The 288,358-nt window shown below is 39.9% G+C and overlaps 4 protein-coding genes across 5 annotated transcripts; 2 read left to right on the plus strand and 2 right to left on the minus strand.

Annotated features, from left to right (window-relative positions):
- The first annotated feature begins 25,410 nt into the window (after positions 1 to 25,410).
- Positions 25,411 to 185,845, plus strand: LOC139454312 (cyclic nucleotide-gated channel beta-1-like). The gene is made up of 18 exons (XM_071235940.1): positions 25,411 to 28,930; positions 85,151 to 85,373; positions 141,717 to 141,874; positions 166,262 to 166,468; positions 168,677 to 168,885; positions 169,124 to 169,174; positions 169,371 to 169,463; positions 170,704 to 170,771; positions 174,154 to 174,276; positions 174,980 to 175,121; positions 175,609 to 175,768; positions 176,965 to 177,146; positions 178,566 to 178,684; positions 179,198 to 179,344; positions 180,593 to 180,704; positions 181,673 to 181,882; positions 182,459 to 182,669; positions 183,187 to 185,845. Exons 1-18 carry the CDS (start codon positions 28,678 to 28,680, stop codon positions 183,864 to 183,866), a joined length of 3,348 nt encoding a protein of 1,115 aa, XP_071092041.1. The 5' UTR covers positions 25,411 to 28,677; the 3' UTR covers positions 183,867 to 185,845.
- A 1,743-nt stretch (positions 185,846 to 187,588) lies between these two features.
- LOC139454313 (Golgi apparatus protein 1-like) lies at positions 187,589 to 240,416 on the minus strand. The gene is made up of 25 exons (XM_071235941.1): positions 239,913 to 240,416; positions 232,796 to 232,828; positions 227,721 to 227,807; positions 225,907 to 226,128; positions 225,231 to 225,473; positions 224,221 to 224,401; positions 223,655 to 223,875; positions 221,991 to 222,112; positions 221,246 to 221,347; positions 213,613 to 213,766; positions 208,382 to 208,528; positions 208,053 to 208,202; positions 205,873 to 205,986; positions 204,892 to 204,980; positions 204,016 to 204,130; positions 203,476 to 203,568; positions 203,100 to 203,171; positions 202,635 to 202,694; positions 202,313 to 202,439; positions 201,718 to 201,860; positions 200,273 to 200,374; positions 199,476 to 199,628; positions 197,284 to 197,404; positions 196,468 to 196,574; positions 187,589 to 193,654 (listed from the first exon to the last, which is right to left on the minus strand). Exons 1-25 carry the CDS (start codon positions 240,411 to 240,413, stop codon positions 193,487 to 193,489), a joined length of 3,627 nt encoding a protein of 1,208 aa, XP_071092042.1. The 5' UTR covers positions 240,414 to 240,416; the 3' UTR covers positions 187,589 to 193,486.
- Positions 240,417 to 259,228: 18,812 nt separating this feature from the next.
- LOC139454314 (GEL complex subunit OPTI-like) lies at positions 259,229 to 264,220 on the minus strand. The gene is made up of 4 exons (XM_071235942.1): positions 264,025 to 264,220; positions 262,670 to 262,773; positions 262,351 to 262,480; positions 259,229 to 260,578 (listed from the first exon to the last, which is right to left on the minus strand). The coding sequence occupies exons 1-4, from the start codon at positions 264,133 to 264,135 to the stop codon at positions 260,534 to 260,536; spliced, it is 390 nt and encodes a 129-aa protein (XP_071092043.1). The 5' UTR covers positions 264,136 to 264,220; the 3' UTR covers positions 259,229 to 260,533.
- A 6,424-nt stretch (positions 264,221 to 270,644) lies between these two features.
- On the plus strand, positions 270,645 to 281,872 carry LOC139449167 (acid phosphatase type 7-like). Of its 2 annotated transcripts, none has more exons than XM_071230626.1 (4): positions 270,645 to 270,798; positions 274,002 to 275,059; positions 279,522 to 279,709; positions 281,542 to 281,872. In XM_071230626.1, the coding sequence occupies exons 2-4, from the start codon at positions 274,017 to 274,019 to the stop codon at positions 281,724 to 281,726; spliced, it is 1,416 nt and encodes a 471-aa protein (XP_071086727.1). In that variant the 5' UTR covers positions 270,645 to 270,798; positions 274,002 to 274,016; the 3' UTR covers positions 281,727 to 281,872. The 2 variants fall into 2 exon arrangements, with proteins under 2 accessions (XP_071086727.1, XP_071086726.1); XM_071230625.1 differs by lacking the exon at positions 270,645 to 270,798 and adding an exon at positions 270,807 to 270,947.
- The last annotated feature ends 6,486 nt before the right edge of the window (positions 281,873 to 288,358 follow it).

A 288,358-nucleotide genomic window follows, 5' to 3' on the forward strand; every position in this document is an offset into this window, starting at 1 on the left:
GACCAAAGAGCTAAACCCTGTCAGTAAGCTGACAAGGTAAGGATGTCATCTGTCGGATGACTCCACGCCCTGCTACATACTCCCTCGTCTACTGAAGGCATGTCCCGGGCTGCATATCAGGGAACTGAGGCTTATTTTGCTCAAAGTTAATATGAACGTGCTCAACCCCATGTTGGGCGCCAATGTAGCGGCCATAAAATTTCCGAGTCCCGTGATGGGATTCGAACCACTGACCATCTGATCAGAGGCCAGACGCCTTATCCACATGACCAAAGAGGTTAACCCCCCTCAGCAAGCTGTCAAGGTAAGGATGTCATCTGTGGGATGACTCCACGCCCTGCTACACACAGTAAAACCATGATCATTCCACTGAAAGTTGTGAGTGAAAACAATGATGACAGTTGCATTGGAATAATTGATAGTGATGCTGGACACAATTCTGAGCCAATGATAACACGGAGAAACTATCCACCCTGGTGACAGTTGAAGTGACAAAAATGGAACAGCTAACAAAGTATGTGTGGCTAAAATATGATTCCAAGACTAATGCTATTACTTTCATGTATTGTTCTGAACAACCTGCATATGCCGGCAAGACAAACCTCGTAGTCAGTAGTGCCAATTTTAAAATTCTGTAAGTGTGAAATGAAACACTTGCATTGCAGAGATATTTTCTAAGACAAATCAGAAGAAAGCCATTTTGGAAAGGTTTTTAAAATGCTGAAAAATGTTCTTGAAGGCTTATTTCAAATGTTTTTGGCTACAAGTTTATAATACCGGCTTGTTTCTTACCAGTGGCCAAAATTATGTGTAGCCATATGGCAACTTTTCCAAAGTAAAGATAAAAAGGTGAGAATTTTTAAATTTTACATGTACAAAATTAACAAAATTATTAAATACAAATATGAATTTTAAAAAAAGAAAACTTTTAAATACCATTTTTTTTATGAATTTTATTACGTTAAACAAGTTGTTCTGTCACTTGAAGCTTTAGACACTTACAAATGAAGACATTTACCAGCTATTTCTAAAAGAGAATTTTTGTCTTTTAAAATGAATTTTAGATAACACTGGTCTTGTGGATAGAGCATCTGTCCAGAAAGCATAAGGTTGGTGGTTCCATCACCGGGCTCATCGTACTAAAAGACATTAAAAGATGGTACTTGTTGTTACCCTGCCTGGTGCTTGGCATTGAGAAGTAGAACAAGGACAGGTCGGCTAGAAGTCAGTTTGCTGTGTGTGAGTGAGATGTCTGATTTGTATAAACACTATAAAACCAGCTTTAGTCCGGACTAGTACAACCAGCAACACACGCACATGTTGCTATAGAAGTTCAATAATCTTGAACAGGATGTTAAACCCAAGCTCACTTCAATTGACATGTGTATGTCACACTATGTTTAATCAATATTTTCCTTGTGATTTTATGTTTGTTTTTCACTTCAATTTGTGTCCATGTATATTATCTCCCTTTGACAATTTACAGAACAACTCTATCCACAATTGACAGGTGTATGTCACACTATGTTTAATCAATATTTTCCTTGTGATTTTATGTTTGTTTTTCACTTCAATTTGTGTCCATGTATATTATCTCCCTTTGACCAATTTACATCAGAACTTTCTGCAATCAATACACCAGCAGTCATCCACCAGCTCATTGCAGCTGTCTGTAGACACTGATGGCCACTGCAGCCAATTAACTCAGCCCTAGTTATGTCCCCTTGGCCTCAGCTCTCTCATGTTTATTGATTGAAAGGTTTCAGTGTTCAATTGTCAAGCATTATGGTGAGAAGAAATTCTGAAAGTGGATACATGCTGAATGTTTTTTTCTTTGATATGATTAGGAATTGTAAATATTGATAGCCAATAATTGGATTGACAAAGAACAATAAAGCTTTCAGGAAAATCAATTGTTTTAAGGTGAAGAGATGCATGTATTTTTCTAGATACAATAGATTCATCATTCTGTAAATTTGTTCACCACTTTAATAACAAAAGATCAACAAAGAAATTATATTAAGAATAGAGTCAGTAATTTTGCATTTATTGGGATATAAATGTAAAAACCAGTGTGCATGCATACTGTCTAAATCTGTGTATCCGTGTTAAACTCCAAAGCAAAAACCTTTTGAATTCAATTCTTATAAACAAGTATGTCAACAACTTCACAGACTGCTTATTTAATCATTAACATGCCAGAAACTGTAAACTAAAATGCAAAATAAGTGACATTGTTTAGCGAAATGATACAACACAAGCTGCACCCGTTCTGTTATCAGCCAATCACACATTGGTAGTTTGTTCGTGGGCTTGGCCAAATAGATTTGTTTGGGTTTATGAAAAGTTAATCAAATGCCATGAAATCACTTGCAATTAATTTAATAGAACTTCAAAATTATTTTGATGGTTCATGATTGAAATTTCTCTGTCAAGACATTTTTATTTGTAAGAATTTTTTTGTTGCACATAAATAAATTTATCAACAGTGACATTTTCTACAATTCTTTATTCTGATTACGAAATTTTATGAGTGATTGCTTGATTAAATATGTCAAATCTGCTATTGACCGTGGTCAGGACATCATCAGATTGACATCATCAGAGACAAGTCATTGCTAACAGTCAGCCATCATGCTGTCTGGTCCGCTACTGGTGGATTGTCAACTTAGTAACTTTAACTCTCAACCATTGAGAATGCAACATTTCAGAACTGGCTGTCTGTCAGCAAAATAGACCCATCATGAACTGTCTGGCAGGTTGGTATTTAAAACACTGGTTTTACGAAAATAATTATTTTGTTTGCTGGGTGATGTGAAAAACTTAAATTGTTTGGCTCTTCCTTCAGAGAAAGAAATTGTATGTCTAGAAGTCTTGTGTCTCCCGCACAGCTGGTCTAGTTGTGTTTGGTTTTATGGTGTTGATTATGGGAAGATTTGGATAATCTAGGATAACTGTATGTCTTGCAGTACTGACTGTAGAAGGCTTACAAAAACAATTCTCTCGCAGAAATCCCAAGCCCGCTCACCCAGAATAGTAAATGGTTCCCTTACCAGACCTGGCTCCTCCCACCATCACGCCAGTACATGAGGGGGTGGGGGATATTCCCTGCCAGAAGTCTCCTACCCAATTCTCTGTTCAGACAGTTCACACTGACCCTAGCCTTGACCTTCACTCCTGCAACGTGTTCTCCAGAGCAGGCCCAGATTGCACCTTGGAGCCTCCATCTCAGACTGGTCTGGATGTGTGATTGACCCATGTGCAGGGATCAATTTTGCTATATCCAACCTGCACCAGAGCAGGTTAAACATTGCAAGTGCAGGTAACTTTTATTGCCAGGTTCCACCCATTGCGGATAACATTTCCCACCATAAGTGCATGGCAGCTGTTATATTTGATAAAAGTGGAAAACTTAATTTCTTTTTGAACTGACTGCAAATCTTTTTTAGAATCCAGGAAACAGAAGTTCATGAAAATAGTGAAATACACAGGAGGTCTGAATGCAGTGAACTTACAGAAGTAATTCTTCACAATTATACCACTAGAACAGTCACTCATGAAGTTACAATCACAACAGACACTTTGAAATGTCTTTTAAAGGTTGTTTACTGGATATCAAGGTGTGAAAAGCCATATACAGATTTCTACAAAATAAAACAATGCAGCACAGTGTTTTTTTCTCTTTGAATTTATTTAATGCTCAAAATAACTGAAAATACAGTGTTTCAATTTATGATCAAATGGTGCAGCCAATATTTTGGTGGTGCAACCTGATTAATTCACTTGGTTGCACATGTAGCAGGGGTAAAACAGAATGAAATCATACCCTGATGTGTCGCACTGGCCGAGCCTCCATCCCAGACTGGTCAGGGGCTGTGATTAACCCATGGGGCCCGTCTGTACTTCCTGTTGGGCATCATGTATAACCATGAAGATCCAGGGTATAATAGGTCTTCAGCAAACCATGCTTGCAGCAAAAGTGGACTATGCTTTTCGTATTGGGCGACTGATAGGATCGGTTGATGCTCATGATGTCAATCACTGGAATGTCTTGTCCATACTCTAATAATTATTTACATGCCGCCGTCATATAGCTGGAATATTGCTGAGTTCGCTGTTAAGCAACAAACAAAAAAACTTTCACAGGCTCCTCACCTACAGCCAGCACTGGGGCTGCAACGATACAGGAAAGTCACGATACGATACGTATCTCGATACGCAACTTTATGGGAAAAAAACATGAACAGAAAACATTACTCAAGCTTTTCTTTGGTTCAAACAATGGACTTCAAACACCAGATGTTCAATCACAGCCTGAATAGTTCAGCTTGAGGTTTCAAAATGTCAACATTGTCAGGGGACAGTGATGCCCTCTGGCCACTGACAATGTCTCCTGCAGTGGAGAACACTCTCTCACTGGGAACAGAGGTGACTGGGACTCCAAGATAATGTCTGACCAAAAGAGCAAAGTTAGGGAAGCGACATTCATTGCCCTTCCACCATTCCAGGGGATTTGCAGTTAATGGAATACAGTCTTCGGTTTTATATCGTTGTATCTCATTTTCCACACAAGCTGATAATGGTCTTGCCGCCTGAACATGTGTGATAAACACCTTTCAAAAAATTTCCTCTATGGCAGTTTTGATTTTCTTTTTACATGGTTCGTCAGGTTCGTGAGACTCTGGCCCACTCTCAGATTTCCCCTCCCTGTCAGTGTCAGACACAGATGGTAATGCTGGTAGTGGTGGGCTTTCAGGCTCAGCATGTAGAGGTTCATCAGGTTCCACTTTCACTCTGACTTCAGTCTGAAACAAGTTTTCAGAATTTAGATATATAAAATCATTTATACTAAATGTCAGTTTTTAATTTTTTATTTCTGAAGAAAATTGTCAAAGACAATATCAATGTTGTTTTTCTTCTAAAGAAGTGTTTTGAAGGAAATTGTAATCCAAACATGTATGCTTGTTTCATTTCCTAGGCTAAATATAAGCTCTCAAACATTTAGTTTACTGCACTAATATTTAGAATTTCAGACAGAACATTTAATAAACAAATAAATACCTTCAACTTTGATGCACATGCCACTGCTTTCACTGTCAGTCCAGTAAAAACCTGAAGTCATCCAGTTTCATCATGGTAAGGCAGGGACCTGAACCTGGGATCTAGGGCTGTAGCCTCCTGCAGGAACTGGTTGACATCAGGATCAGTTATCTGTCTTTTAGGTTCTTTGTAATAGCAGCTTTCACACTTTTGATGAGTACTGAGATTCCACAACAGCCATAGCTTTTACGAGGGAAGCAGGGGAACTCTACTTAAGATTTGCATTCCGTATTGTGGCGTATCGATATACACCCCCTCGTGTATCGTGTTTCGTATCGTGGCTCAAGTATCACGATGCATCGGAATATCGGTGTATCATTTCACCCTTAGCCAGCACTGAGGTGGGAAAGGATCCAGGGCCGTGCCTTATTGGCAGCGCCTTTCTTTTTCCAAGGGGCGGTTGTGTAGCCTACTGGCTAAAGCATTTGCTTGTCATGCCAAAGACCCGGGTTCGAATCCCAACATGGCTACAATGTGTGAAGCCCATTTCTGGTGTCCTCAGCCGTGATATTGCTGGAATATTGATGAAAGCGGGGTAAAACCACACTCAGTCAATCACACCTTTTTCAAAAGGTCTGGAGGATGGACACCTTGCCTTGCCCAGTACATGCTCATCACGTTTTTAAAGATCAATAGCATCTTTGTTGTTTGTCAAGGACTAATCTAAAAGGGTGAAAGGTGTCTCTCATAATCACCCTGTCAGCATAACACTATTTACCAGGCTTTCAGGAAATTCTTACAGCTCATTCTTCAAAGCACAGTGTTACATCTTTGAGCTGTACTGTTCGGATTAGTAAGTGCCCAATACATCCTCATTTGAAAAATGAATTTTAAGTTGGTGTCAGTCTAGAGTAATGCTTTGAATTATAATCTGACGATTCTTGGACATGTTGGACAATGTACTTTGAAAAGCAGCCTAGATGTTTGTCAGAGATATACATGTTCCACTAGCATATCCTTGTAGTGATTCTACAGAGCTACAGAGCTACAGAGCTCATCAGTTCTTTTGGAGTTGATCTGCTGAAAGCCAATGAGGGCCTAACAAGTCTTCAGTTTTCCATGTGACCTGTCCAGGTGAGGATACAGTCAAATTCCAGTTAACTCCATCCTGTTGGCTCGGTTTGTTTCCCAGATTTGACCCTCGATGAATCAGGCACTGCAGCTTTTGATGTCTCAGAGGACAGGCACTTGCGCGTTGCTGAATCTGTTATGTGGAGGGATGTTTTACCCAAATAAAGTCATGTCCAAGACAAAATAATTAAAATGCCTGATGACAGCAGGGATTCTTAATATGTGGATAAAATTGTCAAGAAATTATTTGTCATGAACAATTATCACTGAAATGGACAGTCTTTAATTATTTAGTGCAGCCTGACACTACAAGCCCAAAATTATGTTTCTGGCATGTGACAGATGTTGGCAAAACAATCCACCCTATTCTGACTTATTTTCTGAAATACTCTCCCTTTGATATTTCCCCAAAGTTGGCAGACTTATTTTCTGTGTAGTTGTCTTTAATAACACCAGATTACTTTCAGCAAGACCCCTGCAGGCATTTCATGAGGCAGCGACACCACCAAATTAGTCCTTCTACCGGGCCTTTAATGTTCCTGGAGACCCAGTTTATGTTGTATGTTATTACCAGGGAGGTGTTTTATGTCCGTATTCACATGTCTCATTATGTTCTCTGTATGGCTTGTATCTTGTGTTGGTGTTGTTGAAGCTGTGGTATCAATGAAGATGTTTTAGAAGCTGTTGTGTCAATGAAGATGTTTTAGAAGCTGTAGTGTCAATGAAGACGTTTTAGAAGCTGTAGTGTCAATGAAGATGTTTTAGAAGCTGTAGTGTCAATGAAGACGTTTTAGAAGCTGTAGTGACAATGAAGATGTTTTAGAAGCTGTAGTGTCAATGAAGACGTTTTAGTAGCTGTAGTGACAATGAAGATGTTTTAGAAGCTGTAGTGTCAATGAAGACGTTTTAGAAGCTGTAGTGACAATGAAGATGTTTTAGAAGCTGTAGTGACAATGAAGATGTTTTAGAAGCTGTAGTGTCAATTAAGACGTTTTAGAAGCTGTAGTGTCAATGAAGATGTTTTAGAAGCTGTAGTGTCAATGAAGATGTTTTAGAAGCTGTAGTGTCAATGAAGACGTTTTAGAAGCTGTAGTGACAATGAAGACGTTTTAGAAGCTGTAGTATCAATGAAGACGTTTTAGTAGCTGTAGTGACAATGAAGATGTTTTAGAAGCTGTAGTGTCAATTAAGCCGTTTTAGAAGCTGTAGTGTCAATGAAGATGTTTTAGAAGCTGTAGTGACAATGAAGATGTTTTAGAACCTGTAGTGTCAATGAAGACGTTTTAGAAGCTGTAGTGACAATGAAGATGTTTTAGAAGCTGTAGTGTCAATGAAGACGTTTTAGTAGCTGTAGTGACAATGAAGATGTTTTAGAAGCTGTAGTGTCAATGAAGACGTTTTAGAAGCTGTGGTGTCAATGAAGACTTTTTTGTAGCTGTAGTGTTAATGAAGACGTTTTAGAAGCTGTAGTGTCCATGAAGACGTTATAGAAGCTGTAGTTGTAGTGTCAATGAAGACGTTTTAGAAGCTGTAGTTTCAATGAAGACAATTTAGAAGCTGTGGTATCAATGAAGACGTTTTAGAAGCTGTAGTGTCAATGAATACGTTTTAGAAGCTGTAGTGTCAATGAAGACATTTCAGAAGCTGTTGTGTCAATGAAGATGTTTAAGAAGCTGTGGTATCAATGAATACGTTTTACAAGCTGTAGTGTCAATGAAGACGTTTTAGAAGCCGTAGTGTCAATGAAGACGTTTGAGAAGCTGTTGTGTCTATGAAGCCTTCTTAGAAGCTGTAGTGTCAATGAAGATGTTTTAGAAACTGTGGTATCAATGAATACGTTTTAGAAGCTGTAGTGTCAATGAAGACGTTTTAGAAGCCGTAGTGTCAATGAAGACGTTTTAGAAGCTGTTGTGTCTAAGAAGACATTTTAGAAGCTGTAGTTTCAATGAAGATGGAGTTGACTAATGGATGTCCATTTCTTTATTCTTTCAAATATGTTGGAATCCATGTCAACTCTGTTTTCATTATGTGGCTAGCTTCTTTGCAACTTGAATGCCAGGCACAGATATGTATTAGTGGCAACAAAGAGAAAAAGAAACATGTATTTGCTTGTTACTTAGCAACCATACAGTAATTACTACTTTCTATATTCCAGAAAAAAATGAACATTTTTGTTAGGAGAATGTTTTTCTCATGTTTCATGGTAATTGCTCTGGTATGTCATTTGCATTTTCTAGTTTTGTGGTAAAGAGATTGTTGTTGAATATGTAAGTTTGGTCTTCGTTCATGCTGTGTAGAATATATACTGTTACAATGATAGAGGGTGGAAGTGTATGTGGTGTTGGTTATGTAAGTTTGGTCTTCGTTCATGCTGTGTAGAATATATACTGTTACAATGATAGAGGGTGGAAGTGTATGTGGTGTTGTTGGTTATGTAAGTTTGGTCTTCGTTCATGCTGTGTAGAATATACTGTTACAATGATAGAGGGTGGAAGTGTATGTGGTGTTGTTGGTTATGTAAGTTTGGTCTTCGTTCATGCTGTGTAGAATATATACTGTTACAATGATAGAGGGTGGAAGTGTATGTGGTGTTGGTTATGTAAGTTTGGTCTTCGTTCATGCTGTGTAGAATATATACTGTTACAATGATAGAGGGTGGAAGTGTATGTGGTGTTGTTGGTTATGTAAGTTTGGTCTTCGTTCACGCTGTGTAGAATATACTGTTACAATGATAGAGGGTGGAAGTGTATGTGGTGTTGTTGGTAATGTAAGTTTGGTCTTCGTTCATGCTGTGTAGAATATACTGTTACAATGATAGTGGGTGGAAGTGTATGTGGTGTTGTTGGTTATGTAAGTTTGGTCTTCGTTCATGCTGTGTAGAATATACTGTTACAATGATAGAGGGTGGAAGTGTATGTGGTGTTGTTGGTTATGTAAGTTTGGTCTTCGTTCATGCTGTGTAGAATATATACTGTTACAATGATAGAGGGTGGAAGTGTATGTGGTGTTGTTGGTTATGTAAGTTTGGTCTTCGTTCATGCTGTGTAGAATATATACTGTTACAATGATAGTGGGTGGAAGTGTATGTGGTGTTGTTGATTATGTAAGTTTGGTCTTCGTTCATGCTGTGTAGAATATACTGTTACAATGATAGAGGGTGGAAGTGTATGTGGTATTGTTGGTTATGTAAGTTTGGTCTTCGTTCATGCTGTGTAGAATATACTGTTTCAATGATAGAGGGTGGAAGTGTATGTGGTGTTGTTGGTTATGTAAGTTTGGTCTTCGTTCATGCTGTGTAGAATATATACTGTTACAATGATAGAGGGTGGAAGTGTATGTGGTGTTGTTGGTTATGTAAGTTTGGTCTTCGTTCATGCTGTGTAGAATATACTGTTACAATGATAGAGGGTGGAAGTGTATGTGGTGTTGGTTATGTAAGTTTGGTCTTCGTTCATGCTGTGTAGAATATATACTGTTACAATGATAGAGGGTGGAAGTGTATGTGGTGTTGTTGGTTATGTAAGTTTGGTCTTCGTTCATGCTGTGTAGAATATACTGTTACAATGATAGAGGGTGGAAGTGTATGTGGTGTTGCTGGTTATGTAAGTTTGGTCTTCGTTCATGCTGTGTAGAATATACTGTTACAATGATAGAGGGTGGAAGTGTATGTGGTGTTGTTGGTAATGTAAGTTTGGTCTTCGTTCATGCTGTGTAGAATATACTGTTACAATGATAGAGGGTGGAAGTGTATGTGGTGTTGCTGGTTATGTAAGTTTGGTCTTCGTTCATGCTGTGTAGAATATATACTGTTACAATGATAGAGGGTGGAAGTGTATGTGGTGTTGTTGGTTGTGTAAGTTTGGTCTTCGTTCATGCTGTGTAGAATATATACTGTTACAATGATAGAGGGTGGAAGTGTATGTGGTGTTGCTGGTTATGTAAGTTTGGTCTTCGTTCATGCTGTGTAGAATATATACTGTTACAATGATAGAGGGTGGAAGTGTATGTGGTATTGTTGGTTATGTAAGTTTGGTCTTCGTTCATGCTGTGTAGAATATACTGTTACAATGATAGTGGGTGGAAGTGTATGTGGTGTTGTTGGTTATGTAAGTTTGGTCTTCGTTCATGCTGTGTAGAATATACTGTTACAATGATAGAGGGTGGAAGTGTATGTGGTGTTGTTGGTAATGTAAGTTTGGTCTTCGTTCATGCTGTGTAGAATATATACTGTTACAATGATAGAGGGTGGAAGTGTATGTGGTATTGTTGGTTATGTAAGTTTGGTCTTCGTTCATGCTGTGTAGAATATACTGTTACAATGATAGAGGGTGGAAGTGTATGTGGTATTGTTGGTTATGTAAGTTTGGTCTTCGTTCATGCTGTGTAGAATATATACTGTTACAATGATAGAGGGTGGAAGTGTATGTGGTGTTGCTGGTTATGTAAGTTTGGTCTTCGTTCATGCTGTGTAGAATATATACTGTTACAATGATAGAGGGTGGAAGTGTATGTGGTGTTGTTGGTTATGTAAGTTTGGTCTTCGTTCATGCTGTGTAGAATATATACTGTTACAATGATAGAGGGTGGAAGTGTATGTGGTGTTGCTGGTTATGTAAGTTTGGTCTTCGTTCATGCTGTGTAGAATATATACTGTTACAATGATAGAGGGTGGAAGTGTATGTGGTGTTGCTGGTTATGTAAGTTTGGTCTTCGTTCATGCTGTGTAGAATATATACTGTTACAATGATAGAGGGTGGAAGTGTATGTGGTATTGTTGGTTATGTAAGTTTGGTCTTCGTTCATGCTGTGTAGCATATACTGTTACAATGATAGAGGGTGGAAGTGTATGTGGTGTTGTTGAATATGTAAGTTTGGTCTTCGTTCATGCTGTGTAGAATATATACTGTTACAATGATAGAGGGTGGAAGTGTATGTGGTGTTGCTGGTTATGTAAGTTTGGTCTTCGTTCATGCTGTGTAGAATATATACTGTTACAATGATAGAGGGTGGAAGTGTATGTGGTGTTGTTGGTAATGTAAGTTTGGTCTTCGTTCATGCTGTGTAGAATATACTGTTACAATGATAGTGGGTGGAAGTGTATGTGGTGTTGTTGGTTATGTAAGTTTGGTCTTCGTTCATGCTGTGTAGAATATACTGTTACAATGATAGAGGGTGGAAGTGTATGTGGTATTGTTGGTGATGTAAGTTTGGTCTTCGTTCATGCTGTGTAGAATATACTGTTACAATGATAGAGGGTGGAAGTGTATGTGGTGTTGTTGGTTATGTAAGTTTGGTCTTCGTTCATGCTGTGTAGAATATACTGTTACAATGATAGAGGGTGGAAGTGTATGTGGTGTTGTTGGTAATGTAAGTTTGGTCTTCGTTCATGCTGTGTAGAATATACTGTTTCAATGATAGAGGGTGGAAGTGTAAGTGTATGTTCCTGCTAAAGAAATGAAACTCTGCACCAGTGACCCCTTAGTTCTAGTGGCAGGTTGTGTGAGTGAGTGAGTCAAAATTTAACATCACTTCTGCAGTATGTCAGCCCTACAGGACCAGGTTGTGAAATAATTGAAATTCTCTTAAAAGCAGAGTTAAACCCAACTCACTCACTCCATCAGAATGTTCCACAAGTTTTGTGTATGCTCATTGTTAGTGAAACAGGTTTAAAAAATATCAGTTAAATCCACCGCCTATCTAAAAATCGACTCACTGAATTCACATCATGTATATGTGTAATTGTCACTTAGCTGGTCAGTGATTTGGTGGAGGAAGATGTCCTCTTATGATGACCTACTTGGATGACTGAAGGGAGGCAGCAGGGAGCGTGTCTCGCAGGCCTCCTGGCACTCCGGTATAACGAGTTGTTAGGGAAACATCACTTAAGTCACTTTTGTTTATCAGGTATTGAATCAGATATGTTACAAAATGAGGGGTTGGTTAGCAGAGCTGGCGTGAGCCTGAACAAGGGTTCTGACATGGAAGTGTCTGCCTAAGGCTTGTGGGTGTTGTGTTGAGGGTAGAAGATCAGAAGATTTGTAGCGCCAGTTTATTGATTTTCCCAGGGAACAATCGTCTTTAATTTGGAGATCTCTCCTCCATCGTGTCTTGCCACTGCACTATGAGAGGGGCATTGAGGCTCTCCACCACTGAGTAGTTCTTAGGGAGATAGTTTGTTTTGTAATAATTCACATTTCTGACTTTTATGGGCTTTGAGGCAATCCATTGAGTGATAACATGATCAAAGGTCACCGCCTTGCAGGTCCAAGGGAGGTGGTTAGTTTGTAAAATAAAAACAGTAACTTATTAGTATAAGGCGGTTATGATTGATATTATTGTACCTGGTTTTAGCTGGTTCAGGGTGGTCTAGTCATCTAAAGCACCACTATTCGATGTGGACAGTTGTGTGCTTTAGGCATGAAGGAGACCTATGGTCATGGGTTCTTCCTGGCTTCCTGGCTATGTTTCTGGGTTTGTCAGCACTGGACATGTTTGTTGGTTTCACACACACAAATAATTATCAAGAAAAAATCTGATATGCACGGAAAAATTAAGAAGATTTTCTGGATCCATTCCTATTCAATCGCATTTCTCAAAAAATCAGAGTACGGCACACGCTCCCTTTTGTTTTACAGATAAGAAATGAAGCTATCATGTTTCAGTTCATCAAGTCTCAATTGATATGAAAACTGTATGAATCTGCATGATTGACTGAATAATGACCCACTCAGCCACTGAGGCTTCCACAAAAATGAAAGTCCGACAATTGGTAGTCTAGATTACGTACTTTGTGTACCCCTCTGACAAAAGAAAATTGGCGTGGCTCCAATTTTTGTGGATGCCTCGGTGGCTGAGTGGGCTAGATCGCTGACTTTGTGTGCCAACGATTAGGTGCCTCACTCTGGCAGAGTGGGGGTCGAATCCCAGACGGTACTCAACTCCCAAAAAGTATGAGAATCTGTACTTAACTCAGAAAGTGTTATCCCAAATATAACATGTGTTACATTTGACCACTTTCTAAAAGGCATTGTGTGTTCATGACATCAAGTTGTTGGGATTTTGCTGAGTGTGGCTTTGCAGCACAAATAAACCAATATTGATTACCCATTTTATTGAAGAAAATCTGGACAGTATGAAATGTTAGTCCAATAGACACTTCAGTGAAGTCAGTCACTGATGGCATGATATCCATCAGTTGTTGTACTGCACTCAGCAGTGATGTCAGGAGCCAGGCATGGTGTCCTGTTGTACTGTACCCAGCAGTGATGTCAGGAGCCAGGCATGGTGTCCTGTTGTACTGTACCCACCAGTGATGTCAGGAGCCAGGCATGGTGTCCTGTTGTACTGTACCCAGCAGTGATGTCAGGAGCCAGGCATGGTGTCCTGTTGTACTGTAATCAGCAGTGATGTCAGGAGCCAGGCATGGTGTCCTGTTGTACTGTACCCAGCAGTGATGTCAGGGTCCAGGCATGGTGGCCTGTTGTACTGTACCCAGCAGTGATGTCAGGAGCCAGGCATGGTGTCCTGTTGTACTGTACCCAGCAGTGATGTCAGGAGCCAGGCATGGTGTCCTGTTGTACTGTACCCAGCAGTGATGTCAGGAGCCAGGCATGGTGTCCTGTTGTACTGTACCCAGCAGTGATGTCAGGAGCCAGGCATGGTTCAAGTATGATATGGCTTGAAAGAACCATTTTGCTCTGAGAATTGATAAGATGCAAATGTATTGATATTACACATGATCTGTCAAACTTGATGGGTTATTAAAATGTGTTAATGTCTGCCGACACTCCAGGAACAAGTGACCCAGGTTGTTATGATGAACCATCCACAGCACGACACTGATGCATGACTGAATCATGGGCTGTTTGTCCTGTAGTTGTGGCATGGCAGCTGTCTTCTCCAGTAGCTGTCAGATGGCTGCTAGATGCAACAGCTGATGTCAAGGATGATGGATACAACTCATAGCTTCATTTGTAGCTTTGTGGTTAAGGCTTTCACTGAAGGCCCAGATTCGATTCCTCATATGGGTAAACTATGTGAAGGCCATTTCTAGTGTCACTGTTGACATATTGCTGGAATATTGCTAAAAGTGACATAAAAACTTGCTAGACTCACTCACTCACTCACTCACACATGGTGCTGAGCTCTTGCAACAAGCACAGGGTATTAGAGGCCTACCTTTTCTGCCCAAAATGCCTCCTGGAGACAAGAATGAGATATTGTTGATCTATTCTGCCCCCAATTCCAATGGAAAAGAATACTAAGTCTGTGATTTTGAGATAAAATAGCCCATGCAATAATAATCAATGATCCTGTACTGTTTCACTGTCAGGAATCCACCGGGTTTCCTGAGTCCATGTCTTCATCATGTCTAGCATAGTCTCTCAAAAAAACATGTAAAAGTGAAACTATGTTGTTCATAGTTTTGGGTGTTGAACCCCTGTTGCATCATACCAAAAGACGTTAAAAGATGGTACTTTTTGTTACCCTGCCTGGGGCTCTGCATTAAGGGGCTCAAACAAGGACTGGTCGGCTCGGAGTCAGTAAAATGTGTCTGAGTAGGGAATTACGTGGGCGTGGTATCTCAGTGGGCTAGCACTCTAAAATTGGCATTAGTGTGGACAAGTATTAGCAGACAAGGGTGACAGAAGCTGTACATCGAATTAATCTCACATTGAAACAATATTTAAAGGACAGTACAAGAGCCCCAGTTTAATATAAAGTTTATGTTTCGAGTGTAATAATTTTCATTTTGCCTGAGGTTTACTGAATTATTTCTGGGAGACATCAACTTGTTATTATTTGCAGAGAGTGTATTATTCTGTTTATTACCCCAAATGTACTTTGAAGAGAAATTAACAAAAATAATTTCGGTACCATCTATATAGCAACAGAAACGTCAAGGCTACTACATTTGTTGATCAAGCAACAGTGGAATTGAAAGGCTGTATAACTGTTTTAACTGTGCAATAACACCTTTTATTACCCATATGGGAATGGAGATGCTGGTAGTCGCCATCCCAGTACGGCAGTGTCAAAAACAATAATGTCAAACAGCACTTTGTTGCCCTTCGATGCTCTTCAGAACATTTTGGGGTAGAATTGTGTTTCTGACTTTTATTATTTGTAATTTGTAATATGTCAGTTGCGGAGAAACAGTCCTACTGTGTAGTCTCATCCCAAATTCATCCTGATCTAATATTGTTTTCCTGTTGAAGAACCTCGGACATTTATTAATAACTTTACAAATAAAAATTACTTCTTTTCCTTGTTAAGTTGTATTGCCAGCATAAACAAAAGCTGTGTCTGTGTGATTGAAAAATAAACAACTGAATGTAGCGAAAGTAGCCCCATAAAAGTCAGGGTTCACAATCAGCCAATCAAATGTATGGAATGACTGAAATGTGATGTGTGCAAAGATACTGTTTTGGAATTTCCATATTTTTAATCCTAAATCATCCCTTCCTGTTGGTGTGTTGCTGCAGGAAAGTCAACACTGTTTCGATCAGTTCAAATTCATTTGAAAAACACATGATAAAAGCGCATATCATAGAAGGTTAGGTGTAATGGGGTGTAATGTCGTGTTTGGGAATACTGAATATGTGCCTATAGATGTGGATGCATGTGTGTGTTAGGTGTATGTGCTTGTAGCACTCTGGACTAATGTCAGTTTTATAATGCTAGCCCACTGAGATGCCAGCTGCAGTTTAACATGAATACCCACTCAGACGATGTTCACTGATTCAGAGCCAACAGGTTTTGTCACCTTAATGCCAGCTGCAGTTTAACATGGATACCCACACAGATGATGTTCACTGATTCAGAGCCAACAGGTTTTGTCACCTTAATGCCAGCTGCAGTTTAACATGAATACCCACACAGACGATGTTCACTGATTCAGAGCCAGCAGGTTTCGTCACCTTAATGCCAGCTGCAGTTTAACATGGATACCCACACAGATGATGTTCACTGATTCAGAGCCAACAGGTTTTGTCACCTTAATGCCAGCTGCAGTTTAACATGAATACCCACACAGACGATGTTCACTGATTCAGAGCCAACAGGTTTCGTCACCTTAATGCCAGCTGCAGTTTAACATGAATACCCACTCAGACGATGTTCACTGATTCAGAGCCAACAGGTTTCGTCACCTTAATGCCAGCTGCAGTTAAACATGGATACCCACACAGATGATGTTCACTGATTCAGAGCCAACAGGTTTCGTCACCTTAATGCCAGCTGCAGTTTAACATGAATACCCACACAGATGATGTTCACTGATTCAGAGCCAACAGGTTTCGTCACCTTAATGCCAGCTGCAGTTTAACATGGATACCCACACAGATGATGTTCACTGATTCAGAGCCAACAGGTTTCGTCACCTTAATGCCAAGCACCAGGCAGGGTAACAACAAGTACCATCTTTTAACGCCTTTTGGTATGACGCGGCCGGGGATCGAACTAGTATCCTGCCACTCTCCTATGTGATAGGAACACAATGCAGGGATGTAATGACTAAATTTGTCTCATTGTGAGATGTATCTCAGTACTCGTGACTTAATACATTATTTAATTTGTGAAACTTTGACACCTGTCATTTTTAAGTAAATTATTTTAACAATTGTTTGAGAGGCGAACCATCGCACATGTCCAATTTCTGATGTTTATAGATACTTTTATCATTTTGAATTTAATTCACAAACTCACAGTACCATGCAGAAATGAAATGATGCTCCACACTGTCTGCGATTCCTACACCCCTAATCAATACACATATGTCTCTAATCAATACATGTATGTCTCTAATCAATACATGTATGTCTCTAATCAATACATGTATGTCCCTAATCAATACATATATGTCTCTAATCAATACACGTATGTCCCTAATCAATACATGTATGTCCCTAATCAATACATGTATGTCCCTAATCAATACATGTTAGTCTCTAATCAATACATGTATGTCTCTAATCAATACACATGTCCCTAACCAATACATGTATGATATCCCTAACCAATACATGTCTGATATCCCTAATCAATACATGTATGTTTCTAACCAATACATGTAAGATATCCCTAATCAATACATGTATGATATCCCTAATCAATGCATGTATGATATCCCTAATCAATGCATGTAAGATATCCCTAATCAATACATGTATGATATCCCTAACCAATACATGTATGATATCCCTAATCAATACATGTATGTTTCTAACCAATACATGTAAGATATCCCTAATCAATACATGTATGATATCCCTAATCAATACATAAATGTCTCTAACCAGTTCATGTATGATATCCCTAATCAATACATGTATGATATCCCTAACCAATACATGTATGATATCCCTAATCAATACATGTATGTTTCTAACCAATACATGTAAGATATCCCTAATTAATACATGTATGATATCCCTAATCAATACACATATGTCTCTAATCAATACACATGTCCCTAACCAATACATGTATGATATCCCTAACCAATACATGTATGATATCCCTAATCAATACATGTATGTTTCAAACCAAAACATGTAAGATATCCCTAATCAATACATGTATGATATCCCTAATCAATACATACATGTCTCTAACCAATTCATGTATGATATCCCTAATCAATGAATGTATGATATCCCTAATCAATACACATGTCTCCAACCAATACATGTATGATATCCCTAATCAATACATGTATGATATCCCTAATCAATACACATGTCTCTAACCAATACATGTATGATATCCTTAATCAATACATGTATGATACCCCTAATCAATACACATGTCTCTAACCAATACATGTATGATATCTCTAATCAATGCATGTATGATACCCCTAATCAATACACATGTCTCTAACCAATACATGTATGATATCTCTAATAAATGCATGTATGATACCTCTAATCAATACACATGTCTCTAACCAATACATGTATGATACCCCTTATCAATACACATGTCTCTAACCAATACATGTATGATGTCCCTAATCAATGCATGTATGATGTCCCTAATCAATACATGTATGATATCCCTAATCAATACACATCTCTCTAACCAATACATGTATGATATCCCTAATCAGTACATGTATGATATCCTTAACCAATACATGTATGATATCTGTAACCAATACATGTATGATATCCCTAATCAATACATGCATGTCTCTAAACAATACATGTATGATATCTCTAATCAATACATGTATGATATCCCTAATCAATGCATGTATGATATCCCTAATCAAAACATATGATATCTCTAACCAATACATGTATGATATCCCTAATCAATACATGTATGATATCTCTAACCAATACATGTATGATATCCCTAACCAATACATGTATGATATCCCTAATCAATTCATGTATGCTATCCCTAATCAATACATACATGTCTCTAACCAATACATGTATGATTTCCCTAATCAATACATGTATGATATCCCAAATCAGTGCATGTATGATATCCCTAATCAATACATGTATGTTATCCCTAATCAATACATGTATGATATCCCTAATCAGTGCATGTATGATATCTCTAACCAATACATGTATGATATCCCTGATCAATACATGTATGATATCCCTAACCAATACATGTATGATATCCCTAACCAATACATGTATGATATTCCTGATCAATACATGTATGATATCCCTAACCAATACATGTATGATATCCCTAACCAATACATGTATGATATCCCTAATCAATACATGTATGATGTCCCTAATCAATACACATGTCTCTAACCAAATACATGTATGATAGCCCTAATCAATACATGTATGATAGCCCTAATCAATTCATGTATGTTATCCCTAATCAATGCATACATGTCTGTAACCAATACATGTATGATATCCCTAATCAATACATGTATGTTATCCCTAATCAATACATACATGTTTCTAACCAATACATGTATGTAATCCCTAATCAATGCATGTATGATTTCCCTAATCAAAACATGTATGATATCTCTAACCAATACATGTATGATAGCCCCTAATCAATACATGTATGTTATCCCTAATCAATACATACATGTCTGTAACCAATACATATATGATATCCCTAATCAATACACAAGTATGTCTCTAACCAATACATGTATGATTTCCCTAATCAATGCATGTATGAGTTCCCTAATCAAAACATGTATGATATCCCTAATCAGTGCATGTATGATATCTCTAACCAATACATGTATGATATCCCTAATCAGTGCATGTATGATATCTCTAACCAATACATGTATGATATCCCTAATCAGTGCATGTATGATATCTCTAACCAATACATGTATGATATCCCTAATCAATACATGTATGCTATCCCTAATCAATACATACATGTCTCTAACCAATACATGTATGATATCCCTAATCAATACATGTATGATATCCCTAATCAATACATGTATGATTTCCCTGATCAAAACATGTATGATATCCCTAATCAATACATGTATGATATCCCTAATCAATACATGTATGATGTCCCTAATCAATACATACATGTCTTTAACCAATACCATCCACAGATCAATGTTGCTAGTTAAGGAATCATACTTTATAGAAGGACATCATCGACAGAAATCATAGCATACATGATATCCCTCATCAATATGTACATACATGACTCTGATTAGTACACACATGATATCCTTAGTCAATATATATATATTCAAGAAAATTCTATGGGTATCACAATGTAGACACAGACAGAGGACTTTAGAATAACTGCTATTGGACGTGGAGTTGATGGCTAGCTAATTTGTGATCTGATACGTGTATTTAGATAGTTGTTCAATGACGGTTCAAATCAATGTCAGAAGCTGGAGGGTGTAATGACTGACTCTTCATCATCGGCCTTATGTAATTGGACCCCAGCAATTACATGATGTGGTAATCAATGCACATGGCCCCACTTATTAATTGTTTGAATTACTGTTTGGTTATGTGAGGAAGATCTTGATGGAGTGGCAAGGATACACATGTAGATCCCGTATCCTGACACTGTTTCAGCTCATGTCACTCAAAGACATTCCTATGCTGTGTCTATCTGCAATAGGGTTGTGGCTTATAACTTTGATGAGATGCTGAACTTGGTATGAAGGTCTCAGTGTGACCCAATACATGAACAGTATATTGCCACAGTCTAATTACGTTCCAGGGGAGAAGGGTGGCTGGTGACTGGCATAGTAGGCAGTTCTTTAACCCATCTGACTGGAAGTCAAGTGAGCATGTCTCACGCGCATTATCTGTCCGTACATTCGTCTGTTGCTAACCTTTATATTTTCATCATCTGCTCTGAAACTACATGGCTTTGAGTGAGTGAGTATGGTTTTACGCCACTTTTAGCAATATTCCAGCAATATCAAGGCAGGGACACCAGAAATGGGCTTCTCACATTGTACTCATGTCAGGAGTCGAACCTGGGTCTTTGGTGTGACGAGCGAAGGCTTTAACCACTAGGCTACCCGACCGCCCCACACGGCTATGAAGCTGAAGACTTTGCATGAATGATCCCAGCTGTGGTGTCTCTTAACAGTGCTCACACTTTTTCCTGTCCAATTTTAACATGGCCACCACAGGAGCCATGTTGTTAATGTCAGTTTGCACATGTATTTCTGTATATATGAGTATGAAATCTGTGATTCAGCAAGTATGGGTTATCAAGACATCACATTCAAATAGCATCACTAATCTCTCTGCCACTGAAGCTGTTTAGCTGTCCTTTTTAAGCTCAAAACTCTGCTTATCACTGTTTACAACTACATACAGATAACAGGGTTTGTCTTGCGCTTAACTAAGTCACAGTGTGTTTGACAGCAAACAAGTCACTCTGTGATGAATGTACACTAGGATAACCCAGTGACTGCATGTTGGGTGTACACTAGGATAACCCAGTCCCTCTGCATTGGGGGTACACTGGGATAACCCAGTCACTCTGCATTGGGTGTACACTGGGATAACCCAGTCACTCTGCATTGGGTGTACACTGGGATAACCCAGTCACTCTGCATTGGGTGTACACTGGGATAACCCAGTCACTCTGCATTGGGTGTACACTGGGATAACCCAGTCACTCTGCATTGGGTGTACACTGGGATAACCCAGTCACTAGATGTTGGGTGTACACTGGGATAACTCAGTCACTCTATGTTGGGTGTACACTAGGATAACCCAGTCACTCTGTGATGAATGTACACTAGGATAACCCAGTGACTGCATGTTGGGTGTACACTAGGATAACCCAGTCACTCTGCATTGGGTGTACACTGGGATAACCCAGTCACTAGATGTTGGGTGTACACTAGGATAACCCAGTCACTCTGCATTGGGTGTACACTGGGATAACTCAGTCACTCTTTGTTGGGTGTACACTGGGATAACTCAGTCACGCAATGTTGGGTGTACACTAGGATAACCCAGTCACTCTGTGATGAATGTACACTAGGATAACCCAGTCACTCTATGTCGGGTGTACACTAGGATAACCCAGTCACGCAATGTTTGGTGTACACTAGGATAACCCAGTCACGCAATGTTTGGTGTACACTAGGATAACCCAAGCACGCTGCATTGGATGTACACTAGGATAACCCAGTCACTCCATGTTGGGTGTACACTGGGATAACCCAGTCACTAGATGTTGGGTGTACACTAGGATAACCCAGTCACTCCATGTTGGGTGTACACTAGGATAACCCAGTCTCTCTATGTTGGGTGTACTCAAGGATAACCCAGTCACGCAATGTTTGGTGTACACTAGGATAACCCAGTCACTCCATGTTGGGTGTACACTGGGATAACCCAGTCACTCCATGTTGGGTGTACACTAGGATAACCCAGTCACTCCATGTTGGGTGTACACTAGGATAACCCAGTCACTCCATGTTGGGTGTACACTAGGATAACCCAGTCACGCAATGTTTGGTGTACACTAGGATAACCCAGTCACTCTATGTTGGGTGTACACTAGGATAACCCAGTCACGCAATGTTTGGTGTACACTAGGATAACCCAGTCACGCAATGTTTGGTGTACACTAGGATAACCCAGGCACGTTGCATTGGATGTACACTAGGATAACCCAGTCACTCCATGTTGGGTGTACACTGGGATAACCCAGTCACTCTATGTTTGGTGTACACTAGGATAACCCAGTCACTCCATGTTGGGTGTACACTAGGATAACCCAGTCACTCCATGTTGGGTGTACACTAGGATAACCCAGTCACGCAATGTTTGGTGTACACTAGGATAACCCAGTCACTCTATGTTGGGTGTACACTAGGATAACCCAGGCACGTTGCATTGGATGTACACTAGGATAACCCAGTCACTCCATGTTGGGTGTACACTGGGATAACCCAGTCACTCCATGTTGGGTGTACACTAGGATAACCCAGTCACTCTATGTTGGGTGTACACTAGGATAACCCAGTCACTCTATGTTGGGTGTACATGAGGATAACCCAGGCACGTTGCATTGGGTGTACACTGGGATAACCCAGTCACTCTTCATTGGGTGTACACTAGGATAACCCAGTCACTCTATGTTGGGTGTACATGAGGATAACCCAGGCACGTTGCATTGGGTGTACACTGGGATAACCCAGTCACTCTTCATTGAATGTACACTAGGATAACCCAGTGACTGCATGTTGGGTGTACACTTGGATAACCCAGTCTCTCTATGTCGGGTGTACACTAGGATAACCCAGTCTCTCTATGTTGGGTGTACACTAGGATAACCCAGTCTCTCTATGTTGGGTGTACACTAGGGTAACCCAGTCTCTCTATGTTGGGTGTACTCAAGGATAACCCAGTGACTGCATGTTGGGTGTACACTAGGATAACCCAGTCACTCTATGTTGGGTGTACACTAGGATAACCCAGTCACTCAATGTTGGGTGTACACTAGGATAACCCAGACACTCAATGTTGTGTGTACACTAGGATTACCCAGTCACTCAATGTTTGGTGTACACAAGGATAACCCAGTCACTCTGCATTGGGTGTACACTAGGATAACCCAGTCACTCCATGTTGGGTGTACACTAGGATAATCCAGTCACTCTGCATTGGGTGTACACTAGGGTAACCCAGTCACTCCATGTTGGATGTACACTTGGATAATCCAGTCACTCTGCATTGGGTGTACACTAGGATAACCCAGGCATGTTGCATTGTAAAGGTTAAGTTCTTGCATATAACAACATAATATTTGGTCTTCACCTGAACATATGTCTTATAACAAATTCATAGACAAAACCCATATCTGGTAACAGGAGACAGAGAGACATGCCCCCAAAGAGGGGTGGTGTAACAACTCAATCAACAATGTCAATATCGGGTGTGACCCCATTTAGGTTGATACAGGCGAAGCAGCAATGGAGCATTGAAGACACGAGATGATTGAAACAACCTGGGGATGTTCCTAATGTCAACCAAAGATTGAACCAACTGAGCTATCGTTACCGGTTGGTTCTGGCCCTGTCATAAGAATCTTACCATCTCATCTATCTACAGCCATGACAGTATAGCAGTGTAATGCTGCCTTAAAAAATGTGTTCAACACGTGCAATGTGTTCAATGTATATGCTGCTGCAACATGATGTTGCATCCCTGCATTTGCACAAAGAACAGAACATAATATCAAACAATGTTGTCTTGGTAGCGTAAGCCATTCAAATTGCCGTTTACAATTGTGTTGTATTGTCCCATGAGTTGTGAGTGAGTGAGTGAGTTGGGTTTAACGCCGCTTTTAACAGTATTCCAGTTATATCACGGCGTGTCAGCTTAATGTGGGAGGAAAGCCAGAAGTGATGTAGGTCTTAGATGTTTACCACTTCGGTGAAACCCACGAGCACGGGTATGGTGACAAACCTAGAAACATAATCAGGGCGAACGGGGATTCGAACCCACAATCATAGGTTTCTTGCGTGCCAAAGGGACGCAACTCTGCACAGCGAATCGCGCCGCCTTAGACGACTGGGCCACCCGTGCCCCCCCCCCCCCATGAGTTGTGATGCCACCCCATTTCATTACACTTCTACACTTTCTACTGTGAGCTGAAACATTCTCCTGGACACCTGTACACCCTTGTATGACCAACACAGCTGATAATGTCAAAGCTGGGAGATGATACTGTGTTTCCATGAACATTGTAATGTCTGGCAACTTCATTTTGCACCATTCCTGTTTGCGGTATACCCACAGAGCATAGAAGTTTGATTTTCAGCAAGTTGATTTTCAGCAAGCCATTGATTTGCATAAGCGTTATTTACGGTTAAGCAAAGGTGTTTTTATGAGCAACTGATAGCAAGACAATCGTTGTGTGCTGTTGACACAAAAAATATCATGCTCCCAACAAACACAAAACGTCTAGTTGAGACATCTTCATGAACATGCACATGAATCACGACCTTAAAGTTGAGGAAACATCTTCATGAACATGCATTGAAAGATGCATTTCTTAATTTCAGAATAAATTCATTTTTAATGAACTTTAAGTGAAGCACAGTTATGGTATTTTTTTCTATTAGTATATTAAGCTATTCAAGTCATACTCTTTGTCATGCCATGCAAGAATCCTATTTATAAGAATAGGCTGCAAGAAGAAAGGTCAACACACTACTTTGTATGTGCTACATTACATCGCACTTGAGAACATGAATCATTAACTGATCAGTGATTGAGTAAACTAGCTCAGAATTCCAAGGAAATGAGATAGGGACAGTTAAATGATTACTTGATGATAAGATAATGATTAAATAAAATAAAATAAATGTCATCACGCAGCCATTTGAGACTAATGCTTTTTCATGGCCTATCATCAAGTTTATTCCAAAATCAAAATTTCCAGTTTCAATTCAAGAAAGTTTACAGCTTAATTGAAAGAGAAAAATGTATATATTTTTATAAAATGTTGCCATTGGTGACAGACTGCCCCACCTCTCCAGCATCTGGAGTCCTGGCGGCAACTGTGGAGAGCCTCACTGGGTAAACAGCCACATGTCTTGTCCATCCTGTGTCAGTCCAGCTGCCATTGATCGGAGGGGAACACTGACTGGTCCTCCAGTAATGAATATTCAGTTTGATTGGTCAACTCTACCAGAGGTCAAATCGTCTTTAGTTGTTACACTACAGTGATCTGCCTAATGTGGACTGCTGTTGGGACATAGATGGTTTAATGACTCCCTACTGGGTGCATCGAATATTACAGACTGACTCGGAAGCGGAGCACTGTGCAGTTATAATGTGTTCGTGTCCATCTTGAATGAGGATGGACATTGTGCCGCATGTAGAAGCTGAACATAACGTACAGGGCTGATGAGCCTGCTTGAAAAGGATACACGAGTATATACTGTTTAAACATTTGCCATCCACAGATCAATGTCTGCTTGTTAAGGAATCGTTCTTTATGGAAGGACAGCACTGACAGAATTCCAAAACAATGGCTTAGTATCCTGCTCTGAAACAAAGCAAGATTTTAGTGTGTGTGTGAGTTTAAACATTTACTTGCACTAGGTAAGTGACTGGCATTGCTTAAACTTGCTCAATAGTTGAAGGGAGAATCGATTAAAACGCCTCTGCTGAATATTATATCGCATCTTACTGCCAAACCTTCTCAGCAGGAAGGAGAAAGGTAGGATATTTATGTGATGGAATTCTGAAGATGTTTACAGTTGTTCACAGTGAATCAAGAAACATAAGAATTGTCAGATAAGATACAAGGTTTCTCGAATCAGCAATTATGTGTTCCTGTGAGACATTGGCGCCATCCAAGACATGCTAATGTTGTAAAGGGGAATATTGGCTATGAATGCTGAGGTCCTATCAGGGTTTGATGGGGACTGATAACGAGCTGCCAGGAAAGCATTGTAGGTTGCTGGGACTGATCGCTGTAGAGGCATCCACTTTCTGATGTAAACAAAGTCTGAGGCACTGTGACATTTGAAGACCGATCAGAATCCTGGATCTACTTGCATAGTTGGTTGTTGAAACTCTGGATTAGAAGTCATCGTTGGATTGATCAGTCAACAATCTTGAAGGATTTCATTCAGTTTTATTTGACCTGAGCTGCATTATTTGGGATTTGTCTTGGGATTAATCTTCAAGACCTCTGTGCCACGGATAGATTTGTTCTTGCGGGAAATCCCTGCTCAAGGGTAAAGTTGGGATCCTTGGAAGTCAGATCTTTATCAATTTGCTACCAAGCATAATCAGACATTGCCTTTTGTCTTTTATTGATCGAACACAAGACTGTCAATATCGGAAATCAGCAACAGCCATTTTGTTATCTGTCATTAGTATTCAGAGTCTTTTTGTCCTTTAGGAAAGTTGGAGTTTAATAGCTTACAAGCTGAGCAAGTAATGCAAACATTTAGCTGTAAAAGGAAATATTGATAAAACCATAATTGTTTCAGCTGTTTGCCCAGACCATTAACTTTTTTCATCGTGTGCAATGTTCCATACTAAATTTCTGGAATGTTAGGGTATATGGCCCTAAACACCAGCTAATGGCTTTATCAATATCTAATACGAGGGAACATTGTTAGTTTTCCGCTGCTGAGCTATCATCGAAATCTGAGGTTTTACAAGTGCAAGCTCCCGTTGTAATTACCTTCAGTGATAATAGTTTTAACCATTTCACTGCTGCAGTCTCCAGAGACCGTCTTACCCTCAGCAGCTTTATTTCAAAGTTCGGACTTGTACCTCGAAATCCTGGAGGATCATTTGCAGGCTGTTTCTGTCAATGAAAATTTGTTTCTGACTGATAGTATTGGCTGGGAGGTATTTTAAGATTTGGGTGTGTGGTGTTGTACCCTGATCATGTTGATGAATTTGAAAAAGTAAGGTGATGACTTACCTGTAGTTTGAAATCCTTTGTAATAAACAACTTCAAATGGTCAGTTATATTTTCCCTTTGGTGACAAGAAGGAGAATAAGTGCCATTTCTGCTTTGAGATCAAGGATGGTAAATCTCATACAGTCACACAGACACTGATTCCCCCTGGCTCATCACCTCAAATCAAGAAAGTGTTCTCCACAGGATGCAAATGTGTGATAGACATTAAGTGTTACCAGACTGCACTTAATCAGAAATCATATACAGATCTATCATCTCTGACTCAACTAGCTGCAGCATAGATTTTTGATGAAAGGATTTCTGTTGATAATTTGTGACAAATAATTTGTTGGAAGGTCGTTTGCTAATGTAATGTTTTGCTACATGGAGAAGGAAGAGGAGTGACAATGGCCCTCAGTTCGTGTGTATGTATGTAAATAGTGTTTCTGGTAATGGAAATTGATTCTGCATAAGTATACGCACATCAATTCCATGAGAACAATTACTGCTGAGCATTGAACAGGTGGTCCATATTGACTGAAAGATGAGCTGTTTGCAGCTATGAACAGTCACAGACGTATCTGCCACCTCCATAATGCTCCAGCTAAAAACTTAACCCACTGTGACTGTGGACGATTGTGGATTGATTGAAAACTGCCAACTGGGAGTTTTCACACCAGAATTGATTCGCAATTCCACTTTGTAATGGCGGGAATGCAGTAACCGACTTGCAGAGTTGGATCCCATGACAGGGCTGGTGGTGTGAATTGGTAACAAGTGTCGGAGCAGACGGACACTACTCCACTGCTCTGTAGAGAGTAGATGTGACATTGGGGCCGTTTCTACCACGTCCATGTTAAGTAGAGCGAGGCTTGGAGCCAGTCTCGTTCAGGATGTGATGGTGCTGGGGTTTAAGCATTGTTGAGGCATCAGATCCAGTGGCAGAAACACTTAGATTAGATTCAGTTGATCCTGAAAGCTTGTGCATCCTATGAAGACTGAATATCACCATTTTAAATTCGATATCAGGATAAAATATCCATGTTTGTGTGCAAGGTGGATATTGTGTGCTACTGTCGATATTTGATTCATGGATATGTCCCACTATACAAAATAGCAGTGGTGTTACACACTGTGAAGTCAGTTATCAGAATATATACCTGTTGGATTGGAAGCCAGTTTAACACTGGATATTGTGTGAAACATTTCACCAGGTTGTGATCTAAGAGAGATTGCACTGCTTTAACTGAATAGCTGTCCGACTCCAAAAGGTCAAATTGTAATTTTGTGAATTCGAAAACACTACTTCAACCTAGCAGCTGGATATATGCTAACTGTGTTGATTCCTTGAATCCTGTTTACAACTGATACCATCAAAGTCTCCCTTGCTTTAAAGTGGAAGTGGATCTACCCCAGTTTGTCTGCTTGAGTTGTGTGTTCTCAAGATGTGTTGAAGAGCAGGATCTGTTGCACACAGATACCCTGAAATTCAAGCCCTTCGTTGTGGGGATAGATCTACCTTGTGTGTGTCTCTCCAACTTGTGTTGTACCTGTGTTGATACCCACCGCCATTAATGTAGAGAAGGGAAGTGCAGCGCCTCAATGGTCTGGAAGGTGGCGGAGAAGTTATGGCAGCTCGCCTCTCAGGACCAGAAACCACCAGCAACTATAGGCATGTGTTCAGACATCGATGAGGCAGACGTCCTTTCACTCCATGAGGAGTGTGAGGAGTGCGAGAGTGAGCGTCCACTCCTAGGTGATGTTGACGTTGACGTTGATGACTGTGACAGCAAGCGTCCTCTCCTCCTCAAGCCCAGTAACTCTTGTCGACATCAGCGTCGCGCCAGTCACAGGGGTAAGGTCACAGTTTTAAGAAATTATTATCAAGCTGGAATTTATCTTGACCTGCGAAGAGGCCGATATTCAGCCTAATGTCTGTGGCAAATGTCAGTAAAAGTTCCCCTAAAAGAATATTACCCTGCCCAATTCATGTTGATATAGCTTCAACTAACAGAATGCTTTGTAGCTGTAGCTTCTATTTCAGATAACTGGACCAAAAAAGAAGCTTAAATACTTAGTTTTACATTACTACATTGATTGTATTCTATGTACCTATGAACATAAGAAATGAAAATATCTCAATATTTATCCAAATAATTTTTTCCCAATATGCTTGACAAGGGCCCTTAAATAGGCATCCTAAGTAATTCACTGTCAAGCCATCAAATATTTATGGCAATGTTACAGGAAAAAAGGTAATGTTATCTGTGTTAGGAATGAAAGACAAATTCATTAGCCACATGTCAATAAAGCCATTTATCTATTTTCTTTTTTACAGCCAATTATGCAAAACTATAAAGTAATGAATAAACATGCAATTTTTGTGAATGGGAAATTTTGAACATCTCTTTGTTTCTTTTTTTTGTTTTAAACTAAAATTAAACCAAACTCAACCGTAACAATATATGTTATTTTTGTTATTTTTCATCCTGTTTTTTAGCATAGTTTTTCAGTAAAAATGTAGCACAAGAAATACAACTGACCTGACCTATCGGTCTACATTTACAAAAGTTCAAGAAACCTGAGTAAATTCAACCTGAGCCACATTGAAAGTCAGACACCGAAAATAAGAAATTGAACAACTGAGGATAGTCCAAGGGGAAAAAAGCTTTATAGATTCCTCCCTTGTGTACTGAGAGAAGCGTGCAAGCCTCCCACACTTTCTGGCAGCCAGTAAGGATATAAGGAATCAATGGAATAGCCAAACTCGATGGTGCCACGGATCTTCTTGAAGGTCACATCCTCGTCTCAGACCTATGTCAGTGTTGAAACACCAGTCCACTTAAATAAGTTCACATCTTACATGGCTAGTAGAATGAAGAAGCTCGGCCACTAGCCTTGCTGGTATGATATATGGTATGGCTATAATTACATCCAGAGTGAATAATTATTTCTGGGCTTATTAATAGGGTAATCATGCAGTTATGTTTTGTCACAAGTATCTAAACATATGCCAAAGTGACCCTGTGAAGATCGGGGTTTGAATTGGTCTTCAGCAGCCAGGGATACATACATGAAAATAATAACCTGTATTTCTAATGTATCATTTAATTGTGATATTGTTACAAAAATACTAATCCGCATAATTTGATAGCGTATAGTATTAGGGTTAGGATGAGTCCAAACTTAGTACCCTGGAATCACCCCACCCCACCCCACCCCACCCAACCCCACCCCTATTACCTGACCCTACTCGGGTACCCACTGTAGGTCTCAAGAGATAGGTACAAACTGTCCGATGGGAATTATTATAGTTTGACTGCAGCCCTGGCAAAATGTATTTAGATATTAGATACACGTATATGTCTGGTCATGCATACACTCAAGTTGACTGAAGTTTTATCTTTATTCAAACCTATAGAGGTCAGAAGAAATGAATGCCTAGTCAGAAAGAATTGCAAGCATTAGTTACTTGCAGTATAACCATTGAGTTTTAGATAATTTTTGCCATTAAATAACATATCATGTGACTAACCACGGGTCCAGGTAGTCCTGTGGGTACCCGGGTCCTGCTCAGAACCCACCCGACCCGAGTACCTGAGTTACCCGTCACAGCCCTACATAGTATATGAAAAGTTCATTCTACAATAGGACTGCCTCACTAGATAGAGTGTCTGCCCAAAGAGCAGAAGGACAGTGGTTCGTGAAAGATGTTAAATGATGGTACTTATTGTTACCCTTCCAAGCGTTTAGCATTAGGGGATAAAACAAGGACGTGTCAGCACAGACTCAATATTCTGTGTCTGAGTGGGGTATCCATGTTAAATGCATGGTATCTGAGTGGGCTGGTTTTGTATTCTATTGGGATTTTCATTTTATCATGCATATTTGTACACACGCAACTCATAATTAATTGAGCTATGGATATATATTGTGTGTAGTTTATCCAAATGTGCAGCTTTTGTAGAGCTCTGGGTTATGTTTCCCACTGTGTCAGCACCGGCACCATACCCATGCTCACGGGTTTCACCAAAGAGCTCGAGGGAAACATCTAAGACCTGCAAAACTTCGGGCTTTCCTCCTGCCATGACATACCGTATTCGACGTACTAAGCGCCCCGCTCTAATAAGTGCCCACGGCAATATTTGCTAATATTATGGCTAGTGAACAATCCCAATCATCACCCCTTCCGATTGATCAATGTGCACAAGACTTATTTATTCGTGTATAATATGCACTCGTGTGTTATATCACCCTTAATTATGGGCAATTAAATTCTTGAAAAATATAACTGTTGTATGTAAACACTTCAGGCTGTTAGCACAAACCACAAAATTTACGATCTTTCAACTCAAAATAATATTCAAATAAGCGCCCCTATTTCTAATTTTGAGAGCACCCTGGGCGCTTATTATGTTGAATATGGTAACTGAAATTCTGTGAAAGTGGCAATAATCCAAACTGGGCAGCAACTCACTAATGTCCAGTTGGGCTACAATAAGCCTGCTGCCATGTACCTATTATTTGATCTTGCATCAGTCAAACTAGCAGCTCTGATAATAGCCTTGTGATAACGGTATCAGCAGTGCTCCTGAACGCAATGTCCTGTGTGACAGCAGGTGTTGGGACTTTAATCAATATTTCTGTGGGTATAAATAATTTGTTGGATTCTATTGATTGGTATTCTTGTGTTGACTAAAGTACCCATGCAGGGGAATTAGCTTCATTTATTGCATTTTAAAAAAACGATCTTGTGTGTTGCCTCGTAGTCTTTAGGCAGAGTTGTCTCCCTTAGCCATGCCAGGATCTGTTTCTTATGGGTTCATATCTCAAATTTGCTATGTCAAAAGAAGTTAAAGAACACCTGATTTTTCCGTGTAACTGTAGTGAATCTGCCATTATATTATCTTTAGTCATATGAAAAAATCAGGTGTTCTTTAACTTCTTTTGAGCAGTATATTGTCCTTGGACTAGCAGTACTGTACTAGTGTTGTGGGTTGTACTGAAGTATTAAATGTCTATGACTTGCATTCTTTCCACATGCTGAAACATTGTGATTGTGCTAAAATACAGTTCAAAGGGGCATTAAAAACCTGACTGATTCAGTTCATGTGTATCATGGTGTCACCATGAGCTACACACCAGAAACTAATATGTTAACCTGTTGAAAGCACTCCACATGTTTGATATCTGTTAATGAGCAGGATGGCTACAGCACAAGATGGTATCACACTAGTCAATTTGGAGAATACAGTAGTCATTGGTTTAAAGCTTCCAGTTTAGTGCAGTGGATAGCTTAGTTGTTAGCTTGTCATGCCAAATACCTGGGTTTGATTCCCAGCATGGATACAATCTGTGGACCAAGTTCCGGTCTCCCCCAGTGATATTGCTACAATGGTGTTAATACTGACATAAAACCATGTTCACTCCAGTCTTCAAGTTGACCCCAACAGGTGAGGGTGGGGAGAAATGGGGTAAAACGTTGCATCCGAGTTTATTGCACTTATAACACAGTTAAGTGTGTTTGTGTCTACTTGTACTAGACTGGACTAATGCTGATTTTATAGTGCTAGCCCACTGAGATACCATGATGTAGTTTAACATGAATACCCCACTCAGACACAGTATACTGATTCGGAGCTGACCAGTCCGTGTTATAACCCCTTAATGTCGACCTCCAGGCAGGGTAACAATAAGTACCATCTTTTAACATCTTGTGGTATGATGCGTCCAGGATCTGGTCTCTGGGTGGATACTCTTCCACAAGACCACAGGTCGATCTGACCCCAACAGGCAGCCATTGAGCTTCTTCAATGTTCTTGTAGGCCGAACAGAGAGTATCTGTGTTTCAGGTAATATGGACCCACCAAGTATGGGTTGGTCAGTTTATTATTTACAATGTTTAATACAGATGGCTTGTTTTGGACTGATGTTAGTTGCAATATGTCTCCAATTTGTAGGTCAGTATTGCTACAACAGTGATAATATGCAGATACATCCAATGTTTCCGAATTGTTTAATATGCATTTCTTGACAGCTGTGATTAAGAAATTTGGTGGCCAGTGAAATAATTGGTTTGGTTATCTGAAACAAGTATTTTTTATTAGTCTTGTAAGTTTCTTCAAGTTTACCCTAGAAAGAGCTCACAGAACTTCAGCTCAATGCACAGACTACTACAATCATCCTTTATACGAGGGCTGGTCAAATAGTTCTGAGGCTGACTAATTTTCAACTATGGACCATAACAAAGTGAACTTGTCAGTGTAGTACATTATTAGAGTAGTTCATTGCAAGTGTATTTGGTACTTTGAGGCTGTTTGTATAATAGTGACAGCCTGGTGAACGTGAGTGGGGCCCAAATGGACACAGAAATGGAAAAGAACGAGTACCGAGCAGTCATCAAGTTTTTGACTTTAGAGAAAAGTACTATCCAAGTAATTCATGACTTCATGTCACAAGTGTATGGGGATAAGTGCCCTAGCTATTCCACTGTTAAACGTTGGGCAGCTATGTATGAGGGTAGGAGAACACGCCTTGATGATGACCCTAGGTCTGGACGTCCCTCAACTTCCATCAATGAAGATTCAATCTAGGAGATAGAAAAACTTATACTGTCAGATGGACGTATTACCATTGCTGAACTTGAGGGGGATACAGGTCTAAGCAATAGATCCATTGAAACTATTATTCATGAACATTTACAGATGAATAAGATATCTGCTCATTGGATGCCGAAGTTTCCAAGTTCTTGTCTTAATGAAAAAAGAACTGACATTGCCAGAAAAAAATTCAAGCTAATTGAGGAGAATCTCATCAAATTCAAAAAAAGATTAGTAACAGGTGCTGAAACATTGGTCTACCACTATGATCCCGAGTAAAAACGTTAATCCATGAAATGGTACCATTCCCTTCTCCTTTTCCGTTTTCAAGATCAGTGAAAAAAGTTATAGCCACTTTATTCTGGAATGCAAACGGTGTGATCCTTGTTGATTACTTAGAAAGTCAATTCAATGATTACTGGCACCTACTATGCTGATTTGCTTCATCGCCCAAGAGATTCAATCAAAGAAAAGCAGCAAGGAATGCTGACTGCTGGAGTTATACTACTTCATGACAATGCCTCTTCTCACACTTCCCAACTTGCAATCCACAATTTCCTTTATAAGTTTCTTCAAGTTTAACAGGAGCAGATAATGTCACTATAATTCCCATGCAGGCAGAAGAAACTGAGATGTGCTCTCAGAGGGCTTGTATTATGTTCATCCCATAGCCTTTCTATGAAAGGGTATATGTCACAAGAAAGATTGAGTGATGTGATTTGTTGTCAATCTTGACATTTACTGTGTCCACCAATCACAATGAGAAGCTAATGCCACAGAGAGAAATAACAATGGTCTGCTATGAGTACAGGGATCCATTACCAAGCCTTTTGTATCACACACAAGTCAGTGGGTGTTTTTCGTACGTTTTTAACCTTTGAGTTTGTTTTGCAGTAAGCAGCAGAAATAAGTGGCTCTGATGCCATGTTGATACTGTATGTATTGTTGAAGTCCATGTAATCACATCAGGAAATTCTTTGATATGCTGATATAATGAAATAGAAGGAATCAGTGCTGCTGATAATGTCATTTTATTACCAGTATTATTTGTCATGTGTGGTGTTGGTATCTGCTGGAGTAGTTGTTTACCTGATAGTGTTCCTTATATGTTAATTCAGTGTTCACTTACTATTGTGCCCTTCAATATACCGCTAACTTGGTTGCTGAGCGCAGTAATGCATGGCTTCAAAACTTTACTTACATTTTTTTAAAAACTCAAGTTTTACACTGACACGATGATTTTTCCCCATCTCAAAAAATATTATCAGCTTCTCACCGCGAGCATGTAACACCAGAAATACCAGTCAACAAATCTGAACTGAAGTATGCAATTTAATCCCATTAAATATAAACCCCTTAAATGTATGTAGTAAAAGCTGCACCTAAAATAACACAATATTGGGATATATATTTCATGATAAAATAATAATTTCAGAAACAATTTCTTCCGACCATTGCATCAAAATTCTTTGAGGTTGTATCATTGGGTACTTTCATAATGAATTGGGAGAAAACGTGTGTACAGCTGATTGCTACTTCCTGCTTGGTTAATATAGAATTATATAGAAAATACACTGGTTAAATTTAACCTCAGCGTACAAAACAATGCCTTGAAGAGCAGGAAGTACAACTTCAATGCTAAATCTTTATGTCTAGTGATGTGTTATATCAAATTTAATATTTTTATTGACCAAGTTTGTTATACCTGAATTAACTGAAGGGATACGATGTGTTTATTTTAAAGCGCATAAAACATGATAAATCTTTTGTTTACACTATGAATCATAAACATCTACTATTCTAATCTTTTCTCAAACTCTGAAACGTGCAGTATAGATCATATTAGGTGGGCAGAGCGTGTACTACCCCCTACAACTCCACCTCGATTAAACTGCTGATCGTCTATAACACTCATCAATTATTTGGACCCCGAAGGTAGTGTTGTAGAGAGGGAACACTATATAAAGATTTCCTGGTATGTCAGCCTAATACCTTAATCCTATCTACTTCATCTGAACAGAAAATTCTTTGGTACATCCATCTTGCAAGTTAAGTTGTTGTTGAGAATGAATTTGGTCACAGGATTTAGATAGCGAAGGTATGGTTCTACTCTCAACATTGAATTTGGGTTGTCATTTAACTTGAAAAGAGTTCTTCTGGTGGATAATTTCTTAAATATTGATCTATTCCCTCTAGATGCAGACCTTTTGCTAGGTGGTGAGTTAGCCTAGTGGGTCATGTATTCCCTTGTCTCACCTAAACCCTGCAATTCCTTTCCGGATATGTATGCGAGTGTGTTGGGTTTAATGCTGCTTCGAGCAGCATTCCACTTATATCACTGACGTGTCAGCTTAATGTGGGAGGAAACCCAAAGTGATTCAAGTCGCTGACTTCACTTTGGTAAAGCCCATGAGCATGGGATTGGTGCTGAAAAACCTAGAAACATTAACAGGGAGGACCCAGATTCAAACCCACAATCATAGGTAGCTGGCATGCCCAAGGGATGCACAGGGAAATGTGGTGCCTCAGACACCTGATATGCAAAAAGCTTTTCCTTGATGTCTCCATTTTTAATGATATACAGTTCAAAGTATCGCATGTATGACATTTGTATCCATTCTCTTTCAACTAAGACTACAATCTTTTAATTTTACATTTCAGATATATTCTGGCTTTTTCACACAAGGTCGAAATTATGATATTAAAAAATAGCTATGTCATTTATTTATTTATTTATTTATTTATTTATTTATTTATTTATTTATTTATTTATTTATTTATTTATTTATTTATTTATTTATTTATTTATTCTGTCGTGGAGTTAAAACTGCATGTAGCCTCTGATAGTGATGTAGAAATGGAATTTATATATAATATAAGTTGTAGCAGGATCATGAGGGATCCATGGGGTTTTATGCGTCTGGTGTTAGGTGTTATACCGCGAGCCAGATGCATAAAACCCCATGTACCCCTGGTGATCCTGCCACAACAAATTTATCTTACCGACATGTTTCAATTTGACATTGTAAAATAATTCAAACAAATTCAAAGTTGATAGAATACAACTTTTCGATTGAGCTGAGGTTAGCTTGCACTATGTCACGTGACTTCCATTGACTTCCATTGAGAAGGGTATAAAGGGTTTATTCTGCCTCTTAGAAATCTACATGCAGCCTGACTTGATCATGGCGGGGTATAAGAGATTTATATCTCCTGTGAGAAATTTATTCCCTTCCAAGGCATGATACACAGTATTTTATCAAGATCACGTGGAACAATCAGAGCTCATCATTCTGACATGGAGGTATGATAACATGTTTATTGTATAAGCGGGAGACATAATAAAAATAAAGGGTGACAGGCCCGTGAAATGAACAATACAAAATGTGTGGCCTAAAGTTCATTTCAAGGCATTTATAGTGATAATCTGACTGATGCTTCACACGGTTTTGCCAAACTTGATGGAAACAGTATTGAATGAAATTTTCTAGATATACAATAAACACTTTTTATAACTAGATAGTGTAACAACAGGATTAAATTGCATATTTCAGTATGGATTTGTTGACATGGTATTTCCGAGGTTACATGCTCACGTCGACTGGGAATAAAGTCAGTTTATTTATTTTCATTTTTACTCCAATTTTATTGGGTGGAAATAGTTAATAATTTTTAAGGGGCCATGGGCTTCCCCGAGCTGTATCGGAGATAATCTTATAATAATTTGTTAATTTGTTGTGGTGCTCATGCTGTCACTCACTTGTTTGCCTGATCTATGTACATTCTTTGTTTTCTCAAGTGAAAAATATCACCTTTTGGTCCTACTGGCATATGTGAGTTGCCATATACCAAATGTGGCTCTCTTGAGAAAGTGTGACACATCTTGACATGTTGTTATTCCACCATCACATGTACAGCTGCTGTGTTGAACATTCTCCTGCTCATCGGGCTATCTTGATCTCTCTGAACGGCTACTGATAAAACACGGGGAATTTAACAGGCACCATTTTCGGAAACATGTCTGAAATACAGTTAAAAGCACTTTGATAAAAGCAATCACTTGTGTGAAAAGAGCCTCTGTTTGGATTACATGCATGTCCGTTGTGCCTTGGCTGATTAGCACCCAAAAAACATGAACAGGCTTAAGTTACCTCCCTTGATGGCAGTGACAGATTTAAAATGCCAATTACAAAAAGATGGAGCATGCAGAGGTTTAACTCTTTATCTACCACCAGATGAGGCTGGGAGTCTGACGATACAAAACATGTGACATGTGTGGAATCTGTATTAGATTGCAAGCCTTTTATTGTTCAGCTGAATCAAAGCATGGATTTCCATCGTAAAAACAATTTATTGACGTGGAGTAGTCCAATAACATCAACTACGACTTATTATGAGGCAAAGTGTGGCATTTATGAATTGTAATCATAGTTGGACCACTGTGGCCGGTTCCAGGCATAAGTGACAGTAATCTGATCATGGCTGCTGTAAGGTATAATGAGTTGGTGCTTTCTGCCAGTTCACGCAATTTCGCTGAAATTCATATAAACAATATTGTATGACACTAAATCAACTTGATTAATTAGATAAAGATAAAATGAACACTTTTTATGATCAGTTGATGTAATAACAAGACTGATTAGCATACTTCAGTATGGATGTATGGTCATGTTTTTCTGTGCTAGTGGTAATGTCCTGCGTTGCTTTGCTATGTGTATCATGTGCACCCCTCTCTACCAACTGATGCATTGTGGGGTAAAAACACTCCACCTCACATTTTCTCTTTCCTTTCAGTGAGTGAGTGAGTTGGGTTTAACGCCGCTTTTAATGGTATTCCAGTTATATCATGGCGTGTCAGCTTAATGTGGGAGGAAAGCCCGAAGTGATGCAGGTCTCAGATGTTTACCGCTTCAGTGAAACCCACGAGCAGGGGTATGGTGCTGACAAACCTAGAAACATAATCGGGGTGAACCGGGATTCGAACACACAATCATAGGTTTCTGACGTGCCCAAGGGCCGCAACTCTGCACAGCGAATCGCGGCGCCTTAGACAACTGGGCCACCCGTGCCCCCTTTTCCTTTCAGTCTGCTGTACAGTTCTAACAGGGAATGAAAGTAACCAGATCATTTCTGATTATTTGTGTAAAAAACACACAATTGCCAGGCAGAATTTTCATTTGAAATTTTGACATTTTAATTTGAAAATTTTAATACCTTTTAGGAATCTATGAATGTATCTTCCGCCCAATTTACTAACAGTATACTTCAAACCTTTAAAGCAAAATATTTTTGAATTATGTTAAAAAATATGTATTTGTGTACAATAAATGAGAATATGAGTAGCTACTATTGCCACAGAGTATATTTTTTATGTAATGGAATCTGTTTTACAAAAGTAAAATAAGAGATTTAAATGATCTTTCATTTGTACAATATGGCGCCAACAACATGACACGGAAAAATAATGTAATATCTTGTAACAATATCCTCCGTTTGTAACCGAATTATGGCATGTTAGATGTATAGTATAAGAACAATGAACTCTTCACTAAGCTTCATCACCCAGGTAACAGGAGAGATTTATACACTTTATCTTGGATTTATTTTGGTTCCAGAGCACAGGATAAAAGAATAGATGCAATAAAATCACAATGATTATTCAAATGAAACCAAATACTCAATTATTCTACATCAACAAACGTTATCAGCAAATCACATAGGCTTTTTGCTTGAGTGCGGTGACAGGTTACAGTTGGCAGTAATCATGTTCACAGGCACTGAAACCTTGTGAAGCAGCGCTGAGACAGCAGGTGGCGTAGCGATCTTTGTTTAATCTAGTGATAATTTGAAAAGCTTTTATGGTTCCAGCAGAGATTGGATCTGTGTGGTAGAAAAGGAAGTTGTTTGATGTTCAGAGAAGGTATTAGGAAAGCCGTAGGGAGAGCTGAGATGCTGAGAGAGAGGAGGTTTTAGCATACAGAGACATTTTTTAATATTTTGATCATTTTACTATGAAGGTTTATGGAAGGTGTTTATAGGGTAATTATTCCGTAACCTTTTGAAATTACATATTTCTGATAATGGGGCTTAGTTGCTGTTTCAAGTTTTTTTCAAGGATTGAAGAAAGTGTCCATTTGAACAAATCAGTGTACAAGGCTTAAAGAAAGTGTCTAAATGTACTAAGCAGTGTTCAAGCTTTTCAGAAAGGGTCTATAGTTACTAGGGAGTATTCAAGGTTTAAAGAAAGTGTCTAAAGGTACTAAGCTGTGTTCAAGCTTTTCAGAAAGGGTCTATAGTTACTAGGGAGTATTCAAGGTTTAAAGAAAGTGTCTAAAGGTACTAAGCTGTGTTCAAGCTTTTCAGAAAGGGTCTATAGTTACTAGGGAGTATTCAAGGTTTAAAGAAACTGTGTAAATGCACTAAGGAGTGTTCAAGGTTTAAAGAAACATGCATCCATTATGTTTTTCCACACCTATGATAACTTTAAACATCCTTGAAAGATGACACTTATGGCAATAATTAGATTCAATTGTGAAATATTTATGACAATATTGAGTTGCTATCAGTTTTAACATCTGTTGACCAATCTGGCATTTATTGCAAATATGTCATATTTCGCTGTAGCCAATTAGTTTAAATTACTGGTAAGTTGCTATTAATGTGAAGTTATTCTCATCATCAGCATCTCCTCTGAAACTTTTGAACCAGCAATACTGAAACTCACACGGCATGCTTGTCTTTACCATTATACAACACCAAAATATGTTCAAATGATTTTGATCCAAACAAATGGGGAAATAAAAAAATACAAACACAATTTGAAGCAGAAGGTGAACATTTGCTCTGAATCTTCTCAGTATCTTTGTAATAGTTTTCATAAGTAGCTTCAAGTTTGTTCAGTTGCAAAGCAGTCATCGATCCCAATTGCGTGGATCGATGCTCATGATATTAATCACTGGATTGCCTGGTCCAGACTCAATTATTTACCGTCATATAGCTGGAATATTGCTGAGTGCGGCGTTAAACAGCAAACCAACAACCAACAATTGCAAAGTATCATAAATGGAATTCAGCATCAGCCATATACACATTACAAAAATCACTCTCTTTTTCTCAGAGTCTGTTAACCTGAATGTCTCAGAATGGATCATAGATGTCTGTCACCACCATAAGTAGCTTGAATGCTGTATTAAAGCATGAATGTTATGCATTTGCGGTTTAGTGTTTTTTGTTTGTTTTTGTTTTTCAGTCAAAAATATTTATCATAAATTAGATGTCACAATGCTCGAGTCCCTGAAAGTATTCAATATATATTTACCAAAAAGTAAGAACAAAATATTTTAAAAAATCAACAGCAAAATATCAGAAAAGATATTTTAAGATTTATTTATTTTTTAAATTAAATACAAAATAATTTGTCCGAAAAAAAATTAAGAATGTTAAAAGTTAACAATAAATATGTACCGTATTTTCTTGAGTATAGTGCGCACCCATGTATAATGCGCACCCCCCTCTAGCGGGTTCAATATTTTGGAAAAAAAGAAATTTGAATATTATGCGCAGAAAAAATTTACACCGTACCCTTTCAGCGAAGTCCGGCAAACGAACGGGTGCTGAGAAACTTCGTCAGTACAAATTCGAAATTTGAGATAAAAAATCACCAGACATGTTTATTTACCGTTTAAATAGTATTGATTGTTCTGCTAGGCATTGTTTTATATCTAGGGATTAAGATTACCTTGTGTATTTTCTCGTAAACTAAGCCGGAAACAGCAATCAGCTGTACACACGTTTTCTTGGAATCGACCGGTGATTCGGTCAAGACACACCCAATGATATAACTTTATTTAATTTTTAATGCAAGGATCGGCAACAATTGTATCTGAAACTATTTTATTTATCAGGAATAATATATTCCATTATTTTCTTAATTAAATGCAGCCTTTACTAAACATATTTAAAATAATAATAACCCTAAGCGAAGCAGCTGGTCGCTATTCCCGGGTATTATTTTTTACATGGAACATGTCTGACCAGTCACCGTCAAGGCTCACGCGCACGGGATCACGTGAGCGCGAGAATTTCATGTTGACATAGAATCATCAAACAAAAACAAATATGACTTTTAACGAGTCAAAGTATGTCATTTATGATATATGTATCCATTCTCTGTCAACTAAAGTTCGTTTCAAGGCGTCAATAGCGGTATTCTGACCGTGGTTGCTGTTAATAACGGTGAGTTGTGCGATCTTCCGATCGCTTCACACACGATTTCGCCGAAATTAATAAAAACAATATTATAAGGAATTTTGAATAAAATTAATAAAGTAACTTACAAACATAAGTCCAGAAATACAAAGAACACTTTTTATAGACAGACAGTGTAATTAAATAATTATTTTGCGTACTTCAGTATGGATTTGTTGACATGGTATTTCCGCTGTTTCGTGCTCACGGTAATGTCTTTCCATGGGGGAAAAAAACCATCCAAACTCATAATTCGTGTATAATGCGCACCCCCTTCTACACAGCTGTGTTTTTTCGAAAAAAAGTGCGCACTATACTCAAGAAAATACGGTACACTCATCGTATGCCATAAGTATGTATTTATCATTTGGCTACTAGTGGAGAACGTATTTCTAAGCATGGCATTATGGTACTTATGATCTCCTAATATATTCTGGCCACAGAGTGGGAAAAATGTGCGGACTACGTAACTTCTGTTAACATATCAGTCACCATGAATATGCAGATGATCTAGTTCACTTGATAGAGAAAGTTTACTTGGGAAACTGTTGGTTATATCGTTGTCCATTGATAGATGGGGGTAAGGCAACATTAAAGAGATGCCAGAAGTAACTATCAATGAGTTATTATATCCTTACTTCCAACAGACAGAACATTCCGAGGAAATTGAAATTGTTTATGAAGCGAGCACTTGCTTGTTACTGATTTGCATTAATAGACAGCCGCTGAGAGGCGTGTCCCACATCAACTACTGGAAATCACAAATGTCATGATATGATGAATGCCACAGTACCACAGGGTATATATATATTCTAATACTCTAACTGAGTATTCACATGATGAAAGGGCAAGAAGTAGCCCTGAGCTGCTAGAAGGAATACAGAAGTTGTTATCCATACAAAAAGTGTCAGGTATTTTATTTAAAATCTGTGTTTTGAGTTGCATCCTTTGGTTTATGTTATGTTCCTGACGAGTTGACAATTTTCCTCCCATGTTGGTAACTATAAAGAATCCCGCCCACTTTGTGTTGCATTGTCAGTTGGTAGGGGAACATTTTGACATCAGGAAACGTACTTGTGACTGCCACATCCCTGGCTGCTCGAAAATTGACTTGTCCAGGTGATGATGATGATTTTTGGTTGGTTGGTTTGTTGTTTAACGCCGCACTCGGCAATATTCCAGCTATGTGACGGCAGTCTGTAAATAATCGAGTCTCGACCAGACAATCCAGTGAATGATATCATGAGCATCGATCCATGCAATTGGGATCGATGACAAGCATCAACAAAGTCAGCGAGACTGACCACCCGATCCCGTTAGTCACCTCTTACGACAAGCATAGTTGCCTTTTACGGCAAGCATGAGTTGCTGCTGCTGCTGCTGCTGCTGCTGCTGCTGATGATGATGATGATGATGATTATTTTTTCGCATGTAACAGTTTCTTTGTATGAGTTGACGCTTCAACCGATGACATACAAGAACTATATTTAGTTGAAATCTGTGTAATGGGTCAGCCGTATATGGACTGCATGCATATAAAACTGGATGTACAATACAATATAGGTATGGATTGATATATAGCAAGCTAATGTGGGTATTAGCCTCTGGTTGTAATTGCAAGTAAGTGAATGACGATTAACTTCGGTTCTGTATATATACAATGCATGGCAGCAGGGTATCTCAACCTATTGAAAAGGAAGATGTATTGGACTATGGTTGTCAGGAACTGATTTCCATGGCAGACATAGTATTGTGTGGAGGAGGTCGTGTACATTAAAACAGATTACTTCTATTCTATATGGGTCATCATCAAGATTGGTCCTTTTTTTTGTCAGCTGAGTAATTCTCAGAAAATTAAAATGTTGGGGGGAAATAAAAAATATTTGATTACTAAAAACATTCCTTTATATAAGTAAACAAGCTTTAATCACCATTTACGTAATTTAATCATATTAACTATTGTTCAAATAATTCCAAATACAGTAAATTGTCTTGACAGTGGACTGTGACATCACTTTGAGCTTGCATTTTCTTCCTGTTAAATGAAATGTTTTGACCAATTTTATAATTCTTATGGCTCATTTTTTATCCTTTCAATATGCCTCATGAATAGCCTAGTGTTACAGGCTGTTTAAGGCATACATATACAAAATTATATCCTCTAAAAAAACACACTGTCGGTGGTGTAACAAATCATAAATAGCTGACATGAAAGTAATCCCCCTTTGAAGATTGAGAAGATACTGAATTGTCCCTTCTGGCACCTCCTGTGTATGAAGCAAAGTAGCAGACGACATGAAAAGCAGGCAGCAGATCAGCTGAAAAGAATGTGAAAGCTTGACCATATTTTATCTCTTGACATTAGTGTACTATTGTTATCTATCACATGTTTACTGATTCAACAGATTGTGTTTGTTAGATGCATAGATATTGTTCATTTGTTTTCCTAAGCACATGCATCTCTAAAGAGGGAGTAGTTGTTTAAAATGCGTCAATATTCAAAATACGTCAGTGGTGTATCGGTCAGTGGTATAATGTTACACTTCTGACAAATGTTGTTCCACCATTGACCATAACACAATGAATAGTTCAAAATATTATGTTACGGATTAAATAGTTCAATTTTAGTTTAATACACATTTGATTCATTTCAAATGTGATCATGTCCTGAAAGGAAACAGAAAAAAATTAAACATTCAGCAATTTTGTAACTTTCGTTGAATGGTTTTGTTACACCACTGACACTATAGTGATATTTCTTAATGTGGTCCTTCCAGTTAATCAAATCTATGTATTTATTGTCATGGTACAGCTTTTACAAACAGAAATTTTGTGGTTTATGCTGAGAGCCTGAATTGATATAAAAGAAGAATCTGTGGGTATTATACACGATAGATATATTTTCCAGAATTTAATTGCCCATAATTAAGAGTTCATATAACACATGAGTGTGTATTATACACGAATAAATTAGTCTTGTGTAAATTGATCAATCGGAAAGGGTGCTAATTGGGATTGTTCACTAGCCAATATATAAGCGAATATTGCTGTGGGAGCTTATTACGTCGTATACGGTACTTTATTTGTAGAACTACCTGCAGCTATGTCTATGTCAAATGTGGAGGGATGTGGGGTAACGATTGGTGTAACAAACATAAAAAGAACCTTTTAAAAATGTTTTGAGTCTTTGCATGAAAATAGCACTAAATTACAATATGTGATTTGTAATCAAGGGGATTGTGTGTAATAAGAAGTAAAAATGTCAGTGACATATATTTCTTGTTATTTGAGTAACGGTTCTGGTCAATGGGGCAACACTGATATCGACCGCTTTAACCACTAGGCTACCCGACCGCCCCAGTCATCATGGAAACAGTTTCATTGTGGACATTTTATTAAATAACAGTATCAAAATTGTTACACCACTGACGCCTTTTGGTACATTTAAATTTGAAAAAACTAGATTTTTCAAATTTTTCATTGATTCACTGTTTGATTAATCTGTGCACTGGATTTACAAGGGTTTTAAGTCATGTGTGTAGTTGGTTTACTTTTAAATTTGGCTATTTTATTTTGTCAAATGACGTCATAAAAAATAGGACCAATTTTGATAATGACTCCCTGATGGCATCCAAGAAGTGATGTTTTTGAACCCTGGAATGCATTAACCAACCAGAGGCTGAACCACAAAGTGTTCGTTACACAACCATATTAATAAGCCTGTGATAGCTACATAGCTACGACAGATCATAATGCTACAAATGCTTTGTAGATTGGAACCCTGGTTAACAAAATGTGGAAAAAACAATCAAAGTTGTTCTGATAAATATTGATCAGACTTATTATTTGATTAAAGTGGTATCCATTTTGCCAGCCTGAATTGCCGATTTGCAAATTTTGGATTGAGAAAGAAAATAGATATCAGGAAAAGTATTCATGAGCAGTAAATAGTCCAGGCGATTTACAGATTTCAAATTCCATTGACAATGTTTTTCAACAAATCTGATTACAGCACACAGTGGTTAAAGCATTCAATATTTATTTTACAATAAAGATCCAAGTGAGCTACAGAGCCTCCATGTTGTAACTGTTGTTTTGAAGTTTCCTTGAAACCAGTAAATAAATATGCAATGCCTTATTCCTAGAACTTAACCAAAAGGTATACCATTTCTTTTCTGAAAACTAAATACTGATTAGTCAAGTGGGAAAATGTCTTTCAATCTGACAATCCCATTCAAAATCAGACAAAGGTAAAAAAATCTGCAAATATTGAATAGTGAGTTTTACTGCTGCTTTGAACAGTAGTTCAGTTATATCACATTGTATCAGCTTGATAATGCTGTTAATAGCACGTCAACAATGTTGTTTCTTAAAGTCAATAATGTTGTTGATAATACATCAACAATGCTGTTTCTTCAAGTCAATAATACTGTCGATAGTACATCAACAACATTGTTGCTTTAAGTCAATAATGCTGTTGATAGTATGTCAACAATGCTGTTTCTTAAAGTCAATAATACTGTCGATAGTACGTCAACAATATTGTTGCTTTAAGTCAATAATGCTGTTGATAGTATGTCAACAATGCTGTTTCTTAAAGTCAATAATACTGTCGATAGAACGTCACAAATATTGTTGCTTTAAGTCAATAATGCTGTTGATAGTTTGTCAACAATATTGATGCTTTAGGTCAATAATGCTGTCTGCATTACCTCAATAATGCTGTTGATACTATGTTAACCATGCTGTCTGTATTATGTTAACAATGCTATTGTATTATGTCAACAATTCTGTTGCATTAAGTCAACAATCCTCTGGAGATAGTTAAATCATTAAACACGTTTGATACTACAGTAAGTGCACATTTAAAAAAACCCAAAACAACACAGCTGTGTAGAAGGGGGTGCGCATTATACACCCAATAATGAGTTTTGATGTTTTTCTGCCCTAACGGGACATTACTGTGAGCACATTAAACCAGAAATACCATGTCAACAAATCCATACTGAAGTACACAAAATAATCATGTAATTACCCTGTCTGGTTATAAAAAGTGTTTTTCGTATATCTGGACTTATGTTTGTAACTTATTTCATTAATTTTATTCAAAATTCCTTTTAATATTGTTTTAATTAATTTCGGCGAAATCGTGTGTGAACTCACTGTTATTAACAGAAACCACAGTCAGATTACCGTATTTTCTTGAGTATAGTGCGCACTTTTTTTCGAAAAAACACAGCTGTGTAGAAGGGGGTGCGCATTATACACGAATTATGAGTTTGGATGGTTTTTTTCCCCCATGGAAAGACATTACCGTGAGCACGAAACAGCGGAAATACCATGTCAACAAATCCATACTGAAGTACGCAAAATAATTATTTAATTACACTGTCTGTCTATAAAAAGTGTTCTTTGTATTTCTGGACTTATGTTTGTAAGTTACTTTATTAATTTTATTCAAAATTCCTTATAATATTGTTTTTATTAATTTCGGCGAAATCGTGTGTGAAGCGATCGGAAGATCGCACAACTCACCGTTATTAACAGCAACCACGGTCAGAATACCGCTATTGACGCCTTGAAACGAACTTTAGTTGACAGAGAATGGATACATATATCATAAATGACATACTTTGACTCGTTAAAAGTCATATTTGTTTTTGTTTGACGATTCTATGTCAACATGAAATTCTCGCGCTCACGTGATCCCGTGCGCGTGAGCCTTGACGGTGACTGGTCAGACATGTTCCATGTAAAAAATAATACCCGGGAATAGCGACCAGCTGCTTCGCTTAGGGTTATTATTATTTTAAATATGTTTAGTAAAGGCTGCATTTAATTAAGAAAATAATGGAATATATTATTCCTGATAAATAAAATAGTTTCAGATACAATTGTTGCCGATCCTTGCATTAAAAATTAAATAAAGTTATATCATTGGGTGTGTCTTGACCGAATCACCGGTCGATTCCAAGAAAACGTGTGTACAGCTGATTGCTGTTTCCGGCTTAGTTTACGAGAAAATACACAAGGTAATCTTAATCCCTAGATATAAAACAATGCCTAGCAGAACAATCAATACTATTTAAACGGTAAATAAACATGTCTGGTGATTTTTTATCTCAAATTTCGAATTTGTACTGACGAAGTTTCTCAGCACCCGTTCGTTTGCCGGACTTCGCTGAAAGGGTACGGTGTAAATTTTTTCTGCGCATAATATTCAAATTTCTTTTTTTCCAAAATATTGAACCCGCTAGAGGGGGGTGCGCATTATACATGGGTGCGCACTATACTCAAGAAAATACGGTACTGCTATTGATGCCTTGAAACGAATGTTAGTTGACAGAGAATGGATACATATATCATAAATGCCATAATTTGACTCGTTAAAAGTCATATTTGTTATAGTTTGACGATTCCATGTCAACACATAGTTCTCACGATCATGTGCCCATGAGCCTTGATGGTGACTGGTCAAACTGGTTCCCGTGAAATATAATACCCGGCTGCTATGCTTAGGGTTATTATTATTAAGTATATTTAGTAAAAGCTGCAACTAAATTAACAAGATATTGGAATATATTATTTCTCATAAAAAAATAGTTTCAGATACAATTTTTTGCCAATCCTTGCATTAAAATCCTGTAAAGTTATATCATTGGGTGTGTCTTGACCGAATCACCGGTAGATTCCAAGAAAACGTGTGTCGGAGCTGATTGCTATCTTAGTTTACGAGAAAATACACAAGGTAATCTTAATCCCTGGATGTAAAACAATGCCTAGCAGAACAAAAACTACAATTTAAATGGTAAATCAACATGTCTCATGATTTTTTATCTCAAATTTCAAATTTGTACTGATCAAGTTTCTCATCACCCGTTCCTTTATCGGAATTTGCTGAAAGGGTACAGTGTAATTATTTTCTGCGCATAATATTCAAATTTTTTCTCCAGAATACTGAAACCGCTAGAGGGATGTGTGCACTATACTCAAGAAAATACAGTAAACATTTGTCTCTGTATGTAGACATCTTCTTCTGTAATAAATAGAACAATATATTCATGTTCATGTCATACTGTTTACGACACTCGTGCCTAAATTCCGGAATTTCCCTTGCTATCACTCTGGAAATACTGGAATTTAGACACTTGTGTTGTAATCATAGTATGACATGAACACTCATATAATATCCTCTATATATCACTCTCTGAAAATGACAGGAAATGTCAGGTTAAGGTCGCATGTGTAAAAGCAAACATGAGTAGAATTATAGAAGGGAAGGATTTAAGACATCCTCCTCAAAACAGCCAATGAACCATCAACATCTAAGATTCCTTGAACTAAACACAGCCTAATGCCTGACAACCGAAATTCCTGACCCAGAGGCAATATCAGCGATATCAACCTCCACCGTCCTGATCAATAATTGGATGACCTTGACCTACTGTAGCCAGCAACTCCTGCAGTCCAAATTCTAGCATGTCAATCAAATTCTGCAATCACAATATTCCTAGGAGGTGGAAGACAAACATGTAATTACTTCTGATGCCATTGAGCTTTTCAAATGTTGTGACATGTATTGTGAGACATTAGAACTGTACATGTGGCATTTACAGGGATTTCAGGGTTCGATTTCCATGTATTAAAGTGCCTACAGCATGATTAAATTTCTAATGTCCTAAATATGTTCCCAGTGCCTAAAGGGCACACTTAGAAGTCACATTTTGATAAATAAAAATATGTTGCAATGACTTGTATAATATGAAGCCAGTGATAAATCTATGTGCCCAGGTTTACTGGAACACATGTACAGAATTAATGAACAGAATTTCAGATAACCTACCGTGGGCGCTCTCAAAATTAGAAATAGGAGGCTCTTATTAGTATATAATTTTGGTGAGAAACAAAAAAGAGTTGAAAGATTGTAAATTTCGTGGTTTATACTGACAGCCTGAAATGATACAAAAGAAAAGTTGGTGCGTATTATACACAACAAATATATTTTCCAGAATTATTTGCCCATAATTAAGGGTGCATATAACACGCGAGTTCATATCATACACGTATAAATAAGTCTTCTGTACATTGATCAATTGGAAGGGGTGATGATTGGGATTGTTCACAATCCAATATATTAGCAAATATGGAGCAGGAGGTTATTACCGGTAATATTATTATTAGAGCAGGATGCTTATTACATCGAATACGGTAATTTGTTTTTAAATTATGGTTCTGCATAAATCTCATAGGACACACCTAGACATCCACAGAAGTACTTTGTGGCATGCCTGATAAAAAAATAAACTTCTATCCCTGGATTTATCTAGACCTGCTCCGAGGCTGAAATTCAGCCCTAAGTTGGCAGCGAATGTGAGTAGAATTCCCCAAGGGAATTACAAATTTCTCAGTTCATGATAAAATAGTTATGACAAATGTGATGGCTTAGTCAAAGTGACTTGTATTTTACTGATAACGGGACCAATAAAGAGAAAAAGCTTTGAAAGCATCATTTTACATTATTGCATTCAATGTGATGTTACAATACCATGTTAAGTGCCTCCGAAAATAAGAACTTTAAAAGAATCCCAATCTTGAACACAATAATGGGTTTACCAAATTGTCTGGCAAGGCCACTTAGTTTGCAGTCCTACATAAATCCCTGATTTAAGAGTGGTGGAAGTTGTTATTCATAATTCCCCTGATATAGATCAGACAGTGAGTCTGGCGCATGAACAGACGGGGAGGTCGTCACAGAGTGTACAGTGTGATTAGACATGGTGAGGAGGTTGCAGTGCGTACCGATATCCTTATTGATTATGCTCAAAGCTTGCAACCAATCAACTTTATGGTCACTGATTATGTGTACATTTTTGAGTGACTGGGAGTTTCTCATAATGGGACTAGTATCTTATTCTTATTTTGTGAATTGTTAATTCTTCTTTTACTTAGCATTTTAAATTTGCAAAAAAATATGTGCTTTGCTATATTGCTAAAAATATCAAAACAAGTGTCTTAATCTTCCTTTTTGGTGAACTGCAGTTTTCAGAATGATAATTTGATTTATTATGTTGTAAATACCTGTTGGGAATCCTATGCAGAATAGGTCACCTGTACCCCATGCCAGTCTCTCATGGTGATTCAGGGCGGACTAGGTCACCCATACCCCGTGCCAGTCTCTCATGGTGATTCAGGGCAGACTAGGTCACCCGTACCCCAATGCCAGTCTCTCATGGTGATTCAGGGCGGACTAGATCACCAGTACCCCATGCCAGTCTCTCATGGTGATTCAGGGCAGACTAGTTCACCCATACCCCATGCCTGTCTCTCATGGTGATTCAGGGCGGACTAGGTCACCCATACCCCATGCCAGTCTCTCATGGTGATTCAGGGCGGACTAGGTCACCCATACCCCATGCCTGTCTCTCATGGTGATTCAGGGCGGACTAGATCACCAGTACCCCATGCCTATCTCCCATGGTGATTCAGGGCGGACTAGATCAGCAGTACCCCATGCCAGTCTCTCATGGTGATTCAGGGCAGACTAGATCACCAGTACCCCATGCCAGTCTCTCATGGTGATTCAGGGCGGACTAGGTCACCCATACCCCATGCCAGTCTCTCATGGTGATTCAGGGCGGACTAGTTCACCCATACCCCATGCCAGTCTCTCATGGTGATTCAGGGCGGACTAGTTCACCCATACCCCATGCCAGTCTCTCATGGTGATTCAGGGCGGACTAGGTCACCCATACCCCATGCCAGTCTCACATGGTGATTCAGGGCGGACTAGATCACCAGTTCCCCATGCCTATCTCCCATGGTGAAACAGATATAACAAGGATATCCTTACCACATTTTGGATGTCACACACTGGAAGCGTGGATCAGTTTGATCATTGTGATCAAACCCAGATATCCTCAAATACTAATGCAACAAGCAAACACAACTATATCAAACCTACTCATCAAGGACACATTGGTAACTATAATAGACGACTGAAAGAAGGACTAACAGAAGTAACACATATTAAACTGCATGTTATCTATTTCAAAGTGTATGGACTTGCTTTTTCTGCTACGTAGTATCTACATCAGTGGTTAGTATGTGTTATGTGTACTGTAGCTGGAGAACCATGCTAATTAGGTATTGTAGTTACAGTTATATGTGATGTTTATTATTGTACAGCCATAAAATAAGATAAATAGTATAATCAATAGTCAAGAATTTATTCCAGTGTGTGTTTTGTTACAATAGACCCATGAAGATCCGGGTTAGAATAGGTCTTCAGCAACCCATGCTTGCCGTAACAGGCAACTATGCTTGTCGTAAAAGGCGACTTACGGGATCTGGTGGTCAGGCTCATGGACTTGGTTGAAGCATGTCATCGATCCCAAATGCGTGGATCGATGCTCATGATATCAATCAGTGGAGTGTCTAGTCCAGACTTGATTATTTACTGTTGTCATATAGCTGGAATATTGCTGAGTGCGGCATAAAACAACAAACAAACCAACTTTGTTACATTAATGCAAATGGGAAAACCACTTGTATAACAAAACACACAACAAAATTGGTGGCAGTAATTCATGACATAGATACTAGGACTGGGATGAGTCCAAATTTACTGCCTGGATACCTGACCCCATATTACCTGACCTACCCGGGTACCCACTGTAGGCCTCAGGAGTTGGGTACAATTTTATATTCTTTTAGCGGAGCCCTGGCAAAAACTATTTAGCTACACATATAAAGCTGATAGGGCATACACTGAAGTTGACTGAAGCTGTATCTTTACTCAGACAGATACAAGTCAGAAGGAATGCTTGTATAATCTGAAGAAATACGAACATTTGCAGCTTGTAGGATAATCATGGAGTTTAATTGGTATGTCATAAATATTTATCACATGACTAACAACGGGTCCCAGATACATCATTATTCTTAATTCAAGTTAAAAAAAACATGCTGAATACATATTTACATGGACACTTAATACAATTTAGGGTCCATGATATTTAAGAATAATTCAATTATCAAACCGTGCCAGATGAAAACAAGTTGACAAAAAAAGAGAGAAAACAGTACAGTGTATAAGAAGGTGAAATAGTGTGTGCTTGGAGTTAGACAGAAAACGTGTGAAGCATCCATAAAATATCTTTGTACTTGCCAGTGACACTTGAGACTTGGCCTCAATATTGTCTATTGTCAATGACTTGGTATTGCAATGTGAGTGTGTGCTGCAGTCTGATTGGATGAAAAAGATTGTTACCGTATTCGACGAAATAAGCGCCCAGGGCGCTCTCAAAATTAGAAATAGGAGGCTCTTATTAGAATATTATTTTAGATGAAAAAAACAAAGTTAAAAGGTAAATTTCGTGGTTAATGCTGACAGCCTGAAATGTTTATGTACGACAGTTATATTTTCCCAGCATTTAATTGCCCATAATTAAGAATGCATATAACAGATGAGTGTGTATTTTAAGCGAATATATAAGTCTTGTGTACATTGATCAATTGGAAGGGGTGCTAATTAAGATTGTTCACTGGCCAATTTATTAGCGAATATCGCCGGTAAGTGGGATTGGTTTTGGGAATGATATCATATGATAAAGAGAATATTATATTATATAGGTCATTAAATGCATGTCGAAGGACCTGTCAGTCACACTGAGTTCGTTGTGGTATATAGTTAATTTATAGTTTTATTGGTTACAGAAATTATGCAGTAATCACAATGTGTTTGGTGACTCACACTTTGTTGGTCTGTCACATATGGTTGAGCTCATATCATTACTGGAAAAGATTTTTCAGAATATCACATTTTTTGTGCCCGGATAAAAGTATTGTATTTTGAGTTCCTATCATGATGCTAAATAACATATGTTCATATGCCGGGACACGTACGTCACACGTTACATGAACGTGACTAGTCCACCTGCTCTAGTGATGCATGGGCACTTGGTGCATAGTCAGGCTGCATCTCTGAATACATAAAGCTAGGTTGGATCGGGTCATTGAATTAACAACGCGTGCAGTCCGGCGTTGATTAATGAACACTTTGCATACTCGTATATGCTTGCGATGGCTTGCAGTATATACAGTTTTACTTTATACATGTAGATAGATACATACAAATGACACCATGTGCCAAGTCAGCACATAGTGGTAGTGCTTGTTGTCTTGGTGCCCCGGAGCACCCAGACTAACCCTAGCTAGGCTAAGGGTAAGACCTTTCTTTTCTCCTCTTTCTCCTTCTCTCTGGACCAAGGCTTATATAGCCAAGGTCACCTGACATTTAGTAAGTAATAAATATAAATGTAAACAGTAAATCATCAGTGACATACTTGCACATCCTGTTCAGGATGGCAGACGGTCGATGTACACAAAAATGGGGATTAACAAATAGGATTAGCATCTAATGAATAACAGCAATTAAGTGTTTCAAGGCATATAGATGTCATGGCTCCAGGGTAATGAGCCTTTGCAATCAAATGTTCTTCAGACAATGGATGTCGTAAATCAGTCGCTATGACAGAATCATGGAAAAGTCATGGCATTCTAGTTTGGGTTTCCGAACATTAGTATAGTTTTGGAAAATAGAAAAGTGTTGTGGAAAAGTAATGTTTTATGACTGTAATTCTTTTCTCATGATATCAGTGATAGGCATATAGAAGCTTAGACCAAAGTGAACGAAAGTTTGAATTGAGTTAAGATTGTGATTTTGTTTGGATTTTTATTGATGTAATATCATGGCAAACTGGTAAAGACATGGAAAAGTGATGAAAATATGTCAGACTCATAGTGATAAAAGAGCCTCTGTTGCCTTTCAGTAGCACCCTACACAACAACGACCCCTTCAGTCCTAATGGATAATTGTTTTGACGTGAAGTTGATAGTTCTGGAACACAGTCCTGTAAGAGTTTTCTCCCTTTGTTGCCACTGTTGCAATATTGATTAGCAGACAAGGGATTTTACGTTGTGTCAAACAATTTGTAGCCCTTCTACAAGATAGTTATAGTTCTGTAAGAGTTCTCTGCTGGAGAAGCCATGGAATTATATACCTCTAAGTCAATATGTAGGCCATTTGTGACAATCACATATGTGCAGGAATATGAAATGATTTAAAAGGGCACTGATCTAAAGCAATTCCCCGGGACTGGTTGTTGCCTTTGTTATTGTTTTCATCGTGAGTACCCGGATGATACGCAACGCAACTGAGCGTGACAAGAGACTGGGATACCGTCTGCAAGGACAGCAACATAAACTTGGGACAATATTTGTTTTTACCCACTTTTGAAAACTGATTGGTTAACCGTGATCTATAAAGATTTCGACAAAGGGCGCATGTTAATTAATTTCTTCAGCCTAAACAAACAGACAAAAAGAACGGCGGAGCTCATCGGTTGTTGTCATTTGGAAATACCCCTGATTGTTATAAAAGTATTCATCCAGTGAAAGCATTTTCTGATTTTGGATTGCGTCGATAATATGATTACTACTCCCTTGTTGTCATCCACGTTTTCTGGTATAACCCTACACTTGTGTATTTGTCGTCATTCACTTGATGCTCAGTTAATGAATTTATTACAGGTACAATTAGTGGTAGCACCACTCCGAATAACTGACGAAGGTTCCCATTTGGCATTTATTGTGTCTGTGGTAATTATTCAATCTAAATCCAGGTTTGAAGTGAGGTGAAATGTGTGTTATGTAATATGCACGTGGCGGCTAGCCCAGCAAGAGATGAATGATCAGTTGATTTACATTTTTTGTAAATCAGCGATCGTTCGTAGTCATCAAAGGATTAACAGAAAATACATTGATTGATTAATCACTGTTATTTTGCACAGTGGATATCTCAAAAGTGAGTGTTTACATGTCTAGGCTTACTAAAACAAAGGGAATACACTCATACCCTTGTGTGAAGTGCCGATGTATAAACCAGATACTTTGTTCAAAGGGTTAACCGATAATACGTTGATTAATTGCTCATTGTTATCTAACTCAAAGGGTTTTTTTAGGAATTGTGGACGTTATGAAAATAGTTGTCATGTGAGCTTTCTCAGCCGACCTTTGAGACTTGACACCTATGTGAAACACCTGAAACAATCTAAGTAATCAGTTGAGAAACGAACACGGGTTATAATATCCCGAAACGATATATATATATTTAAAATATTTGATTGTTACAGAGGCACGTGACATCGAATATGTTTCTCTGTACAGCTGCAGACCTTTGGGATATTGTTCCCTTGAGTGGATATTCACGGATACATTCCTCGAACAAGGAAGCTGCCTAAAATTATAACATAAATTGGGTAGGTTGTAATTATGATATTCACATTTTGTTTTCCTTCATTTGCAGTAGCATTGGACAGATTCATTCTTGTTCCTCTACGTCTTGGTTGGGAAATTCTTCGATGCACGATAGACATTGTTTTCACAAGTCTTTTCCTTTGTAAGCGTGTATATATTACAGTCAATTTGTAAAATGTGATCCTCTCAGGCAATTTATAAAATGTGTAAATATTTCAGTCATTTTGACTGAAATATCTGTCCATTTCTTTAACAGATTGACCAAAATTGTTTAAGACGATCAATAGGGCCTAAAAACATCACAATAGATTATTATGTAAGAATAGAAGCCAAACAATATAGAAATGTACTTTTCATCGTAACATTTTCAGTCTCGTGGTGATGATATTAAACATAAAAATGTTTGGAATTCGTTGTCATAATAATACAGATGGACATATTTTTCAGTCAATTTGTAAAATAACTGAATATTCAGGCGTTTAATAAATTTCCTAAGTGAAAATTGTGCACATTTTGACTGTAATTATATAAACACGATAAAATAAGCAATGCTCAGGAGAAATATTTACTTTGTGTTGCAAGTCAAAATAGTGTAAACGAAAATCTCACAATTACCAAGCAAGTGACTTATCAAAACTTCGTCACCATTACCGATGCTACCCACAAAGATACATACATTTCCTTATTATTTCCCAAACTGTATTTCATTTTGTTGATCAATGTGACCATACGCCCTCATACTGTCAATAAAAGTGACAAATGCGCTTACGAATTGCGCAGCACAGGTTACAAACTAGTCTAGGTTTCTGCTATATCATCCGGGTAATCACGGGAAAAACAATAGCAAAGGCAACAACCAGTCCCGGGGAATTGCTTTAGATCAGTACCCCTTTAACTGTGAGATCCTCCTCAGTGGGCCTGTCTGTATGTGTTCATTCTGTTAGGACAAATACCCGGGAATCGCTATCACAGCTACTCTTTAAGCCAAATGTATGAGGTTGATTGATAAGTTGTAGACAACATTACATGATGTCATAGGGGTATATTCACCCAAAAACTTCAGTGAGTTAAGCAGACCTGTTTTGCAGCGACAAGTCAATAGAATCAGACGGACTCTGTGATGGATTGTACAAACTTGAGGAACGTGCATGACAACATTTCAGTGTCTGTGTTTTGACATCTGTTTTCAGAGAGACATCTCCAAAGTCTTATCAGTTTGCTTATATTAATGATAAATTTATATTTGAAAATTTGAAAACGAATAAAAATACTTCCAAAATGTGTCCATCTGTCAAAGCAGCAGTCATGGAGCCAACTTTCAGACAGTTTTAACATACTGGGGTCAGTGAGGTAGCCTTGTGGTTGAAGCATTCACTTGTTACACCAAAGGCCGGGATTCATTTGGAGGGCAATTTCTGGAGTCCCCTGCAATGGTATTGCTGGAATATTGCTAAATGCAGCGTTAAACCATTAGTTGATGAGTATTGGCCGCAATATATAAATGAATGACAAAATAAATGACGAGTTGGAGTTGTTTATCGTACAACAAAGCACAGGATTGAGAATAAACCATGGGGGCTCAGCTCCGAGTGGTTTACTACGCCCTTCTTGGTTTATTCTCCTTGCAGTGTTTTATTGTACGATAAACAACGACCACGAGTCATTTATTTCTTATGTGAGATTTCAGCATTATGTGCAGCCTCTGAAAGGATGTTACTAAACCGTAACAAAATGCTTTAAAAATATTTTCCTGTACTTAAATAATTGTGACTCCCTGAATACAATCCAACCTCAGCAATGTTGGACAAGCTTATTATATGAACAGGGGGGGGGGGGGGGCAAGTTTGGTATTGTCCAGGAAATTCTTTCAAATTTCACGTTGATTATCTGTACCTTTTGTCCCCAAATCTCTTCCACCTCTAGAGGCTTTCATTCGACCATTGCATTTATCTACGTTTCCCAGCTTGGTCTATGGGGAACAACTCACTAGACAATTCCCTCTATAAAACAATGTCATCCAATCTATGACAACATGTTGTGAGCACATTTTCGAATCTCCAGAACTGATGTCATGATAGAACAATTTTTTATTGTGAAATAAACCACACTTTGTTCTTTATTACTCTTTGCAATTTATAGCGTAGCTATCTTATATATTGCAATACGTATTGCAAAATATTGCAACTTCTGCTTTGTAACGAGTGCATGTCAGATTCCACAGACTGCAGTGTTTCTATCAACTATCCTATCTTTCACAAAAAATATTTTCAAATAGCTGCCTTACCTCTTTCATTTGGCACGGCCTCGACATCAGTGTTGGCCGTGTGAAAATTTTATATTATTCTCAACTGTTCTATATGCAATATACGGCTTTTAACGGAAACTCCCGAAGTGATCCGACTGTAGTGTGAAAACCAGTTCATGATACACATTAACAGGAACTTTGTATAGCAAGTTACTTGGGGTAAAGTTTTTCTACTACGCACCTCTAATACACATACTCACTCACTCACTCACTCCAATATGTTGGCAGATGTGTAACTACTGACACAGCTTGAAATGTATGACAGATTTTCCCATCTGGTTGCAGTGCCACAGCAATAGCAGATAATACAAGAACACTAAACACATTACATTAACTTAAGTTAATGGGACTGTTTGGATCTTTCCTCATCGCTGGCTGATGGAGTTTAACTTGAAAGCATTGCAGGCCAATGGTTAGGCCTTTTTAAGGTGCCATTATTAACTTGCATCAGGAAAAGGATCAAATAAATATATTTTTTCTTGAATTTAATATATTTTTAAATTTTTATTTCATTAGGTATATGGGTTTAAGGTTTGGAAAGGGCTAATTTTTTCTGTACTTTAATTGCCCTCAAATTGATACATCGTGAACTCAAAAATCCAACTCGGAACCGCTTCACTTGACATGCTTCCTGAGAAAATACACCAGTGTGATGTGCTATTTCAGGCCTAATTAACGGTGTGTAACAAGCTTCTTCCATGTTAGATATATGACAGATTTGTTGAGATGTCATTTGGTTCCATGATGCACATGCAGAAACCATACTGACACACTTGGTCTGATTCCTGTGGAAACTTCACAGAAACTATGAGATTGTATTAAAGAGATCAAAACAAAGAGTGAGACAGACATGGTTTTATATATAATACCACTCCATGGTGTAATGGATGGACACCAAGGTGGATAGAACTGCTCTGTATAACCCAGTCCCCACTTGAGCAACGTCCCAGGAGAGGAGAACACCTCCATGGTGTAGTGGATAGAGCTACTCAGTAAAGCACAGTGCCCCCTTGAGTATCTTCCAAATGAAGGAGACCACTCCATGGTGTAGTGGATAGAGCTACTCAGTAAAACACAGTGCCCCCTTGAGTATCTTCCAAATGAAGGAACCCACTCCATGGTGTAGTGGATAGAGCTACTCAGTAAAACACAGTGCCCCCTTGAGTATCTTCCAAATGAAGGAGACCACTCCATGGTGTAGTGGATAGAGCTACTCAGTAAAGCACAGTGCCCCCTTGAGTATCTTCCAAATGAAGGAGACCACTCCATGGTGTAGTGGATAGAGCTACTCAGTAAAACACAGTGCCCCCTTGAGTATCTTCCAAATGAAGGAGACCACCTCCATGGTATAGTGGATAGAGCTACTCAGTAAAGCACAGTGCCCCCTTGAGTATCTTCCAAATGAAGGAGACCACTCCATGGTGTAGTGGATAGAGCTACTCAGTAAAACACAGTGCCCCCTTGAGTATCTTCCAAATGAAGGAGACCACTCCATGGTGTAGTGGATAGAGCTAATCAGTAAAGCACAGTGCCCCCTTGAGTATCTTCCAAATGAAGGAGACCACTCCATGGTGTAGTGGATAGAGCTACTCAGTAAAACACAGTGCCCCCTTGAGTATCTTCCAAATGAAGGAGACCACTCCATGGTGTAGTGGATAGAGCTACTCAGTAAAGCACAGTGCCCCCTTGAGTATCTTCCAAATGAAGGAGACCACTCCATGGTGTAGTGGATAGAGCTACTCAGTAAAACACAGTGCCCCCTTGAGTATCTTCCAAATGAAGGAACCCACTCCATGGTGTAGTGGATAGAGCTACTCAGTAAAACACAGTGCCCCCTTGAGTATCTTCCAAATGAAGGAACCCACTCCATGGTGTAGTGGATAGAGCTACTCAGTAAAGCACAGTGCCCCCTTGAGTATCTTCCAAATGAAGGAGACCACTCCATGGTGTAGTGGATAGAGCTACTCAGTAAAACACAGTGCCCCCTTGAGTATCTTCCAAATGAAGGAGACCACTCCATGGTGTAGTGGATAGAGCTACTCAGTAAAGCACAGTGCCCCCTTGAGTATCTACCAAATGAAGGAGACCACCTCCATGGTGTAGTGGATAGAGCTACTCAGTAAAGCACAGTGCCCCCTTGAGTATCTTCCAAATGAAGGAGACCACTCCATGGTGTATTGGATAGAGCTACTCAGTAAAACACAGTGCCCCCTTGAGTATCTTCCAAATGAAGGAGACCACTCCATGGTGTAGTGGATAGAGCTAATCAGTAAAGCACAGTGCCCCCTTGAGTATCTTCCAAATGAAGGAGACCAGTCCATGGTGTAGTGGATAGAGCTACTCAGTAAAGCACAGTGCCCCCTTGAGTATCTTCCAAATGAAGGAGACCACTCCATGGTGTAGTGGATAGAGCTACTCAGTAAAGCACAGTGCCCCCTTGAGTATCTTCCAAATGAAGGAGACCACTCCATGGTGTAGTGGATAGAGCTACTCAGTAAAACACAGTGCCCCCTTGAGTATCTTCCAAATGAAGGAACCCACTCCATGGTGTAGTGGATAGAGCTACTCAGTAAAACACAGTGCCCCCTTGAGTATCTTCCAAATGAAGGAGACCACCTCCATGGTATAGTGGATAGAGCTACTCAGTAAAACACAGTGCCCCCTTGAGTATCTTCCAAATGAAGGAGACCACTCCATGGTGTAGTGGATAGAGCTACTCAGTAAAACACAGTGCCCCCTAGAGTATCTTCCAAATGAAGGAGACCACTCCATGGTGTTGTGGATGGAGACGGCAGAGGGTAGAACTGTCCAGTAAAACCCAGTCCCCCTTGAGGAACTTCCTCCCCAATAGAGGAGACCACTCCATGGTGTAGTGGATGGAGAAGGATAGAACTGTCCAGTAAAACCCAGTCCCCCTTGAGGAACCTGCCACCCTGCCACCCCGCCTCTTTAATAGAGGAGACCACTCCATGGTGTAGTGGATTGAGACAGAGGGGGATAGAACTGTCCAGTTAACCCTAGTCCCACTTGAGGAACCTCCTAGAAGAGACCTGTTTTGAAACTCCTTGTATTAGAGAGCCAATATTGTTAGTATGGTAAAACATTATGTTCTGATTTAACAATACGAGAAATTCCAAATGAAAGGCTGGAAATATTTGATGGTGACCCATATATATATATATATACAGTGAGACAGAGAGAAAGTGTCTGTTTTATGTGAAGGCTTTAGGTCATTTATCTTTTCCTGGAGGTCAGGAAATTAAATTACTGTAAAATTACACTCCAGGTACCTTATGGGGGGCAGTGATGGGCATACTTAAAATCTAATTTAAAATTATAAAATGCATAGTATAATATTTATAACATATACCTGAAGATTGAGAAATTAAAAAGCATGTTGTCAAAAAAATGGAGACAAACTTTTCATCTATCTCTTAGTGAAATGGCATTCACAGAGTTCGCAGATGGATGAAAAGTATTCTTCTTGTTGGCACACTTAACTTCAAAGAGCACACCTACACATTGCATGTCCATGGAATTAATCAATATGCATGTGAAATTACTTGGAAATGCACAACGTGACTGTTGAGTTAGGTAGGTTGATTAATTACATGTGTGCCTGCAATATTACTGACAAAAATTGACAGCAGCAACAGCAGCAGCTATAGTGGATAAGTATGGATAAGATGTCTCTCTTTTTTAGGAGCAACGTTTTGGTGTAGGTTCTAACACCATTATCAAGCAAGTGCTAGAACCTACACTGAAATGTCTGTCCTAGTAAAGAAGTTGTTCATCCATACATCTTATGCTTACATTGTACTTCTTTATGCCCCTCAAAGAAGCTAAAGTGGAGCTGCTCTTCACCAGCAGATGCTGCAATCCCTGGATGATGATCAAAAGAGCTGGGAGCTCAAGCACTGCTTGTTTTAGAGGCTTCTGGAAATGAATTATGTTCAAGTTTCTGGAAATCTGAAAAATCGTGATATGCTTGCAGTCTATGACATGTTATGATCCACCTGTGGGTATTTAGTGATGGAATTGGTCCCAAGTTGTCTATATGCTTGTCATAAGAATACAGTAAACTCCGGTTATGACGAACATGCCTATAACGAACTAACGGATATAACGAACTAACTGTTTAGTCCCGACAATATGTTGTAGTTATGCTGCATATATGCTTATAATGAATTACGGTTATAACAAACTAAAATTAGTAGTCCCTTTGAGTTTGTTATAACCGTAGTTTACTGTAATTGTAAATAAGAATTTATGTAATGCATCAGATCATCAATGCATCAAGAAAATGGTTTGCTTTTCTTGAATTAATGTAACATTTTATATATTCTCAAAACATATATGATCCACCTAGTTGTATTGTCAAGTCTTTTTTAATTCAGAATAGCAGAGACTCTAATCTGTAAAAAGCATTTGAATATGGAGACATCACAGCTCTTTGTATTCCTTTATAAACACTTTGTTTCAACTGCCCAATCAAATCCTGTCACAAGGTTGGAATTAGTGAGGGAGATAAGTTCGGGTTCATGCCAATTTAAATTATCGTGGTGTGTTCACTTAATGTGTAGGGAGAGGTGAAATCGTCACAGGTCTTACACGCTTTCCTCTGGTGTATTCTTGGGCACAGATATTTCGCAGGAGTGGAATCAGAAAGTGGGAGGCATTCCTCTAATACTTGTTTAGATAAAGGTTGGTGTGTTTTGAAAAAACATACATTCTGTTCACATCAGTGAAGATAGGCAGAGTACAGTGGTTTTACAATTGTTGACAGAATGCAAGTAAGCCATGAAAAACACCTAGACACACAATGTTGTAATAAAGCTAATGCTTTCTTAAGAAAATGTTTCATAAGGTTTGGTCTGATATACATTCAGTGCTACTGGCTAACCAAATAGAATGATGGATTTTTTTAATATCATGGCAGGCCTACAGGGAGGAGTCACCGCTGGAAGCAACAGTTGTTTCTGAGCTTCTGATTGGCAGACATGAAACGGTGTCGCTGATAGTGGTGACTGACACCCAAATGTCAGTGGTGGCCACATAATCACTTTCACATATTCATCTGCCAATTATGTAAGTGGGGATAGTGATTTTATAATATCTTTTGCTTTTATAGTTTCTGATGACATTTTAACAATTCTTATTTTACCTGTACAGGGATTTTGTCAAACACAAATGGCGGAAGAATATATTGGGCTGAACCGGATTAGGCCTATAAAAGGAACCAGGCCACAATAAATTAATTTTTACAATTTCATCCTAATGTTTAAAAAATGCAAAGCAATGAGTGTTTTTTGTGTTATTGTTTATTGTTGTGAGGGGGGATGAAGGTCACCTTACAATGTCTTTGAATTGTAATCATCATTAGAGTGTGTGAGTATGGTTTTACGCCGCTTTTAGCAATATTCCAGCAATATCACTGTGGGGGACACCAGAAATGGGCTTCACACATTGTACCTGTGTTGGGTGGGAATCAAACCCTGGTCTTCAACGTGACAAGCGAACGCTTTAACCAAAAGGCTACCCGACCGCCCCATAATCCTCATTAGAGATTCTCACTGTCCCAATCTGCTATCTAGCAGAACCACAGACATGGTTAGATAGCGCAGACTTTGGACAATAATGAAAAAGGACAGAAAGTCGACATATAAATGAATTACAAGCAAGTTCAACATAACAGTTTTATTCATCAGCTTTTCAGTTAAATTTTGTACTCCTACAGCAGGACTGAAAAGTGTCTGTCATCCAAGAAATAAAAACTTGGCCTAAGATAGATTATGGCAGAAGGGTCGGGCCTTTAATCTGGAGCTTAGCAATGCATTAAAAAGTGTGTTCAGGCTCCTCATTTGGCTGAGATTACCTTCGAGAAGATTTGGGTGTAGGCAGGATGGCCTTTAACCACGGGTTGTTCCATGGAACCTTTTAACTATTTGAAGATTCTCATCATGGAGAGATTTTATCGGGTATCTTTTTTCCTACTGTACATCATTTCCTGAGTGCGTTTGTTGAACGAGCTCCTCATCTCGGACCGATTGTAGCAAGATGTTGTGTTCTTCTGTAAAGGTTAGAATTCTGGGAGGGATGATATGGAGGTTGAAGTAGTTCTGTTAAAACATTGGAACTCATGCAATATTTATCCGTGTAGAAAATATTTGATGAGCTTGAATTTTACTTGCCATTGTCTCATTACAGTTTACTGCTGACTTTGCAGATGTTATATGAGATATTAGATGTACACGGGACATTTAGGAGATAAGCCGTATGTGTTTTCAGATTTTTGGGCGTTATTGAATATTCGATGATCAAAAATCTCATATGAAACAGTAGCCAGAGGTTCCAAATGTTAACATTTCGGGGCGTTGAATAAATTGTTTGATAGGCATTACTTAGAAGTTGACGAATGGCAAGGTAGACACAATTTTATGGATAACAACTTCTTTAATACTGTAAAATGCTATGTGGCGGTATAGATCCTTTAACAGTATAAGGATCTATACCGAAACGTCGCTTTTGACAGTATTAAAGAAGTTGTTATCAATAAACTTGTGTCTACTGGGGCATTGCATACATTGCAAATTTAAAAGCACATAATGTTTATCGTTGTAAATTAAAAAAGTTAATAGTAATTTTGTGAAGCACTCTCTCTATGTGAACTGTAACAGTTGTGAGACAGACATGATGTTTCTCAGGAATGCTGTGACATCATATTACAATGAATTACATCACATGCTTCTATGATAACAAAATTCGTCTTTTAGAAGATTGTTGGGGCAAGAACAACAAGATCAAAGTTTTCTGGTAAATATTGATTGGTCTTAATACTTATTTAATTTGGTATCCTATGACCAAACTGAAATGGCACATTTTCCAAATTTGGGATTGAGAAGGAAAAAAGATACTTATCAGGAAAATAATTATGGTAGATACACTAAATATTTTCATGAATCTTGACATCAATATTAAAAATATGTGCAACAGAGGTATGAACTTTTTTAAGGCAAATTTCTTACAATCACCTTTTCATACGAACAAATACACATATAGAAAGAGTTTTGTTTGCAAGTACTAAAAAATTCATTTTTAGCAAACAAAACATCTCATAAATGTTCAATGTTCCACTGTATAAAGAGTACAGTTGTTACTTCTTGAATCATTAAATATTACACAGTATGAAAGTACACCTGAATGTCAAAATCAACATTCATGATAGAAGCTGATGATACAAGCTTTAAGGAGCCTGGTAATCTTTTGTGGTAAAGGCTTAATTGAATTCAATGCCATGGCTGGAGACAGGTACGTGACTTCATTACCTCAAACTGATTAGGTCATAGTTTCTGACAGGTAATATCAAACATGCTAAAACATGTGAGAAGCTCACGCAAGTTTGTCGTTTGGAAAAAGTTGTGTTGACTTTATTCAATTAATATGAAACTTGCATCATTGTCACGTTTTGGTAGATCGTTTTGATTGTTGGTGCAATATGAATGGACCAATGTTATTACTTTGACCAGACTGGTCTATGTCTTTCCTCTTGCGATGTCCAATGAAAAGAGATTGAGCAATATACGGAAGTGACCCCAGTGGGCTGCAGATGGAAGAATAAAGTATCAATTCAGCCACACTTGAAGACCGATTCAGACGCCATCAGTCTGATGGTGCTAACCTGAAGGACATCTACTCAACACTTCCGTGGTGTTGCAAAATTACAATGGCCTACTATCTTGTGGCTGGTAAATTCTTCTGAGGGCTAGAGGAATGTAATTTTACTGGCCACCATAGATAAGATGGCGAGTTCAGTAAGATGGAGGATAGTATGTTACATCATTTAGTGAGAGTTCAGTCTGATAGAGGACATTATGGTACTTTTTTAGTGAGATTTCTTACTGAATGAGAGAGTTCAGTCTCACAGAGGACAGTATATTACCTTACTCAATGAGAGTTCTGTCTCACAGAGGACAGCATATTACCTTACTCAATGAGAGTTCCGTCTCACAGAGGACACAAATTAACTCAGTGAACCATAGTTCAGTCTCATAGAGAACTTCCTTTTGATTCTTCAGTTTCTTGGCTGATTTTGTGATCAACACCATGAAGTCCATTGAGATTCACCACACACTGCTATGAGAGAGTACTTGTCACAAGAACAGTAAGAAACTTCATTGAAAAAGCTTCCAGTAACCACAGTAATTAAGTGAAGGGATGTTTCACATTCACTGAGGCAACTGGATGTTTCCACAGAACTGAAGAACTTTTGGGGTTTAATTTCTAACATTTTTGCTGGTAATGTATCACAATGTGTATATTTATCCTAATCTGGTTCCCTTTTGGCTCACAAGAAGGTTTATTTCTTCAGAACGAGGAATGAATATAGAGCTTAATAATACAGATATATAAGAGATGAGGCCACAATAAGTAAGCCTCTAGATCTTTACATGTCAACACCCAGCCCTGTTGCTGTAATCAACACTGGCTTCCCCCTGATCACTCCAAGATCTGTCTGGCTTCCCCATGGGTACAAGGTGTGTCCCCTACCACCTCCACCCATGATATTGCCCGACTTCCATGGGTATTCCGGGTTAAAATAGGTCCACAGCAACCTGAACTGGCCAGGATATAACCTGAGCTGATGGATATAAGGAACTTATTTTTTGTCTCGGTCATTTGCTGTATATATGCTCATAATGAACTAGGGTTAGAAGGAATTAGTGTTCCCTTTGAGTTCGTGATAACAGTCATTTACTGTATATTCAAACAGAATGACTATATTCAAACAGAATGACATTTTCTGATTATCCCTGTCAAAAGATGAGTAGTATACATAGCAGTATATAATGGTACTGTGTTGACCATAGTGTTACGAGTGGAAGTTGAACGAAGGGATACACTCCAAATCCATTCTCACAATTAAAGGATCGCACAACAATTAAGACAGATATTTATTAACAGTGCATGATAGATTACCAATACAGCTAAGTTTACTATGGGAGAATTAGGCTTGGGCTACCATGTACAAATAATATCACCATCAAAGGGCTACAGCAAATTGTATACTTATATAGTCACCCTGATTTCCCTGTTTGATTGTTCACTCCACTCCTTGGTCCACGAAAACACATATATCCATAGTTGCACATAAGCTCACACTGCAAGTTTTCCAAGGCACACATTTGCAAATATCAGCATGATTTCTAGTTCAGTTTCACAAGCCCCGACATGGGATACAATCTCTCACACACTGTTCTGAACTTTAACGTTAAAAATGAGGAGGTTAAAATACAGGTCTGGCCAACACCCAAGAAGCAGAAAAAACTAACTATTTTTGAATCACCACCACCTTATACCACCTTGTACTATAATGCTGATTAGCTACAAGCTTCACTTGTGACATGATTACCTAACCCGCTCAGTCAGCCAGCTCCCCAGGTGTAGTATTCAAGCAAAATTACGCAACCCAAGCCTTCTTGTTTCAATTCAAGTCTAAATGCATCTGATATACTAACAAACATATAAAAGCATACACCCATACACATAACAATAGAAACAAACCTTAGGCAAGTATTATTTGCACTATATTGAAATCTAAATATACAATCAATTGGTAGGCAAAAGCAAAGTTTGTACCAATTCACTAGAATGTACATTTGCATCTGTAATATCTATTCTAGATATTTATCAAAGTTTCCCAATTTCTCTTGAAATTTGCATTGAAATTGTTCCTTTTTCATATAAAACATTTAATATATATTACTCAACAGAATTTAAAGAACACCTAATACACGCCATGAAAGAATAACTATAGTAATATGAAAGAGTCGGGTGTTCTGTAATCTCTTTTCCGTAGTATATGTCTTTCAGAATGTTAATAAAGGTCAGCAAAGATGGCGTTTTGTTTGGACAAGGTAAGTAAATCCATACAGTATGGATTTGTGTGTGATGAGGTCGTAAAGTGCGGTCTTAAATTCAATACAACAGGCAGACCAATCAGAAGGAAGTATTCCATTTTGATATAGAAGACTTACAGGTGGGTCTGACCTGTAGCTGAAATACCACTGATAATCACAGTGTGAATAAACCACTTCCATTGTGGCCTGGCCATGGGAACTAGGTGCAGATATATATATACACAAGCATCACCTGCATTTTCGTTCTCAGGTCATGTTGATTCTACTGGATAGGAATTAAAACTTGAAGTAAAGATGCATGAAGCCAATGCATTGTGTGACGCAGTTGGAGCTTGAACAAATGGAGCCGGTAATGTCTGTGTTGAGCTCATGTTGACTGCCTCACACAATGCAGGCTTAAATTCGATAAAGTTTTAATGTTGTTTAATATCACTAGGGAGGTGGATCAATGAAAAAATGTTCACTCATCAATATTGTCTATTCTGGAATTGAAGGCATTTATTTCTCCAGAATGTTTTAGGTACAGTATGTTTTGGCTTGGTGCCATCTGATACCTGTAATTCAGATACAGGTTTGACCAGAAGTACTGCAGTAAACTACGTTTATAACAAACACGCTTACAATGAACTGACAAATATAACAAATTTATTTTTTGGTCCCAGCCAGTTGCTGTATATATGTTTATAACGAAGTAAGGTTATAACAAACTAAAATTAAGGGTCGCTTTGAGTTCGTTTTAACCATAGTTTACAGTAGTTACTTTCGAATCTCATATCGTAAATTCTTTAGATAAATTGCACACCTTGAATATCAAAATTAGATATTTTAATACATTTTTCTATCCACCTGAATAGCAATCCAGATTTAACTACACTGATATAAATGAGAGATGCTATGTCCCTATCTGGTCGGCCAGTCTGCCATGGTACTTTTGTCAAAACTGTTTGTTTTCTTTTCGTCTAAAATGTTCTTAAATTAAGACAAAACTATAATTAGTTGAAATGAGAAAATGTATTTGTTTTTTACTTTGAACTGGATGATAGCATTGTCAATTTAGCAGTGGCAAATATTTGGGTCTGACTAATGATGGCTCTTCTTGTTTCTTGGACACTGCCCACAGCAATAAAAAAGCATGGAAATTTCACTTACTCCCTCAGAATGCACAGGTTTCATTGGCTTGAGACCAAATTTTATTTCTCATTTTTAAAATTACAAATATGAGTTATATGCAACGGTCCACAGTATAGTCCAGCTCTATCACAGCCTCCTTTCAAAACATGCAACATCAAGCTGTTCTTGTCCATTGTGTTCTTGTAGCATCATGGGTGTAACTGTAACCTGGTAATTAGTTCCCAAATGCAACCGACTGGCCCACAAGCAAACCACCCTGCTGTTGTTCTTCAGTTTGTTTACCAGTCAACTCAGCGGGTAGATGTTCTCCATTATGGCACCTAGTTCCCCAGATGCTTTGAACTTGTCCCCAATTACACCTTTCCTGTGCTGACAAAGTTTCTCATCACCCGTTCGTTTGCTGGACTTCGCTGAAAGGGTACGGTGTAATTTTTTTCTGCGCATAATATTCAAATTTCTTTTTTTCCAAAATATTGAACCCGCTAGAGGGGGGTGCGCATTATACATGGGTGCACACTATACACAAGAAAATAGGGTATATATTTACTCCTTCATCAGGTGAATCTTTGTGAAACGTTGTGTTCCTCATAATAAAGAAGTTGACATCCATAAACTCTCTTCCTTACAGTAGTTCAAGCATTGTCAGAGCCATCGTTTTGTCACCTTTACTGATTTTGGTATTCAGTTGGAAGATATATGGTAGTCTTCCTTCAGGAAGAAGGGATCTGATGCTGACGACCTTTGAGAATTATTAGCCCTGGTAATGTATATGTTTGTTGAGGTTCCACGTTTCTACTTTGTTCAGATAATTGCATTCATGTTTTCATACAATTTGTGCTCAGAAAGCAGGGTGATGAATGTCAGGGATATAAAAACATATAGAAATGTTGCATGTAATTAAATCTCTGTGTTGGAGTCAACGAGCCAGCACTGTACAATCTTCAGTTTTTGTCTTCAGATACCATCAACAACTCATCTTGTGCTTGCTCATCCTCTTTCTGGGATTCATCAGAGAATTGCAAGGTTTCCAAATATTCTTATTAAATTATCTATGTAGAAGTGTTACAAAAAAGTGTTTTTCAAGAAAAGTTTTAAAAATATTGTTTGTTTGAGTGTTTTTTATCAAGTAACTTTCATACCAATAAAGCTGATTTTCAAACCCAGTTACTTATGTAATGCTTGGGTGTAACTTGTGGCAATCCACACCAAGGTGTGTAGTATACTGGCTGAAAAAAGACTGTCTCACCTCAACAAAGGTTTGCCTTCACATGCCAAAACTGTAAGTAAAGGATAAGACATTCTCCTCGGTTTGGGTTGAAAATGTAAAACTGTGAGCAAAAGGTTTAACATTTTCAACCAAAACTGAGGAGGCGTGTCTTATCCAACTTATGAACTGTCTAAATGCAAGAAATACCAGAAAAAATAAGAAAACATCAGCGTATCTTATAGTAAACAATAGTGTGTCGCGGTATATAAGGAATTCGATCAAAGGGTGTGAGAGAAAATCCACGTGCATCATGGACCAGCTGGAGTTATGACATGTAAAATGGAACAACTCATCACCTGTCCCGGTAGTTACAGTGGGTTACAAAACTTAACACAATATGTGAGGTTGCAGGGTCGATTCACTTCATGGAATTTTCATGTGAAAATATTGTTACTTTTAACTAATCATCAAACAATTGTGTTCATACCAAGAGGCAAGTTTATAAAACGTTAATTGTAAAACCTCAAAGTAGGATTAGAAGTGACCAATTACAAAACCTAGGTTTGGAAGATGAGCTGGTTACTAGGTTTACTTGAGGTTGTCAGGAACCTAATGCGATGTAGGGTGATACGGTGATGGGTTTATGATTGGAATTGAAAATAGCAAGAATGTTTATCTGTAAGGGTGAACAAAATACCAGAACAACATTTGGATTTGGAAATGTGAATTTTTAAAATCTTTAAGAAGCTTATGAGGCCATCTTAAGACCGAACTAAGTCAGTGGCAGCACCATTGCTGTGCTCATGGGTTGCAGTGGTTTCTAGCTGGTACCTCCTCCTCTGTCGGCTGATGTGCTGTGATCAATGAAGCACTGTTTAAAGCAGCAGTAAGTCCACTAAGTCAAATCTCTCTTGCACACCTGTTGGCACTCCCTAAACTGGTTGGACTTCTCACTTTATATAACACAAGTAGCACTATATATAACACCATAAACACTGTATATAACACCATTAATGCTCTATATAACACAATTACCACTCTATATAACACAATTACCACTCTATATAACACAATTACCACTGCATGTAACACAATTACCACTCAATATAACACAATTACCACTCTTTATAACACAATTACCACTCTATATAACACAATTACAACTTCATATAACACACTTACCACTCTATATAACACAATTACCACTCCATATAACACAATTACCACTCTGTAGAATACAATTACAACTCTGAAAACACCTTCAGCACTCTATATAACACCATTAATGAACCATGTGATAAAAATAGCATGCTATATGACACAATTAGCACTCTAGAGAACAAAATTTGCACTCCATGGAACAATATTAGCATTCAGTATAACATCATTAATGCTCTATATGATAGTATGAGCACTCTATATATCTATATAACACAATTAGCACTATATAACACCATTAACACTCCATATATAACACAATTAGCACTATATACCACCATTAACACTCTTTTTAACACAATTAACTCTACATACCACCATTAAGACTCTTTGTAACACAATTAACACTATATACCACCATTAACACTCTTTGAAACACAATTAACACTGTATATATTAAACTGTATCTGCCTTTCATTTTTTTCAGTTCCACTATTTATATTCAGTGTCAGTTCATTGAAGTTCATTGAAGTTCACTGAAGTTCATTGAAGTCTTCAAATAATTGAAAAGAAATTAATCCCCACACTGATGGAAATATTATCTTGGTTTTGACTCCATGAAATAACAATTCATCCAAGGTTTCGTTTCCTGGATTATTTTTCCATAACATTAAGGCTCAAATTAAAGCATGGCATTTGACTGACGGGAACCCTGGGTGTGATGGCACGTTGTGATGGAGTATTGTTTTATCCCGGATGAGATTGGATTTGGTTGTTTACGATCCCCTGCCTTTGTTTGTGCTGACGGGAAGAGAAGCAGGACTGTGTTGAATCAGGAAGCAGAGACAGCCATGTAGCACCAGAAAAGGGTTCCAAGAAGATGTTGCTATGGATATCGGTATCGGAATGTCTGTTTGTTTAGTTCTTATGGACATGACTACATGCATTAGTAAACAACTCTGCAATATTTCATTTGTTGCAATGTTTGATTTACTGGGGCATGACTAAGCACTTGTTGTGGACATTTGAAAAATCATTTCAGTTGCATGAAAGGAATCAATAAATTTGCATGATTACCTAATTGTGCACTGCTGGCATATTGTGTATGTAGGATATGTGGTGGAGGGTGCAACAGCACACCAAGACCAACAACTCCACGACAGGAGCATTCATATTTAATATAGTCAATGCATGTGACATTTAAAAATAGGTTAGGGAGAATCACGACAATGGCACAATAGAGATTACAATGGTACAGTAGATATGACAAAAGCACAATAGCAATGACTGGATCAAATACAGATGACAGTGGCTCAAATTACAGATGGCAATGGTTCAAATAGAGATAGCAATGGTTTAAATAGAGACGGCAATGGTTCAAATAGAAATGGCAATGGTTTAAATAGAGATGGCAATGGTTCAAATAGAGATGTCAATGGTTTAAATAGAGATGGCAATGGTTCAAATAGAAATGGCAATGGTTTAAATAGAGATGGCAATGGTTCAAATAGAGATGGCAATGGTTTAAATAGAGATGGCAATGGTTTAAATAGAGATGACAATGGTTTAAATACTGATGGCAATGGTTCAACTACAGATGGCAATGGTTCAAATAGAGATGACAATGGTTCAAATACTGATGGCAATGGTTCAAATAGAGATGACAATGGTTTAAATACTGATGGCAATGGTTCAACTACAGATGGCAATGGTTCAAATAGAGATGACAATGGTTCAAATACTGATGGGAATGGTTTGAATAGAGATGGCAATGGTTTAAATAGAGATGGCAATGGTTTAAATAGAGATGGCAATGGTTTAAATAGAGATGGCAATGGTTCAAATACAGATGACAATGGTTTAAATACTGATGGCAATGGTTCAACTACAGATGGCAATGGTTCAAATAGAGATGACAATGGTTCAAATACTGATGGCAATGGTTCAAATAGAGATGGCAATGGTTTAAATAGAGATGACAATGGTTTAAATACTGATGGCAATGGTTCAACTACAGATGGCAATGGTTCAAATAGAGATGACAATGGTTCAAATACTGATGGCAATGGTTCAAATAGAGATGACAATGGTTTAAATAGAGATGGCAATGGTTTAAATAGAGATGGCAATGGTTCAAATAGAGATGGCAATGGTTTAAATACTGATGGCAATGGTTCAAATAGAGATGACAATGGTTCAAATACTGATGGCAATGGTTCAAATAGAGATGGCAATGGTTCAAATACTGATGGTAATGGTTTAAATACTGATGGCAATGGTTCAAATAGAGATGACAATGGTTCAAATAGAGATGGCAATGGTTTAAATAGAGATAGCAATGGTTCAAATAGAGATGGCAATGGTTTAAATAGAGATGACAATGGTTCAAATAGAGATGTGAATGGTTCAACTACAGATGACTATGGTTTAAATACTGATGGCAATGGTTCAAATAGAGATAGCAATGGTTTAAATAGAGATGGCAATGGTTCAAATAGAGATGGTAATGGTTTAAATACTGATGGCAATGGTTCAACTACAGATGGCAATGGTTCAACTACAGATGACAATGGTTTAAATACTGATGGCAATGGTTCAAATAGAGATGGCAATGGTTTAAATAGAGATGGCAATGGTTCAAATAGAGATGGCAATGGTTTGAATAGAGATGGCAATGGTTCAAATAGAGATGGCAATGGTTTGAATAGAGATGGCAATGGTTCAAATACTGATGGCAATGGTTCAAATACAGATGGCAATGGTTTAAATACAGATGGCAATGGTTTGAATAGAGATGACAGTGGTTTAAATAGAGATAGCATTAGTTCAAATAGAGATGGCAATGGTTTGAATAGAGATGGCAATGGTTCAAATACTGATGGCAATGGTTCAAATACAGATGGCAATGGTTTAAATACAGATGGCAATGGTTTGAATAGAGATGACAGTGGTTTAAATAGAGATAGCAATGGTTCAAATAGAGATGGCAATGGTTTGAATAGAGATGGCAATGGTTCAAATACTGATGGCAATGGTTCAAATACAGATGGCAATGGTTTAAATACAGATGGCAATGGTTCAAATAGAGATGTGAATGGTTCAACTACAGATGACTATGGTTTAAATACTGATGGCAATGGTTCAAATAGAGATAGCAATGGTTTAAATAGAGATGGCAATGGTTTAAATAGAGATGGTAATGGTTTAAATACTGATGGCAATGGTTCAAATAGAGATGGCAATGGTTCAACTACAGATGACAATGGTTTAAATACTGATGGCAATGGTTCAAATAGAGATGGCAATGGTTTAAATAGAGATGGCAATGGTTCAAATAGAGATGGCAATGGTTTGAATAGAGATGGCAATGGTTCAAATAGAGATGGCAATGGTTTGAATAGAGATGGCAATGGTTCAAATAGAGATGGCAATGGTTTAAATAGAGATTGCAATGGTTCAAATAGAGATGGCAATGGTTTGAATAGAGATGGCAATTGTTTAAATACAGATGGCAATGGTTTGAATAGAGATGACAGTGGTTTAAATAGAGATAGCAATAGTTCAAATAGAGATGGCAATGGTTTGCATAGATATGACAAAGCAGTCATTGCCAAAGTGCAGAAAGATATCCCACTTGCCCAAGCTAGTTTGCCAATGTTAGTAGTATCCTAAGAGCAAGCACATGTTTTAATCTTTTTGAGGGTGGATGTCACCAAGATCTGTCATTCAATTCCCATCCTTGCATTGGGTACATGAACTAATGGCTTGTAGTGATGTTGGCAGTCAATATGTTGAATGAATACATGAGAACGGCAAGCTACCAAATCTCCAGAGTCTCCACTTTCAGAGAGCAGTGTAGGATCAATGACTGTGGTGTTACTTTCATGTCCTGACTTATGGTTGTGGCCTTGCTAACACAACACAAATTGGTCCATAGTGTCCTCACTTATGTGCTACATCTAGGGATGTATTCTGTGTTAAGGCATCTGAACTGTTTTTCTTCAGTTGTTGAAGAAAGAAACTCAAATACTCAATAACAAAGGTAACTGATCATTGAAAGGGTCTGACCTACAAGATCTATATTATTTAAGGAATGATCAGATCTTATAGAAATTGCTATGAAAGTTATCAAGTACGTGTTCATATGAATGAGACCCAGACTTTGTTCATTTCAACATGACACTTATCTAAACTTCGGCAAAGAGATGACAACATTCATGATTTTCAAAAATGCAATACAACAGTATTTTCCAAATGTATTGTGATATGTAATCAGTAGTATTTCAAATTGTGGTATACTGGTAATGTTGTGCATCTCTATTGTCAACCATTTGAGCATATCTGATATTTTTCAAACCAATATTTCGAAGTTTTCTGTGGACTTGACAACCCTAGTGGACCAAGGAGCCTTATATTCCTAGCCCTCTTCCATTACAGACGACTGAGACTGACTCTTCCATTATATGATGGTATGGCTTTCCAGATTTATCAATGTTCTACAAAACAAACCACCTGTCAAGACAGATCAGAGTATCGTGATGTGATTTTGATGCTGGCGAAAAATGTGGATCAAGACAAAAGTCACCCTGAAATTTTGTTTCCTTTCCCACTGCTGTACAACTCTGATGGAGATGAAAATAACCACCTGTCACCATAAGACTTGTACAGAGCATTAAATGAGAGGCAAAAATGTAAAATTTGGAATTTTTAAACTTTTTAATTGAAATCATTTAAAATGTTTAAAGCACATGGGCTCCATATTCATTAACACATTACCCCTTAAATCTTCAGAGTAAGAAAGGAGTTTCAAGTTATGTGAATATAAGAAATCACAATATGATGAGAATATGATCTCATATATCTTTGTTTTTGAGAATATATTCAGGGGTTTAAGCAAATATTTTGACTTCAGGCATGACAGATTAACTTCAGTAATATGACAGAATCGAGTGGTCCTTAACTTGTTTTATGTTGTATATTTCTTGACTCCAAATAGAGAAAATTTATATTCTTCATATATTTTATTTGGGGCAGTGGGTTAGCTTAGTGGTGAAAGTGTTTGCTCGTCACGCTGAAGGCCCGGGTTTGATTACCAAAATGGGAGCCTATTTCTGGTGTTCGTCGTGTAGAATTTCATGGTTACACTTTATAAGTACAAGTTACTAATGTTCGCATTTCTTTCTGACAATACACAATTTCCTTCTACTTTTTATACGTTTGAATAAAGACAAAGCTTCAGTCAACTTCAGTGTATGCAGAATCAGATCGTTTTATGCTATATCAAAATACTTTTTTCCAGGGCTCCAGTAAATAACTTCCCAAATGAACATTTTGTACCAAACTTGAGACCTACAGCAGGTACCTGGTTAGGGTTGGGTAATTTGGGGTCGGGTACCCGGGTAGTTAATTAAGACTCAACCTAGCCTTACTTTGAGTGTAGGTATTAGGAAGAAGCAGGATGTTAGGTAGAATGTGAATGTCATTTGTTCTAGTTTTATACAGCCTGAGGTGGGATGGTGGGCTTGTTGGGACTGGATTTTACCATGGTCTGGTTTGACTACTCTGGACTGGCAGAAGTTAGGTAGAATGTGTATGTCACTTGTTGTCCCCTGGCGCGTGAAAGCGCGAAGCGGGGGATATAGTATTCACGACCGTCCGTCTGTACGTCCCACCTGTTTGTTGCCGCGATATCTCAAGAACTAAACACTGGATTGTCTTCATATTTGGAACTATGGTGTATATACAGACTCCGCAGACACCAGTCGGTTTTGGTGACCTTGACCCCATTTTCAAGGTCACAGCAGGCAAATCTGCTTTTGGAGTTGGAAAACGGTGTTGCCGCGATATCTCAAGAACTAATCGCAAGATTGTCTTCATATTTGGAACTATGGTGTATATACAGACACAGCAGACACCAGTCGGTTTGGGTGACCTTGACCCCATTTTCAAGGTCACAGCAGGCAAATCTGCTTTTGGAGTTGGAAAACGGTGTTGCCGCGATATCTCAAGAACTAATCGCTGGATTGTCTTCATATTTGGTACTATGGTGTATATACAGGCGTGGGACATTTCGTCACTTTGTGACAAACACTTGTTCTAGTTTTATACAGCCTGAGGTGGGATGGTGGGCTTGTCGGGACTGGATGTTACCATGGTCTGGTTTGACTACTCTGGACTGGCAGAAGGTGTGAAGCCATTTCCAGTTTTGTGTATCTGGGTCACTGCTTCATCATCTTCCAAACCATGCTACTCACTCACTCACTCTTTCTCACTCATTCACTCACTCACTCACTCACTCACTCACACATCCTACCCACTCACTCACTCACTCACACATCCTACCCACTCACTCACTCACCCACCCACCCACCTATTCTACCTACCCACTTACTCACACATCTTACCCACCCACTCGCCCACTCAACCACCCACTCACTCACTCACACATCTCACCCAACCACTCACCCACTCACTCACATGTCTCACCCACCTATACCCACTCACTCACACATCTCACCCACCCACTCACCCACCCTCTTACTCACTCACACATCTCACCCACCCACTCACCCACCCACTTTTGTGTACCGGTATGTTATGTTCATGGTGGCAGGGCATCAAGTTAGTTTAATCTGAATCCTCACTCCTCACACAGATATAAGATACAAGACAAGATTTAAGATCGCTTTTCTCTTCTTAAATGAAATCTGCAAAAGTTGGAAAGTTAAAGGTCATCAGTGAACACTACCTTAAGGTTCCCAGACCTATAGTATCACATTGTGCAGGATCTTAGTTATTATTCCATTCCAGCTCACTCACTCACTCACTCACATGACCATTATTCTCCCTTCACTTTGTGGTGCTTGAAGAGTTGTTGCTGAACATTGTGTGTTTTCAGATTTGGTTTGTGGGAATTTCATTTAAAACCATATGTTATATCAAGAGTCCATTGTGGTTGGTGTCTGCTTTTCCACTGAACAACCAAATTTTCCAATTTGTGATATCTGTAGAAAAATGCACTTAAGTGAAGGTTTCCCATCAAATTGTAAACAAATTGATTTTATCATGCATTAAATATCCACCCAACCTTGATGAATGCCATGCACATATTGCAAAGGGAGAAAATGAGATGTTTTTCCAGAAGAGTATTTGTACGCAGGATTTCATCAAGAGAGTACCAGGCTCCAGAGTCCATGTAACAAAAGCCTTTTAAGCAGTTAGATCATGGCAACCAGCATTTGTATTACAATTTTCATTTGACAAACTGGAGTGTTTATATATGATGTACAATCATTTTGAAATATTCCTGCATGGCAGAATTCCTTTCAGTGATTTGAATGATGAGGCACAATCGCTATCATGTCATGTTCTGTTATGCTTGATCTCATAATTCATGCTAAAACTCATTTCATAGTATATTTAAAAAAAATATATGCTGAATTCTATGACTTGACTCATTAATTTCTAACCGCATTTGTAATATAAACAGGGTGCTACAAGACACAGGAATCCTCAATTTGACACTATTTTCAACAAAAACAGTAAACTACGGCTATAACGAACTCAAAGGGACCACAAAATTTAGTTCATTATGACCACAGTTTGTTATAAGCATATATACAGTAAAGTGACCACAAAATTTAGTTCATTATGACCACAGTTTGTTATAAGCATATATACAGTAAAGTGACCACAAACATTAGTTCATTATGACCACAGTTTGTTATAAGCATATATACAGTAAAGTGACCATAAACTTTAGTTCATTATGACCACAGTTTGTTATAAGTATATATACAGCAAATGGACGGGATAAATAAACGTTTTATAATACCAGTCAGTTTGTTATGAACGTTTTCATTATAAATGTAGCTTACTGTACTTATGTTTTCAATTATTCATTTTGCTGAAATATAATTTTATCAGTCAGTACTTGTTCATATAAAAAGAAGGGGCACACTGATATTGTTTATGTAGCCATTATAACGTGTTTCAATCAAAAGTGAGTGATATGGTTTTAACGCTGTTTTGAACATTCAAATTTTAGTTATATCACACTATTGTTATGGGAGGAGAGCCAGAAGTGATGCAAGTCTGTTACATTTACCACCTTGGTGAAACCCACGAGCATGGGCATGGTACTGACAAACTTAAAAACATAATCACGGCTAACCGGGATTCAAACCCACAATCAAGGTTTTTTGTGTGCCCAAGGGATACAACTCTGCATAGGGATTTGCGGTCCATAGACGACTTGGCCACCTGTACCCCCTTTAATCAACGAATCGTTCATGATGTTAGACTGATGAAACTCATGCATGACTCTCTAAATTGTGGCAAAGACTTTCAAAAGAATGCACAGGGAGTCATGACAGCTCCCAGTGTTCATTATCTAGGTGAAGCCTGATTGACATATTTACATCATCAAAGAACCAGTACTCAATAATAAAGATAGTGAACACAAAATGTGACCTACCTGGTATCCATGACCACAACTAGTTGATCCAGACAAACCAGAGTGTCACTCAGACTAGAACCTGAACTGCACATCAATGTTGTGCTAGTCAGGCCACTGAAGATAGTTCACAGCCTTTACAAAATAATCCAGCTGGCAAATCAACATTAATCAGTTACACATAAAAGACATTCAAGAAAGGTCTTCTTCCCTCTGCCCTTTGTAGGTCCCCTCTGTTGGTACAGGAAACCACAAGTGGCTTTGTCTGTGAGGATTTGTACGAGTTAGTGTAACTGTGTGACTCTCATTACGACCTTCACACCATGGATAGAGCTGTGTATGAAGATTTGATCCTGTTGAGGAAAATCCATCTCACTTAATCCTTTCCAATTATATGTTTATGGTCTTCTTGATGACTTGTCCAATTAATAGGCTAAAAGCTGAAGCTGCTTGTGTTCCATGCAGACGCTTCCTTTAAAAGCTAGTGTTAATTGCAGCATTCAGAATGGTGGACAACTGCTGGAGTGGTTGTATGTTGAACAATAGCACGCAACTGCTGTGGTAGCACACATGTGAGGACCCTTTACAGGATCCCCGTGTCATCTGCTTCGTTTTCTTCTCACACAACATAATGGCCAAAGTTTTTTGTTTGAAGAAATCAATTGTTTTCCCTTATGTGCTTTTAAACGTTCGTGAATATGTTGTGAAGCAATGTACACTGTCATTAAAACTTGTCAACCGAGGCCTGCACTATAGAATGACGGACGACAAATGGATGCACTGATCTCGATAAAAATTTCTCCAGCACTGACACCAATGATGACTGATCCCTCCTCTTGACGAGGTTTTGCTTTTCCCTCAGTCTTTGATTTTTATTTTAAGATCCATATCACTGTGGAATCTTTTCAACTTATTGTATGCATCCTCAAAACTCCAGCCAAGGATTGGATTTCCTATCAAGATTGTTCAGTGCCAGTTATGGAATTGATTAGTCCGTCGATCAGTGAAAATCAGTGCTGGACAGTTGATGGTGGAGGGGCGCGATGAAGAGAACGCTAGTGCAATCCTGGATAGTTTCCCTCGATATGTAGTAGCTGATGCATGGAGCACTACCGGAATGTAAATCTCCGTTAGAATGACTGCTACGAAGGTTGTCTGTAAGTAACGTCAGCACATCTGTTCAGCTTTCATGGCACTGGTGGCAGAAGTAAAATTGCCATATGAAAAAAGTCACCTCTATGTTACGGTAATTGAGATGATTAATAGACAATCAGCTTGTGAGGTCAATGTCATTCATTTTATTCAGTAATAAACTTATTTTAAAGCTGTTTAACACTTATCATAGAGGAGATTTCCTGTTGTGGTATTTATGATTTGGGGATGAGGTGGAGCATGGAGATATCTACATATTATTATTGATTTGATGTTGCAATGAGATTATTTATGAGTGTTTGAAGCCATTGGCTGCACAGGTGGGGCTTAGCAACATGGGTGTCGGTTGAAGTGTCGTGATTATCAGACTTGTAGTTTATGGATGGGACATTTATATGAAGTAGTATGATCTGGAGTGTCTGTTCAGTCTTTCAAGGGATTAGAGATAATGCTTTGTGTTAGTTTTGTATTTCTTTTTATTGACCAGTGAGATCATGACATTAAAATTTGAACTATCAATGTCACAGAATTTGATCAAAATAAATTTTAGCTTTAGCAGTGCTAATGAAAAGTATTAGAAGGATCAAATATTTTGATGTATGGTAATTCTATTGCATATTGTGGATTAAGTTGCATAGAAATGAGAGATTTGAATTGACACAGGCAACATGTAGCTTGATCATATGCAAGAACAAATGTTATTTGTCATGGCTAGAAAATTGATTTATATTATGGTTAACAGATTATGATTGTCTGGATTCTTGTATATCACCATATGGTCTCTGTACATTTGGGAAATAGGTCCAATTTTATCAGCCAAGAAATGTATAATGAATGTAAAATATATGAAGATCTGGCAGTTCCAAATTTGTGCCAGCCACTTCTTTTGCAAAGATCCATTAGTAATCAAAGCTATCTTAAAATAGTCTTGAAAAAGTTCAAGGATGTCTTGAAAACTTAGTGAAGCAAATGTATCGGGGAAAGTAGAGTGCATCATGAAACTTAGAATGATGTCTTGTACAGTGGAGAGAAAGATATCCAACTATAACGGCTGTTACATGTCTAGATGAAATGCAAATGTTGCCATCACAGCACTCACCATTTTGTTGTAGTTGTAGATGTCAGTAAAACAGTTATGGGGATATCTTACGAATTAATATCTACTGGAGAAGCATGTTGAAGACATCTTTGATGATAGAGATGAAATTACTTCAGCAAGATGACATACGCTTTTCTTCAGAATACTTGATCACAATTTGTGCTTTCTGTCATCGTCTCTGAAATTGTAAGGTATATTCCTGCCATGCCCTGGCTTTGAACTGAAATAATAAGGGTTTGTCTGTATTTTGTTCTTTTCATCTCAAGGTTTCTATTCATTGATCCTGGAGAACAGCACATGCATCAGAGAATTTGGTAAAGGAAGGGTTCTTCCTGTGGGAATGTGTGTTTGTAGATTCGAGTGGAAAAGGGTAGACTTTTTGTCAAAGATGGGATCTTTGGTTGGTTTGTCTTCAACAAGTTTGTTGTTTTGGAAGGAAACGGATCCATCATTTCAAAGTGGTTATTCATTAAATTGAAAATTTTCTATGTCATTTGAGTGTGTTGCGGAAGTGACAATTTTTAATTTTGGTTTTACATTTTGTTAGTTGTTGATGTTCACAATTACAATAAATTTTTTATTTTTTGTTTTATTTATGTACTTTTATAATGTTTAAGTATCAAATTTGTAATGTAGTTCAGAGCATTTACATTAGTAGGAAATCATCACAGGGACATACCTGATTGTAGTTCCCGGTTTGTACCTTGGAGCTGTTAGCATGACTTAGAGGTGAAGAAAAATGGGGTTTAATGTCACACGTGTGTGTGCCTGTGCCCACAGAGATACCATACAGCAGCGTAACATGGATACCCCACACATTACACTAACTCCGAGCCGACCAATCCTTGTTGTCCCCTCCATGTCTAGCCCCAGGACCATGCCGTGATATAGCTGGAATATTGCTTAACGATTCATAAAACCGTACTCACTCACTCACTCTAGGCCCAGGACCATGCCGTGATATAGCTGGAATATTGCTTAACGATTCATAAAACCGTACTCACTCACTCACTCTAGGCCCAGGACCATGCCGTGATATAGCTGGAATATTGCTTAACGATTCGTAAAACCATACTCACTCACTCACTCTAGCCCCAGGACCATGCCATGATATTGTTGAAATATTGCTAAAAGCGGAGTAAAACCATACTTACTCACTCTAACACCAGGACCCTGCTGTGATATTGTTGAAATATTGCTAAAACCGGCGTAAAACCATACTTACTCACTCACTCTAACACCAGGACCCTGCTCTGATATTGTTGAAATATTGCTAAAAACGGCGTAAAACCATACTTACTCACTCACTCTAGCCCCAGGCAAAGTAACAAAAAGTACCATCTCTCAACATCTTTTGGTATGACGTTGTATAGAACCACCGCCTTCCTCTCTCCCCTAGACCCTGGAGGCTGTAGTTGGTGTTCGGCTTCACCTCTATGTAATGTGTTTCAGTTTAAACACTAATTAATAAGTATTCCGTGGATATAAAGAGACACTGTTTGGCATAGAGAAGTCAATTATATTTAGGTTGCTTTATTTAGGATGGATATATATTTAGTTTTTACATCAAGTGCCCAGATTTATTTCCCATTACGGTTTGTGCTCAAATCCCAGCGGGAGGGACAGTGTCCCTTTGAAGTGGGTAACTTGTATGTAACATCTCATGGACAGTATCTGAGTTCATGGACAAGACTTTGAAGGACAGATGTATAGTTGGTTGTTGAATCAATGTTGCAACAAGAAATTAGTCAAATTGAGAAGGAAACAAGATAAATTAATCTTAAATTTGGTTGACTCCATGATTGTGGACTCTAATTATTGGTTTTCTATGTACAGTTCATTTGTGTACAGAGACTTTGACCAGAGCTTTGTTTCAGGTTGCAGAGGCTGGAGTGTGTGCATGTCGCACCATCATGTCCAATCTGTCATTATGTTTCAGTGCGTTAAACAGATGTTGAACTAATTTAGAAAACAGACAACAGGATGGTTATTGTTTGTCATGTTCAGTATTATTGTTTAACAAACTTAGAAAAATCATGACTGGACATCTGACCAGGGTCCACTTGCACAAAGCGATCTTAAGGCTAAGACTATTGTAAGCCTATGTTAAAGTATGGGAGTTACGGTCATCTTAGCGCTAAGATCGCTTTGTGCAAGTGGGCCCTGATCTGTATAATCCATCTGTCGATAACAGCTAAGGGTTTAGGTTTGCTTGGGTCAGTTGGCAGTGGGTCTGCTCATTGCCAGGTTTTAGTTTTAAACTCTATGCTACATGTAACCAGTGGATGAAGCATACGACAGTTACAGTACAGTTGATTTTGTGCTTTGAAGAATAGACTTAGAGCAGGGACTCCAGGTGCACCATGTCACGCTCAACCCTTGGAAAACCTACAGTACCAACATGCTGTGTTTACATAGATTGGTCTTCAGTTTGTTAAGCACTTGCTGTGTGATTTATAATGATTTTGACAAAGACAATGTCATTGCAGGTGTTCGTCGGTCAAGCCTAGCCTCAACATGGAGTCGCGACTCAGGGTTGTCGCACCGGCGGTTGAAGCCGATATCGTCGTTGAGCATCAACGACATGGCCTGCGAGGCCAAGGTGCAGCCCCTCCCCAGTCCCGGCCTGCTCAGCACCCACTCCATGTGGTCCACCAGCGACCTCTTCAGTCGACCAGCCAGCAGGCAACAGGACCCCGAAGTCGTCTCCAAGTAAGAACATTCAGTATTTAGTTTTGTCATTAGACCTTGGTAAGAGGTGTGTAGAACAATCCTCATGTCGATCACTGGATTATCTGATCGAGTCAAATGGCTGAAATATAAATGAGTGGTAGCATTAAACAACAAACAAATTAGACTATTACAAAGCCAGTTTTATCAATTTGGGGTAGAACGTATGCGTTTATTTTGTAGATGACAGACTTAAAAGAAATATTTAAGTTTGAAATGTATTACCACTTGATATATGTTCATATTTATGTATTGTCCCGGACTCTACTGGGAATTAGAGAATGTTTCCCATAAAACTATCTCTGCACTCATTATGTGAAGAATGTTTCCCATACGACTTTCTCTATATACTGTTATAATTTGGAAAAAGGTATCTAATACAACTTTCTCTACGCTCATACTTTGAAGAATGTTTTCCATGCAAGTATTTCTGCTCTCATAATTTGAAGAATGTTTCCCATAAAACTATCTCTGCTCTCATAATTTGGAGAATGTTTCCCCATACGACTTTCTCTATATACTGTTATAATTTGGAAAAAGGTTTCTAATACAACTTTCTCTACTCTCATACCTTGGGTAATGTTTGCCCCTAAAGTTTTCTTAACTTATACTTTTTATTTGTCAAATAAAACTACATCTACTCTCATAATTTGAATGATTCCCGTTCGCTATCTCTACTACCATAGTGTAGAGAATATTTCCCTCACAACTGCCTCAGCTATCATTTGCCTTTCCATATGGACTGATAGAGGCATAGAGATAATATCATATTAAGTGGACCCTGGATGTTAAAGGACTTAAAAAAAACATCAGTTCGCTGAATATTACGAGAAAATGTAAATACATACCACCAGAAAGTCATTCAGGGAACTGGGACTTAAAGATGAATTGTATGCAACGGGGAAGTAGATTCTCATGCAAGAAATGCTGTTATTCAGCGATAGAAATATCTTGATACAAGCACCCTGATGAATTGTTGCTGTGAACTCTCTAAAACATGGCTGACAGATCAGCCCATTTGACCCAGCCACGGTGTGTCTTACAGACCCACTGGCGGATCTGGGTGGAGGGGTGGGGGGTACAGGGGTGTCCACCCACCTTTTTCGGGACACCTTACATGTTAACTGCACACACGGTGTTGGGTATTATGTGCCCCAAACTCCAAAACGTTTTAAAAATCCTGGTTCCACCACTGAGACCAGCATAATGCCTCTACTTCATTTATCAGTGAAGATACTTGTTTTGGAAATGAAAAGACAGCTTCAATGAATATAAACATGAAAAATTCTCTAAATAAATAAGCAACGCTGCCTCTGAAGAGAATCTTGCAGTTCGGGGCATAAAACAAACCAGTTTGATATGACATTGTCACTGAAAGCTGGCTTATGAATAAATGTGGGATGTGTGGAATATAAGTATGATTTCATCACAGTCCTGCAATGGGGACTTGTACCCTAGCCAGGACGTGGTCCGTTAAATGGAGAGTTGGTGTCCTGTCGGATGAGGTGTTGGTGAAGGTTGTGTTGCTGAGTCAGAGTTGGGTTCATCAGTGATGGTGTAGTCCAGTCAGTGTTGTATAATGGAGACTGATGGACATACAGACGGTAGGCGGGATGTGGATGACATCTCTCTGTGAGTAACAGTTAATCCCATGTGTTTCGAGGTGTATCAGGCAATACACTACAGTTGTGGGATTTCATGAACAAATATTGGCTGACACACACTGGAAAGTATTTATTTGTTTTTCAGGATTCCGGGTGAGAATAGGTTCTTATCCTTGTCATGACTAAATGAATAAGGTGGTCAGGATTGGTGGTTGCGTGTCATAGGACCCCATTGGGAGGGACATTGCACAAAATATTAATCAGCGGTTTGTCTGGTTCAAATTAAAGTCTACAGGCAGCTTTCATAAAACTTGAATTATGCCAAAAGGAAGAAAAAAGGCCTGCCATTTTTGCCATTATTACTGTTTTTGTCAAAGTAACTAAAAGGACACAAAATATTCACAAACAAAAAGTAGTAAAACTTAAATAATTTCCAAAAATATTTCTGCCTTATGGCACTCTGGAGGTTTGGAGTTTGTATTTGCAACGTTTTCTTGATTTTTATTTTAAATCAAGACTTGAATTGTACAAAATTCTGCGAAATCATTTACATAAGATGGCTACGTGAGAATGTATCGGTGTATTATACATTGACACTAAAAGGTTTAATGGATGGCTGTATAGCCTTCCCCCCCCCCAAAAAAAAGGTGGGATACCAAGAATTTATCATATAGAGAGTTGTTATTGTGAGATGCAGTGTATGACAAATCGGACAATCAATTCTTGAAATAATGTTGTGGCAAAAGGCAACACTATGAGTGTTGAAATATGGCGTCAAAGTGAAGGGCTCCTTGTCATATCCCTTGGAAAGATGTGTTGGTTTGAAGTTCAAAGATGTCCATGGTTCAACAGTTGTGATACGGAGGCTGCCATTTTGGTTACCTCCAAAACTTGAATCAATTAAAATTAAGAATTGCATGCGGAAAAGTTTAAACTAAAAGTGTATTGAAATTAATCCTTAGGAGCACTATCCCACATAACAACCCTTATGTTAAACTTTGAGGTTTTAGAATAGTTGGTTTGTTGTTGAACAACACACTCAGCAGCTACCATATATCGTTGTCTATAAAGCAATCCCCTGTACAAGCCTCAGAAATCGATGCTAATTAATATATCCAAAAAATGGGACCTGCAATGAAGCACATCCCCAGCGCATACACAATCCCTACATTTGCAACAAAAACGTGTTTGGCTGCCTATGGTTTTTTATATGATGCTCGGTATTGGCACTGTTTAGTGTGTTGACACAATGCAACACCAAACTGGTAACTGTCAAATAAATAATTGCGACAAAACCCTTTCCGCATTCATAAGAAATCTCTTTAAAAAACGGAGCCAATTGTACAATTCTGACCATATCATGAACATGTGTTTATGAATCACTATCAAATAGTGATGACACCAGGCGTTTGTGAAAAAAGGCTAGGGTATCCTCCCCCACCGGTGGCACCCATCACAAATGCATGTAAAGGCAAGTCAATTGTTCACCTGAAAAAAACACAGGAACATATGGTGCAAGTCAATATAGGGAATTGTATCAGACATCATTTTTGTCTCTGATGAGTCAAATTTGGAAATGCCCTTCATGTGTCTACTGTAAAACCTTTTGAAACCTTTACTGAGGCCTTGAATGTTGTAACCCTGATCAAACAACTTCTGAGCAAGAGTTGTATGATGCGCTTTGGAATCTTGGTAGAAATAGCATCCATGATTGTACCTAAAAAGTTGTGATTTGTAGACACCAAGGGCTGGAGCAGCAAGAAAATTGCTAGACATGAAGGGAAAGTTGACTATTGTAAAGTTGAAGTCATCCCTCTTGTCATGGGCTTGTGGTGAGTGTTTTGTCCCTCTGAATCTTTATGCATAGATCTAAATATGAAATAGATGAAGCAGTCTCACTGGTCTCTTTTATTTCTAGTTCAGGTAGGTAAATCAGTGGGAGGGAATTGGCTATCGTTATTGAACCATATCAGATTATCAAGAAACGTTCATTCTAAGTACCATATTTTTTTGAGTATAAAATTGTATTTCCTGTTCCGCTAAGCATTGTTATATATGCAGAGATTAAGATTACTGTGTGTATTTTCTCATAAACTAAGCAGGAAACAGCAATCAACTGTACACATGTATTCTTGGAGAACTGCTGGTGATTCATTTAAAAATTACCCATTAATATAACTATAAAGAATTTTGATGCTATGATTTGAAGAATTGTATCTGATGCTATTATTGTATCAGGAATAATATATACCAATATTGTGTTATTTTCGTTGCAGCTTTACTAAATATATATTTAAAATAATATTGACCATTAGTGTAGCACTTTGGTACAGCTGATCGCTATTGCCAGATATTCTTTACATATGGAACAATTTGACTGTTAAGGCTCACATGCTCGCAATCAAGGAAACTTTATGTTGACATATGATAGTGAAACTACAACAAATAGGACTTTTGATGAGTCAAAGTATAGCCTTTATGATATATGTATCCATTCTCTACAGAGGCGCTGATAAATCACACTGCTTTTAAGAATGTCCTTTTTTCAAGTGCCCATACACCTTCAACAGATATTTTACTCCTGTTTGCTAAGGTTCATGGAAAGTATGTTGAAACACTAAAATGTTGATAAATGTTGTTTAAGTTGTTTTTTTCAGTTTATGAGTTAGATCAACACTTACCCTTGGGTTTTTATGAGATTTATAATCCTCATCCTCGGGGTAAAACCTCAGGGCTGGGGGCCATCAGTTTTGTCCCTTGGATTCTGGTTTTAAATCTCATAAAAACCCTCTGACGTGTTTAATGCTAAGGACCTATTTCAACTCGGGTCCGCATGGGATATAAAGAAACACATAAAGACACATATTGTGTGTGCACCACAATTAAATGGGGTTCCTGTGACATTATCCTGTTAGGAGGCAGCTGACCAGTTAGGAGGCAACTGACCAGTTAGGAGGCAACTGACCAGTTAGGAGGCAGCTGACCAGTCAGGAGGCAGCTGACCAGTTAGGAGGCAGCTGACTAGTTAGGAGGCAACTGACCAGTTAGGAGGCAACTGACCAGTTAGGAGGCAACTGATCAGTTAGGAGGCAGCTGACCAGTTAGGAGGCAACTGACCTGTTAGGAAGAAAACTGACCAGTTAGGAGGCAACTGACCAGTTAGGAGGCAACTGACCAGTTAGGAGGCAACTGACCAGTTAGGAGGAAACTGACCAGTTAGGAGGCAACTGACCAGTTAGGAGGCAGCTGACCAGTTAGTCGAGGCAACTGACCTGTTAGGAAGAAAACTGACCAGTTAGGAGGCAACTGACCAGTTAGGAGGCAACTGACCAGTTAGGAGGAAACTGACCAGTTAGGAAGAAAACTGACCTGTTAGGAAGCAGCTGACCTGTTAGGAAGAAAACTGACCAGATACAAAGTATCATAATAAACCATGTATTGGACCTTTTATTTTTTATTTGTGGGTTTACACAATTTTTGGGCTAAATTCTCATGTAGGTGGTTGAAAAAATGAAAAAAACAATTCTGAACATCTTTTTCTCCTTCCTAACTTCATTTTTTGTTTTGGGGTGGAGTCAGTCTTGTAAACCAACCAAAAAAGATTTTAGGCCTTACTCAAGGAGCAGTTCAGACATTTGATGTCAGATAAAAAAATATTTTCCTGTTTTAGGACATACTCCCATACACCCTCAAGCTGAAGGAATTATGATATTCTTCCAACATTAAACATTTGATCTGCTCTCATTTTCCCATTAACATTATAGGGTATGATTCATTTAAATGTCTCCGAATATACTTACTCTAGCAAATGTCAATAATTATTGTCATCTGTCTTGAAGTATTTTCTGTACAACTGCGCCATTAATTTCAGAGAATAGAACACTTCACTTCATTACTTTGTTGCTTGCTTTTGAAGTCAAATAACTGAAATACAATTCTAAGCTCAAAAGAAATCTTTGACTATGAATGTGATTAGTGATGTTGAATTACCAGCAACATGGCAGCATGCTTTGAAGTATAAATTTAGCTGAATCCAGCATTAAACGTTTTATGTCTTTTTTCCTATTGGATTCCAAACGTTATCAGTTTGAGGTAAAAAATGCTTCTCATTTGTTATGAGGAATTTGATTTTGAAAAAGTTCTCAAGAAACACATAAATATGGTCGGTATCCCTGATAACAAACACACTCCTGATGGACTAGAGGGTTAGATCACCTTGAAATTGTCTCCAGGAGTTCCAATGGTGAATTGCTGAACCCATGTTATTCATGGTTGATCAAAATGATTTAAATTTCAAAGGCGGTTAATCTGAGTTGCTAATGGAGCCTGTTATTTGAGATTTATTTCAGAACGTGCAAAGTATGCCAATCCTGTTTTGTCTATCAATATAAACGGCGGTCACTTGCATCAGTATTCAGCTTTCTTTTGCGACATGAAAATATGAATATTGGTTCAATTTGGTCTGTTTGTGAAAATGTAATTTTATTTTTGTTTTAAAGAGATTGTATCGGATGTCTGCATATACCACGGCTCATGGAAGTGAGAAATACTGAGTCCCAGAATGCAACAGTTATTGTGAATTCAATCAAATTCAGCATTGTGTGTCAATAAAGAGAAGAAGTCTTTTTTTTAGATAGGAATTTTCTAAATACATGTATGTATATATGTATATTATGTTGATAACAAATTATTAGTATTTGCCCTTATAAACCACAAAACTATCGAACCAAAGTTGCTTTGCTTCCTTTTTCTCGCATTATTAATAATCTTGTATTGTAAAGTTGAATGCAAGACAAGACCCATTTGTATCTTGTTTTTCCGATGATGCTACTTCGTTATTTCCAAAGGAAACAAAACGAATTAAAAAAATAGATATATGTAAAGAGCAATATGGATTTTTGTATTTCTGTTGAACTATTATTTGAAAGGCATTTACCCTAAATCAGATCAGACAACATGGAAATATAAAAAGTTAATGCCAGAGAATAACATGTTCCATTGGGTGAATGCATCACTGAAACACAAGTACGTGACACCAGGTGTTCACGAAAAGGGGACTCATGAAGATCCGGGGTAGAATAGGTCTTCAGCAACCCATGCTTGCCGTAAAAGGCAACTATGCTTGTCGTAAAAGGCTCGCTGAAATGGTTGATGCATGTCATCGATCCCAATTGCGTGGATCGATGCTCATGATCTCAATCACTGGATTATCTGGTCCAGACTCGATTATTTAGAGACCAGCGGAATATAGCTGGAATATTGCTGAGTGTGGCATTAAACAAACAACCAATCAACCAACCAACAACCAACCAACAAAAAGATTAAGCAGGTCCTGTGCCACTGGTAGCACCTGCCACAAATTTCATACAACAGTATGTGAATATAACGTTTTGCCTTTTGTCGGAATACTGACCCAAAAAGTCTATACAAGAAGATGTTGATCTGGTCGATGGAAAGAAATATCAGTGAAGTCATGGTTCACAGTGTTACAATGAACAGAAGTAATTGTTAATATTCAGCCATTTGGAGAGCTGATGGAGTTCTTGTGTTATGCTGATCTAATTAAGAAGATGCTGACAGTCTGAATTGCTATAAGTGTAGACAACTGTGAGTGGATGCATTGTGGAACTGCATACCAACTCCGGGGTAATACTTGTCACAGACATGTAGACAACTGGGAACTGTTAAGCCACAAAGGAACTCATCTAATCATCACATAACACTGCATGGCCGGGAATAGTCGCTGCAGATTTACGTCCATCAGGTATCTACCAGGGTCCTGGTTCTAATCAAATTGGTGATTTTGCGTGTCGCAGCTCAGGCCAGTCACAGACCGCCTTCACTGGTCAAGTCCATTAAGTTACCAGTGGCCAGAGAAGTCAGGTTTTAAGGATTTTCATGGCAGAAGGTGAAATAAGAATAAATCTGGGCAAATTGTAGGCGCTGAACAAATCTGTTTTCAGACAGAAGGGATTTATTCTTATCCTATTGGCTGATTGTTGGGCTGTAGTTGCTAAGTGGCCGAGAGTGGGATGGGAATTCTTCTGTGGTGCATCCTGATTTTCACATTTGTACCAGTTGAAATTAGATTTATATCTGTTAGCTACAATTACACTTAGTTTTCATGGTTTGAGGGCCTTGTTGGTCATCCAATTGTACTGAAAATACAAGAAATCTTCAATGTTGGGTTCATCTTACTAATACGGAGTGGGTAGCCAGAATATTCTTTTCTTGTAATGTGCCATGTCCAAATAGCCCTGTTGTCTCAGGCACAACAGTTTATTGTGCACAGTGAGTTCTGTCCCTTAGTTCTATCAGGATCTGCTGATTTGTGGTTTAAATCCTAAATTCATCTTGCTATGATTTTGGGTTTCTGAGGACCATGCCTATGCTTGTCCACAACTTATGTCAATTTTGATTTTCCTCCCAGCCTTGATCCAGTTGCCTTACAAATGTGATAGTTTTCAAAGCAGTTTTTGTTTCCATAATGTCACTTATTGACTGGTTCTACTGTTGTGATATGGTAAACTGGTTGCACTGTTGTGATGTGGTAATGTCTGCAGCAGTGGCACGTTTCTGCTGAAAAGCAGACATTAATAAGGTTAAGTCCAAAGGTCCCATCTGCTGAGAAGCAGAGGGATTGAACAGATTCCTGCTGAAGAGCAGTACTGATAATGATGGCAATGGTTGATGGTCAAGCAAGTATTTACCTCAGAAGCCATGCCAGTAACATGTATGTGCTCAGCCCCCACCAAGTGCCATGAGGGCCCTTTAACTAGCCATAGACGCACGAGGTGAGGTGAAATGGGGTTTAACGTGGCACTCAACATTATTGCGCTTATATAGTGACCTGCATGCACGTAAGTGTATGTGTGTATGTGGCTGTTTGTACTAGTCCGGACTAATGCCTATTTTAGAGTGCTACCCCACTGAGATACCATGCCACAGTTTAACATGAATACCCCACTCAGACAGAGTATACTGACCTCGAGCTGACCACTCTTAATGTTCTAGACCTTTAATGCTGTTCACCAGACAGGGTAACAACAAGTTCTATCTTTTAACGTCTTTCGGTTTGATCCAGCCGTGGATTGAACCCACGACCTCCTCCCTGGGCAGACGCCTTATCCACTGGACCAAGTCTCATAGACGAATGAAATGTCACTTACATGATAGAGTAATTATGTTTTGGGTACAGAGCTTCATGGATTGTTTGATCTAGTTGAGGCTCCATGGAAGGTACCCATGCATTGAAGTCCCAACTAGCGTTGTTTGGCAATACGTTTAAGTCAAGATAGCATTACTACCAACCAGGGGTGGTCGGGTAGCCTAGTGGTTTAAGCGTTCACTCGTCATGCCGAAGACCCGGGTTCGATTCCCCACATTGGTACATTTCTGGTGTCCCCCTCCATGATATTGCTGGAATATTGCTAAAAGCGGCGTAAAACATACTCGCTCACTCACTCACTACCAACCAAGGCAGTTAAATTTCATGACTGGTTATGTTGTGGCATCATTTAGTGTAGCCACAGCTCGCCATCGATTCTGGACCCATTGTCTTGTCAGGTCCTGCATCATCTGGTGACGAGGCTGTTGGTCATAATTACCTCATCCGTCACCCCTGAATCTTGACTCCTGCATCACATACAGCTTCCATACATGACTGCATAACATTCTTTTTGAAAAAAAATGATATGAGAATGTGAAAGGCTGTTGTCCATGCCTCAGTGCCAAATGTCTCACCTGGCAAGCTGCACGACTGTGTTGGTGTAAACACTATCTACCCGTGTGTAAGTTATCAATCTAAGCAAACCTTTGTCATCCTTTTCTTCATTTAATGAAATGTCCACAGCGCCAGTTCCAGAAAATTATCTTTCCAAACCATTTTCTTATGGTCTTGTTTTACATTGGCACCAATGTTGTCAGCCATGTAGGAGAGTGTGGGTGTGATATCACAGGGAGTTTCAGGCGAGTTCCCAATGATCTCATTTCGATAATTGTCTAAGATACCACAGATATGTTACAAGAACATTATCATATGAGTCTATAGCTTATTATACTCAAAACCAAATGTAATTCTTCATGATGGGATGTATGAATAGAAATATACAGCAAGGGGTGCTTGTCTTTATTCTAGCTGTATAGTTCTCTGGGAACTGACCAGCTTGAAAAGCGTTGTCATGAAGACAGTGCTGCTAAGTGTATAGAGGTCTGTCTGTTGTAGATCACATTCATCTTGTCTCCGTGCTGGATAGTAGGATGTGAATCCAGGATGAATATGACACCGTAATTGTTAGCTCACCTAACTCGTAGATGTAGTTTTCTTTTATTGCAGTCCGCAATAACCTCATGGGTTTAGATGTACACCAAGTGTAAAAACTGCCATTTCTGTGGATGATTGCGTGGCTGTAATTGTTAGCTCACCTGACTTGGAGAAATGTTATTGTTAGCTCACCTGACATGGAGAAGTGTAATTGTTAGCTCACCTGACTAGGAGAAGTTTAATTGTTAGCTCACCTGACTTGGAGAAGTGTAAGTGTTAGCTCACCTGATGTGGAGAAGCATCTTATTTTGAAGAAGAGGATGGATGTTATCTCTTTTAACACCAGTTACCCAGAAGTGTTTACTGCTGGGACACCGAGTTCCCAGAGATTCTTGTGTGATAGATGAAGCCAACGTTTATCAATGAAAATATTTGCTTGTAAAATATCTTTGCTACTACATGTTAAAGACTATTTGAAAGGTCTGATCCTATGGTTTATAAATATGAAAGTTATGTTTTTCACATTGTTTAAAATAATGCATTTACAACTTGATTAAGTTCATTGTAAATAAAAAATGTAAGCTAACATGTTAATGTCCAGATTAAGGACCAAGGAAGCGAAAACTTGACGATTTTCGGCAAATATAATATTTCATAAAATTAATCCACTTACCTATTTCTGTTTTATTTTCATTGTTTACGTAATTGGAAAAGCATTTCAAAAAGAATTATAAATAGTATCTGTCATCACCAATTTCCAGATAACAGCGGCTGTCCGCTCAGTAACATGAAGAAATACCCAGAGGGTTTGTATGAATAACACGTTCGTCGAAGACTGGCATATGACACATTGCTAGAAAGCTGATTCCTTCATCTACACACTCGTAACATCACCTGGAGTTTTTTCGTAGTTATAACAAGTGATTTCATTGGATTAAAAATTGTTTCTTATGACGCTTTCTTGCCGAATCTGCGACAAGGTTCATCATTGGTCAAATTTGAGCACGTGACCTAAGGAAGCCAATCAAATTACAGCTGTGGTACAAAGTATGTGTTTGATAAATTTCAGAAGTTGACGAAAGATTTTTGTTAAACCGTGTTATTTTAAGCAGGAAATCACGATATATATTAAAAATATAGAACTTCGTGAATGTATCGTGCTAGGTTACGAGCTGTGACAAAGATTTTTCATGCATATATTTTTGCATTAAACATTGTTTCCGAGCAGAGAATTCAAGGCGACGAAAGCCGAGATGTCATTTGCCATATATTACACACGATCGCATGAAAAGATGGAAATAATAACTTAGATGTAAGTTTGACTACTTTTAGATATGTTTTTGTTGATGTTATTCATCACTTTGTATAATATATTTAAGATTTGCTTATTTTGCTCTTTAACATGTTCGATATAGACCCGTTGTCGAAGTGTGTGTCCGAGAATTTTATTTTCAATAACGCTGCGGGAAATGGTGAATAGTTTTTTAATTTATCAATAAAAAATGATAAATTGAAATAGAATATGTATCTCAGACATTGTAAAATGTGATAGATTTAATAAATGAATGATATTACAGGTAGGTCCATCACAATATATACTATTTTGACGTGACTAAGGCTTGGCCGGTATACCAGCCAACGGTGTCTGGGGACTCGATGCTTTTTGGCTGGTATACCGGCCTACAGTGTTGAAAGAGTTAATATATCAGAAATTAATCATGAAGATCCTTGTCAAAACCCTAATGTCCACTTTTCAAGTTTAGGGGTCCCTACATTAAGATCCTTATACAAAAAACCTCAAGGAGCCAGGATGACTATACTCCAGGGTCCAGATCAAGACAAATTGTGCCTCGTGTAGACTGCCTCAGTAGTCTTGTGGTTTGAGCATCGCCTCGGAGAGTGGAAGGTTAGTGGTTTGATCCCCAGCCACATCATACCCTACAGATGTTAACATGTGGATCTTGTTGTTACCCTGCCTGGTGCTCAAAAAAAAGGATTAGTTTGCTCAGTATCTGTGTACTGTGTCTAAGTAAGGTTCCATTTTAAACTGCGGCATGGTTTTTTTAGTGAGCTCGCACTATAAAACCTTTAGTAGTCCGTACTTACGTGAAACCCCACAGTGGATCTGGACATTGTCTATGCGTAGTTAGAGGAATGAAAAACTGTTTGATGGAAATACATGATAAGATTTAGGTAAGAGACAAACAAAATGGTATTTGAACATCTTGCATCAATCTTGCCGAGACTCTCAAATTGCTGAAGCCTAGTCGCTTTCAGGTCAACACTAACAAGTAAAGGGCAGTCAGAACCACATGGTTTGTTATGATGCCCACTGTAAAAAGTATTCCAGGTGAGCTTAGGACAATGTATGTAAACAGCTGTATTGGTATTGGGCTTGATCAATCGTAGCTAGCCTCCATATATTTGGTTTAATTGGTCTTCATCTATACGTCTGCATAGATGCGTATACAGTCTGGTATGGACTCGGGCCTGCATGGACATTACAAAGATAGCCTGCAGGTTCATCAGAACATGATTCACAGTGGCTGGACGTCTTTGTATGTTCACTTATGGATTACCTGCTTTAGGGCACAGTTAATTACACATGGTGGACATTGCCATAACAATGTTATAAGTGTTACAGGCATATGACTCTTGTTTTTGGGAGATCCACCACAATACCAGAACCGCTTTTCCAAGGACACAGTTTATTTTTGTTGTGAATTGGAGTGAGTGAGTGACATTTAACGACCGTTTGAGCAGTATTATGGTTATATCACGGGGGTTGGGGGGTTGGTGTCCACTGTGGTGGAACAAAGAGCACAAGGTTCATAGTTAGGAAACATGTGATGTTTGCTGGAGCCAAGAGCACAAGGTTCATAGTTAGGAAACATGTGATGAGTGCTGGAGCCAAGAGCACAAGGTTCATAGTTAGGAAACATGTGATGCGTGATGGGCAGAGCACAAGGCTCATAGTTAGGAAACAAGTGATGAGTGCTGGAGCCAAGAGCACAAGGTTCATGGTTAGGAAACATGTGATGTGTGATGGGCAGAGCACAAGGCTCATAGTTAGGAAACAAGTGATGAGTGCTGGAGTCAAGAGCACAAGGTTCATGGTTAGAAAACATGTGATGAGTGCTGGAGCCAAGAGCACAAGCTTTATAGTTAGGAAACATTATGTGATGAGTGCTGGAGCCAAGAGCACAAGGTTCATAGTTAGGAAACAAGTGATGAGTGCTGGAGCCAAGAGCACAAGCTTTATAGTTAGGAAACATTATGTGATGAGTGCTGGAGCCAAGAGCACAAGGTTCATGGTTAGGAAACATGTGATGTGTGATGAGCAGAGCACAAGGCTCATAGTTAGGAAACATTATGACAGCACTTTGGAATGCTATGACATTACTATGGAATGATATGACAGCACTCTGGAATGGTATGACAGCACACTGGAATGGTATGACAGCACTATGGAATGGTATGACAGCACTGGAATGGTATGACATCACTCTGGAATGTTATGATTGCACTCTGGAATGGTATGTCAGCACTCTGGAATGGTATGACATCATTCTGGAATGGTATGACATCATTCTGGAATGGTATGATTGCACTCTGCAATGGTATGTCAGCACTCTGGAATGGTATGACAGCACCCTGGAATGGTATGACATCACTCTGGAATGGTATGACATCACTCTGGAATGGTATGATTGCACTCTGGAATGGTATGTCAGGACTCTGGAATGGTATGTCAGGACTCTGGAATGGTATGTCAGCACTGTGGAATGGTATGACAGCACTCTGGAATCGATTGGCATCATGATACAATAGATGATTTCACAGGCTACTTTTGTGATAATTGAACTACTTAGCAGAATGTGGAAAATATTAACGAAACAAAGTTTTTCTAATGAATATTGATCAAACTTAATATGCAATTTATGTTGAATCCATTTCACTTAGTCAAATTGTTTTTTGGGGTCAAATTTGGGATTGAGATGTGAAAAGGATACTAATATTCACATGCAGTGATCCAATCCCATTTAGCAATGTTTTTTAACCAATCAGAATGCAGCACACATTCATCTTACAATGGTTTATATATTTACGAAGGTAAAGTTATAAGAACGAGTGATGTAACGATACATTTTGAGGGCTTTCACCTGTTGTAGATAAGGTGGAATGGGTAATTCTGTTTGGTAATCTTTTATTGTTTCTCTAGTCCTTTCTATCATTCCTGTAATTGCAAGCTGAACTGTTTGTGTGGAAATGTAAAGCTAAAAACGTGTTAGGCTGAGTCCCTTGGGTTAATGGTTTTGTACCTCGGCATTGTAATAACCTTTGTGAGTTATTTGTACTAGTCGATCGGCTTCAGTTTTATTTGCATGCGAATCAATTAGAAATGCCGAGAAAAGAATACTTTTGGTGTTTTTCTCCCCAGTGCCTCATAACACCATGGCTGACATAATCTGATTCTCAGCTAGACTTTATGATGCAAGAAATATGTGCAATCTCCATGTCTCCCGACACAAATCCATTTTCAGGAGTTTTTACATCTAAGTCTCGGCTAATGCTCATTGACATTTGGAAAAAGGAAATACCCTGCAACAAGGAACATCAAAAGCATATGAATGAGTGGATTGTTGCTTAAATCCTTTGGAAGCAGGAAAAGCAATACAGTGAAACATAAGGTGTGGTGTACAAGTGTGTCCATGATTGTTGTGATGGTGCTGGTTTTCCCGACCCTCATCACCGAGATTCTGTTTGTTTCCCCTGCTTTTGTGGGTATCTGCAGTGTGTTCTTGAGGCAACAAATATAAATTTATTTATTACTTGTTCTGCAGGTGTGTTCTTGAGGTGACAAATAAAAATTAATTTATTACTTGTTCTGCAGGTGTGTTCTTGAGGCGACAAATAAAAATTTATTTATTACTTGTTCTGCAGGTGTGTTCTTGAGGTGACAAATAAAAATTAATTTATTACTTGTTCTGCAGGTGTGTTTTTGAGGCGATAAATATAAGTTTATTCATTACTTGTTCTGCAGGTGTGTTTTTGAGGCGACAAATATATATTTATTTATTACTTATTCTGCAGGTGTGTTCTTAAGGCGACAAATATAAATTTTTTCATTACTTGTTCTGCAGGTGTGTTCTTAAGGCGTCAAATATAAATTTATTTATTACTTGTTCTGCAGGTGTGTTCTTGAGGCGACAAATATAAATTTATTTATTACTTCTGCAGGTGTGTTCTTGAGGCAAAAAATATTAAATCATTTATTACTTGTTCTGCAGTGTGATCTGGACACAGGGATTAGTTGGTCTTTTTTGTCAACCCCTTTTGAGCAATCAACAAACTACATCAGCACATTAACCTCCACCATTTGAACCTCACTGAACCTGATGAACTCCTACCTCCAATCTCAAAAACTTCAAATCCACTATTGCCTCATCACCCAGCCCTCTAACCCCACCACTGCTTCATCACCCAACCCTCCAGCCCCACCATTGCCCCATACCAGCCCTCCAACCCCACCACTGCCTAATCATCCAATCCTCCAGCCCCACCACTGCCTCATCATCCAACCCTCCATCCCCATTGCCTGACTCCAACCCTCCAGCCCCACCACTGCCTCATCATCCAACCCTCCATCCCCATTGCCTGACTCCAACCCTCCAGCCCCACCACTGCCTTATCATCCAACCCTCCAGCCCCACCACTGCCTTATCATCCAACCCTCCAGCCCCACCATTGCCTCACTCCAACCCTCCAGCCCCACCATTGCCCCATACCAGCCCTCCATCCCCACCACTGCCTAATCATCCAACCCTCCAGCCCGCCCATAGCTCCATACCAGCCCTCCCGCCCCGCCACTGCCTCATCACTCAACCCTCCAACCCCACCATTGCCCCATACCAGCCCTCCAGCCCCACCACTGCCTTATCATCCAACCCTCCAGCCCCACCACTGCCTTATCATCCAACCCTCCAGCCCCACCACTGCCTTATCATCCAACCCTCCAGCCCCACCACTGCCTTATCATCCAACCCTCCAGCCCCACCACTGCCTTATCATCCAACCCTCCAGCCCCACCACTGCCTTATCATCCAACCCTCCAGCCCCACCATTGCCTCACTCCAGCCCTCCAGCCCCACCATTGCCTCACTCCAGCCCTCCAGCCCCACCACTGCCTTATCATCCAACCCTCCAGCCCCACCACTACCTTATCATCCAACCCTCCAGCCCCACCACTGCCTTATCATCCAACCCTCCAGCCCCACCACTGCCTTATCATCCAACCCTCCAGCCCCACCACTGCCTAATCATCCAACCCTCCAGCCCCACCACTGCCTTATCATCCAACCCTCCAGCCCCACCACTGCCTAATCATCCAACCCTCCAGCCCCACCACTGCCTCACTCCAGCCCTCCAGCCCCACCACTGCCTCACTCCAGCCCTCCAGCCCCACCACTGCCTTATCATCCAACCCTCCAACCCCACCATTGCCCCATACCAGCCCTCCAGCCCCACCATTGCCTCACTCCAGCCCTCCAGCCCCACCATTGCCCCATACCAGCCCTCCCGCCCCACCATTGCCTCACTCCAGCCCTCCAACCCCACCTCCAATCATATGCTGTTTTTACTGCACAACCCATCCAGCCCTCCACCCTCACCATAGCCTCACCCCCTGATCCTCAAACCCTACCATTGCCAAACCCTGACCCTCCAGCCCTAGTCATTGTGACTGCACAGCCCATCCAGCTCTCTAACTCCACCATAGCCTCACACCACCCCCACACTCCAAACCCACCATGGCCTCGCCCCCACCCTCCAACCCCAGCTGTTTTGACAGCACCTCCCCTCCCACCAACTCCTGGCTGTAAGCCTTGATCCTTATCCACCCTGACATTCACACACCTGCCTCTGACAAAGCTAGGGCTTGCTGTAATGGCACCAGAAGTCAGGGACATTTAAAGGCTAAACTGTAGGGATCAAGAACATAATATATTAAGAGGAATGCATTAGGGTCGATACAGTGCATCCGGGCAGAATTAAGTGTTTGCAGAAGCAATGTTAAGCTTCGAGGAATAAAAAAATAAATAACAAATATTGCAATTAATTTAAAGTTTATTTTTATCTAAGATTGCAAATGAGGGGTAGGACTAGTTACCTAAAACATTATTAAGGTATTGGAGGTTGGCTGGGGTCACTGTGTGTCATGTCAAAAAGTATCACCTTTTGACAATAGACCTGCACATTCTGTACTAGGGGTGACCAGTAGGGCTACTGCACTAGTATTGTAAATGTTACCATGATACAAGTGTGATAGTGTTCTGAGCATCTTTAGCTTCCACCATGGCAGAATTAAAGGCTGGGACGAGTCCAAATTTACCCGACCCAACACGGGTACCCACTGTAGGTCTCAGGAGATGTCTCAAAATGTCCGATTGGGAACATTTTTAGCATAGCCCTGGCAAAATGTATTTTGACAATCTGGTAATTCATACACTGAAGTTGAATTAAGTTATATCTTTATTCAACTATATGAAAAATCAGAAGAAATGGGTGCATAGTCAGAAAGAAATGTGAACATTAGTGACTTGTAGTGTAACCATAGAGTTCTAGATAATTCTTTTCATTAAACAGTATATCACCAGAGCAACCACGGGTCCGGGTATTCCTGTGGGTTCCCAGGTCCTACTCAGTACCCACCCAACCCAGGGACCCAAGTTACCCGTCCCAGCCCTAGCAGAATTCCAAACTTCAAGACAACCACATCCAGTACTTCCTCAAGCTCCTGCACCGAGAACGGTAGATCTTAATGGGTTCGATCCCTGGCCACATCATACCTAAAGAAGTTAATAGATGGTACTTGATGTTCCTTGCCTGAAACTCAGGATTTGGTGAATAAAACAAGGACTGGTCGGCTCGGAGTCAGTATGCTGTGTCTGAGTGGGGTATCCATGTTAAACTGGCATGGTAACTCTGTGGGCTAGCTCCTTGAAGCACAATGTGCCTGAGTATGTTGTCTGTCTCACAGTCCTTGAACCATATTATTTTCCCTTCCACCCTGTCCTTTCTGTAACGCACTCTCCCATCTCACTGGGGCTCCTTTTAATTAAAATTATTATCATTTTCATCAAAATTATTTATTTTCGGAGATTAGACAGTAGTCTACTGATAGGGGTACCATGTTAAACTGCAGCATGGTAGCTCAGTGGTCTGGCACTATTAACCCGGCTTAATTCCAGACAATTACAAGCAGCCTTTACACATTAGTGACTGTAACAGTGTGTCAGAAAACACCATGACGCCTTTGTTAGTCCATTTCACACATCACCTCCCTGTCAAGATTTACTGTAATACAAAGATGTAAAAACATCCCAATTTCAGCATGGAGTGGATTTGTAACGGTGTTTCCATACTCTAAGTAATAACATCAGGGTTTTGGGGAAATAGAGACTATTAGCCAAATGTGTTTCCATATTGTAAATATATTATTAGGAATAAGCATAGTATTATAGCATGCAGATTACATATTTTTTATATTTTCAAATTCAAAGTATTTTTGGTGCAGCTGATTTTTATAAATCATTATTACTGAGAAAGAAAGTCCCTAGCATTACGAAGAAGGAAGTCAAAGGGCACAAAAGCTAGGCACCTCCCACTCTACGGGACAACATTTCACATCTACCAGGGTGCTGAGCAAGCCTTGTGGACACACACAGTCAATATATTTGCAACATCTTCTGGCCATGCAATGGTCCAGTTCAACACAATTATCACATAAGTACAAGTAGACCTCATTGTTGATGTATGCTACCATGATATATCACTTCACAGATGCTTAATAAGTCAAGGGACATGGAGGCACTTCCTGTACGTGATGGCGAGCGTGTTCCCATCAGTGTAACTGTATGGTGAAGAAGACATCCTCTTCCACCACATTGCCGCTGACCCACATCTCCCTCCCTCCCCCGTCCCTAGTTACCACAAATCAACTTCATTACCATCTTTATTGAACTTTGTGTGTTTCCGGCCTAATTCTAGTTCCACCCCATGATTACCACTTCATTTCACTGGTCAGAAATGGAAACAGACCAAATGTGTTATTCGTTGTTTGAAAGAGACTGATTTGTAGGAAATATCTAATTTTAGGTGAGGTGGCGTGACATGGTGTTCAAGATTATTGCAGTTATATAGTGAATGGATAACATAAATACCCCTCTCAGCCACAAACTGACCACACACTTATCCACAAACTGACCACACACTCAGCCTCAAACTGACCACACACTCAGCCTCAAACATACCACATGCACAGCCTCAAACAGACCACACACTCAGGCTCAAACTGACCACACACTCAGCAACAAACAGACCACACACTCAGCCACAAACAGACCACACACTCAGCAACAAACTGACCACACACTCAGCCTCAAACAGACCACACACTCAGCCTCAAACAGACCACACACTCGGCCTCAAACTGACCACACACTCAGCAACAAACTGACCACACACTCAGCAACAAACTGACCACACATTCATCCATGAACTAACCACATGCTCATCCACAAACTGACCGCACACTCAGCCGACCAGCCCTTGTTTTATCCCAGGCCAGGCAGTGTAACAACAAGTACCATCTTCTAACATCTTTTGGTATGTCCTTGATTTCCTTCACCCAAAGTGTCATCAGCCCCATTCACAGGCGCCAAGCTTCAGCAAGGTGATAAGGCCAGACTATTTCCTTTTCGGGGATGTAAGGATTTATGTAGTGAAATATTTGGTTGGCTGGTACCGGTATGTAAGAAAACAGTGTATTATACAGGATATTTTTTTGATCATCATAAAGTTGGATTTGGGTAGAATTCTTGTTGTTGTTATTTTTCTTCTGAATGTTAGATTTTGAAGATGGTTGGAGCAGTAAACCAAATATGTTCATAAATGACCGGACTTTCCTACTACATTAAGGTAATATTGGTAAAATACTAACACTAATCATACCTCTCTCACTTTCACTCTTAGATGTAGTGTGTCCTTTGGTAGAGTTGAGGTGAAATGGGGTTTAACGTCACGTCCAAGATTTTTGCACTTACCGTATTTGACGTAATAAGCGCCCCACTCTAATAAGCACCCACGGCGATATTTGTTAATATATTAGCCAACAATCCTAATTAGCACCCCTTCCGATTAATCAATTCACACAAGACTTATTTATTCGCGTATAATACACACTCATGTGTTATATGCACCCTTAATTATGGACAATTAAATTCTGGAAAAATATATCTATCGTACATAAACATTTCAGGCTGTCAGCATTAACCACAAAATTTATCTTTTAACTCTGCTTTTCCTCCACGAAAATGAGATTCTAATAAGAGCCCCCTATATCTAATTTTGAGAGCGCCCTGGGCGCTTATTACGTCTAATACGGTATATAGCGATGTGCATGCACGTGTGTGTGTGTATGTGTGTGGCTGCTTGCACTAGTCGGGACTGATGCCGATTTATAGTGCTAGCACACTGAGATACCATGCCACTGTTTAACATGAATACCCCACTCAGACACAGTATACTGACTCCGAGCCGACCAGTCCTTGTTTTAGCCCCTTAATGCCTAGCGCCAGACAGGGTAACAACAAGTACCATCTTTGAACGTCTTTTGGTATGACATGGTTGGGGATCGAACCCCGGACCTTCCGCTCTCCGGGCGGACGCTCTACCACTATACCACAGAGGCTGTCTCCTTTGGTAGAAGAAATGCACTGAACATTTATTTGAAAACTTTTCACAAGAGAGGGGCTTGCCACCCTATGCTCTAGTGTACATTGAGAGGATACAATCTGCATGAAATACACTAAGAAAATGTGTCAAAACTATGTATGATCTTATCTCTGGATTCTTTCAGCCATAATGGTTCTGCCTTCTCATGTCATGTTCAGTCTTTTTGACCTATCACCGATCTGTCACTTCTGTCAAACTTTCATCCTTTGACTTCATGAATTTAGAGATATTGTCTCTATTTTACCCTAGGTTATGGTCTCCGTGAAGTGTTTGTTTTACCTTTAAAAAGGCCACGAGAAAATGATTACTTCACATCAAACCCATTGTCAGGACAGGCAGTGGAAAAGAATGGGACATATACAAAAGAAATTTAAACTGATCGTATTTAAATGTGGTATATATAGCTCAACCAAAGGACTTAATGACTTGCATTTGTCTTTGTGTGGAACTATTGATCATACCTGTGTTTGATGGCTATAACTCAATTCCTGACAGTTATTGACTGCCGGACTTGAAACATTGATGTGTTTTCATCTTCCCCTTGCTTCTCTGGTGTTTACATACCTTTCTGTGCATGGCCTGGTGTAAGGAGAGCCATACGATCTGGCTAGAGACCTTTCCAATAGTATGAACCATGCCAGCTAAACACTCGTGTGCAAGTTGCGAGTGCGCCTGATGTTACACAATGCGTGTTGTCGTTCTACAGCTACTCATGGCTTTCTTGACATTTCTGTGTGGACAAGTTCCGTGGTTGCCATGTTGTCAGGTGGGCTCTCCGCCGCCAGTCTGTATGGACAATATTTTTATATATTGCTGACATTTTCAGGATTGAGCTGTAGCGGCCAGACTTAAATGAAAGTGAGCTTAATGATTAATAATGTCTTTGAAAAGCTCGTGGATAACAGAATGTGTTTCATCTACCGCCTCTCTTACACAGAAAATAATATCTAGGATATCAAGTGGGTAAGTTCGAAGTCATGTCTTGTTATTCCTGTCTATAATTGTGCGCCTTTGCCTGTCTCTCAATACCAGCAGTATGATGAAGAGAGAAGTATGTATTGAAGGCAGACAGCTCATTATTGTACAAGCTTGGAGATGTCTGTAGTCAGGGTATTACCATGTCTAAAATAGGGATTTTTAACATCTAGATGATGTAATCTAATTTTCCAATTAAAATGGGAAGAGGTTAGTGTGAATTCTGGAGAAGAGCTGGGTGTAAATTTCTACCCCTAAAATTAACAGTATACTATATTGACCCATAGGGAAATCAATCACCTTGTTAATAGTTTTGAATAATTAATGTTATTTTGACCACATGTGGATGAACATTCATCTATAAGAAAGATAATTACTATACGTAAATTCATTGTCGATGGTATAATTCTGCTTAATGATCATCGCAGAGAATAAACATACTGATCCATCCAGCCTTTCACTGTATTTGTTTTTTGTTTTTTTTATATGTTTTTACCTTTTCATTTTTTCCTTTGAGAAACTTTTAGGGCTGTAATGATACACGGTGTTGGTCAACGCAGTTTTCTTGCTTGCAAGGTCATAATATGATACACAATACATGAAAGCTCACTTGGCATGTCAGGGAAACATTTCCACCATCAAAGGAAATGATTACCGGTAGTAACCCATCAGAAACTATTTAGAAGATTTAGTTAATAGGATAGTGGATTGGGTGAGACCTCTTGTACATACAATATGTACATAAAATAGCATTTTGTGCTATATATACTTGTATTGTCTTGTATAGATACATGATATATCGATGTGATACATGTATCAAGGCACGATAGTGTGGTACACCAAATATTCGGTGTGTCTTTTTTCCATAGAATATTTATCATATGAATGTGTGTTCTTAATCCCTTACTCATGTGAAGAACTATTGCATGAAGTTAAAATTGTTATTATAGCCCAGTATACGAAGTACATCGGGGGTATATAGCATTCCGTCTGTCCGTCCTTCCATCCATCCATCCTTCCTCCCGAGCTTTTGGACGGCCCATAACTTTTTAACCATGCACCCTAGCTTCACAAAACTTGCTACACACATTTACCACAATGAGTACTTGTGCCTTTTGTTAGTTTGAAGATTCTGAATTTTTTAATTTTTGCTGTTTCCATGGACACATTAGGAAACATCAAGAATGTATGTTGTGCTAAGCATTGATTATCCCACACTAGATTGAAATATATTTGCAAACACATGTGTTCATTTCAAACATAATGCATACTCATGGGGTTGCAAAGGACAGGGCAGTTCCTCTGACTTAAAGCAACAGGTATATTTCATTAATTAACAAACTATTTACTATTTGTTGTTGACCAGCGAGGATAACGGGGGTATGTGAGCTGTGCTCACATCTTTCTTGTTCATTATGTAATTATCCCCCGCCGCGCGAAAGCACGAAGCGGGGGATATAGTATTCACGACCGTCCGTACGTCCGTCCGTACGTCCGTCCGTACGTCCCACCTGTTTGTTGCCGCGATATCTCAAGAACTAAACACTGGATTGTCTTCATATTTGGAACTATGGTGTATATACAGACTCCGCAGACACCAGTCGGTTTTGGTGACCTTGACCCCATTTTCAAGGTCACAGCAGGCATATCTGCTTTTGGAGTTGGAAAACGGTGTTGCCGCAATATCTCAAGAACTAATCTCTGGATTGTCTTCATATTTGGAACTATGGTGTATATACAGACTCCGCAGACACCAGTTGGTTTTAGTGACCTTGACCCCATTTTCAAGGTCACAGCAGGCATATCTGCTTTTGGAGTTGGAAAACGGTGTTGCCGCAATATCTCAAGAATTAATCTCTGGAATGTCTTCATATTTGGAACTATGGTGTATATACAGACTCCGCAGACACCAGTCGGTTTTGGTGACCTTGATCCCATTTTCAAGGTCACAGCAGACAAATCTGCTTTTAGAGTTGGAAAACGGTGTTGCCGCGATATCTCAAGAACTAAACACTGGATTGTCTTCATATTTGGAACTATGGTGTATATACAGACTCCGCAGACACCAGTCGGTTTTGGTCACCTTGATCCCATTTTCAAGGTCACAGCAGGCAAATCTGCTTTTGGAGTTAGAAAACAGTGTTGCCGCGATATCTCAAGAACTAATCTCTGGATTGTCTTCATATTTGGAACTATAGTGTATATACAGACACCGCATACACCTGTCAGATTTGGTGACCTTGACCCCATTTTCAAGGTCACAGCAGGCAAATCTGTTTTTGGAGTTGGAAAACGGTGTTGCCACAATATCTCAAGAACTAATCGCTGGATTGTCTTCATATTTGGTACTATGGTGTACAGGCGGGGGATATTTCGTCACTCTGTGACAAATACTTGTTTGTTTATCAAATTGTGTTTATTGCTTCTATTTCCTGTTCTCTTTTTATGCCTGATTTGAATTGAATTTTCTTGTCAATGGGAAATTTAGAAATGCTTAAACATTTCATTGCTGAGGTGATGCCATATAGCGCTGTCTCTCACATCATTTGTCTTGAGACCCACTAACTATTGATTTGGATAACATGATGAATGAGCCAGCTTGATTTATCAGCAACATGTATAATTTATCAAATTGTTACGAAGAGGTTTCCAAATTAAAATGCAAAGGATATTATAACTGCAATAATGAAGGTTCAGAATTTGTCACTGCCAGGTGTCTTGAAACAGGCCTGTCTCTGTTCTTGAATACAGAATAGTGTTTGAAACAGGCAGGAATTTGGTACCCCATCTACCCTTTGCAAGTAGAGAAGACGCAAGTCAGGTCATAAAAGCCCTCTCATATAGGTACATCTAGCCTGTTATAATGGTCCTATCCTGAAACTTCTCAAACGATCAAGCCTGCCATGGTTGTTAACAACCATCACAGGCAATAACTCCAATTAACTTGCTGCCGATTTCTGTCGCTAAAGCCTCACCAAGACAGCACGCAACAATTTGACCAGCACTTCAATGTTATGCTTCCACTAACAGTCCAAACAAATAAACAATCTGTACTGTCACACAACACAACCACAACAGCAGTGTAGTTCATGATGAGTGTGTGGTCAGTTCATGATGAGTGTGTGGTCAGTTCATGATGAGTGTGTGGTCAGCTCATGGATGAGTGTGTGGTCAGTTCATGATGAGTGTTTGGTCAGTTCATGATGAGTGTGTGGTCAGTTCATGGATGAGTGTGTGGTCAGTTCATGATGAGCTTGTGGTCCGTTTGTGGCTGAGTGTGTGGTCAGTTTGTTGCTGAGTGTGTGGTCAGTTCATTGATGAGTGTGTGGTCAGTTTGTGGCTGAGTGTATGGTCAGTTCATTGATGAGTGTGTGGTCAGTTTGTGGCTGCATGTGTGGTCATTTCTTTGTTGAGTGTGTGGTCAGTTTGTGGCTGAGAGTGTGTCTGTGGATGAGTGATTGGTCAGCTCATGGATGAGTGCGTGCTCAGTTTGTGTGAAGAAACAGGAGCTGCATAAAGTCTGCATTCATATTTTTATTTTTCAAATAAGGAGTTTTTCGGAACTAATCTCAGGACACATACTTCTAAACTGAAGTTTAAAAACTTGAGTTGATGGTGTATTGGTGACACTAAGTACTTCAGAGGAGGCAGATTGTGTGAGGTGTGTATGCAGCTGCAGATAGCTTTGAGGCGCAGGTATTTATGGTTTGCCGTGACAGCCTCTTGTCAGCCAGATGATGATGACTGGGAAGACTGATTGTTTTCACTTTAAGTGACATGAGATATCCACAGTGGGTCTTTCGTGTCCTGATTATCAATTTGCTGGAGAGATCAACCTGTAGGGAGAAGATATGTCAATTAGGGAGGATGCATGAGGGGGAAGATTCATCACTGGAGGCAGGATTCATCACAGGAGTTGGATTCAGCACACAAGTAGGATTCAGCACAGGAGGAGGATTCAGCACACAAGTTGGATTCAGCACAGGAGGAGGATTCAGCACAGGAGGCGGGATTCATCATACAAGTAGGATTCAGCACAGGAGGATTCAGCACACAAGTAGGATTCAGCACAGGAGGATTCAGCACACAAGTAGGATTCAGCACAGGAGGCGGGATTCATCACACAAGTAGGATTCAGCACAGGAGGAGGATTCAGCACAGAAGGATTCATCACAGAAGTAGGATTCAGCACACAAGTAGGATTCAGCACAGGAGGGGGATTCAGCACACAAGTAGGATTCACTGTAAGAGGGAGGATTCTTCCCACCTCAAGTTACCTCACTGACATGAAATGATATATGCCGATTACAAATAGGATGTTTCCATATCAGTAATGTAACATGCTAAACAAGACAACTTGCACACCATGCAGAGTCCTACCTTTGATCTTTCTTGTTTGTAACATAACATCAGTGAACCTATTCTGTCATGTGCATGTTGATCATTATAACCTTCAGCCAAGTAGCATCAGATGAACTGGAAATAGTTTTCAAGAGAGTAGTATTAAGCTTGTAAAAGTTTGAAATAGTTTTGGGGAAGTAGCATGTAGAATTCCCAATTGAAGGTATTGAAGAAGTAGCATGCCTCTTGGCAAGTAGCTCAGATTCTTACTATGAGTTGATGAGAGTTGCAGCAATTGTGAGGAGCGGGAAGCTATTGGCAAGGAAGATGGTGGAGTTTTGTTATACTTAAGTCCATGAAGCAAGGAGGCTTCAGAATTTGGCCAGTGAATGATTGCCATCTTGTGCCTCCAGTGAAGGATGTCAGTCATGCAACAGGATGTTTCCACGGTGATAAGGATGGATAATAGTGCAGGAAGTGTGTGAAGGTTATTTGCAGGATAGTATCAGAGAAAGGTTTGACAAGTGTCCAAGAAGTTTATTCAGATATGGTCTGATAGTTGATCTGATCTTTGTGGTTTGATGTCAGTGCTGTGGAAGTCCAGATTGACCTTGGTGAACCTTGTAATGACACAGTTGGCAGTTAGACCACTGTGTTTCCTCACATGACTAGTGCTACTGACAAGGTAGGGACATTCATATTCAATTGCTTGCTTTACGGATCCAACAACCCTAAGGGTTTGGGTGAAAATAAAAAAAATGTCCTTGCCTGAGAAGGCAAGTGGTACATGCATAATTGTTTGCTCAAATGCTATTCATATGTTCACCACTACTGTCAACAGTGGCTGGCTTTGTCACAGTGGAAACACTATGTAACTGAATATATAACATTCCTGTCCCATTTTACAAAAATGCTGTAGGATAAGGGTCAGATATTTTATTGGAAACAATATTAGCCTGTGGGGATGCCTGGTTAGATTTGGTCCCCAGCTATGAATGCTGGTTTAAGAGGCGACTTTATGGATCGGTGGTCAGGCTCGCTGACTTGCACATCATCGTACGTGGATTGTTGCTCACAATATCAATCATTGATTGTCAGGTTGAAACCTGATTATTTACAGACCGACGTCATATAGCTGGCATATTGATGAATGCGGCATAAAACAAACATACAATTATTTTTTATGTAAGGAGGAGCTAATAATAAACAATAACATATTTGTTTTCAAAACATTCATCATGTCCAATGAGTTCAATTATGTTTTATGTAGCTAAGGACAAATCTTGTGTTTCTCTGAACTGTACAATAGAATGATGATCACTAATCACCAGTAAGTCAAGATGTCATTCTGTACCTTTATAATTACTAGTTTATGATAAGATATTGTTTCTTCAAGTCTCAAAGCTAGAAATGTCTCACTATTACAGACAGGATAGATTAGTAGATTGCCTAAAGTATCACTTCTCCCACGATAGTGATAATAGGCCAATTCTACACCAAAAGACTCATGCTCAAAGCACTTTACATTACTGGGGCATTATCTCAATGTGACATTGCATTTTCAACTTCCAGGAGAGTATACAATGAGCAGGCAAGCCTTGATATATGTGTAGGTATTGGCATAGAGTGAACACTACTGATGTATGGTCAACCAGTGGTACAGTGGCTTTCTTGTTTCACAAAGTGATCGTAGCGTTTCGACTATCGTAGCGCCAATGTTACATAGACTTATGACAGTCGCTTTGTGAAAGGGCCCAGAAGTTTAATGAGGGACGATTATTCTCAATTGTATGGTGCCTAGTCTTTGTCTAGACATTGTAAGTCTTGCCCCTTGTGAAACTGCGACATTGTCATTGTGTTATTAGGGTGATCGTGAACTGCTAGATTGATGTACATCACAAAACCCGAGTTTGGCTGGATTAACACCTGGTGTCAGCACTGATTTTCAGGGATCCATTCATATAATTTTCACTGCTATTTTGTCTTTAGCACCCAATGGAATCTTTTGCATCTCATAATCGAAACTGTTTATCATCCCCCGCCACAAAGTGGAAGGGGGATATAGGAATGGGTGCCGTCCGGCCGTCAAATTTCGTTTCCGGAGCAGATCTTGAAAACCGTACCATATTTCTTCACCAAACTTGGCACATAGATAGATCTAGTGGTGAACTGGTGTCTTTTGATACTTTGAGATTTTTAAAAAAGTTCTTTTTTGAGTTTCCATGGCAACGACTTTGATTTAGACTGAAAATGGAGGTAGTCCTCGTTTCCGGAGCAGATCTTGAAAAACGTACCATATTTCTTCACCATATTTTGCACATTGATAGGTCTAGTGGTGAACTGGTGCCTTTGGATAGTTTTGGATTTTTTTTAAAAAGTTATTTTTCGAGTTTCCATGGCAACAACTTTGATTTAGACTGAAAATGGAGGTAGTCCTCGTTTCCGGAGTAGATCTTGAAAAACGTACTATATTTCTTCACGAAAAGGCCCAGTGAACATAGTTCACAGGAGCTAATGCATTGCACCCACCCGACATGTCATATTGGTTGGGGATGTGAGTATTTCATGCTTGTTCTCTTATGTAATGTTTTATTTTTATGCTTTAGCCATGGTTATTATGGTTAACATCATGCATTTTAAAATTGGTTCATGGGTTTAAAAAATATTTTTCTATATTGTCAAACATTTTGCACAGGTCACAAATCAGGTGAAGTAATGCAATGTTGGTCGCAGAGAGTAGGAGGATGGGTGGCCGTGTTCTGCAGTTTGACTTCTCAGCCCTCCGGGTCTTTGTTCGATATATGTCTCTGTTCACCCAGCATTGAATGAGTACCTAGTAGGATGAGATGGTAATGCGACATTTAACATTCTAGTGCCGCACTGGCTGCTTGTCTTGTATACTCCCCAGGGAGACAAAAATGAAAATCAAGTGCACACTGATCCATTGACCGGTGTAATAATGGCTCGAGTTTTGCACTAGATATATTATCATTATTATTATTATTATTATTATTAATCAACTCAAACTCATAACCTCTGATTTCCATGGATAAAAGTCTTAAGTATATATTGTTTTTTATACACAGTGTATAGAAACAGTGGCCACTACGTCATCAAGACCGTATCGGATAACAAATCACGAAATGAGATTGGAACAATGACTTGTCAGTAGGCTATCAAATGACCAGACATCTCTATCTGTCATCCAAGCGATGCATTCTCTTGGCAACAATGGTTGATAAGCGTTTCAGGTTCCTCCTCAGGGAGCTTGTACCAGTGCCAGGCAGTAATTACTGGCCTGCATGGTGGCTTCATGTTGCCAGGATTAGCATCGCTACCAAACAATGTGTATCAAGTAGCGCAGGATTTTGTAAATATGATTTGAGAAGAGCAGTATGTATCTGACTAATTTGGGTACATTTACATGGATATTGGAAACAGTAGAGGATAATGTCTGTCCTTTTTACAGAAAACCCTTTTTCCCCTGTTCATAATGTGTTTGCTAATGTTCGTCCTCCCTACAAATAGTGTTATGCTGTACATAATGTTGTTTGGAAATGTTCTTCCTCGCTACAAATAGTGTTATGCCGTACATAATGTTGTTTGGTAATGTTCGTCCTCCCTACAAATAGTGTTATGCCGTACATAATGTTGTTTGTAATGTTTATCCTCCCTACAAATAGTGTTATGCCGTACATAATGTTGTTTGGTAATGTTCGTCCTCCCTACAAATAGTGTTATGCCGTACATAATGTTGTTTGGTAATGTTCGTCCTCCCTACAAATAGTGTTATGCCGTACATAATGTTGTTTGCTAATGTTCGTCCTCGCTACAGATAGTGTTATGCCGTACATAATGTTGTTTGCTAATGTTCGTCCTCGCTACAAATAGTGTTATGCCGTACATAATGTTGTTTGCTAATGTTCGTCCTCGCTACAAATAGTGTTATGCCGTACATAATGTTGTTTGCTAATGTTCGTCCTCCCTACAAATAGTGTTATGCCGCTCATAATGTTGTTGTAAAGTTCGTCCTCCCTACAATAAGTATTATGCCGAACATAATGTTGTTTGAAATGTTTGTCCTCCCTACGAATAGTGTTTTAAAGTAGACACACTTAATTGATAACAATTCCTTTATTTAATGTTTCGGAATAGATCCGTTGTCAAGCAAGACTGAAGTTGTTATCCATAAATTGTGTCTACTTTGTCATCCGTCAACCTCTAAGTAATCCCTGTCAAACAATTCAAATAATATTATTCTGTTCGCAGTATTCTGTGATGTGACATTAATAATTACACTCTAACATTTAGCAATCTTTTGTACTTTGTTCCAATTCTGTACAAAATGGCACAGCTTGTTTGTAGGACAATGCAGATCTTCCTCATGTGGTAATAATGAACTTATTTTTGTCTCTGTCAAGCAGTCATCAGCAGAAGTCAAAGATTTATTTAACCCAAAATAGCTCCTTCATCATGTTCTAATCTCAGGCACCTTTCTTCTGATACATGTTATTGGAAATATATTTAGGAACTGACATTCTATGTTGTTTACTTTGCATCCAGTCCTTTGCATTTTATTTGTTTTAATCAAATTTTTGCTACCATTCTGATTATTGTTATTTTCCACCTTGGATATTGAATCTCTTTTCATTTCATAGTTTAGGTTTTGTGTTTTGGTGTGGAGATTTATGACAACAATTTTTATCTTCTTTCTCATTGAATGTTTTTCAGGTACAAATATTAACATGGCAACTTACCATGAATTGTAAATAACATTTTGGCTACATGTGGACATCTTGTAATTGGCATTGGGGTATCAAACATAGGTTTGGAAGTCAAGTAATTTTCTGTTTGTTTAGCTGTTTCATTGTGCATTTTTACTACATTGAAGAAAAGCATTTGTATTCCAAACAGTTTCGATCTATTCAAATCTAGAATTGTTTTCCAACTGTTGGTGATTTGCATTTATCCAAACCTCATACAGATTACCCATGGACTACACAATCCAGAGCAATCAAAAGCACTCAATTTCAATCCAACATTATAACATAACACACTTTCCCCCCAAACAGTACAGCTTGGTACAGGGGAACTCACATAACACAAACAGACAATGAGTTCTGATTATTTTTCCAAAGCTATTACCATAAAGACATTACCATGAGCATGTAACACCGTAAATAGCATGTTAACGAATCTGTACTGAAATATGCAAGTTAGTCCTGTTATTATTCTTTCTGGCTATAAAAAGTGTTGATTGTACACTGGACTTATTATTGTAATCTATTTTATTGATTTTATTCAGTATTGTTTACATTAGTTTTAGCAAAATCATGTGCGAACTGATCCGTTATATTTTTTAAGCAATTGAAATTGCAAGAACCCACAAACAGTGACTCGTCATACATAAAATAACTGTGCCATACATAAAAAGCAAACAGCAATATACCAGAGTGCAATCTTATTCAATTGGTCTTTTGGGTGTGTTTCTAGGTTTGTCAGCGCCATACCCGTGCTCGTGGGTTTCACCGAAGTGGTAAACGTCTGAGACCTGTATCAGTTCGGGCTTTCCTCCCAAATCAAGCTGACACGCCGTGATATAACTGGAATACTGTTAAAAAGCGGCATTAAACTCAACTCACTCACTCACTCACTCTTTTGGGTGTAGATGCCATTGAGCTTACAAACATCAAGGTTAGAAAATATCCACAACAACATAGTCTGTATTATATTCATTCAGAACTGCATGTTCATTCCATTTTCTTTTCTTCCGGGGTAGAAAAGGTCTTCAGCAACCAATGCTTGTCGTAAAAGGTGACTATGCTTGTCGTAAAAGGCGACTAACGGGATCAGGTGGTCAGGCTCTCCAACTTGGTTGATGCATGTCATCAATCCCAATTGCGTGGATTGATGCTCATGATATTAATCACTCGATTGTCTGGTCCAGACTCGATTATTTACAGACCGCCATCATATAGCTGGAATATTGCTGAGTGCGGCGTTAAACAACAAACCAACCAACCAAACCATTTTCTTTTCAAGTTCAGAAATACAGCCTTTTCTTTCAGTGGTGGGGGTTTGTGGACAAATTACAATTTTAGGTCATCTTTCTCAAATAGATATTTTATGTCAGTGAGCACTACTATTGTTTCAGATGCCTCAGAAACTATTGTCTGATTGGAGGAAGATGAACCCAAATTAAAATTCAAATGTAAAGTCACTTCTCAGTTATAAACTATATGATTGCAGCCTGTAAACAATCGAGTTTGAACCAAATAATCTAGTGATTGATATTGTGAACAACAATCCATGCCATCAACCAAGTTGTCTAGTCTGACCACACAATTCATTTAGCCACCTCTGACGACAAGCATAGGTTGCTAGGGCCTGTTTTAATCTGGAATGATAGGGTGATACATTAAGAATATCATAAAACATGTAGATTATTATGCATGACAGAACTCTGAATGGAAACCTGAGCACACAGATAATTAAAGTTTTATATTCAGAGAATGTTTTAATTGGACACGTTGGCTCTTCCACAGGAAGTTTTCAGTTGCAGGTCCATACAGTGTTAGTAGGGTACATCGTTAAGGAAAGAGGATTGTGTGGGAGTAACAAGATGCACGGGTTGTTAGCAAGAAGTGGTAACACTCTCACAAAAGACTCAGTCTTGGACATACTTCCTGTCTAGTTACATGATTATAGTCCTGGAAGTAATCAGACATGACCATCTTGTGACAGGTGTTCCTGTGGTGATTGCTCCATGTTGCTGATTGATGGAGTTTTGCATAACAAGTGGTGGGTGATGTTTATGGCCATCAGCCCTGACTACACATCAGGATCAATGGGCAACAATGTGTCCCTTCAGACAAAGGACTCCATTACTCGGGGGTCAATGGAAGTCATGAGAAAGCAACGAGCCATACCTTCCTGTTACTTCAACTGATTATTCTCATTGGGTGTGGTAATGTCCAGTATTTGGTCAGCAGTGGAATGGATGGAGATCTGTATATTTGTGGTTGTCATGGAATGCCAGGACAGTCGAGAGGGTTCATCAGGAGGGTTAGAGCTACAGCCTCTGAGTACAAGAAGGGTGTCTTGGAGCACTGGATGTGAAAGGGTCTAGGTTGGATTTGGTGATTTAGATTCATTGGAAGTATTTTGAGGTATTGTCTTTGTGGTTGTGCATCGGTTTGTTGGTTCTGTAGAGGATGAATTTGTCTCTGTTGGGTGAGTAGGGTTCGATGCCACTTTGGATAGTTTTCTTATCACAGTCTGTTAGTCTCATGTGGAAGGAAAACAGTGTGACACAGATTGTTTACCAGTGGATAAGTGTCATAATTGCAGCAAATCTTGGATTCGAACCCAAGACCAATTGATGACAATTTCAAAGGATGGTGCTGACTAACCAAGGATTATGATCACTGCAAATCTAAGAATCAAATCTAAGAATCAAACCCAAGACCAAGCTTGGCATTCATGGATGGAGCAATTTTCAGCTTCTTGAGCCACTGGGCCGCCATGACCTTTCCTTATTTGAATCAAAGATTTAACAGTTTGATGCTGATGGATACAGCGCAGTTTGTTTTGTTTTAGAGATAAAGTCAGAGTTTTAATAGTTTATGGAGAATGTGTCCCTTTGGTTCGTTTGAGGGATATATGTCATGTTGAGAATTTGGTACAAAATACACCACTTGTTTTCATCTGAGGGATGAAGTCAATATAGAAAGGTATGCAGTATATAATGTTAACAATATGACTATGTACAGTAAAACATGGTTATAACAAAGATTTGTTTGTTATATCCATATTCGTTTCTTGCTGAACATGTTTGATATTTTATATTCACCCACTATTCATACACATATCTTTCACAGTCTAGGATGCAAAAGTTGGATTGATATTATATACATGTATCATGTATTTGGAAAGAAGTGTAAACAACTATTAAATTTCAACATGTACTCCAGATTGTGGACATATTTGTTTCTCGTAACTCCTTGGTATTTTTATAAATTGTTGCATAATAACTTTGGCATGGAAACGGTGACAGGATGGTTGCAGCACTAGGCTGTGACAGTGTTGATGCGGTGCTGATTGCCGTGAGTATCAAGCTGGTTTCATTGACACTTACTGAGGTTCACTAATCTGTAAGCGTACTGCAGGGATAATGGGACAGTTATTTGATTCACTGCTGATGGGAACTCACACTGATTGACTTAGACCAACTGTTATTCATGTAAGAAAGTAACCATTATTGAGTCTCTTTGAGGATAAAAAATCTGTTTATAAAAACAATTTCATTTCTTGCATTGATCATATGTAATAAATAGTAATTAAGGCGGTATTTTGAAATACTGTATTCACTGTATTAAGCGCCCTGCTCAGATAAGCACCACCTAACCAACTTGTGTAAATAATCTTTATAAACACCACTCACTGAGACCAAAAATTTACATGAGTCTATTTTTTCTTATGTATATTACAGATTTTTTTACAGAAAACAGCAATGCAGAAAAGGTACATAATTGCCTGATAAATATTATCCAAAAAGGTTTTGTTGATGTATAATCTCTCCCACTTCATCTGTGAAAACAAACACCAACTTCTTTCAGAGGCTGAAATTATGCTAAATTTAACACTACCATACATTAGCTGTTTAAAATCAAGAAGTCCGTTCGTAGATTTTTTATATTAATATTCCGTCAAAAGTCAAGGAAGCAAGCGAATAGAACTCAAAAATGGATTTAGTAGTGTTCTGTTAGTAGTTCTGAAAACCATGATTGAAAAAAGAAAAAGTAAGTTGGAATGATTTTTCATGAAAATACTTTTCTCGTCAGTGTTTTAGAAAGCCTGATGAATGTATTAGCAACTCTCTACCAGTTCGTTGACTTGTGTTCAGCCATAAAATAATGAAAGACATAATCTAAGGTGCAACTGTACTTACTAATGTGAAACAGTTGATCCGGCAGCTCACTTCAGACAATTTATAATGATGTGATATTGACACTGCTCACTCAGTACTCATTGGCTCAGGGGCGGTCGGGTAGCCTAGTGGTTAAAGCGTTCGCTCGTCACGCCAAAGACCCAGGTTCGATTCCCGACATGGGTACAATGTGTGAAGCCCATTTCTGGTGTCCCCCGCCGTGATATTGCTGGAATATTGCTAAAAGCGGCGTAAAACCAAACTCACTCACTCACTCATTGGCTCAGTTGAAGTCGGGTGTTTTCTGAGCTGTTTCTGTGAGGGGTTGGTACAGGAAATTCACATCTGTTTTAAAGCAACATATTAATTTGCCCAAGTTCACTAATTCTCTGACATTTGTAAAATAAACAATTAGTGGAAATTTGTTCTCTGGTAGAAACACGATAGGAGTAATTCATAACAACTTCTACCTTCTCTCAGACATATATGTTAGTTTCAATTGCAAAATTAATCAGAGTGTTTGCTGTGATCTGATTGGTTAAAAAACATTAAATGGAATTTAATCCTTTTGAATCTTTTAGACTTTTTACTATGTGTGATAAATGTGATAAGTATCTTTTTTACTTTTTCCCCAGTTTGAAAATAAAAAGCGATTGGCTTATTCAGATGGATACCATACTCAGTATGATTATATTTATCAAATCAAATTTAGTTGTCCACATTCTGTTGACCAGGCTGGTTCAGCTGTCATGGAAACCCCAAAAAATCCTCATAGGTTCCCAATTTGAAATTCAGCTGGAAAAAAATATCTTTTGTTTTGATATATGTTTTGTCTTGAAAAATAGTATCATTTATCTATTCATAAGCGATGAAGATGCTTATTTGGATTTGAGGGAATCAAATAATAATCAATGAGATAGCCTGTCAAATCAGATTGCTGAACACAATATTGGTCATTGATACTCAATAAAACTTACAAATCTGAAAACACATTGTTTATTTCCTGAATGGCATATCCATCTTCAACATGTAGAATATCTGCTGTTGCTGCTGTCAAATCATCAAGGTAGTTCACGTGCTGTATCCTTGGACTTGGATACTCTGACAAACACTCTCACTATGGCAAGAAATAATACTTTGTTAAGAGTGACTTGTTCTGAGCATCAAGAGGTTTGGGCTGTTTGAAGAAAACTGCTTCCTTACACTGAGCCCCTCTTTTCTTCAGTGCTTTGAGCAATATTTAGGCTTAATCTACAAAAAGAAATCAATGTAAATTAAATAACTTCATTAATCTAATCTTTGCCCTAACTCCTTCCAAGGGATTTATTTCTTGAAGTGAAAAACCTAGACTTGATCAATTTGCACAATTTTCCAATTTCAAATATTGAACCAGATTGGAGACGTAATGCTATTATAAGATGGTAGAAGGAGAAGCGAAAAGGAAGAACTTCCTTGATTGCATGAAAGAGTATGCCTCACTTTGTCTCGTGAGCTGGTTTACATCCTCAATGTAGGCATTTACAGCAGTTATCTCATGGATGGGATTCTGTTTCAGCAGATTCTTAGATTTGGTGAAGTAAGATCATCTCATTTGTGGATAGATGAGTCTCCCTGTGGAGATTCCATGATAGAATAGCTCCCACTACCAATGCGTGTCTCCCTGTGGGGATGTTGAGGTAGAATGGTTCCCAGTACCCATGTTTGTTTCCCTGTGGGGTTTCCAGGTGAAACTGCGTTCCCAATACCCATGCCTGTTTCCCTGTGAGGTTTCCAGGTGAAACTTGGTTCCCAATACCCATGCTTGTTTCCCTGTGGGGTTTCAAGTTGAAACTTGGTTCCCAGTAATACCCTATGAGGGCAGGGTGGTTGTAGTGGTAGATCCAAGCTATTAATGTAGATCACCACTCATGCTGTCCATCACTGGTTTGATTAATTGATTACTTGATTACCTCAGGCTGGCATGTGTCAGTCATCAGACACTCCAGTTGCTGGAGAAACTCCTGATGTACATCATATGGAGCAGAGAGGTGTGAACAGTTCTATCTTTACTGCTTGAAATACATAAAAAACTTATCATTTTTCTATGATGAATGGATCATAATCTCACATCTTACTTTGGTATAAATCTTGCCTTCCTGGGCATATAGCTGCTTCTTCTGTGATTTATGTGGGAAATTCAATAACATATTGTTCTCGCAAGACGATTATTGTGTCTATACTTTGTAGGTTACTCATATTGAGTCTTGAGTGACTTTTAAGGTTGGTTGGTTGGTTTGTTGTTTAACGCCGCACTCAGCAATATTCCAGCTAAATGACGGCGGTCTGTAAATAATCGAGTCTGGACCAGACAATCCAGTGATTGATATCATGAGCATCAATCCATGCAATCGGGATGGATGACATCCATCAACCAAGTCAGCGAGTCTGATCACCCGATCCCGCTTAATTATAAATCGCCTCTTACGACAAGCATAGTTGCCTTTTACGGCAAGCATGGTTTGCTAAAGACCTGTTCTCTCCCGGATCTTCAAGTCTCTACTGTTTGTGTCTAGTCTCTACTGTTTGTGTCTAGTCTCTACTGTTTGTGTCTAGTCTCTACTGTTTGTGTCTAGTCTCTACTTTAGGTGTCCACTCTCTACTGTTTGTGTCTAGTCTCTACTGTGTAGAGAACCTATTCTAACCCATCCACAATAAGCATTGGTCAGTGGCAAACTATTCTAACCCATCCACGATAAGCATGGGTCATTGGCAACCTATTCTGACCGATCCACAATAAGCATGGGTCAGTGGCAACCTATTCTAACCCATCCACAATAAGCATGGGTCAGTGGCAACCTATTCTAATCCATCCACGATAAGCATGGGTCAGTGGCAACCTATTCTGACCCATCCACAATAAGCATGGGGCAGTGGCAACCTATTCTAACCCATCCATGATAAGCATGGGTCAGTGACAGCCTATTCTAACCCATCCACGATAAGCATGGGTCAGTGGCAACCTATTCTAATCCATCCACGATAAGCATGGGTCAGTGACAGCCTATTCTGACCCATCCACAATAAGCATGGGGCAGTGGCAACCTATTCTAACCCATCCATGATAAGCATGGGTCAGTGACAGCCTATTCTAACCCATCCACGATAAGCATGGTTCAGTGGCAACCTATTCTAACCCATCCACAATAAGCATGGGTCAGTGGCAACCTTTTCTAACCCATCCACAATAAGCATGGCTCAGTGACAACCTATTCTGACCCATCCACAGCAGAGATTGAAAATTAAGTGCGGGTTGTTTTCATTTAGTTAGGTTTATGTCTTGTCCTAGATTATTACTCAAAGGCAAGAAAAAAATATATTATACAACAAATTACCAAGCTGCTGACTGTGTGAACTAATGAGGCTGATTTGTCACACCCAAGGCTTTCAATGACAAGGTTGTAACACATGCTGGGATCCGAGTAATGTCATTGTTCTGGCTGACCACGGCCAGGTGTCCACTCAGGTGTCCACTCTGTCATGCTGGCTGACAATGGTAGCAGGAATCTCGTCAGGTGACAGGTGATTTGTTCAGGTGTTGATCGATGGAGTGCAACAGAGAGGGAAAAGTCCTGGAGGCGTCTTGAGGTCCTTTGCCTAATGTAATTATAGAAAGGTTTACTTGTACATGCTTTCAAGAACGCCAGATAAATGAAATGTTCTGGCTGTAGACAAGGGACAGGAACAGATGAGTATCTTCCATGGTCAGATGTGAAGGAGTAATCAGACGTGGTCTGGTCAGGGAATCAGGTGGTCAATGTCAGTCCTCAAAGTCGTTGATATCCTGACTCATGATTCACTTCTATAACCCTCTGTTGGGTACTGGATTGAAACACTGCAAAGAAAACAGAGGAAAGTGTTTCATGGTCATTTTCACGTCAGACTCTCTTGATGTCCAAACTGTGAAAGACTTTCAATTCAGTTGTTGGTCATAGCCAGATGCATTTTGTTGTCAAGTATTGGATTGTAACAGTGAAAGGACACAGTGTAACACAGCACACAGGTATGAAATCAAGAAAGTGAGTGGTCTGCAGTTCCCTAGTTGTTTACCATCAATGTGTTGGCTATTGTCGAGGTCATTTCTTGTCATGGATTATATATAAAGGAAACACATGAATGTGTCAATGGTCAGTGTAGTATAATCCAAATGTATGGGGTGGAAATCCAGTGATTCTCTGCTCCAAGTAAGACGATCGCAGATTTTGACTAGATGTAAAACATTCTTATACACTTACACATTGGGAATATACGCACATATTTTAAATTGCGAGTCATGTGTGATGCAAAAAGGTATTGGAGTTTTAATAAGTTTGAAACTGTAGATTTTATATTTGATTGAAATCCTCATCTATAATAGACGTAAGGCTTCGGGATCTCGTGCAATTAATATTTATTAGAATACATATGGACAGCTTTGGCACCGGCATGTCTATGCCTTGGACCCCAAAATGTGTTACTGAGAGTCCCTTGGACTTGAGAAATGGCAGACCCATGTAAATCCCTTGACTGTAACACTTTATTGTAACAGACTTATGACAGTTATCTAGTTACCCTAATTATCCTATCTAATTACTGATGCTGTGATTAATGCTCTGTGTGAATTTGAGACAATGAAATTATCATGAACTGGAGATAGAAGTAATCAAATTCATACAAGCAGGCACATATAATGGTGACTGGTAGATTTGAATCAAATTTGCTGGGACTGCAAGTGTGTCTACTCCTGAGCCTCCCTTTAAGTTACTGAAGGTGTACCAGCATACAACAACAGTGAGGACAAAGTGAGTCCAGTGTGTTTGTCTGTAGACGTCTTCTCTTTGATGTAATAAAGTGTTAAAGGTTAACCATGGCATGCCGAGATTGGTAGTTTTCACTGAATGGTTTCTACAGGGTAAACGTTATTGGGAGGGAATTGATGGCTTTGCTGGCTAGTGATCTATAAAACTATGCAGATTAGATGACTTTTTGCCTGCTGATGGCTTGCTTTAAAGAGTCCGGACAGTACCTGGATGAAACACATGGACTGTTAAGACAAAAAACTGTACTGCCTTTTGATGGTCGATTCATTGTACAGTATTTGATTTAATTTTGAAAATCAATATTTTGCCTAATACTTTATAGAAATAATTAAATGCAGTGTTTCCTTAAAGAATATACATATGAAACAATCGATGACTGTTTGCTTAACATAAAGCTGTTTGATAAAAAAAATGAGTTGTACTTTTCGTTTATGTAGAAGATCCAACAGATCTTGCATTACCTGAGTTTTGTCATTTTCTCATTTATGTAACGTTGTGTAACTTGTCGGGATTACATGGAAACATTAATCTAAAAAGTTAGCCTGTTCTAAGAGAAAAAGGTTTTTTTAAGTAAAGTTTTGATTTTGAGAGAAGACAATTTTATCATTCTGATTAAAAACTTTTTCGATAAAGAAATGCCGATTTATCTTGTTCACCACAATAGGTCTGGTAATGTCATGTCAACATAGGATTACACATATCCATGCAAGTTGGGCCTTCCATCTTGTGGATCTCTATCATCTCTGATCAGAAATAGCTTAATGTGGTTGATGTGAATCATGATCTTTCACATCAATTAGTTTCATAATGTACGTAGATTGTTTCATGTTCAGCTTGATTTGATGAGGAAGGGTAAGCACTGCACTGGCATTGTTAGACTCAAAGCATTGGCTCATCTTCTACCCATGGTTGCCATGTTGTGTCAACCAGGGACATTCATAATGGAGATTATCACTGGAGTTTCATCTTCAGGGGAGAGAGTTTCAAGTTGATGTTAAGGACATGCAAGATGTCCATCTTCCTCGTCTTTATTCGACAGAAGGATCTGATTTTCAATATTTTCTGCTGACATGAGTTTAAGTAGTCTGGAGCCTTCCGCATCTTTGTCTGGCACTTCCTGAGGGTATCTGTGGGTCTGTGGTCATGGCCAGTTGTTCAGGTCTGTTCAGCCCAACGTCCATTGTTGGTGGTCATCAAGAGATGTTTCACAAGGTGCTAATGGTGTTACCGCGTCCCGGTTTGATGAAACTAATTTACGTTTGTCAATATTGAAAATCGCGATTTAAGAATATTTTGGTCAATAGTTGACACATATTTGGTCTGTGACACTTAGCAAGGATTGGTTTTGACAGTTTTCGATGGTGTCTGGAGGCCAAAGGGTGTGCTGTTGGTTCATCAAAGACATTTTTTGGAGAGTCATGTTTGATTGCCCGGCCAGGATCCTTTGACGAATAAGGAGTCTCCTCATGGAACCCTCTGAAAGGCAATCTGCTGACATACGGATAATAGCATGGACCATTGAAGTCACCGACTTGCTATAACCACCGAATGTCATGGAAAAAGTACCAAGCACTCGGATTTAATGTGATAAAAAATAAAGTTAAAGACTCGGTTGCACATGGATTACTTAAATGGCGGTGTAGATCATAGTGTCAGGAACAAGATGGCACGGGAAAGTCGCAGTATGGAGAATGTCCGAGAGGTGGAAACCCTCTCTGTACCTCAGAATGGGTGAGTCATGTTTGTCACTAGCTTGAAAGGTGGACAGTGTGTTGAAGATGTCTACTGACATTGATTATGTCATCAATGTGTCTTTCTGCAGATACCATGGCATTGATTTTTTAGCATGGGCAAAGCATACACGACATTCAATATGCAAGGTAGACATTTCACAAGGCTATTCAGAATGGCAATATCAAACCTTTCAAGACATTTTCTGTATAGATGATAACCATTTCAGACCAAATTCTTTTTGTTTGATTTTATGATGTAAATTAATTGAAGCTTTTTGTAAAAAGGGATGTTGTTTTTTTTATAAAAAAACACACTGTTACATCAAAGTGGAAAGAAATAAGTGGCATTAGAAGTTGATGCCATGTACACTTGGTCAGACGTGTTACATCCTATGTTCTGTGTGTACCACATTTATAGGATTGTGGTAATAACCGACTTGTTAGTCTTCAGGGAATATGTTATGACGTAGTTGGATCCGAAAATATTATTTTGAGACATTCGAAAGTCTTCCGAGTGTTTCATCTACCACAAGATGTATGGGGATAGACAAGATCTGTGTATGTTTCTTCCTTGTTTCAAGAATATGCTACACACAAGTCAAGTCAAGTAAGTAAAAGTCTCCAAGCTGTTCACCAGATTTTGGGTGAAATTTTATCAGGGCAAATACTTTATTAAAATGGGAGTTCTTTCATAATGAATTATAGTTAAAGCTTGAACAATTGCATCTGAAACAAATAGGAATTTGCATCAGTTAGTGAGTCACTTTTAGCAATAGTCACTAATAGGAATTTGCATCAGTTAGTGAGTCGCTTTTAGCAATAGTCACTAATAGGAATTTGCATCAGTTAGTGAGTTGCTTTTAGCAATAGTCCAGCAATATAACAGCATGGAAGCCAGAAATGGGTTTACACATTGTACCCAGATGGGGAATCAAACCCAAGAGCATGACAAGCGAACACTTTAACCACGAGACTACCCCACCACCCCTGTATGGAAGTTGTTTATGTATACATGTGTTTGTGCACTGCCATTTAAGACGTGTGTCGATATTGTTGTTTCATATAGAACTGATGTATTCTATTGATTTAACGTTGAATATGCTGAATCCATTTTTTGTCTATCATGAATTAAACATTGAGATTTTGTAATTGATAACAATGTCTTTGTATTCTATTTATTTATTTAGATCAGGCAATACAGATGCAGGATAATCACCATATAAGATTATTTTGTGTTGTTTTTGTTGTTTTTATTCTTCTTGAATTTGTCTCCAGGTTTACTGCCATGTCCTCAGTAGGTCCAATCCCAGTTCACCCTGATTATGTTTTTGGTTTGTCGGTACCATGGTGGTGGTGTCACCAAAGTGGTCAATGTCTGAGACCTGCCTCACTTGGGGCTTGCCTCCCACATCAAGCTGACACGCCGCCATGTAACCGAAATACAGTTCAAAGTGGCGTTAAACTTAACTCACTCACTTACTCAGTAGCTACCAATTCCGCCCTCTTAAATGAGACAAGTGTGACCGGGATTTATAGCTGAAAGACAGACCCAGCATTGCCAGTTGGCAAGTTTGAATCTTTGAGGTCGTTCAAACACAACTTTGTTGGTCTGCTAAGTTAAGTTTTATGATCCAGGTCAAACTACAGAGAACAATCATGCAAATTACAGAGAGACAATGTTTCAGCTTAAGACAAGGCACTGATTACAACGTCTAGACATACACTGATTAGTAGATGTTCACTGATTAATGGACACAGAAACAACATATTCTCTTCTTGATTGACATTGAAACAGCCTTCCATGAAATAGAGTTTCTTTCCTAGAGTGAGCAAACGCTTTAACCACTAGGCTACCCAACCGCCCCTCTTTTTTAGAAGTAGAAATATTGAAATTTAGACAAATTAATTCATTTTCTCTGTCTTAGTTCGAACACAATGGCTCTGTAAACAGTATAGACAACGTGTTCACTGATTGTAAACAGTCCAAATGACCTGTTCACTGATTGTAAACAGTCCAAATGACCTGTTCACTGATTGTAAACAGTACAAATGACCTGTTCACTGATTGTAAACAGTACAGATGACCTGTTCACTGATTGTAAACAGTACAGATGACCTGTTCACTGATTGTAAACAGTACAAATGACCTGTTCACTGATTGTAAACAGTACAAATGACCTGTCCACTGATTGTAAGCAGTACAGATGACCTGTTCACTGGCTGTAAACAGTACAGACGACCCAATCTGTTCACTGACTTTATACATGTTACTTTCAGATGCTACATATCCCTGACATAGTGTTGTGGCTTCCTACTATAACAGATGATTGCACCAATTTGTCCTCAAATTTATCATGCCATGTACAAAAATAGAAATTATATTGTTCTTAGTTGTTCTTGTAAAGTATGAATTAAACTAATATGCATTAATATTGCTATTAATTCTGTGCACAAGATATTCTTTGATGTCAGTGGGGAAGTTTATTGTTATTAAATTGTATTAAGGAGAATATACTTGCCGGTCTGGCACCCATTTCCAGTTAATATCTGGATGCTGTAGCTAGTGCCTTGTGTGACATTATAACAGATATACACCCATCGAGGGCTAGATGCTGTAACGGGTGCCTTGTGTGACATTATAACAGATATACACCCATCGAGGGCTAGATGCTGTAGCTAGTGCCTTGTGTGACATTATGACAGATATACACCCATCGAGGGCTAGATGCTGTAGCTAGTGCCTTGTGTGACATTATAACAGATATACACCCATCGAGGGCTAGATGCTGTAGCTAGTGCCTTGTGTGACATTATAACAGATATACACCCATCGAGGGCTAGATGCTGTAGCTGGTGCCTTGTGTGACATTATAACAGATATACACCCATCGAGGGCTAGATGCTGTAGCTAGTGCCTTGTGTGACATTATAACAGATATACACCCATCGAGGGCTAGATGCTGTAGCTAGTGCCTTGTGTGACATTATAACAGATATACACCCATCGGGGGCTAGATGCTGTAGCTAGTGCCTTGTGTGACATTATAACAGATATACACCCATCGAGGGCTAGATGCTGTAGCTGGTGCCTTGTGTGACATTATAACAGATATACACCCATCGAGGGCTAGATGCTGTAGCTGGTGCCTTGTGTGACATTATAACAGATATACACCCATCGAGGGCTAGATGCTGTAGCTGGTGCCTTGTGTGACATTATGACAGATATACACCCATCGAGGGCTAGATGCTGTAGCTAGTGCCTTGTGTGACATTATCACAGATATACACCCATCGAGGGCTAGATGCTGTAGCTAGTGCCTTGTGTGACATTATGACAGATATACACCCATCGGGGGCTAGATGCTGTAGCTGGTGCCTTGTGTGACATTATGACAGATATACACCCATCGAGGGCTAGATGCTGTAGCTAGTGCCTTGTGTGACATTATAACAGATATACACCCATCGAGGGCTAGATGCTGTAGCTAGTGCCTTGTGTGACATTATAACAGATATACACCCATCGGGGGCTAGATGCTGTAGCTGGTGCCTTGTGTGACATTATGACAGATATACACCCATCGGGGGCTAGATGCTGTAGCTAGTGCCTTGTGTGACATTATAACAGATATACACCCATCGAGGGCTAGATGCTGTAGCTGGTGCCTTGTGTGACATTATAACAGATATACACCCATCGAGGGCTAGATGCTGTAGCTGGTGCCTTGTGTGACATTATGACAGATATACACCCATCGAGGGCTAGATGCTGTAGCTAGTGCCTTGTGTGACATTATAACAGATATACACCCATCGAGGGCTAGATGCTGTAGCTGGTGCCTTGTGTGACATTATAACAGATATACACCCATCGAGGGCTAGATGCTGTAGCTGGTGCCTTGTGTGACATTATGACAGATATACACCCATCGAGGGCTAGATGCTGTAGCTAGTGCCTTGTGTGACATTATGACAGATATACACCCATCGAGGGCTAGATGCTGTAGCTGGTGCCTTGTGTGACATTATGACAGATATACACCCATCGAGGGCTAGATGCTGTAGCTGGTGCCTTGTGTGACATTATGACAGATATACACCCATCGAGGGCTAGATGCTGTAGCTAGTGCCTTGTGTGACATTATAACAGATATACACCCATCGAGGGCTAGATGCTGTAGCTAGTGCCTTGTGTGACATTATAACAGATATACACCCATCGAGGGCTAGATGCTGTAGCTGGTGCCTTGTGTGACATTATAACAGATATACACCCATCGAGGGCTAGATGCTGTAGCTGGTGCCTTGTGTGACATTATAACAGATATACACCCATCGAGGGCTAGATGCTGTAGCTAGTGCCTTGTGTGACATTATGACAGATATACACCCATCGGGGGCTAGATGCTGTAGCTGGTGCCTTGTGTGACATGATGACAGATATACACCCATCGAGGGCTAGATGCTGTAGCTGGTGCCTTGTGTGACATTATGACAGATATACACCCATCGATAGACTAACATTTAGTCTCTGAAATTTTATATTACACAATATCCTTCTTGACTCTAAAAATAAAAAAAATTCCCTATGCTGATGTGGAATAGAGGTAGCTTGAGCTGGCTAGACTTGCTTTTGTATGCATTTCTAGATTATTATTTTTTCATAAAATAGATACATTCCACGGTCATGGTGCAGGACTAACCCATCGAGGGCTAGATCCTGTAGCTGGTGCCTTATGACTTTGATAGCCGAGTTGGCAGACACAACTAACCAACCGGGACTGCCAACTAACCCACTTCTAGTACCTCTTAAAAGGAGAAATTGTAACAAAAAGGGACTGGAACATGCCATACATATGTCCTTTTATAGCGTGTTATGGTTTTATTTGGTTGTTGATGTTACAAGAAAAATATATATGCTTTGCCATTATGTCCAATGACAGCCCTGTGGGTTGATTTTATAACCCTTTTTTCATCTTGTTCGTAATTTTCTGTATATATTTTTTTCAACTACATGTATACTCTTTGAAAAATATACTCACAGAAAATATTGTTTCATTCAGGCATCGGTTTTGATAAAGATGGTTGCCTTCAGGCATCCATCACATCCCTGCACTGAGAGTTGGCTGTGACGTGTTCAGACCATCTACATTTAAACCATGGTGACCCCTGTGTGAACTGCCTCCTCTAATGCCAGTAAATTCACAATGTGCTGGTGTAAAAACAGTTAAGGAGCCTTGGATGATCATACTAAACCGAGAATCAAATCGGTCAAGTGAATAACGCTGCAATAACTCAGTGTATTGGTCTACAGAAGTGGTAGGAAGTCATTCAAGTGTTCATTTGTAATAACGTGAGAGATTGGCCCAGTAATGCAGTGAAGTACACCGGCTGGCTGTCAATACTTGACAGAGGCCTTCCTTCTCAAGTTCATTTAGAAGTCTTTCAGGCTATGTGGAGGCCTATAGTCAGAAGTGACAGCTTCTAGATCAGGCTATAGGGAATCAGCAGTGCTAACTTCTATATCAGGCTACAGGGAGTCAGCAGTGATGACTTCTAGATTAGGCTATAAGGAGTCAGCAGTGATAGCTTATAGATCAGGCTATAAGGAGTCAGCAGTGATAACTTCTAGATCAGGCTATAGGGAGTCAGTCGTAATAACTTCTAGATCAGGCTACGGGGAGTCAGCAGTGATAACTTCTAGATCAGGCTATAGGGAATCAGCAGTGCTAACTTCTATATCAGGCTATAAGGAGTCAGTCGTAATAACTTCTAGATCAGGCTATACGGAATCAGCAGTGCTAACTTCTATATCAGGCTACAGGGAGTCAGCAGTGATAACTTCTAGATTAGGCTATAAGGAGTCAGCAGTGATAGCTTATAGATCAGGCTATAAGGAGTCAGCAGTGATAACTTCTAGATCAGGCTATAGGGAGTCAGTCGTAATAACTTCTAGATCAGGCTACAGGGAGTCAGCAGTGATAACTTCTAGATTAGGCTATAGGGAGTCAGTCGTAATAACTTCTAGATCAGGCTACGGGGAGTCAGCAGTGATAACTTCTAGATCAGGCTATAGGGAATCAGCAGTGATAACTTCTAGATCAGGCTGTAAGGAGTCAGCAGTGATAACTTATAGATCAGTCTATTAGCTTCCAAATCATTGTCAAGGTCTTTATTTTTCAAATTTCAGCGCTTGTAACTTTTACATCAGAAAAATATTTTGAGATGTCTCCGGAGTAATTCTGACTGTGTTATTAAACATCATTTACGCTTTATTTCTCTGACAGACTGGTTCAAATTCCCCTTTGTATTTGTTAGCCCCCGATATCGTCACTCAGTCACCTCCATGCTATGATGGATGTAATGGAACCATAATGTTGACAGATATGGCACCTTTCTGTCATTCCTAGGCTTCCCGTATTGACAAGCGCCACAATCAAATGCCATTGGTGCCAAGAGCAATTTTACGGTATGCAAGAGTTTCCCAAGAATCTGTGATGAAAGGTCGACACTGTGTGGATGGAAAACCAAATCATGACAAAGACAAGAGTGGAATGTGGACAATCTTGTGTGGCCTGATTGTTGCTGTGGTAATGAGGCATTGATTCGTGACAGGAAGGGAGGGTAGCATAGACAAGGTGATGAGACAATGAATTTCTATGTGATGGAGGATTTGATTATCTGTGGCAAAGTCAGCTTTATGTCATTTGATTCATTTGGTTCAAAATTGTGCATCGAAATGTGCATCGAAACCCTATAAAATCAGACTTTTTTAGACATTTTATCAAATCTAAAATTGAGTAACAACAAGTATCATCTTTTAACATCTTTTGGTATGATGCAGCCTGGGATCGAATTACCAACCTTTTGCTCTCCAGGCAGATGGCCACTGAGGCAGTTTCAGGCAAAGAAAGTGGTGTTTGAACAATTTCAATGAAACTTCCTAGGACTGCCAATTGTCCTAGCATAGGCCTGCTTTAAGTCATTTGGCATCCATTTACATCAATCTCATTAATCAGATCTTAAGTTCTTGCTGAAGCTAAACAAAGATCTGAGGACACGCCATTACAGGTCACATCAGAACAACCTTTCACAAACTTTGACCAACCAGTGAAATGACTAACAAGAAGTCAACATCAGCCAATCAGAAAGCAGCTTTCTCAAGATGTTTTTTACGGGACTGGTTTCAACTAGCAACTTCCATTTCAGACTATGCTTGAAAAATATGTTGACACAGTTCTCGATTAAAATTTTGAAAACTGAACAAACGAAAAAACCAGAATGTCTAATACATGTATATGGTTGAGATTGTATGGCAGTGCTTCCCATGTACTATGCAACACCTCCTCAGTCCAAATGTTTATCCAACGGAAGCGAGAGGTAGACGATAATTTTGACAACCGTAACTGTCGTTCAGAATACACTGTGTTAACGTTTTCGAGGTTGCATGATTAGAAAACACATTCAGACTGTCACTTTCATGATCTGGTAAGCAATTCTTTGATTGGTCCGATGACAGGTCGTTCTGACATGACCCGTAATGGGATGTCTTCAGATCTTTGTTTAGCAATAGCGAGAACCAAGATCTGATTTTAATGAGATTGCTATTTACATCAAACTAACATTGGTCACTGGTGATGGTATATATGCTGTGCAGTAAAGATGACAGAAGAGAAGTGAAAGTCATCCACAAGTAGACTTGAATCTGAATGTTCTGATGCTTGTTACTAGCTATAGCTACCATATAGCACTGAATGACATCAGACGATATTGTGACAGAACACATATATCAGGAACCTGTGGGAGTTGATACATGTTTTACCTTTGGAACTTAAAGATTAGGTGACTCCTTTATATTTTGTTATGAAACAAATGATCGATCATCTGGACATCCCCACAGACATAATATAACATTAATCTAATCTAAAGAGATGAAGGATGATTTTTAACATTAAACCCCCCACAGTGTTATGACAAAGTAATTGCCCTGCAAAAACACATAGTAAACAAGGTGATCCATGAGTGACCAGTCATCATAGACACGGCTTGTGTTATGTGTGTTGGTTCTGTAGAAGAACAATTCAGAAAATTCATCCCTTGGCCGAGCTTGAATCTTCAGATAAGGGGGTTCAATTGCAGTATCAACTTATATGGTGATCATTAGGATAAGAACTTTGTAAAACAGAAAAAAAGCCATATTTTTGTTAACATTGTTCCGTGAATTGCTACAATCAGGCATGGAATGGGGGTCTCCAGTCCATGCTATGTGGAAGTATTTGCGGAGTTGGATTTCTTTAATAGTGGCAGACTAGATGTATGTATCCTTGATAATCCAGTGTGTTTTCCAATGCCATTCTGTTGTGATATATACTCGGTACCCATTTGCCACCATAGCCTGGTTTAAAGTCCGGAGCTAAACCTCATGTAGCTTAAAATAACAGAGCTTCTCCCTAAAAAAGATTTTGATATTGACTTGTTGTTACACAGAGCTACTGGCTGTCACATAGTGTTTTCCTAATAGATACCCAATTCCCAACATACCACACTAACAACCCTGCCATAATGTACATGAATTTTAATCCCACGAAAATCCCAACACGATTCACTTCCTTATCCACTTGTCTTTAAATATGTGTACTTATACTTTCGATCATACAACTTTCTAAGTACTTATCGGGTTGGAATCATCAAGAGAGTACGGATTACTACCGGTCTGGTTTCCAACCAGTAAATATAGTGTTACACTATCTGATGTATAAGTACTCGCATTTGAAGGAAGTGTCTGGGGAAGTAAAGCATTTTGCATTTGTCATTAGATCATGAGGCTTGCTCTTTGCTGAAGCATATAACATCCGATGCAGATTTGGATTGGGGATGTAGTAAGAAAACGCAATGGGATAGCCCTTAGCTCTGTGGGACATGTCATCGCAATGGTTTATATGGAGCAGTACATATAACCGTATCTCAAAATAGCTGTCCAATCAGAGTACGCCCATGAGAGTACTTTGGTGCTAAGTTTGTGATAAGACAGATGGAGCTGGGATGTCATTTCCTCAACAAAGCTGTGGGTCGTGATATTAATCGAAATAAAATGGAGACATTATACACTGGATTATCGTGGATGGGCTTGAATTTGTTTCGTAGACAGGGTATTTTTTCAGTCACTGTTTAAAAAACTGTGGCCTTTATGTACAGTGAAGGAACATGCCAAACAAGTTAATTTTTTTAACACATTTTTTTTTAACAATTTGTTTGGGGTCACACACGAGGGGGGAGTAAAACTGATTATTAGGTTCACTTTTTCTGCCATTTGTTTAAAACTTTCTTTAATTTTTAAAAAAAAATCCCAGGTCAAGCCCCAGAATTTCAAATGGTCATTCACTTAGACAACTCACATGCAGCATACACGTGCACTTGATTGCAACAGTTTTTCGCTCGCATCTCGGCAATGTTTTGCATTTAGAACACAAATATTGTCATCTCAACATATAACATTGATTTTAGCATTGTGTTAATGCCTGGCGCCATGGTTTCCTCGTTGCATGAGTGTAGACACAAGTTGTCAGTAACTGGACTAGTCCATTCCAGGCTTGTATGGAGAGTCATGCTTCCCCCCACCCCCGGTAATTAGTGAATGAACTGTGCTGTACCATATGTGCTCTCCGGGGAATCAGAAAGTTGGGGTATGTGATTGTGCTTGGTTCACTTTCAATACCCTGGATGAACCCAGGTGACATGTCAACTCATTGACCAGAGTTACCCATACCTACAGAACTCCTGGGGGTGGTACTCTGGTGAGCAGCCTCCAAGTGACGTCATTGGGAAAGCTATTTAGTTTCTTTGATTGATTCAGTCATGAATATTTTAACAAATATGATTATTTAGGCATTTAGAATACACATGTGTTCTGATATAAATACTTAGCAATCAAAGAATGCATCTTTGATGGTGACATTGCATTGCTATTAGGTGTTGACAGTCATTTAATATTTTGTCCTAGGATGCATTTAGGTGTTCTATTTCCTGTTCTATGCTAAGCTGTCCTTGATTAACACTTTTAACTCTGGTTGGAGTGAGTGAGTATGGTTTTTACGCCGCTTTTAGCAATATTCCAGCAATATCACGGCGGGGGACACCAGAAATGGGCTTCACACTTTGTACCCATGTCGGGAATCGAACCCGGGTCTTTGGCGTGATGAGCGAACGCTTTAACCACTAGGCTACCCGACCGCCCCAACTCTGGTTGGATCTAATCAACCCAGGTAGCCAGAAATGTGTTAAACCTCCATTTGACTCTTGGCCACTCATATTGTTATGTTCCAATGCACATAATGATTGCGTTGGATTGACTGGGAATGGAACACGTAGGGTGGGAGGACTTTCTAGCCTTGATGATCCTCAACTTTTGAAAGGCCAGAAGCAGGGCAGTAAATGGCCAGGGGTTCAATCATGTTTTACACAGTGACAGACAAGTTTGTGTGTTGAAACGTTGCTGACAGGGATAGTGTACAATGATACTTCATCATTCATCTTTGGACATTTGGACTGTGCGACAATTGTACTGTTCAGTTGGCTTAGATTGAACTCCCAGAAAAAATATGCAAAACACAATGGCACGTGCTTCAACTTTCATTGTCCCGCATTTAAGTACAGCATATCACTGCGCATGCTCACAGTATAACATCCGGTACATCTGGTATCGTAAAATATGGATGAAACACCATAGCCTTCCTTAGCCAACCGAACTACTCAATTGTATGCTGAAACATGACAGACATTATTACCTGTGGAATTATTACTGTGGAGTTAGAGGGGGAAACACCTAAATAAATCAAATGATTGAACCCAATTTATTGTTACTGATTATTTTTGTTTATGTAAGTATTTTTTTTATATATTCTTTTTTAAGTCATCGGAATAATAAGCAACTATCTTTAACCTTTCTGATAAGGTGAATGATTGCAGAATTTCTGCACACTGCATCAGGTTTGTTGGTGGTGTGTTTTGTAAAGACATAGAAAGACCCATACTTATGAGTATCCAAATATGACAGGATTAATTGATTCTTGTGAAAACCTTTATTCCAATGAAAATCTATCCTTCCAGCGGTAAATGAATGACATGAGATGCTGAAGTCTCTTCTTCACATGCATCATCTCACATGTGGGTATAACACTCACTCCCACATGAAGTTGACACAACATGTTATAACTAGAATACTGTTAAAAACGGTGTTAAACCCAACTCACTCACTCACTCCCTTCTGAAGCTGACACAATGTGTTATAACTAGAATACTGTTATAAACAGCTTTAAACCCACCAACTTATTCCCAATGTCAGGAAGTGCCAATATCAAGCTCCGAGCTCAAAGGACCTTTTCATACTCAAATATGATATATATTTGTTTTTATTCGTTTTCTTGCTTCATCACCCTCGTACCTAACAGACTGACAGATTGAGTCAAGAAAATGAGTTTAGTCCCAACAGGCTTCAATTTTAGAAGATGTAGTGTCCTGAAAATTGGTGTTAGCTGTTATTGTCCTTGTAAGTTGCAGTCGATAGATCAATAGTCCACCTTCACACAGGAAACGTTTTATTAATTTCAGCTGGTGTCAAGAGTCTGTCATTGTGGTGACAGGGCTGAGATTAGCTTAGATGACATGTTTGAGCAAAACATACAGCCAGCTTCCTAGCCTGTTGTCACAATCTGGCAGCACAAAGACCAAGATTGCATTTGTTGATGACGGCTCCGCCTGCTCTCCCACACACAAGAAAACTGGAAGATTATGTTCGATTAGTTTGGTCTCCTGTCTTTATACCTTTGAAGTGCTTTGTTTGTACCCGGCTTCATGCAGGTTGTTCTTGCAGAGTGAATGCATGTTGTATTATTGTCTCCTTGAGTTAGTGGGATGTCGGGTTCTGATGGATAGAAAGAAATGGACTTGGAGTACCTGTATAGCAAATTTTCCCTGACTCAGTACATAACTTCAACAGTAATATGCTACCCAATCATCTTTTTTTCTCGGCATCATTTAAGTTAAAATGTGGTCAGTGACTTTGCAGTTTCTCCTCCAGTTCTTCAACACGTTAGAAAAGTTGCCATGTGAGTTATCTCCCCTGGTCTGGTAGTGGAGTTCTTGATGTCGGACTCAAGTTGATCTAAACCTGATCCATTCTCAAGTACCTGTCAGAGCACTGTTTGGAAGTTATTACATGAAGGAGCCAATATTTTAAACTGCAGTCGGCACTCTTCCTGCCGACCCGTGAAGATTCCAGGGTAGAATAGGTCTTCAGCAACCCATGCTTGCCATAAAAGGTGACTATGCTTGTCGTAAGAGGCGACTAACAGGATCGGGTGGTCAGGCTTGCTGACTTGGTTCATGCATGTCATCGATCCCCATTGCATGGATCAATGTGCATGATATTAATCACATTAATCACTGGATTGTCTGCTCCAGACACCCGTCATATAGGTGGAATACAGCTGGGTGCGGCGTTAAACAACAAACCAACCAAGCAACACTATTCCAGCCATGTAACTGTGCTGACTGGTAGCTATTGGTGATCACATTTATGCAGAAGACCCAGTACATACACTGTGGTGACTAGTTATTAAGATCTACTCACTCCAGCAAGTTCTACTCACACTCAGTGAGTAACCACTGTCATCTTGCTATCTGTCGTGCCAGACTAACTTTTGTAATATAAAAAAATTGTGTTCTCTTTTGAGTAGTATATATTTGTTCTGTCTCTTATCATTTATAGGGGGGTCGGGTAGCCTAGTGGTTAGAGCCTTTGCTCGTCATACCGAAGAAGCCCATTTCTGGTGTCCTTCGCATGATATTGCTGGAATAATGTTAAAAGTGGCGGAAAGCCAAACTCACTCACTCACTTATCATTTATGTAATCCCAGTCATGTATATATGAGGGGGAATATCTGCAAAACTCTCATTTCCCTACATATAATGATATTATACCTTTAGGGCCCTCGTCTTGTTTTTCTGAAATGGATAGTTTCTTAGACCCCCCGTTAACTGAGACCTAGTACACATATGAACAAAGTGATCAGTCCAGTTGAAATGGTGTTTGCATGTTGTCACATTCGGGAAAATCAATCTGGCAGAGATTATGAGGAGGTTCAATATTTGATTGGCATTTACTGTGATTGACAGAGGAACCATATCTTGGCCACACAAGGCTGTCTCTGTTTATTGAGCAAGCTGTGCTGGCTCTTATAGAAAAATAATCATACAAATATTTTTTGTCAAGCTTTTCTAGTGATTACTTTTCTGTTTCTAACTGATGAGGTTTGGTTTTTTTCACAATCATACTAAAGGACGATTATTTCCAACTGCGGCTCCTCTTTATGTAAAACTCTCTTGAATGTCTAGCTGCTTGTATGATGGGTTTGTACAAGGATTTGTCTCAGGCTGAGTAAAACACTGGAATGATGAAACGCCTTGAAATGACCTTGTATTTCAACTATTTAACCCAGGGACATGGGTGGCCATGTTGCCTAAAGTACAGTTTGCTGTGCAGGTACATTCCTTTGGGATGCCATATCATATGGTCATGGGTTCGAATCCCAGACAAAATTAATTAAAGTACTGTTTAATGTTAGTTCTCAGAAAATAACAACACAGTGGTGGATTATCAACTTATTGACTTTAACTCATTGCAATTTTATTCATCAATAATGTGTTAAATGCTTACAGTATTTTACCACTTACATTGTCTAGTGGTAGAGCGTCCGCCCGGAGAGCGAAGGTCCGGGATTCGATCCCAGGCCGCTTCGTACGAAAAAAGACCTTAAAAGATGGTACTTGTTGTTACCCTGTCTAGCGCTCGGCATTAAGGGGCTAAAACAAGGACTGGTCGTCTCAGAGTCGGTATACTGTGTCTGAGTGGGGTATTCATGTTAAATTGCAGCATGGTATGTCAGAGAGCTAGCACTATAAATCGGCATCAGTCCGGACTAGTACAAGCAGCCACACAAACACACACACGTACATGCACGTCGCAATATAAGTGCAATAATCTTGAATGCAACGTTAATCCCAATTTCACCTCACTTACCTCTTACATTGAATTGAAACTAGAATGCTTAGGTACTGGAGGGAATCAATAATAGCCTGACCATCAGGTGTTCACTTTTTAAAACTGACCTTCCGTCAAGATTGTCGGGCAGCATCGAATGTTGAGCATAGAACGTATAGCATTGAATGGAGATATAGTACCCTGGAAAATCAGCAAAGCAGCAGTCGTCTATATCTATACACATCCGTGAAGGTTTTTTTTGGGAGGGCGGGGGGTATTAATGCAGCTATATGACAACATTCTGTAAATAATCAGGTCTGGACTAGACAATCCAGTGATTGACGTCATGAGAATCAAACTATGCAATTGTGATTGCAATTGACATGCATCAACCAAGTCACCAAGCCTGACCTCCCAATTCATTCAAACAAAGGTTGCTGGGGGTCTGAATTCCTACCTGGAACCTCCATGTGTTCAATGAAGTAGAAATAAAAGGGCATGTAATACAGCTGAAGTAGCAGTCTTCCGTTCCTGTCGGGACACAAACTAACACACCGCTGTTAACAACTTCAGAAGCCTCATCAATCAGATTCAGGCTAAAAAAAACATAAACTTGGTTTTCAGTCTTTCTGGAGAGCAGCATTTTCTTTCTGAAACGAGAAATATCTCCAGCGGCCAACTGTCATTGCCCTAAAACGATATATTAATTTTTCAGCTTGTTAGCATTATGACTGCTGTTAATACAACTCATTTAAATACAGCAGAATAAGGGATATATATTTTATTTTGGTATTTTTGTGTTGTTTTCAGCCTGACTAACTCCAACAGCCTGTCGAATGTCAGCAGCACGCTCAGTGAGCGTATGCACGAACTGGTGCGGGCGTTCTCCAGCCGGACCCAGCGCACCAAGGAGAGGACAACTCAGCCTCCCTCCCCCTCCTCCGTGTCCAGTCAAGATGCCAAGTCAGGTCAGTTGCTCAGTTGTGTCCCCCCTGGGGATTCCAGGTTAGAATACGTTCCCGGCAACCAGTGTTGGTTGGAAGAGGCAACTAATTGGATCTATTGCTCAGACTTGGTGATTTGCTTCATGACATGCACCAATGTTTGCTCCATTGTCATATCCTCACCGGTACTGCCAACAGTGTGTGCCTTTGTTCCCATGGAAACACTGTATAACTAAATATGTAACGTTCCTGTCACATTTTACATCAGTTCTTGAGAGGAACAATGTTTTTCAGTGCACTGTCCAAAGATGTACAATTAGCCCTGTGGGGATGCCAGGTTAGAATTGGTCCCCAGCTATGCTGGTTGTAAGAGGGAACATTATGGACTCGGTGACTTGGTTGATTGCATGTCATCATACCCCAATTTTGTGGATCGTTGCTCAAAATATCAATCACTGGATTGTCTGGTCAGGTTTGATTATTTACAGACTGCTGTCAATTGTTTGAAATACTGTCGATTATGGCGTTAAACAACAAACAAACTTAGCTGTGTAGGCTTGTACTAGGTCTATCATTTTTCTTGTATTCAGTTCAAAAGAAGATGTATGTCTTGTCAAAAGTGTTATGTATGCTGAAAGATATGTTATTCAGCTTGTAATTTTAGTTTCCAATCCACATTGGGGCATTATCACCTCATATGACATCCCATACGACTTAATGCCATATTCAAAATTGTGAAATTCTTGTTAATTTAGGATTAGACTCTGATAACAGACTCGGACATTCTATACTTGTTTGTTTGTTTAACGCTTCATTCAGCAATATTCCAGCTATATGATGGCGGTCTGTAAATAATCAAGTTTGGACCAGACAATCCAGTGATTGATATCATGAGCATCTATCCACGCAATTGGGATCAATGACATGCATCAACCAAGTCAGCGAGCCTGACCACCCGATACTTGTACTGCAGTCATATACTGCTGTGTATTCAGTTCCAAATTCAAATAGCACAGTCAAATCTACAGGTAACCTAGCTCTACATTGAAAACACAGTATTTTTATCTCCCAATTGTACCATGATTTTGGAAAATATTTGATTCTGATTGGTTAATCAGAGGTTTCAAATCACAATAACCACCTCTGATTTGATGGATGCATCACCGCAGAAGCTTGTCTTTATGGAACATTTCTCTCTCAATCATTGGTACAAATGTTTTGATAATGAAGTTACAATTATTGGGTACAAAAGGCATAGTTTCAGATGCTACACTATTTAAAGTATGTGTGGCAGAACATTTTGGACCGAAAGCACGATAGACATCAACTGAGAGAGTGTATTTCAAGTGTTAGGGACAACAGAGAGCTCGAAATTATACACTTTCAAAATCAATACACAATTCAATTTAGCACAGTTAAATCTACAGGTAATCTAGCTCTGTCGTGAAAACAAAGAATGTTTATTGTCAAACTCTGACAGAGGAGTAATCAAGCTCATGGATGACTTGTTACAAATCGGGTTCTGATCTGTTCTAAATTAATATGTCATAATACAATTTGCCTTTGCAAAATTCCTGTTTAAAGTGTTTACCATAAACTGTGCCACTCCAACAATGTGGCAGTTTGCCTTTCAGAAAGACCCTCGCACTCAGTGCTGGGGATTTGTCAAGCTTCAAACTGTCTTCATATATCATGGTTTCAGAAGGATATAAATAACAATAATGGCTGATTATTAAATATCATTAGCTTCCAGGGAGCTCCTTATATCTGTTATTACAAGATTCTTTAGGGGAAAACACCTGGTGTCCTTATGACCTGGACTCTCATGATAACCAAATCTTTAGATCCAGATTGAATTTCTTAATCTGCACTATTCTGCCTCTCTAAGACCTGAGGCTAAATCCTCCACACTTCATGTAATTTTTATACCAGTCATCAGATCTATCCGTTCAGGTTATCTTTCTTATAACCTTTATTGATTTCTGAAAAAAGCATCTTTTTATCAGTAATTGATTTCTAAAATTGGGTGGCTGTATAGATTGACACGACTTCCGAATTAATTTTGCAACAAGACCTGGATCGCTTTTTGAATTGAACATTTAATCAAATTTGAGCTCCTGGAGTAAATTTGTTTCAACAAATTCCCAATGCATTAGTCTTTGATCGAATTAGATTTTTTAGGCAAAGGAAATATTTAGGAATAAACTTTGTCAGCATCTGAGATACCTTTTTGAGTGTCAGTGTGAGTATATTTTGTGGACGCGGTGCCGATCATCCAGCTGAAATAATTACCGGTTCCTGATTGTCCTGCAGGGCAGTGATGCTAGGCAGAACGGGAAATGGAAGGACCTTAATGACAGATTTACGTATTTAGCTCTCCTGTGTCATGAAGCCCACACACTGATACTGCTGTCTGATTGGAGTGAAGTCCTATACCTAGAATTGTTTGTGTAATTTGAGGGAAGCTTAACAGATTGACAAAATGGACACAGTTGCATTATAATAATGAACAAAATGGAAAACTATTCATCCACAAAGCTGAGATAGCGGATTTGTTGTAACAATGACATGTGGTTGACATCGGCTGAAAATCGTCATGGCAAGGTGAGACTGGCAGCTGTAAGACGTTGCCCAAGATAGATTGTATGTCATTGTGTATAGGTAGATGTGAGTCACTTGAAACAAACGTCAGAGGTTTTCTGGCTCAAACCTTGTTCCTATAGAAACCTACGGAAGGTTAGAGTATTGATCTGGCATCTGACAGCATTGTTTATTTGGATTATTAAAGTCTTAGGCAATGAAACCTGATATCAAAGATCACTCATTTCTGCCATTTTGTTTTCCATTTGCTTTTGATATTTTGAATTTGCAATTTCTACATAATGAGAAAAGTTTTTGCAATGTTTGTTGGCTAATGTGACTGTAGCACTATTGAAACAAATGGATGTGACAGGCATTATTTTCTTAGATAACGGTTAATTTAAATGTGACGTTTATGCTATGAATCAGAGTACCGTAATCAATGTAGTTAGCACCAAGGTTGTTCGACCGAGTCAGCATATAAACAGACATGCATTAAGATATCAGTTAGAAGCTCAGCTTTTTGCAGAGATCAACAAATGTGATTTTGTTCAGGTTGCCTAACAACCATGTCCACACACACAAATATCTGGTCCAGTGACAATACCTTAACTAACTGCAAACCATAATTTTTGCGCAAATTTAAGTTATCCGTTTGTATTTTGCAAATATTTCAACAGTTTGTCTCCTTTCATTCAGCTTTAGGTAAACAAGATAGGGAGGCAGGTTACAAGCAGCCAGATTCCTTCAAATTGAAGAGCATTGGTCTTGATTGATGTCTGTGTTTGTCCAGTGCACTGTTGTATTTGTTGAGCTATTGCTGTAAATGTTTGGACATGTTACCAATACACTTTGTGTCCAGACCAGACCACTGAATAAATGTTTTCACACTTCTTATCAATGTATATATAATGGTTCTTTAATGTAAACTTGCATGCTGATCACATGTTGCAAAAATAGCAAAAGAATAAATGTGATCATGGCAACAAACGTTTACATATAATAATCAATAGTTAGGCACATATCTTATGTTCCTTTTCATCGTTGAACACAGAACTAAAGCACTCTTCCGACAGTATGGAGGGCCCAGGTGGCACAGATGTCTAAGGCGCTCCAGTCGGAGTGCACAGTTGTCTCCCTTAGATGTGCCAGACACCTATGTTCATGGGTTTGAATCCCAGAGGGTTGTTATGGGTGTAGTGATGGGTTGGAGGGTTGTGTTATGGGTGTAGAGATGGGTTGGAATGTTGTGTTATGGGTGTAGGGATAGGTTGGAGGGTTGTGTTATGGGTGTAGGGATAGGTTGGAGGGTTGTGTTATGGGTGTAGTGATGGGTTGGAGGGTTGTGTTATGGGTGTAGGGATGGGTTGGAGGGTTGTGTTAAGCATGTAGAGATTGGTTAGAGGGTTGTGTTATGTGTAGGGATGGGTTGGGGGGTTGTGTTTTAGGATGAGCTGGAGGATTGTGTTATGGGTGTAGGGATAGGTTGGAGGGTTGTGTTAAAAGAGCGGGGGTGTATAGTTATGCCAAGGAATTCAGTCCATCCTTCCAAAGACATTCTTGTGTGACCTATTACTTGAATACGATTGTATAGATTCTTTTCAAACTTGGTGAACACTTTCTGTATCAATAGGAAAGATGCAGTTCGAGGTTTGATTTGAATTATTGAATTTTCTGAAAAAATACAGGTACAGTCGTGCCTCGTTTATACGGACACTTGTGTCATTTCACAGTTCGTCCGTATAAACGAATTTCCGTATAACTGAAACCAGCTTCTTACTGGAAGAGTTACTTCCCTTCAATTATGCAACTCATGACAGATGACAGAGCAAACAGATACATCGAGAATATTCAAAGTCAGAAATGTCCATTTTGCCACAAAATCGCGAGCTTTCTCTATCAGCATTTCATCATTAACGGGCACATTAAGACTTGTCATGTCACACAACCAAAGATATAATGCATCTTCCATCTTCTGGTGTTTAGCTACACGGGATCGTGATAAGTCATTTGAATATTCCGGCAGATTTAGCCACTTCTGTTTGTCTTTTAAATTGTCACCAATTGTCGATTTTCCTATGGTAGGTCCAAATTCAGTGCCATAATGCTTACTGATGGTTTCCAAACTTTGGGTGTTTGTCTTTAAACAGACAAATTTCCCTTTTTTTGCGTGCTGTTACTGCGTGTCGCTTACGTTTCGCTGGTTCACAGGCCATACTCACAGTTTGAAGTCACAACTTTGACCTCTGACCTCCACAGACGCCATTTTTTTCGAATGGGATTACATGTACAATAAACAAGCTCGTCTCAAACGTAACTCAGTGTCAATTGGTTAATTGACTTCTCACGAATCAAAGGATTACCACCAGCGGAAGTGTATTGTCCGGGTAATTGAGACAATATTGTGTGCATTTCAGTGTTTTGTGTATGAAAATGACCATCCGGTTCTGGAAACTGAATTTCCGCATATACGGGTAAATTTATATGGTAATTATTTCGTTTTGAATGAAAATCGTCCAGGAACCGAGGTTTCCGGATATCTGAAGTCCGTATAAGCGGGGCATGACTGTATTTGTCATTTTTTTTACTTATAATTTTTCATTTAAACATTTATGCAACCTATAACTTGAAAACTACTGCATGGACTGTTTTACAGTTTAGGGAATAATAGAGGTGCAGTGCAAAGTGTGATTTCAACGTTTGGATTCCTGAGAAAGTATGATGATTTACTTGTTTTGAACTCACAATGTTGTTTTTACTTCAACATTTGCGTGACCTATAACTTGAGAACAACCCCATGGATTCTTTTCCAATTAAAGTAATACTTTTTATACCAATAGGAGAGGTGCAATGCAAAGTTTGATTTTGATATGTGTATTTTCTGAAACATATGTTCTTGTTTTATGTTTTAAACTTAGAAAAAAAAATTTCTTCAACATTTGTGCAACCTATAACTTGAAAACTACTTCATGGATTCTTTTCCATGTGGGGGTATTGTTTTTACAACAGTAGGAGAGGTGCAGCACAAATTTTGATTTTGATAAGTGGATTTTTGTCCGTCCTTCCGAGGACTTTTTTGTGTCTGACTATAGCTTGAAAACAACTGCATATATTCTTTTAAAACTTGGCAAACACTTTCTTTACCAATAGGAGAGGTGCAGTGCAAAGTTTGATTTCAGTATTTGGATTTCTTGAAAAAATAGGTTTTTTTCATCTTTTTTACTTCAACATTTGTTCAACCTATAACTTGAGAACATTGATTCTTTTCCAATCAGGGTAACAGTTTCTATACCAATTGGAGAGGTGCAGTGCAAAGTTTGATTTCAATAAGTGGATTTTCTGATAAAATAGTGCTTTTTTAATTTTTTTAATTTGTAAATATGTCGGGCTATTAGTGAGCCCTGCTCCCTTTTTGCCTTCTCTGTTACAGCTATAGTGGTACAGCATAGTGTAATGTGATATGCTTCCCAGTTGAAGTTAGCCTACTTTTTGCATAAACCAAAAACTGTTGTCATTATGATAAATGTGTTCACTTCAGAATGTACCGGTAACACAAGCAAGGGCTTGCCTTAGACATTAATCAAATACCTCAAGTTTCTTTGTTATTCATAAATCTTCCTTGTGTGTAATTTCCTTACTTTGCAAATGATTCTCTTTTGAGGGCTTTGTGGTCAATTTTGAATGATGTTTTACTTTGATGACTTACTTTGTGGATCAACATGTATTTGTTAGCATTGTATAGTGTGTACTTGGGATGCATGGCTGTGAGCATACAGCTGCGAGTGGAAACATTGCCAGGTGGGATGAGATGCTGTTCTCTCGGTCAGCCTGCAGCCTGTCATGGTGAGGCACCTCTATTGTCAAATTCTATCTGTCTTGTCATCTACTTTCTGCAAGTTCCAATTTTCAAGTATGGATTTTTAAGACGCACAGTTTAATCTGGCCTTTGCAACAAGAAAAATTTAATATGTTCAAGAAGACATTTAAGTCTTTTGAATTACTACTCAATTTTGGAAACAATTTCAAACATTTAATTGCTGAAAGAATTCGATCTTGCTCTTTGACAGCTTGCTTCATTCTCAGTAATTCAATTTTGTATTCAGGAATTCTTACAGGACAGGAACAGAAATGTTACTCAAACTCTCTATTGCCACGGGTGTCAGTAGATGTTTTGTTCACCTGATGTTTGTTTGTTGTTTGACACTGCTCTCAGCAATATTCAAGCTGTATGACGGAGGTCTGTGCATAATCAAGCCTGGACCAGACAATCCAGAGATTGACATCATGAGCATTGATCTATGTAACTGAGACATGATGACATGCAAACAACCCTGTTAGTATCCTCTTAAGACAAGCATGGGTTGCTGGAGACCAATTCTGTCCCTGATCTTCATGGGGGGAGACAAGCACAGGTTGCTGGAGACAATTCTGCCCCAGGTCTTCATGGGCGGAGATAAGCATGGGTTGCTGGAGACAATTCTGCCCCAGGTCTTCATGGGGGGAGACAAGCATGGGTTGCTGGAGACCAATTCTGTCCCGGGTCTTCACTGGCCCACATGATCAATCTAGTTTCTTCTTCTGTCTGCCTTAAACAATTTGTTTCTGTATTCATGACCAATCCAATTTTATTTTTTTTTAATTTTATTTTAATTTCAAACAAACAACTAACAGAATAAAAGTTTTAAGACGTATAAATATTAAACAATGTTTTTTTAAAAGATAACTTTCAACAATTCCTAGCCTTTGTATTTTGTTCTTGTTTTAACTTTTGAAAACTCGAGAGTAGACTAGACTAGACATGTTTTTGCCAGAAAGAACAGTTCAGAAAAAATGGCCATTGCAATTACAGGCAGACTACTAATAAGAAATTGTTTCTATGTACGTCTATATATATACTGATGGAAATGGATAAGGGAACACTTAGTTTGACACCTTGAAAAGATATACTATCATGAGTCCCCAACCTTGTCTACCCAATACGCATTGGAAACTATGCACACAAACACATCTCAACATTTGATTCTGACATGAGTTGAATTTGTATGTATGCTTTTTCAAATGAATTTACACTAAAGCTTATTTTCCTATATTTTTCACGGCTCCCTTAATCGAATCATCCGTATATATGCATTTATATCCATGCCCAACCATGTATACATACCTTGTTTAAATATTGATCGTATCTAACACATTCATCACTGGATTTTCTGGTGCAGACCTTAATTTTTTTATAAGCTGCCTTCATATACCTTAAGCTGGAATATTGCTGAATGCAGCTTTAAGCAACAACCAAAATTGAAACTGCATTAAACCTCTCCCACATCCAATAGTACAAATCAGTGGCACACCCTTAACACAACCCTCCAACCCATCCCTACACCCATTACACAACCCTCCAAGCCATCTCTACACCCATAACACAACCCTCCAAGCCATCTCTACACCCATAACACAACCCTCCAAGCCATCTCTACACCCATAACACAACCCTTCAACCCATCCCTACACCCATAACACAACCCTCCAAGCCATCTCTACACACATAACACAACCCTCCAACCCATCCCTACACCCATAACACAACCCTCCAAGCCATCTCTACACCCATAACACAACCCTTCAACCCATCCCTACACCCATAACACAACCCTCCAACCCATCCCTACACCCATAACACAACCCTCCAAGCCATCTCTACACCCATAACACAACCCTCCAAGCCATCCCTACACCCATTACACAACCCTCCAAGCCATCTCTACACCTATAACACAACCCTCAAACCCGTCTCTACACCCATTACACAACCCTCCAAGCCATCTCTACATGCTTAACACAACCCTCAAACCCATCCCTACACCCATTACACAACCCTTCAACCCATCTCTACACCCATTACACAACCCTCCAACCCATCTCTACACCTATAACACAACCCTCCAAGCCATCCCTACACCCATTACACAACCCTCCAAGCCATCTCTACACCTATAACACAACCCTCAAACCCATCCCTACACCCATAACACAACCCTCAAACCCATCTCCACACCCATAACACAACCCTCAAACCCATAACACAACCCTCAAACCCATCCCTACACCCATAACACAACCCTCAAACCCATCTCCACACCCATAACACAACCCTCAAACTCGTGTCTACGCCCATAACACAACCCTCAAACCCGTGTCTACACCCATAACACAACCCTCAAACCCGTCTCTACACCCATAACACAACCCTCAAACCCATCTCTACACCCACAACACAACCCTCAAACCCGTCTCTACACCCATAACACAACCCTCAAACCCATCTCTACACCCATAACACAACCCGCAAACCCATCTCTACACCCTTAAAACAACCCTCAAACCCATCCCCACACCCATAACACAATCCTCAAAACCAAACCCATCCCCACACCCATAACACAATCCTCAAAACCAAACCCATCCCCAAACCCATAACAAAACCCTCAAACCCATCCCAGAAACCTATGATTGTGGGTTCGAATCCTGGTTCGCCCCGATTATGTTTATAGGTTTGTCAGCACCATACCCGTATTCGTGGGTTTCACGGAAGTATAAAATGTCTGGGACCTGCATCACTTTGGCTTTCCTCCCACATTAAACTGACACGCCGTGACATAACTGGAATACTGTTAAAAGCAGTGTTAAACCCAAATCACTCACTCACTCACTCATGTTATTTTACCAAAGGATAATAATCTCCAGACATATGGCATAAAAATTCATAAATAATACTAAACTAAGAGTTTGCCTTTCAAACGAAGTTGCCATGAAAGTTGAAAGTTAAAAGCTGAAGATTTGACTTCTCTGTAATGGCATGTTGTTGTGTAAAGGAGGAGAGATGTAATATGCCCAGCTGGACATCCACACTGCCGCCAACACCCACTGGGCCAGGAACTACTTTCAAGCACCTGTTATTCTTTGATACTTTGTCGCAGCATAGTGTGTTCCTCTAATGCACCTATTTTGGTTCTCGTTCCGTCTGCTAAAGGGGGACAGTGACACCTCGGTTCCCGAGTGACTGCCGACAAAAGGAAGGGTTTTATTTTATTTCTACATCACAAACGTATTTAAAAGACTCGGCGAGGGAAGCAAGTCATTACTAGGACTATTGAAGTGTATGAGAGGCTTTAGAGACAAGGAAATGTTTTCTACACACCTTGTCAGATGTTAACTCACTGGGGCTTTTTGAAAAACATTCTGAGCTGGGAGCAGTTAGACCATGCTAGATCAAGAAGAAATAATGAAAGTTGATTATGGGTTTCTTGTGTTCAAAAGCATCTATGGAAAAGGCAGTTGATAAAGTGATCTTTAATTCCATGAAGGATTAATTACTACATTTTCATCTTGGCTGCCTGACTGCCAAACGTGCCTCAGTACGTTTTATTGTCCCTGAGTAGCTACAGATGATAAAAAATCATGTTTTCTCATTCTTTGCTTGATGAAATGTGTACCTAGTCCTACCAAACGTCCATCGTCATGGAGATCAGATGTCGGCAACTCATGTATACAGATGCTTTAACCAGTTTGTTTATAAGATAAAATGTTTTTTGTCTCCCATTTCTTCAAAAATTGGATGAAAATCTACTGATTAATTAACTATGGCTGAACAGATGGAACATGCAGAGGGATGGTTTTTGAAAGGTGCCAGTGGTCAGATCAGTCTGTGGATCAGGATTAAGGTTCACTTGCACTTAGCAATCTTTGCGCTATGGTCATTGTAAGACTGTCATTGTATGGGTGTTGCAGTGGTCGCACAGCTAAGACTGGTTTGTGGGACCCAGTCAGGGTCCACATGCACTTAGCAATCTTTGCGCTATGGTCATTGTAAGACTGTCATTGTATGAGTGTTGCAGTGGTCGCACAGCTAAGACTGGTTTGTGGGACCCAGCCTGGGCCCACGAGCACTTAGCAATCTTTGCACTATGGTCATTGTAAGACTGTGTCATTGTATGGGCGTTGCAGTGGTCGCACAGCTAGGACTGGTTTGTGGGACCCAGCCTGGGCCCATGTGCACTTAGCAATCTTTGCACTATGGTCATTGTAAGACTGTGTCATTGTATGGGTGTTGCAGTGGTCACACAGCTAAGACTGGTTTGTGGGACCCAGTCAGGGCCCACATGCACTTAGCAATCTTTGCGCTATGGTCATTGTAAGACTGTCATTGTATGGGTGTTGCAGTGGTCACACAGCTAAGATAGGTTTGTGCGAACCAGCCTGGGCTCACGTGCACTTAGCAATCTTTGCGCTATGGTCATTGTAAGACTGTGTCATTGTATGGGTGTTGCAGTGGTCACACAGCTAAGATAGGTTTGTGCGACCCAGCCTGGGCTCACGTGCACTTAGCAATCTTTGCGCTATGGTCATTGTAAGACTGTGTCATTGTATGGGTGTTGCAGTGGTCGCACGGCTAAGACTGGTTTGTGGGACCCAGCCTGGGCCCACGAGCACTTATATTTTTTAGCAATCTTAGCACTAAGCTTTTGTAGGTCTAAGTTAAATAAAAGGAACTTTAATCTATGGCTTCTTCCCAACTGTCTAACACTAGCAGTCTAAAAATATGGAAATGTACTTTGACTTTTGATTATAACGGTACATAAAAATGTTTGGTATTCGTTATCATGGTAAAATAAATTGACAGATGTTTCAGTCAATTTTTTAAATAACTGATCATGAATAATTAGACGTGTAATAAGTTGCCTCAGTGACGAGTTTAGTCATTTTACACTAGGACTATAACACACGACATAATAAGCAATACTAAAAGTGAACTATTTATTTTTTGTTACAAATCAAAATAGTGTAAATGAAAATCACACAATACCATGCTAGTGATTTTAAACATTTGTCACCATTACCGATGCTACCCCCAAAGTAACATACATTTCCTTATCATTTCCAAGACAAAATTTCATTTTGTTGATCAATGTGACGATACGCCCTTATACAGTCAATAAACGTGATAAATGCACTTACAGTTGGCGCAGCACAGGTCATGAACTATTTGAGATTTCTGGGATATCATCAAGGTTCTCAGGGGGGGAAAAACAATAACAAAGGCAACAACCAGTTCCGGAGAGTTGCTGTAGATCAGTGCCTCTTTAAATTAAAGTTAAAGTGGTTGCTCTGCTAAGATCGGCCTGTGAAATGGTCAGGGCCCACATGCACATAGCAATCTTAGCGCTAAGACTATTGTAGGTCTATGTTAAGTATGAGAGTTACGATGATCTTTGTGATAAGATCACCTTGTGTAACCCAGACATGGCCCACTTGCACATAGCAATCTTACCGCTAAGACTATTGCAGGTCTGTTAAGTATGAGAGTTACGATGGTCTTTGTTATAAGATCACCTAGTGTAACCCAGCCAGTTCCTACTTTCACACAGCAATCTCCACACTAAGACCATTGTAAGTCTAAGTCGACAATAGTCTTAGTGCTAAGATCTCTTTGTAGAACAGGGCCCTGGTATGGAAATGTCCATGGGAGGATATTTTGCCTCTTCAGCAAGACTGGACAGGCTTCGATGTAGCCTCTACATTAGTCACATTTGCTGTTTGAGACTCCGTTTTGTGACCCAGGCTTCATATGCAGCTGTTACCTTGTTCACTTCATGTAGAATCAGATCGCTGCACTTGTCCTGCCCCACTTGTTGTGTTCCCCGGCCAGCTAATGGAACTGCTGGCTGAAGGGAAGCACTTACTACCATCCATTGATATCCCCAGCTCTCCATGCCATAGATGTGTTAAAGATATGCTGCTGATGTACTTACCTATTAGTGCCCTGATGTAACTATTATTATAACAATAATAATAATTATCATTATGATACTAATGATAGTATAACAGACTAAATAAAAGATTAGATTTTCATCCTTTTCTTTGGTAAATGTGTGACAGGATCCATTTCTTTTAATTGTATTATCACAAATTGTTCCAGGCATCTGTGAACATTAACTGTCAATGATGTGATTGTAACCATGTGGGGAATCACAGGCAGGTCATCATCATGACAAGCAAGCACCTTAACCAAAAGGATATCCCACCATCTGTTTTGCTTTCAAACTCTGCTGTGATGGTACATGTGTATGTACAATGTCACTCCAACAGAATATCTTAATGCAAACTCAGACCCTGTAAAGATCCGAGGTAGAATACGTCTTCAGCAACCCATGCTTGCCGCAAAAGGTGACTGTGCTTCTCATAAGACGCGACTAACGGGATCGGGTGGTCAGGCTCGCAGACTTGGTTGATGCATGTCATTGTATACCAATTGTGTGGATCGATGCTCATGATGACAGTCACTAGATTGTCGGGTCCAGACTTGATTATTTAAAGACCGCCATCATACTGCTGGAATATTGCTGAGTGCAGAGTTGAACAACAAACAAAACAAAAACACAATGTAAACTCGACATTTCCTCCACATGTTTTTAACACTTTATATGGGTTTGGATTTAAAACTGAACGTATAATCTTATACAAGGATTCATCTCGAAAGACACGTGATTTATTTATTGCTTAGCATGTAACCATGGCAACTGAATTTATGAATTTCATTTGCTGGAAAGTTATGGCACTGCAGTGTTTTGTTCATATTCTACATGTACAATATGTCAAGATAGAACTGTAGATTGTATTTTGTTGCTGGTAATTTGTAGTTTTATGAATAGGTTGACATTTGACAGGTCTCTGTGAGATTGTAATGGGATTAGGATATCTCAGCTGAAGCCATTGTCAGCTTTGTACGTCAGAGAATTGGAAAATAGAACTAATTTATTACATTTATTTCACACTTGCTGATAAATAAGGTGTCGTCAGGGGCAGGAGACTGCTGGTGAGCTGAATATATGATGGAGTATCTTGCATGTGCCCATCCACCAGTCTGACGTTTTGTTTTCCCTGGTGGCGAGTTTGGATGACGCCAAATATCGTACGGATGAAATAAAATGACTGCTGGCTGCTATGTGGGTTGAATGTATGACATATGGAGATGGGTATCACATCATTGCTCACTTGACAAACTATTCGGCTGAAGGCTGAATGTGGGGCTAATGATTTTACATGACCATTCCATTTCCAGGATGTCAGCTGTCAGAAAGAGGAATACCCTTATCACCTAACAGTAGACTAGCTAGCTTCTGAAGCAGTGGGAATTGTGCCTGTGTGATAATGTGTAGCATTAATGTATAGGTGGTTTGTTTCTGAGACAGATGGGTAGCCTAGTGGTTTAAGTACCGGTACATCCATTATTTCGCTGGAATAATGCGAAAAATGGCACTCACACATACATTCACTTACATAATCACTCACTCACTCACTCACTCACTCACTCACTCACTCACTCACTCACTCACATGATGTCCAGTATTTCTATTGAACCATGTATTGAACATTTGTTTCTAAATTGGCACCACCCCTGTGGCCCAGTGAAATGGAAGGTTGGTGGTTTGATACCCAGCATCATACCAAATGACATTTAAAGATGGTACTTATTGTTTCCTTGCCTCACACTTGGTATTAAGGGGGTAAAACAAGGACTGGTCGGCTCAGGTCAGTATTAGCAACCTCACATGTGCAATAATGTTGAATGCGACATTGAATACCACTTCCCCTCATCTAAACAAGCAATACTTGGTTGTAATGATTTGTATAGTCCATGAAACTCATTCAGATCCCCTCCATCTTGGGGTACAGCAGGCTCTATTGTGTAAGACATTGCAACATGCTCTGCCAAGTTGTGTCCCTTAGGTGCCAGGATCATCCTGCATGAGTTTGAATCCCAGATTTTGATCTAAGGTCTCTCAGCCTGTGAGATATGTGGGTGGAAAGACTATATCAGTGCACAAATTATTCCATGATATTATTTCAATTTTGTTTGTGTGATATTATAAGTTGTAGCAGTATCACAATGTTTTATGAGTCCCGCATTAGGATTCTACCTCAAGTCGGAGGTATAACATCCTAAGAGGGACATTAAAAAAAACATACCCTGAGCGATACTGCAACAAACTTATCTTGCCAACATGTTTTAATCTGCCATTGTAAAAGAATTCAGACAAATTATAATTTGATGGAAAACAGCTTGGGGGGGGGAGCTTACGGCATTTTGCTTTGCAGCAGGGTGTAACAGATTTATCATCTCTGGCAGAAATGCACATGCAGCCTGTTTTCTTCATGGCATGATAAGGGATTTATTCTCGCACTGAGAAATTTATAATATTTCATCATGATCATGTGAACCAATCAGATCTTATCATTCTGACATGGAGGTATGATAAATTATGATATCATAATACAAATTCCTAATGTGCACATTTCAAGCTTTTGGGGTACGGGTTGCTGCTCAACCTTCGTAAATGGGGAATGCAAATGATTTGAGAAACAGTCTGAGTTTGTTAGCCAAAAATGTCAATTTGTATTTTTATTGAAATATGTCACCAAATGATTTTGTTGTCTTTTGTATATCAACTTGATTAGTATTCTCACTCTCACTCTCCTCGATTAAGCCCAGGTGAGCTTCAGGTATTTGAATATGATATGTGTAGTTGTCATGGTATATTTCTTATCAAGACTCAATCACTTGTGAACAGTAGACTGTGAAACAACACATATAGCATTTGTTGTATGTTGTTTTAGTGATCGACTAAGCAAAAATATTAGAATGGCTTAAAGTGAATCCCAGTGGCTGTTAACTGTTGGATAATGTGAGCGTATTTGTAACTCATTTCTCAGCCTGTGACACTTTTTGTCAAGGGATGTACATAATGTAGTTTTCGTTCCCACTACATGGCCAGTCAAACATAGCAGACACTTTCTGAGCTCAAGTGACAAAAATTACTTGTCGACCTCAGCTCGTAGATGAAGATGAGTGACCTCATGGAGGTAGTGTCACATTGGCAGCACTGAAGCTGAGCTAACGTTTCTGGTTGATAGGAGCCTTGATGGTGGTATCAGAGTAAATAGGTCTTAAGGAGATGTGGTAGTTGTCATCACATGGCTGGCGAAGATAGGTGAGTAGATGGATCTGTTTCTATGGATCTTTTATGTCTATAAAATCTATGAATGAGGGCCCAATTGGTGTTTTGTAAATATGGCTTATAGAAATTGTCATCACATGGTTGATGAAGAAAGTTGAGTTGGGTGATCTGTTTTTGTGAAATGTTTTTGTGAATCGTTTCTGTCTCTAATCGGCAACACAATTATTTAATTCGAAGTCTGATCATCAGTTGTGAGCAATGACTGGAATTATAAGCTAGGGGAACATGAAATGTTTCTGAACTGTTGTTTCAATGACTGTACATGAAAGTATGGCAAGTGTGGTGAGGTGGATGGATTCAGAATGTACATGTTGCCCAGCATGGCGTATCCACTTCCTTCATGTCATGTGTCTCGTGAGGAGTTAAACTGGTTATGTCATGATAATACAACAACGAAAAAGAAACAGTTTAAATGAATAAAATCATTCAAATGGCACTTATTATTTGACCAACATAATAAACACATTCAACATGCTGCAAGGACTAGTGTCTGATTGTCACTGAACCACTCTTGTCAGGTTTTAGTAGGTAATACTGTGTCTGAAATTGCCTGACTAGATACACATTGCCTTCTATAGTATACACCTAAACCTAAAACACTTCTCGTGCAGGGCTGCAGGTGCACTTGTGGGGACATCATACCTAGTTGGTCTTGTGGGTAGGTCTTCATCTTGATGGGTCTCTTCATCAGTGAAGGAATGGAAGGTCTCTCCCATGGTTTGCATCTGCTCTTGATTGCGCCTGTAGACTCTTCCATTGCATTTTTCTACTTTGTATGACCAGGGTTCTTGACTCTTTTCCCTAATTACTGCTAGTTCCCATTTTTTTGTAATGTGATCTTGCATTCTAACAGACTTGGGGGCCTGGGTGGCTGCGATTCACTGTTTAGAGTTGCGTCCCTATGATTGTGGGTTCGAATCCCGGTTGGCCCCAATTATGTTTCTAGGTTGTTAGCACCATACCCGTGCTCGTGAGTTGAACCAAAGTGGTAAACGTCCGAGACCTGCATCACTTCCGGCTTTCCGTCCACATTACCGTATTTTCTTGAGTATAGTGCCGACCTTTTTTCGAAAAAACACAGCTGTGTAGAAGGGGGTGCGCATTATACACGAATTATGAGTTTGTATGTTTTTTCCTCCCATGGAAAGACATTACCGTGAGCACGAAACACCGGAAATACCATGTCAACAAATCCATACTGAAGTGCGCAAAATAATTATGTAATTACACTGTCTGTCTATAAAAAGTGTTCTTTGTATTTCTGGACTTATGTTTGTAACTTACTTCATTAATTTTATTCAAAATTCCTTATAATATTGTTTTTATTAATTTCGGCGAAATCGTGTGTGAAGCGATCGGAAGATCGCACAACTCACCGTTATTAACAGCAACCACGGTCAGAATACCGATATTGACGCCTTGAAACAAACTTTAGTTGACAGAGAATGGATACATATATCATAAATGACATACTTTGACTCGTTAAAAGTCATATTTGTTTTTGTTGGACGATTCTATGTCAACATGAAATTCTCGCGCTCACGTGCTCACGTGCGCGTGAGCCTTGACGGTGACTGGTCAGACATGTTCCATGTAAAAAATAATACCCGGGAATAGGGATCAGCTGCTTCGCTTAGGGTTATTATTATTTTAAATATGTTTAGTAAAGGCTGCATATAATTAAGAAAATAATGGAATATATTATTCCTGATAAATAAAAAAGGTTTCAGATACAATTGTTGCCGATCCTTGCATTAAAAATCCTAAAAAGTTATATCATTGGGTGTGTCTTGACCGAATCACCGGTCGATTCCAAGAAAACGTGTGTACAGCTGATTGCTGTTTCCGGCTTAGTTTACGAGAAAATACACAAGGTAATCTTAATCCCTAGATATAAAACAATGCCTAGCACAACAATAAATACTATCTAAACGGTAAATAAACATGTCTGGTGATTTTTTATCTCAAATTTCGAATTTGTACTGACGAAGTTTCTCAGCACCCGTTCGTTTGCCGGACTTCGCTGAAAGGGTACGGTGTAAATTTTTTCTGCGCATAATATTCAAATTTCTTTTTTTTCCAAAATATTGAACCCGCTAGAGGGGGGTGCGCATTATACATGGGTGCGCACTATACTCAAGAAAATACGGTAAGCTCACACGCCATGATATAACTGGAATAATGTTAAAAGCGGCGTTAAACCAAACTCACTCACTCTAACAGACTGGCCTGGGTGGAGTTCAGCCTGTGCTCTGCTTGTTATGTTGTAGTAACTCTTCTGTTTGTCTTTCCTTTTCTTCATTACCAGCCCTCAGATCAGAGTCAGACCCTTGCCCGTTGACTGCAGGTAGGTTTGACTGAATCTTGCGGTTGAACAAAAGTTCTGCTGCAGATGGCATTTGTGGCCCCAAAGGTGTGGCTAGCTTGCATAAAAGGCTGAGTCTTTGTTTGACTCTAGAGCCTTTTGTAAGGTACGCGTAACAACACCCACATACCTCTCTGCCTTGCCGTTTGATTGATGGAAGTATGGGCTGCTAGTGACCTGCTTGAATGCATATGTGTCAGCAAAATTCTGAAGTTCATTGCATGTGTACTGTGGTCCGTTGTCTGACAAACGTCTCAGGTATGCCATATTCTGACAAGATTAGTTTCATGGCATTTATTATCCTTGTCGCCGTAGTTGACCTAAGTCTTCTGATCACTGGAAAAGAGTTGTAGAAGTCCACCAATAGTAGAGAGTTGTCATGGTGCCACGTGAATAGATTGGAATGAGCGTCCATGGTCCTTGTGCTTCTTTTGGTGACTTTGTTGGTTGTGTTGACAGGCCGTGCACCCCGTACTATTCGGTTAATGTCACTGTTGATGCTTGTCCAGAACACTGCATCCCTTGCTCTAAACCTGCTTTTTTCGATCCTTTGGTGTCCCATGTGTATCTGCTCCAAGACTTCTGCCCAGAGTTGTTTGGGAATAATTACCATTTCCCTCTTCAGTACAAGACCATCGTGCATGCTGATTTCATCTGTGTAGTTCCAGCGGCAGTGGGGTAGCCTAGTGGTTAAAGCGTTCGCTCATCACGCTGAGACCCAACATGGATACAATGTGTGAAGCAAATTTCTGGTGTCCCCTGCTGTGATATTGCTGGAAAATAGCTAAATGCAATAAAACCATACTTATTCTCTCACTGTAGTTCCAGTACCCTTCGACTTCAGGTGGGCATTCCTGATGAGAACTCGGCCATCCTGACAGGGTGACATCCTTCAGTAATCTCAGTTGTTCGTCTTTCTTGCTGACTTTGTTGGTTTGTTTAACCAGACTGTGAAACATTGACAAGTTGATGTATGGTGATGTCCATGTTGGGGATGTCCTTTCCATGTAATGGACTTCTTGACAATGTGTCGGCAACAGGGATGTTTTCCCTGGGATATATTTGACAGTGTATTCATATCTTTGGCTTCTCAGCAACTTTCTCATGAGTCTTGGTGGGATGCTGTTCAGATTCTTTATTGCGATAATTGCGATATTCAATGGCAACATGTCTCCCATACACATAGTGGTGAAATCGCTCAAGTCCAAATACCGTACTATGGCTAGCATCTCCCTCTCAATGTTGCTGTAATTGCCTTCCATTAGAGTTAAGACTTTTGCGGGTGTATGCCACTGGACCGTCCATTCTCGAATAGTGCTGCACCAGTCCGCGTTTACAGGCATCAGTTTGAATGCCTACTGGGGTTTGTGGGTTGAAGAATGCTGAGTCTGTTGTTGTGATTGCTGTCTTCAGCTTCTCAAGGCACATTGGTGTTCTGGATTCCATAGGTACTCGATCTCTTTCTTGGTGACATCTCTTAGTGGTGATGTGAGGGTTGCCAGGTCTTGTGTGAAACGCGCTGGGTGGTTTACCATGCCGAGGAGTGACTGGAGCTGACGTAGTGACTTCGAGGCCCCCATGTTCTGGATGGCCGATATCTTATCTGGATCAGGCCTAGTCCGTGATTTGTCACATAGTTCCAGAAAAGCTTTGTTTTGTCTTTCTTTATGACATATTTGTCTGGGTTCAGCTTCACTCCAGTTTTTTGGTACATTTCATCATCATCGTCATCATCATCATCATCATCGTCGTCGTTCTTTCTCGTCTACTCCAGAAACAATGGTGTTGTCTGCAATGCCTATGACACCAGGTAGATTTGATCCAGCCTTTTCTGGAATACATCTGGAGCAGAAACTAGCCCGAATGGTAGACATTTGAAACAATATCGCCTGTAAGGTGTGTTGAAAGTTGTCAGAGGATTTGATGCTTCATCCAATTTGACACTCCGGTTTCCAGAGCGAGCATCTATTATGCTGAATACTATGGCCAGTGTAGGTAATATGTGATCAATTGTTGGAAGATAGTAATACTGTCATTTGACCCACTAGTTCAGGTGTTTCGGGTCAAGGCAGATCCTCAGATCACCATCAGGCTTTATTACATGCACCATGTTATTAGCCAGTCAGTCGGCCTATCTACCTTCTCAATGTCAAGGTCATTCATCCGTTGTCATTCTCTCTTAAGGGGATCTTTCAAAGACTCTGGCCGCGTTGTGGAGGTTGAATTAATTACTGTCTCCGCATCTTTTCGTAATTCAATATGGTATTCACCTGGGAAAAAGCCTCCAGCTTTGGAAGCAGTCTGAAACATGTCAATTCAGGTTTCCCTTTGGTCTGTTGTTTTCGTGTCGGTGTCACATCTGACAGGTGTCGTGGCATGAGTGGCATGTATTTTTGTTTTCACAGTTCAGTGTTACAATTCTGAGCCTAGGTTTATAGCTTCATCTTCCAATGTCACGTGGGACTTAAAGTTCAGTTCTTTTCCTTTGTAGTTGACAGGTGCCATATTGTTGATTTGTGCTACCATATGCTGTTGGTCTGGTACCGTTTGGACTTAGCCCAGTTGGGAGTCCTTTTGGGTCCGCTTTTGCAGGAAAGTTGGTTGTATATCTGCCGTGGCATAACATTTGTTTGAGCACCATTGTCTATCTTCCACTTGACTGTTGATGTGGTTCTTGTCGTCCTATGAATATGTTTGCAAATGCTTGGGCCCTCTGTTCGTCCTGGTAGATTGATTCGATAATGATGGTGCTTATGTCTATTGTGTAAGTGGGTTTGCCTGTTGCTACATTGTTGTTCACTCCGATGGAGTCAAACATGCGCACTTTGAATCCCTCTTGGGCATTCTTGTTAGTGTCCTGTTCATATTTTTCTTCTGGTCTGTGACTGATTGAGGTCTCGTAGCTTGGCTTGTGTTGTTGTTCTGATAGTTTGTTTCTTTGAGAGAGACTTAGTTTTTCCTAGTGGTTCAGTTTTCCAGTTCCGTGAAGAGTTGCGCCATCAGTAGTTAAACTGGTTACGTCACGATAATCCAACACTTATGGAGAAAGGTACTGGTTGTGTTCTTGGCGTTTGTGCATAGTTGGATCTGGGGTTGTGGGTGCACTGTACCAAAAAACCAAATGAGCAAAAACACAAGAAGGATGGACACAGTCTGACACTTGTTAATGAGGTGATTCCCTAATTGAAATGCTAAGGTTAACCCAGAAATCAGTTTTGACAGAACTAAACCTTCAGCCAACCTTCTAGAAAATGGCACCTCATGGAACTTCTCCAATGATCAAGACTCTTAAATACATGTTCACAACTAAGGGAGGTAACTCTAAGTAACTCGCTGCCGATGTTGCCACTAAAAGAATCTGGTCAGAACAACAGAGAGACCTTTTATGAATGCTTCATGTGCTGCCACTGAACATACTACCTACAACAGAAATCGACTGCCACATAACAATATGCACAGGGTCGGGCATTTCCTTGTCGTGTCCTGACACATGTCTCAGAGGTTTGGAATATTAAATTGAAATTGTGTTCAATCAAGGATTTGTGTTACTCCAAGTTCCTTTGCATTTGAATGATTGCGACAATGGTTGTAATAGATGGATTTTGTTAACTACTGTTAAATGAAATGCAAACACTCAACCTGTAACTTTATGTCAATAAGTCGGCAAGGTTTGAACAGTCCAATGGTACCTGCTTGGTGTGTTTTGTCCTCAACTCCTCCGAACACAATGCAGAGCTGATTGAGCACAAGTATTGTGTGCTAGAGGTATCTGCTTGGTGTGTGTTTTGTCCTCAAGTCTTCCAAACACAAGGCAGAGCTGATTGAGCACAAGTATTGTGTGCCAGAGGTATCTGCTTGGTGTGTGTTTTGTCCTCAAGTCTTCCAAACACAAGGCAGAGCTGATTGAGCACAAGTATTGTGTGCCAGAGGTATCTGCTTGGTGTGTGTTTTGTCCTCAAGTCTTCCAAACACAAGGCAGAGCTGATTGAGCACAAGTATTGTGTGCCAGAGGTATCTGCTTGGTGTGTGTTTTGTCCTCAAGTCTTCCAAACACAAGGCAGAGCTGATTGAGCACAAGTATTGTGTGCTAGAGGTATCTGCTTGGTGTGTGTTTTGTCCTCAAGTCTTCCAAACACAAGGCAGAGCTGATTGAGCACAAGTATTGTGTGCCAGAGGTATCTGCTTGGTGTGTGTTTTGTCCTCAAGTCTTCCAAACACAAGGCAGAGCTGATTGAGCACAAGTATTGTGTGCCAGAGGTATCTGCTTGGTGTGTGTTTTGTCCTCAAGTCTTCCAAACACAAGGCAGAGCTGATTGAGCACAAGTATTGTGTGCTAGAGGTATCTGCTTGGTGTGTGTTTTGTCCTCAAGTCTTCCAAACACAAGGCAGAGCTGATTGAGCACAAGTATTGTGTGCTAGAGGTATCTGCTTGGTGTGTGTTTTGTCCTCAAGTCTTCCAAACACAAGGCAGAGCTGATTGAGCACAAGTATTGTGTGCCAGAGGTATCTGCTTGGTGTGTGTTTTGTCCTCAAGTCTTCCAAACACAAGGCAGAGCTGATTGAGCACAAGTATTGTGTGCCAGAGGTATCTGCTTGGTGTGTGTTTTGTCCTCAGATACTCCAAACACAAGGCAGTGCTGATTGAGCACAAGTATTGTGTGCCAGAGGTATCTACTTGGTGTGTGTTTTGTCCTCAAATCCTCCAAACACAAGGCAGAGCTGATTGAGTATTGTGTCACAGAGGTATGCGGGACAATGTGTTCTAAATGGCAAATTTGATCATTTAGTAGACTAATCAGACAATGACCCGAAGGTGCTTTCACCATGGGTTTTTTTCACACCAAGTGCAACACGTGAAGATCCAGGTTAGAATAAGTCTTCAACCCACCCTTGGCGTAAAGCGTAAATATGCTTGTCATAAGAGGATCGGGCTGTCAGGCTCGTTGACTTGGTTGACACATGTCATCCTATCCCAATTGTGTGGATGCTAGTGATGTCAATCACTGGATTTTTTGGTCCAGACTCAATATTTTACAGGGTAGTGAGGTAGCCTAATGGTTAAAGCGTTGGTTCATCATACTGAAGACCCAGATTCAATCCCCCACATTTATACAATGTGTGAAGCCAATTTCTGGTGTTTCTCCACTGTGATATTGCTGGAATATTGTTAAAAGCATCTTAAAACCATACTCACTCACTCGATTTTTTACAGACCGCCGTCACATAGCTGGAATATTGCTGACTGCTACGTTAAACACCAAACAAACAAACACACATCGAACCAAGTGCATGTGGCCAGAAATTGGGGAAAACAACATGTTGTGAAATTGGGATAGTTTTGTTTATTTCACAAAGAGTTTTTTAAATATTACATTCAATGCAATTTTTAAAAGTAACCTTTTTCCCTTTCTTGGTCATGTTATCAGTCTTACAGGTCACCTTCACAAAGAACCATCTGGAAAATCAGAATGAGGAAATTTTGAATGCAAATGTGGGAATTTTTACAGACATTTGATGTTGACTTTGAGCCAAAATATAGTTTCCATGAACACCTAGATAAATCCCTGTGCAAGGTTCTAAGGCTCATCCCTTAGCTGATTGAATCTGATGTCCAAGAGTTAAAATTTCACATTTGCCATAATAATGAATTTTGGTGTGTCTGCAATATGTCCATGGGGTTCAGGACATTGTCTCGACCTCCATCAATATGGACATTGTCCTACATACGCTGACATGCCCTGATTTAACAAATATACTGTTAGAAGCAATGTTAAACCACAACTACAAGGGATAAGCAGATAGATAGTCTTGGATTTAGCCAGCATTAGTGAAACACTTTAAAGGTTATTTCAACACCCATTGGGAACACTATTCAGTAATCAAAACGTTTCATGTGCCAGAACCACTTTGAACCAATATTCCCAGAGCCCAACAGAAAGGGCTTCTGTTTCTGTATGTGAAGGGTGTAGTCAAGTGATAAATGCAAGTGTCATTTTACAGACATATAGATCCAGATCTACTCTTTCACTAAAAATGTTTGTCTTTGCAACCAATCAATTACAAATCCTGGATCACTGTTTAAAGTCAGTAGGAAGCTGGTGAATGATCGAACCCAGTGGATCAAATCCTTGCGGAAGTGGGGAGACAAACTCCCCTTGCATGACAAAGGCTTTTTAATCTTCACAATGCTGCGAGTACTTACACATATCTGGGACTACAAGGTTTCCCAGCTGAAGACCTATGACAACAGGTCCAGACGCTGAAGAATATGTTGTAAAAATACAACTACCGTCATTACATGCAGTTCGTACCACTTTCACTTGACACTTCGACCCAGTGGGCACAACATTTGTAAATTAGGTTTTAAAGGTCAGAATTCATTTTTCTTTGCAGCAGTATCAGGTTTGGATGGGGAAGAAACTCCTGCCCCAAGGAACATCCGTCTTGGGTCGTTCATACCGATGGGGTCGAGGACAAGCGAGGTGTTCTCCGAGGCTAGTGAGACCAACAAGGAAATGCTTGTGGGGGTATGGCAGTGTCGCTTCAGAATGCCCAAGTGCCTGCGCAAGATCAGATTCCCCAACACCATTGAGGCTCAGAGTGAGTTGACAGCCCGGGTGTTACCTGTAGGGACAGGAGGGAAACAATGGGAGGAGGCTTACTGTTTTCTTTCATTTTTGTTGTTGTATGCTTTTATTTTTGTGATCTATCGATGGAGCAGTTAGGCTAAAAAAATCAGCTATTTTTATTTTATTTTATAATGGTTGCCTTTGACTGAATGAAAGAGAGTCACTTGAGAATGTTGACATTAAGGTATGCGTCGTGTGAAGGGTATTCATAGGTAGGCCTTGCAAGGAGAAGTAACTAATTGATTTGTCCTTAAGGGACTTGGCTTTTGACATTAAAAGGTTTGAGGAATAAAGTACCTCCAGACATTCAGTGTAAAATGAGTAAATTTTGTCCTTTGTCCTCTTCCACATGCTTACCATTATCTGTAAAACTCTGGGATAATATCAGCTTTTACCCATCATGTGTTAGTTAATGATAGTGCATGTCTCTAATGCTGTGTTCATGACAGATGTATTGTGCAGCATGTGGAGAAAACAAAATGGCTTTTCTACATGTACAGTGTATGTTTAATAAAATCATAGGTTTTTCCATCTGTCCAAATATTTTTACCACTTTAAAGGACCCAACGTTTGTTATTCTAGGTGGGCCAGGATTTTTTTAGTGATACAATATTTTTTCTGTTCCTGAAATACGAAAACAGATTATATGAAAATAGGAGGCAAATATCATAAGGGTAACGCTATTTTTCAGGGCATTATCATTTGCAGAAGCCCGAGCTCATCCATTAACTGCCCGATGAAGGAGGACCGTTTAAAAGATCAAGGGTTCCTGCAAATTAAAATGCCCTGAAAATAGCGTTACGCTTATAATATTTGTTTCCTATTTTCATTATAGCTAAAATGGATAGAATTTATCAAATAAAAATAAACAACAATATTGGTTTTGAAACATTTACTGCAAACAACACAAATTTTCCTGACCCACTTTTACAAATATGGAAACGTCATAGAACAAACCAGATGACGTCACTATTGAACGTGACGTCACCCTTCCCTATCCCTATGACATCACCTAACAAAGGGTGTGATAATGGCCCATCGTCAAGCAATATGAGGGCATTATCAAGTTACAGTGGCCCGCTCATTTCTGATAACATGCGGGCGGTTTAATGATAATTCTATCCATTTTAGCTAAAATGTATTTTATTTTCTGATTACATGTTCTTTTCATCCAGTGTGTCAAGTGAACAGTTTGATTTCTATGTAAAACCTGAAGACAAATGATTTTTTCACTAACAATCTTTTTTTGCCAAGCTCCCACGTCCGTCCTACCCTGAATGTCAAAAAGTCTGTCCATAAAATTAATTAACAAGTGTGCATGACTAGCGTTATCAACAATTGAGCTATTAAGTGTGAATGGTGGATGGATGAACTAATAGATAAAACATCAGCTGGCTCATGTTGTGAGGGCGCCCCTACACTGCTACACATGTCTAGCTGCTGGGTGGGCACCTGCTGGGACACTGATTACACATGACACGCTGAAGTACATATTGTCAGCTGGGTTTGACTCAGTGTCTCGGTGTCCCCGTGCATCCTCTGTTGCACATTAAAGTGGCACAAAACTCAGTGCCATGGCAGTGTCCAAGAGTATTCATAATGAAGGCTTGTCTGTCCATTCAGTCCGGACATCGTAATATTTCTACTCCGGGGAATGGGTGGTCCAGTCATCTGAGGGCCACAATTCGCTGTGCAGAGTTGCTTCCCTTGAGCATGTCAGAAAGCTATGATCAGTTCGAATCCCAGTTTGCTCCGATTATGTTTCAAGGTCTGTCGGCACCATACCTGTGCTCATGGGTTACACCAAAGCGGTAAATGTCTGAGACCTGCATGACTTTGGGCTTTCTTCACACATAAAGCTGACACGCTGTGATATAACTTGAATACTGTTCATAGTGGCGTTAAACCCAATACGTCTTCAGCAACCCATGCTTGCCGTAAAAGGCGACTTTGCTTGTCATAAGAGGCGACTAACGGGATCGGGTTGTCAGGCTCGCTGACTTGGTTGATGCATGTCATCAATCCCAATTGCGTGGATTGATGCTTATATCAATCACTGGATTGTCTGGTCCAGACTCGATTATTTACAGACCGCCGTCATATAGCTGGAATATTGCTGAGTGCGGTGTGAAACAACAAACCAACCTTCCCCTTCCACTGATATCTCTCTCTCCCACAGGTAAACTGTACGTGGGCTGGCTGTTCCTTGTCATGCTGGCCTACATGTACAACGCCTGGGTGATCCCTCTCCGTGGCTTCTTCCCCTACCAGACCTCAGACAATGTGTGGTACTGGCTAATCTGTGACTACACCTTTGACTTGGTCTACATCCTTGACATCGTCATCTTCAAAGTCAGGATCAGATTCGTTAATGACGGCATAATTGAGGTATAATCTGATATCTTAATGTTGGTGTTGTCTTTTTGTTCGGAGCCATTAACCACTAAGGTCTCTGTAATTTTCTATTGATTGTTTTATAATAATATGATGATAATTTCATTTGATATGCTTTCTGATCTGTTGTTTGTCATTACACATGAATCACAATTGCAAAAGCAAGAGACTTGTTTTGACATTATCGCTGCTTGATATGTGATGTTTTGAACTGCACTCTTATATTTTGCAGTGTGACAGAAAGCTGACAAAGAAACATTATATGAAGAAACTTATGTTTAAGGTAGGATTGTCTTTGTGAGTTTTACAAGAAATAAAATGTTACATATATGAAAAGAAAACCAAGGAGGAATCTTTAAGACCTTCTGAAACTTTCAGTAATGCTTCAGCTTTGTGCTGACCACACATGTTGAAGAGGATTCATCTTCTTTATATTACAGCTGTGAGATTCCTCCATGTTAACTCTTCTATTGTTTCAGCTGGACGTCTGTTCCCTGCTTCCACTTGACTTGCTATACCTTGTACCTGGAATAGGTGTCAATGCCTGGCTCCGTATACCCAGACTGCTAAAGGTAAGCAATACTTGGCACACAAGCCAAGACTGCTGAAGGTAAGCAATACTTGGCACACAAGCCAAGACTGCTGAAGGTAAGCAATACTTGGCACACAATCCAAGACTGCTGAAGGTAAGCAATACTTGGCACACAAGCCAAGACTGCTGAAGGTAAGCAATACTTGGCACACAAGCCAAGACTGCTGAAGGTAAGCAATACTTGGCACACAAGCCAAGACTGCTGAAGGTAAGCAATACTTGGCACACAATCCAAGACTGCTGAAGGTAAGCAATACTTGGCACACAAGCCAAGACTGCTGAAGGTAAGCAATACTTGGCACACAAGCCAAGACTGCTGAAGGTAAGCGATACTTGGCACACAATCCAAGACTGCTGAAGGTAAACAATACTTGGCACACAAGCCAAGACTGTTCAAAGTAAGCAGTATTTTGGTCCACATGCTCAACATAAGCAGTGTCAGGTCGCACACACCAAGATTGCTTAAGGTAAGCCATGCCAGGCTCCACAAGCTCAAGGTAAGCAATGCCAGGCTCCACAACCTGAAAGTAAGCAAATCAGGCGCCACAAGCTCAAAGTAAGCAATGCCAGGCTCCACAAGCTCAAAGTAAGCAAATCAGGCGCCACAAGCTCAAAGTAAGCAAATCAGGCGCCACAAGCTCAAAGTAAGCAAATCAGGCGCCACAAGCTCAAAGTAAGCAATACCAGGCTCCACAAGCTCAAAGTAAGCAATTCCAGGCTCCACAAGCTCAAAGAAAGCAATACCAGACTCCACAAGCTCAAGGTAAGCAATGCCAGGCTCCACAAGCTTAAAGTAAGCAATACCAGGCTCCACAAGCTCAAAGTAAGCAATACCAGACTACACAAGCTCAAAGTAAGCAATGCCAGGCTGCACATGACCAGTGTGATAATGTCTGCAAATCATTTGGCACTATATGATAAATGTGTCACTTCACGCCAACACAGTTTCTAAAGTTACTTCATAAAGACAAATTACGACTTAAACATTGATTATGTAAATATGACATATGGTAAAGAGATAATCACCCTCTATTGTTTCTGTATCATAAATATCAAATATCATAAATACAAAATATGTATTAGTCTTACATAATACATTTGTTATTCCTTAAGTATGATATTTACGATACAGAATTGACTAATAATGTCTAGGAGCTATAAACTAAAGTTGATAGTTCATCATCATTGTTTGATGAGTTGTGGGATTGGTTCTGTTCCAGGTGCAGACATTTTGGGAGTTCTACGAGCGGTGCGACCAGGCGGCCAACGCTTCAGCTCATGCAATCAGGTAGCCCAAGTTCCTCTCATGCAATAAGAAAGCCCCAGTTCCTCTCATGCAATCAGGTAGCCCCAGTTCCTCTCATGCAATCAGATAGCCCCGGTTCCTCTCATGCAATCAGGTAGCCCCAGTTCCCCTCATGCAATAAGGTAGCCCCAGTTCCTCTCATGCAATCAGATAGCCCCAGTTCCTCTCATGCAATCAGATAGCCCCAGTTCCTCTCATGCAATCAGATAGCCCCAGTTCCTCTCATGCAATCAGATAGCCCCAGTTCCATTCATGCAATCAGGTAGCCCCAGTTCCTCTCATGCAATCAGATAGCCCCAGTTCCTCTCATGCAATCAGATAGCCCCAGTTCCTCTCATGCAATCAGATAGCCCCAGTTCCATTCATGCAATCAGATAGCCCCAGTTCCTCTCATGCAATCAGGTAGCCCCAGTTCCTCTCATGCAGTCAGATAGCCCCAGTTCCTCTCATGCAATCAGGTAGCCCCAGTTCCTCTCATGCAATAAGAAAGCCCCAGTTCCTCTCATGCAATCAGGTAGCCCCACTTCCTCTTATGCAATCTGGTAGCCCCAGTTCCTCTCATGCAATCAGGTAGCCCCAGTTCCCCTCATGCAATAAGGTAGCCCCAGTTCCTCTCATGCAGTCAGGTAGCCCCAGTTCCATTCATGCAATCAGATAGCCCCAGTTCCTCTCATGCAATCAGATAGCCCCAGTTCCTCTCATGCAATCAGGTAGCCCCAGTTCCTCTCATGCAATCTGGTAGCCCCAGTTCCTCTCATGCAATCAGGTAGCCCCAGTTCCCCTCATGCAATCAGGTAGCCCCAGTTCCTCTCATGCAATCAGATAGCCCCAGTTCCATTCATGCAATCAGATAGCCCCAGTTCCTCTCATGCAATCAGATAGCCCCAGTTCCTCTCATGCAATCAGATAGCCCCAGTTCCTCTCGTGCAATCAGATAGCCCAAGTTCTTCTCATGCAATCAGGTAGCCCCAGTTCTTCTCATGCAATCAGATAGCCCCAGATCCTCTCATGCAATCAGATAGCCCCAGTTCCTCTCATGCAATCAGATAGCCCCAGTTCCTCTCATGCAATCAGGTAGCCCCAGTTCCTCTCATGCAATCAGATAGCCCCAGTTCTTCTCATGCAATCAGATAGCCCCAGATCCTCTCATGCAATCAGACAGCCCCAGTTCCTCTCATGCAATCAGGTAGCCCCAGTTCCTCTCATGCAATCAGATAGCCCCAGTTCCTCTCATGCAATCAGATAACCCCAGTTCCACTCATGCAATCAGGTAGCCCCAGTTCCTCTCATGCAATCAGACAGCCCCAGTTCCTCTCATGCAATCAGATAGCCCCAGGCTTTCTCATGCAATCAGGTAGCCCCAGTTCCATTCATGCAATCAGATAGCCCCAGGTCCTCTCATGCAATCAGATAGCCCCAGTTCCTCTCATGCAATCAGATAGCCCCAGTTCCTCTCATGCAATCAGATAGCCCCGGTTCCTCTCATGCAATCAGATAGCCCCAGTTCCCCTCATGCAATCAGGTAGACCCAGTTCCTCTCACGCAATCAGGTAGCCCCAGTTCCTCTCATGCAATCAGATAGCCCATGTTGCCTTCATGCAATCAGATAGCCCCAGTTCCTCTCATGCAATCAGGTAGTCCCCAGTTCCTCTCATGCAATCAGATAGCCCCAGTTCCTCTCATGCAATCAGGTAGTCCCCAGTTCCTCTCATGCAATCAGGTAGCCCCAGTTCCTCTCATGCAATCAGGTAGCCCCAGTTCCCCTCATGCAATCAGGTAGACCCAGTTCCTCTCATGCAATCAGATAGCCCAAGTTCCTCTCATGCAATCAGTTCATTATACAAATTCTTACGCAGTTGTTCATTAAAACTGTATTCAGCAATCCATGGAGACTGAAATATTAAATGTTGACAAGGGTGTATGGATAGCGTCTTGACTACTATTGTAGAGACCGAAACACTGCTACAACTGTCATATAGAAGTTAATCATCATTTGTCATCCATTGCATATACTATTTCTACATTCCACTCCAAGATCTTGCTGAAAGTGGAGATGAAGATATGTCTCCACTACTGGGAAGTATGAGTTGATGAAACTCAGTTTGCTTTGTTTTCACCTAACCAGTAACAATTTGGACTTGTGTAAATGGATGCCCATAGTGTATTGTAGAGCTTTGGTCATATTTCTTGTGGAGGTGTTGTCTGTTGAGGCAGCAAATTTCCCATTTATTGATCACCGACAATGCATCCAACACAGCCTGATGGATGGAAGTGTTTCATGTCAGAGCCGGGATCTTTGCGGGGTTTAAACAATCAATTCCTTACTTTATTAGAGGAACTTCATCTCTCCTAGAAACTAAAGAGTGTTATCCTGAGTGGAATATATCTATGATCTTTGAGGAGGCTCAGATAAATCCCCGTGAAGATCCGGGTTAGAATTGACCTTTAGCAACCCATGCTTGTTTTAAGAGGTAACTAACTGGATCAGGTGGTCAGGCTTGCTGACTTGGTTGATGCATGTCATCATTTCCCAATTGTGTGGATCGATACTCATGATGTCAATCACTGAATTGTCTGGTCCAGACTCGATTATCTACAGACCGCCATAGAATAGGTGGAACAACAAGCAAATGAAACAAGCAAACGTTGGTGAAGTGATGAAAACTAATTGAGTTATGAGTATATGGGATCATGACTGGAAGCTTTCTGTTTTTATCTTCCTGACACATGTACGTTTTAGACTTCTGACATGATGAATATGTATTGCAAGACTGAGTGAAGTCTGTGTCCAACATGAATATCATACCATATGTCTGTACTATCTTCATTAACATCTTCAGACAATCAGCTTGTAAAAGACTTGCTCATTTTTCATATTAAAAACACACTTCAGAAGACTGAAATCAGCCCTATAACACATTACCTATACATTTAGTGTTGTCTCAGACATGCATGTGTTGGAATGAGAAGGTTATATAAATGTGGTGACTGTTTTCAAAGTCACTTTCACTGCTTGAATCCTGATTCCATGTTCTGACGAGATCCACACCATATTCTCCACAGTTGCGTCCCTTGGGCATGCCAGGAACCTAAGATCGTGTGTTCGATAATGCAAGTGAAGCCAAAAATGTTTTCAAACACAGTGTAATGGACTCCAGTTGCTCCTGAAGCTTTGCAGTGTTGGTTTGGGTACATTCTGTAGTGGTTTCGGCCAGAATAAATTTCTGCAGCACTCTACCCAACATCAACATGCTGTTCTGCAACTCTCATGGAATTTAAAATAAGTAAATGACCAGTATTACTTTACATTAAACCTGACCACCATGATGTGTCGTCTAATAAACGCATTGACTCTCTCCCTCAGGATCATCAAGACCATGACGTACATGTTGTTCCTGATTCACATTGAGACGTGCGGCTACTATGCAGTGTCAGTGTACGAGGGCATCAACTCCAACCAGTGGGTCTACAATGGAACTGGCAATGCGTGAGTTAACACTATCACTCTCTTATACTGAAGGCCTACCTGTGAGGATTACGGGTTAGAATTGCTCCCCAGCAACTGATGCAGGTCAAAAGAGGCAATGGATCGGTAGTGACTTGGTTGATGGCATGCCATGGTACTCTGACATTCTGGATCATTGCTCATAATATCAGTCACTGGATTGCCTGGTCCAGTTTCAAATATTTACAGGCCGCAGTCATGGCTTGAATATTGCTGAGTGAGATGTTAAACAACATAACAACAATATATTGAAGGCCATGGTGTAGTACATGTATATTGAAAACATTGGACAACTTGGTTAATAAGGATGTCCGCTGGTATCACTTTCTCCTATAATCTATCACCGATAGAAAGCGTCGAGCTTAAAATCCTCATCAAAGGTGAAATTGTCAGAGTTATGTAGTTAAAAAAGGTGAATTAATTCCCATTTTGCCCCAAATTGGGTATTGCTTATGGCAAAAGTATTCTAAAATTTTGTTTTATCTATCATGTTAGTCTGCTTCTTGTTTATAATCCTTGGTCTTTCAGCACGTGCTCACTGGTTTCACCAAAGTGGTGAACATCTACAATCTGTCTAGTTTCCTCCAACGGTTGGCTGATTGATGTTAAACCCAACTCACCATGTCTAGAACTGTTCAGATGGAAAACGCCAGATAACTTTATTGAGCTGCTATCTGTTGATCAGGTACATCCGCTGCTTCTATCTGGCCACGAAGACTGCCACCTCCATCGGCAACAACCCCAAACCCCAGAACCAGCTGGAGTATCTCTTCATGACACTCTACTGGCTGTCAGGGGTCTTTGTGTTTGCACTTCTCATTGGTCAGGTTAGTCATGTGACATGGACAGTATCTGTGTTGATGCTGTTTATTGGCCAGGTAATTTAAGTGACTTGTTCATGCTGTGAATCAGTGGATGGCTGTTCACAATATCAATCACTAGTTTCTAGCCTAGTGGTTAAAGCGTTCGTCGTCGCGCTGAAGACTTGGGTTCAATTCCCATCATGGGTACAATGTGTGAAGCCGATTTTTGTGGTGTCCCCTGTTGTGATATTGCTGGAGGAAAAGCGGCATAAACCATACTCACTCACTCATTCACTCACTTATATACCTGGATTATTGCTGACAACAAACAAGAAGTTTGTGATAGTTGTTACACTGTCATTTTATGCTCTACTTATTACATAAGTACGAGCTGACTTTTGGATCGAATTCAGCCCACTTTTGGCATTGGGCTTTATGTTCACCATCAGGTAGCATATCCTCACGTTCATACCAGCTGGCATCCCTTTGCAACTCTGTCTCTCTACCTCAGATCCGAGACATCGTGGAGGCGGCAGGGCAGGTAAAGTCCAACTACCGCAAGAGGATGGACCAGACGATCCGCTACATGGAGTCTATCAACATCCCCAAGGAGATGCAGGAGCGGGTTCGCCAGTGGTTCCTCTACAATTGGGAGCAGCACAAGACCATAGGTACTACACTCTTACCATAACACATTAGGGATAAGCTATCTTATTGGCCCGTCATGGTCTTTTTGAAAACCCATATAAGTTAGCTATGATGTTTGTGGAATCACTTGCTTATCATGCCTCAAATAACCCTGTTTACACTTGCCATTGCAGGAATATTGCTAAAAGAAGCGTAAGACCATACTCACTCACTCATTCACTCACTCACTCACTCACTCACTCACTTACTCACTCACTCACTCACTTCAAGTTGCCACAAGATAGATCTAATTGACTTACACAAATATTTTGATGAAAATGATTCTTTGTAACTTTTCAAAATGATAAATGCATTATAGTGTCAATATAAAGCAGGATTTTACAAGCTGAACAGACATGTGCATCCGTCAATATTCGTTCTCAAGGTGTATACGCCTATTCAGCGTAGAAAACACCATTTAACACTCATCTGTTGACACATGTAATGGAAGCATCAGTTCATCACTATACCTTGGGGGCGGTCGGGTAGCCTTGTGGTTAAAGCGTTTGCTTGTCACGCCGAAGACCCGGGGTTATATTGTTATTGACTTTATATGATGGGTTTTTGAGTGATATTTGGTATAATATGACCTGACTATGGTTATATGTCCATTCCATGTGTTATTGCAGCCCAAATATCGCTAAGATTTAAGAGAGGGTTGCAGTTTTTTGGTCAAGCATTAATGCAGTCTAATGGTTGCACTTATAGGCTGTCGCTTCTGTAAGGCATTGCAGTTTGTTGATAGGGACTGCAACGTCTTGGTAGTGACTGCAATGTGCTGTAAGGCAATTTATCATATATCGTATCAATGATATGAGGCATTTTGCATGTGCGATAGAGCCAACCAGACCCGTAGTACATCCCCTGCCGGGCTCTTATGGCTTATCAATACATTTTGAATGGCAAAAAATATCTGCCCGGGTAGTAAGAAATTAGAGTTACGTCCCTTAGTGCATTATCTGCTTGTCTGCTTAGATAGCTTTCCCGTGACAATGACTTCCAAACAAGGTGAAAATGTTTTGCATTCACTTGCAAATATATACATTTTACAATTTTATGTAATGGAATATGATACAAAGGTTATTTACTATATGGCAGTTTTCATATCATACCCCTCGACCCCCATATTAGTGTTGGTAGGGACTGCAGTTTCATCTCTCATGAGTGTCCATGTTACCAGATGAGCGGTTTCTGCTGGAGACGCTGCCACGGAAGCTGCAGACTGACCTTGCCATCAACGTCCACTTCAACACCCTGAGCAAGGTGCAGCTGTTCCAGGACTGTGACAAGAACCTCCTGTACGACCTGGTCCTCAAACTCAAGCCCAGCCTCTTCCTGCCCCAGGACTATATCTGCTACAAGGTAACGACAAGCATTTACATAGATGTTAACAAATAGCAGCGATGAGTTGTATGGTATAGTAAAAAAATACTTCAGCTGAAATGTAGGCAATATTGGGCCTTGTTACAAACAAAAAATAAAATTTCAAAACGTTGCATTTCCTGGTCACTAAAGATCAGCTACAATCACATGCATATGATGTCACACATTTGTGCACAAGGAATAATATAATAAATGAATGGGTTGCATACATGGGCGCTTTGTTGCACATTGCATGCATGTATCATGTAAATACAATGGAATAATTCGGAAAGTTGTTCAAACTGCTGAGCCGTAGGGCATTCTTTATTGTGAATGCTGTCCTCTTGCATTTGGCTACCTTTTGTGTACACTAACACAAATTGTTTGTTTCATATGGCATTGTTGCTACCTATATGATATGTCAGGGTTAGTCATTGGTATTTGTTTTGTATTATAATTTTTGTATAATGATTCATATAAATAGTAACATAATTAAAACTTTATTTGGAACATTTGACTCTATGTCCCTTACTGGAGACCTTTGTTTTAATATATTTATTTTGTACTGTCGAAATAATATGCAATGAAATAATCATGAAACATTTTTACATAATGACTAAAAGCATTGTCAGTTGTTAGGAAGAAAGTGAAAGCAAGTACTTAGCTCACCTTACAAGTTGCTGGATTTTAGCTCACCTTACCAGTTTCTGGGTGTGTGTTTTTTAGCTCACCTTACCAGTTTCTGGGTTTTAGCTCACCCTACCAGTTTCTGGTTTTTAGCTCACCCTACCAGTGTCTGTTTTAGCTCACCTTACCAGTTTCGGGGGGTTTTAGCTCACCTTACCGGTTTCTGGGTTTTTAACTCACCTTACCAGTATCTGGGTATTTAGCTCACCTTACCAGTTTCTGTTCTAAGCTCACCAGTTTCTGGGGTTTTAGCTCACCTTACCAGTATTTGAGTTTTTAGCTCACCTTACCAGTTTCTGGGGTTTTAGCTCACCTTACCAGTATTTGAGTTTTTAGCTCACCTTACCAGTTTCTGGAGTTTTAGCTCACCTTACCAGTATTTGAGTTTTTAGCTCACCTTACCAGTTTCTGGAGTTTTAGCTCACCTTACCGGTTTCTGGGTTTTTAGCTCACCTTACCAGTATCTTTTCTAAGCTCACCTTACCAGTATCTGGGTTTTAGCTCACCCTACCACTGTCTGTTTTAGCTCACCTCACCAGTATCTGTGTTTTAGCTCACCTTACCGGTTTCTGGGGTTTTAGCTCACCTTACCAGTATCTGGGTTTTTAGCTCACCTTACCAGTTTTTGGGTTTTAGCTCACCTTACCAGTTTTAGCTCACCTTACCAGTTTCTGTTTTAGCTCACCTTACCAGTTTCTGTGTTTTAGCTCACCTTACCAGTATCTGTTGCAGGGGGAGGTGGGGAAGGAGATGTACATCGTGAGTCACGGCCAGGTGGAGGTGGTGGGTGGGGAGGATGGAGAGACAGTGCTGGCCACACTACATGAGGGCAGCGTCTTTGGGGAAATCAGGTACACATTCAAACTGACCATGGTCGGACAACTCTTTGCTGTCTGTTTAATTGTGTTTTTGATTAAGATCAATCCACAGACATACACAAATTATTTATAGATTGTTATAATTTCACACAAGGCACATCGTGGCTTGCAGTGGACTGTGGAGCCTAATTTCCCTTTAATTTTACTGTATTCATCGAAGTGTCCCTGATCAAATACTAAACAATCTGTTTGAAATATGTATTAATGCTACATACTAGGCCCAGAACTTAACATGACTGTCCATATCTTCCGAGGTTTAGAAGGGGTATATAATAAACTAGTCACCATTTTAGTTTCAACTTTTGGACTTCAACTTTTGAACTGAGGATGTTTTGCTGCCGCTTGATCTCTAACAGCACATTTGACTTGTGTATGGTTTTAATAAACGCCAAGAGTGCTTATTATGGTGAATACAGTGATTGGAATCATTATAAGTTTAATTCTTGCTAACACCATACTCATGGAAGCCATTTTGCTGTTTTTCAGCTTGCTGGCCATGTCAGGAGGTAACCGCCGCACGGCTAACGTACGCAGCAAGGGCTACACCAATGTCTTCACTCTGTCGAAGGCCGACTTTGAGGAAGCCATGAGAGAATACCCTGAGGCCCAGAAGCTGCTTCGGAAGAGGGCAAAGTAAGAGTTCATGTACTCCCACTGTCCGTACTCTTCAGTTTTTGTTAGGGAGCCAAGTGGCTCCTATTATGAATGTTTAGGAGCCAAACCTAAGATTTTGGTTAGCCAACGGATATCTTAAACAGATATTGTCGCCAGTTACGTTTACTTTTAGGTATCCAAGAAGCGAGCAGTAGATAAATTTAGGTAGCCAATCATCTGAGAGGGAAAACTGTCTGCCTGAGGTTCCTGTTGTGATTGAACACTGTCTGTCTGAAGTTCCTGTTGTGATGAACACTGTCTGTTTGAGGTTCCTGTTGTGAATGAAAACTGTCTGTCTGAGGTTCCTGTTGTGATGGACACTGTCTGTCTGAGGTTCCTGTTGTGATGGACACTGTCTGTCTGAGGTTCCTGTTGTGATGGACACTGTCTGTCTGAGGTTCCTGTTGTGATGAACACTGTCTGACTCAGGTTCCTGTTGTGAATGAACACTGTCTGACTGAGGTTCCTGTTGTGAATGAACACTGTCTGTCTGAGGTTCCTGTTGTGAATCACTGTCTGACTGAGGTTCCTGTTGTGAATGAACACTGTCTGACTGAGGTTCCTGTTGTGAATGAACACTGTCTGACACAGGTTCCTGTTGTGAATGAACACTGTCTGACTGAGGTTCCTGTTGTGAATGAACACTGACTGACACAGGTTCCTGTTGTGAATGAACACTGTCTGATGCAGGTTCCTGTTGTGAATGAACACTGTCTGATGCAGGTTCCTGTTGTGAGTGAACACTGTCTGACACAGGTTCCTGTTGTGAATGAACACTGTTTGACTGAGGTTCCTGTTGTGAATGAACACTGACTGACTCAGGTTCCTGTTATGAATGAACACGGTCTGACTGAGGTTCCTGTTGTGAATGAAAACTGTCTGACTGAGGTTCCTGTTGTGATGGACACTGTCTGACTGGGGTTCCTGTTGTGAATGAACACTGTCTGACCACGTTCCTTGTTGTATCTAAACATGGTCTGACCATGTTCCTTGTTGTATCTAAACACGGTCTGACCATGTTCCCTGTTGTATGTGAACACTGTCTGACCACGTTCCCTGTTGTATGTGAACACCATCTGACCCTTGTTCCCTGTTGTATGTGAATACCGTCTGACCACATTCCCGTTGTATGTGAACACCATCTGACCATGTTCCCTGTTTTATGTGAACACCGTCTGACCACGTTCCCTGTTGTATGTGAACACCGTCTGACCCTTGTTCCTGCAGGAAGCTGCTAAAGGAGAATGCACGGCTGGAGAAGAAGAGTGTGAAGGTGGAGGTTGAGGAGATCATCAAGACGCCATCCGAGACACCCAAGTTTGTCAAGACCGTCATCAAGGTCAGTTACCCTCTTTCTTCCATCCATACAGTAATAAGGGGCAGGATCAATCCCCAGACCCCCATGATTGCCTAAAGATGATGTAGATTTCCTTAAATTATATGTCATAGTCCTAGTTTTGATCTGCCGACCATTAGGGAGATAACATGGTGAAGGGAAATACTTTTGACAAATGTATGATCCGAGTCTGTCCAGCATCTCTTTAAACTGAGTGTATTTGGAGGAAATCCCAAGAGTAAATGATAATCAGGAAAAGTTAGTAAGTAACAAGTTTGTTGCCATAGATTCTGCCTCTGTACCCTAGTTACTGTTTCTGTACCCTAGTTACTGTCCCTGTACCATATTTACTCTCTCTGTACCCTAGTTACTGTTTCTGTAACCTAGTTACTCTCTCTGTACCCTAGTTACTGTCTCTGTACCCTAGTTACCCTAGTTACTCTCTCTGTACCCTAGTTACTCTCTCTGTACCCTAGTTACTGTTTCTGTAACCTTATTACTCTCTGTGTACCCTAGTTACTCTCTGTACGCTAGTTACTGTTTCTGTACCCTAGTTACTGTCTCTGTACCCTAGTTACCCTAGTTACTGTCTCTGTACCCTAGTTACTGTCTCTGTACCCTAGTTACTCTCTCTGTACCCTAGTTACTGTTTCTGTACCCTAGTTACTGTCTCTGTACCCTAGTTACACTCTCTGTACCCTAGTTACTGTTTCTGTAACCTAGTTACTCTCTGTGTACCCTAGTTACTGTTTCTGTAACCCAGTTACTCTCTGTGTACCCTAGTTACTCTCTGTACCCTAGTTACTGTCTCTGTACCCTAGTTACCCTAGTTACTGTCTCTGTACCCTAGTTACTCTCGCTGTACCCTAGTTACTGCCTCTGTACCCTAGTTACTGCCTCTGTACCCTAGTTACTGTCTCTGTACCCTAGTTACTGCCTCTGTACCCTAGTTACTGCCTCTGTACCACCAGGTAATGGACCCCGAATCTAACTTGGTGAAGCACCTCGACCCATCCCTGAAGATGTCCTCCAGCTCAAGGTCGGTACTCAGTAGGGCCAGCAGCAGGGCGAGTTCAGGGAGGTCCTCCAGGTCCTCCGTGTCCTCTGTGTCCTCCCAGAGCAAGGTCCCAGAGAGAAAACCCAGCAAGAAGGGGCAAGCAGCCTTCATCTTCGGCTCTGAGGTAATGAGATCAGCGCTGTGAACTGGGAGGGACCTATTTTAAATACTCCTGATGTAATGCCACTTTACTACTCTGTATCGCTTGTCACCATGTAACAAATATATGATATACGTAGTGAACTATGATATAATATAAATGAAGGAAATGAAAAATCCACTATGATTAACTATTTCAGTTAATTTTCTGTAGAGATTTCTAATTTGTCAAGAAATTGATCAGGTCAAACATTTTTGAAAACTTAGATAAACATTCATTTAGACTTTGCAATCTCCTTGAATTAAGTACTGTATTACCTTAAACGGAGAATTATTCTGAATACTTGATGACAAATGTTTATACAATCAACAGATGTTCGCATTTGTTGTAGAATCAATTCCATATTCTGTAGTAATTCCATTCCGAACTTATATTTTATGAATCCCACTTTTGTATGTGTTCGTCTGTTGCTTGCACATATCCATGTTGAAATAATACATAGGAGTGGGAAATAAGCAATAGCCTGTAACACCATGCCTGCAAATTAGGCAATGAATGTTTGTGACACTGCAAGGGAGGTAACTGTTGTGTGTGATGCAGGTGTCGCTGTCGGACATCCCCAACGATGCCCGTGTGGAGTATGATGTGGAGGATGAGCAGATGCTAGTGGTGGAGAGGGTGGAGCATGAGCTGTTGCCGGAGTCAATGCCGCCGCCACACAAAGAGACTCCCGTCATCGAAGACAAACGCACACAGATCCTCAAGGATGACCTTGACAAGACCAACAACAGTGTGGAGAGCCAAGATTCCGGTTAGTCATTGAAAGATAGATAGCTCTGACAACTACGGTTTGATACTTTTACCAAGTTTCCTACACTGGTTATCCTATGTTCAGTACAACATACTATATAGTTTATCTAATTTATCCATTATTCATCCATTATTTATCCATTACTTATCCATTATTTATCCATTTTTCATCCATTATTTATCCATTACTTATCCATTATTTATCCATTATTTATCCATTACTTATCCATTATTTATCCATTACTTATCCATTACTTATCCATTATTTATCCATTATCTATCCATTATTTATCCATTACTTATCCATTATTTATCCATTACTTATCCATTATTTATCCATTATCTATCCATTATCTATCCATTATCTATCCATTATCTATCCAAAGACAATGGCATTTGAGTTTTGGAAATCGAAAGCGTTGAGGTTTTGGGCTGTGAAGTTTTCATCAAAGAACCCACCAAGTCTACCAGGGACATTCGGACACTGATACACTGTTATCTATGTGTATTTGTTACAGGCATCCCAAGCATGAAGCGTAGTGCAAGTCAGAGCACAGACAAGTCTCTCAGCAACCAGGACAGCAAGGATTCCTTCAACACCAGCGACCTGATGGATGTCATCAACGAGGAGAAGCAGAAGGGGGACAGTGGTGACAGCTCCACTGTGGATCCTCCCCCGGAGCCTCGGCAGAGTCCCAGTGGAGCCAGCTCTGCGTCAGAAGCTGAAGATGCAGAGCGCCGGAGTGTTGGCTCACCGGTTGACCAGATCACGACAGAAGAAAAACCTACTGAAAACGGAACTCGCCGAAAGGTGTCTTCGGAAAGCAAGGACGAGAAATCGGTTATCACAGATGGAACACGGAGAAAGATTTCAGCTGAGAGCAAAGAGAAGGTTGTTATGGAGGATGGAACACGTCGGAAAGTGTCCACAGGAAGCAGGCATGGAGCTCAGACTCCAGATGCTAACGGGGCCCAGTCCCCACGATGTGTGACGCCACATACAAGGGGAGACAAGTCAGTGACTGAGGGAGAGAAACATGAGATTCCTTTGGAGAATAAAGTGACCTGTGCTGTGGAGATCCATCGAGAGAAGACACGGACACCCTCGTCAATATTCTCTCTCGAACACCAAGAACGTCCAGGATCAAATGCATTTTATCGGCAGAACAGTAATGTGTCATACGAAACGGAATTATAAGACAAATAATACTGTGAACGTGACTACAGCTTGTGTAAGCAGACACTAGTGACTGTGTCACTGCATCAGGATTTGTGCAAGCTTCTTGTGAGAATGTGGCCTTGAGGATAATAATGGTGTTGTCAACAAATGTCAAAGTGAACGAGATGACAGTGGATCGTAGAAAATGTACGGCACTTTACGACACTGATGTGTTCAAACAGGATACTTGTTTGTTGACTATGACATTAAGATGTCCACTGGTCTGTATTCAGAGTATTTAACTACTTCCAAGATAAGTATTTTTTAAATATTGATTTATTCGAAGTTTCCAATGAAGAAGGGGGGGTGGTTAGTTCTGTTGCCCTAGACTCACTGATCACAGACTGCCCTAGACTCACTGATCACAGACTGCCCTAGACTCACTGATCACAGACTGTCCTAGACTCACTGATCATAGGCTGCGCCTATAGAGACATAGAGGGGAAATCACTCACTGTGTTTTGCATGAAAGCATAATTAGACTGTAAGTGTTAAAAATATTTTAAGAACATTTGGACAAAACGTTCAACTGATGGAAAACATAATTATTTCTATAGTTTTGAGTGCAATTGTTTTAGTAAATGTGGGTGTATAAGTCATGTGCCAAGATATCACAGTACAGCGATGTCATGACTTGAAGAAAGTTGCTGTCCTACACTGATTTACTTTTGCTGTCATCAATATGAGACCACTCATACAATAGGAATTAATTCACTTTTGATTACTTTATAACATTGTATCATTGACAAATCTCATGTATACCAATACCAGGAGACAATGGTCCATCTCCATGCAACACCATACGGTGCAGCATTGTTGTAGAGGGTCAGTGTAACCCCCTCTACAGACAGGGTCAGTGTAACCCCCTCTACAGACAGGGTCAGTGTAACCCCCTCTACAGACAGGGTCAGTGTAACCCCCTCTACAGACAGGGTCAGTGTAACCCCCTCTACAGACAGGGTCAGTGTAACCCCCTCTACAGACAGGGTCAGTGTAACCCCCACTACAGACAGGGTCAGTGTAACCCCCTCTACAGACAGGGTCGGTGATAGGGCTGACGGGCCACATTCATCAGGGATGCCAGGATCAGAGACTATTCTGAGAATCCTGAGACTAGTAACAATATGCAAGGACTACTCGTTTCAAGTTGGGCCACGTTACACAATGTACACGATGTGCAGGATCAAGTTTCAAGTGATACAAAGATGTCGATGATCAATGACTTGGCCGTGAAATGGCTTATTTGACATTATCTATTTTCTATGAAGACTTTAGTTGAATGAAAGGCTGAAAAGTATGAGTGAGGAATAATTGTACTTCCAATAATTTTTGCTTCCTGTCTCTGTTTGATGAATACATCCGAGGTGTGTATTTTAGTGCATCACAAAGATGTGAAGACCTACTGTTTGTATTAGCAGTGCTTGTACTCCGAGAACTCTAGCTTGTACTAATCCTTAACATTGTGTTAAGTTGAGTGCACTTGAACTTGTGGAAATAAATGCATGATATTTCCGGTCCATCATTGCCCTAAAAGGCAGTAATTAAAGTCATACAAAGAAGTCGTTGCATCCTTAGACATGTTGTGCATTGCCTGTTTTCAACTGGGGCTCCGAGTTGTGAGGTTACAGACTCAGGATGGGATGAAACGCCACTGGCCAGGTCTGTGTTGTCAAAAGTAACCATGAAAATGTCATGCGAGTTAAAATCAAGTAATCAGTACATGACAGTAAAGTGTGTGTGTTTTATGTTGTTTTTTAACGCCACACTCAGCACTATTCCAGCTACATGACGGTGGCCTGTAAATAATCGAGTTTGAACCAGACAATCCAGTGGTTGATATTGTGAGCAACAATCCACTCCATCAACCAAGTCCTGACAATGCGATCCACAATCGCCCAGCTGAAGACCAATTGAATCCCCACGGTAACCCAGTTAAGTACTATCATGAGTCTTAAGAATATCCGTGTATATAGGGAACAGTTCAGCACTTTCCACAGCCAATGCGTGTCTTTAGATGGTATGGAACGGTGTTGGCAGGGAAAAGCTGTAATAATGCTGTTCAAAACATTGTCTCATGGTGGCTTAGTGTCAATATGCAAGACACGACAGTCACAGCCAAATCGGAAATAAGGTTTGAGAAAATGAACGTCTAAAAGTAAGAATACCAAATACTTCTGTTCCAATTGTTTTGTAGTAAAATGTTGAGACTGTCTTTGTGACCATAATAATATTCATCACCTTGTTTATCATATACACCAGTTTATTGTTAATAAAAACCTTCCGAATCATCTTCTATCTTCTTCCATCCATCAACCCGTCGTCCGTCTTCTGAGCAGAATTTTTTTATTTTTTAACTTATCCTGCATTATTTTTAGTGCATTTACTTTGTACAGAAAAAGAAGCTGCAGGGGTCCAGCTGAGAAAAAGAAGTGGTTTCACTTATCTGCTGGGTCCTGCCTCACACTCGAGACAATGTAACCCGTATGTGACGTCACAAACTCCACATTCCTTATTGTCATCCGACAAGACATGCTGCTCCAAGAAGTTTTTGGATTAACCTGTGGTGTTATTTATTGCCATTTTTGCGTAAATTTGTCTTCCACTGAAACAAGTTGCAGTGGTAAAAAATCTTCAAAAGATCCTCACCTATGGTAAACAGATTTGCTGAGCCATTCCAGGAGGATGTCAGACTCAGAAGAGTCTTTACACGAGTCACTGTTGACATCCCCTACCCTCCTGCGTGTACCCAGGCATCCAGCCCCTCTATACACCAGTCACTACTACGCAACATGCCCAACAATCAGCTCCCGTCATCTCATGCCTTGGCATCTAATACCCCGTTCACATACGCCTCTGTTAGCGCGTTGTTCAGGAGCAAATTTGCATCATGTCTTGAGCAGGTGCAAATGTAAATAGTTGCAATGTGAACATTTATGTCAACGTAGGTGGATGATCTAATTATAGAGTTGAGCGGACAGTGTTTTCAAGGAGTCAAAACTTTGTATGCACACCTATGTATAGTTACACGTGTAAAATTACTTACGTTAGTAAATGTTGTGCATGTGAAAGGGGTCATCATGCTCAAAGCCCTTATCCAACCTCTTCACCCATCCTCCAACAGCCAAATGCCAGATGGGTTATTTGGCCACCTCCAATTAGGATTCTGAGTTAAAGCGACGGTTACTTCGTCAGTCATCCCTGTTTAACAACTGATATCCTCAAAGTACAGAGGGACAGATGTCTCATCTTTGACCTGTTACTGCCTACATCAGTCATAAGATCCAGGCGGTTGCTCTATTACAACCATCATGGAAGGATGTTTTGAGGTCCGACACTACCCGAGGAACATGGCCAATTTGAATGTTGTTTTACTAGGATGTTCTTGTGGACAGGATTGGTAGTTGCAGATCTGCGCAAGTGATGACTGCCATGGACTACATTAGGGAGTAATGCAGGAAAAGTTAAAGATAAAGATAAAGATATTTTTTACATTTCTATACTTATCCTGCGTTACCACGTCTCCACGATCTACAGATTTAAAGTTTTAGACGTCCATGACAAGCAGTTATGTGGAGTTTACATCCTGTCAAAAGTGAAAAATATGTAGACTAAAATTGTCTAGTGACGATGATTTTGTTGTCATAATGAAAATGAGATTGTTTGGTTGTTTAACGCCATCAGTCATGAAATGAAAACCAAACTTCTTGTGGTTGAAGTAACTTTATTATAGAAATCCTTACATCCAACACACCCCTGTTACAACAAGCATATGACGAACGAGTAGAAAAATAAGTGGGTCATTCATTACCACAACCCCCCTATGGTAAAAGTGACTATCCCTCACACCTGGTATTTTCCACTGTTGGGGACAAGGGAGAAGCTCACAAGTAACCATGGTAACAAACTGGCACTTGATGGAAATTTTGCAGTTACCTCATCACCTGCTACCGGCTCAAGAATCGATACTACATAATCTTCTCCACACATTTTGTAAGACCAGTAGCAGAGGCAAGCTCCCCCTACAATAGCTGTACATTAGTGTACAAACTAACATTACCAAACATGTATAACTCAAGTAGAGAAGTGCTGCATGAAAGCTGAGGGTATGTTTGTATGTATATATGTACAAGCACGTCAGGAGCAGCCCATTAATTGCTTGCCTGGTGTGTCGGGGACGAGCTGTGACAAGCAGTAATCTGATGTGGAGTCAGCATAGGACAGAGAAGCAGAGGTTATGGGTCACCTGGATGAAGCACATGTACAGCAGCAGTAGCAGAAACTTTTTACATATTTGTCAGTCATTCTAAGCCCCAAATTGTTTCACACAGATGACAACAAGCTCCACTGTACTTCATGGGCACAGAAGCCAAGTTTTCACAAACTTCTTGGTCCTAGCTTTCACACATCTACAAGTAAATTAACAGGTCATAACTATGTACATCTAGCAAAATACAACATGCATTACATTCCTTGAAAACAGCACTGATCAAAATTACCATGTAGGAGATTAGTTCAAGAATATATAAACCCATTTTACCATGAGTAAACATTAAATATGATTAGTCTTGCTGATAAATGATGCATCTTTGGTATGTATGTGCAACTCCGATTCTGACGTGACATTGGGGGCAATTTTATAAATGTTGCCGTTTGGTTGAAAGCCTCACAATTAGTAACTGATTTTACTTATGTTATCAGAAGCCAAAAAACTGCACATCAAATTCATGTGCCGATCAAGTTAAAAGAGACAAATTTCGAAGTCTTTGATGGGGGTTTGAATCTCATATGAACAGCAATTTGTTTAATCCTCAAACTCAATGCACTCTAAACCTTCAAAAATGTTACAGAATTTGCCACCCAGATCACTGATTTTTTCCAAATATAATTCTTTGAGTAAATTGGCATCATAGTTTCCAGATCTTGTGAGAGTGATTGAGCATGCTCAAGGTGCAACGTATGCAGTAAACAAACTTGGAACATAATCAAACGAGTCCAAGAATAACCAGACAATCAAACTCCTGCAAATATGGTGACATTTTGCTTGATGTGACCCGAAAACAACCACTATTATGCAACAAAACTTGGAAATCACAAACAACTCTTTTTTTGATACAACCAACAATACTGATATTGAAAATCTATTGCTTCATATTCAATAAAATATCACAAACGAATTACATGAAGCCATGTACAGTAGCCACTTTCAAAAGGCCTTCTTTTATTATCTTGGAACAGGGACTTGCAGAGTGATAGAACTGATATTTCATTTTACAAAAAAAAGTTACATTGTACCACAGTAGCCAAAGCATTATACAGAGTCTATCTCAGCTTTGAGTAGACAGGGCCTACAGGGACTGAACAAAACAAACGTACTATCTATCTTGACATGATAAAGGAGGGGGCCCATTGATAAAACATTTCCAGTTCGAATATCGTCGATCTACCTTTTGATAAAAAGCATCACTGAGGCTTAAAAAATATAATTGGTTGTCAGGCAATAGCTTTTGAAAATATAGTTATGACACTGGCCAGGACATTAAGTATTATTTATGTGTGAACAGCTGATTGCAAATAGATCTACACATGTATGTAACATTATCCGGAATACAATAATACCACTGAATTTGTATCTTGTCTAGTGATGTTTTATTGTTTATCATGTTTTCATTGACGAAATTTGCAAACGGCAAATACAAGCACACAAACAATGGATCGCATTGTTTATAAGTATTGCAGCATTTCACTGTTCCAGATGTGGAATATTTAAGGATTTTATTTGATTTTTTAAATGGAAATGAAATCGAAATGTGTCTAATCCTTTTCTTATTCCAAGACAACTGAACAAGATGAGCCAAATTAAACCTCTGTACATATCGTGGCTTGTACTCCTAACAAAAACGCAAATATTTTTTTTCCATTTTAATAGAAGGGCAACAGTAATTAATTGATTATCAAGAGACCATCACTTTTAGCCCAATGACAAACATGGTACTGACATGAGTATTTACAGACATCTGTCACTAAATGTGACACCGATGAAACAGAAAACCTACTTTCTACTTTTGTTCATGATACATAAAACAAAAAAGATTTGAAATTTTGCTCTAATCCCGCACTTCCAAATTTAATAGTTTTGTTCTGATGCTTAACAAATACAAACAACAACAGCATCAGCATCTAAACAACTAAACTACCAACCCTCTGTCAATCCCAGGTTAATGTGTCTCTCAATCATACCTGTACATGCAACTCCTCATCTACTAACTTAGACCATTAGTAATTTACATGAACCTCAGTATATCAGTCATATACGCCTCATGGGACAATCAACCAAATATATGTACCTACAAAGAATCCATATTCATCCAGATTCGCAGTAAAATCACCCGATAACAAATTTCTTGAATAAGTTTCAAAAAGTAGCTATCCATTTTAATAGGGGTCCAGACTAACGAGGTTTCACTGTATGATTTCTGTTCACTTCATATTTGTTCCATTCTGATTTAGTATCGCAGGGCAAGCATGCAAGGCACTAGGCAAGACCATCAACACAATGATTTGGTTACCCACACAGAGCTAAAATGGTTTCGCCATGTAAATCATAAACACATAGCATAACAATTAATAGTAAAATCAGGATACAGCGACCATTATCTAACAGAGTCAAGAAACGTAGTAATATGCCACAAGAAGTAGAATCAAGGATGTGACTGACCCTTATTTGGGTAGACTGACTGAGGTGATATAAAGTCGGTTTCTGAAAGCGGCACATGGGTACAACAGTATCTTGACCTGACAGCGTACTGAGTATACAACACAATGGGCTAAGTAGTACTTGCTGACAATAAATAACATCTTATCCAATATCAATCAAACAAAAATAACATCATGGCTTCATGGCTTCAAATGTTGCATGGATGGTTTCTGTGTTGAAGTAAATATATGTGAGAAATGAACATTTCTTCAAAAATGATGCGTAGAAATGGAACCTTTATGGTTTCCTTGTTCAAGAACAAAAACATACGAAAGATTAGAATACAAAGAAATGAAGTACGGGCATGCAAACTGTCACTACCCCTTGGCCGAGTTAACCTTGGGAAGGAGGTCCCTAGGAAATCAGTACTGGGGCTGGGTAATGTAGCAGATTCATTAACATAAAAAAGTGGGGGAAATATCTTTGAGTGAACAGTATTTCATGTCAGGTTGATGGGAGAAGAAAGCCTGAAGTGATGCAGGTCTTCGATATTTACCATGAGTATAGTACTCTGCTGACAAACCTAGAAACATAACCAGGGCGAACCGGGATTCAAACCAACAATCACATGGTGCCACTGTGGTGTCTTAGACAACTGAGCTATCTGTGCCCTCACATTCTTATTTAACATAATATCAACAGACATCAATGAAAATACATTGTAATAACGGTCCTGAAATTGTGACACAGAATGTTGCAGTTACGTGCTGTGCAAACCAACAAGTGAAGCCCTACAACTACCACCATCGGACTAGAAACATATCCCAAATCATTAAAACACAGTGCTGAAAAAAATATGGGGAAAACATAAAATAATAAACATTCACACTAAGTTTTGAACAAGACAATTCATCATTAGCATTTAGTTTTGGAGAGAATGTTTCATCTTACCTAGTTTGGGCACATATTTTACCAAGCCCAACAGTGCTATTCTCATAAAACAAACAGAAAAAACAACATAAACTACATGATTGCTACTAAAAACAAACCTGAAACATGATTTCACATATTATAAACAAAGACTTGGGGTCAAATCCAACTATCAATGCTCTAGCCACAAAGTACTTCACCCGTTCATGTAGATGTTTGCACAAATAACACCTTCAACACATCCAACACATGATTCCACATGTGTACCTGAAGAGCCACAACTAGCATAGCCGCCAACATGTCCAACTTAACATTAGTATTTTCTTACGATCTTCTGGTCGGCACACCACAGCCCCATGATATAAATTGTCTTCAGTACAATACATCCATATGATTTCGAAAAACAGTGGATCATTTTTTTCTATTTTGACTACACCAAACGAGTGGTGTGTCTTGATTGTTGAAACACAGTAGACTTTGAACCGTCAATAAACAAAACGTTTTCGCCGCAGACGATGTAAGGATCTTTACTGGCGTCTATGAAACTTAGTCTTTGGGATTTTTTTGTGGTAATTGGCATATTATTTGTATGAATTAAGGAAGAAATCAGATTTTTATATTTTAGTTGCAAAGTCATACCAAAATAAGAAACATTAGGGACAATTGGCAGCTATGAACTAGGAGAGGTTGTGTGTAGTCACTGCTGGATACAGTACACACAGGGAGGGCAGGCAGGCAGGCGGGCAGGCAGGCAGGCAGTATGTCAGCTCTGAAAGGTGTACTGCTTCGGAATGTCTTCAGAGAACTGACAGGCCCAGGTGTGTTGTGATTATGCAAGGCTTCAGAGGTAAGCTGGAGGACCAACTACAGCAATACAGCCAATCTCATTAAAACCAGATGTTTCAAGTGTCATCTTTCAAAAGCATTGAGCTTCATTTCTATAACACCAGGAAATTTTGAATTTAACAGAAGAAAAACCCACAAAAAATACAAATATTTCATCAAATATACTCCCAATGGGGTGTAGATGCTCACGACAGGGTACTAAATATTCCAAACACTATAATAGTGTGGCCTTTATTTTTTCCATTCAGAGTTGCCCTTTTGTGTACATTTTCCAGACACAGATATGAAATACACTGCTCAGAATGCTTTTGTTCTCTAATCTGTGAATGTGGAAGCCTTAACACTGACTGGATGGGAAAGTTCATCTGACACATCCTATTTGAATGAGACTGCTACTGTCAAGTGTTCAAACTACAACATAACGAATGTTCTAACTCAAATTGAAATATGGTGAGTAAAAACTGAACAACAACTATGCTGTCTTAAACAGCATATCTTGGGAGATACGTCAAAAAGGAGGAAGTAGATGCAATTTCAGGTGAACAATTCCAGTTGATGCAAATACTGGCAGATGACATGATTATTCTGAGTATACCCATTACTATGTTAACTGTTCAATGCTGATGATTTCATGGACAAAAATAATACAGAAAAAAAGCAGCTGGGATAACAATCAGATATCACTGTATTAATTTCTTTGATTGGAAATGAATACTATTGACATCAAAATGAGTTCAAAATCAAAACTTCATTGTGACTTTCCAACATGACAGGACAACCTCCTCCTAACTGCATGTTAATTAAGCTTGTCTATACATATGTTAAAATACTGCAATGATTATCATGATGTCTTGAACCCTTTTACTGAGAGATGACTTAAGATACAGGATTTGATCCCATCCACCCTTTCACTGACCAACCTTGCAGTCAATGAAAGTGCTAGTATCTATCAACGAAAGGATGAAAGGTAGAAGTGAATTTAAAACTCAATGAATCACAGAGAACTTGTCACTGAGGGGTCACCCCTCCCACGCTCCTATTAACCCTGTCAATAACAAATCTCGACCAAGTGACTTGATCTTGTCGTCAGTGACAGGGTTAAGTGTTATTTTCACATGTACACATGATATTATTTGTTCTTCATCTCTGCTCGAACTCGCTTGGTGACTCGTCCACACCCAATTCCAAACACGAAGATCATACACACAACTGCTGTCAAAACTCCCAGAATATAGAATTTAGCTGGGGACTCGGAAATCTGGGAGTAAATCTCTTGGAAACCTTCAATAGGAGCAACCTGAAAGGAAAAAGAAAAGTGTACAATATTTTAGTGTGATGTTTCTCTCACAAATCCACATTGCTCAAGTTTTCAAATGATTATCATCCTAATATTTTCTTTGTTTATTCAACATGAGGAATTATTTTAACACTGACTTGAAAAGCATTTCAGTTACATCACATTGTGTCATGGTGATGTGGGAGGAAAGCCCAAAGTGAGGTGAGGTGAGGTGAGGTGAGGTGAGGTGAGGTGAGGTGAGGTGAGGTGAGGTGAGGTGAGGTGAGGTGAGGTGAGGCGAGGTGAGGTGAGGTTTAATGTCACATTCAAGCTACTCATATAGCGATCTGACCCTTGAAGATCTGGAGTAGAATAGGTTTTCGGCAACCCATGCTTGCTGTAAAAAGCAACTATGCTTGTCGTAAGAGACGATTAACGGGATCAGGAGATCAGACTCCCCGACTTGGTTGATGCAAGTTTCTAAGGAAGTGAGTGCATGAGTTTATCCTTGCATGGTACAGTGTTTCAGTCATATGATGGAGTGTCAGATTGATGTGGGTTGAAAGCATTCAGTGAGGCAGATCTAAGAGATGCAACTCTGTAAAACCCAACATGATCCAGGTCACAGACATTTACCACTTTCAGGAAGCCCACCAGCATTGGCACGTGCTGACAAACCAGGAATCATAAGCTTGGATTTAAGTGGGTATAGTTTTACGCCGCTTGTAGCAATATTCCAGCAATATCACGGCAGGGGGACACCAGAAATGGGCTTCACAAGTTTTGCCCATGTGGGGAATGGAACCCCTGTCTTTGGCATGGCAAGCGAACGCATTAACCACAAAGCTACCCCACCACCCAGCTGAGAATTGAACTCATGAAGGGCAGATACAAAGGGTCCGCACTACCAGTAATGGAGATCAGTCGTCGTGCAGTCAAACCAGAACAAAATGATGTGGTCAGGTCTGTTGCAGCCATGCTAAGTCACACCAATAAGTACTCTAGGGGGATTCCAGGTTACAATAGGTAGCCAGCACCCTATGCTGGGCAGAAGAGGGGGTCAGACACGGTGACTAGTTGACTGTGTGCCATTATGTGCCATGATCTCAATCACTGATTTGTGGAGTCCAGGATAGATTAGATTAGATTAGTTACAGACAGCCATAATAACTGGAGTATTGCTGTGCTGCATTCAACACCAAACCCGTATGGTGCCTGTATGAATGTATGATGCCTGTGTGATGCCTGTGTGATGCCTGAGTGATGGCTGTATGATGCATGTGTGATGCCTGTGTGATGCCTGTGTGATGCATGTGTGATGCCTGTATGATGCCTGTATGATGATTGTATGATGCATGTGTGATGCATGTGTGATGCCAGTGTGATGCCTATGTGATGCCTGTATGATGCATGTGTGATGCATGTATGATGCATGTATGATGCATGTATGATGCCTGTGTGATGCCTGTGTGATGCCTGTGTGATGCATGTATGATGCATGTATGATGCCTGTGTGATGCCTGTGTGATGCCTGTATGATGCATGTATGATGCCTGTGTGATGCATGTATGATGCATGTATGATGCATGTATGATGCCTGTGTGATGCCTGTGTGATGCATGTATGATGCATGTATGATGCATGTATGATGCCTGTGTGATGCATGTATGATGCCTGTGTGATGCATGTATGATGCCTGTGTGATGCCTGTATGATGCCTGTATGATGTATGATGCATGTATGATGCCTGTGTGATGCATGTGTGATGCATGTGTGATGCATGTGTGATGCATGTGTGATGCCTGTGTGATGCCTGTATGATGCCTGTATGATGCATGTATGATGCCTGTGTGATGCATGTATGATGCATGTATGATGCATGTGTGATGCCTGTGTGATGCCTGTGTGATGCCTGTGTGATGCATGTATGATGCATGTGTGATGCCTGTGTGATGCATGTATGATGCCTGTGTGATGCCTGTGTGATGCCTGTATGATGCCTGTGTGATGCATGTATGATGCATGTGTGATGCATGTATGATACCTGTATTGTGCATGTGTGATGCATGTATGATGCCTGTATGATGCCTGTATGGTGCATGTATGATGCATGTATGATACCTGTATTGTGCATGTGTGATGCCTGTATGATGCCTGTATGGTGCATGTATGATGCCTGTATGATGTATGTGTGATGCATGTGTGATGCATGTATGATGCATGTGTGATGCCTGTGTGATGCCTGTATGATGCATGTGTGATGCATGTATGATACCTGTATTGTGCATGTGTGATGCATGTATGATGCCTGTATGATGCCTGTATGATGCCTGTATGGTGCATGTGTGATGCATGTGTGATGCATGTATGATGCATGTATGATGCATGTATGATGCCTGTATGATGCCTGTATGACTGACCTGGGCAGCGTATTCCCACATCTCTTTCCTGTTGTGTAACATGGTCCGGCACTTGTCAGACATGGACTTGTCAGACATGGAGAGGGGGTCAGACACGGTGACTAGTTGACTGTGTGCCATTATGTGCCATGATCTCAATCACTGATTTGTGGAGTCCAGGATAGATTAGATTAGATTAGTTACAGACAGCCATAATAACTGGAGTATTGCTGTGCTGCATTCAACACCAAACCCGTATGTATGATGCCTGTATGGTGCATGTATGATGCATGTGTGATGCATGTATGATGCCTGTATGGTGCATGTATGATGCATGTATGATGCATGTGTGATGCATGTGTGATGCCTGTGTGATGCATGTATGATGCATGTATGATGCATGTATGATGCCTGTATGATGCCTGTATGACTGACCTGGGCAGCGTATTCCCACATCTCTTTCCTGTTGTGTAACATGGTCCGGCACTTGTCAGACATGGACTTGGGGTCTTCCTCCAGCACAGACAGCAGACAGGACATCACTGAAACACACCACCACCATGTAGTGTATCTACTGGACACACATGCCTTGACATAGGCCATCCTTTGTACACATTTCCCATGACTATTGACTGTCCTCTGTACACATATGCCTTGAACATAGGCTGTCTACTTGACACATTTGCCTTGTACATAGCCTATCTACTGGACACATATGCCTTGAACATAGCCTATCTACTGGAAACATATGCCTTGAACATAGCCTATCTACTGGAAACATATGCCTTGAACATAACCTATCTACTGGAAACATATGCCTTGAACATAGCCTATCTACTGGAAACATACGCCTTGAACATAACCTATATACTGGACACATATGCCTTGAACATTGGCTGTCTACTGGACACATATGTCTTGAACATAACCTATATACTGGACACATATGCCTTGAACATAGCCTATCTACTGGAAACATACGCCTTGAAAATAACCTATATACTGGACACATATGCCTTGAACATAGGCTGTCTACTGGACACATATGTCTTGAACATAGTCTGTCAACTGGACACATATGCCTTGAACATAGGCTGTCTACTGGACACATATGCCTTGAACATAGTCTGTCTACTGGACACATATGCCTTGAACATAGGCTGTCTACTGGACACATATGCCTTGAACATAGGCTGTCTACTGAACACATGCCTTGAACATACTCTGCTACTGACTGTTTATTGTACATACTTCTGCCCTCCCCAGCTCTCACGCCTCGACAGAGTCTATTCAGCTCCTTCTGACAGCCTATCTTCAGAATAGGGTCCACATTGACATCAATCTCCTCCTCCTGGATAAGGTAGGACACCTCCTGCAAGACCACATACACATTTGAGACCATCACATGATACAGCACTCAACACCACCTGGATGCACCTGTTTTTATCCATCAATGTACAAAGCTTATTTTTTTCAGTGTTAATAATATTGTTTTTGCTAGGAATGTCACATGAATGCTTGTACCCTAGGAATGTACATGCAATGTGCAGAGAAATGTCATGTGATATACCTTAAACTGCACCAAACAAAATCAATGTGTCTTGTACCCAAGCATGCCTAGGCATTCTACCTCAGATCACCATGAAGGTGAAGATTGGGCACAACTCTACATGGTACTGGGGAACAATTCCACCTTGAATAACACTTAAGGTGAAGATTGGGCTCAACTCTACATGGTACTGGGGAACAATTCCACCTTGAATAACACTTAAGGTGAAGATTGGGCACAACTCTACATGGTACTGGGGAACAATTCCACCTTGGATCACCATGGAGGTGAAGATTGGGCACAACTCTACATGGTACTGGGGAACAATTCCACCTTGGATCACCATGGAGGTGAAGATTGGGCACAACTCTACATGGTACTGGGGAACAATTCCACCTTGAATAACACTTAAGGTGAAGATTGGAGCACACCTCTACATGGTACTGGGGAACAATTCCACCTTGAATAACACTTAAGGTGAAGATTGGGCACAACTCTACGTGGTACTGGGGAACAATTCCACCTTGGATCACCATGGAGGTGAAGATTGGGCACAACTCTACATGGTACTGGGGAACAATTCCACCTTGGATCACCATGGAGGTGAAGATTGGGCACAACTCTACATGGTACAGGGGAACAATTCCACCTTGGATCACCATGGAGGTGAAGATTGGGCACAACTCTACATGGTACTGGGGAACAATTCCACCTTGGATCACCATGGAGGTGAAGATTGGGCACAACTCTACATGGTACAGGGGAACAATTCCACCTTGGATCACCATGGAGGTGAAGATTGGGCACAACTCTACATGGTACTGGGGAACAATTCCTCCTTGGATCACCATGGAGGTGAAGATTGGGCACAACTCTACATGGTACTGGGGAGCAATTCCACCTTGAATAACACTTAAGGTGAAGATTGGAGCACACCTCTACATGGTACTGGGGAACAATTCCACCTTGAATAACACTTAAGGTGAAGATTGGGCACAACTCTACATGGTACTGGGGAACAATTCCACCTTGGATCACCATGGAGGTGAAGATTGGGCACAACTCTACATGGTACTGGGGAACAATTCCACCTTGGATCACCATGGAGGTGAAGATTGGGCACAACTCTACATGGTACTGGGGAACAATTCCACCTTGGATCACCATGGAGGTGAAGATTGGAGCACAGCTCTACATGGTACTGGGGAACAATTCCACCTTGGATCACCATGGAGGTGAAGATTGGGCACAACTCTACATGGTACTGGGGAACAATTCCACCTTGGATCACCATGGAGGTGAAGATTGGGCACAACTCTACATGGTACAGGGGAACAATTCCACCTTGGATCACCATGGAGGTGAAGATTGGGCACAACTCTACATGGTACTGGGGAACAATTCCTCCTTGGATCACCATGGAGGTGAAGATTGGGCACAACTCTACATGGTACTGGGGAACAATTCCACCTTGGATCACCATGGAGGTGAAGATTGGAGCACAGCTCTACATGGTACTGGGGAACAATTCCACCTTGGATCACCATGGAGGTGAAGATTGGGCACAACTCTACATGGTACTGGGGAACAATTCCACCTTGGATCACCATGGAGGTGAAGATTGGAGCACACCTCTACATGGTACTGGGGAACAATTCCACCTTGAATAACACTTAAGGTGAAGATTGGAGCACAACTCTACATGGTACTGGGGAACAATTCCACCTTGGATCACCATGGAGGTGAAGATTGGGAACAACTCTACATGGTACTGGGGAACAATTCCACCTTGGATCACCATGGAGGTGAAGATTGGGAACAACTCTACATGGTACTGGGGAGCAATTCCACCTTGAATAACGCTGAAGGTGCAGATGAATGTTGGAATCACTACCTTGATACAGTTTTTGTCGGTCAGCTTCCGTTGACGGAATTTTTCTTTCAGACATTCCTCAACTTGTCCCTTCCCAGCTTCTTTGATCTGCAGCTCCTCATCAGAGCCCTTTTCCATATCTTCCATCAGCTTATCTTGACAGTGCAACTGGATCTGAAACACACGAACCAGACAATGGCTTAAAACAAAGGTAAATGAAAAATAACAGCTGTTAAAATACTCTCTCTCTCTCTCTCTCAGGAGGATCAGACTTGTCAAATTGGCAGTCCTAGCAAATATGATTCAAGTTGTCTGTGACTAAATGTTTATGATGCAATAAGTCTGCCAGTAAATGATTTCCCAAACAACTAATGATGGTTAATGGCCTAACTTTCATTACAACTTTGTAGTCATCTGCCATCTTGTTGGATGTTGCTATGGTGATAACACCTGGGTAATACGCACATCATTAAAAGGAAGCTGGGTGCAAACAGTTTTGCCTTTTCCATATCAGGAATCAGTTGATAATTTCTGAATTCCTTAACTTTAATTCAACTTGTCACTTATGTAAACTTTGTCCAGAAGACGAAAATATGCATGATTTTGGAAAACACAAAATAACGGTATTTTCCAAGCGTATTTTGATACAAATTCAATAGTATTTTCAATGGTACTACCCCACACCTCTACAAACAACCCAGCGGCAATGATCCAGTTTCACACACTGAACTATTTACAAGGTCCTTGACTGAAAATTGACCTGGGGCTGTGGAGTACAGTCACCCTTTAATTTCAAGCATCCTCATTATACAGCTTACCTCACCCATACAAGCCTTCTCCAGGACGGGCGCCTCACGGATATCCCCTGCTGCTTGCTGGATGATCTCAGTGATCTCCATGTCACACTCCCGGGACAGACGCTGGACACATAGATGACAACATGGCATTATTAGTGAACAAAACGCAGCAAATAGTTATTGATCAGTGCCCTTTCCCACAAAGTGATCTTGGCATATCTCCCATTCTCTAACATAGGCTGATGATAGTCTTTGCACCAAGATTGTTCTGTGGAATGTGACCCAGTACCCTCTTCCACAAAGCGATCATACTGCCATGACTATCGTATAACAGTATGGAGGTAGAATCGTCTTTGCATGAAGATTGCTTTGTGGAAAAGGGACCAAGAATTTTAAGCACTATGAATCTTTTCACTAATATTTTCTTTGCTTAGTGGAAAAGGGACCATGAATTTTAAGCACTTTTTCACTAATATTTTCTTTGCACATTTCTTAAATATCAGATAATGCTGTTATAAACTGTAGAAATATTACATAAGTAGATACAAGTATTATCTCATTTCCAATTTCTGAAACATTGCATTGCATTTAATAATATGACTGAGCAATGAGCTTCAAAATGGGACACAAGTATAAAAATCATTACAAATTCTGAGATTCAAATCTCTTGTATTTTGAGCTCTCACTATATATTCAAAACTGCAATAAAATCCTTTAAAAATGAAGAAATGCCACTGATTTTCAAAATTTGATGGACCTAGTAAAAAATCTGAGATTCAGACAATACACAACCATGAGGAACCAACCATGTTTGCCAGACTATTCTGGAAAAACATTTCTTTCAACAAAATCCCACCCTACCCACTTCCAAACATCCAATGCATGGTCTCTATCTGAACTGATATAGCAAGGTTCATATAGATCTTTGGACTCTAAATTCAAGCACTTTTTAAGGAAAAACATTTGTTTTCAAGGACTCTCTTCTCGTTTTAAAACACCCAAATCCTGTAAATTTAATCCCAACTATGACTGACAGTTTTTCTGGTGACGACTGCTTCGTCTGTACACTTTCCCCCATCGTACCAATATAAATTCGCTTCCTGCAGCAGTAACAGAATGCCTTGCGTTAACACACTTCCCCATGATTTAAACACAATTTGACAACTTCCTGGATAGTCCGCTTTGTCTGTCACAGGAATGGGAAACAGTCTAGTGTTCCAAGTGTCGCTCATGATAATATTAAACTATATTCAGTATTACAATGCACAAAGGAATTATTGCACATAACCCATAATAGACAAAAGACAGTCTTTCCTTTCATGTTGTAAGTGACAGGAAGTAAACAACGCATTAAAATTCAAGCACTTCGATGGTAACATGGCAGAATCAAGCACTTTTCATCAGACATGATTAAATTCAAGCACTTTTCTGTGCAAACCCTGTATCGTTAATGATATGGTGGTTACCTTGGCAGCGTACTGCTTCTTGAGGCAGCTGATGACGAGGCCCTCAAGCTCCACATCCTGCTTATGCTGATCCACCAACGCTGCACAGAACTTGCCAATGTCCAGGTGACAGGACTTCCTCAGGGAGGGGTTCAGGCGATAGTCTGCAGACACAAACATTGGGACATTGTGTGGTGATAGTCTGCAGACACAAACATTGGGACATTGTGTGGTGATAGTCTACAGACACAAACATTGGGAAATTGTGTGGTGATAGTCTGCAGACACAAACATTGGGACATTGTGTGGTGATAGTCTGCAGACACAAACATTGGGACATTGTGTGGTGATAGTCTGCAGACACAAACATTGGGACATTGTGTGGTGATAGTCTACAGACTCAAACATTGGGACATTGTGTGGTGATAGTCTACAGACACAAACATTGGGACATTGTGTGGGGAAAGTTTCATGTCTTTGTCTGTTTGTTGTTTACTGCCACACAGCAATATTCCAGCTATATGACGGCGGTCTTTAAGTACTCTAGGCCGAACCCGACAATGAATGCTGTTGAATGCTGCAGTCAGCAATGTTCACTCCACCAACGCCATCTCACCTTTACTCTGCATGATTTCTCTCCGGATCACTACTGATCTACATTTGGCGTCAAAGTCAGGGTTATTCTTTTCTTTTTTCAGACAGCGAAGAATTTGTGGCTGATCATCATCGGGATCACAGTAATCCTGAAACAAAACATGTGGACCATTAACTTGTAAACTACCTGAATTTGTATGCCTATAGTGAACGACTTAGTGAGTTGTTTCCAGCACTTTGGACAGTATTTAACTTATATCATAGCATGCCACCTTAATGTCTTAACACCTTTACTAGCTTCAAGTCCAGGGACTCTTGGTCACAACTTTGTATTTTCAGCAAACCTTGATCATCTTCTTGCAAGCAGACAGCAGCCCATAGTCAGCAATAGCAAACTCATCTTTCTGAAGAACGAACAAATAACTGTAAACTTAAGGTCACAGAACAATGATTTACTTCAAGGTCAGTATGGATGCTGGATAAATTATTTAAGTCAAATGAGATTACACGAGGTATGTTGTAATATTTATAGAAAATTACTGATAAACTAGCTCAGCATTAAAAAGAGAACCTCTAAATTAATTCCTACATTTTATCATAATCCTAAAGTGTAAAAATCAAGTTTGCATGGTACAACATTCCCAATCTGGTTACTGAATCAAAGCTTTTGCAGATGGGTAGCGACGTCTCTAGTCAGGTCTGCTACAGAAGAGGCCAAGTTGTGTGTCATTATCAGCAACAGTAAGAATGGTGAGGGATCTTGGGGAGAGCAACCAGGACAGTCTACATCAGGTGGGACATAGGCCTACCTCTCTCTTGAAGAGTAGTCTGTGGCAAGGTTGACTCAAGTGGGCCTGTCTTTTCTTCAAACATTCCATAACCTGAAACAATGCGTAGTTAACTTTGAGTCGTCTACACATCCATCGTGAATCATTAACATGATTAACTGAATGATACATGATGATGATGTACAATACTCTACTGGTACATATTAATCACGATGTGAGGAATAAAGGAACAAATATTCTTGCTTTACATGTTGTAAGTACAAAAATCACAAAATAAATATTACGTTTTTTTCGTCAATTACAGATTCACATCATAGAAACTTTTTTTTTTCTCTCCAATAAAGCCATGTTATGTTCCCTGTTTTACTTGTTAATACAAAGAGGTATAGATACTTACTGCAGAATTTCCAGGTGCAACATTAGCACAATGATCACGGATATCGTCCTTGCATTTACCCTGCAGTTCTGGATCAAGAGCGATACTCTCTCCCTGAGGACAATCAAACAATCATGACAATGAGCCAAAATAATAATTTGGAGAATCATTTAGTCATCATCTGTCACATTTTTAAGTCAGGACCAGGCATGCACATGAGTTACAGCAAAAGCAATGATGTAGCCCTAGAAGCAATGAAATAGCCCTAGAAGCAATCATATACCCCCAGAAGCAATCATATACCCCCAGAAGCAATCATATAGCCCGTGGAGCAAAAAAATGATATAGACCAAGAAGCAATGATATACCATTGATTTTGAAGGCTTATACAGTCGGGGGTCTCTTTATAGAGAGCAGATGTACAGTACACCCAGAAGCAATGATAGGTTACATTTTTCAATAATGGGTTACACTTGTGCACGTTTTATACAGCTAAATCCAAGCCTGATAGGTCCATCTGGAACTAGCCTCCTACTAAAGCAACTACTGCTATGTCCTCACCCTTTGCAGGATCTGAAGGCGAAGCTGGTGTCGACATGGCTTCTCTATTCTCTGATCCTTATCCAACAAAGTGTCATTGCGAACATGTTCACTGAGACATGTTACGACTTCCAACCTACAGAAACATCAAGACAATCAGGATGATATATAACAAAGAATTGTTTGTGCTGCAAACATCATTACTTTACTATATCCCTGCAGCCTCAAGTTCTAGAAACAGCATCTGATCAGAAAAAGTGTCAAATATTGCAGCTCCGGGAAACTGGTGAATATTAAGTAGTTGTTTTTGGATTAACAAGGTCAAACCTGCTGTGATACTGGAGTAATATCAAACTACATATTGAAATGCTTCACAAGCCAAGGATTATGTCAAATATACATTGCCACATATGTTGTCATGGTCATCTTTATGCAAAGAGGGCTTGTTGGACCTGTTTTCTTTTCCTTAATGCTGCACTCAGCAATATTCCAGCTACATGACGAGTCTGGAAATAATCCAGTCTGGACCGGATTGTCCATTGATTGAATTCATGAGCATCAATCCATGCAACTGAGATATAATGACATGCTTTCATCCAAGTCACCGTGCCGGACCACCAGATTGATTTAGTAACCTCTCACGACAAACAGGTGGCTTGGGGCTCATATTCTTACCGCAATCCACACGACTAAACAAAAAGGTGGGTGTGAGTACTTTCTGAAATTTTCCCTCACTGTTATGATAGAAATGTGTCTACTGCATTGTTACCCTGTGAGCAATGGAGGCCAGACCGTCAGCATGATGACACCACTAACCTGACACCCATAACTCACTAGGAACTATACTGTATCAAAGCAAGACTGCTTCATGGCCTGCTTGAACCATGGTGTACTTACTTTGTTTTCTTGTAGGGGCAGAACTTTGTCACAGCTTTTTGACAAGCCTCCTTGAACTTGTGATTGAACTTGAATTCCTTCTGTGTGATCTGTAAAACAGTGGACATTCCTCAATGTGTGGAACAAAAAAGGTTACACATTATCTAGGATACAATGGGTTAGTGAGTAGGCTTTGACACCACTGTTAGCAAGATTCCAGCAATATCACAGCAGGGGACACCAGGGATGGGCTTCAGACATTGTACCTATGTGAGGAACTTGACCCGGATCATCATTAGGGCTGACAATTTGAGTCTATTTTCAGTATTGTGCTCACATTGCAATTGTGTGGGGTACTATTGGAACACAATCACAATACTGAAAATAGACTTGATAATGATATTAATCAATGTGATAGTATTAATCAAGTATTGCTGACAATATCAAAGTCAGCCATTTTCCTCCCTGTCACTACTCAAACCAAAGGGAAGTAACTCTAATCTGAAGTTGGCCAAAACCTTTCGAGCTTACTAACCTCAACTTTACTCTTAGCATCATTTTCAGTTTATTTCAATTGGACTATTTCAATCAAAGCTCACTAAACCAAAGATAATTTTACTAGACACTAGCTTACAAAACCAAAGATAATTTGACTAGACACTAGCTTCAGATTAGTGGATTTGGATGCAGCCTGTGTGAAGGGATGTCCATATCAGACTTGTGTGGAGGGAATGAGTTGACACGCATTATACTCAATTATCATGATGTCTCCCTGAACCCATTCGTTTCCATTGCTTCATTTCAGATGACATCACAATCTTTATCTCTCTCAATTTTGCTTTGAGAGTAAACTTAGCATTGTGTCCTTCAGACGCCATCAACCAAGTCACTGATACTCAACACCCGATCCAGTTGCCTCTTACAACATGTGTAGATTGCCCAGGATCCCCACACACTGTACAAGTATCTCCTGCAGCCAAAGGACAAGGAAAGTGAACTGACCAGCTGGTGATGCTCCACTCCTGCAGCACACTTGGAGTCCATGTCATGGTTGTTCTTGTGTTCAATGAGACACTCTAGGACATCCCCGGGATCAGCATCACTGTCCAGCAGCTCCTGCAACAAGAGATGAAACCTGTCAGCAGTGTCTCCATCTGACATTCGGGCCTTCTGATCAGCTCATTTTCAACAAACTGACTGATTGCTATCAACTGATACATGACATGTCACAGCAGTCTGTGAATAATTGAGTCTGGAACAGGCAACCCAGTGGTTGACTGTGTGAGCAACGATCCATGACATCAGGGTACAATGACACACAAACAGCCAGGTCCACATCAGATCCTCAATAGTTACCACTTTGGACAAGCATAGCGTACTAGGAATCCATTCCTATAGTACTGAACCTCTTAGTGATGGACACCTACATCACACAACCTCTTGATCAATGGCACCTACATTACAGAACCTCTTGATGATGGAAACCTACATTACAGAAGCTCTTGATCATGGCCACTTACATTACAGAAGCTCTTGATCATGGCCACTTACATTACAGAAGCTCTTGATCATGGCCACTTACATTACAGAAGCTCTTGATCATGGCCACTTACATTACAGAAGCTCTTGATTAATGACACTTACATTACAGAAGCTCTTGATGATGGCCACTTACATTACAGAAGCTCTTGATGATGGCCACTTACATTACAGAAGCTCTTGATGATGGCCACTTACATTACAGAACCTCTTGATCATGGCCACTTACATTACAGAAGCTCTTGATTAATGACACTTACATTACAGAAGCTCTTGATGATGGCCACTTACATTACAGAAGCTCTTGATCATGGCCACTTACATTACAGAAGCTCTTGATCATGGCCACTTACATTACAGAAGCTCTTGATCATGGCCACTTACATTACAGAAGCTCTTGATCATGGCCACTTACATTACAGAACCTCTTGATTAATGACACTTACATTACAGAAGCTCTTGATCATGGCCACTTACATTACAGAAGCTCTTGATCATGGCCACTTACATTACAGAAGCTCTTGATCATGGCCACTTACATTACAGAAGTTCTTGATCATGGCCACTTACATTAAAGAAGCTCTTGATCATGGCCACTTACATTACAGAAGCTCTTGATGATGGCCACTTACATTACAGAAGCTCTTGATCATGGCCACTTACATTACAGAACCTCTTGATGATGGCCACTTACATTACAGAAGCTCTTGATCATGGCCACTTACATTACAGAACCTCTTGATCATGGCCACTTACATTACAGAACCTCTTGATGATGAACACTTACATTACAGCTCTTGATGATGGCCACTTACATTACAGGACCTCTTGATGAAGGACACTTACATTACAGGACCTCTTGATGATGGACACTTACATTACAGAAGCTCTTGATCTTGGCCACTTACATTACACAACCTCCTGATTAATGACACTTACATAACAGAACCTCTTGATCATGGCCACTTACATTACAGAAGCTCTTGATGATGGCCACTTACATTACAGAAACTCTTGATGATGGCCACTTACATTACAGAAGCTCTTGATGATGGCCACTTACATTACACAACCTCCTGATTAATGACACTTACATAACAGAACCTCTTGATCATGGCCACTTACATTACAGAAGCTCTTGATTAATGACACTTACAGAACCTCTTGATGATGGAAACCTACATTACAGAAGCTCTTGATGATGGCCACTTACATAACAGAACCTCTTGATCATGGCCACTTACATTACAGAAGCTCTTGATTAATGACACATTACAGAACCTCTTGATGATGGAAACCTACATTACAGAAGCTCTTGGTGATGGCCACTTACATTACAGAAGCTCTTGATCAAGACCACTTACAGAAAAGAAGCTCTTGATCATGGCCACTTACATTACAGAAGCTCTTGATCATGGCCACTTACATTACAGAAGCTCTTGATCATGGCCACTTACATTACAGAACCTCTTGATCATGGCCACTTACATTACAGAACCTCTTGATTAATGACACTTACATTACAGAAGCTCTTGATCATGGCCACTTACATTACAGAAGCTCTTGATCATGGCCACTTACATTACACAACCTCTTGATCATGGCCACTTACATTACACAACCTCTTGATCATGGCCACTTACATTACAGAACCTCTTGATCATGGGTGTACAGGACTTCATGAGGATGTGGTCAAGCTCGATATCTTCATCCTCATCCTCCACCAGTTCCCCGATCACCTTTTGGCAGCCCTCACTCAAATCATCATAGTTGTTCTGCAGGCACTCCATTTCCTAAACAGTCACACAAACAATAAACACACCTTAGTCAACAAACAGAGTCCTGTAACAAACTGCATCATCAGCATCAGTAATCAGCACTATCAACTAATGATCTCAATCATTTTACGCTTATTTAAATACTTGATGAAGCTTGTTCACAAAGCAAGGTGGAGTGTCTAGAGACTACCTACCGCCCCCACAGCTGTGTCCCCTTTGTTGCTGGAGCAGAAGTTGCCCAGGTCAGACAGGCACTTGGCCTGTACCTCGGGGTTGAGCTCCACACTGAGAGCATAGGACTTCATCACCCTCTTGATCTCCTGCTTGCAGGCCCGTGATACCTGCCACAGCCAACACAATGATGCAATACTTGCCAGTCCACAGGAACTAGTCATACCATCAGACCTGTCAACTTGCAGTCAACAACACTTGTTTTAACACCAGGATTCAAAATGTAAAACTGTTACAGTTCTTGCTTTTCTAGCCCTCACGAATCATTAGAACATTCCTGTGTTAATAGTAGGCAGGCACTTTTAATAATTGTTTCAAGTCATTGTTCATGTTATTACCAGACAATTCATTGTTTTCTTATCCCAAGATAATAATAAAAATACACAAATATGACCCCTGGATACAAGATCCAGTTGTTGACTAAGTTGGAGGTGAAAGGTCTGATTTGAGCAGGTTATCAATAAATATGGTTAATCTCAACTTGTATAAATGATGCTTTTCATTCGTTATACTGTGACAAATAACCATCTACAATTCTCTAACATACTTTCTAGATACATATTCAAACTCTCTACAAAAAGCACAAAACGGTTACATTACATGTATGTGCCATCAATATTCACAATCAATTAACTATGAACACTACAAACAAGTCAATACAGATACATCTAAAGACCACTACAAACACAGGGTCTAATCTATAGAGATGCTACAAATGAAGGGCTGAGAAACCATCCAGAGTGAATCTCGTCTACAGAGTTCCAGAGATTCCGGCCCACATCGGATAAACTCTGAAGAAAAAACAAACTTCTAATCATACTACACTATGAACATGAAGTGTCAAATTGATCCTCAGAAATCAAAACCTCATAAATAAATCTCATAGTGTACATATTTTATGAACCGAAAAACAATAACATACAAGGGAACTATCAAATAGAAGATTTTACAAGCTCTTCTAGTAGAGCCAAAATGTCACTCGATGAAACATTTCAGGCAAGTCTTTTATTTCCCGATGAGTGTAAGGGACCAGCCATTTGATATTCTGGGGGTAGAGGAAGGCCTGTGATGTTCAAAGAAAATTGTAAATTTGTATATTTTTACACTTATCCTATCTCACACTATGCATTTCTTCTATCTTCTTTTCATTTTATGTGGAAACACACTTGAACAAAGTTTCCAGCTTCTAAAAAACAATTCACCCGAACACATCCCAGCATCATTTCAGTCACCACCCAAGCAAATGGGTCACACACAGTAATCTCGTGTATTGTGAGCTTACATGACTTGATCACCTGACTACCCCTACCACATCATTCTCTTTCTTAGAGCTGACATGCTAGAAGAGCTGTGGTGAGGGGGTGGTTGGGTGGACAAATAGTGTGTGAGATCGATAAGTACAGAAATGCACAATTTAATGTAAAATTTACAATTTTTTTTACTTATCCTATCTAACACTAGGCATTTATCCCACGGTTGGACCAAACTGGTGGAAGCCTTGAACGTCGTTTACGGAGATGTCACATAGATAGTGGGAAGCGAAGACAGTTTAGGACTTCCACAACATCCCTCCATAATAATGGACCGGGTGCAAGGCCATGGTAGAGGTGACGGCTTGAGTTTCATGTGGATTTGCTGTCACAGGAGGAGGCAATCCAGTGAAGGCGTAGGCCCGAAGAGTCTTTTGAAGTGGCATCGCAGCCTCGAGATAGATACGGAGCATAAAGCCATGTCTTCATGGTCATCTGGGTTCAGAATAGATGCTGGCTGTCCTGGAAGCTGATACTTCGCAATGAAGTCCCAGTGAAGGCCCAGGAAGACCTTCACATTCTGCATTCTCTCAAACTAGACCTTATTATAAGAAAGAGTGTGGATCTCACTCACTCTAGCAGCTGTGGCAAGGGCCAGGAGGAAAATTGTCTTAAGGGTGATCAACTTGAAGTCCCTCTCAGCATGTGGTTCAAACTCTGCAGAAGTCAAATGGCAGGAGATGAGGTTAAGATCCCAAGTGAGGCGACCCATCAGCCAACTTGAAGGACCGAATGAGGGACTGTAGCTCAGCAACCGTGGAGATCATCGATCCAGTTGTAGAGGCAATGACACAGTGTTGATCGCAGCGAGATATGCAGCCAAAGTGGATACTTTAATCATCTGAGTAGATCTCAGATTTGTTGAGGAGAAGCAGTGGTTGGCTTGTTGACATGTCAAGCTCGGCAGTAGGCTTCGAACCTTTTCATTTATGGTCATATAAGATCTTAGTGGAGGAATGGTGAGCCTCAGTAATGGTCTTGGCTACACTCTTCGAATACCCTTTGGTGACAAGTGACTTCTGGAGATGAGCCCAGTGCAAAGATGGGTTTTGGGCGACGGGTGCAGTAGGTGGGAGTGAGGCTGGAGTAGAAGATCGTCCCGCAATCTGTACCAGCTTTGTGAACTAACCTCGCATTGGCCAATAGGGCACAACCAAAAGCAGTTGAAATTGGTTGGCGTATACCACTTTCTGAATGACCCGAGGTAGAGTGGCCAGAGCGTCATGGTCCCATGCCTGAGGGTCTGGAATAGGAGAGTCAATCCATGGTAGCTGAGCACTGAACCTGGTTGCGAAGAGGTCAACATCTGGGCATGGGTCAGGACAGGGAGTCGCTATGACATCGTTGTTCAGGGTGTTGATCAACCGGAAGAATTCAATCATCCGTGACATGCTCAACATTGATTTGGTGGAGCTCATCTTATTAATATATAAGTCGACTGATAGATTGTTCAACTGGATCATGAGGTGTCTCGCATGAAGGAGCTCTGCCTAGTGTGACACCGCTGGAAGCACTGGATTGGTCGAAGTTGACCTCTTTGGGTCAGAAGACCTAGCATCTATTGCCATTAAGAGGAAGGGGCTGTCTGAGTGCCAGCAACACTAAATGTTATATCTTGAACCACCTGTCTGGAGGAACGAACATCATGCCCAATTTGGTGTCAAATAGAGCACCAATGAACTGGAGCTGTTGAGTGGGAGCAAAGCTGATGCGCCAGCCCAGCTGATGAAGAAGCTGTTGTGTAAACTCTTGATGTCACAGAAGGATGTCTGGATCTGCATGGGCCTGAATACAATCGCCAATGTACGGCTCGATGTCAATACCTCGAATGTGCAGCCAGTATCCATTTTGCAGGATAAACATAAAAAAAGGGTTGGCCAGGATGGACCAGTTCACTGCGAAAAGACTTTGTTTTAAAACCACTGGAGGTTCTTCTATGGGTACCGCTTGGGGCCCGTAGCTGATGTGAGTCACTTAGAGGACGAGTCGCCTGGCTTGGCTGATGCCCTTGGAAGCAGTGAACAAGACAGAACCCACGATGGAGGTAACCACGTTGTTCTTGACGACCAAGACCTTGGCTATGAAAAATAACTACCGTATTCGACCCAATAAGCGCCCAGGGCGCTTAACATAAAGACAGAAGGGGTGGGCATTTATTGGGACCAATTCAGAGTCAAATTGACGTAAATTCATCAGTAAGCCTATCGATATTCTTCTGTTGCAGGGGGGCTAGAGTTACTTACATTTTACTGGTGAACATCTCCTCATTAACCGACTACAAAAGATTCTTGACCACATGTAAAAAAAGGGTGAGTAAATTTTACTTGGGCATCCGGGAAAAGGGGGGGGGGGGCTTATTGGGTCGAATACGGTAGTTTTTGCTCCAATAACCTCATGAAGGTTGAATTGCAGGTGACGTCGCTCTCTCTTTAGTTGCAGGTGCTACTTCTGAAAACGAAGTAGGTCCACTTATACCTGGAGATGTGCGCGAGATCGCAATCCTCCATAGGCGAAGTAGTAGCAGAGCACTTGGGGCAGAGAGTAGCAATATCACCATCAAAATCAGGACCCGACGTCAATCTTGTTAATGTCGGAAAGTAGCAAAGGCCTTGGGCAGAATAGTAGGGACATTAGACAGGATGGGCCTGGGAAGCAGCATGGTAGCAGAGGAACCTGCGTTGTGTACAATAAAAGATGATAACTTGTCATTTGTTGAAAGCACTACACTTTAGCTACACTACAATCCAGGAAGGCAGAAGCTGGAATATTCTATCCTGAACAAATATCTCAGGACCCCTCCCTACAAATAGGAAATGGCCAGTCCCTTTTGCAGGTAAATTCAATTTGGATTCAAATGCAAGAATGTTTGATTAACTTCAAAATATGTTTCAGTTTCACTCCATATCTCTAAGTAGACACATACGGAGCTATCAAGTTTTATCAAAATACTGAACACTGTTACTCAAGATTGAAAATATTGTTATAAATTTGACACCTCTTGGACTAGAAAGCAAATGAATGTATTAGTGACAGGAGCTGTTTCCTCATCAACTCCTTCTACCAAAGAAGAAAACCACACAGTTTGATGCCGAGTGCAGAAACTGTTGGTTCCCACACCATAAAATCTTTGCAAGGTGAGGGTCGGGCACAAAGGTCACACAGAATATACTTAAGTCTTCCTAAACATGTCAAGCTTACAACTATATCAGGGAAATTGTCCCTATTATGAATCATATAAAGAATGTTTTCTAGACAGATTTGTTTCAGTACTTATGTGATCTTGGTGATAAACATGAATTTATTAAATCAAAATTCTACCCAAAAAAATCCCACGATAAACCAAAAAGTGAAATGAGATCTATACACCTGGAAAAAGCTGAGCATCACAGCTCCTTCATTGTAACTTTGTTGTATCATTTGCAAGTATCTACATATCACATTCATCTCATTTTGGTAAATGTCTAAAGATGTCGAAAACTGACGAACAGTACAAAAACACTTTGTTTCACTAGATGGTTGCAAAGACATATCATATCACATGATACATAGAAACAGAAAAAGCTTTTGAAACGGTTGTCAGTAACCATAGTAACTACCGCCATGGAGCAGTCAAAAAACGTATCAGAATACCAATTCAATTTTTTCAATATGATTACCGGCATATCACTTTGGAAACTAAATATATGTGTTTTATTAGAAACGTAACACAGCATAGGATTCCAAAACATGGCTGTTTTATGTATATAAAATAGTAAGTGATGCTGAACTTTTTTCCAGGCATATTTTACTTTTCGTGTTTCTGAATCAAAGAACAAATTCCATCTGAAATCTCTCCAACTTAAGTATTGTCTGTGCTACAGAAAAGGCTTGTGAGGGTTCCAAACCTTCTTTTCTTCTTGTCTAGGTTTCCGTAGGTGGCGGTACAGACAGGCAAGTACTTCGCCTGCCTTCTTGGATGATTTTTCATGCCAGTTAACAGGGGCTTCACAGAGGTCCTTTGCGAACTGACGGCATCTCCTGAACATCTGATTATCAAGTCTAGCCGGACACAAATGGAAAAGGGGTAAGGTTTACAGACAGGGCAAGGAGGCAGGGTGATGGGTCTACACAGTGTGGGCTGTGACATGGTGTACTATTCAACAGGTGTTCTAGCCACAGACAACTTGGCATCCTTGCACTTGATGACTAGCAAGCTGATTATACAGTGCATGTAGTGGCACACTTGTCCTCTGGTTTGGGTTATGTTTGGCATAAGATTGGATGGGAGTTTCGGAGATTAGGTTAACTGGCTAGTATAGCTGGTTATATATTATCACACTGCTGCAAGCTGCCTCACCAAGTCGCACTAGCCCTTGACGAAACTGACAGCAGAGCAATATAGTTTGCAATTATCTTCGTATGGAATCCTTCAATGGACACTTTAGTTATTAGTTATTATTATCATTATTATTATTAACTGCTTTAAAAAGGCAAATGATAACCTTCAGTGGCCTGTTCCACAAACAATATTTTCACAATGGTGTTTGGAACTCCTAAAGAGCCACATGACATTTTCTTCATGTAAACAGGCCCTAGACATTAACATAAAGTTTTGTTCATTAAGAATAAAAACTGCATAGTTAACGAAAGTGATAGCTCTTGAGCATGTTGAGGAAATCAAAATATTGTCATGATAAAAAAAAATACTAATTCAATGTTCGGTTTCTATTGCCACTGATGTTAAATCAGCCATCCTATATTGCCCTGCTGTCATAAAGACAAAGACTGATAAGCTTCTGTTTCATCATCGTCTGGGAGACAATGTTTTGGACTTCATAATCGATGACGGGGCCCACAGAGATTGTGAAACTACTTTTCCGAGATGATGTTAACTAGAATGTCACCGCGACTGCTGCAGGTCGCTCCCTCTGGAAGTGTGCTGTGCTTAAAAGGGTGGCAAGAACAGAAATCACAAATAATGAAATGACTTCTCCTGCAACATACTCTGGTTCCTCTCGGTGCACATTACATCATGCTCATACTGTCTTGCTTGTAAAAGCATGCCTTGGAAAAAATACTGCTGACTCAGGAAACTGGCCATAGCATTTAGTGTCCTACATTCATGCCTTCTACATTCCAAAAAATGCTTCACATTAGTATTGAGGTATTTGTTTGGGTCAGTTAACATCACCCTCAGCAATATTCCAGCAATGATACTAGCATTGAAATAATCGAGTTTGGGACAGACAAACCTGTGATTGACATTACGGGGATGTCCCATGTCATCAGCATACGAAGACATACAATCAACCAAGACACAGAGCCTGACCACACGATCCATTTAGTTGCTCAGTAGGTGAGGTGAAATGGGGTTTAATGTCGTGTACAAGATCATTGCCCTTATATAGCGACGTGCATGCACGTGTGTGTGTGTGTGTGTCTGCTTGCACTAGTCCGGGCTTATGCCGATTTATAGTGCTAGTTCACTGAGATACCATGCCGCTTTTAAACATGAAAACCCCACTCAGACACAGTATACTGACTCTGAGCGCCAGACAGGGTAACAACAAGCACCATCTTTTAACATCTTTTGGTATGTCGCGGTTGGGGATCGAACCCCGGACCTTCCGCTCTCCGGGCGGAAGCACTATCACTTGACCACGGAGGCGGTCAGTTGCTCAGTAACAGATGCTTGTTCTAAGAGGCGACGAATGGAAGCAAGTGGTCAAACTAGCTGTTTTGGTTAACGCATGCATAGATTGATGCTCTTGATGTCAATCCCTAGGTTGTCTGGTCCAGACTCAATCATTTACAGACCACAGTCATATAAGTTTGGTGGGGACTATTTCCAACCCGGAGTCCCTGGTACCGAGTTGTATACTGTATAAACGATGCATATTAACAAGGACTACCAGGCAGGTATATTCATGTTTAACCATGGTCTGTATTCCATGTTTACTGATGAACAAATGAACCGGTTTTCAGTTTACAAACATGCTCAAATGCAGAATTTTATGTCAACCAAATGCTTGAACCTGAAGCGCTAATGTCGCCAATGTCAGGTTCTGAAAGCTACTGAATTTGCAAGAGTTCTTGTAGTTACTCAATTCTTTCCTGAAACTAGGATTACACAATGACTGCACCATGGTACATGATGATTGGCCATGTTAAAACCATAACATCGTGATAACACGATGATAAAGTGAAAACACTATGATCTCATAGCATGACCTTATAACACCATAATCTCACTAAAATCTCATCACAATAACTCCATGCCAAAGTGATACCACTGATCTCATCACAACACATTGAATTGCACCATGACCTCACGATAACACCATAATGTGTCTATGATCACAACAGCACCATGATAAGACTATGACCACATCACAATGGCATCAAAAGACCAAGGTCTATTAATAACATGACTTTATCATAACACAATAGTCTCACCATGATTATATTGTAACACCATGATCTTATCATCATCTCATCATAACACAATGAAGATGGTTTAACACTGCTTTTAGCAATTTACTACTTACATCATGACCTCATTGTAACACTATGAACTCATAATAACACTATGACCTATCTTGATAGCATATTCCTTTGAAGATCCGGGTTAGAATAGGTCTTCAGCAACCCATGCTTGCTGTCAAAGGTCATTCTGCTCATCGTAAGAGGCGACTAACGGGATCAGGTGGTCAGACTCGCTGACTTGGTTGATGCATGTCGTCATATCCCAATTGCATAGATCGATGCTCATGATGTCAATCACCAGATTGTCTGGTTCAGACTTGATTATTTTCGGACCACCATCATATAGCTGCAATATTGCTGAGTGCGGCGTTAAACAACACACAAACCTGATCACATAACAGTATGATCTTAACACAAACTCATAACACTATCATCTAATTACAACACTGAGTTTTAAAACCAAATGACCAATCTATACCTACAGATTCTCATTGAATTGCCAAGGCATAAGTGACGGTGCTTAAGAAAATTAGTAACTGAGTCAGCAGTAAATGTTTCCTATCCATGCACGGACTGTGTTAGATAGTTAATGACAGCACATGCCATGCAATACCATCTGACAGTGTGGGGCTGGCAAGACAGTCATGTTGCATGCTACAAATTTGGTAATACACAACAGAAACACGCTGTGGAGGCACATCCATAGAACACTGTGCACATCAAATAACTACGTCTTCAAATGCACATTCGACAAAACCAAAGTATCTTGAGGACAAGAATAACCATGCTAATGGCCAAAACAAGAGAAGGGGCTTCTAAAGAACACTCAGCCTTCACAACAACTCTAGATTTGGATGATAGACTTGGTTCTGATGGATGCGAAGGAGAACCGAAACTGAGCATATTTACCGCAATAGGAATAGGAAAGGTGGAGTGTTCTACAGAAACAATGAGCAACACCTTTGAAACTAGACAAAAACTGCTTTTTATTTTGTTAACTGTTATCTATACTACTAAACAGTGTTCGAAACTAACCCTGAAAGTATATGGGTCCTTGTATTAACCCTGTTAAATTGAAATTTTAAAGAGGTCTGTCGATTCAAATACCATGGCAAGCTTTAAGGACCCCTGAACCCCCTTTAACTTCGAACACTGCTAAAACGTAAAAAAAGTTTCACTAGTGACAGCGGATCACATTAGATAGGTAAAGATATAAGACTAGCGTTAACGCTATTTCATGTTGTGACTCGGTTAGAGAGCAGTTTGCATCTAGTGACGGATGTGCGAGCCCCTCCTCCCCTCTCTGTCTTGGCGGAGATCTGAGCAAGCGCCTCACCTGCGAGCCATGGAGGCATGGCAGAATAAAAGGGTTGTTATCTGGTTTCATGGAACGAGGGTTGAACCAGTCATCCCCAGCTTGGCAAAATTTCTTTGCATCTGTCTTACACGATTTGTACAAATGGGTATCTAGTCTGCAAGTCAATAGAGTACCACAGTTAAAACCCATCAAACAAAACACTCCATTTCAACATCCAATGTTATGCCCCTTAGATGCAAACTTAGATGGAAATGATTAGTTAGAATGACTCTTTATCCTCAACCACTGGTTAAAAAAACCCATGTGATATAATGTGGGCTTGTTAACGTGGTTGAAAAAAGCCTATTTAAGTTAAAAATCTGTTGAAAATGATGGCTTAATGCTAGCTGGGAGTAGGACACTGAAGAGCATTTAGCACAGAGTCTGCAAACTATGGTGTTAGTACTGAGGGCAATCTCATTAAAATCAGATCTCTTACTCTGATACATCTGAGGACATCTCCATAGAATGTAGCATCAGGTGAACATTTAACTCACCCAAACAGCAGTAAAAGCTAAATTCTCATAAAAATCAGCAAAGTATTCAGACCAACGTATATGATTTCTGTATCTTGAAAGCAAAAGTAAATCATAAAGGTTGGGACATTATTTTGCTGTTGATATTTTATACACCCTATCAATTCTGAGTGTCGTGGCTTCTACACCTAAAAGGGAAGTACCATCAAAAGGAATATGTGTTTTCTGTGGATTTCCTTTCATTGAAATCGAAATTTCTGGTAAAGAAATGAAGCCAAATAATTCTAGAAAGCCAACTTCTAATTGGCATTGATCATTTTGATTGGACAGTCAAAAGCTCTCCCTGGCTTTGGCCAGACACAACCTTCTGTGGAGGCGACATCAGATTGTCACACAGAGAGGGATCCATCAGAGGGCAAGGTCTAATTTTAATGAGATCATTAGGGAGAGTTGAGAGGAAGAGACCCAGTACACCTGAACGCATTCCTAACCTAAAATACAATGCAGCCCTGAGCTGGCAGGTTCGGATCTCACACAATGTTTGACATCAAAGATAAAATCAGCAAAGCAAATGCAGCCTACAGAAGCAATGTCAAACAGCATTCTTTGAGCATGTAGAGAAACCCAGGGAAGAAACTATTAGTTAAGCATTATATTGCTGAGTTTTAGATAGAAACCTGAACAGTTTGGTGCCAATTTAAGTGCAAGGATTACTGCCCAAACTGGACAAGAGGGTATTAATTTTCCCTTACCCAAACTACTGCTAGATTCATGTTGCCAAATTTCAAGACCAGTAAGTGGAGAGAAACTTTTACCAGTCACCTCGAGTGATTATTGTGAACTGTGCTAAAAGGACCCTGCCATTAGTCCAGTGTTATTCCCTTGTGTAAAGCTCCATCACAATGACACATTACAGTGCAGTGTAATGAAAGAATATCTCAATCTTAAAAAGTTCAACAGAGCAAGTGGATGTCAGTACTGTCACCAGGTTGTCATATCAAGTTTTGTTTCATATTATTTGAAGTTTCACGTTATTTTCAGTTTTATCAGCAGCTTGCCATTTTAACACTAGTTCCTCAAAAAAAAATGTATTTAAAGTGTGTCCATCACAAAAGAAACATGACAGTAGTTCAAAAGAAAAGAAACGACATACACTCTGAAAATCATAAAATTCTAACATGTGTCTAGAAAAAAAGCACTATATAGATCTAGGAATTCATGCTTTGGATGTCAGTGCCAGAAAAGGTAAGATAGCAATTTGTGCCATAACAACAGGGACTCCGTATTCTTATGATAAATTATTTCTAACACAGACTTGCAATAATCTTAGCTCAAATAGAGACAAGGCTCTGAGGCTCACCTTCCTTTCTCAACGCAGAAAAAGTCCTAAATAAGCTACCCTAACATTGATGATGCTAAAATGTCCAGCCCCGGGAATGAGCCAAAATCTCAATAACAATGACATCCTACTCATCTACGGTTGGTTTAATTTAATAAATAACAAAAGAAACTTGGCGATTTTCAACCTCAACAAATGAAATTACAGACTTGTACACATGTATCATAACCGTTTTGATATTATGTAATCGAAACATAGAAACTGTATGTAGCCAAAATGTTACCATGGTTATCAACCTGAAATGTTTGAATGAGTGAGTTTAGTGAGAAAGGTTGGTTCGTTGGTTGGTTGGTTTGTTGTTTAACGCTGCACTCAGCACTATTCCAGCTATATGACGGCGGTCTGTCAATAATCGAGTCTGGACCAGACAATCCAGTGATTAATATCATGAGCATCGATCTACACAATTGGGATTGATGACATGCATCAACCAAGTCAGCGAGCCTGACCACCCGATCCCGTTAGTCGCCTTTAACGACAAGCATAGTCGCCTTTTACAGCAAGCATGGGTTGCTGAAGACCTATGCTACCCCAGAATCTTCACGGGTTTAGTGAGAAAGGCCAAAATGAGGCAGGTCTTAGATGCCAACTACCAAATCCAAAAAATGGGCTTCGTAACATGTTAACCTAAGTCTTTGGTGTTACAAGCCAACACTTTGAACCCTTGATTCCCTCCCCTCCCCTTAATTGATGCCCTGAGAGACCAACCTCAGTGTTAGAAAGGACAGAAAAATGTGTACACATCTCTGGAACATATTTTAAGGAAAAAAGACGTTTACTCAAAACAGACAAACAAACCATGGCAAAAGTTCACTTGGACCTTTGGTCCATGTGTCAAGTTCATATACATATGATTTATGTATCATAAGTATGTTTACATATTTTGAAATCAGTATCTGGAGCCTTATAAGCATCATGACATCGCCATATGGCTGAAATATTTCTGATGCAATGTTAATATCAAGAGACTGCGACCTTCATACATGTGAGACTCTTAGATTTGACACTGTCCTGCAATACATGTCAGGGCCCCGTTCCACAAAGCATTAGCACTAAGACAATTGTAACTCCTACACTTTAACATAGACTTACGACAGTCATAGAGCTACGATCGCTTTTTGGAACAGGTCCCTTGTTCCGTAATGTTCTGTACTGTACAGACCAAACACACTAGGCTATGGACCCTGCTGCATATATATTACTATTACAAAGAAACATTAACAACACATTTGATAATTCAGAAACTTGTTCATCTGGACAATTTCACTGGGATTGGTTCTGTCTCAATCAATGAGGTTTCACTCAAAGGAGAAAGTGAATCGTGTCCTATGCCATGGTAAGCACTATTCCAGCTATATAATGACAACAGGTGAAGCCCAGATGGATGGGTATGATGCTGACAAGGAACCATAATCAGGGGGATCTGAGATTCAAACCCACAACCAGAGGATTCAGGCATGCCTAAGGGAGGCAACTCTTTCCCTGCCTCTTTTGAGTGAGATTCAACCCACCAATAGTGCTGGGAAAGCAGGAATCATAATCAGGGGAGATCTGAGATTCAAACCCACAACCAGAGGATTCAGGCACGCCTAAGGGAGGCAACTCTTTCCTTGCCTCTTTTGAGTTCAGTGCAAATCTAGGATTCAACCCAAGATCACATGATTAGGCACACCAATGGTGATGACAAACCAGGAATCATAAACTGGTGAATCTGAGATTCAAACCCATGATCAAGAGTATTCAAGTTCAAATGGCCCCGGATTGAGTTGACCGACTCACCAAGGTGGGGAAGATGGATGAAAAAAAGAGTGTGTACATACCTGAAGTCTCTCATGATGAAGAACTGTATCTCCAGCAGCTTCTCTTCACAAGAGTCAGTCATATCATCACTGTCAATATTCTCCATCAAACAGTTGATGACACTGATAAATTACACACAAACACTGGATCATTACCACAGAAGAATCAAGCATATAAAACAAATCTCCAAAAGCAAAGGGATTATGTTGACTGATGACCTGGCTCGAACCTTGCATGCCAACACAGGATAGTAAAAAGAGATACAGTCCACACACACGGACAGACACGGACACTTGTCCTTTCGACCGAGACCAGTAACAATCAAGACGGACTTGCTGTATCATTTCCACAGCTGTCTATTTATATAGCCACTTTTCCGAAATGACCTGTGGACTAGTTGGATATGACAGTGGTGTCTACTCCTGATACTAATAACATTTTGACAGAGTATGCCTGAAGTCAGCGTTAGAAATTGGCACTAGTCCTGTAGTCCTTGCCAAACTGCCAAATAGTTAAGGTATCCTAAGGACTAGTAGAAACTTGCCATTTTTAAGAGTTTTGCTATATGTTATCATTTTAAGGACCAGTGGACTAAAAATGTTAGTTTTTACCCCTGCTGAAGTAATCCTCTTTAACAGCTAGGTAGAGCGTTTGAATCATAACCCTATGGTAAATGAAAATCAGATAATATCAGTTCAACATGTTCATGGGTTCAAGGCCATCTTACATCCTCAAGAGCTTCCTACTGCCTAGAATGTTCCTTACCCTCCATCTCCTGGCTGGACGTCATCGCAGAGTTTGTCGACAACTGACTGACATGCTCGCTGGAGGGCAGGGTCTATCTTGATGTCGGAACCCACATCTGTCTCCATCATCAGGGCTTCAAGCTGAGAAATATACACGAGAGCAGCTGTTAAATTGTTGGGAATGGGAGGATAGGCAGCATACTGCAAGGAATTACATATACTCTGCTGACAGAATGGATTTCTAAGTCCTGAGTCTTGGTTAAGATAGTGAATTTAACTGTCTAATGAAATTGTATTTATGTACTTATTCTATCTCACACGATGCATTTCTTCATTTTTTTTCAAATCTTAGATGGCAACATGCTTGAACAAAGTATCCAGCTTCTAAAAACATTTGATCAGAACACATCCCAGCATCACTATGGTCACCACCTAAACAAATGGGTCACCCACAGTAATCCCATGCATGTGACCTTTCACAACTTGATCACCTGACTACCCTTGCCACGTCATTCTCTTTCTAAGAGCTGAGAGGCTAGAGGAACTGTGATATTGGGTGGGCATATAGCATGTATAGTGTGCAAGAAAGGATATTAAGTATATCAATATACAATTTAAAGTAAAATTGACAAATTCATAAACTTATCCTATCACTGACTATGCATTTATCGTACGGTTGGACGGTGGGCCGCAGATAACCTAGCCTGTAGAGACTACAACCTTGAGACATACATGAGGAAGCTGTGCTAAACAGTGATACAAATAAAAAGAATCCATAAACACGGCCTAGTGTCACAAAAGACAGGAACTCGTGAGTGGGTAAAAACACCATAACAGACGACGTGGCTCCTTCACGCAAGTCGGACGTAGCATCATGAAATCAGGTATGACCTGTTACGTGTTTTCACGTAGGACATCATTACACAAACGACTGCATAGCTTTGAATAGAGATCCATTCAGCATACGACTTATAACCAATCCAGAAGGGGTCTCTAGGCTATCAGTTCTACAAGAAAGACCCCCACCACTATCTCCAACGGACAATAGAGTGATCTAGCTTGGCATCTCTATTAATGGTCAAAGCTATCAATGACGCCTGAGGGATTGAAGCATGCTTAGACAAGAATAGGATCGACCAACAACATCCACAAGAGGATCATCAAACCAATACTGAGACATCACATGCCTAAAGCAGAGGTGAACAGGTAAGGGTGACTTCGATGTTGAAGACATGAGTCTCTACAGACGAGGTAGTTCTTACCCCCCGTGGGTACTCAGTCTGGGAACCCCAATAATGAGAATAAACAAAGAAAGGACGTTCCAATGATTATTCAGTATGTACAGGATTCAGAGTACTGGGCTGCAGGAGCGGGTACGGTATCGTCTATCTGCACTGATGGGCAGCCGTCAACTGTTGGCCATGAACAGTGCCGACTGAGATGTCCCGTAGGTAGTGGGAAGTGAAGACATGTCAGACTCCCAAAATACCCTTCCATGATGGCAGACAGGGTGTAGTTGCTGTGCATGGCCATGGTAGAGGCGACAGCTCTAGTCTCATGTGGATTGGATGTCACAGGAGGAGGCAATCCAGCAAAGGCGCAGGCCCTTAGGATTGTCAAGCAGAGCCAAAAAGAGACTTCCTCTACTTACAACAGAAAATACCAACAGTAAAATGAAAATACCTCTCTTGTGCAAGCAGGTGAGATCTTGGGCTTATCTGTAACTTCTTTGGCCAATCCCATAAGGCAGTGAAGAGTTTCTCCTCCGATGTCCTTATCACTGCAGTGATTCTTGATCTCCTCGCCACACCTGGCCACAAGGTTGGGGGACAGCCTGTAGTCCTCCATCAGCATCTTCCTCACATCCTCCATCTGGGCCACACACTTGCCCTTCAGCTTCTTCCCTGGAACACGGAGGACAACGTAAGCATGGATATACAGGGCGCCGTTCCACAAAGCAATCTTAGCGTTACGACTATCGTAAGTCAGCGTTAAAGTACGGGACTTACGATCACTTTAGCGCTAAGATGGCTTTGTGGAACGGGGCCCTGGTTATTTGTGTTAGTAAACTTGATTAATCATCACTTTGCACTTGCAGTTATATCATGTATGTCAGCTTGATGAAGGAGGATCCTAAGTGATATTAACACCAAAAACATAATGTTTAAAGGTGATGAAATTCCTCCTTGCATCCATAGTACCTCAAGTACACAAGTGATAGTAAATATGGGGGAAGTAAAGAAACCTACCTGACTTGGCTGCATTCTCCAGGCAAAGAAGGACTGAAGCTCGTTTGGTGTCCCCATTTGTACTAGATCCAACAAAGCAGTCATTCTTCTCAATGTCATGCTTGCATGCCCTGTAGAAGCTCTTGTCCATTTTCACATCCTGGGAAATAAGCTTCTGCCTCAGCTCGATCTTTTCACGACACTGAAATAAATGTTCTGATTAGTTCCTGATCCATGTTATCTGGGCTGCTGACCATCCTTCAAAAGGCTCACTGTAACAACAACCAAACACGCAAAACAAGGTCCAAATGTGCAACCACCAAGTTTTTAGTGAATTTTCAAGACTTTCTCAAGACTTTAACCATCTCATGACATCTGCCGAAAGAATTGAAGATATATCAACACCCTTTAGTGTCAATAACTTTTTCAAAATAGACAAAAGAGGAATCACTTATGGTGGCAGCTTAATGCACCCCCATTCAATAAAATGACCTAAATTTTGAACGGTAAAATTCCAATTTGGGAATTTTTACCTTTTTTATCATTTGCTGTAGACAATGGGTACATACCCACATAAATCTCTGAACACCATGAAATAAGGGTTGATGGTGCAGTATCAGGGTTGGCATGGTTGGTACACATATTAACTTAAAAACATCAAGGCCTATTCATGAGTTTCTCAAGGCAAATATCATCCCAGATCACAATCCCATTCATTCGGTAGAACACCCCTAATTCAAGCAGCAATCATGCAAAGGAGGCATGTAAAATCAGCTACAAAGTATAAATTACTTTTGTCCTGCAGAATTATTGCATATGTTCATGGACATTCTCAAGCATGTTTGTGTTGCGGTTACATACATGTGTATTGATGCGTAGCTATGGTTTGATTAAAGCTCTTTTCAAGCCATGTTTATTTTCAAGGCATTATAAATATAAATTCTAAAATTCAAGGCCTTATCAAGATAAACTCTAGTCTAATAAACTTCATGGTCATTCAAGCCATGTGCTGTCCTGATGTAACTACCTACCTCATGGCTCATGGCTTTATCTGCAACATGGCTGTAAAGGCAGTTGAAGACCTTGCCGCCCCCGGCTGTTACCGTGGCACACAGATGCTCCCTGTCTTCTCTACAGGCGTAGTAGAGAGGTCGGTCAAGGTGGTAGTCGTCAGATTGAAGTTCATACGTTCTCAAAACCTGGACCTTACATTTGCCAGACAGGTTTGTCATTTTCTCAGCTAGACAGGATAAAGTACGTCCCTGGGTGTGCAGCTGATAGGAAAAAGAATAACACAAACAGTGTTAATGGCAAAATAATTGACTATAGCGGCAGATGCACTGTTACTATTTAAAGTTTTTTAGCTTACTAAAGAAATGACTTCAATATTTTTGCTGTGGAAGGACAAACGTAAAAACCGGTGTGCATACTGTGTAAATCCAAGAAGGGGATTAACATGAAGTTCTAGAACTTTGTCCATATATTTTTTAAGGTGTAGGCTGGAATGGAAGGTGCCAGTGCTGAAAAGCTTGAGAAAGCTGCGGTCTGATTAGCCGATGTTGACTTCCTGTTAGTAATTTCATTGTTCGGTCGCGACCTGTGAGGGGATGTCCTCAGATCTTCGTGTAGCAGAAGCCAACACAAAGATCTGATTTTAATTAGATAGTCAAAAACAAACAAACAACATGGTGAAAGGCTCCAACTCACTGCTTCATCGTCGTCACCCTCACTCCGGCCGCAACGAGTCTTGCTGATATCATCAAAACAATCCTCAGCAAAGTGGTAAATGAGCCTATAGTCACTGAACACAATGGTAGCCATCTTGTTCAGGAACTGGCGGCAAGATGCTGAGGTTACATTATCAAAGTTTTCAATCAGACAGGAGATGATTGTACCCTTGCCTCTCTGTAAGTCACTGCAATCCTTGATCTGGAAGACAATAACAGGGATTAAGCATGGTAACCTGGTATGTAAGCGCACTTATTCTGTTTCCGGAGACTTATTATCATTCTAACATCTTACATTTTGTTTACAGCATTTGTGGATCCGGCAATCTTAAAACTTGAAAACAGGTTGCAAAGAAAATCATTCTCAAAATATTGGGCATTGACTGAAATTATTAAAGTACTCATGGAAATGTAAAAAAAATGTTTTGCTGGATTTAATAATCGACACAAAGCATTACGTAGACATGGTAGATGTAAATACGAAATAACAAAACAACTGGCAAAGTACTAGTCTGGATTTGCTAGTTTTATCTCAGTGCTCAATACAAAATGTACTTTACAGGAGGTAATTTGTAGGCACTTTCAACATTCAAAAATAAAACTAAGTCCAAATTGACATGGCAGAAACAGGCTATAGGCATTATGCAAATTAGTCTGGAAAAAAGTTATCAAAACAACAACAAAAATAACAGCTATGTTTATGTACATAATAATAATGACATGTAAGTTGTTGTTTGAGAAGGGAATATGTTACTTTTACGTTCTGATATTTTGACGATGATTCACTTTCCCCCAATGCCACTCACAAATCACTAACCACCGACAAATCACATGCACATGGGTTTCAAGCACCTGTCGTCAAGGTGTCATAGGTCATGGACATTCACCTTGATCTACTAACACCTGGTTATGCTCAGTTTCACAATAGTCTGTTTTGTTCATATTTTTACACACTTTTACGTGTAAAAAGACATAAAAACCTTTGATATGCTGTATTTGTGCCAAGGCCCAATTAGTACTAATTGAGTTGTTTGAATATTTATATATTTTGTATATTAACTGCATTTATTTAAACTCTGAGATAAAAAAACAACAGTTTTTTTTCATTTCCGTGAGCACTTTAGATGAAGATGTCTGATGAATTTTCTCAAGACTTGGACAAAAAGGAACAAAACAAAATTAATATGACCTGATAACTCTGGTGTCAAATTCAATTTATTATTTAACATGCTTAAAGGACCAAAACTGGTGAGGTATTTTAAACTTAATTGTAAACAATTCCCGTTGAAGGTATTTTATTCAAATTCATATCTTGACCTTCAAACCAACTTTTTCCGTAATAAAAAATGCAGCGTTTAATAGAAATTGGCATTAGTCCTTGTAGTTCTTGCCCAACTGCTCAATAGTATCATAAGGACTAGTAGAAATGTGCCATTTTTAAGGATTTTGCTATATGTTATTATTATAAGCACTAGTGGACTAAAATAAAACTGTTAGTTTCTACCGCTGAAATGGAAATGAAAAACAGAAATAAAAAAACGACTAACAGAATTATGATAGGAAGATCTGTTCACCACACTAACCATGTGATATAACAAACCATCTTAGAAACAGTCTGAATTGGATGCTGGTTGTTGAAACTAAATGAAAGCCAGTTACTTGATATCATAACTAGGTCTCATGTGGAATCACAAAGTCCACACAGATTGTAAAGCACTTCACATATGCTTACCATGTAATGATCATAAACAAACTAAGCAGGTAACTAGGAAAAAATTGATGACATAAACTCACCGACTGTAGTTCTCCCTTGCAGACATCTTGTGAAGCATGTTCAAATCGTTCATCCTTAGTCAAATTTCTTTTGTACATCCACAGGAACTGTAAAAAAAAAAAAAAAGAAGTAAAAAACTGACAATGCTGACAACAGATAGTTCAAATATACAAAGGCATAGCCATATAGCTTGACTTTGACCTGTTTTAAAAAAAAATCATAAAAATACAAAATACACAATCAAATCACCTTGTTGAAAATTTGTGTTGTTTAAAGCTCTGCACGCTAACGTCGAACCCATTCGACAGAGGTGTCCATCCCCGTGCATCTGATGTCGAACCCATTCGACAGGCGAATAGCATAACAACACCCCAAAATAAAACTCGCCATATCTATTTACCAAGAAGGCTTTGCGTAACATTTAAATTACGTATGACATGCATAAATGCTCAGCTTGCTCAATATCAAAACGTTCAGTCATTTATTTACCTCAAAAAGAAAATATCGCGAGTTAAAAAAGTTTCGGCCAAACTTCTCGGCACACATCTACCAGGAACGGCCATTGTTGACTTTTGGCACTTCACGTTGAGCGGCATGCAGTCCGATATTTTCTTTATAATTTCATCATTTTTCCTATTCGATCATAATTTTTTGTTTGCTGACGAAAGGAAAACACTCATGTTCCATTATTTCTAAAAATTAGCAACTTTCGGTGTAATTAATTGTAAACAAAAACAATCTGAATCGTAACATCATCGATTGGATGGAACTTGTACGATCATGGCAACGGCGGTAAACAAACAACTCCACATGCATAGTTATCCCGTTAGACTATTACAATCATTTTGTTACATCTAACTTAATTTTCTAGAATTATTGACACGCATGTATAAATCTTTGTAAAAAGAATTTCATTTTTAAAGAGTTTGCAAATGATTTCGTTTGATAAACTTTCCGACACATTGCCAAGCCGACAAACGTCAGCGATACGTTTGGGCGTGGCCTAACTCGCGATTTGTTGAGTCGAACAAAGTCAACAAACACTGCGAAAAATGACAAATATTGGCTGATACGCAAAATCTGAACTGATATACATTCTAGGTAAACCATTCAATAGCAAAATAATGCATTTTACGAGAAATAATCAAAATACTTGCAATTTTAGCTATCATTTCTGAAACCGGAAGCACGTACCGCATGTGACACATGGAAGCAAAATATGCAAAAGTTGGTAAGCTATCATAAAGAAATTCCGAAATAGATTCCAATTCAAAAGAAAATACATAATTTACTATTTTTCGTCAACTATTTACTATTTATTGATCTGGAGAGCAGTCTTCACTCTTATTTGTTTCATATTTCTTCGTGATTGTCGCCATAAAATGTGTAAGTCTAAATCCGAAACCGTAATGGATTTCACGCTCGATGATTTTAATTTTAAAATATTTTCTATAAACGAGCGCAACGGAGAGCGATCCAACGTATTGATATGCCATAATAATAACATAATATTGTTATTTGTCTAACATTACAAAAAGAACAATTTAAATATTAAAGATGTTGTTGAAAACTTTCTGAGAACCTCCCGTCCTCTGAACCGATAACATTTTGGTACACAACGAGGTAGTGTAAATATATATAGATTCTAGGCTCCTATTTATATATATGTGTGATTTTGTACCCAAAACAAATTAAATTGTACCCAAAATACTTTGTGAATTTGTACCTAAGAAAATAAGACAATAGATCTATAATTATATTTATGTTTTAATGTAGATGAACAGAACACATAATAAAATATTTCATCAAGTTCCAAATATGATTATGACTGTGATCCTTGAAATTGATTGTTTAGTTTTGAGAGAAAACTGACGTATTGTCACTGAAGGAGAGGCCAGTTAAGTTGGTTAAACCTAAGTTAGAATGAATTGTTTTGATAGGAAAGTGATATTATGTTAAGTTTAAGACACCAAATTAATGTATATCTTTGAAATAATTCTAGGTAGATCTACAAAATCACATACCCATTTGGGTAACAAATTACTAGAAATTTTGGGTACAAAAGTCACCACTGTACATTTCAACTGATTTTCGTGAATCAATGGGATAAAAAAAATTCGTCTGAATGATTCCTTTTCTCATTTTTTAAGACAAGAAATTGTTTTACATAACAAAACAGGCAGATCTACACGGATCACGTTTAGTCCTAAAAATGTGAAAAATATGGACACCTCAGAAATGAGGGCTTATAAGGTTATAATTCTACCTAACTAGTCACATGGTTTGACTTAGATCTAGGTCTATCTAAGAAAAGTCCTTATGAAAAAAAAATTTTAATTTTTTTTATGACACTTACATTTCTGGCACTTAGACAAAGAGTATTCAAGGAAAGACAGATATGTTTTTGAATGTAAATATGACTTTCCTTTATAATTCTTTTTTCATGATGACAGGGGAACTTTTATACACACCAGCTGAGGAAGTTGTGATACTGTGATTGCATACAAAGAAAAAACAGTTTGGAAGCAGTACCTGTATGTATAAAATAGACCATATAAGGTGAACAAAAGTAATGGATTGGCTGACTGGAAAAAATACACCTGGCAAGGGTAAACATGTACACAGGCATGTTTCTTTTCATTCCAACCAGAAGACTGAGATAGCATTTTCTAAGAAACCTATGGCAAACTTACCAGCTTATGTGCCACCATGGTTCTTGTGATTAAACAAACAAAAATGTCATGTACTGTTACTGTATTTAAATTAAATTAATTCCTATTAAATTATATTTCAGAATTGTTTTATTTGGAAACAAACCACATAATGCACAAAATTAATGTCCATATGAGTTTAGTATGTATATGTTAAGGATCTGATTTAATCATTATTCATGGAATACTAAAATTAAAATGATGACATCAGAGAGTTACTTATTCACATAGTTGATTTTCAGAGTGCAAGATAATAATTGTTGAATAAATATGTTTAAACTAAAGATAATAATTGAAGTTTGATCAGTTACACTGTGCTGATGCAAAGACTAATATTTACTGTCCCCACACACCATCATTGTGGGAAAAATAACTATTAAATATAACTTAAAATTTTAAAACCTGTAAAAAGCTGTAAATAATTAAACAATTACAAATCTATCATCAATGCGCAATCATGGTGGTCTTCATTTTTTGGGAATAAATTTAGAAATCCTTCGTGAAACTGTTCTAAAATCATGCTAGAATCTATGAATGTATTCCCGAAAGGAAAACTATCCTAAATGTAATGTGGAACTAACACCGAAAATATGTACGTAGAATTTTATTGCTTATATATACCCTATCATTTTCAGCAACGCGGGGATGTTATTTTGAAACACGTTTTGTCAAGCCCATTTTCGCGCACCTGTTGTTGAGGGTGATCTTGCTGATCGACGATATCCATAGACGTATTACGTGGGATACACTTGTTGTAGTGAAACTTATCAGCATGTACATCGCAGAAATATGAATCATGTCCCATTTATATTCACAACATTGAATGGTGATTCTTAGATATCAACAGAAGTTCAAATAAAAGATACCGAGAAACTTGCATGTGGCATGTTGATTTATCGTCTACCGTTTCCGGGTCACGGGAGCATGCAAGGTAAAACGGATTAACTAATACGCGAATTATATCGTCAAAGTCACATTTATATTTCATGTTAGTGGTGATTACTGATACTGTGTATCGACTTATATTTTTGCTGTATGTGATAGGCGAACTATTTCAAAATTTACTGTAATTGTTTTGTTTCGAAAGCTTATCAGCAGACTACCCCTGTCTGTGACATCACATCCGGTGACCTTTGCACTAATTGAAATAGTGCTGTCAGAATTCACGATCTTTATTTTCATTTTTCTCTCGTCATATTTATTGGAATATGACGAATAAAACATTCTTCGATTGAGAAGATCGTCAACTTTCGCCAAGTTATATTTATAAAGGCAATGTAAACTTTGTTGATATTAAAATAGCAATAAGTTATGCGGAGGTCGGGCGAAGCGCGCCATGTTTGATTTTAGGACGTCTACTAGCATCATGACACGGGTTGTATATTTTTGTATATCGTAAATATTCAACCAAAACGCTTGAAATTAGGATTAGTGAATATTTATAAGTCATTTAATGTTTCCTGCAAATTTTATAACATGACACGTCAGATTAACCCGAATATTCGTATTTCTGCAACCGACATGATGACCTCGAAAATTAAGTTATTTTTCTGTTTAACGTTTAGATAATAAATTCACTGAAATGGTTCATAATTTACCATCGCGCTGATATATGCCGATTATAAATCCCGAATTTTTACTCAATTAAAATTATGATATCGGAGATATGATTATTGAAATCAATTTGCAAAAATGTTACGATATTAGAGGGTTCCTAGCATGAAATGCAAACCACCTTCAATAACGCAATTCAGGTAAGTTCAAGAAAATTAACAAATTTTGTGTTCGCTTTGGTCTTAACCTTGGTATGATTGAAAACACCAGGATATTTTTATATAGAATTGTGTAGTTTTCTATCAGGAATAAATGTGCAAAATATTTCTTCAATTGGCCCTTGTTTAATGAGGCACTGACTGTTTGAAATCACCCACCCTCTTTAGAGCGCCTTATGCTAAAATTAATCCAGCAGGCAGGGGTAAGAAGTGTGAAAATAATTCAGCAGGCTAAAGGTTAATGCCACACTCAGCCATATTTCAGCCATATGACGGCTACCTTTAATCAAACAAGTCTGGACCAGACAAACCAGTGATGATATTGTGAGCAATGCCACTCGCCATCAGGGTACAACAACACTCTATGAACTAACTCACTGAGCCTGACCACCCACTTTATTTTGTCACCTTGTACGAAAAGCACAGCTTGGTGGGGACCCATTTAACCCGGAATCCCAACCTTGTTACAAAGAAAGAAATTTGAACAGTTAAAGCTTTTAACAGTTTAACAAAATTTACAATCTATTACCATGGTTACTTTAATCATTAAATTAATAAACAAACTGATACCTTTCTTTTTACAATAAATGTATCTACTTGCTAAGTACTTACATGCTGGCATGACTTGCTCAATTCTGTATCCATCTGAAATTAATTATAAGTAAAATGTATTACAAAGTGAACATGGTAAACAAGACAATGCATAAAAAAACATCCATTCTCTCAAAGAAACTTGGGTTTCCATGGTTACTGTGTCTAAAATAAAGCTAAACTGAGGTCCTTCTCAGAGTGTTAACAAATGGTTAGAAGTTTTTAATCATATAACTTAATTCATATAATATAACATAATAAAAGAGGGCAAAATATTGCACAATCAGCACCTTACATACAACTGAGTACTATTATCTCTTATCATAAATAAACTCAACATTCTTAACTAGAAGGAAATGTTTTTGTAACAGAAAGGTTATCTAATGACATAAATAAGCACTGAATAACCACTGGGACAATATATGTGGAATAAAGAATACTTGCAATGAAAGCATTATATTTTATACAGAGCTCCAGATAAGCTTTTGGTGTTGTGGGTATTTTACCCATGCATTTTAAAATCATTGGGTATCAGTAATTCTATCTGGGTATTCAAATTTCTGTTACCCACTAGTTTTTACACAAGAGGGTATTTAAGTTTAATATTTAAAAACACTTTTCATCTAGGCCCTGCAAACTGGTTTCGTGTGGGTTCGAGAGCTTTATAGGACTCAAAAATACCACGATACTTCCACAGAAAGTGTGATGGCCAATGATCATGATGTAACTGTCATCGTGGAGTTTGGCAAGGTTGACGAAATGCCCATCTATAATTTCAAATAAGTTGCTGATTTGCTAATCGAATACGCAGGGTTACTTCACAATATTTTGGGGATACGCACAAGTTTTATTTTTGTAGCGTTTCTGTAATGTTCGTTGCATATTTGATACACTTGGATTTTATTTTACTGCGTATTTCTGCATTTCTGATGCGTATTTTACGCAGATACGCAGCTTATCTGGAGCTCTGTTTATATGTACTATATATTACTCCTACACTGAAACATGTCTTAATATAAAAGTTATTTAGCAGGGCTTGATTTAACTATATAAAACATGCACCAGTGCAACCTGGTATTAAAAAAAGCATCCTAATATTTATGTCTCCAAACACCAAATGCATGTCAATATTTTTCAAACGTGTGTCAAACCTTACAAGGCATTGACCTTCGAACACATTCAATATCTCCAAGCTTATTTTCTATATAAGTGAATAACCCCCTTTTAATATGTAATTTGTCCTGCTTTTAGGGTTTGATGTAGTAAAAATGTGGGATTTCAAAATTACCCGGTATGTGCATGTTTCTCCTTTGACCAATTTTGGTACTTGGTGCAACCTGTTTTTTATTCTGGTGCAACCTACTTTTCATGTCAACATGCACCAGGTGCAAGTAAAATCAAGTTCCTTAAATCAAGCCCTGTTTAGTATTAACAGATTAATATGTTATCCTGCATAACATGGTATAACATGTTTTTGAGTATATTGAGAGAAAACACATTAATATATTTTTAACATGATGTTGAAACCTATATCATGTACATTATCTATTCATCAGAATAATAAATAAATTGTAGAAACAGTCAACATGGTGGAAACAGTCAACATGGAGGTGTGGCTAGGTTCTATTCAACATTGACAGCATGGATTGATCATGACGGTCTCATTATACCTAACCCACCACCAAACCTAATTGTTGCATTTGAACAAATTAAAAAACCAAACATTGGTAAAGGTTTAACTAAAAACAGGGTAAACCTGATTAAGACTGTCAGCTGGTTTGATTTTGTGTGTATACAGCTAATTGAAATTCTGAATAGGTGAACATACGGTACTGAAGGAGTATGCAGGTTCTTCCTAACCTCATACTATCTAGCGGATATTCCTGCCAATCTGAGTGTTTGGGTGCATACAGTTCAGTTTGTTGTTGCATATTCATGAACTGCAACTCTCCTAGATAAATATCAGAACATTTTATTTTCTTATGGCCACTGAAAACACTGTTTAGACATTGTTAGTCCTACTACAAACCAGATGACATACTCTATGTTCTGAAGGGTATCTACATCTGACAGTCTAGAAGGCTTGAATTGGAACATGTTATGTCTGGGCAGAAAGCATAGGTAAAACATGGCACAGCATATCTCTTCACTTTCCTCTGCTCTCTTTGTCTTAAATAAAACATTGAAATATATCATAGCAACATTCATCACATTTTTAACCACTTTATAAAAGTTTCTGCTTACTTTTTGTCCCTTACATCTGATTGGTTGCATCATCATGCTTATCTAGCCCTGACTCGTCTGTCACATCTATCCATCTAGCCCTGACTGGTCTATCACGTCTATCTAGCCCTGACTAGTCCAAGTTATGAGGACATTCACGCTGTCAAGTCAACATCCAAAACAGTGCCTGAGGACACAACGACCCCAAATTTCACAAAGGTGGAATAAAATTGAAACTGAGGACAATTATTATTGTTATTTGCGCTTTCCGTGTGCAACAGTTGTAACCTTACTGGTCGACATAACACATGTGTAGGTTATTTTGGCATCAGACTTACTATTTGCTTTAAAGGGCAAGTAAAGTCAACATGGTTTTCAAATTTTAATACTTAAGGGCATACCTAATCCCAAAACCTTGACCAAAATCATATTTGAGAAACAGAAATAGCGTAAAATAAATGGTAAAAAACGACAGGCAAAATCGTCCCCTCAAAACAAGAAATTCTGCCACTGAAGGGATTCCCCATATTGAGGCTATAACACGTTCCTAGTGTTTGACGCACAGCACTTTTCAAAGATATAATGTCTTTTATGCTCATTCAAGTGAAAACTGTGTTAACTTATGTCGATACGTAACAACACTGAAGATGCCTTCAGTTGTTTACTCAAGTGATTAATCCGTCACAGGCGTTTATTGTGCTGAATAGAGTTGAGGGCAGCTGGTCCTTTATTACCCAAACAGAGAGTAATAAATGTTAGTTACTGACCGTTAATTCTCATATTAATTATTCACAATGTTAAGTTCAGAGGTTGTTTCACACATTCAAAAACCTATTCAATGTTGTTATTTTTGTAAGATTTACATAAATGGCAGAAACAGTGGATGTATAAACAGCTAAAACTCACACGATAGATAGACGTGGCAAACATATCAGCTAATGAAAACAGCTTTCACTGCACATGTAGAGAATGTGTATGCGCTGAATGTACTTCATTCCAGATCGCCTTATAGATGGGGAAAATAAATAAGCATCAATTTTGAAGTGTTTTACCTGGGGTTGCCTTATAGACAAGAAAGCTTTATGGACTGCGATATATGGTAATAGTTAAAAAACATTAGGGTCAAATGCATTTTATAGAATTGGTTGGGTAATCGGAACAACAAATTATTTCTTGTTTTACCCTACCTCCCTACCTTCCTACACTGTATTTTGATGGACTGAAATAGGAATCATGCACATACTTTAAGGTGGGGATGGGTGTCACTAAGGTCAGGTACTTGCGCAAACAACATGGCATTAGAGACTGGATCAATTTTGTAAATAGTGCTCGGATAGAACAGGGCTTAAATCCAAATTGTCCTGCAGGGAAGTAGATAATATTTTGTACTCATCCTGCAATATATCACTTGCTTTGTCAAATTATATAAAGTTTTATATTCTCAGTTATTATTTACAGTAGACAGTACAAAATATGAGTTCCCGCCATCTATGTTCATCCTTGCCCATTCAAACTCACTCAACCATGCATCTTGCGCAGATTGTTTTCACATTCCTACTGTTTTTGACAAAGTTTCATTTTTTCAGCCTGTATGTTAATTGGCGAAACTGCATTATCAGTGGTTCATATTGGGAAAGGGAGGTCACTCTAATTTCAAACAGGAGGTATCTCTGTTGTTTTCGTATTTGTGAGAAATGGCATCAGTCACGTTGTATTAATATGCCCATCTTATCTCTAAGGTAAAACGTATTCTTAATGAAATGTTTGAATGCATTATATATTTATATTTCCATCCATACATCTTCTTAGATTGGTTTAGTACTGATAAGCATTTTCTAAAATGTGGGCCCACATTTTTCACGTCATATATGGTGTTTGAAACAAGTGGGCCCACATTTGTATATCGCCTAGCTTCGTTTGGTTGTTTTGTTAGTTCTGATAATCAATTCCTAAATGTGGGCAGACGTTCTTCCGTCATATTGATTGCAACAGGTGGGACCACATTTATTAATTGCGAAATTCTACTTAAATACTGATAATCATTTTCTCAAATGTGGGCCCACATTGTTACCGTCATATATGGTGATCGAAACAAGTGGGCTCACATTTGTATATCGCCTAGTGGGTAGACGTTCTTCCGTCATAGTGATTGCAACCGGAGGGAACACATTTATAAATGGCTCAGCTTCTCATTAGCTTGGCTTACTTATAACCATTTTCTTAAATGTAGGCCCACATTGTTCCCGTCTTATAGTGATCGAAGCAGGTGGCCCACATTTGTAAATCACTGGGCTTCATTGGGTTGACTGAGCCATTTAGGCTCATGGGCTCACATTTGTCATTACTTTGCATGTGTGTGTGGCATTATATATTATTTTCATTTTGTAAAATTGATGGGAAATATCTTTTAAAATTATTTAGTGTGACGTTAATTCCACGAAAGGCACACAAAGTCTTTGAAGTTTGAATAATGTCATCATAGCTGACCACACTAGTTTTGTAAAAATAGTTACAAAGCAAGAAACTTAGATCTAGATCAACTTCAAATATGATTTACAGAGGCAATACCACTCATTCTACTTTTGCCAGTAGAACACATCAATCTAATCATAAGTTTTGTGGCGATATAAGCCTGAAAATATCTCTACACTTGAATTGATCTCGGACATGATAAAAGCCTCAAACTTTTCAAAGAACTTGTTCCATAAAAGGAATAACTCATGAATATTAATGACCCCACGACCTAGTTCGGCGATGTTCGTAGAAGTGAGTTCTGCTGTATTGTCATCATGGTCATCGCATTTGTACATTCTAATCCAATTATAAGCCATAATACTTATATTAAACAGACAAAATAGCAGTTCGTAATGTGGGTTTGTTAACGTAGTACATATTCTCAACAACAAGTGCGTTTAGTTTCAAATCTAGGCCAACCTCCAACTTTCGATGAGGCAAACGGAGTTAGCTCCCTTTCCGAACAAACGCTAATGCTGTTTCGCAGTTAATTAAATCATGTTTTTTGTCCTTGTTTATCGCTAACCCCACCAACCCCAATCAAAACTTCTGTATGTCATCCATTTCCCTCACAAAATTCATCATGGACTGTTCACTCTTTGACATCTGAGCATCAGCAACAGTTCGCTTACAACAAAAATAATTTTCTTAATTATCTCCCTTAGAAAACTAGTTTCAATACCCATAAATACCTGCTGCCCAAACACACATCCTGTTTATTACTGTAACAGACAGTTGCCAAGTATGTCATCTATTAACGATATGAGCGACATGTATTTTGTTGTTTTTACTTGCATCATGCAAAAGATAAAAACATATTTTAGGCTATAAATTATCTTGCATATTTTACTGAAAACGATTAGAGATGAATTGATATGATTGAAAAATATGTGAACACCTAGTTGGACGAGCACATGCTGCCACAAGTCAACATAAGCAGACAAGTGGATTTAGTAAGCCCTGTAGATATAGGAGAACCATCCACATTTTTTCACAAATAGTAGTACTAGGGAAACCTTAATAATTGCTAAATTATGGATTTTATATTCTATACTATTGGACTTGTGACAGTGTTAACATTGAGGGCAGTCAATCCAGTTGAATTACCTTTAAAAGTAGTGTCATAGATATCGTAAATAACCTGTACAACAGTGGGAAGTGTGCAGGTTTTTAGATGCGTTGATATTCTAGGACCTGAAGGATTGTGATCAAAAGAGGTTTGTCAAATTTGGTAACAATACAGTAACAGACGAATTTCCTATAAAAAGTTAATAAAATCATGAACCTTTGCAAATGACACTGCTCTCATAAAATCACGGATGTGTGTGTGTGCATTTTGTTTAAAGTCACACTCAGCAATATTTCAGCCATAACACGTCCTGAGTTTGGACTAGACATTATCCAGTGATTGATATCATGAGTAACCATCCACACCCTCCATGGGATCTATTAAGGCGCATGGGATTCATACACTGACAATTGAACACATGTCTTAAATGTGATTAGCAAACCCTATCAATTCTAGGCTACTTCAGCACCATTCAATGCCTTGGCAAACATGGCAAATTGGCCTGCTGTTATTTTCAAGTTTGGTAAAAGTTCAGATCAAAAGACACACTAGACTGCCTCCTGTTAGTGCAAATGATGTACAAGGTGACAACAAAATCAGGCCCTGCAACTGTCAGTATTACTCAAACATTTGTTAAATGTTGTCGTCATCAAGCATGCATGGTGATTAATGATTTTGATAAGTCCAACTTTTTAGGGATCAAACCAGCATTAGAAATTGGCACTAATACCATAGTCCTTGCCAGATTCTATAACAGTAAAGGTATCATAAGGACTAGCAAAAATTAGCCATTTTAAGGGTTTTGCTATATGATATCATTATAAGGACAAGTGCACTAAAAATGTGAGTTTCTACTGCTGTAAACATGTTCAAATGTATTCCCAACATTAAATAGCATCTCCAAGGGGAACTGTCAGGCTACTCAGGAGATGTCACTCTTAGCCATATTGATTTCAGCTGCATTGGCCTTAATAGGCCTACAAATGCTTTTGTCAGTCTGGTCATAATGTTATTATTCTCAATATTTCAAAGCGTATGTAATGGGCTTGAAACTGAAAAAAACTTGTTTAAGTTTTTTAATAGTTAAAACACAGACCCCAAAAGTGCATCAATAGGAACACAGTACTCCTGTTATTAGGCAGTTATATATTAACTGTTAAAATCATCATTGACACTGCTATCATGATTTTGGAGGTATGAAACAGTTTCTACTTAATCACGACTATAGGTCTGCAAGACAATTAATTATCACACTGTTTTCAGAATTGAAATCAGTGCTTGAACGCTGCACATGGTCAGGTAGTTTGACAGTTATCGGTGCTTTTCAATTACCTTTAGATCATTCTGCAAACAATCAAGAACCATGAAGTTCTTGTCCCACAAATTTTGACCACAATATTTCCGAACTTCTGCTCCACACTCTTCAGAATCTACTATTTTGATCTGGAATCCTTTACGTGGAGCCTTGTGCATTTGGTCCACATTTCCTGCGCGTTTTGGTTGAAAGTTTGTATTTCTTGGAAATGAACCTCCGAGCTTCTGATTCATAGGTTGTTTATTCATGAATGGCACGTCATTGTTTTGTAGGTTGTTGCCAACGCCATTATTTCTTTGAGGGAATTTCGAGTTCCCCAGTTTCCCATCAAAATTATTGTTGCTAAACGGTTTTCGATTGCCACCAAGAGAATTATCTATTGCCGCTCTTTTTTCCCTGTGGATATTTCCATCGTTGCTCTGACTGTCATCTAATTTTTGTCCATGAGAACACACAAATGTACATAAAAGTAAAATTGCTAGCCACAACTTTGCGACACGTCGTCCGCACGCCGCCATCTTGGCTGAATAACTGCATAGGAGATCAATGCGCACGCTCATATTTGCATACCATAAGGAAAATTAAAACGGGAACATTGTTCCTGATTTTTGATTCGTAGTGTAGTCTAACAATATGTTCGTGAATATAATACACATTCTGTTGTGAATGCAACATACAATAAAATGTTAAGTAGCATAAGTATCTAGAACTATATAATAAGAGTAAGAATATCCGTTTGCCAACTTACTTTACCGGAAGTAAACAAAAATGTCAAAGTCGACTACCGTATTTAATGCGCGAAGTTTCTAACTTTATAAAACGCGATATTGGACAGTTGGAACTATTTCCAAAGTGTAAGAATATCCGTTTGCCTAATGTTTTACCCGGAGGTAAACAATAGCGTCAAACTCCACTACCGTAATTCATGCGTTACATTTTCAGTGATGATTTATTTGGAGCGACTGCTCGTAAACTAGGCCTAGATCTAGATTATCCTTTTCGCAAATATGACTGGTGTAAGTATTCATGCATCGTTTATCCAGGACATTAGAAAAAAATGAACGTTTATCTTTTTATTGATTTATGACAACAGTAATACGATATTTGCAATTTGTTTTCACTCATTTGCTGAAACATCGATCAGATTTATTCTACAATGAGTCGTTTTCAGAAGCCTTTTGTATATGTTACAGCCAGGATATAAAATGTGATTCACTTAGGCAATTAGGTACTTTTTTAAATGTCTAAATTTCTCAGTCTTTTCAAAAATTGACTTTCAATATATTTAACAGATGTAGATTACAAATTATTAAGAGGTTAAAAGGGGCTTAAAACATCGTTGGGGATAAAGCAAAAAAAATATGAAAATGTATATTGACTTCGTTTTCTATTAATCCTATCATTTTCAGTCATTGGTTGATGAAATTAAACATCAGGAATTCGTTACCATATGACAGTAAATTGACAGATTTTTCTGTGAATTTGTAAAATAACTATTTCAAATTGATCAATGTCTATTTCAAATTGATCAATGTGAGGATAAGCTCTTATATCCTAGGTTGTCGCAATCTAGTCAGTCGATCGGGCCAGCTTTTCGAAAACGTTACTAACCCATTTTTAAATCACTGGCATTTGGCTAGCAGGCACTCCGCTATTTCGAACACTGCCACCTATGATGTAGGCCGAGTAGACCCTGTTCCAACATGAACTCACTAATTGCGATCAATTACGGAAGCTGCCATACCCATGTGAATTTTCCTCAGGTATTCAAGTCGTGTGTTCGTGTTGACCGGGGCCAATTATACCCAAAGTCACACAACCACAAGAAGTGAATATTGCAGCAATTGTAAAACAACTACATGTATATCCTGTTCACCCCATGTGTTGTGCTTGGGACAGCAACAGCAGGTGCTAGATGTATTTATCATGTGTTTATTGCATCAGCAGCTACGGAGGTGATCCCTCATATAGCATTGGCACCGTAATAGAGCGCAGAAATAAAACCTTAGCTGAAATATTAGTTAACGTATATAGTTTATATTTGTTTAAAAACTCTTTTTATTCAAATATTGATTGACGTAATTGTCTTAAAGTTTCCACGTAGTACCTGTTGATAGAGTGTGAAAATACCTATTGATTTGAGGCTGTGCACCTGCTTGTCTCACTGGCGTGCGTGTAAAAACACACTGTTCTATTTGTTTGTTGTTCAAACGCAGCACACAGCAATATTCCGGTCATATTGCGGCGACCTGTTAATATTCGAGTCTGGGCCAGACAAACCAGTGAGGGATATTATTATCAACCATCCACGCCGTCGAGGTACTATGATACCAATCAACCAACGGACCGAGCTCACCACCCGATCCATTAAGTCGCCCTATACGAACGGTGTTTTTTTTGTCGGGGAACTATTCTAAGCCGCGGAATCGCCGCGGGTGACAGCTGTTGTGAAGATATAGTTAGAATATTGTTGAATGTGGCTCAAAACAACTTTCATTCATTCATTCAATACTCTTGAAAAAGATTGAATGAATGAATGAATTTAAAAATTCAACTATATCGGAGAGGCATGTAGCCAGGTGGTTGGTTGGTTGTTTAATTCCGCACTCAGCTATAGGACGCTGGTCTGTAAATAATAGAGTGTGGACCAGACAATCTAGTGATTGATATCATGAGCATCGATCTATGTAATAGGGATACGATCACATGGCATTAACCAAGTCAGCGAGCCAGACCACCCCGATCCATTAAGTTGCCTCTTACGACAAGCTCGGTTGCTGAAGACTAATCTAGATCGTCACGGTTGACAGTGTCAGGGAAGCAGTGGGTTCACAGCATGAGCAGAGATGCACGCCGTCGGGGCAAGATGGTAAAGCGATTGGGCCCAGGGTGTTCATCATAATAGAATGAAGGTATAATACACGGGACAATCGCGGATGCCTTTTCGGCCATTCGACCCTTTTATTTCTGGTCTCACCTTTTGACATGTTACATTGTAAAATGTTGTTTATTGTTCCAAACAATAAGTTTATGTGATAATTACATTTGCTAAACTGGTTTTGTGTCCAAACGTATGTGTATTGCATCCCCGACTTCCAATTGCATTCTTTCAACGTGCCACGTACGTACAACGATATCATTCGAGCGAGAAAGTATCGATTGTACAAGCGTTGTGTACACGTATAGTTGCAACTGACAGTTTTATCTACAGTGCTGTGTCAGCCTGTGTGCATCGTGATGTTCATCCAATCAAATCAACACTACATTTGCAACTGACCAATAGGAGAGAGGCATTCGGAACACGCATCCTACAACTGCATGGTCATTCGAGTACACGACCAAGGCTACGGATGGACGAGTTTCGGAGGCTCTGACAGCGCGAACCGACAGTGGGATCAGTTTATCGGAGGCCAAGAATCACCAGAGATCGATTTACCCTTCATAATCAATGAAACATGACCTGCAACTCGACAGACCGATGGATACAGATAGTTCTTATAATACTATGGCTTTTACGCTCCAGTTGTAACCGGAAGCATAACCGTAATAAACGGGGTTAAAAAATATTTTCGATTTATGCAACCTCATTAAAATCTAAGTTCTCGCTGGCGCAAAACAAATTGATATTTATGTTAGTTCTGGTCGATAGACGTGTATCTCCAGGGATTTTACAGCTTCTGTTGTAACGTCTGGCGGATATAAAATGTTTTGTGAAGATTAAACTATTGAAATGCATGAATTCATAACAGAATGACTAAAAATTATCAAGACGTTCAAAAGGGCTTAACGCATCACAATAGACTAATTATGCTACGATAAGAAGCCAAGAAATATAGACATGTACTTTTTACTTTCCTTTAGTCTAATTCTATGATTTTCAGTCACTGGGTGATGAAATTAAACATCAAAATGTTTGGAATTTGTTAAAATAAAATGTATCGATCGATTTTCCAGTCAATTTGTAACATATCTGAATATTTAGGTGTTCACAATTTTTCCCAAGGGAAAATTTTACTCATTGACAATAACATATACACACGATAAAATAAGCAAAGATCAGGTGAACTATTTAGTTTGTGACACAAATCATAATAGTGTAAACCAAAATCACACAATACCAAACAAATGACTTATCTAAACGTCGTCACCATCACCGATGTAACCTACATTTCCTTATCGCCAAGATAAAACGGTATTTTATGTTGTTAATCAATGTGACGACACATCCTTATACTATCAATAAAAGCGATAAATGCGCGCTTATGGTTGGCGAACAGGGCCCCGTTCCTCAAAGCAATCTTAGCACTACTATGATTGTGAGCCTATGTTAAAGTATGGGACTTACGATCACTTTAGTGCTAAGATCGCTTTGGGGAACGGGGCCCTGAGGCTGGTCGAAACTCCGAGGATAGCATCCGGGTAATCACGGGGGGGGAACCTGGCTGATTGTGTGTCAGTGAGTGAGTGAGTGAGTAAGTCTGTCAGTTGGGTGTTACGCTGCCTTTAGCAATATTCCAGCACTATCACGTCGGGAGGCACCAGAAATAGGCTTCGCACATTGTACCCACGTAGGGAATCGAATCTGGCTGACTGTGAACCTTCGAATACCGCCCACGTGGATCGTTGCTCATGGTATAAACCACTGCTTTGTCGAATAAAAGATTGATGACTCCTACTTAAAAAGATGCAGTACTCGGAATGGGAAGTAAAACAACCCCCATTCACTTAATGATGTTAAATCATAATAAGATATGACATCCAAAACGATCTGATTAAAGGAAGCCACTAAAAGTTCATTTCACAAATGTCTAGAGCGGAGGCTCTATGTTACTCAAGCTCAGAGCACAGTGTTTTGTTCACACTCTTTACGAGTATTGTCACTGATACATTTACAATGTATGCTGTGCTGCTGTCGTGTGAAGATAGATAATTCCACTGTGACTTCTTTAGGACACGTGTTATTGTAGGTATTCCAGTCTTTTAGTATGACTCGATGACTATCTTCATATGACTCAATGACTATGTTACATTGAATTAATGTCTGTTTTTGAAGGTTTTTATACAGAAATCGGGAATATACGGGTTAGGCTTGGTCTTCGGTCACCCATGCTTGTCCTAAGAGGCGACTAACGGGTTCGTTTGTCAGGCTCGCTGACGTGGTTGATGCATATCATCGTATCCCAATTCCGTAGATCGATGCTCATGATGTCAACCACTGGTTTGTCTGGCCCAGACTCGATTATGTACACGCCGCCGTTATGTTGCTGGAATATGGATTAGTGCGGCGTTAAACAACAAACAAACAGATATTGCATCTTTATTAGAAGTAATACGGTTTGTAAAGATTTCTTTCAGTGAATGCTTCAATCATATATCCTATTAAGATAACAATAATTGAATCAGTAAACACGAACACACTACACAGCTTGAACTGCGGACACTGAAGACGACTAAAGGGTAATCGATATAATGTATTCATATACTGCGACTGATATACGACAATTATTTCAATGATTTATGAGAAACCTGTCACTCCAAACAGACGCGCTGACAGCTTTCAATTTTGATCCATATTAAGCTTTCTGTAGCATTGAGTGAATCAATAGGTCTGTATCAACCGCCACAATAGCTGGCCATATATGCTATATCAAATATACAGTCAAAATAATGAATATTTGACAAAACACTCACGTGGTGAGATGTGCAAACTCACCAGTAAAACTCTACCTCGAGTCCAATAGAGTGAATGAGTTAGTGAGTGAGTTCGGCTTAATGCCACTTTGAGCAATATTCCAGTTACATCACGACGTCTAGCACACAAGAAGAATTGTATACAGTAGGTATCACCAACAATCTAAGCATGGGGACGATATGCACACACATCCAGCAGCATTCATCAGCTGGTACACATACCGTTTACACACGACTGGAGGGGGTGGTGCATCAGGGCCCACCTGCACAAAGCGATCTTAGCGCTAAGATGATCGTAACTCCCATACTTTTAACATAGGCTTACTTAAGATCGCTTTGTGCAAGTGGGCCCAGGAGTCTGGGTGCAGGAATTATAATTCGGGTACGGGCTTCTGTTTGTAATGATCAACTTGTACATGCATGTGTTCGGTGTTTAAGGATATATGATAACGATGATCATCTGTATGTAGGTGGGATACGATAACGATGATCATCTGTATGTAGATGAGATATGATAACGATGATCATCTGTATGTAGGTGAGATGAGATAACGATGATCATCTGTATGTAGGTGAGATATGATAACGATGATAATCTGTATGTAGGTGAGATACAATAACGATGATCATCTGTATGTAGGTGAGTTATGATAGCGATGATAATATGTATGTAGATGAGATACGATAACCATGATCATCTGTATGTAGGTGAGATGAGATAACGATGATCATCTGTATGTAGGTGAGATATGATAACGATGATAATCTGTATGTAGGTGAGATACAATAACGATGATCATCTGTATGTAGGTGAGTTATGATAGCGATGATAATATGTATGTAGATGAGATACGATAACCATGATCATCTGTATGTAGGTGAGATGAGATAACGATGATCATCTGTATGTAGGTGAGATATGATAACGATGATAATCTGTATGTAGGTGAGATACAATAACGATGATCATCTGTATGTAGGTGAGTTATGATAGCGATGATAATATGTATGTAGATGAGATACGATAACCATGATCATCTGTATGTAGGTGAGATGAGATAACGATGATCATCTGTATGTAGATGAGATATGATAACGATGATCATCTGTATGTAGGTGAGATATGATAACGATGATCATCTGTATGTAGGTGAGATACGATAACGGTGATCATCTGTATGTAGGTGAGATGAGATAACGATGATCATCTGTATGTAGGTGAGATATGATAACGATGATCATCTGTATGTAGGTGAGATACGATAACGATGATCATCAGATATGTAGGTGAGATATGATAACTATGATCATCTGAATGTAGGTGAGATATGATAACGATGATCATCTGTATGTAGGTGAGATACGATAACGATGATAATATGTATGTAGGTGAGATACGATAACGATGATCATCTGTATGTAGGTGAGATACGACAACGATGATCATCAGATATGTAGGTGAGATATGATAACTATGATCATCTGTATGTAGGTGAGATACGATAACGATGACCATCTGTATGTAGGTGAGATATGATAACTATGATCATCTGTATGTAAGTGAGATATGATAACGATGATAATCTGTATGTAGGTGAGATACAATAACGATGATCATCTGTATGTAGGTGAGATACGATAACGATGATAATATGTATGTAGGTGAGATACGATAACGATGATCATCAGATATGTAGGTGAGATATGATAACTATGATCATCTGTATGTAGGTGAGATATGATAACGATGATCATCTGTATGTAGGTGAGATATGATAACCATGATCATCTGTATGTAGGTGAGATACGATAACGATGACCATCTGTATGTAGGTGAGATACAATAACGATGATCATCTGTATGTAGGTGAGTTATGATAGCGATGATAATATGTATGTAGATGAGATACGATAACCATGATCATCTGTATGTAGGTGAGATGAGATAACGATGATCATCTGTATGTAGATGAGATATGATAACGATGATCATCTGTATGTAGGTGAGATATGTATGTGTGTTGCCAACATCACTGCAGGTATATGTGGGGCCGGGGTGTAAATCATCCACTACCCACAGATATATATATACCCACCCCCAGACCCACCACAGTGAAGACGTGTGTGTCGGGAGCAGCAGGTCCTCTGTAAACCCGTGACCCCTGTAGTTAGTGAGTTGACGGTCTGAAAAGATGTAGCGACCATGTCGTCAGTAAAGTGAAACGGTCGGTGTCGGTGTGTCTAAGGGACGCGTTGTGTGGGTGATATAGAATCTACACGTGACGAAGATAGGATGACCTGATGTTGCGATAATTCCAGAGTATTATGTGATCTGTACCGATATAGATCAAGCTTTCTTCTTTTCGGGCCTCTTCAGTCTCAGCTGAGCGTCCCCGTGACATATCCTTTCTACGTTTTCAATTGTTTTAACGTAAACAGTTCCGCAATATAATCCACGGACCTGCCTTCAGGACAGAGGTTCACGCTATTCATTCATTTCATGCCCGAGGACAGATATAGATATTGTATAAAGAATAACTTAATGTTAAATGTATCGTAGGTTAACTTGTTATTGTGATAATAAGCCCATGTAAGAGGCGTTTAAGACATTTTGCTTTTGTTGCTTTTCCGAAATAGAAACATTTTAATCCTGACTTTGAAATGTCAATGATTTTTTTTAAAAGTTGGTCGTGGTGAGTACATCTTCCCGAGGCAAGGGCGTCAACTGACTATAAAAGTGGAAACTGAACTTTAACGGTCAGTTAACGCCCTTGCCTCGGGAAATGAGCATTCTCAATTATCCTGTGTATCATACATAATTCATATAAAAAACAATAACATGGATAATCGTGAATGGTAAGGGAAGCAATTATTTATTGGGAAACATTCCGATTATTGATATATAATCAGTCCTTCTGTATCTAGGACGAGCGAGGAAGTGAGACCGGTTTTATAACGCTTTATAAAGAAATAGTCAAGTCCCTCAATGCACGAGGGAGGAGAGAGACACAAAGCATGGGTTCCATACACGTAACTCACGTGACTCAGATTAATATGTGTTTAATCATTATCATTACCATTCACCCGTTGGAGTGACCGGTAGAGTATAGGTCCTCTCAACAAGCAAGAAACGACGGCGACTTCGTTGATTGCAATTGCGTGGATCGATGCTCATGATGTCAACCACTGGATTGCCTGGTCCAGGCTCAATTATTTACAGGCCGACGTCAAATAGCTGGAATACTGCTGAGTGCGGCGTTAAACAACAAACAAATGAGACAGCAATGATACACTCACGCCATGCAGGGGAACAAGCCGGTGCGCCTCTTCCAATCAATATCAACGACAATGGCACTTATACCAGAGACCACCTGTCGGTATTATATGCTCTATGCTTATACGGCGATACCATCTTCAACCATATGTTACATGTAGCTATATACATGTTCAATGCGACGTTAGATTTTATATATATATAGTAAGCAGCTTTTGGTGTTGCAATCAGTAACAGTGAAAATACTTTCTTTGCCTCCCGGGGATGTTTACTGTGACTCTTCGCCTCTCCCAACTCCACCGCCACCCCCAACACACACCTTTTTTTTACAGCTTTACGGATGTTGTAACCTTGATCAAACATTTTTTATCAAGCGTAGTTTGATGCTTTTTGGAATCTGGACACGAAACGCAATTAAAGGTTTTTTTAATGTTAAATTGTTATTTTTGAATCTGGGTGTTGGGTGGACGAATTATTTTGAAAAAAAAATGAATAACAAATATTTTGTCCCCCGGTTTTACCTAATAATCAAATGTTGTACAGAAGTGTGACATATTGCTGAGAGTGCATGCTGTAAAACAACTAACAAACAGAACAAGTAAGGCGTTAAAATGTTGTACAGAAGTGTGACATATTGCTGAGAGTGCATGATGTAAAACAACTAACAAACAGATCAAGTAAGGCGTTAAAATGTTGTACAGAAGTGTGACATATTGCTGAGAGTGCATGATGTAAAACAACTAACAAACAGATCAAGTAAGGCGTTAAAATGTTGTACAGAAGTGTGACATATTGCTGAGAGTGCATGATGTAAAACAACTAACAAACAGAACAAGTAAGGCGTTAAAATGTTGTACAGAAGTGTGACATATTGCTGAGAGTGCATGATGTAAAACAACTAACAAACAGAACAAGTAAGGCGTTAAAATGTTGTACAGAAGTGTGACATATTGCTGAGAGTGCATGATGTAAAACAACTAACAAACAGATCAAGTAAGGCGTTAAAATGTTGTACAGAAGTGTGACATATTGCTGAGAGTGCATGATGTAAAACAACTAACAAACAGATCAAGTAAGGCGTTAAAATGTTGTACAGAAGTGTGACATATTGCTGAGAATGCATTATGTAAAACAACTAACAAACAGATCAAGTAAGGCGTTAAAATGTTGTACAGAAGTGTGACATATTGCTGAGAGTGCATGATGTAAAACAACTAACAAACAGAACAAGTAAGGCGTTAAAATGTTGCACAGAAGTGTGACATATTGCTGAGAGTGCATGATGTAAAACAACTAACAAACAGATCAAGTAAGGCGTTAAAATGTTGTACAGAAGTGTGACATAATGCTGAGAGTGCATGATGTAAAACAACTAACAAACAGAACAAGTAAGGCGTTAAAATGCCACCTTCAAATGGCGTTCCGCAAACGTGTTTAATTGTCAGACCTCACAGATACAATATCACTGAGATAGGTTCAGTTTTCTCCTGAACGTGTATAATGTGTATAGCAGGGCCAATTGTTGCTCGGCTAATTAAACCCAGTTTATCCACTCTCGATTGAACCAAGCTGTATTATTAACGACGGTGTTAACGAGCTTATATGTGAAGACAGAAATGCAAACTGAATGAAATATATCAATTATACCACTGGTAATTCCACGTATTTGAACTGGTATACATGTATGTATATTTAATTTGAGTTTGATATGTGATTAAATATTTCCTTGTACGACTGTGCGTGTTTTCGGGTCAAATTAACTTTCTGATCAACTAAGATATCCAATAAAACGCCCTAAGTCACCTTCAACAGCGTTCAGAGTACGTGTGTGATGTATCAATACGCCACGTGTTAAACTAATATGTCGGTTCTGTGTCACTTGCCACGTTGTCAATTTCCCGCGATTTACATTTCAAGGAAATCGACACAGCTGCTGATTACTATCTGCGGGTAATCAAACTCAACCAGCTTCTATTTGTATAGCATGCGGGAACTAATATCCCCCTCATAATCCGTAGCAACGGCAATAACATTGAAAGTTAAATGTGTATGCTTTCTACCAGTCGGCGAGTCCGTATATTGATCAAACAATTCAGCATATACTGAGATGGGCTGTGAAAGAGAAGCATGTCAACCACATGCCACATAAATCACGAAAAAAAGAAAACATTCGAGGAAGTGTTTCCAATACAAACAGCTGTTGCATTTTAGTCAATTGGTGTTCAAAAGCAGTCAGACGCTGGCATATGTTTATGTATGTTTAAACAAAATGTTAATCCACACATTAATTCACACGTTAATCCAACTTTTTAACTATTTACGTTTTTTATGTAAATAGTGACAATGTTCATCAGGTGAGGGGGCACGGGTGGCCCAGTCGTCTGAGGTGCCGCGATTCGCTGTGCAGAGTTGTGTCCCTTGGGCAAGCCAGAAACCTATTATTGTTGGGTTCGAACCCCGGTTCGCCCCGATTATGTTTCTAGATTTGTCAGCACCATACCCGTGCTTGTGGGTTTCACTGAAGTGGTAAACGTCTGAGGCCTGCATCACTTCGGGCTTTCCTCCCACATTAAGCTGACACGCCGTGATATAACTGGAATACTGTTAAAAGCGGCGTAAAACCAAACTCACTCACTCACTCATTAGGTGAGCGGATTGTCGGGAGAGTAGCCTTGCTCCAAGTCTCTACTGAATGATAAGTCGATGGATGTATAGTAATATAAGCGGACAGTACTAAGGTCTTTATAGGAACAACTTATTTGTTATATAATCTAGAAAGTATAACTTAAACTAATAACCAGTACCTTAGAGACTTGTGCAAGTGTAGGGGAGAGTTACAGTAGCAGCCACCCAGTTGAAGAATTGGTATTGCTGAAACAAAATATCTTTCACTTCTTGGTAGGCGGGATAACTCAGTAGTTAGTGCGTTCGCTCGTCACACCGAAAACCCTGGTTCGATTCCCCACTTGGGTACAAAGTGTGAAGGCAATTTCTGGTGTCTCCCGCCGTGGTACTATGGGAATATTGCTAAAAGCGGCGTAAAAACCATACTCACTCACTCCTTGACGTCTGACATACGACTACACTCAGTACATCTCTGTAAATACAGGCATAAACCCACGCAGACGCTTTTATTAAACAAAGTCCATACATAAAATAATTCATATATTCTTGACAAAACTTTTCTAGAAAACAATTACTATGCTTGTTTGTATAGACGTAACGCAGCTCGGCTTCCGGGACACTTCGCTTGTTTGGGCGTGGTCCCGTTTTCCAACGTCACAATGGCCGACAAAGTGGGGGAATTAACTTGGTAGGGCTGATATGTTTGTTTTTTAACGCCGCACTCAACAATATTCCAGTAATATGTAAATTATCAAGTCTGGACCAGACAGTAATTGACATCATGAGCATTGATCAATAGGCAATCTCGTTACGGTGACATGCATCAACCAAGTCAGCGAGCCTGACCACCCGATCCCGTAAGTCGCCTCTTACGTCAAGCATGGATTGAAGAAGACCAATTCTAACCCGGATCTTCAAGGGACCGTAAACATCTAAGTATCTTTGAGTCTTCATTCCTGGCAGAGAGAAGTATCTATCACTGGACTCGGTATATGTAACATAGAGACTCAAGCCTAAGGAATGTATCAGTTACCTAATGTTAAAGCCGCAATCTGAATCTAGTCTAGTGTATTAACTGTAATAATTCATATTAGGTACCGAGTGCGCTGACCGCTATCAATCATATTAATACCAAACTGACATTATCTACTTAGAATGATGGCGCGCCCGGGCCCCCATAGCATCTTACAGTCTCGTACGTAACTCTAGTCATGTCAGCTGGACTGTTGTACGTAATCTAGAGTTCGTGACGGTCAGTTACGTGGATAGGAAGTGACCAACATTATCAACTATATTTTGGTTTCTCTGTTTCTAACAGAAATTTTAATAAAAATACAAAGCATATTATTGGAACATGCCTACTATAAGTATGGATTACTTATAGAGATTTTTTAGCGATTATAGATTGTCTCGGCCAAAATGGGCAAGAATGGATAATAGTACTTTATCAGATTCTTTAACACGTGGGTGTTTGCGCTGCTAAGAGTTCTACACGCACTAGACATGCGTGACTGGTGAACTAGATCGGGTAGGGTTAGTTGAAATGGAGTTGAACGTCGCGTTCAAGATTATTGCACTTATATGGTGATGTGCGTGTGTGTTTGTATTAGTCTTGAATTATGCCCGTTTTATACTACTAGCACACTGAGATATCATGCCGCAGTTTAACATGAATACCCAGCTCAGACACAGTATATATACTGACTCCGAACCGACCAGTCCTTGTTTTATACCCTTAATGTCTTTAAAATACTATTAATAATCTTTAACGTCTTTTGATATGACACGACCGGGGATTTATCCCCTTATTGCCGAGACACAAGGCAGGGTAACAAGCACTACCATCTTTTAACTTCTTTTGGTATATATATGACGCGGCCGGGCTCGAACCACGGACCATCCGCTCTCGGGACAGACGCTCTACCCACTAGACCATGAAGGCGGGCAGCTAGACCAGGAGAACGATAACCATTGTACTTGCTAACAGCATTAAAATAGCTTATATGAAATGCAGGTCATCTTAGATCCGCACTCAGCAATATACCATCTATATGACGGTGGCCTGTGAATAATCGAGTCTGGACCAGACAAACCAGTGATCGATATAACGAGCAACGTCCGACGTCGTTGGAAACGAAGACACGAAATCTACCAAGTGACCCAGTCTGACAGCGCGATCCAACCATTCCTCCAGTTTCTCCAGGGAGGTGAAGCGACTGACTACCCTCAACAAATGTTTGATAAAATAGTTCCACATGGGGACTGAGCTCGGGGCAGGTGGCAGTTCGAGTAACTTGTTTGAAGGCATTCAAATTCCATTTTGTCCCTAACTGAATTTTTATTATGTATACTCACCGCCACAAAAAAAAACGCGAAACATAGAAACATATAGTTTGTTTGTTTGTTTGTTGTTTAACGCCGCACTCAGCAATATTCCAGCTATATGACGGCGGTATGTAATAATCGAGTCTGGGTCCACGCAATTGGGATACGATGACAAGCATCAACCACGTCAGCGAGATTGACCACCAGATCCCGTTTGTCGCCTCTAAAGACAAGCACAGTCGCCTTTTACGACAAGCATGGGTTGCTGAAGACCTATTCTACCCCGGATCTTCACGGGTCTAGAGACGCATTTACGTTGAAAAGAGATGTTTATAATGTGTGCCAATTAATGACAAAACTGACAATCAGTCAAGTGTTACCACGACGTGTCTCTATTCTTTTCAGAGGATGCTGCACGTGATTTCCAAACTTTACACGCTAATCCTGCACGAAACAAATGGTGCATCTCGAGTCATGGGTCTACATGTGATGCGTACATGATTGGTTGTTTGGTTTGTTGTTTTACGCCGCATTCAGCAATATTCCAGCTATATGACGGCGGTCTGTAAAAAATCGAGTCTGGACCAGACAATCCAGTGATTAAAATCATGAGCATCGATCCACGCAATTGGGATCGATTTCATCCATCAACCAAGTCAGCGGGCCTGACCACCCGATCCCGTTAGTCGCCTTTTACCACAAGCATAGTCACCTTTTACGACAAACATGGGTAGCTGAAGACCTATTCTACCCCGGAATCTTCACGTCGATGCGTTCATGAGCATCGGTTCACCCAACATACCAGTATGTTCGTTAGTGCATCGAAACAATCTAATATCTCTTGAATATGTGTAAGTCCTCATATATTAACCGACATGTAAGGTGTTCGAGTTTCTTTTGGCGGCGAGAACGTAATTATCAAAAGGATTCTTTTATATTACTATAGTTAATCTGCCACGGCATGACAGATTAACGATAGTAATATACAGGAGTCGGGTGTTCTTTAACTGCTTTTGAGTAGCAGATATCATCTAACGTGTAGAATGTTCCCTAATAACACAGCGACGAAGTTAAGTTGACACAAGGCACTAATAACAGCATCCACATTTAGACTGAAAGTGGGCATGCACCAAGCCATTAGTACATTCCTCCTATGAAAGTAAAATGCCAGGGTCTAAGAAATGGTTTCGATTACTTGAAATGCGTGACATTTTATATCAGCCACGTACCATATCCGTTCAGTAAGAACAGATTCGGCCCGTAGATCGTTTACACTCTTATACTGGTATTTGATTGTCCCCAAAAATTCACAAATACTCCATGGAGACGAAGGCTACTCCTCATTATACAGAATTATTTATCCTTTTGCAGATATTGAGATCTGGTTGGACAGGACTGACATATAACACAAATCTTGTCTGTTTTCAAACAGATTTAAAGCTGAATAGTCAGGTTTCAAGCTACTCTTATCGAAAGTCATATGTTCGGTGACACAACGCTTTAACCACGAGGCCACCGTCCATGAAGCTGAATAATTTGCATTGCCAGTGGTTTTCTTCATAAAAGAAATGTCCAGTGTGAGAGGTGAGGTGAAATTGGATTTAACGTGTTTAAAATTATTGCACTCATTTAGCGACGTGTATATGCGTGTGTCTTGTGCCTATTTTATATTGCTGGTCCACTGAGATATCACGCCGCAGTTCGACACGGATATCCCATTCAGATACTTTATACCGACTCCGACCCGACCAGTCCTTGTTTTACACCCTAATGTCATAATACCATTAATAATCTTTAACATCTTTTGGTATGATACGACCGGGATCGAATCACCGACTTTCCGGTCTCCAGGTAGACGTTGTATCCTCTACATCATGGCATCTTCCCGAGGCAAGAGAATTAACTGACTATAAAAGTCCAGTTTCCACCCTTGCCGAACTAGGCTGGAATTACTGGGCTCGATCGTAGCGCCACCACTGGCTATTACCAGTTATGTCCCTTCTAAGCCTCTCCTATGGACCAATCAGATTCCACCTCTCGTATCACTTGCGTTTGCTTCACACAAAATGGTGGCGCCCAATCAGGACGATCTGGTCGATAATCAAGATCTATATTGTGATTAAACGGGTCTTACATCGCGAAATGCATCAAATCACGTGAGCACCTTGATTAAAACCATGAAAAGATTTGGAAAATATTTGTTGGCAACGAGTTGGTGGTTCACATGCTTTGCAAATCCTGCAATCGATCGACATCTGCACGACAGTTTACGAACCGGATTTCGATTTCGGTGCGCGATTTTGATTAGACTTATGCATAGACTCTAGGTCCAGCCACAATGTAACTCCATAATACCAGCCTAGTTCGGCAAGGGTGGAAACTGGACTTTATTAGTCAGTTAACTCTCTTGCCTCGGGAAGATACATCATGGAGGCGGCCTCCACTGTGATATTAGTTAAATGACATGATGGTTCATTAAATGAAACCCAACATTTTCTTTCCTAAGGTACTAGTATTACAATTCTCATATTCGAAGAACCCAAGAACCAAGAAATATTCCATGTTCTAATAAATAAAATCTAATTAATTTATTTTCGTACCTACTGCATGTATAGATGCAACTATTCACTGAAGGTGAAGTAACGATAACGCACGAAGGAGTTGTCTCCCTTCAACCACAAAAATACAGGATTTAATATGATAATCTGGGTTTATTAAAATACATATACACATGAATATATTTATGTGATGATACAATATCAGTCGGAAGATGATGCATCTGGCTGCTTAAGGCAGTTTCATAAGGTCTGACAACAAGAAATTAACAATAATTTTCCTCCAAAACACCACATACCACTGGAAACAAACTGATCTATTTTACATTCTAAGATATTGAGTGTAGAGGCGGATACAAAAAACATTGTATTGCTTTCCAATACTGTGGAACCACAGTTGACTGGTTTAAAGGAAGCCATCAAGCGATACCCTTAGGCTGCATTACCTAAAGTAACATGTGACCCAATATTTCACTATGGAATTCCCTCTTTGCATACAACACTAGTGTTATATAAGACTCAAAAGAAGTAAAAAGCCCGTCACTTCTATAGTTAATCTGTCATGGCATAGTTAATGTCGTGACATAACAGCTTAACTACAGTAATGCAAAAGAATCGGATTGTCCTTAACTTTTTAGAGTAGCATATAATGTTTCAGAACATGTGAGACAACAACCTAAAGGCTGGAAGCCATTGCGATGCTAAACAAAAGGATGATGTAAACCTTGTCTTGGGATTTAGCAGTGACATGTATGTTTGCTTGATGACTACCTCTAAATTAAAAGGCAAACACAGAAGAACAAAACTTATTTTGCTTATTTTACGTTAACTTTGGGTTGATGGATAAAGTTGACCATTCTGAAATGACCATTGATGACCCCTGGTCAGTGATGGCACAGACTTAACAAGAAAAACAGACATGGTGTGGTCAAGATATAGACAGCAAGTTACACAGAGCACAACATGACAGACAGAACAGTGTATGGAGTCATCACAACTGACTTAACCAAGACCAATTTATAATGTTTTACAGACTTGTCTTGATCATCACAACAAGAAGTAGGGACAGGGGTTATCAAAATCAAAATAAATAAATGCAAAAATTAACTTTTAAAGTGCATGTTTGAGTGTAGTTGTGAGATGACTTATTATACTTTCACAAAAATTCACAAAAACTACTTAAAAGCAACTATTTTTGGAAACATTGTTCAACAGTGCACAGGCTGTACCTTTAAACCTAAGCAAAATTGAGGTGACAAAACTGGCAAAACATGAAACTATGAGTCTTACCAAAGTTAGGATAATAACTGATATTGATCATTTAAGTATAGTCAAACACTGTTGTGTGTCGCACTTATGATTGTCTCAAACTAAAAGCCTGCATATTCCTTCTTTATTCATTATTTTCGGTTGTGTTTACTTCTCAAAGTATTTACTTAGGCCTCTTCAAGTTTGACACAACAGTGTTTGACTGTATATACCAGTACCGGTAGTATTCGGTGCCAAAAAAGACATATAGAAAAGAAACGGGTTTCAGTTCAGCCCTATTAATGAGTTGTACAAAGGGCTTAATAATCCTGATATGTTGACTGGTATCTTTGCATTTGTTCATCCTACTTTCACTTTTCTTTACTGCAAGAATTATGCATGTTTGTGTCCGAGACTTTACCATCAGCCACATCAAGGAAATGTTGAATATCGAGTAAACATATACAAGTATCTTGAAGGGATTTGAGAGGAACAGGGAGGGAGATCTGAAGTTTGACACAGCTGCTAACAGTATTTCCGTTATTTCGCTGCACGACGACTTAATAGTGGAGAAAACACAGTGAGGCAGGTTCTGGGCACCTACCACCTCGGTGAAACCAAATATATGGTTATGGTGCAGACATACCAGATCATTTTCAGGATCATCTGTAGATCCTGCCAGTAAAGGGAGGCAACTCTGCACAAAGAGTTGCGATTACTTACACCACTGGGACGCCCATCCAAACATACACTAGTGAGAAGTGAGTGAGACAGGCATGTCTCTGCTTCGAACAGTTTTCTAGTTATATCAAGGAGTGTCAGTTTGACAGAGGAGGAAGTGATGCAGTTCTTAGCAATTGAACATTTTGGCGAAACCTATAGGCATGGTGCTAACCAACCAAGGATCATAATCAGGGTGAAACTGGACTTTGAAAAAATGATCATAGGACCCTGGCACATCTAAGGGATGCAACTCTGCACAGACTAAAGTACGTTTTAGTTACCCCCCACCCACCCCACCCCCACCCCCTCCAAAAAAAATAAGTTGTTATTTTATCAGTATCATCTTTACAGATAGATGCCATGACATGCACAGCTCCGACAGACTGATCATCAACATTCAGAAAGGACAATTTATAGTCCTGCTGGAACATAAAATCACATTGGAAAACTGATAATGATAAAACATCCTGTAAGCTGAACACTGTGCAGGCCTCCTGTTAGATATCCAGTATAAGTAACCAGGTCATAATTCAAAAGTAAGTCTTTCTGGCACCAATCTAGGCTGCTACATGTGTGTTAGAATGTGTTCATTCTCCAAACTCTGCTGTTCACTATTCACTTCACACCCACCCCTGGGATGAGACAAGTTAGTTACATATTAAATACAACCATGTCTTTTGGCAAACAGTAAACCAATCAACCTTTTCATGGCAAGCCTTGAAAATGAATGGCAAAGGGAAGGAACTCTTCCACAGGCCATGTGGATTGTATTTCTTTATTTAAGGAGTCAACCAATCAAACTTTTCACAGCACTCCATGACAATGATCGGGAAGGAGAAGGAACTCTTCCACAGGCCAATCAATAGTGCAACAGTTTATATGCAGATTTGTTAGTGCAGATATATTCAAATTACACTGCTCAACCTTTGAAAGGCAGTGTTTTGTTCTTTCCTGATACTAAGTATTCAGAAGTGACACTGTGAAAAGCGGAGAAGAACAACAGTTATAAGTTTCATTGGATTGCTAGAGATAGTAGATGTTAGATTTAAGTTATTTTGACATCCATGACACATTATAAAAGGAGAGTTCTGATTGTTTCAAAAGTTTACAATTAAATTCATTGCGATTATCTAAATGAGGTGAGACTATTTTCCAAAGGTTACAGCGTATAGCCTTATATGCCAGGTGGCTGTGAAGGGAATAAGAGTGAGTATTGTTTCACACCACTTTGAGCAACGACAGGGAACACCAGAAGTGGGCTTCACACACTGTACCCATGTGGGGAATTGTACATGGGCCTTCAGGGTGATGAGTGATTGCTTCAACCACAAGGCAACTCCGCCACCTGAAGACAGAGTAAGTGAACCCAGGAGTTCGATGATGTCCCTTAGTAAACATCTATCAAACAGCCCCTGCTTGTATTATATGCTGGTTTCTAAACTGTGTCTTCAGATCAGGAGGAAATCAACCTTTTGTAGATCATTTGCTACTCTAACTAGAGCAAAATCATAGGAACAGATTCAGGACTGAAACGATACATCGGTGCTATCACACGATATGTACTGGAGTACTTCATTACTGTCACAACAGAAATCCAAAGTTCTGATGAAAATAACCAAAAAATTCCATTTTGCTATCAGAAAGTAAAAAGGGATTCTGTGTTCCATGGAATGAAGGAAACCGTAATCAGAATGATGGCTCCGTGTCAAAGCATGACATTTAATTTTTCAAAATCTCTCTTTTTTGGTAAAATGGTCATATTTTGGTCTGGTTACGAAGAGGGATGCTGACACAAGGCTTAAGTTATGGTAAAACCTGATATTGCACAACTCTGCAAATAAATATTCACAGCCAACATCCTCTGTTTCCTGCAAATGTCAACACTAACTGATGAGAGACAGGAGCAAGGGTACCACTCCCTCACGAACTGTAGTACCCTTGTACAAAACTTACTATCAATATTTCAGTCAATCATACAACCTTCAACCCTTGTGAATGTACTTCTAAATCAATCTTTGTGGACATCCAACCGTGTCAGTATAAACGTTAATGAGCTGACAGTTTTCCAAATGTACAGATTCTGTTTATATTCCACAAAAATTTACACCTTGTATGATGAAATGAGAAGCATCAGTGTGGTGTGGTAGATGTGGCCTGGCTGTGTTGTAGGATGGTATGAAGCCGGGTTTGGTGGGTGCTAGGAGTCCGTGTGGAGGGAAGAATACAGGATGATCCATGATACCTGCAACACACAGCATAAAAATACTGAAAGATGGAAATGATGACACCTTTATTCACTGCTACAGATCACATTGCTAGACCAACCCAAACAGGGAAACTAAGTAGTACCATGAGGTGATCTTAAGATGATCAGAAGTCTCTTTGTTTAACCGCGATTCAAATATGTTGCAATAAAAAATGAAAAAAGGAAATATTCATATTCTTGTGTTACATTGTTAGCGGAATATGTTTTCTAATCAAGAAACCTCTAAAGTTTAACACAAAACTACTGTTATGGACTGTATGACTGATTCAAAATACTTTTTAAGGCATAGTCTAGAATGGAAGTCGGCAATTTGAAACTAGTGCTGCAATACTTAAGAAAGCTGCTTTCATAGTGGCTAATGTTGACTTCCTGATAGTAGTTTCATTGGTCGTTCAAAGTTTGCGAAAGGTCTTTCGGGAGCGAGAACTTGTATTCGATTTTAATGAGATTGAGGTAATCTAGGCATGTGATTAATCCTGTTTTGTTTATGTAAAGCAGTAACTGTTTATCGTTAAGCAAGTTTATTTCTGCAGCCATTGAAATATACAGATACTCGCCGACTTGTCTCGCATCAAAACACGGGGCTGTGTACTCGCGGGCAGATGACCACAGTGTACGCGGATCACTGTGACGGATTAACATGACTGATTAAAAATTAAGTGTGTCGGAGTCGGAGTGCTAGGCTGTTGGATTAACGATTTAAATAGCACTGATTTAATCTGTTCCCATCATTTGTGTCAGAAAAAGCCGATTGTCGGATTGACGAGTGTTGGATTAACGAGACTAACTGTAGATAATGATCAATGACTTATATTTGTTTGTTTGTTGATTAACAATAATACCGCAATATTACAGCTATATGACAGTGATCTGTAAGAAATAGAGTCTGGACCAGACAATCCAGTGATAGACATCATAAGCATCGATCCACACAATTGGGATATGATGAAATGCATCAACCAAGTTAGCGAGCCTGACCACCTGATCCTGTTATAGTTGCCTCTTACGACAGGCATAGTTGGCTTTTACGGCAAGCATGGGTTGCTGAAGACCTATTCTACCCTGGGTCTCAATGACTTACATCACACAATGTCAATCAATATTGAAGGTAAACCCAAAGTGACATAGGCTATAGATGTTAACCTCGTAGCTGAAAAATATCATAATCACAGAGAATTTGTACCCATGACCAGCAGATCCTTGCATGGCAAGGGATCCAACTCTGCACAACGAATTAGGATGCCACTTGACTACATGTATCAGGCAGGCAACCAACTCTGGTCAGTATCCTTTTGTCATCAGCATAAATACATAACATTTCACTCCCAGGGGATTCAGGGTTAAAATTGGTCCCCAGCAACCTATGATGATCATACAGGGTGACAATAGATTCAGTGGTTGAACTCAGTGATTGGTTGATTGCATGTCATTGTACCTTGATGGCGTGGATCATTGCTGGTAATATAATCAGTATCTTTTCTGTGCAAAACTCTTTAACTAAGAGACCAAATTGTTTGATAGGCATTACTTAGAAGTTGACGGATGAAAAGATGGACACAATTTTTATGGATAACAACTTCTTTAATACTGTAAAAAGGCGACGTTTCGGTATAGATCCTTATACCGTTGTCAAGCAAGACTGGACTCTTTAACTAAGAGACCAATGTCATATAGCTGTAATATGATTGAGTTCAGCATTAAACATCAAACAAACAATATTTCAAAGACATGAAATAATAAATATTTACCAAAAATGAAGAAAATGATGTCATTAATCCTTCTTTTAAAATCTCTGATGCTCCTCCATACTCCTCTTCATCCACCCTCTGGAAGCTGTTGTAGTAGATGTAGACGATGGCCACGTTGATGATGAAAAAGCTGTCAACAGAGAAGAACAATTTGCATGATTTATGAAACAAACCCGGGGATTCAGAAATTGGAATGGATACTAACTACTGTCAATCTCATTTAAAATGAAGAGGGCAAACTTTCTAAACAACACCTTAACATCTTAATGCATGTGAAGGGTAATGCTGAGCCAGTGTACAACTGTATAAGAAGACTTACAGTCCAAGACCGACTAGACCCTTGAGAGGAATCAGGCCCCAGATCAATCCGATAACAACACCGAGGATCTGTCGCAACCAGTAGACCACGTCGAGAAACTCGTCCTGAAAGAAGCATGCAAGCATCATCATGTTATTGTACATGTTGTAAGCACATACTGACACAGTGATTTCATACGACAGAAATCGACCTTTGCGACTAAGCTCGTAAAGTTCCAAAAGGATATCTGCTTTTACAATGTCCAATAGCAAAATGAATATTGTGTTTTCAGAATGTCATGCTTATTATTCAATTACAGACCTGTAATATCATGAATAACAGGCTACAGTACTCAAGATATATAATGTACTATGCATTAAATGCATAGTAGTTACTATCACATTCTAAACTTTGGTGAGAGAGTGGGTATGGTTCAACAATATTCCAGCAATACCAGGGCACCAGAAATGGGCTTCACACATTGTACCCATGAGGAGAATCGAACCCGAGTTTCCGTCGTGATGAGCGAATGCTTTAACCACTTGGCTATCCCACTCCCTGATTTAAACTGCTACGAAATCAACCAAAGGGCAAAATAAGTGCACCTCACCAGAGCTCCAGATAAGCTTTTGGTGTTGTGGGTATTTTACCCATGCATTTTAAAATCATTGGGTATCAGTAATTCTATCTTGGTATTCAAATTTCTGTTACCCACTAGTTTTTACACATGTGGATATTTAAGTTAAATATTTAAAAACACTATTCATCTAGTCCCTGCAAACTGGTGTCGTGTGGGTTCAAGAGCTTTATAGGACTCAAAAGTACCACGATACTTCCACAAGAAAGTGTGATGGCAAATGATCATGATGTAACTATTATCGTGGAGTTTGGCAAGGATGACGGAATGCCTGTTTATAATTTCAAAATAAGTTGCTGATCTGCTAATCGAATACGCAGGTTACTTCACAATATTTTGGGGATACGCACAAGTTTTATTTTTGTAGCGTATCTGTAATGTTTGTTGCGTATTTGATACGCTTGGATTTTCTTTTCCTGCATATTACTGCATTTCTGATGCGTATTTTACGCAGATACGGAGCTGATCTGGAGCTCTGCCTCGCTCAACGTTTAACACGATGGCCTACACTGCATCTCCAGGACCTGAGCAAGCGAAAATGTGCTAAACAGCTAGTGATAAAACCGATAATGGTTAACATGATTAGGCCAGTAACAACTTAATTGTAACAGGTTGCTTATCGGGTATCATTATTCGGACAAGTAAAGAAGCAAATAGGAAGTTTCCCTGTACTAGTTTTAATGTGTCGTGAATTGCGGCATGACCAAGCCAAACAGCACGAATTTCAAGTTTCACAAACCTTGTCCGTCCACTCGGCATCCTGTGTAAATGCTTTCGATACAATCGATACGGTGTCTGTTCCGTTGGCTACCGGTTTATTAACATTGCGTTTTACTGGCGTAGTGGCCATATTTGGGCCTCGGTGGATAGATGAAAGACAAAATAATACTCTCAATGATTTTGCTAAAAAAGACACGACCACATGAAATGTTCACTTTTTCTCCTCCAATGAAGAGTGACATGTAAATTAGAGTTACCTCCCTTTTGTCGCACTTTTCTCATGTGCGCGCAAAATCACATGAAGAGGTGTCGTAATGACTTTTCTGAAAGAAATACTTGGATTTTCACAGCCTGGTGACTGTATTTCGTCTATATTTCAGTACGTATTGTAAATCTATGGCCTTGATCGATAAAAATGGTGAAGCCCTTACAACAGATAGGCAAAATGTTATTCCACACCCACAAAGAAAGTGTATGTCATGTATACTGCCAAACGCCCCAGACTCTCAATATTAATACATATGTTGGCAAAGTCTTATTCCAGACCCACAATGAAATTGTATGTCATGTATACTGCCAAATGCCCCTGACTCTCAGTATTAATACATATGTTTAGAGAGGAGTGGTTGATATATTAACCGGCATACACTTCCTGTGTTTTAATCAGTTCTTCAGTTTCCAATGGTGTTTGTTTATATGTAGAGATGGGCGGTTGGTGGTTTAAAGAAGGCATACAATATCATTGTTTTACAGTTCCACAGGATCCTATGCATGGTGTGTATTTATATATATATAGAGAGAGATGCGTTTGGTTTAAGCATAACTTCAGGTTCCTGGTGTTACGAAATTTGCAAATATACCCCAAAACATGGAATTGGATAAATTAAGTTATTCAAACACAACTTTCCCATGTTGACTAGTATCATGATGAAAATTACCATAGCAATAACTGATTGCCCCTATTGTACAGACACAAAGTCTCAGGTGTACCCACGGTGCAAAATACAACGCTAAGGCATACGCGAAGTGGACATTAGGCAGTGGAAACTATAGGAAGTACATTGCAAATAACGCTGAACAAAGAATACACGATCTTGCTTGGTATTAAAAATGAGGAAGAAAATAGCTATGTTTTATTGCCCTTTCAAACAAACATATCGCAAAGCGCACACAACTATGAAAGGTGGAAACTGAAAAATTTAGTCTGTGGAACCCAACAACCGGCATCGATACCTGGTTCATTAAAAACAGCAAATAGGACTTATATCGAGTTTTGTACAGTTCGAGGAAAACCCCCGATGCAGGAAATCTTCAACGGGAACTATAAGGCATAATGTCAGTAAAGAAAATAACTTCACAGTAGGTTCAGTGTTATCTTGATATCACATGTAGAGGCCTTGATATCATCTTGATATCTACTTCACAACAATGTTCACAGTGATTCACATAGGGTTCTTTGACTGTATAATCAACTTACAAAGCATTTCAGTACCTAACCAGAAAGACATTGTTTGCAGGTGAGTTGCACTTAGGCTAAGTGGATATGGTCTTAGTTTGGATCTCTCTCACGCCGTCGCCCAGTACCTCACATATCGTTACATGCCGATCGGATGTGTTGCTATAGTCATTGCAGTGATATATTTTATCCGAAACATGTACCCTTGTTACGGGGTTGTGCCACCAATTATCCAACGAAGCGGCCTTAAAATATAACCTGTCGATTCATACAGTCATCCTATCCCCCCCGAACACGACTTTCCCCGATGTAGTGCCATGTGATTGTTTCATGTTATCTGATTCACACAGGCAGAACTCGTGATAGGAATCTTGTGGTGAGGGTTTCCTAATCCCGTAGCAGGGACTGGGGATCAGTATAAACATGTACACTTTACATCTAGGATCATGATGTTTCAAGCACCAGCGCCTTCAAGGTATCTGTCGTCCATACTCCGCATCCCCAAGCCTGTGGTAAGCGTTGTGAATGTGGTAATCCGAAATCAATAATTAAATCGACATTTCTGTTGTCAGACTTTCATAACTAACATATGCAACGCCGTAGAGACGCTGCATGTACTTTATGGGCGCCGGGATGTCTTTCGCACTCACTCCACCCACTCTCACTCACTCACTCTAATTTTGGCCCTTTTTTGGAGATTTCGGATTTCGACTGGATTGACAGTGTTTTATGTTAGTGAACTGGTTTGACTCTTTTCTTTTCTTTATGTAAATAAGCTTGTTTAGGTCGATTGTCTTTGTTGTTATGTTAGGAACGGGTTAGACGCGATTGACTATTTTGTCTGTGTTAATGAACTTGTTTGACTCTTGGTGTGACCCCCATTAAGAACGAAACAAATACATGAATGAAGAGATAAGGGTGATATTTTGAAAATGTCTTTAATCGTAATTGCCTAATTAGTAAAAACGGTAGTTGCCTAATACGTAAATGGAAATAAGCATGCAGTTAATTTCAAATTGTGACTTGCAAAATAGTAAGGAAATATGTATAAGATGTGGACTCCGGGCTATGCTTGGGATCTTAAGACCCAACCAAGTTGAGGGAAGGTAAGCGAAGGCAAAATTTCTTTCAGCTTTCTTTCCTCGCGTCTTACAATCCCGACGACCCAAGAAGATCCTGGGATAGAATAGGTCTTCAGCAACCCATGCTTGCCGTAAAAGGTGACTATGCTTGTCGTAAAAGGCGACTAACGGGATCGGGTGGTAACTCGCTGACTTGGTTGATGCATGTCATCGATCCCAATTGCGTGGATCGATGTTCATGATGTCAATCACTGGATTGTCTGGTCCAGACTCGATTATTTACAGACCGCCGTCATATAGCTGGAATATTGCTGAGTGAGGCGTTAAACAACAAACCAACCAACTACAACCCCGACCATAACCGAGGAGGAGTGTGTTATCCAACTTATACCCCGTACACATGCACCTCTATACACATGTGTGTATATCTGCATACTTGTGTAAATATACATACGTGAGTATACGTGGCATGTGAACACGTTTACTCGTGTGTGTATTTACACCAAGACCAAATTTGCGCCATGTGTGGAGGAAGTGCAAATGTAAATTTACACAAGTGCACTGTATGCATATGTACATGTATATGTTCACGTGAACGTTTATGTCAACATATATCTGTTGATTTGCTGACAAACAAATTGACAATGGTTCTATATTCAGAAGTTGACGCTGTTCTGTATACAGCACTACAAACTTTTATGGGACATTCAGAGATGGGCGGTCAGTGTTTTCTTTGGGTTTCAAGGAGTCAAACATTTGTGTTCAGATTACACACACATAGTAAGGTAACACTCTTCTCATACCACCCTGATTGGAAATAACCTTTTAATGGCGAGAGTTGTGAACAGACCTATGAATGTAAATATAAACGACATAGCCACCTCCATATTCATGCGAAATCTCTGCCAAAAATCGACAGTACGATTCCGACTATGTCATGAGCATGCGTTTATAAATCTCTATTCGATACCAGGTGTTCAAATCAAATCAAATCAAATTACGCATTTATATAGCGCTACTTATACAGACATACTGCCTGCTCTAGAGCGCTCAGTCGTATGCTCTTTTGAAGAGGATGGTCTTGAGTTTTGATTTAAAGGTGTTGACATCTTCAGATCCCCTGACATCAATGGGCAGTGCATTCCATAGAGTTGCACCTGCTTTTCGGAAGGTTCTGTCGCCAGGTGTTCGCGAATAGGTAAGCGTATCCTGCCCCACCGCGGTGGCACCTGTCACAAACACATGCAAGGGCAAGTAAATGGTTCACTTAAAAAGACGGGAACACATGACACAAGTCAAAATAGGGAATTGCATCGGACATCACTCCTGTCACTGATGCGTCAAGTTTGATATCCTCTACATGTGTACCATAACATGTTTTTACAGCTTAACTTAGTTCTTGAATGTTGTAACTTTGATCAAACAACTTCTGAGCAAGAGTTGTATGACTATCTTTGAAATCTTGATAGAAAGAGCATGCTCGATTGTACCTCAAAAGTTGTGAAATGTAGACAGCAAGGGCTGGAACTGCAGGAATATTGCTCGCCATGAAGGGAAAGTTGAAGTCACCCCCTTGTCAACATTCTTGAGGAGTGTGTTTTGTCACTCTCCATGCATAGATCTATATATGGAACCAGAGACCATATAATCTATTATATGGTCTCTGATGAAACCCCTCTGATACGTGTAAATTGGCACAGCTCCCGTGGCCGAAAGCTATGAACACATAATGCCTTTAGAAAGTGGTTAAATGTAACAAATGTTATATTTGGGACAATACTTTCTCTCATAGCTTTTGTCCATGGCAGCCTTGCCAATTTACACTCGTCAGAGGGGTACACAAAGTGCGTGCTCTAGACTACCAGTTGTCGGGCTTCCATTTTATGGAAGCCTCAGTGGCAGAGTGGGTAAATCGCTGCCTTGCTGTTGCGATTTGGTGTCTCAATCTGAGACTGGGTTCGAATCCTGGATGGTACTGAACCAAAATGGTTCTAGATTTTGAGCAAGGAAAGTGTTATCCCCAAGATGACATTTGTTACAGTTTTCCACGTTTTAAAAGGCAATGTGTATTCAGACTGATGAATGTGTGCCTTAAACCATATACGTTCCCTATTTGCACAACTTAGTTATTTTAGTGAACACACAGTAAATGTACATATACACACGTATGTATAGTTTACATGTGTAACACGTTGTGCATGTGAACGGGGTATTAGATATCATTAAGGATAAAAACAAATGTCAGAATACATTGAGAAAATATGTCAAATATCGAGCAAAAACAAATATTGGCTGCTTTTTCCCCCATACACAGATGTGGACCGGCGCGTAGTCCATTTTGCACGTGCATTACATCTTTCTCCCGATAACAACGGGCACCCAGCGGTTTCTTTCATCAATAAAAGGACAATAAGTATTTTCATAAAACCGTTCAGACGCGATTGCCCATTTCAGTTTATGATCAATTTACTAAGTATAAAAAAGCTTATAAAATTACATATTCCAAATAATAATTCTAATATATTATAGTATGATTTCCAAATATTTCCTTCTGTGCTCAAAGCACCAGTGGCCGAATTGGTAGCGAGTTTGGAATCGCTTACGTATTTGTGCTGTATGTGAGTTCGAATCCCAGGATCGGGAACTATATAAAAAACATTGTGTCAGGTATGACACATTATTGTATTGGGGGTAGATGCTTGTGCAAACTGACCAGATAAAAATACGTTATTACCATGTTTGTAAAGACGTACTTCAGTGGAGGTACAAATTGTTATAAAGTATATAAAAACCTTTATATCGCCTTACATTAATATAATACCTTCTCAGTGGAGGTACAGATTGTTATAAACTATATAAAAACCTTTATATCGCCTTACATTTATATAATAACTTCTGCTTGGTTACGGTGCAGGCACTTATTTTCCATGTTGCCCGCTCATATACCCAGCTGAGAAATCAATCGGAACACCTTGTGTAACTTGCTTATCACGCATAAGTATAGTTGAGCTGAAATGAACCGATGTTGATGCGATTGCATTGTGGGAAGTACTTCGGTTTGCGTCGTCTGCTAGCTGTCAAAATGGCTGAATCAAAGCGTTTTGCTTGTTGAAACTTCGGACATATATCTGTTCCGGGTCTGTATGAATGAATGTCAGTGAATGAATGATAAGTTCGTTGTCAGCCGATCCCGGTTCGGCTCGGGGTAGATAGGCTCACATACATCACATCACACCATATACTCCTCGAGATCGGTTGCCAACTGTTAATGTCAGTATGGTACAGATCCCTATCAGCAGTGACGTGGACTTCATTCCGACATTGGGGGCAGGTGGCCCAGTCGTCTAAGGCGCCGCAATTTGCCGTGCAGAGTTGTGTCCCTTGGGCAAGCCAGAAACCTATGATTGTGGGTTCGAATCCCGGCTCGCACCGGTTATGTTTCTAGGTTTGTCAGCACCATACCCGTGCTCGTGGGTTTCACCGAAGTGGTAAACGTCTAAGTCCTGCATCACTTGGAGCTTTCCTCCCTCATAAAGTTGATACGCCGTGATATGACTGGAATACTGTTAAAAGCGGCGTTAAAAACAACTCACTCACTCATTCCTCCACTGATCATAGTTGAACTAGGCAATAAGTCATTATACGAATATCAGAAACGGTGACGCCGTCCCGGAATTGGACGAGTCGGTCACGAATGAGTACACCTTTGTCAGGGAGGTCAGTGACGGTACAATTTAATCAATATTTACCACAGATGACAAAGTTTACACAAAACAAGTCAACGAGCCTGGCCACCTGATCCATTACAGTCGTATCTTACGACAAGTAATTGTTATGAGGAACTAGTGTTAACCCGCTAAAAAGTACCTGTGTATGTGTTGGTTATGGGAAAGGGAAGAGATTATTGGAAAATCTGTTTATTCTTGATAAATGACTGGTCCTTTTCACACTTTTTTCATATGTTTGCACGACTATCTGGACTGTTGAATCTGGACATACGTGTGTATGTGTTGGTTATGGGAAAGGGAAGGGATTGTTGGAAAATCTGTTTATTCTTGATAAATGACTGGTCTTTTTCACACTTTATTGATATGTTTGCAGAACTATCTGGACTGTTGAATGCTTTAAAACGTCAGACTATCATCATGTGACATCACCGTTATCCTGTTATCACCAGCAGCAACGTACATCACTCGATAACCCACTTACAGTGTACACACAACATTCAGCTCCACATCTAGGACTGTGTATAAATGTAAGTATAAAGGCTGTGTATTTATAATTCACTCGAGTGATTCAAACCGACACTTAATACAAGAACGCGGAAGTGCGTTGTATTGTGGGGACGCTTACACACATACAACTTCATCCTGTTGTTGAAACTCCGTACACTCGACATTGCTGGTAAGTTTAGTTAGAACATAAACTGGTCAATTTGAAATTGTCATGTAACCATGCCGTGCAATATCTTGATTCACTTAGATCCCCCGTTGGGAGTATGTATCCAGCAACCTGTGCAGGGCCCCGTTCCACAAAGCGACCTTAGCGCGAAGGCGATCGCAAATCTTTACTTTAACATAGACTTACGATAATCGTGGCGCTAAGATCGCTTTGTGGAACGGGTCCTTGTTCGTAGGAGGCAACGTACTGTATCGGTGGTCAGGATCGGTGACTTTGTTGATTGTGTGTCAACGGACTCCGACGGCGTGTCTCGTTGCATATAAAAAACAACCCGGGGAGATCACTGAAATAGTGTTCCAAGCGGCGTTAAAGTAAATTTTCACCGGTATTCAGCCGATCGATAGACCCGACCTTTGAGATGTGTTTATGTGTGATCTTCAAGCTCAGAATGATTGTTCAGCTGAATGTGTTAATGTAGTTAACGGTGTTAGTTCTGTGATGTGTGGGGTGTTGTTAGATCCTTGGTAACACGATTAGAACTTAGAATAGGTCCTCCGTTGGAATAGGTCCTTGATACCTCGGTTGGAATAGGTCCTTGGTACCCCGTTCGAATAGGTCCATGGTAGCTCGGTTGGAATAGGTGCTCGATACCTCTGTTATAATAGGTCCTTGATACATAGGTTAGAATATGTTCGGGTACCCTGTTAGAATAGGTCCTTGGTACCTCGGTTAGAATAGGTCCTTGGTACCCCGTTCGAATAGGCCCTTGGTAGTTCGGTTAGAATAGGTCCTTGTAACCTCGGTTAGAATAGATCCTTGATACCTCGGTTAGAATAGGTCCTTGGTACCCCGTTCGAATAGGCCCTTGGTAGTTCGGTTAGAATAGGTCCTTGTAACCTCGGTTAGAATAGGTCCTTGATACCTCGGTTAGAATAGCCCCTTGGTAGCTCGGTTAGAATAGCCCCATGATACCTCGGTTAGAATAGCCCCTTGGTACCTCGGTTAGAATAGGCCCTTGATACCTCGGTTAGAATAGGTCCTTGGCACCCCATTAGAATAGGCCCTTTGTAGTTAGGTTAGAATATATCCTTGATACCTCGGTTACAATAGGCCCTTGGTACCTCGGTTAGCATATATCCTTGATACCTCGGTTAGAATAGGCCCTTGGTAGCTCGGTTAGAATAGGTCCTTGGTACACCGTTCGAATAGGCCCTTGGTAGTTCGGTTAGAATAGCCCCTTGGTACCTCGGTTAGAATAGGCCCTAAGTACCTCGGTTAGAATAGGTCCTTTGCACCCCGTTAGAATAGGCCCTTTGTAGTTCGGTTACAATAGACCCTTGGTACCTCGGTTAGAATAGTCCCTTGGTACCTCGGTTAGAATAGGTCCTTGGCACCCCGTTAGAATAGGCCCTTGGTAGTTCGGTTAGAATATATCCTTGATACTTCGGTTAGAATAGGCCCTTGGTAGCTCGGTTAGAATTGGTCCTTGGTACCCCGTTCGAATAGGCCCTTGGTAGTTCGGTTAGAATAGGTCCTTGTAACCTCGGTTAGAATAGCCCCTTGGTACCTCGGTTAGAATAGGCCCTTAGTACCTCGGTTAGAATAGGTCCTTTGCACCCCGTTAGAAAAGGCCCTTTGTAGTTCGGTTAGAATATATCCTTGATACCTCGGTTAGAATAGGTCCTTGGTATCTTGGTTAGAATAGGTCCTTGGCACCCCGTTAGAATAGTCCCTTTTTTGTTCGGTTAGAATAGCCCCATGATACCTCGGTTAGAATAGGCCCTTGGTATCTCGGTTAGAAGAGGTCCTTGGTACCCTGTTCCAATAGGCCCTTGGTTGTTCGGTTAGAATATATCCTTGATACCTCGGTTAGAATAGGTCCTTGATACCTCGGTTAGAATAGGTCCTTGTAACCTCGGTTAGAATAGGCCCTTGATACCTCGATTAGAATAGGCCCTTGGTACCTCGGTTAGAATAGGTCCTTTGCACCCCGTTCGAATAGGCCCTTGGTAGCTCAGTTAGAATTTATCCTTGTAACCTCGGTTAGAATAGGTCCTTGATTCCTAGGTCATAATAGGTCCTTGATACATAGGTTAGAATATGTTCTGGTACCCCGGTTAGATTAGGTCATTGGTAGCTCGATTGAATAGGTTATTGGTAGTTCAGTTAGAATAGATCCTTAATATCTTGGTTAGAATAGGTCATTGGTATCTCGGTTAGAATAGATCCTTGGTACCTCGGTTGGAATAGGTCCTTAGCACCTTGGATAGAATAGGCCCTTGGAACCTCGGTTGGATTAGGTCCTTTAAACCTTGGATAGAATAGGGCCTTGGTATCTCGGGTAGGTCCTTGATATCTCGGTTGGAATGGGTCCTTGGTATCTCGGTTGGATTAGGTCTTTGATACCTTGGATAGAATAGGTGCTTGGTACCTCGATTAGAATAGGTTCTTGATTCCTTGGTTGGAATAGGTCCAAAGCAACACATGCTTGTAAGAGGCGATTTAATGGATCAGGTGTTCAGGCTCGGTTGGAATAGGTCCTTTAAACCTTGGATAGAATAGGGCCTTGGTATCTCGGGTAGGTCCTTGATATCTCGGTTGGAATGGGTCCTTGGTATCTCGGTTGGATTAGTTCTGATACCTTAGATAGAATAGGTCCTTGGTATCTCGGGTAGGCCCTTGATATCTCGGTTAGAATGGGTCCTTGGTATCTCGGTTGGATTAGGTCTTTGATACCTTGGATAGAATAGGTGCTTGGTACCTCGGTTAGAATAGGTTCTTGATTCCTTGGTTGGAATAGGTCCCAAGCAACCCATGCGTGTAAGAGGCGACTTAATCGATCAGGTGTTCAGGCTTGGTGGCTTATTTTTTTGCATGTCAGCGTACCTGAAGGTGAGGAACGTTGCTCATAATGTCAATCACAGGCTTGTCTTGTCTAGTCCATACTCGATTATTTACAGGCGGGCGTCAACTGGCTGGAATATTGCAGCCAAAACAAAAGCAAACAAAACCATACATGATGTTTACCATGTTTAAAGAATTGCCATTTCCCCACAGCTCTGAACGCCTACGATGGCAGCGTTGCTGTTGCTGTTCGTGACGCTGTTGTCACATGTCCTGCCCTCATATGAAATCGGTGGCGGATGCATCGCGGAACAGCTTCACTCTAGAGAAGAAATCAACCGGAACTACGAACTACAGTTCCCAGTAAATCCCTCCCCGAGTGTACAAGCCGTACACCTCTCTCTGAAAGGCACAACAGCCATGCGTGTCACCTGGCTGAACCCGACCACGTGGTCCAGCGACGCTGACTACACACCCGGATGTATGTATGGTTCATCAGTTACCTCCCTTGGCGTTAACGCGACCGGTGAAGCCTATTCCTACCCCGACGGCATGTTTCTCTGGGTACTGAACACCGCCATCTTGAAACTGACGTCAGTTCCGTCTCCTACGGGGATTTACTATTACAGATGCGGAGATCCCCAGTTCGGCTGGAGCGGCATCTTAAATTTTACTTTGCAGTCACCAAATGCTAGGAACGCCACACAAGCAAATATGGAGTCGCTCCATACCAATTCCGTCGTTGAGATAGCAAGCGCTGCACCGGCTATAGCAATGGTGGCCGACATGGGCGTGACGAAGGGCGAGGACACAATGGCGTCCATTACAAAGCATGTCAACAGTGGGGAGGTTCAACTTCTCGTTCACGCCGGTGACATCAGCTACGCTGACAAGTTCGGCGGCAAGAACCACAACAACAGCGAGGTGTGGGTTGAGTACATGAACCGGCTTCAACCAATTGTGTCACGTGTTCCCTACATGGTTGCTCCTGGCAACCACGAGAGTCAGTTTGAGTTTGCGGCCTATTTGAACTGGTTGAAGATGCCATCTGAAGAGAGCGGGTCGGCGTCCCCCTTCTGGTACTCCTTCGATTACATGGGCGTCCACTTCGTTGCCTACTCCACCGAGCACGACTTCAGCCCCAACTCCACGCAGTATCTGTGGATGGAGCAGGATCTGAAGAAGGCCAATCAGAACAGAGACAATGTGCCTTGGGTGATGGTGTTTGGCCACCGCCCACTCTACTGTACCAGTATCGTCTGTTTCGAGAGGTAAGTTGTACCATGTAAGATAGTCTTCGATCGTTCTACTGTCTACCAGGGTGCAGTTGAATAAAGCAATCCTAGCACTAAGGTGATCGTAAGCCCCATACCTTAACATAGCCTGTATACAGAGGTACGTTGTACCATGTAAGATGGTCTTCGACCGTTCTACTGTCTCCCAGGGTGCAGTTGAACAAAGCGATCTTAGCACTAAGATGATCGTAAGCCCCATACCTTAACATAGTCTGTTTCGAGAGGTAAATTGTACCATGTAAGATGGTCTTCGACCGGTCTACTGTCTACCAGGGTGCAGTTGAACAAAGCGATCTTAGCACTAAGATGATCGTAAGCCCCATACCTTAACATAGCCTGTATACAGAGGTACGTTGAACCCAGAGTATTGTAAGGTGGTCTTCGAACGTTCTACCAGGATGCCGTTGTACAAACCGACATTAGCACTCCGGTGATCGTTAATACCCCCATACATTAACATAGACTTACGGCAGTTGTGGGTAAGGTTGTTTTTTGTGCAACGGCACCAAGAGCCGTCTATTGGTGGAGGTGAGGTGAGGTGAAATTGGGTTTAACGTCGCGTCCAAGATTATTGCACTTATATAGCGACGTGCATGCACGTGTTTGCGTGGCTGCTTGTACTAGTCCGGACAGATGCCGATTTATAGTGCTAGCTCACTGAGATACTATGCCGCAGCTTAACATGAATACCCCACTCAGACACAGTATACTGACTCAGAGCCGACCAGTCCTGGTTTTAGCTTAGTTCCTTGATGCCGAGCGCAAGACAGGGTAACGCGGCCGGGGATCGAACCCCGGACCTTCCGCTCTCCGGGCGGACGCTCTACCACAAGACCACGAAGGCGGCTCTATTGGTGGAGGTAAATTACCCGGAGTAAGTTAGGGTGGTGTTCCGTCGCCACTACTGTATCACTATCGTCTTGTTACAGCGATACGACTGAGATCATTGTGTTTTGTCGCGCTATAGAGAGGTAGGAAACTGAAAAGGACAGCCATTAAGAGACACCCACTTCAGGGGCTTCAGTTGGACCTTCACTTACAGCTTCAGGTCTTCGTGCGACATATAGAGCTCCTTCTGACTCAGAAGGGTGTCATGTAACGGGAAATGGGTAACCTCTGGTGTCGTTTAAAGGAATCTCCGCCCACTTTCACCTCAGACAATTTTACACTATGATTTAAGCGCTGTGATCAATTAAATTCCAACATATGTACAGTTTCACTGTCTTCACATAACTCACGATTTACATCCTATATTTCTGCCCCACAAAGTTATATTGAACTTATCTTTGTGTCAAATATTTTGAAACGTACATGAATGGTAATGGTATAAATATTGACAAACATTAAAAAAAACTCCATATAGAATCTTCTTAGCTTGCAAGGGTGTATATTTTACATGTGTGGACCATCATTTAGTAAACGTTAATTTTAAGTATTTATATGAAGGTACCCAAACAAGCACTTGTCCATCGTACTTCCATTTCTCATGTTTAGATAGAAAATACCCAATGGTCTTATCCAAATTAACACACAAATGGTAATTATCACAAAAAGAGTTAAAGTATTGATGCGTCTTTGTAGCCCATACACTGTATCAGAAATCAAGATAATATCGTCTGCAAATAACAATAAAAACAACAGTAAAAATTCAGGGCGGAACGGGAAACCTGGTCAAAAGGAGGTATCTACTTCAACTGCTAATTCATTTATAAAAACAATGAGCAATAGCGGACTTAAAACACAGCCTTGTCTTAGCCCCGAAGGACACCCAAAGCATGGGAAGTAGTATTGTCAGCCCTGACACAGACTTAAACACCCTTGCAAAGCTTGGAGCAATATTCCATAATTTCTTAACACATGCCATTATTTAGGTCGAAATACTAGGTCAAATGCCATCTTAAAGTCAACAAAAACGGCATATATTTTCCTCTTCTTTTAGGTAGGTAACGTTTGACGACTGCTTGTAAAATAAACATGTTGTCATAAGTGCTATTGCCTTTGCGAAAACCTACTTGTGATTCCACATTATCACAGGTGTTGGACCAATCAGCTAGCCTATGGTTTAGTATTGTTGTATATACCTTATTAAAACACTTTGACAATGTAGTTATTCTGTAATTGTTCGGGGAGTGAGTATCAGCTTGTTCATGCAATGGAATAATTATGCCAGTACACCATGAAGCTGGAAAATAGCCTGTATTAAACAGTATCTTATATACAAGTTCCATATATGGAACGAAAATATCTTAAGCAGCTTTCAAAAAAGAGAAAAGCAAAAGTAGTAAAAACGCTGAAGGTTTTCGCAGACGACCAGTTCGAGGTGTCATTTTGACGGACCTGCATCGTCGACTGCGACGTCAATGGTGATAAGGTCACAGATTATGGCCACAAGTCAAGGCGGTGGAGACATGTTTGGTTTTGTGACGAGTCAAGATTTATGCTTCGCCGTGTGGATGGTAGACGTCGTATTTACATCCGGGGAACGTTATTCACGAAACTGCACACAAGAAGTGGACAGATTTGGTAGTGGTAGTGTGATGATGTGTGTGGGGCATCTCCTACACTGGTAGAAAAGACTTGGTGCAAGTTCTGGGTTTAACGGCACATCGTTACACGGATGAGAATCTTCGGCCACACTTCCTTCCAATTGTGCAACAATTGAATGTCATTTTCCAACAAGACAATGCCCGACCTCACACGACAGGACTGACAACAGCCCTTTTCAGGTATCACAACATCCAGGTTCTACTATGGCCCTCAAGGACTCCAGATTTAAACCCAATCGAACCTTTGTGGAATGTACTGGATGAATGACTGCGGTCACATCCGCAGCAGCCACAGAATCTCCGACAGTTGGCACAAACACTGCAGGCAGAGTGGGTGAACGTTCCCAAGCCACAATTCAGGATCTGATTGCTTCCATGGGACGACGATGCCAGTCATATTGTGACTCTAATGGTGGCCATACAAGATATTGAGAACAGATGAGTGAGTGAGTGAGTGAGTTAATGCTTCACGTCACATCGGCAATACTTCAGTCACGTGTGTTATGTTGGTCAATGACAATGATGTGTTTAAGCCTAACACCGTGAATATATCATGCAACCGAATTATGTTTTAGGAAAATAATTGCCAACTACAGGCCAACATGTTGATTTCCAATGTATCCAGAAGCAAAGAAGTTAAAACAACTGTCAATACAATAAACCAGGCAGAACCATAAACCGCCGTATGAACCGGTATGAAGCATACTTTACATACAGTGAACTACTTGAAACTTTCTTGTATTCTATATACATATTTTCTTCTATTCTATACTAAATAGCAAATATCCAAATGGAAAATCTATAGCTTTCGAAAAGCATCCGGTTTTGTAGGAGGGTCCCGCGGTGGAACAATAGGGGCTTCCTTTACTTCCGTAGTTTCCATAGTACAACAGTTGGAAGGAGAATATATCCCACTATATTTGTGTATTTGGCAAACCATCGCGCTTTCTCTAAATTCTTTTCCAAGGACTCCAATTCTTCTTCTACATCTTCTTTCTCTTTCGCAATATTGTTTCGTATATCCAACAATACTCTCTATATATCTCCCAATATATCTTCGCGAGACACACGCTCTATAGGGTTGTATGGTTCCACCTGTGTCGTGCTTTCTATAGGGTTGTTCCATATTCTATACAACCTCCCCGCTCCAATACCATATCTTTTGTCCGCATCCTCCACAGAGTTGTTTCCACGTAGAGCACGAATTTCTTCCACCTCTTCTTCCGATAGATTTTTCTTTCGTGGCATCGTATACATATTCTACAATATTTGCCTACAAATAGGAATTCTATACATAGGAATTCCACACAACAAGAATCCTATACCCTCGGAAAAGCAAGCAAATGCTTGTAGCAAAATATAGCAAAATATAGGAAAAGCAAGCAAATCCTATATTTTGCTATATTTTTGCTATTTTTTGCAGAAAATGGCGCTCTAGTAAATACTCCGAGATTTGTTTCTCTCTATCGGATACGAATAGAAAAGGGTATCTTTTTTCGAGACAATCGTATACTTCTTCTTGTTTCGTTTCTTGCTTACTTGGCTTCCACGAATTCGCATATATATCTAGCTTGTGAAATGTGGTACTTCTGTTTTGCTGCTCGAACAGATAAAGTGCTCGAATAAATTTCGGTGTATGCTTCTCTTGGTAGGGATGCTCTTGGCATTTTTATATATCCTATGTACCTCAAATGTTTAATTGGGAGTACACCTATTTGGGGGCATTCGTCTTAGTTAAATGTAGAATAGCATAATCATTCTAATGGAAGAGAGAAAAAAATCCCCCTCCTGTAGTTGTAGTATTGGGGTATAAATCTGGCCCCATGGCAGGTGTACCGGTCTCAGGCTATATCCCCCCTTACCTATTCTACTTAACTCACTCATTCCTCCAGGTGCGACGTAGAGGCTCCGCGTTTCCGTGACAACCTCGAGGACCTCCTCTACTACCAGAACGTGGACATCTACATGAGCGGCCACAACCACCAGTACGAGCGCTCCTACCCCGTCTACAAAAAGCTGATATCCCAGACAGACTACACCAACTCCCTGTCCCCCGTCTACATCGTGAACGGCGCTGCGGGTACGTTCCTTCCTTGCGTATTCCACTGCACAGAGCATCCTCGATTATCCAGGGTATTACATTCCCATTCTGTTACGATAACTAGCTTCATTTCGGAAGTGACGTCACTATCTCCATGTCTTGTCTCTAACAAAATATCTGTAGCTCGCGTGTCCAGTAATTTGGTTCCACGGCTATTATTAGCATCATGACATTCGAATTTAGCTATGAACGAAGTTATGGTGGCGATTGGAGATAGACTACACTGCATACTCGAGGATGTGTGTCGATTTGCGCATCTTAAGTGTGCCAGCATTCGTGTACTTCGTGTACACCCGGATAACGTGTCAGAATCCGACTATCGTTGGATCAATTCCTATATATTCGCCCCGATTATCATCCTTGGCCTGTCGTTACTATTCCCGTGCTTTCTTGTTTCACAAGAGTGAGTGAGTGAGTATGGTTTAACGCCGCTTTTGGCAATATCCCAGCGATATCACGGCGGGGGACACTTTAAATGGGCTTCACACATTGTACCCATGTCGGGAATCGAACCCGGGTCTTCGGCGTGACGAGCGAACGCTTTAACCACTAGGCTACCCGACCGCCCCTGTTTCACAAGAGCTTAAATGATTCCCGACATGGGTACAATGTGTGAAGCCCATTTCTGGTGTCCCCCGCCGTGATATTGCTGAAATATTGCTAAAAGCGGCGTAAAACCATACTCACTCACTCACTCACTTAAATGTATTTATTTAGGAGTCGCCAAACCATGCTTCTTTGCTATATTTGGCAAGGTGGTGTCTAAAGAAAAACAGTGTTGTCGAAATTTGAACGATTTTTCATTTAGATTCATACCACAATCATTTTTAATATAAAAATATTCTTTTAGTAAACTCCGAGTGTGTGATGGTGGTGGCCTCCGAAGTGTGATCGGGGCCGGTGCAGGCACGCCATTGGCCAATGATTCACCGAACCCCGACGTTTGAAATTTATAAAAAAGACATGACTACATAATGTGACGTTACACCATGGGTATGATAGGTCTGTTGAATAACGACAGCGGTACAATGTATGTGTGTCCACCGCCATCATTTTGCTTGAGAATCGCGTAACATAACACAATCTCATTACATGAGATCCTTTACTCCGACACATACTTCTCGCCAAAGGAGGTTGTGTCAGACAAACTTTCAGCCAGTCAGCGTCGATGTTTATAAAGTGAGGCATTCCGACAATTCAGAGCAGCACAACTGATTTCTGTTACTTGAAAACGAATATATACGGGTAGTTGCATTTGTGAATCATAAAGGCCGCGCTATTATACTGTAAGTCTTGCTCATATTTCATACACACTGTCGTTTCTGAGCGTCATGCCATCTTCATACAAAAGGGAGTACTATCGATGGAAAATATGTGTTCTGTGTCCATTTTACTTTTGTTAAGATCGGTATTCCGAATCGAGGTGTTAAGAAATGAATCGTTTAAGAAGGCGCATATCTTATTGTCTCGAGAACCCTCACATCCTTTATTTAGAATGGGGGCGGTCGGGTAGCCTAGTGGTCAAAGCGTTCGCTCGTCACGCCGAAGACCCGGGTTCGATTCCCGACATGGGTACAATGTGTGAAGCCCATTTCTGGTGTCCCCCGCCGTGATATTGCTGGAATATTGCTAAAAGCGGCGTAAAACCATACTCACTCACTCACTCATTTAGAATGGGCGGTCAATGGGTTTGCTCAGGCAGGTTTTTCAGATCTTCACGCAGAGAGGTATCAAATGGGAGTAAAAAATGATTTGAATGATATTAGACATTAGACATAGCATTCCATCAACACCGAGCCTTCCTGTTGCAGGGAATCCCGAGCTGAATGACCCAACGTTCATGCCCTTCGTGAAGTGGCGGGCATTCGACGAGCCGACGTTCGACACTGGGTACTTGCTCATGCGGCCGTCGAGGTGGCAGATCCAGTTCGAGTACATCCTCAGCAAATCCAACAAGGTCGTCGACACCTTCACTATGTCAAAGACCCCTTACTGACCACACGCGAACTACCTGCAATCCATCCTCGATTATCTAGTGCATTATATCTTATTACGATTAATACCCTGGGCCCTTTCGACTCCATAGCTACGCTACGGAAGTGAATTATATTTGAAAAACAAAATAAATGATCATATTTATTACATATTGTCATGCTTTTCTACATTGTCCTGTCTTGACATACGTCTTTTTTTCTGTAAATTAGTTTGGTTGGTTGGTTTGTTGTTTAACGCCGCACTCAGCAATATTCCAGCTATATAACGGCGGTCTGTAAATAATCGAGTCTGGACCAGACAATCCAGTGATCAATACCATGAGCATCGATCCACGCAATTGGGATCGATGACATGCATCAACCAAGTCAGCGGGCCTGACCACCCGATTCCGTTAGTCGCCTCTTACGACAAGCATAGTCGCCTTTTACGGGAAGCATGGGTTGCTGAAGACCTATTCCACCCCGGGTCTTCACGGGTCCACCTTGAATGAAGCGTGTATAGGTCAGTTAAAGTCCTTGGATTGGGCAGTAAACTCGCGGGCAAAGAAAATATACAAACATCCAGTTTTCTGTGATGATGGCTAAAAATGAAACAAACGAAAAATCGTTATTCGATTCTATTTGATATGTAGGTATCATAGGCGATATTACATGCATCATATCAATGAGTACCTCACAACAGGCGGCTAGGCGACCTAGTCATGTTAGACCCGTGAAGATCCCGGGATAGAATAGGTCTTCAGCAACCCATGCTTGCCGTAAGAGGCGACTACGCTTGTCGTAAAAGGCGACTAACGGGATCGAGTGGTCAGGCTCGCTGACTTGGTTGGTATATGTCATCGATCCCAATTGCGTGGATCGATGCTCATGATATTGATCACTGAATTGTCTGGGCCACACTCGGTTATTTACAGACCACCGTCATATAGCCGGAATATTGCTGAGTGCAATACATAAAGATCACAACAAACGTTTGAACAAATCATGCCAAAATATCTTTCAGGATATTATTTCTCGGCAACCCCTACATAGCCGTAGGCTTATACATAAATGTAGATAACCTTTGCAAGGATGACCAAGATGAACGATGGAACTGCGGTGAGGTGAGTGTACCGATTGTCTGCATCATCTGTCCACAACAGTATGATGATAGAATACAAATAGGTGACTTTTGTTTGAACGAAAACCTGCCGTAGCATATACACGAAGAATAACGAGCATTTGCCTTTAGGCTATAAAATTAATTTGTCAATGTAGCTAATTCATAGACAGTGGGCCATCATGACAGCTCGGGAAATGGTGTCCATGCGTGAAATATCACCTTCGTAGGGATTATCGCAGCTGAAATGCGAGCGGAGGGCTGTCACCCTCATCGCGGAAGAAGCCTAGGGGTGGGGAGACGGACCACCGGTCAGATTTCCATTAACACACAACCCAGCCTAAAGACTCGTAAGACCTAAAGATGAGGAAATATTGATGGAAGCAACATGGTGATGACAGGTGTCCAACCTCAGTCCGGTTGTGTCCAGGATAGGACGTGCGCTGAAGAATAGACATAACATTTAATATACTAGAGGGCGGGCGGTAACGGACTGTTGCTTTAGACAGGATATTTCTTTAGCCAACGCTTAAAACACATGTTTTCTGTGAAAGAGCCAATACTATGTTTGGACTCATAACACATATATTTCAGAACATCCAGTCTGTCCTTTGAACGATTTATTAGTTTTGGGAAATACCTGGGACACATTTTTTCAAAATTTGCGGGATCTCATTATTAAAAAAACAACAACTAATATTATGATTATATTTATGTTTGTGCTGTACATACATTTAATAATTTAAAGTTAGCATAAAAGCCATATCTAAACGAATTACTGAAAGAGTTTCACAAACGGAAAATAATCCTGAGAAAATATGATCGACGGGAGTTTTTCTTCACAAGTGAAACACATACCTGTGTTTCGGTTGATTCATGACATTCTATGACATCCTGTTATGTTGTGTGGAATGTGCAGATCAACACATCGTTTCGTCATCATCACAGACGTTCTTCCACCACAACATGCCCCCCGGCTTGTGTGAGAATCTGAATAGCCTGGACGTGTGTAGGAGATGCATGCGTAGCGCAGCTGTTTCTTTAGGCCCACACTTTTCTTATCACCGCAAGACCTAAACTCCTTGTCGAACGTAACATTTTGAAAATATGATTTGCAGTCCGACGTTTTTATGCGTTCTATAAAGGTATATTCAAAACACCCGCCCTCCAGGCCCGTTTTTCAGAATGATAAACAAGTCTTTGATTGAAATTAAGGAAGACATACACAGAATTATACATGTGGATGATGATATGGGTATTCCCAAACGAAGGAGTGAGTGAGTAGGGTTTAAGGCCTCTTTGAACAGTATTTCATTTATATCACGGCGTGTCAGCATAATGTGGGAGGAAAGCATGAGGTGGGAAGGAAAGCCCGACGCGTCTCGGACGTTTAGCACTTTGGTGAAACCCACGAGCACGAGTATGGTGATGCCAAACCAAGAAACGTAATCGGGGCCAACACACGATAATAGCGAATTGCAGAGCCGTGGAGGACAGGAACACTCGTGCCCCCTATTCCCAACGACTTTTCGTGTCATAAACCCAACTTTTCTTGCCATAGACCCAATGAAGACAAGACATCGCCTTGAAACTCAATGAAGACGCAAGAAGTAGTCATAAAAATCTGACAAAGACACAAGAAGTACACATGAATCATTATGCCGACGCATTTAGTAAACATGAAACTTGATGACGACGCAAGACGTAGACATGAAACCCAATGACATCTTGCCGAGGCAAGAGAGTTAATTGACTATTAAAGTCCAGTTTCCACCCTTGCCGAACTAGGCTGGTATTATGGAGTTACATTTTGGCTGGACTAACGAGTCTATGCTTAGTCCAATCAAAATCGCGCAACGAAATCGAAATCCGGTTCATAAACTGTCGTGCATATTTCGGTCGATTGCAGGATTTGCAAAACATGTGCGTCGCCAACTCGTAGTCAATAGATATTTTCCAAATCTTTTCATGTTTTTAATCAAGGTGATTTGATGCACTTTGCTATGTAAGATCCCTTTTATCACAATATAGATCTTGATTATCAATCAGGTCGTCTTGACCGGGCGCCGCCATTTTGTTTGAAACAAATGCAAGTGATGGAATCGGATTGGTCCATAGGAGATTCTTAGAAGGGACGTAGCTCGTAATAACCGTTGGTGGCGCAACGATCGAACCCCGGAATTCCAGCCTAGTTCGGCAAGGGTGGAAACTGGACTTTTAAGTTAACTCTCTTGCATCGGGAAGATGACAGAATGAAGATACAAGAAGTAAATATAAAACCCGATTAAGACAAGAAATAGACATGAAACCCGATTAAGACAAGAAATAGACATGAAACCCGATTAAGACACAAGAAGTAGACATGAGACCTTATAAAGAAATGATAAGTGAACACGAAACCCGGAGATGGTCATGGAAACCGATGAAGGCACGGGAGATGATCATGAAAACAAACTGATGAAGGCACGGGAGATGGTCATGAAAACTGATGGAGGCACAGGAGATGGTCATGAAAACTGATGAAGGCACGGGAGATGGTCATGAAAACTGATGGAGGCACAGGAGATGGTCATGAAAACTGATGAAGGCACGGGAGATGGTCATGAAAACTGATGGAGGCACAGGAGATGGTCATGAAAACTGATGAAGGCACGGGAGATGGTCATGAAAACTGATGGAGGCACAGGAGATGGTCATGAACACTGATGAAGGCACGGGAGATGGTCATGAAAACTGATGGAGGCACAGGAGATGGTCATGAAAACTGATGAAGGCACGGGAGATGGTCATGAAAACTGATGGAGGCACAGGAGATGGTCATGAAAACTGATGAAGGCACGGGAGATGGTCATGAAAACTGATGAAGGCACAGGAGATGGTCATGAAAACTGATGAAGGCATAGGAGATGGTCATGAAAACTGATGAAGGCACAGGAGATGGTCATGAAAACTGATGAAGACACAGGAGATGGTCATGAACACTGATGAAGACACAGGAGATGGTCATGAAAACTGATGGAGACATAGGAGATGGTCATGAAAACTGATGAAGGCACGGGAGATGGTCATGAAAACTGATGGAGGCACAGGAGATGGTCATGAAAACTGATGAAGGCATAGGAGATGGTCATGAAAACTGATGAAGGCACAGGAGATGGTCATGAAAACTGATGAAGACACAGGAGATGGTCATGAACACTGATGAAGACACAGGAGATGGTCATGAAAACTGATGAAGGCATAGGAGATGGTCATGAAAACTGATGAAGACATAGGAGATGGTCATGAAAACTGATGAAGGCATAGGAGATGGTCACGAAAACTGATGAAGGCATAGGAGATGGTCATGAAAACTGATGAAGACATAGGAGATGGTCATGAAAACTGATGAAGACACAGGAGATGGTCATGAAAACTGATGAAGACACAGGAAATAGACATGAAAACCGATGAAGGCATAGGAGATGGTCACGAAAACTGATGAAGGCATAGGAGATAGACATGAAATCTTGCGAATTATATTTCCGATATATCACGGCGTGTCAGCTTGAAGTGGGAGTGAAAAGCAGGAAGTGATGACGGGCTTCGACGTTTATCACTTCAGTTAAACGGTTCCTTCTCACGCACCTCCTGTTGCACCTCAATGTCAGCCTGTGTAACGAAGCGGTTAACTGGCATCTCTATCGCCCATTTAGCAATAGTCCATATCAGACTAGGACGGTCGGGTAGCCTAGTGGTTAAAACGTTCGCTCGTCACGCCGAAGACCCGGGTCCGAATCCCGACATGGGTACAATATGCGAAGCCCATTTCTGGGCCGTGATATTACTGGAATATTGCTAAAAGCGGCGTAAAACCAAACTCACTCACTCACCCATATCAGACTACAGATCTGTGGCTTCTCACACGTACCCAAATATGTGTAAGAAAGATAACATTACCACAAAACATGAGGAATATACTTTCATTTTACATGTTTCACAACAAAACGATCGGTTGACTGTTTTTTTAGTCTACTGGTATCCAGCATGCAGTTCGATACGACCATCTGTGGAAAGGGGAATGGACTCGGGACGGACACCTGCACTAGCCACGATGACAGATGGCTAGACAATTTGGTACTGTCCTTTCTATACATGATAATGATAAGTGGGTGAGTGAGTTGGGTTTAACACCGCTTTTAGCAGTATTCCAGTTAGATCACGGCGTGTCAGCTGAATGTTGGAGGAAAGCCCGAAGTGAGGCAGGTCTCAAACCTTTTCCACACTGGCAAAACCCACGAGCAAAAGTATGGAGCTAACAAACATAGCAACACAATAGGGGCGAACCGGGATTCGAACCCATAATCATAGGTTTCTGGCGTGCCCAATGAACGCAAGTCTACACAGCGAATTGCGGCGCCTTGGACGACTGGGCCATCTGTGCCTCTAAAATTTCTAGATATTTGAGAACTGTTCAAAAGTTTAAAAACTGGTAAGTTATAGGATAGCAACAGTATTAAGTACTTAAGCACGACTGTAATTTGTAATTACTTAGATATTTTGTAGAAAATCTAAATATGACGAAGTTCATGCACAAAAAAACAAATAGTACATTATTAAACCTTACAATATTGCACGCTTATGAAACCCCGTTGTTGGTAAAAATCTCCCAGAGATTCCAAATAACACCTTAAGTGTTCCCTAGTGTACGATGTGGATACTCTCACGGACCAAAACAAGAGCGCTTGTCACATCCCGTCCTTTTATAGATTAGCATAAACGTGTGACAACCATAAACAGTTGATTACCTGTCGTACCTAATTGCTTGTGATTGCAATCATAGATAACAATAGGTTGTTTGTAAACATAAGTAGTCTACACAACAGTCGCCTCTTAACATGGAACCTATTATCCTAACACACACTTAAAGGCAATTACTCCGTTTACATCACAACTGATATATTCAAGTACACATTGAAGGTCGCTGTGAACAATGAAAATGAGAAATAGGAGAAAAACACCTGTTTACCCACGGGGCACACCTCCGGCACCCCCAAGCCACAGCATGAACCCTCCACGCAGACAGAAGAATGTCACCCGGGGCAAAACTAGACTCGGATGCGCCGCGAGCGAGTACCCAGGATCGTACAAACACGGCCCCCGGGCTACGTTTGTAAAGGAAGTAATTTGCCCCCGGGGTTTGCCTCGGGGGTGGTAAAGGTCAACTTGAAGCCATGGGTCCCGCCTAAACTAGGGCTGGTGGCTCATGTTATCACCCCCGGGCATGTGTAATATACATGCGTTAGAAAATATTGAAAACACGTTCAGGATAGTCTAAATTACCAAGGAAACGCTGTAATCGGAATAATATCATTACTGGAGTTCCCGGTGTATTTGAGGATGGTTTAAACACGCTTGTGAAGTTCGATATGTGCAGAGTGATTCCTATATTTGTATTCTGCCCCGGGATGACTTCGTGAGTCAGCCCCTTCAAGCGGTGTTCGGGGTTTGGATAGCTTCAATGAAGTCGGAATGAAACAACATGTTTAATCCAAA

Source organism: Haliotis cracherodii, unplaced genomic scaffold, assembly GCF_022045235.1.
Source record: "Haliotis cracherodii isolate W230 unplaced genomic scaffold, xgHalCrac1.p SCAF_10, whole genome shotgun sequence".
NCBI classification, from domain to species: Eukaryota; Metazoa; Mollusca; class Gastropoda; order Lepetellida; family Haliotidae; genus Haliotis; species Haliotis cracherodii.

What these genes read in the sequence shown, in the direction of transcription:
- LOC139454312 (XM_071235940.1), top strand. Translation starts at nt 28,678, where the DNA reads ATGGTCTGGAAGGTGGCGGAGAAGTTATGGCAGCTCGCCTCTCAGGAC. An exon ending in GACCCCGAAGTCGTCTCCAA is followed by an intron (nt 85,374 to 141,716) that starts GTAAGAACATTC and finishes TGTTGTTTTCAG; the next exon opens with CCTGACTAACTCCAACAGCC. An exon ending in GGAGCAGCACAAGACCATAG is followed by an intron (nt 175,769 to 176,964) that starts GTACTACACTCT and finishes CCATGTTACCAG; the next exon opens with ATGAGCGGTTTCTGCTGGAG.
- LOC139454313 (XM_071235941.1), bottom strand. Translation starts at nt 240,413, where the DNA reads ATGGCGGCGTGCGGACGACGTGTCGCAAAGTTGTGGCTAGCAATTTTA. An exon ending in GTTTGCAGAATGATCTAAAG is followed by an intron (nt 232,829 to 239,912) that starts GTAATTGAAAAG and finishes AATTAATTTCAG; the next exon opens with ATGGATACAGAATTGAGCAA. An exon ending in TGCCCCTACAAGAAAACAAA is followed by an intron (nt 204,131 to 204,891) that starts GTAAGTACACCA and finishes ATGTTTCTGTAG; the next exon opens with GTTGGAAGTCGTAACATGTC.
- LOC139454314 (XM_071235942.1), bottom strand. Translation starts at nt 264,135, where the DNA reads ATGGCCACTACGCCAGTAAAACGCAATGTTAATAAACCGGTAGCCAAC. An exon ending in ATGCCGAGTGGACGGACAAG is followed by an intron (nt 262,774 to 264,024) that starts GTTTGTGAAACT and finishes TGCTTCTTTCAG; the next exon opens with GACGAGTTTCTCGACGTGGT. An exon ending in CATCATTTTCTTCATTTTTG is followed by an intron (nt 260,579 to 262,350) that starts GTAAATATTTAT and finishes TGTGTGTTGCAG; the next exon opens with GTATCATGGATCATCCTGTA.
- LOC139449167 (XM_071230626.1), top strand. Translation starts at nt 274,017, where the DNA reads ATGGCAGCGTTGCTGTTGCTGTTCGTGACGCTGTTGTCACATGTCCTG. An exon ending in AGTATCGTCTGTTTCGAGAG is followed by an intron (nt 275,060 to 279,521) that starts GTAAGTTGTACC and finishes TCATTCCTCCAG; the next exon opens with GTGCGACGTAGAGGCTCCGC. An exon ending in CATCGTGAACGGCGCTGCGG is followed by an intron (nt 279,710 to 281,541) that starts GTACGTTCCTTC and finishes TTCCTGTTGCAG; the next exon opens with GGAATCCCGAGCTGAATGAC.